The 202,363-nt window shown below is 50.9% G+C and overlaps 4 protein-coding genes across 11 annotated transcripts; 2 read left to right on the top strand and 2 right to left on the bottom strand.

Moving 5' to 3' along the window:
- The first annotated feature begins 23,692 nt into the window (after window positions 1–23,692).
- Window positions 23,693–81,120, top strand: LOC140733027 (MAM domain-containing glycosylphosphatidylinositol anchor protein 1-like). 3 transcript variants are annotated; one of them, XR_012100207.1, is made up of 17 exons: window positions 23,693–23,917; window positions 24,582–24,721; window positions 34,174–34,348; window positions 39,654–39,853; window positions 43,476–43,608; window positions 47,863–48,132; window positions 49,210–49,539; window positions 50,331–50,624; window positions 52,179–52,448; window positions 54,145–54,296; window positions 57,714–57,897; window positions 62,578–62,601; window positions 62,969–63,124; window positions 63,443–63,587; window positions 64,957–65,087; window positions 65,507–65,612; window positions 80,231–81,120. XR_012100207.1 is itself a non-coding variant. In XM_073055799.1 (17 exons), exons 1-17 carry the CDS (start codon window positions 23,845–23,847, stop codon window positions 80,335–80,337), a joined length of 2,907 nt encoding a protein of 968 aa, XP_072911900.1. In that variant the 5' UTR covers window positions 23,693–23,844; the 3' UTR covers window positions 80,338–81,120. The 3 variants fall into 3 exon arrangements, 2 of the variants coding, with proteins under 2 accessions (XP_072911900.1, XP_072911901.1); XM_073055799.1 differs by having other exon boundaries at window positions 63,443–63,604; XM_073055800.1 differs by lacking the exons at window positions 23,693–23,917; window positions 24,582–24,721; window positions 34,174–34,348 and adding an exon at window positions 34,767–35,795 and having other exon boundaries at window positions 63,443–63,604.
- Window positions 81,121–84,919: 3,799 nt separating this feature from the next.
- On the bottom strand, window positions 84,920–118,721 carry cmtr1 (cap methyltransferase 1). Its single transcript, XM_073055798.1, has 23 exons — window positions 118,497–118,721; window positions 115,870–116,024; window positions 115,425–115,583; window positions 114,695–114,787; window positions 114,543–114,614; window positions 113,301–113,395; window positions 112,966–113,038; window positions 112,271–112,469; window positions 109,325–109,443; window positions 108,538–108,634; window positions 106,035–106,167; window positions 105,493–105,672; window positions 105,234–105,290; window positions 101,854–101,911; window positions 101,346–101,414; window positions 100,127–100,258; window positions 98,119–98,244; window positions 97,648–97,739; window positions 97,119–97,187; window positions 89,613–89,660; window positions 88,946–89,058; window positions 88,472–88,580; window positions 84,920–87,942 (listed from the first exon to the last, which is right to left on the bottom strand). Exons 1-23 carry the CDS (start codon window positions 118,630–118,632, stop codon window positions 87,807–87,809), a joined length of 2,520 nt encoding a protein of 839 aa, XP_072911899.1. The 5' UTR covers window positions 118,633–118,721; the 3' UTR covers window positions 84,920–87,806.
- Window positions 118,722–118,944: 223 nt separating this feature from the next.
- Window positions 118,945–138,123, top strand: rnf8 (ring finger protein 8, E3 ubiquitin protein ligase). 6 transcript variants are annotated; one of them, XM_073055795.1, is made up of 7 exons: window positions 118,945–119,077; window positions 122,499–122,742; window positions 132,045–132,173; window positions 135,368–136,012; window positions 136,619–136,711; window positions 137,049–137,253; window positions 137,591–138,118. In XM_073055795.1, exons 2-7 carry the CDS (start codon window positions 122,638–122,640, stop codon window positions 137,740–137,742), a joined length of 1,329 nt encoding a protein of 442 aa, XP_072911896.1. In that variant the 5' UTR covers window positions 118,945–119,077; window positions 122,499–122,637; the 3' UTR covers window positions 137,743–138,118. The 6 variants fall into 6 exon arrangements, with proteins under 6 accessions (XP_072911896.1, XP_072911893.1, XP_072911894.1 ...); XM_073055792.1 differs by lacking the exon at window positions 118,945–119,077 and adding an exon at window positions 119,773–120,833 and having other exon boundaries at window positions 122,499–122,599; window positions 137,591–138,123; XM_073055793.1 differs by lacking the exon at window positions 118,945–119,077 and adding an exon at window positions 119,774–120,752 and having other exon boundaries at window positions 122,499–122,599; window positions 137,591–138,122.
- Window positions 138,124–139,006: 883 nt separating this feature from the next.
- On the bottom strand, window positions 139,007–170,197 carry LOC140733023 (calpain-2 catalytic subunit-like). Its single transcript, XM_073055791.1, has 21 exons — window positions 169,902–170,197; window positions 169,150–169,219; window positions 154,040–154,158; window positions 153,583–153,716; window positions 153,299–153,467; window positions 152,882–152,965; window positions 152,395–152,480; window positions 151,857–151,931; window positions 150,411–150,571; window positions 149,849–150,012; window positions 148,763–148,774; window positions 148,082–148,293; window positions 147,819–147,861; window positions 147,405–147,470; window positions 146,568–146,625; window positions 146,169–146,233; window positions 145,942–146,010; window positions 145,163–145,241; window positions 141,180–141,296; window positions 140,996–141,054; window positions 139,007–139,349 (listed from the first exon to the last, which is right to left on the bottom strand). The coding sequence occupies exons 1-21, from the start codon at window positions 170,136–170,138 to the stop codon at window positions 139,326–139,328; spliced, it is 2,103 nt and encodes a 700-aa protein (XP_072911892.1). The 5' UTR covers window positions 170,139–170,197; the 3' UTR covers window positions 139,007–139,325.
- Between the last annotated feature and the right edge of the window lie 32,166 nt (window positions 170,198–202,363).

Below are 202,363 nucleotides of genomic sequence, written 5' to 3'. Positions count from 1 at the left end.
GGCTCATATGTCCAAGGATAAATTGGCTCATTTTTATTCCTATATAAATCCTATTTGTGACAGATGTCATTCTGAGATAGCGTCTTTAACTCATATGTTCTGGTCGTGTCTGCTTTTGAAAAAAATATTGGAAAGACATTTTTGATATTATTTCTACGGTATTGAACATTGATTTACAACCTCATCCTATTACTGCAATTTTTGGTTTACCAATGATGGACTCACTCCATTTATCCTCTTCTGCTTGTTGAATGATTGCATTTCTTACATTAATGGCTAGAAGATCTATTTTGTTGAATTGGAAAGAAATTAATCCTCCTAACGTATTTCATTGGTTTTCTCAAACTATGTTATGTCTAAATTTAGAAAAAATTAGAAGTGTTGTATTTGATACTTCTATTAAATTTGAAAAGATATGGAGACCATTTATTCAATATTTTCATATGATGTAATATGACCCTGTTCCAAGCCTATTTGTTTTTCCAGTTTTGATTTTATATATGTTGAGAGGATCAGAGTTGACGACACTGATGATTTTATATTTTTGTGAGATATTATAAACAGCCCTTTTTTTCCATTTTTTCTTTTTTTTTGTTTTTTTTCCCTTATTAGTTATTAGATTATTAGATTAGTTTTTTTTGCATAATTTTTTTTCTTTTTCTTTTTTCTGTTTTTTTAAAATATATATTATGATATACCTAGGTTTGCCTTGTTTATTTGTAAATTGTATCGTCCATGATTTGGGAATACTCATTTATACTGTAACCATTGCTTATGTATTCTTTCATGTTCAGTTGAAATGTGTATGTTTGTAATCCCTTCCTATTCCTGAGTTCTGCTAAGATAGACTCAGTGTCTGACCCCTCCTCTGAGTGCAGCTGGGATATTGTCCCTGATTAGTAGTGCAAATTCCCCTCCCCCCCACCTTTTACCTCCTCTTCTATCTTTCTAAACTTCAAAAAATTTGTTATGTTTGTACATTAATCACCCATTCATTCCCCTCTCTCAACCAAATTTCAGTAATAGACCATAAAACAGAGGAGCAGAATTAGGCCATTTGGCCCATCGAGTCTGCTCCGCCATTCAATCATGGCTGATCATTTTTCCCCTCCTCAGCCTTTCTCCCCAGCCTTCTCCCTGTAACCTTTGATGCCATGTCCAATCAAGAACCCATCAATCTCTGCCTTAAATACACCTATCGACCTGGCCTCCACAGCTGGCTGTGGTAACAAATTCCACAAATTCACCACCCTCTGGCTAAAGAAATTTCTTTGCAACTCTGGATGCCCCTCTTTCCTGAAGCTGCTCCTTCTTGTCCTAGGCTCCCCCATCATGGAAAACATCATTTTCACATCTACTCTGTCTTGGCCCTTCAACATTCAGAAGGTTTCAATGAGAAACCCCCTCGACCTTCTAAATTCCAGTGAGTACAGACCTAGAGCCAGCTAACATTCTTTGTATGATAACCCTTTCATTTCTGGAATCATCCTTGAGAACCTCCTCTGAACCCTTTCCAATGTCAGCATATCTTTTCTTAGATGAGGTGTCCAAAACTGCTCACAATATTCAAGGTGAGGTCTTATAAAGCCTCAGCATCACATCCCTGCTCTTGTATTCTAGACCTCTTGAAATGAATGCTAACATTGCATTTGCCTTCTTCACCACTGATTCAACCTGCAAGTTAACCTTTAGGGTGCTCTGCACAAGGACTCCCAAGTTCCGTTGCATCTCAGATTTTTGGATTTTCTCTCTGTTTAGGAAATAGTCTGCACATTTTATTCTTCTAACAAAGTGCCTGACCATGCATTTTCCAACATTGTATTTCATTTGCCACTCTCTTGCCCATTCTCCTAACCTGTCTAAGTCCATCTGCATCCTACCTGTTTTCTCAACAGTATCTGCCCCTCCACCAGTCTTCGTATCATCTGCAAACACGGCAACAAAGCCATCTATTCCATCATCTAATTCATTTATATACAGCATAAAAAGTTGCAGTCCCAACACTGACCCCTGTGGAACACCACTAGTCACTGGCAGCCAACCAGAAAAGGATCTTTTTATTCCCGCTTGCTGCCTCCTACCAATCAGTCAATGCTCTAACCATGCCAGTAACCTTCCTGTAATACCTCATGTGTGGCATCTTGCCAAAGGCCTTCTGGAAGTCCAAATATACAACATCCACTGCATCCCCTTTATCTATCCTACTTGTAATCTCCGCAAGTAATTCCAACAGGTTCGTCAAGCAAGTATTTCTCTTAAGGAAACCATGCTGACTTTGTCTTACCTTGTCATGTGTCACCAAGTACTCCATAACCTCTTCCCTAACAACTGACTCCAACATCTTCCCAAACTCTGAGGTCAGGCTAACTGGTCTATAATTTCCTTTCTGCTGCCTTCCTCCTTTCTTAAGGAGTGAAGTGACATTTGCAATTTTCCAGTCCACGGACACCATGCAAGAGTCCAATGGTTTTTGAAAGATCATTACTAATGCCTCCAGAATCTCTACCACTATCTCTTTCAAAACCCTAGGATGTAGTTCATCCAGTCCTGGGTGACTTATGTACTTCTAGGTCTTTCATCTTTTTGAGCACCATCTCCTTTATAATAGTAACTGCACTCACTTCTCTTCCCTCACACCCTTCAGGGTTGGGCACACGGCTGGTGTCTTCCACAGTGAAGATTGATGCAAAATACTCATTTTGCTCACTGCCATCTACTTGACCCTGCTATTATTTCTCCGGCCTCATTTTCTAACGGTCCCATATCCACTTTCATCTCCCTTTTATTTCTTACATACCTAAAAATGCTTTTACTATTAACTTTGATATTGTTTGCTAGCTTGCTTTCATATTTCATCTTTTTCCTCCTAATGATGCTTTTAGTTGATCTCTGTTGGTTTTTAAAAGTTTCCCAAACTCTACCTTTCCACTAATTCTTGCTTTGTTGCATGCCCTCTCTTTTGTTTACATTAGCTTTGATTTCTCTTGTCACCATGATTGTACTATTTTTCCATTTGAGTGTCTCTTTGTTTTTGGAATACCTCTGACCTGCACCTCCTCAGTTTTTCCCAGAAACTGACGCCATTTTACCTCTGCTGTCATCCCTGCCAGCATCTTCTTCCAGTTTACTTTGGCCAGCTCCTCTCTCATGCCACTGTAATTTTCTTTACTCCACTGAAATACTGCTACATCAGACTTTACTTTCTCCCTCTCAAATTTCAAATTGTACTCATTTATATTGTGATCACTGGCTCTGAAGGCCTCTTCTAAACTCCCTAATTGCCTCCGGTTCATTACATAACACCCAATCCAGTACAGCTGATCCCCTATTAGGCTCAATGACAAAAGCCACCTCTTAGGCATTCAACAAACTCACTCCCATGAGATCCATTACCAACCTGATTTTCCAAATTAACCTGCATGTTAAAATCTCCCATGACTCATAACATTGCCCTTTTGACACGCCTTTTCTACTTCCCGTTGTAATCTGTGGTCCACCTCCCATCTGTTGTTGGGAGGCCTGTATATAACTGCCATCAGGGTCCTTTTACCCTTACGGTTTCTTAATTCAAACCACAAAGATTCAGCATCTTCTGATCCTATGTCACATCTTCCTACTCATTTGAGGGCATTCTTTACCAGCAGAGCCACACTTGCCCCTCTGCCTACCTTCCTATCCCTCTGATACAATGTGTAACCTTGGGCATTCAGCTCCCAACTACACCATCCTTCAGCCACGATTCAGTGATGGCCACAACATCATCTGTAATAGTACAACAAAATCATTCACCTCATTTCTTATAGTCCGTGCAGTGGGATATAACACTTGAGTTCTGTATTTGCTGCCTTTTTGATTCTGTATCCCTAATGCACTGATACTCACCCTGCTGGCTGCAATTTTACCCTATCATCTGTCTGCCCTTCCTGACAGTCTGTCTGCATGCTCTCTTTGCTTTTTTACCATCCGTCCCTTCATTCTGGTTCCCAAACCCCCACCAAATTAGTTTAAACCCTCGCCAACAGCTCTAACAAACATCCCCGTGAGAATATTGGTCCCCCTTGGGTTCGGGTGCAACACATCACTTGAGAACAGGCCATACCACACCCCCCCCACAGAAGAGATCTCAATGATCCAAAGACCTGAAGCCCTGCCCCCGAACCAGTTTCTTAGCCATATATCGATCTGCCAGATCATCCAGTGTCTACCATCACTGGGGTGTGGCACAGGTAGCAATCCAGAAATTACTACCCTGGTGGTCCTACTTCTTTCTGTCTAGCTCTCTCTTGTGAACATCTGCTTTTGCTTCCTATGTCATCGAGACCAGTATGTACCAAGACATCTGCTGCTCTCCCTCCCCCTCCAAAATGCTGTGGAGACAATCCGGGATGTCCCTGACGTGGCATCTGGGAGGCAGCATACCATCTGGATAATGGCTACAACATCGTAGTTCCTTGTACTGATCCATGCTCTAAGTTCATCACCCTTACCCATCATACTCCTAACATTGAAAGATACACACTTCAAACTATCTGACCCAACATACCCACTATCTCGATTCTGCCTTTCAGTACTTTCCCTGGCATCTAACTTCTGGTCCAATCGTCCCTTGCTGACCTGGTCCAGCTCCATCAAATCTAGATGAAACTCTCCCAAGTTTCTGTGGAGCAGGGGGTATGGTCCCTCATAGAATCATTACTCTGATTAGCGTAATCACCCAGGTCCCTAAACCAAGGAATCCACAGCAGGGAACCTCATTTCCTGCAGTCTGTCGGGGTCAGGACACTTCCTGTCACCCTGCTGAACACAGGGGCAGGGGAAAGTGTCTGATTGGCTGCAGCAAACAACTGGAGAACATCTGGGTCAGTTGCTGGACCGGATGCTGCTGTTGCTTCTGGACCACTGCGGTACCCAGATCGTGCGCGCAGTAGATCTGAGTGTGTGAGTGTGGGTGTGTGTCCATGTGTGGGTGCAGTGGGTCTATCTGCGTGTGTGTCTTGTGTCTGTGTGAGTGAGGGTGGGCGGGTGCAGTGTGTGTGTGTGTCTGTGTGAGTGAGGGTGGGCGGGTGCAGTGTGTGTGTGTGTGTGTGTGTGTGTGTGTGTGTGTGTGTGTGTGTGTGTGTGTGTGTGTGTGTGTGTGTGTGTGTGTGTGTGTGTGTGTGTGTGTGTGTGGTGTGTGTGTGTGCGCATGCGCAGTAGATCTGAGTGTGTGAGTGTGTGTGTGTGCGCGCGCAGTAGATCTGAGTGTGTGTGTGTGTGTGCACGTGCAGTAGATCTGAGTGTGTGTGTGTATGTGTGTGTGTGCAGTAGATCTGAGTGTGTGAGTGCGGGTGTGTGTCCATGTGTGGGTGCAGTGGGTCTATCTGCGTGTGTGTCTTGTGGCTGTGTGAGGGTGGGTGGGTGCAGTGTGTGTGTGTGTGTGTGTGTGTGTGTGTGTGTGTGTGTGTGTGTGTGTGTGTGTGTGTGTGTGTGTGTGTGTGTGTGTGTGTGTGTACAATCCAGATTCACCCCTCCACCCCCAGGAAATATACCCCCTCTCAATCCCTTCTAATCCTCCTACCTCTCACCTTAAACTGACACAATCTTGTTTCAGACATCCCACCACAGGAGAAAGAGACTCACTATCCATTCCCCTTAGGTCCCTCACACCCTCAGCGTCTTCCACTCCTGAGGGAACCAACTCAGTCTCGCCTCAGATCTAGAGAGGATCTGGTTGAACCTCCTCTGCACCCTTTCCAGTGTAGTCCTATCTTCGCCGTGTCAGGGGAACAGAACTGCATTCAATACTCCGGCTGTGGCCTTACCGGGTTTTCATACAGCTGTAACACAAAGTCGCTTTTCGTAAACTCTCTACCCCAGCCAGTGAAGGCAGGCTCCCCATACACTACGTTCTCCACTTTGTCTGGCACCTTCAAGCATCTATGGTCTGTTATATTAATGATACTGAGTTCTTCCACACTCCCCAGGGACCCACTATTCATTATGTATATCTTACCCTTATTCAACCTTCTAAAATGCTTCACTTGGCACGTGTCAGGATTAAACTCTGTCTTGCAACACTGAGCCCATGTCTGCGGCTGATCTATCTCCTCTGGATCTCTGTCGATCCTTCCTGTGATCCGCACACGACAAACGTCCACGTCCTCTGCAAGCTTCCTCATCGCACCTCTCACGTTCCTGTCCAAGTCATTCATGTATCTCACCAACAGCAGGAAAACACACCTCCACCTCCAATCACCAAAGCCCAGCGAAGAACACAGCGCAATGTAGAGCAGTTGCAGATGTGGCTGGAAAAATGGCAGATGGAATTAAACCCAAATAAATTGAGAGGTGTTGCACCTCGGTAGGGCAAATGCAAGGAGATAGTACACTATTGAGGGCAAGACCATTAATAGAGTGACTGAGCAAGCAATGAGATCTTGGGGTCCACGTTCATAGCTCCTTGAAAGCGGCTACACAAGTCGATAAGGTGGTTAAGAAGGTTTTTGGAATGCGTGCATTTATTAGTCGAGGCATTAAGTTCAAACTCAAGAGGTTATGTTGCAACTTTATAGAACACTGGTTAGGCCACATCTGGAGTATTGCACACAGTTCTGGTTGCCCTCTATAGGAAGGATGTTGAGGCTTTGGAGAGGTTGCAAAGAATATCTTCTTCTGAGGTTTACCAGGATGCTGCCTGCTTTAAAAGGGTATGAGCTGTCACGAGAGGCTGCCTAAACTTGGGTTGTTTCCTCCGGAGCGTCGGAGGCTGAGGTGGGATCTAGTAGAGGTTTACAAGATTATGAGGGGCATAGACAAAGAGTATCTGTTTCCCAGGGTTGAAATGTCCAATACCAGAGGGCATGCATTGAGGGTGAGTGGGGGTAAGTTCAAAGGGGATGTAAGGGTGAGCTTTTTTACTCAGAGACTAGTGGATGCCTGGAGTGCGCTGTCTGGTGTGGTGGTAGAGGCAAATACATTAGAGGCCTTTAAGAGATATTTAGATAGGCAGATGAATACGAGGATGCTGGGAGGATATGGACATTGTGTGGGCAGGTGGAACTAGTTCGGGGGGGGTATTTTTGATTTACTTTTAGCTGGTTCAGCACAACATTGTGGGCCGAAGGGCCTATTTATGTACAGTACCGTTCTGCGTTCTATAAACCAATTTTGGCTCCAATATACGGGTCTGCCTTAACATCTGGACTGGCTTACCACGTGGGACCTTGTCAAAGGTCTCGCTAAAGCCAGCATCAAAGCCAAAGTCAAGTTTATTGTGATATTCTCAAGTCATGTGTGCACAGGTGCAATGAAAAATGTACGCGCAGCAGCATCACAGGCATGTAGTATCATATTAGCAGCAGTCACAAGAAAAACCTGAATTATAAATAAATTATACCCAATTTTTACAAGAAAAAAACACAAAACGAAGTCTATTGTATGATAAAAGTGTTGCTAAACTGTAGTGATTAGGGATGCACCCTTTAGATCGAGAACTGAATGGTTGAAGGGAAATCGCAGTTTCTAAGCCAGGGGGTGTGGGACTTCAGGATTTTGTAACTCCTGTCCACTGGCAGCTGCGAGAAGATGGTATGGCCCCGATGGTGGGCATTGCCTCCTGTAGATATTCCCAACGGTGAAGAGGGATGTGCCCAAGATGGACTGGGCTGAGATCAACACATTGAAAACATTTATTAATGTACTTAGTTATATGTTCAAAAACTCAATCAAATTAGTGAGACGGGATTTCCCATGGACAAAGCCACGCTGACAATCTCTACCTTTCGAGTATAAGAAACCCTATTTCTCTGAATTGTTGCCATGGTTTCCCGACCACTGACATTAGATTCACATACCTGGAGTTACCTGGCTCCTCCCTCCTTAAATGAAGGAGCCATATTTTCAGTTTTCCAGTCATCCAGTCACTTCACTTGTGCCCAACAAAGATGGGTCGATCCTTGTCAGATCACAGCAATCCCACTGTTGCTGAGATATCCCACGCGGCCATGAGATTCAACCGCCTTCATGCGGTTTGAAACGCCGAGTACCACCTGCTTCTTTATGCTAACCTGCACTGTAATTATTTATTTGTTGATATACGGTGTAGAATAGGCCCTTCCAGCTGCACTGCTCAGCAGCGTCCTCCGATTTAACCCCGGCCGAGTCACAGGACCATTTACAATGACCGGTTAACCTGCTGACCGGTACGTCTTTGGATCCTGGGAGGATCCAGAGGAAGCCCACATGCTTACGGGGAGAACATCCAAACCCCTTACAGAGAGCAGCCGGAACGTTGATCACTGGCCCACCACCATGTCAGACACAACGTAGGTCCTTGAGGCAAAATGCCATCAGCTCCTCCCCCCCCCACCCCCCGCCACCACCCACACCCACAAAAGATGCTGCCTGACCTGGTTGAGTTCCTCCAGCAGATTGGGTGTTGGTCCAGATCCCTGCATTTGCCATCCAATGTCTGTTTGTCCATCACCCTGAGCTCCCCCTTCTCAATACAGCAACGAGTATTCATTTAGGACGTATCAGTGGTTCTATACACTGATCAGCCCTCTGACCCCTGATGGACATGACTCTTTGCTTGGCTACAGTCTGACTCTTCACTTACTTAGAAAATGTCTTGGAGTTCTCCCTACATGCTCTATAACATCTTGTCAATACTGCCTGTATCTCTTATACCCTCTTGTCTACGCACTCTCATCTATACCATCTATATTGTCTATACCCTCTCTTCTATCCACTCTTATCTACAACCTCTCATCAATACTGTCAATAACATTATACCCTCTCATCTATACCCATTCGTATATACACGTTCTTCTATACCCTTTCATCAATATTGCCTATATCATTTATACCCTCTCATCCCTCGTCTGTAACCATTCGTCTATACCAGTTCATATGTATACGTTTGTCTATACCCTCTCATCAATATTGTCTATATCATTCATACCCTCTTCACTCTACCATCTCATTTATACCCTGTTGTCTATACCCTCTTGTCAATGTTGTCTATGACATTTACACCCGCTCATCTGTACCCATTTATTTATGCCCTCTTGTCCACATCCTTTTATCAATACTATCTATATTATTTATACCCTCTTGTCTCTTCCCTCTCATCTACACAATCTTGTCTGTACCATCTATATTGTCTACACATTCCCTTGCACTCTCCAACTCCTCTCCTGAGCTCTCAATCCCATCTCCTGCACGCTCTATACCCTCTATTACGTTCTCTATGTCTTCTCCTGCACTCTCCTGTGCTCCCTGAATCCTCCCCTGCACTCTCTATATGCTGTCCTGTGCTCTCTAAGTCCTCTCTTACACTCTCTATATCCTTTCCTACACCCTTTAATATGCTTTCTATACCCTCCTGCACTCTCTAAATCCTCTCCTACACTCTCCATACCTTTTCCTGTGTTCTCTACCCTCTCGTACACTCTCTATACCCTCTCCTGTGCTCTCTATACCCTCTCCTGTGCTCTCTAGATCCTCTCTTACACTCTCTATACCCTCTCCTGCACTCTCTATGCACTCTACTGGGCCCTCTATACCCTCTCTTACACGCAATATTCCTCAAGGGTGTCTGGTTTACTCTACCACACCTGAACATGGCTCTGTAGTTACCCTATGGACCTCTCGTCCCCCATCCCTCCATCCTGGTTCAACGTATAATCGCAACCTCATCTTCCTACCCCTCACTCTTCTATTCCCTCTCTCTACTTCCTCTCACCTCTCCTCATCACTTTCCCATCCCTCCCCTCTCCTCATCACTTTCCCATCCCTCCCCTCTCCTCCTCCCATTCCCCTGCCCTCCCCACCCCTTTTCTCCAATCCACTTCCCCTCTTCTGCCCCTCACTTTACGCCCCATCCCTCCAGCTCCATCTCACCTCTCCACATCTCCTCTCCTCCTCCTCCCCATCCCTCCACCTCCCCTCCTCTACCTCTCCCACCCCTCTACCTCCCCTCTTGCCCCTCTCTTCCCACCTGCCACTCCATCCCGTTCTACCTCAATCTCCCCTTACAATGTCCTTGATTTCCTTCTTTGTGTGGCCCACGCTCATGTCCAACCCTCGCCCTCCTCTCAATCCCCCCTTGTTCTTCCACTGATCACCCACCATCCGCCCCCTCCACTGTGCCCATCGCTCCTACCCCTGTACCCACTGCCCCTCCGTGGCCATTGCTCCTACCCCGGTGCCCGTGTCCCTGCTGACAGAGGCTCGGGACCTGCACCGGTGACAGTGGAAAGTCACTGGTACAGCAGAACTATGGCATTGCCTGGAAATTTCTGCAGCGAGTCTCTGGTTTCAGTGAGAGCTGCGGCTGATCCCAGTGGAGGGCTTGCCATCGATAAACGTGTGAATCAATGCGGCTGCTGGCTCTGCCTGTGAGGACAAAGAGAGAGAGAGAGAGAGGACAAACACAGCTCCACGAAGCTGCCTCCGTCTGCAGCACCTCACGCTCTCCCTGTAATCTGAGCACTAGCAATCGAGCAGCTCCTGTTACCAGATCGATGTGCTGCCAATGTCAGCCCACACCCCCTTCCCCTGCCTCTCAGGCAAGGTCACCCTTGGCCCTCATAACCAGCTCCTCTGCAGCTCCCAGCAGTCCCATTCCTCAAGGCCACTCCGTTTGGGGACAGACCAGAGTGAGGGCGGCAGTCAGGAGACTGTGATCAAAGCTAGGGACTGGGGGCAGTCTACGTCTGGGGTTTGGACAGGTGCAACTGGGGTCCAGGGACTGGGGGCAGTCTACGTCTGGGGTTTGGACAGGTGCGACTGGGGTCCAGGGACTGGGGGCAGTCTACGTCTGGGGTTTGGACAGGTGCGAGTGGGGTCTAGGGACTGGGGGCAGTCTACGTCTGGGGTTTGGACAGGTGCGACTGGGGTCTAGGGACTGGGGGCAGTCTACGTCTGGGGTTTGGACAGGTGCGAGTGGGGTCTAGGGACTGGGGGCAGTCTACGTCTGGGGTTTGGACAGGTGCGAGTGGGGTCTAGGGACTGGGGGCAGTCTACGTCTGGGGTTTGGACAGGTGCGAGTGGGGTCTAGGGACTGGGGGCAGTCTACGTCTGGGGTTTGGACAGGTGCGAGTGGGGTCTAGGGACTGGGGGCAGTCTACGTCTGGGGTTTGGACAGGTGCAACTGGGGTCTAGGGACTGGGGGCAGTCTACGTCTGGGGTTTGGACAGGTGCGAGTGGGGTCTAGGGACTGGGGGCAGTCTACGTCTGGGGTTTGGACAGGTGCGAGTGGGGTCTAGGGACTGGGACTGTTCGAGGTCTGGGGTTTGAAAAGGTGAGATTGAAGTCTAGTGTCTGGGACTGTTCGAGGTCTGGGGTTTGAAAAAGTGAGATTGGAGTCTAGTGTCTGGGACTGTTTGAGGTCTGGGGTTGGGGCAAGTGCAAGTTGTGTTGAGGTCTGGTGTTGGGACAGGTGTGTGTAGGGTCTAGTGTCTGGGATTGCTCAAGTTCTGGGGTTTGAAAAGGTGAGATTGGAGTCTAATGTCTGGGACTGTTCGAGGTCTAGGGTTGGGGCAAGTGAGAGTTGGGTTGATGTCTGGTGTTGGGACAGGTGTTGTGGGGCCTAGTGTCCGAGACTGTTTGAGGTCTGGGGTTGGGGCAAGTGAGAGTTGGGTTGATGTCTGGTGTTGGGACAGGTGTTGTGGGGCCTAGTGTCCGAGACTGTTTGAGGTCTGGGGTTGGGACAGGTGAGAGTGGGGTCTGGTGTCTGAGACTGTTTGAGGTCTGGGGTTGGGACAGGTGAGAGTGGGGTCTGGTGTCTGAGACTGTTTGAGGTCTGGGGTTGGGGCGAGTGAGAGTGGGGTCTGGTGCCCTGGACTGTTCGAGTTCTGGTTGGAGCAGGTGAGAGTGGGGTCTGGTGTCTGAGACTGTTTGAGGTCTGGGGTTGGGACAGGTGAGAGTGGGGTCTGGTGTCTGGGTTGGTTTGAGGTCTGGGGTTGGAGCAGGTGAGAGTGGGGTCTGGTGTCTGGGTTGGTTTGAGGTCTGGTGTTGGTACAGGTAAGTGTGGGGTCTGGTGTCTGGGTTGGTTTGAGGTCTGGTGTTGGTACAGGTAAGTGTGGGGTCTAGCGTCTGGGACTGCTCAAGGTTTAGAGGTTGTTGCAGATGAGTGTGGGGCCTAGTCTCTGGGACTGTTCAAGGTGTGGTGTTGTGACAAATGAGATTGAGGTCTAGTGTCTGGGACTGTTGGAGTTCTGGGGTTTGGACAGGTGAGAGTGGGGTCTAGTATCTGGAACTGTTCAAGTTCTGGGGTTTGGACAGGTGAATGTGGGGTTTAGTGTCTGGGACTGTTCAAGTTCTGGGGTTTGGTCAGGTGAGAGTGGGCTCTAGTGTCAGGGACTGTTCCTGGTCCTGTTGGGACAGGTGAGAGTGGAGCCTAGTGTCTGGGGTTGGGAAAGGTGAGAGTGGGGTCTAGTATCTGAGACTGTTTGAGGTCTAGGAATTGTTGCAGGTGAATGTGGGTGTCTGGTGTCCATGACTGTTTGAGGCATTGTGTTGTGACAGATGAGATTGGGGTCTAGTGTCTGGGACTGTTCAATGTCTGGGGTTCGAATAGGTGAGTGTGGGGTCCAGTTTCTGGGACCTTTTGAGGTCTGATGTTGGGACAGGTGAACGTCAGGTCTTGTGTCCGAGACTGTTTGAGGTCTGGAATTGGGGCAAGTGAGTGTGCGATCTAGGTCTGGGATTGTCTGACGTCCGGTGTTGGGACAGGTCTAGAGTCTAGAACTGTTGGGTCATGTGAGTGTTGGGGCCAGTGTCTGGGACTTTTCGAGGTCTGGGGCTGGGGCAGGTGTGTGTGGTGTCTAGTGTCGGAGACAGTTCGAGGTCTGGTGTTGGTGGCAGGTGAGTGTGGGGTTTAGTATCCGAGACAGTTCGAGGTCTGGTGTTGGGGCAGGTGAGTGTGGGGTTTAGTGTCTGGGACTGTTCAAGTTCTGGGGTTTGGACAGGTGAGATTGGGGTCTAGTGTCTGGGACTGTTCAAGTTCTGGGGTTTGGACAGGTGAATGTAGGGTCTAGTGTCTGGAACTGTTCAAGTTCTGGGGTTTGGACAGGTGGGGTCTAGTATCTGGGACTGTTCAGGGTCTGGTGTTTGGGATAGGTGAGTGTGGGGTCTAGTGCCTGGGATTGTTTCTGGTCTGGTCTCTGGGATAAATGTGGGTTCAGGCTGATGTCAGTATCTGCTCAACATCCAGGGACTGAGAGAGATGAGAGTTAGGCATGTGTTAGACCCAAAATGAGATTTCTGGATTGGCATCTATGCCAAACACATGTAACTGCTTCATTAGAACAGCCTGTGTGGTCCATGGGTGGGGGCAGATGGACAGGGGCTTGGTCACCCTAGATACATGTTGCAGATAGAGACTGGGTGATGGGAAACTAGAACCGGGTGTGGTGAAGGGAACTCTCCCTGTGAAATGTACAAACATACAGGAGGAAGGGGAGAGTATGTCAGCTGGTGGTCATTGGAAATGGTGAATATAGGATGGATGATCCTCTCAATGTGATTTACATTGCAGATTAAATTAATTTACGACAGTACAGTGCAGGAACAGGTCTCTGTGATGACTGTGATGTCAATCTAAACCAATCTCTATATACTTTCATCACCTGCACGTTCATATAGCAGAGAGTCTGAAAATCTGGCTGAGTGGTGACCACATCAACAACCTGTCACTCATTGTGAGCAAGACCAAGGAGCTGATTATTGACTTCAATAGGAGGAAAGGAGGTCCATGAACCAGTCATCATGGGTGGATCAGAGGTGGAGAGGGTCAGCAACTTTAAATTCCTTGGTGTTATCGTGCGGAGGATCTGTTCTGGGTCCAGCACATAAGTGCCAAAACAAAGAATACACAACAGTGCCTCCACTTCCTGAGAAATTTGCAAAGATTGGGCATGTCATCTAAAACTTTGACAAACTTCTATAGATGTGTGGTGGAGAGTATCCTGACATTGCGTTACTGCCTGGTATGGAAACCCCAATGCTCTTGAACGGAAAAGTCCATCACGGATAAAACACTCCCCACCATTGAGCGTATCTACACAGAGCAACGTCGCAGGAAAGCAGCATCCATCATCAGGGACCCCCACCACCCAGGCCATGCTCTCTTCTCACTGCCGCCATCAGGACACACACCACCAGGTTCAGGAACAGTTACTACCCCTCAACCATTAGAGTCTTGAACCAGAGGGAGTAACTTCACTCACTCCAGCACTGAACTGTTCCCTCAACTACAGACACACTTTCAAGGACTTGTCATCTCGTGATCTCGTGATTATTGCTATTTGTGGATTATTATTAAACTTTTTTCTGTTTGTATTGGACCGTTTTGTTGTCTTTTGCACATTGGTTGTTTGTCCGTCCTGTTGGGTGAGGTCTTTCATTGATCCTATTGTGTTTTTTGTATTTACTGCGAATGCCCACAAGAAAAAAAATCTCAGGGTTGTATAAGGCAACACGAGTGAATCTGCAGATGCTGGAAATAAATAAAAAACACAAAATGCTGGCAGAACTCAGCAAGCCAGACAGCATCTATGGGAGGAGGTAATAATGACGTTTCGGGCCGAAATCCTTCATCAGGAGTGAAGTAACATGAGATGGTCGAGGGGGATAAGAAGTGGGGGGAGGGATAAAGTAGAGAGCTGGGAAGTGATAGGCTGGAGGGAAATGGGCTAGGGGGAAGGTGGAGAATAAAAGAGAAAGAAAGGTAGGGCTGGGGGGAGAGATTATAGTCAGGGAGGAAAAGAGAGAGAAAGAGAACCAGACTAAAATAATAGATAGGGATAGGGGTAAGGGTGGGGAGCAGGGGTATCAACGGAGGTCTGTGAGTTGAACGTTCATGCCGGCAGGTAGGAGGCTACCCCTAGGCGGGAGATAAGGTGTTGCTCCATCGACCTGCGTGTGGCCTCATCTTAACGGTAGAGGAGGCCATGGACAGACATGTCGGAGTGGGAGTGGTCTGTGGAATTGAAGTGTGTGGCCACAGGGAGATCCCGCCACTGCTGGAGGACTGAGCGCCGGTGTTCGGCGAAACGGTCTCCCAGTCTGCGGCGGATCTCCCCAATGTATAAATGGCCACACCGGGAGCACCGGATACAGTATATCACCCCAGTTGACTCGCAGGTAAAGTGGTGCCTCACCTGAAAGGACTGTCTGGAGCCTGGGATGGTGGTGAGGGAAGAAGTGTGGGGGCAGGTGTAGCACTTCTTCCGTTTGCAGGGATGAGTGCCCGGAGGGAGGTCCGTGGGGAGGGATGGGGGGGATGAATGGACAAGGACACGACAAGGACAAGGTATGAATGCGACTCCCTTGTCCATTTATCAATGGACCTCCAGCAGTGGCGGGATCTCCCTGTGGCCACACACCTCAATTCCACAGACCACTCCCACTCTGACACGTCTGTCCATGGCCTCCTCTACCATCAAGATGAGGCCACACGCAGGTCGATGGAGCAATACCTTATCTCCCGCCTAGGTAGCCTCCTTCCTGCCGGCATGAACATCCAACACACTGACCTCCGTTGATACCCCTGCCCCCCATCCTTACCCCCATCCCTATCTATTATTTTAGTCTGGTTCTCCTTCTCTCTCTTTTCCCCCCCTCACTATAATCTCTCCCCCCAGCCCTACCTTTCTTTCTCTTTTATTCTCCACCTTCCCCCTAGCCCATTTCCCTCCAGCCTATCACTTCCCAGCTCTCTACTTTATCCCTCCCCCCACTTCTTATCCCCCCTCGACCATCCCATGTTACTTCACTCCTGATGAAGGGTTTCGGCCCAAAACATCGTCACTACCTCCTCCCATAGATGCTGTCTGGCCTGCTGAGTTCTGCCAGCATTTTGTGTTTTTTCAGGGTTGTATAAGCTGACATATATGTACTCTGATAATAAATTTACTATGAACTTTTTTCATGAATCTGTCTAAATGCTGTTATTGTATGCAATACATACAATCTGTCCCAGACACTCTTCCACCATGCCAGCAGCACATTCCAGGCACCCACTGTTGCGTAAAACATCCCTTCCCACCACATCTCCTTTAAAATTTCCCCTTCTCACCTTAAATCCATGCCCTGACGTGTCTACCCTGGGGAAAAGATTCTGATTGTCTTCTTGTGCCCCTCAGAATCTTATCAGCCTCTATCAGCCTTCACCCTTCACCACTCCAGACAAAAAAACAACCCAAGTTTGTCCAAACTCTTGTTTCTGCACATGCCCTCTAATCCATGCAACATCCTGGTAAACCCCTCTACGCCCTCTCCAAAGTACCCACATCCCTCTTGTAATGGAGTGAGCACGTGTTTCTCATTACATCGATGGTGCTGAGGTCGAGGTTGGCCGAGAGCTTCAAATTCCCAGGTTTGAACATCATCGATAGCCTGTCCTGGCCCAACTGCGTCAATACCATGATTAAGAAAGCTCACCAATGCCTCTGCTTCCTCAGGAGGCTAAAGAAATTTGGCACGTCTCTGTCAATCCTTACCGATATTTATTGATGCACCACAGAAAATATCTAATTGAATGTATCCCATATTGATGTGGCAAATGTTCTGCCCAAGACAAGAAAATGCAGAGAATTGTGGACACAGTTCAGCACATCACAGAAATCAGCCTCCCTTCGATAGACTCTGTATACCCCTCAGCGCCTCCGTGAAGCTGACAACATAATTAAAGGCCCCACATGCTGGATATTCTCTCTTCTCTCCCATCGGGCAGAAGATACAAAAGCCTGAAAGCACATACCACCGGGCTCAAGGACAGCTTCTGTTGCACTGTTATAAACTATTCAACAGTTCCCTAGTACCTCACAATTTACCTTGCACCTTATTGTCCACCTGCATAATACTCCATTCTGCACTCTGTTATTGCTTTTCCCTTCTACAACCTCGATGTGTGATGAAATGGAGTATGGACGGCATGCGGAACAAAGTTTTTCACAGAACTCAGTACAGGTGAGAATAATGAATGGCACATTATACTCCAAATGTGGCCTACCCTGAGCTTCATACAGCTGAAACATGACTTCTTGTCTTTTATTGTCAGTCCAAGCAGTCCTAATCCAAACCCCAATCATGCCATATGCCTTCTTTACTACCCTGTCTACTGTACCCCATCCATACTCATACCCCAAGATCACTTAAACATCAATATTCCTAAAGGTCCTGTCATTTACCGTAATCTTTCCTCTTATTTCCCTTTTCTCTATCCCTCTCTTAGACACAGGGAATACATATTGAAACTCCCCCCGTGACTTACCTCTCACACACTCCAAGAAATGGATTAGATAGAGATTGAAGCCCCCACTTTCCCTGCCATCACACCATTCCAGTGTCAGACACAGAGTGAAGAGCCCTCTGCACTAACCCATCACACATTGTCAGGGTCAGACACAGAGAGAAGCTCCGACTACACCATCCCATCACACACTTCAAGGGTCAGACACAGAGAGAAGCTCTCTCTATACTGTCCCATCACACACTTCCAGGGTTGGACACAGAGTGAAATTCCCTCCGTACTGTCCTATCACACACTTCCAGAGCACAGGTTAGACTATAAGCTTTATAAGCTTTATAACTATAAGGTTAAGCAACTTTAAACTCACCTGTGGGCCTGTTAATAGTCTCCTGTTACTCAAGGGTGGCGTTAGAGGGGTGTTTCTCTGTTTGGCTACAGTATCCTATTATCCAAGGGCTGTGTTGGAGGGATGTATCTGAGTTTTGTTAACAGTCTCCTGTTTCCCAAGGGTGGCGTTAGAGGGGTGTTTCTGTGTCTGGTAACAGCTCTCCTATTACGCAAGGGTGGTGTTAGAGGGGTGTTTCTGTGTTTGGTAACAGCTCTGTAACCAGTGCTGTACCACCGGGATTAGTGGGTCCTTCACTGCTTGTCGAACACATCAGTGATTTGAATGTGAAATGAGGAGTATGATTAGTAAGCTTGCAGATGACACAAAAATTGTTTCTGGCGAGGAGAGCAATCTTGGGTTACAGGATGATATTGATCAGATGGTATCATGTACAGATGGGATGTTTCTGTAGAATTCCAGCATCTGCAGCCTCTTGTGTTCTGGAATTTAATCCTGATGCACTTTGTAGGGACTAATAACGGTCAGATGTACAGAACACAGGACAGGCCCTTTGGCCCACCGTATCTGCGCCGTGCATGACGCAGTTCTCTTCTGCTGCGGTCTCTATTCCTCCATTCTCTGCATATTCATGTACCTGGCTAACACCACTGTCATGCCTGTTTTCACCAGTCCCTCTGTCAGTCTGTTATGAACTCCTTCAACTTTGTGCTAAGATACTTGCCCCACACACTGCCACTTTTGCTTTTCCTCCTCTCACCCCCTAGTGCTTAACATTTCAAGCCTGGGTCAAAAATTCTGTGTACCCTACATCTATGCCTCTCATAATCTTTACCAATCCACCGGCCACTTTCAGGGATCTAGACCCCAACGTCCCTCTGTACATCAACAGCACTGAGGTCGTGCCATCGACTGTTTACTTTTCGCCTCCCAAAGTGCAACATCTCACATTTGCTCAGATTAAACTCCATCTGCCGTTTCTCCATCATAGAAACGTACAACGTGGATCCATATCAGTCCGTATCTGTAACTGAGCAAAACCCCTTTGCCAGCCCACTACACTGTCCACAATTCAACCAATCTTTGGGCCGTCTGTGAACTTGCTCACCCTCTCAATTACATCTTCGTCCAAATCACTGCTATCTATCACAAACAACACCAGTCCCTGAGGAGCACTGCTAGTCACAGACCTCCCAACAGTAAATCTCATCCACCACCACCCTCTGTCTTCTATCGGCAAGCCAATTCATAACCCAAACTACAAGTGACTAAAGATCCCATACATCTCAACTTTCTAGATCAGACAAACTTTGAGGAAACTAGTCAGAGGCCTTACAGAAATCCATGTAGATGATAGCACTGTCCTACCCTTATCAATCATCTTTGTCATCGCTTCAAAAAACTCTATCGTTGGTAAGACATGTCCTCCCCCACACAAAGCCACGCTGACTGTCCATAATCAGCCCATGTTTTTCTAATTGTGAGTAAATCCTATCCCAAAGTCTCCTCCCCATTAATTTCCCCACCACTGATGCGACACTCTAGATTATCCCTATTAGGTATATCTGAAACAGAGGTTGATAGGTTCTTGGCTAGTCAGGGTATCAAACGTTATGGGAGGAAGGCAGGAGAATTGTGCTGAGAGGGGTAATACATTAGTAATGATGGAATGGTGAGGCAGCCTCAGTGGGCTGAATGGCTTAATTCTGTTGCTACAGTACGTCTTATGGTCTATTTCCCTTCTGGAACAAGTGAAGAACTTTGGTGCCATGAGCCCTGGAGGCCTGTGCATCTGAATTTTCAAATTGTTGTCGTATCTAGAGTCGCTAAGCCCTTGTGCTGTCCATTTAACCTTGTCAAGTTTATTTTGACTGGCATGGGTTTGCTGTGTACTGTGATTATTTAAAGTGGACTCCCAATTAACGCTTACCGCAGGGTCCTTGTGTTTCGAGAATGATTCATCTTGCTCAGATGCTCCTCAAGCCACTGATGTACCAGTTGGAAGTTCTATGAATAACTCTTGTTTTGTCCCTCTGCATGTGCATTCAGTCATTTGAGAATGCACATCATCACAGCAGGAACCTGCGCCATAAGTGGAAGTCAGCGGAGGTTCAACAGCTGGAGCCGATGGCGCCTTCTATTTTCGGTGCTCGTCTTGAGGCCTCGTTCTGAGTTTCCTGAGGCTACATTGAGTTTGAGTTCACATTCTGAACTTCTCCAGTCTGCGTTCAGGGTCATCAAGGCCTCCTAGGTTTTCGAGGACTATTCCATGTCCTGGAGTTTGACGCTATGTTCCCGGGTTGCATGCAATGTTCCTCAGTTTACCGGCCCTGTCTCAAGAGCATCAAGTCTAACTCGAATTTACCATCCCTGTCTCAAGTACCCTAGTGTTCCCTGGGCTGTCAGGTGCTGGCCATAGGGATGGAGGTACTGTCCCTGCAGACCTGTGCACTTCTATTTGTTAATTGTTGTCTTACATAGAGTCGCTAAACCCTTCTGCTTCCTGTTTAATCTTGTCAAGTTTAGTTTGACTGTCATGGGTTTTCTGTGTACTGTGATTATTTAAAGGAAATTCCCTATTTGTGCTTATTGCAGGGTCCTTGTGTTTTGAGAATGATTCATCTCACGGTGTTCAGCCACCGATGTTCTGTTTGAATTCCTATGAATAAACTCGTTTCAGTCTCTACGTGAGACTCTGTCTTTCTTCCTCGGCTGGGTCCAGTCATCTGTCCATGCACATCGTGTTATCTGGTTTCCCCTCAATCCTCTGGGTCCTCATCTGTTACTAGTGAGGATACAAAAATCTTGGCCAAAGACCCAGAAATCTCCTCTCTTGCCCCTTTCAATAACTGAGGGTAGATCCCAGCAGGCCATGGGTACTTGTCCACTTTGATGCTTTTCGGAAGACTGAGCACCTTCTCCTTCCTGATCTCATGTCCCACATTGCTGCCACTGTCCTCCATATCCTTCTCCTTGGTGAACCAATGCAAAGTATTCATTTAGTACCTCACCCTCATCTCTGCCTCCAAGCACATTTTCTCTCCTTTATCCTGAAGTGGTCCTCCCCTCTCCCTTGTTACCCTCGTGTTTTACAGTAAGCATAAAGCGCCTTGGGATTCTCTTTAATACTACTTGTCAAGGACATTTCACAGAGCTTTTTCCTTCCTAATCTCCTGCTTGAACCACTTCTTGCTGCTTCTGTATTCCTCAAGGATCCTTCCTAAACCTTGGGCTTCCTTTTCCTTTCGGTAGGTCTGCGGAGAACACTGAGAAACAGAGGCATCTCATGTACAAATCCAGAGATGTCACATCAAGGGTGGTGAGGAAGGTGAATGACATACTTGCGTTTATTAGCAGTAATAAAGCAGGAAGATTATGGTGCATTTCTGTAAGACATTGATGTGCAGTTCCGATCACCACACTGTAGGGAGTCATCTCACTGCACATTCCCAATCCATACCCAGCTCTCCATGGAATGTTACCCCATTGCTCATCGGACAGTGTTCCAGGGTTGACAGCCTGAGCAGGGGCACTCTCTCCCCACTGCCCACTGATCTATTCTCCAAAAACCCTTTAGCATCTGATACTGGGATCGGACATGTGCACAGGAAGAGAATGGGTTCTGCTTCCATTTATTGATTGTTCTCAATCCAATCTCAATCTAACCCCGATCTAAACCAGTCTAAACCCAATCTAACCCAGTCTAATTCTGATCAAACCCTAGTCTAACCCTGATCCAACACAGTCTAACTCCAAACTAACCCAGTCTAAACCGAATCTAACCCCAATTTTATCCAATCTAACCCAGTCTAACCCTGATCTAATCCAGTCTAAACCCATTCTAACATAGTCTCTACCTGTTCTAACACAGTCTAAATCCATTTTAACTCAGTCTAAATCTGATCTCACCCAGTCCAACCCCAATCCAACCTAGTATAAACAAATTTAACCCTGATCTAACCCCAATTTAAACCTGATCCAGATTAGACTAAACCCAGCCTAACCTGGTCTAAGTCCAATTTAACCCAATGTAGAGTCAAAGTTGTACAGCATAGAAAACAGCCCACCACATCTATACTGACTAAGTTGAGTAAACTTGGCCTTTTCTCCCTGGAGCGACGGAGGATGAGAGGTGACCACAGAGGTGTATAAGATGATGAGAGGCATTGAACGTGTGGATAGCCAGAGGCTTTTTCCCAGGGTTGAAATGGCTAACACAAGGGGGCATAGTTTTAAGGTGCGTGGAAGTAGGTACAATGGGGATGTCAGGGGTAAGTTTTTCACACAGAGAGTGGTGGGTGTGTGGAATGCACTGCCAGCGAAGGTGGGAGAGGCTGATACAATAGGGTCTTTTAAGAGACTCTTAGATAGGTACATGGAGCTTAGAAAAATAAAGGGCAGTCTCTAGAGTAGGTTGGCACAACATTGTGGGCCGAAGGGCCTGCAATGTGCAGTAGATTTCTATGTTTCTATGACCCTTGTGCAACCCCACTTTGTCTATACTGACCCTTGTGCCTACCCCCACCAAGTCTGTACTAACCCTTGTGCTTAACCCATCAAATCTATACTGACCCTCATACCTACCTCCACCAAGTCTATACAGACCCTTGTGCCTACTTTCCCTTGCGCCTACTTTCCCTTGCCTCCTTGCCTGTTTTAATTCCCTATCTCTCTGCTCATTGAAGGACCTATTGAAGCCATCACCTTTTCCTCTGATAAATATTGCTGTCTCCGGCTCAGTCCAGAAATCAATTTATCCCTCATATCCCCCTTAACCCTTGTCCCTCTCACCTCTCACCATTATCCTGTGGTTTTAGATGCCCCTACCAGAGTGGCTGTCTACCTTATCAATGCCTCTCCCTATTTTAAACACCCCTATCACTTCACTCCTCAGGTACTCTTCTATGGAAAACAGAACCAGCCCTGTACGATCTCACTGAATACTTCAAACCCTCCAGTCCTGGTGATAACGGTGAATCTTTACTGCACGCTCTCCAGCTGAAGGCTATCCTTTCTATAGCTGGGTGATGAGAACTGCACACAATACCCTAAGTACAGCCTCACTAAGGGCTAGTACCAGCTGTAAAATGATGTTCCAACTCCTGTGCTCAAATCCCCGACAGATGAACGTGCCAGGCAGCTTCCTCAGCACCCCATCTTCCTGGGAAGGGAACTAGGTACCCATAGCCCTGGGTCTATAACACTCCCCAGTGTCCTGTCAGTTTCTGTGCAAAGCCAGTGCTGCTACTCGAGGGAAGGGAGGAAGGTGAAAGGTGGACGAGAGAGGGTCAGCAGGGAGGGAAATGTGGAGGGGGTTTGTAGAGTCTGGGAGGGAGTTGGAAGGCAGAGGAGGGAGAGGGAGTGAGGGGGTGAGAGGGAAAGGAAGGATGAGGGGGAGGGTAGCGGGGAGAGGGGGAAGGGGAGAGTAGCGGGGAGAGGGGGAAGGGGAGAGTAGCGGGGAGAGGGTGAGACGGGAGAGGAAAGACGGAGAAGGAGGGATGAGAGTTTGAAAGAGTAGACAGTGGTGCAGAGGGGATATGAAAAGGAGGGAGGGGAGAGAGGGAAAGGGGAGAGGGGTGGGAAAGGGGTGAAGGGAGAGGGGAGGGTAGGTGAGAGGATAGAGGAGAGGGGAAGGGGAAATGGAAGGGGGAGGTAAAGGAGCAAGGGGAATGGGAGAGGAGCAGGGGAGAGGGGTGGAGAGGTGGATGGGAGAGGGTGAGGGCGAGGGGAGAAAGTGGTGGAGAGCAGAAGGGGAGAGGGAGAAAGGGGTGAGGGGTGGGGAGGGGAGGGTATGGGGAGAGAGGGTGTGGGGAAGGGGAGAGGGTGTGGGGAGAGAGGGGGTGGGGAAGGGGAGAGGGTGTGGGGAGAGAGGGGATGGGGAAGATGGAGGGGAGTGGGAGGGGAGGGTTGGGGAGAGAGAAAGAGGGGAGTGAGGGAGGGATGGGAGTGAGGGAGGAATGAGAGTTTAAAAGATAGTCGACAGTGGTGCGGGGAATGTGAAAGGGAGGATGGGAGTGGGTGAGAGGAGAGTGAGTCGACGGGAGGGGGATGGGGGGAATGTGAAAGGGAGGGAGGAGGAGGAGGAGCGGGGAGGAGCGACAGAGAGACGGAGACAGAAACGGAGCAGAGGTGCTCGGCGCTGGGAGCCGGAGCGACGGTCGGACTGTTACCGGGACTGGGAGTCGGAGCGGAGGCGAAGCGGGAGTCGGTAGCGGAGTGGAGCGGGGAGCCGGGCGAGGGAATCCGGAGCGGAGCGGCGATGGAGCGTCGGCTGCTGCGGGCTCTGACTCTCGCCCTGCTGCTCGGCACCGCTCGGGGACAGGGGGTGTACGGTGAGTGAGGCCGGGAGAGGGGTCCCGGAGCCCGACCCCCAACCCACCTATCCACCACCACTCACCTCACTACCGACCCTCCCCACCACCCCTCACCTCACCACTACACGACCCACAACCACCGAACCAGAGCTGACACACCCCCGACACACCGAACCACCCGGAGACCGCACCGGACATCGATTCCTTCCCCCTTCCCCGCACTCAGACCAGGAGAGACCCGCGGGGTGAGGGGTAAAGACGCCGAGAGAGTGTCAGATCAAGGGAAAGAGTCAACCACACAGTCGGGAGAAACAAGGGAGGTGGCGGTGGGGGGGGGTGGGGGTTAAGTGATTGAGGAGGGCAGGGGGAAAAGGGAGCAAAGGGTTTGAGGCTGAAGGGGAAGGGAGAGAGGCAGGAAGGGGTAGAGGTGTACGGCGAGGAGGGGGCAGAGGGGAGTGGGTAAAGGAGGGAAGGGGAGGAAGTGGGGAGGGGGAGGAACTCACCTCCCCGTTGACCCTGCCGTTTGCTCCACGGCTCCAGCCAATAAATGCAGGGGGGTTTAGGGTAAGGGATGGAGGGGAGGGTGGAGAAAGAGGAAGGGGGGCGGAAGGACCCTCCCCATTCACCAACCCGGGACTGACCCTACTTTGACCCCTTATGTATCGCTGCCTTGTGTCCACAGCTCCGGCCAACGCGCGGATCGTGCACTCGGGCCAGGCCTGCGTGGTGAAGGACGACAACCTGAGCGAACGGGTCTACACCATCCGAGAGGGCAGCACCCTGGTCCTCGTCTGCCTCGTCACAGGGCACCCTCGGCCACAGGTACCCCCACCTGCCCCTGACCACAGCGCAGCACGCTCACCTCCCCACAGGGCTCGTGGAGAGGTTATGTGGAGGGGTGGGGGGGGTAGACCACGGGGAGGGGCATTGGGCAAGGAGATCGTGGGGCGAGGAATTCATTGAGGTTCTCACTCATATAAGAGTGGAACAGAATCAGGTCATTCGGCCCATCACCTTTCCAACATGGCTGATTTACTATCCCCTTCAACCCCTTTCTTCTGCCTTCTCCCTGTAACCTTTGTCACCCTTACTAATCATGAACGCATCAACCCCTCCTTTAAATATACCAAATGACTTGGCCTCCACAGCCGTCTGTGGCAATATCCTCTGATTCCCCACAGAAGTTCCACCAATGATTCCTACGGGGACCTATTCCTTCCCTGGTGTACGTCCTTGCTCCAAATGGACTTAATAGACGACTCATAGGACACTACAGGTCCTTCAGTTCCTGATGTTGTGCCAACATTTTAACCTGCTCTAACTCTTCCCCCTACATAGCCCTCCATTTTTCTATCATCCATGTGCCTATCTAAGAGTTTCTTAAGTGCCGCTAATCTAGCTGCCTCTACCATCACCCCTGGCAGGATGTTCCCTGCACCCACAGCTCTCTGTGTAACAAAATTACCTATGAACGCCCCCTCGTACTTTTCTCCAATCATCCCATTAGCCATTTCCACCCTGGGAAGGTGTCTCAGACGCCTTTATCAAGTCACCTCTCATCCTCCTTCGCTCCAAAGGGATAAGCCCTAGCTCACTGAACTTCTCCTCATAACTCACGCTCTCCAATTCAGTCAGCATCCTGGTAAATTTCCTCTGCACCCTCTCTAAAGCTTCAACGTCCTTCCTATAAATGAGGCAACCAGAACTGAACACAATACTCCAAGTGTGGTCTAATCAGGGTGTTATAGAGCTGCAACATTACCTCGTAGCTCCTGAACTCAATCCCACAACCAACCAAGGCCAACATACCAGACTCCTTCTTAACAACTCTATCAACTTGTGTGGTAACTTTGAGGGATTTATGGATGTTGACGCCAAGATCCCTCTGATCCTTCATCCAGCTAAGAATCCTGTCATTCTGCTTTCAAATTCTACCTTCCAAAGTGAATCACTTCACACTTTGCCAGGTTGAACTCCATCTGACATGTCTCAGCCCAGCTGTCATGGGCTCCACAGTGACCCGTTGTAACCCATGACAACCTTCAGCACTGTCCAAAACACCACCAACCTTCGTGTTATCTGAACGCTTACTCACCCACCCTTCTACTTCTTCATCCAAGTCATTTATGAGAATCACAAAGAGCAGGAGTCCCAGACCAGATCAGTGCAGAACAGCAGTGGTCACTGATGTCCAGGTAGAAACACCCCATCTAAACCCACCCTCTGCTCTCTATGGACAAGTCAATTCTGAATCCACACAGCCATGTCCACTGGATCCCATGCCTCCTGACTTTTTGAATGAACCTCCCTTAAGGAACTTTATTAAACAGCTTACTAAAATCCACATACACCACATCCACTGCTCTACCTTCAGCAATGTTGTTTATCACATACTCAAAGAATTCAGTCAGACTCGTGAGGCATGGCCTCCCCCTCACAAAGCCGTGCTGACTGTCCCTAATCAGACTATGCTTCTCCAAATGCTTGTAGATCCTGTCTCTAACAATCTTCCGCAATAATTTCCCCACCAACTGAAGTAAGACTCCCTTCCTTGAACTAAGAAAAAGTTTTAAGTTGTCCTTAATCCTACTTGCTAAGGTCATTCCATGCTCCCTTTTTGCCCACAATATTTTTCTTAAGTTCTCCTGCATCCCCTAAAAACCTCAAATGGTTCGATACTGATTTCCCATACCTGAGGCGCCCTTCTGTCCCCTGATCAAATCTTAAACATCCATCATTAACCAGGGGTTCCCTGAACTTACCATCTTCACGGTCACAATGTCCATGAACTCTCAGTGTCTCTCTTCCTTTCACTTTTCAGATGCTGTACCCCCTCCAGCAGCTGCTCTCAATCTCCCTCTCCCAGGTCCTGTCATACACATTTGAAACCCCTCCTGCCCCAGTTCAAGGCCCTAACTCGAGTTCCAGCTTTATCTCTTTCCGTGACTACATCAGAATCAGAATCAGGTTTAATATCACTGACATTCTGTACATCATGAAATGTGTTGTCTTGCACCAGCAGTACATTGCAACACATAATAATGAAAAACTATAACTTACAATAAGAAATATATAGAGAGAGCAAAAAAAAATAGTGAGGTAGTGTACGTGGGTTCATTGTCAATTCAGAAAACTGATGGCAGAGGGGAAGAAGCTGTTCCTGAATCACTGAGCTTGTGTCTTCAGAATCCTGTATCTCCCCCTTGATGTCAACAATGAGAAGAGTTCATGTCCTGGGTAATGAGGGTCTTTTTTGAGGCAATGCCTTCTGAAGATGCCTTAGATGCTAATGCCCATGATGGAGCTGGCTGAGTTACCAACTTTCCGCACCTTTAAGCTTGCCGCACGGTGACACTGTTCCCAAAGGGTTCATCCATCGACATCAGTCACTTGCTCCTCCACCTTCCCTAAGATGGGGTGAAGAAGAGCCCCCATCCCAGTAGGACTCCCTAAGCACAGCTTCACAAAACCCCCGAACACATTTTACTAAGGCCATTGTTGAGATGTTGTAACCCCGTTCGTTCCGAGATCTCTGATTTCTAATTCCTGCTGACTACAGGAGTTGTGACATTATGTTGCAGTTCTACAAGTTGTTGGCGAGGCAACACTTGGAGTATTGTGTACAGTTTTGATTTCCCTGTTATAGGAATGACGTAGTTAAATTAGAAAGAGTGCAGAAGTGACTTACAAGGATATTGCCAGGACTAGAGGTCTGAGGGACAGGGAGAGGTTGGCCAGGCAAGGACAAGCACAGGAGAATGTTTCAACCTTACAGAGATGTTTCAAATTATGAGAGGCATAGATGGTAACAGTCTTTTCCCCAGGGTGAGGAAGTCCAAACAAGGGGGCATAGGTTTAGGATGAGAGGGGAAGAGGCAAGCTCTTCACTCAGAGGATGCTGAGTGTATGGAACCAGAAGGAGTGGTCGAGGAAAGTAGAGTAGAATTATTTAGAATATATGGATTTTAGTGCGGAACTTGACAAGGTTCCTCTTGGGTAGGCTTGTCCAAAATGTCAGGAGGTATGGGATTCATGGGGACTTGGGTGCTTGGATTTGGAACTGGCTTGCCCACAGAAGGCAGAGACTGGTAGTAGATGGAGTGTCGGTAACCTGTTCCTCAAGCGTCTGCCTGGGAGCCCCTGCTCTTTGTGATTTTAGTAAGTGGTTTGGATGAGGAGGTAGAGGGGTGGGTTAGTAAGGTTGCAGATGATATGTAGTTTGGTGGTGGTATAGATAGTGTGGAAGGTTGCCATAGGTTACAACGGGATACTGAGAAGATGCAGAACTGGGCTGAGAAGTGGCAGATGGAGTTTAACCCTGAAAAGTGTGAAGTGATCCAACCACAAATTAGAGAGTCTTGCCAAAGGGTCTTGGCCCGAAACATCGACTGTACTTTTTTCCATAGATGCTGCTTGGCCTGCTGAGTTCCTCCAGCATTTTGTGTGTGTTGAAAATGTAAAGCGATTCATTTTGGAAGTTTTAACTTGAAGGAAGAATACAGGGTTCATGACAAGATTCTTAGCAGTGTAGAGGATCTTGGGGTTCACATGCATGGACCCTCAAAGTTGCTGTGCAGGTTGATAGGGTGGTTAAGAAGGTGTATGGCGTGTTGGCTTTCATTAGTCAAGAGATTCAGTTCAAGGGCTGTGTTCAGTTTTGGTCACCTCATTTATGAAGGACGTGGAAGCTTCAGAGAGGGTGCAGAGGAGATTTACCAGGATGTTGCTTGGATTAGAGAGCATGTCTTATGAGGATACGTTGAGTCAGCCAAGGCTTTTCTTTTAGCAAAGGAAGAGGAGAAGGGACTCAATAGAGGTGTACAAGACGATGAGAGGCATAGATCGATCGGATAGCCCCAGACTTTTTTCAGAGTGGAAATACCCAATAACAGATATGGTGAGCAGAGGAAAATTTAGAAGAGATGACAGGTAGTTTTTTTTATCATACAGGTTGGTGGATTTCTGGATTACAGTGCTGGGAGTGATAGCAACTGATACATTAGGGACATTTAAGAAACTCTGAGCATTTGGATGAAAGAAAAATGCAGAGTTCTGGGCTATGTAGGAGGGAGGGGCTTCGTTGATCATGGAGTAGGTTTAGATAGGTGGGCTGAAGAGCATGAACTGTGCATACAACTCTATTGTATGTTAAGAAGCTCTTGGATAGGTGCCTGAAAGGGCAGGGCTTGGAGGGATGCAGGCCAAACACTGGAAAACGGGTTTGGCTAGGTGAATACCATGGGTGGCATGGACTAGATGGGCTGAAGGGCCTGCATCTGTGTTATGTTGCTGCATGAATATGGTGAGGCTGTAGTGTAACCCTGTTGAAGTGAGTACTGCTGACAGGTATAGTAGGCAGCTGTGGATACTGGGATTACAGTGCGGGTGAATCAGGCCACGGAGCCTCCTCTTTGCTGTACAACTCAATGGTAACTTCCCTCATTTCAATCATGGCGATGCGTCCCACCTCCCCCTCCGTTCCCACCTGTCGCCCTTGCATTAAAATGGTCATCACGCTGCGCAGTCCTGACCTGGGCCTTCGCACATCCCACTCCCACTCCCCCACCTGCCCCTCACTAGTTGTGTGAGTGTCCCGGTCCTAGCCAATGGAGTATAAACCCTTCCCAACACTCTGCAGCTGGCTCAGACCGAACAGGCCCGGTGGTGTCCGGTGATCCGGAAATAAGGAGGCTCCCCCAGACGCCTGCACCTCTCTGCTTCCCCACAGTCATTGGACACCACCCACAGACCACAGGCGGTAGCTCCTACAGCAGCACTCCCCCCCCCCCCACATCCCCTCCTCTCTTCCACACATCCAGACCTCTCCCCCGCACACCTGCTCCTCTCCCCCATCCCCCACATCTGCATCTCTACGCCCCCCCTCAGGTACATACCTGTGCCCTGCGCGTGCAAACACCTACTCCTGCACCCCCCCCCCCCCCACCGGCTAGCCCGCTCCTTTCCCCTGCACGTCCGCACCTCTCTCCGTCCACGTGTGTGAACTTGCACGTGCACACATTCTTCATCCACCCCCCACCGCACATCCGCCCCGCTCCCCCTCATGTTTTCACCTCCTTTCCCACACTCGCTGGGCAGGACCCACAGACTAGATGGCTTCTCCTTGCAGCAGCCACCCCCTCCCCCTCCACCCACATCTGGACCTCTCTCCCATTCCCCACCCTGAATATCCAACATCATTCGGACCAATGTCAACCATAACTTCCCAACTTTTCCCCTTCCCCCTTCTCCCTCATTCCTCCCCCTCCCTTGCCTCCTCCGTCCTCTTGCCCACCAGGTTCCCCCTCAGCCCCAAGAAGGCGACAACACCTCAGCATCTGCCCTGTGATGCTGGAAGAGGGAAACCTGGCCTATCTGCTCCCTCTCAGTGGCTGAGCCAGGATCTTTGTTGGGGAGGTGGTGACAGGGGGCAGCTCTCCTGAACTCATGCCTGTGCTCACTGCTCCATCTGCTGGTCACACAGGGTAGGGCAGCCTACAACTTCAGGAGACAGAGAATTAAAAAAGTGAAGAAAGTTAGAAATGTCATGGGGTGATACAGCGTGGAAAAAGGCCCTTTGGCCCAACTTGTCCATGCTGACTAAGCTGCCTACCTGAGTCAGCCACCATCCTCTGAGTTTAAAATATTGATCCTCAGATCCTCTTTAAATGTGTCAAAGTTTGTGGATGATACAAAGATAGGGAGGGGTAGGTAGTGCTGAGGAAGCAATGCGATTGCAGCAGGACTTGGACAAATTGAAAGCATGGGCAAAAATGTGGCTGATGGAATACAGTGTCGGGAAATGTATGATAATGCATTTTAGCAAAAGGAACAATAGTAGGGACTATTATCTAAATGGGGAGAAGGTTCAAACATCAGAGGCACAAAGCACTTGGGAGTCCTTGTGCAAGACTCCCAGACAGTTAGTTTACAGGTCGAGTCAGTGGTAATATAAAGCAAGAATATAAACAATAGAATATAAAATGAGGAGATGATGCTGTGGCTTTATAAGACACTAGTCAGATTGCATTTGGAGGATCGTCAACAGTTTTGGGCCTCATATCTCAGAAAGGATGTGTTGTTATTGGAGAGTCCAGAGGAGGTTCATGAGATGATTCCAGGAATGAAGGGGTTAACATTTGAGGAGCACTTGGCAGCTTTGGGCCTGTACTCGCTGGAATTTAGAAGAATGCGTGGGGATCTCATTGAAACCTACCGAATGTTGAAAGGACTAGATAGGGTGGGTGTGGAGAGGATATTTCCTATGGTGGGGGTATCAAGAACTAGAGGGCACAGCCTTAAAATTGAGGGGCAACCTTTTAGAACCATATGACATAAGATTAGAATTAGGCCATTTGGCCCAATGAGTCTACTCCACCATTCAATCATGGCTGTTCTTTTATTTTCCCCTCCTCAGCCCCACTCCCTGGCCTTCTCCCCGTAACCTTTGATGCCGTGTCCAGTCAAGAACCTATCAAACTCTGCATTAAATGCACCCATTGACCTGGCCTCCACAGCTGCCTCTGGTAATAAATTCCACAAATTCACCACATTTTGGCGAACAAAATTTCTCCACATCTCTGTTTTAAATGAGCGCCCCTCTATCCTGAGGATGTGCCCTCTTGTCCTAGACTTCCCCACCATGGGAAACATCATTTCCACATCTACCATGTCTAGATCTTTCAACATTCAAAAGCTTTCAATGAGAGCCCTGCCTCTAAATTCCTGTGAGTACAGACCCAGAGCTATCAAACGTTCCTCGTATGATAACCCTTTCATTCCCAGAATCATCCTTGTGAACCTCCTCTGGACCCTCTCCAATGCCAACACATCTTTTCTTAGATGAGGAACCCAAGTCTGTTGACAATACTCAAGGTGAGGCCTCACCAGTGCCTTATAAAGCCTCAGCATCACATCCTTGCTCTTGTATACTAGACCTCTTGAAATGAATGCTAACATGGCATTTGCCTTTCTCACCACCGACTCAACCTGCAAGTTAACCTTTTGGGTGTTCTGCACAAAGACTCCCAAGACCCTTTGCATCTCAGATTTTTGGATGCTCTTCCCATTTAGAAAATAGTCTGTGCATTTATTTCTTCTATCAAAGTGCATGACTATGCATTTTCTAACATTGTATTTCATTTGCCACTTTTTTGCCCATTCTCCTAACCTGTCTAAGTCCTTCTGCAGCCTTCCTCACCACTACTTGCCCCCCTCCCAACCGATCTTTGCATCATCTGCAAACTTGAAAACAAAGCCATCCATTGTCTAAATCATTGATATACAGCATAAAAAGAAGTGGTCCCTGCAGAACACCACTAGTCACTGACTGCCAACCAGAAAAGGATCCATTCGTTCCCACTTTCTGTCTCCTATCTATCAGCCAATGCTGGTAACTTTCCTGTAATACCATGGGCTCTTAACTTGGTAAGCAGCCTCATGTGTGGCACCTTGTCAAAGGCCTTCTGAAAGTCCAAATATACAACATCCACTGCATCCCCTTTATCTATCCTACTTGTAATCTCCTCAAAGAATTCCAACAGGTTTGTCAGGCAAGATTTTCCCTCAGACTTTGTCCTGTGTCACCAAGTACTCCATAACCTCATCCTCAAAAATTTCTTCCCAACCACTGAGGTCAGCCTAACTGGTCTATAATTTCCTTTCTGCTGCCTCCCTCCTTTCTCAAACAGTGGAGTGACATTTGCAGTTTTCCAGTCCTCTGGCACCATGCTGGAGTCCAGATATTTTTAAAAGATCATTGCTAATGCCTCCACAATCTTTACCACTATCTCTTTCAGAACCCTAGGATGCAGTTCATCTGGTCTGGGTGACTTATGCACCTTTAGGTCTTACAGCTTTTTGAGCACCTTCTCCCTTGTAACAGTAACTGCACCCACATCTCTTCCTTCACACCCTTCAACATCTCGCACACTGCCTTCCACAGTGAAGACTGATGCAAAATACTCGTTTAGTTCATCTGCCGTCTCCTTGCCCCCGTTATTATTTCTCTGGCCTTATTTTCTAGTGGTCCTATATCCACTCTCATTTCACCTTCATTTTTTTCTACATACTTGAGAAAGCTTTTACTATCCACCTTGATATTGTTTTGCTTTCTTTTTTCATCTTTTCCCTGCTAATGATTCTTTTAGATGCTCTCTGTAGGGTTATGATGTTTTTAGCCAGGAGATTAGTGAAGAAGAATTTGGGACACTGGCCTTCATCAGTCAGGTCACTGAGTGTCGAAGTTGGGATCGTGTGTTGCAGTTGGACAGGACGTTGGCGAGGCCACTCCAGAAGTTTTGGTTACCTTGTCACAGCGGTGACATCACTAAGCTGCGAAGTGTGTAAACAAGGATGTTGCAGGACCTGAGGGTCTGAGGTTGCTCGGAACGTGGCAGATCGAGGGGTGCCGGCACAGAGGGATGCAAACTCACAAGGGGGATCGATGGGCTGCATGGTCACAGTCTCTTTCCCAGAGGGCACGGTTTTGCTGTGGGAGGGGAAAGGCAACGCTTCGACTCCGAGGGTGGCATGAAAGCGGCCGAGTGTGGGACTGGTGCAGGGATGGGAGAGGGTTAAAAGGATATGGGCCGAGCACAGGCAAAAGGGACTAGCTTAGTTGGGCATTTGATCGGCGCAGATACGATGGGCTGAAGGGTTCATGCTGAATGACTCTGACCTAGGCTTTCTACCTTTAAACCCTCCTACCCTGGGGAAAAGACGGTGACCACCCACCCCATGTAAACCCCTCATCAGAATCCTCCTTAAGCTCAGCCTCTGTCCCTCATGGGAAAACAGCCTCAGCCTATCTAGTCTTAAACTAAAGCCCTCCAGTCCCAGTAATGCCCTCGTGAACCTTTTCTGCACGCTTTCCACATTAACAAGATGCCTCCTATGCCTGGCACACCGATACTCTGACCTGCCTACTGAAGGCCAGTGTGTCAAAGTTCTTCACCGCACTGTCTCCCTGTGGGAACTGGAACTCCCCCTTACTCCCCATAGACTGCACACTGAGAGTCAAGGGGTTACTGAGGGATATATTTGTGTGTGGGGGGAGGAATGAGGGAAGGGAGTGCACTGTGGGAGGGGCTGTGCCTTTGTACCAGGAGTTGAGGGCTTCTGTGTCCGTGTGGTGTGAAGGAGCGAGATGGGTGGGGCTTCACTACCCCGGGACACAGACACCTACTCCCTGTCTCTCCGCTGGAGGGGTGGGTGGGCTGTGAGGAAGGGGTGAAGAATTGCTCCCACTGACACCCCCCCTCTCCCCCTCCCCGCAGGTGCGCTGGACAAAGACGGTGGGCAGCGCGTCGGACCGGCTGCAGGAGAGCTCGGTGTTTAACGAGACGCTGCGTATTCCTTCCATCGACCGTGGGCAGGGGGGACGATATTACTGTAAAGCGGAGAACGGGATCGGTGGCCCTGCCATCAAGTCCATTCGAGTAGATGTCCAGTGTGAGTCACTGCTGCCCTCTGACCTTTACACTTACAGGTCACCTGTCTCACCCACCAGGCCACAACTGACCCTCCATCAGCCCCAGAGCACCAGCTGTCTGGGTCAGGGGTCGGCATTTATTGGGGGAGGGGTCCAGGAATGGTCAGTCAGAGGATTGGAGTCAGGAATAGAGGGCCGAGGTCGGAATTAGGCTTGGTGTTTGGAATGGCGGGCTGGGGTTCGGTTTTGGGTTTGCAGTCGGGATTGGGGTTGGGGCTGAGCTTGGGTTTGGTGTTGGAACTACTGACAGGGATCGGGACTAGGATCATGGTTAGGAATAAGCTCAGACTGGAGACCTTGGGATAAGGGGTGGGGTTGGACTGGGTGTCTGAGGTTGAGAATGGGGTCTGGAACCGGGGTTTGGGGATTGGGAGTGGGGACAGGGATTGGGGTCAGAAATAAAATGGGAGTCAAGAATGCGGTCAGATCAGGGGTTTTGAGGTCGGGAATAGGGGCTTGGATTGTGTTCAGGAATGGGATCAGAACCAGGGGTGGGACTGGACAGTGGAGACACTAAGGCCGATGTGGCTATGGGACTGGTGTGAGAGATATCTGACCTCAGGCGTCTGGGGAGCAAAATGTAGAACATCTACTTCAAAATGGACTTGGTCCAGTCACAGCACTCTATCTCCAACTGACCAATCATTGTCTTCCCCTGCCCCAGCTAACCAATTACTGCCTTTACCCAACCCCAACTAACTAATCACTGTCCTTCCCCACCCCAACTGCCCAATCACTGTCCTTCTTTACCCATGCTGACTATTCAGTGTCCTTCCCTGCCATGGCTAACCAATCACTCTCCTTCTTCATCCCATCTGACCAATCATTGTCTTTCTTTACCCCAGCCGAACAACCACTGTTCTTCCTCATCAGGGGTTCTCCCACTACCAGTGCTCCAGGGTTCAGCAGCCTGGTAGAGGGTGGGGGTCACTGGTATACAGGAGACCTTGGCACTGTGTCAAATCTGAGCTGTAAATCTCAGACACCTTTTTCCACCGACGAAAGGCTGTACTGGGACATCGGAGGAAGTGGTAAGCACCCCCAATTGGGCTGTCTTGCCTTTGGGGGGTCCTGAGACGAGGGAGGTGGTCCTCATGCTCACTGGGATACCATGTCATAGGGCAGTGGGGAGGTTGGAGACCACCTTGGTTTCTGGGTGTTGAAGGATGGGCCAGTGGTCGCGGAGTGTGTTCGCAATGAGAACTGCAGCTTTTGCTGGCCCTCATCCAGGAGCAAAGCCAGTTTCCCAATACTTCTGAACGTTGCCTCCTGTATCTGAGAAAAGTCTCCCCCTACAGTCACCGGGAACAGGCGGAATGGGTCCTTGCGATGACATCACCTTACAGTCACCAGGAACAGGTGGAGTGAGTCCTGTCAATGACTTCGCCCTACAGTCACCGAGAGCAGGTAGTGTGACCTTGCAATGACATTCCCCTACAGTCATTGGGAACAGGCAGAGTGGGTCCTGGCGATGACATCACCCTACAGTCATTGGGAACAGGCAGAGCGGGTCCTGGCGATGACATCACCCTACATTCACCGGGAACAGGCGGAGTGAGTCCTTGCAATGATATCCCCCTACAATCACCAGGAACGGGTGGAGAAAGGCCCTGGAAGTGGCATCCCCCTACGGTCACTGAGGGGAAGGTCAACATAAGCTTCCACAGAAGAAGTGTGTTGTGAAAATGAAGCTCAGGGTTGTATATGGTGTCATATAAATACTTTGGTAATTAATAGAGGAAGTGTGGCTGGGGGCCTGGCTGTGAAATTCCCTGTGGCAGACAGCTTGGGGATCCCTCTGTCACTGTCACAATCTGATCCATCCTTCTCGGAGGCATTCCTTGTCACACCAACCCTGGGGACCTTGGACGTGTTGTATCGCAGTGACAGGAGACAGTCTGCTGATGCGTGGTTTGGAACTGCAGCTGGTAACTGCCTTTTGGTGAGGCCTCAATCTGTTCCACCTGTGCTTCAGATTCTCCAGCAGCTCTGACAATGACCCTGCAGTGGAATCGATTCCAGTGAGCTCACAACGCTATGTTTCCCCTTAAAAATCAAAGTATTGCGTACAGGAGATGGGATGAAGTTGTATAAGATGATGGTGAGGCCTAATTTGGAGTATTGTGCGCCATTTTGGTCACCTGCCTACAGGAAAGGTGTAAATAAGGTTGAAAGAGTACAGGGAAAATTTACAAAGATATAACTGGGTCTGGAGGACAGCAGTTATAGGGGAAAATTGAATAGGTAGGACTGTATTCCTTAGAATGTAAAAGACTGAGGGGAGATTTGATAGAGGTATACAAAATTATGAGGGATATAGATAGCGTAAATGCAAGCAGACTTTTTCCACTGAGGTTGGGTGGGACTACAACCAGGGGTCATGGGTTAAAAGTGAAAGGTGAAATCTTTAAGGGGAACACGAGGGGAAGCTACTTCATTCAGAGTGCCGTGAGCGTCTGGAAGGAGTTGCCAGCACAACTGGTGCGTGTGAGGTTGATTTCAAAGTTTAAGCAATGTTTGGATAGGTGCACTGGTGGTAGGGGTATGGAAGGCTGTGGTCCGGGTGCAGGTTAATGAGAGCAGACAGTTTAAATGGTTTCAACATGGACTAGATGGGCTGAAGGGCCTGTTTCAGAGCTGTACTTTTCAGTGACTCTTACTGTACACTGCTTAGAACGTAAGGGCCATCAAGGAAAGGACCATTCAGTGTCAAAGAAGAGAATTCACATCAGGAGCTAGGGGTATACTGAAGAAGTGGTTCACATCAGTACGCACCAAGGGGAAGAATGTGGGGGTTAGCCAGATATTTAGGGCATGTTGATGTCGAGAAAGATGAGATGTTGGACCTGTTGAGGAGCATTCGGATGGTTAGGTCCCAAGGGCCTGATGGGATCTATTGAGGAGATGACTGGGGTTTTGACAGTGTACTTTGTACCCTCATTAGTCACAGGTGAGGCTCCAGAAGACTGGAGAGCAGCCAACGTTGCTCCTCTTTTGAAGAGCAGTGGACATAAACGTGAAATTGTAGACAGCTGAGCCTCACATCAGTGGTAGGAAAACTATTTGAGAAGATTTTTAGGGATGGGATTACACACACCCGGAAAAGAATGGATTACTGGGGACAGTCAGTATGACCTTGTGCAGGGCAGGTAATTCTGTACAAACTTGAATGAGTATTTTGAGGACGTGACAAAGATGAGTGATGAGGGTAGGGAATTGGATACCCTCTACATAGACTTTGGTAAAGCTTTTGACATTGACCATAGTAGGCTGATGCAGAAGGTTAAGGCACATCAGATCCAAGGATATTTTTTGGATTTCAAATTGGCTTGCTCACAGAAGAGGGTAGTGGTGGAGGCATGTTACTCTCACTGGAGATAAGTGGTGTTCCGCAGGTATTGGAGCTGGGACCTCTGTTTGTGATATTTATAAATGGTTTGGATGAAAATATACATAGGGGGTCAGATGAGAAAGTTGGAGACAGCACAAAAATTGGCAGAGTTGTGGAGTGGGAGAGAAGGTTCAGCCGAATTATCGGTCAGTTGGGAATGTGGATGGGGAAATAGCAGATGGAGTTTAATCTGGGCCAATGTGAGGTGTTGCACTTTGGGAGGAAAAACATGAGGAAAATATGACAGATGAAAAAAAAAGAATTGGATGAAAATGAAGATGGGCGGGTTAGTGACTCTGGAGATGACACAAAAATTGATGGAACAGAGGACAGTACAGGGAGTTGTGAAAAGTTTTAACACAATGAGTGCTTCACTACCAGTGGACCAGAGATATGGGTGTTAACATCTCACACACCATAGATGATGGTCACGGGGTGCTAACATCTCACACATAGTCAATGGACCAGAGTCACTGGGTGTTAACATCTCACACATAGTCAATAGACCAGGTTCACTGGGTGTTAACATCTCGTAACATGGCCATCGATAATTCTGCTTCTGTGCTGGATGATTCCATGTTGGGTCTCATTGACCCAACTGGTGCTGTTCTTGACTCAGCATTGGGACACGTTCCTGTGGTCAAGGGTGATCTACTGTTCTTGGTTCACTGCTTCCGGGGGAGGCACCTCATAACTGGGAGTGGTCCCTCATTGCTGGGGTTGTTACCTGGGATAGCCCTCATGGTGGTGTTCTTACCTGAGACGGTGTCTCATTGCCCTGGTTGTTACTCATTGTGGGGGGGAGGTGGGGTGAGGGGTGGGACAGTCCCTCATTGTCGAGAGCAGTCCATCATTTGCGGGATTGTTACCGGGGATGCTCTCTCATTACCCTCATTGCTGGGGCTGTTACCAGGGACGGTCCCTCGTTGCCGGGGCTGTTACCAGGGACGGCCCCTCATTGCCAGGGCTGTTACCAGGGAAGGCCCCTCTTTGCCAGGGCTGTTACCAGGGATGGCCCCTCGTTGCCGGGGCTGTTACCAGGGATGGTCCCTTGTTGCCGGGGCTGTTACCAGGGATGGCCCCTCTTTGCCAGGGCTGTTACCAGGGATGGCCCCTTGTTGCCGGGGCTGTTACCAGGGATGGCCCCTTGTTGCCGGGGCTGTTACCAGGGATGGCCCCTCTTTGCCAGTGCTGTTACCAGGGATGGCCCCTCTTTGCCAGGGCTGTTACCAGGGATGGCCCCTTGTTGCCGGGGCTGTTACCAGGGATGGCCCCTCTTTGCCAGGGCTGTTACCAGGGATGGCCCCTTGTTGCCAGGGCTGTTACCAGGGATGGCCCCTCTTTGCCAGGGCTGTTACCAGGGATGGCCCCTTGTTGCCGGGGCTGTTACCAAGTATACTGCCTCATGCTGGAATCACTGCCTAGGTCAACCCCTCATTGCCAGAGAGACCCACACTACCATTTGCCACGTTGACGAGAGGTTTATTGGTCTAATTGCCCAGTGACAGCTCGTCCTTCTCCCCGGTGCCCCTTGGCAGGAAAGAAAGTCCCTGTTCCCATGGGCCAGACACAGGGGCTGGTACTTGTTGCTGTGGGGAGCAATCACTATCAGGGCCATTGCAGGGCCCTGGGCCCATTCCCAAGCAGGTGGGGGGGAGATCCCCTTTTGCCTGTTTTCCTCCGTTACCAAGACCACCCCAGCTCCCTCCGACAGGAGTCTCTGTAAGTGGAACAGTCTCCTCTGTTCCCGGGACCGTACCCTACATCACTGGGATATCCCCCTCCCTCTGTTACCGGGACGACCGCCCCCGTCACCAGGGCTACCCGCTTCGTTACCGGGACGACTGCCCTCTCTGATGGTGCCTGTGTTGCAGACCTGGACGAGCCGGTGCTGACAGTTCACCAGAGCGTGAGCGACGTCCGCGGCGAGAACTACTACCGGGAGCGCACGGTCTTTCTCCGCTGCACTGTCAGCTCCAACCCTCCCGCGCACTTCACCTGGAAACGCGACGGTCAGATAGTCATTCAGAAACAGGACCAGGGCGTCGACATCTACGAGCCGCTCTATACTCAGGTCAGTGGAGTCACCAAGTCCTGTACTCCGTGCCTGGACACGGAGCTCCCTCCAGACCCCGTCCCTCAACATGGAGCTCTCCGAACCCCAGCGCCCACCCTTAACCTTCTGTGTACGGTCTCTGCACAGCCAGGTGCCTATCCAAGGACTCTACCTTACTTTCCTGCACCACCACCTCTGGCAGCACTTTCCGGACACCCGGGTAAAAATAAACTTTCCCCACTCATCTCCTGTGAGTGTAACCCCTCTCAGTTTAAATGCATTTCCTCCAAGCACAGGTCCTCCTTGAGTGGTGCTACCCATTCATAGAACATAGAATAGTACAGCACCGTATAGGCCCTTCGGCCCACAATGTTGTGCCGACCCTTAAACCCTGCCTCCCATATAACCCCCCACCTTAAATTCCTCCATATACCTGTCTAGTAGTCTCTTAAACTTCACTAGTGTATCTGACTCAGGCAGTGCATTCCACGCACCAACCACTCTCTGAGTGAAAAACCTTCCTCTAATATCCCCCTTGAACTTCCCACCCCTTACCTTAAAGCCATGTCCTCTTGTATTGAACAGTGGTGCCCTGGGGAAGAGGCGCTTGCCGTCCACTTTATCTATTCCTCTTAATATTTTGTATACCTCTATCATGTCTCCTCTCATCCTCCTTCTCTCCAGAGAGTAAAGCCCTAGCTCCCTTAATTATCTTCCCTAGTTATCTTCTTGCTCCTGATGTATGTATTTTCAGAATGAGCCCTGCCTCTGGATGCAACTGTAATCCCTTATTGATAGTGCAACTCACTCCTGTCTTACCTCCCTCTCCATCTGAAACATCAAAACCCTGGAATATTAAAGTATAAAGTCTTGTCCCTCTCAACTGAGTCATATTCCACGTACCAATCCAGGCTATAAGTCCCTTACTCTTACCCCTTACTCCACACACTTCACCCCATTGATCCTTTTGTGTCTATTACCTTACTCCAGCCTGTCCTTCCTTACAGACTGACTGGCCATGACGTCCACCTTCCTTTTAATTCCTCCACTTTCTGACCTGCTGCTCTGGTTCCCATCCCCCTGCCCAACTGGTTAGCATGCTCCTGGATAGCTCAAATCAACCACCTAGAGAAGATATTAAGATTGAAACAGAATTAGGCCATTTGGCCCATCAAGTCTGCTCTGGCTGATCCATTTCCCTCTCAGCCACATTCTCATGCTTTCCCCCTCTAACCCTTCATGCCCTGACTAATCAAGAAGCTGTCAGCCTCTGCCTTAAATACACCCAATGACTTGGCCTCCACAGCTGTCTGTGACAACAAATTTCACAGATTCACCACTCTCTGGCTAAAGAAATTCCTCCTCATCTCCATTCTAAATGGCCTTCCCTCTATTCCGAGGCTGTGCCCTCTCATCCTAGACTCCTCCACCATAGGAATTATCTTCTCCACATCTACTCCATCGAGGCCTTTCATCATTCGATTGGTTTCAATGAGATCCCCCCTCACTTTTCTGAATTCCAGTGAGTACGGGCCCAGAGACATCAATTGGTGCTCATATAGTAACTCTTTCATTCCCAGAATCATTCTCATCAACCTCCTCTCAACCCTCTCCAATGTCAGCACATCCTTTCTTAGATCAGGGGCCCAAAATTGCTCAGAATACTCCAAGTGAGGCCTCACCAGTGCTTTATAAAGTCTCAACATTACATCCTTGCTTTTCTATTCTAGTCTTCTCAAAATGAATGTTAACATTGCATTTGCCTTCCTCATAACCGATTCAACCTGCAAATTAAACTTTTGGGAATCCTGCACGAGAACTCTGCACCTTGGATCTTTGAACTTACCCTCCATTCAGGAAATTGTCTACGCTTTTATTTCCTCTGTCAAGGTGCATGGCCATACACTTCCCACCACTGTGTTCCACCTGCCACTTCTTTGCCCGTTCGCCTAATCTGTCTGTCCATCTGTAGCCTCTCTGCTTCATCAACACTACCTGCCCCTCCACTTATCTTCGTGTTGCCTGCAAACTTTACCACAGAGCCATCAATTCTGTCATCCAAATCATTGACATATGACATAAAAAGAAGCAGTCCCAACACAGACCCCTGTGGAACACCACCAATCACTGGCAGCCAGCTCTCACTCTTTGCCTCCTGCCAGTCAGCCAATTCTTCTATCCGTGCTGGTATCTTTTGTGTAATCCTGTTAGGCAGTCTCACATGTGGCACCTTATCAAAGACCTTCTGAAAATCCTGCAATTTCCTCAAAGAATTCCAACAGATTTTTCAGGCAATATTTTCCCTTAAGGAAACCATGCTAACTACAGCCAATTTTACTATGTACCCCCAATACCCTGAGACCTCATCCTTAATAATTGACTCCAACATCTTCTCAACCACTGAGGTCAGACCAACTGGCTTATAGTTTCCTTTCTTCTGCCTCTCTCCCTTCTTGAGGAGTGGAGTGACATTTTCAATTTTCCAGTCCTCTGGAACTGTGCCAGAATCTATTGATTCTTGAAAGATCATTACTAATACCGCCACAATCACTTCAGCCACCTCTTTCAGAACCCTGGGGTGTAGACCAACTGGTCCAGGTGACTTACCTGCCTTCAGATCTTTTAGTTTCCCAAGCACCTTCTCCCTAGTAATGGCAACTTCACTCACTTCTACTCCCTGCCACTCTCAAACTTCCGGCTTACTGCCACAGTGAACACTTCCACCATGAAGACTGGTGCAAGATCCTTATTCAGTTCATCCGCCATTTCCTCATCTCTCATTACTACCTCTCCAACTCATTTTCCAGTGGTCCAAAACAGACTCTCGCCTCTCTTTTACTCTTTATATATCCGAGGAAACTTTTGGTATCTTCATGGATATGTTTGACCAGCTTACCTTCATATTTTATCTTTTCCATTTTCATCCTGCCTTTAGAATAATTTCAGATGTATCTATCCTGCACCTTCAAATTGCTCCCAAAAATTCTGTTGTTATCCTGCTAATTTCCCCTTCCAATCTATTTTGGCCAGCTCCTCTCTCATGCCTCAGTAATTCCATTTACTCCATTGCAATAATGATACAGGACAACACAGACAAAATGCTGGAGGAATTTAGCAGACCAGTGGCATCTATGGAAAAGAGTACCATCGACGGTACAGCCTGAAACATCGAGTGTACTCTTTTCCATAGATGCCATCTGGCCTACTGAGTTTCTGCAGCATTTTGTGTGTGTTGCTTGGATTTCCAGCAACTGTAGATTTTCTCTTGTTTGCAATAATGATACATCTGACTTTTAGCTTTCCCACCCCCTCTGCCTATCTTACCCCCTTGTCTAAGCCTTCAACAACCCCCTTACCCTTCCTCCCCTTGCCCATCACTCCAGCTACCCCCACCCTCTCCCCTACCTCCTACACCTACCCAGCATTCTGCCTACCCCCTCATCTAAACCCTAACTTCCACACCTTGCCCAACTCTTCGCTTACCCCTTCATTTACCCCTTTTCCTGGTATTCATCCACCTCGCCGGGCCCAGCTCAGATTTCCCCCACTGCTTGGCCTTTCTCCCTGCCAGTACAGAGCTGCTGCACAAGTGGGGCTGTGTGTGGGTGTCCCTACTCTGACCATGGCCTGCTCTCCGCAGGGTGAGACCAAAGTCCTGAAGCTGAAAGACCTGCGCCCTCGAGATTACGCCAACTTTACCTGCCTGGTGTCCGTGCGGAACGTCTGCAACATTCCTGACAAATCTGCCTCCTTCCAGCTGAAGAACACCACGGGTCAGTGCTCCCACCCACCCGCCACCCAATATACCGACTGCGCTCGGGAATGGGGAGGAGAGGGGCAGTGGGAGGGAGATCCTGGCGATATTGCCCAGGATGGAGCGTTCCAGTTCCCGGGAGAGGTGGAGGGGGCTGGGCGTGATTCCCCTGGGGCAGAGGATGCGGAGGGTGGGCTGATCAGTGTGTGTCTGTTAGGGACAGCACCTAAAGCTCTTGGGTATGGGCTTGGGGTGGGGGCTGAGAACTGGAGACCCGAGTGGGGATGGGTTTGGGGAGCACACTCCCGGACGGGATGGTGGTAGGACAGAGTCTCACAGCATCGGAGATGTTTCTGGACAAGAAATAGAATGGTGAGGATCAGGCGCTAGGAAGCAGGGTCAGTGGGGGCTGTTCTTAGTGGTCAGTATGGTCAGGATGAGCCGAGAATCTGCCTCTGTACTCAACAACCCTGGGTGAGAGAGGGTAGGGGTGGACAGTAACTGAGAGGAGAGAGCGACATTGGGGGTGGGGGGGGAGATGGAAAGAAAGGGGACTCTACTCTAAGATCCTTCCAACCTTTCCCTCCCAGCTAGCCCTCCATTTTTCTATCATCAAGAGTCTGCCTCATCCGTCATGCATTCACCAATCTGAGTGAACAGCCTACCTCTGACATCCAGCCTTTACTTACCATCAATCACCGTAAATGAATGTCCATTGGCCATTGCTGTCCAGTGGATCCCCACTCTGTCTATGCCTCTCATAACCTTACACACTTCCATCAAGTCACCTCTTACCCTCCCTCACTCCAAAGAGGAAAAACCTTAGCTTGCTCAACATATCCTCATAAGACATGCTCTCCAATCCAGGTAGCATCCCGGTAAATCTCCTCAGCACCCTCTCTGAAATTTCCATATCAGAATCAGATTTAATATCACCGGTGTATGTCACGAAACCTGTTGTTATGTGGAAGCATCACATTACAATAAATAATAAACTGTAAATTAAAGTATATAAATTTAAAAAGTTAAATAAATAGTGAAAAAGGGGGAAAAATAGTGAGATAGTGTTCATGGGTTTGATATCCATTCGGAAATCTGTTGAAGCTGTTCCTGAATCATTGAGTATGTGTCTTCAGGCTCCTACAATCCTTTCTAAAATGAGGCGACTAGAACTGAATACAGAACTCCAAGTTGGTCCAACTAGGGTTTTATAGAGTTGCAACATTACTTGGCAGCGAATAAACTCCTCTCAGGCTTCCAGCCAAGTACAGCTAGCAATTATAACCAACTTTTTGATGATAAGCTCTGCCATCTTCATCAGGGATAATGCCTGAGCACGTCTAGTCTAGTGGTATTTATACCCCCACAGTATGTCCCTCCTGACTGGCTAGTCCTTATCCAATCAGGTTTCTGCTCTCCCACCTTGTTTACAATTGAAGGAAATCAATCCTTCAATAGGGCTGAGGGAAAAATCGGGAATCTTAACAATGAGGAGGAACCTGTCGCTGTTGCTTGTCTTTCCTATATTTCCATGGTTTCTGGAAGGATCACTAGGATCCTGAAGAAATGCCAGATTAATACCATCCACAAACCTGTAAGGAAGTTCAAAGCTGACCTGGGATTCAGGTCAGCTGGCATTTACAGGATTCCCTATGAATGCAGAGCAGCGTATATCAGCCAGATGGGACACATGACGGAAACCTGCATCAAGGAGCAGAGGAGATGTATCCATTTGGGTTACCTGGAGAAAGTGGTGGTAGCAGACACTGCATTTGCAATGGCCATAAGACTGACTTTGACAGCACAAAACTACTGTGCCGCAGCAACGGCTTTTCAGACCGCCTGGTAAAGGAAGCTATTGAAATAAAACTAGAAGGCTTACAGCTCTTGAACTTGAACCTTGATTAATGAAGACCAATACACCATATGCTTTCCTAATCACCCTATCAACTTGCGTGCCAACTTTGAGGGATCTATGGTTATGGACCTCAAGATCTCTCTGTTCTTCCGCTCCTCTAAAAATCCTACCATTAACCCTGTATCTGCCTTCAAATTTGACCTTCCATAATGAATCACTTCACACTTCTATGGATTGAGCAGTATTTGCCACTTCTCAGCCCAGCTCTGCTCTCTATCAATATCCCGTTGTAACCTATGGCACCTTCTACTCTATCCACAGCACCGACAAACTTTGTGTCATTTGCAAACCTAACATACCCTTCCACTTCCTCATTCAAATCATGTACAACACCCGCAGAACAGAATCCCTGCAGAGTACCACTCGTCATCGATCTCAAGGCAGAATGACAATAGACAGTAGGTGCAGGAGTAGGCCATTCGGCCCTTCTAGTCAGCACCGCCATTCACTGTGATCATACACAATCAGTACCCTGTTCCTGCCCTCTCCCCATATCCCTTGACCCCGCTATCTATAAGAGCTCTATCTAACTCTCTCTTGAATGCATCCAGAGACTTGGCCTCCACTGCCTTCTGGGGCAGAGCATTCCACATATCCACCACTCTCTGGGTGAAAAAGTTTTTCCGCATCTCTGTTCTAAATGGCCTACCCCTTATTCTTAAACTGCGGCCTCTAGTTCTGGACTCACCCATCAGCGGGAACATGCTTCCTCCCTCCAGTGCTTCCAATCCCTTAATAATCTTATATGTTTCAATCAGATCCCCTCTCATCCTTCTAAATTCCAGTGTATACAAGCCCAGTCGCTCCAATCTTTCAACATATGACAGTCCCGCCATTCTGGGAATTAACCTTGTGAACCTATGCTGCACTCCCTCAATAGCAAGAATGTCCTTCCTCAAATTTGGAGACCAAAACTGCACACAGTACTCCAGGTGGGGTCTCACCAGGGCCCTGTACAGCTGCAGAAGGACCTCTTTACTCCTATACTCAATTCCTCTTGTTATAAAAGCCAGCATGCCATTAGCTTTTTTCACTGCCTGCTGTACCTGCATGCTTGCTTTCATTGACTGATGTACAAGAACACCTAGATCTTGTTGTACTTCCCGTTTTCCTAACTGACTCCATTTAGATAGTAATCTGCCTTCCTTTTCTTGTCACCAAAGTGGATAACCTCACATTTATCCACATTAAACTGCATCTGCCATACATTTGCCCACTCACCCAACCTGTCCAAGTCACCCTGCATTCTCATAACATCCTCCTGACATTTCACACTGCCACCTAGCTTTGTGTCATCAGCAAATTTGCTAATGTTACTTTTAATCCCTTCATCTAAATCATTAATGTATATTGTCAACAGCTGCGGTCCCAGCACCGAACCTTGCGGTACCCCACTGGTCACAGCCTGCCATTCCGAAAGGGACCCGTTAATCACTACTCTTTGTTTCCTGTCAGCCAGCCAATTTTCAATCCATGCTCTCCATTCCCTACCACCCTCTGCCTTCTGTGGGCAAACCACTTCTGAATCTGCACAGTCAAGTTTCCCTGGATCCCATGCCTCCTGACTTTCTGAGTGAGTTTATCATGGGGAAACTTATCAAATGTCTTACTAAAATCTATAAATCACATCCACTGCTCTACCCACATCAATGTGCTTTGAGGGGGAGGGGGGTAACAGGGGGAGGGAGCAGAGAGTGAAATGGACAAAAGGACACTGAAGGAAGGTGAGAGGTCGGGGACAGTGAGGTAGGAGTCAGGAGGTGGGAGCCAGAGTGAATAAGGTCCGGTAGAGCAGTAAGGGAGAATGCCCAGGGAGAGAGCTGGTGCCAGAGGATAGCATTGAGGGGAGGGGGGTAATGTCAGGAGGAGGGAGAGGAAGGAGGAGAGGGGAGGCAAATGTCATGGGGAAGGTGAGGGGGAGAGGGTGAGGAGGAGGGGCTGCCCTCATTCACCACGGCAGTTCAGGCAGCAGAGCGACGCCCAAGTTGAGTCTGTCCTGAGTGTCACCCCTCGGGACGGACAGTGACCCCCACAGACGATCATCTCTTGGGACAGGCGGTGACTGACAAGTGGTCTCCTTCAGCCCCCGCCCCCCCCCAACCACATCGGGAGGTTCTGTGACCCCTCGGGACGATCTGTGACCTCTTGAGATGACTCGGGACAGAGAGTGACCATATGGGATGGACAGTGACCTGAGGGACAGTGACCACTCAGGAGGGATGGTGGAGCCAGTACCTACCCCCTCTGACAGGCAGGCTCCCTCAGCACCTCCCCCCAATGCTGTCACTGTCGTTGGTCCCTCAAGGACATGAGGTGACCCCAGTCCCTGCCCCACTGACAGGCAGTCTCCCTCAGCTCCCCCAGTGCTGTCGGTGTCGGTACAGGAGTTGCTGGTGGTGGACCCCGGCAGTGAAGTGGAGATGGAGTGCTTGGTGGTCGGCGGGGACCCTGCTCCCGTGCTCTGGTGGTCTCACTCCCCCGGCCCCATGCCGGACAACGTCCGCATCCAAGCAGGAAAACTGTGGATCCGGGACATCAGGCGAGAGCAGGCCGGACACTACAACTGCTCAGCACAGAACGGGGTCGGCAACCCTGCACGCCGGTCGGTGGAGGTGCAGGTCCGCGGTGAGTGAGAGCAGCGTATCCGCGCCGTACGCAGAACCGTCCAGTATGCAGCCACCATTGTACACCGAACCATCCCGTATGTAGTGTCCACCGTGCGCAGAACCGTCCAGTATGCAGTCACCACTGTACACCGAACCATCCCGTATGTAGTGTCCACCGTGCGCAGAACCGTCCAGTATGCAGTCCCCACTGTACACCGAACCATCCCGTATGTAGTGTCCACCGTGCGCAGAACCGTCCAGTATGCAGTCCCCACTGTACACCGAACCATCCCGTATGTAGTGTCCACCGTGCGCAGAACCGTCCAGTATGCAGTCACCACTGTACACCGAACCATCCCGTATGTAGTGTCCACCGTGCGCAGAACCGTCCAGTATGCAGCCACCATTGTACACCGAACCATCCCGTATGTAGTGTCCACCGTGCGCAGAACCGTCCAGTATGCAGCCACCATTGTACACCGAACCATCCCGTATGTAGTGTCCACCGTGCGCAGAACCGTCCAGTATGCAGTCACCACTGTACACCGAACCATCCCGTATGTAGTGTCCACCGTGCGCAGAACCGTCCAGTATGCAGTCACCACTGTACACCGAACCATCCCGTATGTAGTGTCCACCGTGCGCAGAACCATCCAGTATGCAGTCCCCACTGTACACCGAACCATCCCGTATGTAGTGTCCACCGTGCGCAGAACCGTCCAGTATGCAGTCACCACTGTACACCGAACCATCCCGTATGTAGTGTCCACCGTGCGCAGAACCGTCCAGTATGCAGTCACCACTGTACACCGAACCATCCCGTATGTAGTGTCCACCGTGCGCAGAACCGTCCAGTATGCAGTCACCACTGTACACCGAACCATCCCGTATGTAGTGTCCACCGTGCGCAGAACCGTCCAGTATGCAGTCACCACTGTACACCGAACCATCCCGTATGTAGTGTCCACCGTGCGCAGTCTCCCACCGTACACAGAACTGTCCGATACACGGTCCTACTGTAGATCGAACTGGTACACTGCACTGTCCCACCTCGCTGAATACACTCAGCAGTCACTCGGCCCTTGCTTGTCCGCAGCCCTGTGGAATGGCCGGTTCTGGATCACCCCCGACCCGTTCCATGACGATGAAAAGATCCACCTGGACCGGGAGGTGAAGGTGTCCTGTCAGGTGGAGGCGGTGCCGCAGGAGGAGCTGACCTACCGCTGGCTGAAGAACGGTCGCACCCTGCGGCCCAGCAGTCGTATTATCATCTCCCGCAATGACCAGGAGTTCCCGCCCGGAGTCACCAGCCTGGACATCATCAGCATGCGCTTCTCCGACTCCGCCACCTACACGTGCGTGGCCTCCCTCCGCGGCTCGGCGGTCCCCGAGGTCAGCATCGACGTCAACATCTCCACCAGCCTGGGTGAGCACTCCCCGACGCACCCACACACCGGCTGACACACCCCGCAGTGCAGCCGTTCCCCAGGGCAGCAATGATGTCAACACCGCCATTAACCTGGGTGAGCACACTCCACGGCTCGGTCATTCCCGAGTCAGCGTCGGCGTTAAAACCTCCACCAGCCCGGGTGAACAGCGCTCCGCGATTCATGACAGGCCGGCACCGACATTAACATCTCCTCTAGTCTGAGGGAGATCGTTCTGCACTCCCCAGCTCAGCCACATATTCCAGTCACAGTGACACATTCACTAACACCGTGACACGTGCCCCAACTCACCGACACACTGACCCATGCCCTGTCTCACTGACACACGCCGCAGTCTTAAGGCGACAGAGGAGAGATTTAATAGGAACTTTAAGAGGCAAGTTTATTTTTGCCCAGAAGGAGCTGTGTGTGGAATGAGCTGCCAGAGGTAGTGGTTGAGGTGGGTAAAAAAATAATTTAAAAGACAATTGGACCAGGTCCATGGACAGGAGAGGTGTATGGACTAAACAAAGGAACTGGGACTGACTTGACTGGGTATGTACTTGATGAGCTGAAAGGCCTGGTTCTGTTCTGTGTGACTTTATAACTCTCTCCATCCTCCCTCTCCTACTTCCCCATCTCCCTTTCCCACCTCTCCCAAATCCCCCCTTTTGTTACCACCCCAAACCCCCATCTACCCCTCCCCACCTCCTCTAACCTTACTCTCCCTTCTCCCTTCCTGGCTTCCCCCTTCTGTTCCACCCCTCTCCCCCTTCCCGCCCCCGCCCAGAGCCCCCTGTGTTGGAGGTGGTCCAGCCTGTGGTGGAGGTGATCGAGGGCTCCTCAGCAGAGTTGCGCTGCGCGGTGAGCGGGAAGCCGAAGCCGGTGGTGCTGTGGTCCCGGATGGACAAGGACAAGGAGCGGAGCCTCCCGGCAGGATTACAAGAGTGGGAGTCCTTGGACGGGATACTGCGACTGGACAATGTCAGCCGGGACCAGAGTGGGACGTATCGCTGTCGGACCGGAGTGTACAACGCACTCAACGTCCGCGCCCGCGAGGGGAGCATCCACTTCAACGTACTCTGTGAGTTGGGGGGGGTGCAGAGGGAGTGAGTGTGTACCTTGTGCTGTGTGCGTGGGGGGAGCAGAGGGAGGGGCTGTGTGAGTAATGACAAAGGCGGGGGAAGCAAGAGTTTGAGATCGTGCGGACACTTGCTGGACAGACGGGGGAGGGACAGGGTGGGAAGAGAGTGGTGGGCTGTAGGTAGGGTTTGAAAGAAGAGAGGGTTAAGAGTTAGGTGTGTCTTGAGGATGGGATGTTAAGGAGGGACACGGAGAGAGGAAGGGCTTGGGGTGTAGTTATGGTCAGGGGTCAGGTTGGGGCATCAGTGATCAAAGGGAGTCAGCAGATGACGTTTTCTTGGATTTTCAGAAGGCCTTTGACAAGGTGCCACACTCGAGGCTGCTAAACACGATAAGAGCTCATGCTATTACAGGAAAGATACCAGCATGAGTAGGGCATTGGCTGACTGGAAGGAGGCAAGGAGTGGGAATAAAAGGAGCCTTTTCTGGTTGGCAGGGACTGGTTCTGTTCCACGGTTTGGATGACAGAATTGATGGCTTTGCGCACAAGTTTGTGGATGATACGAAGATACGTGAAGGGGCAGGTAGTGTTAGGGAAGCAGCGAATCTGCAGAAGGACTTAGATTAGGAAAATGGGCAGAGAGGTGGCAGATGGAATGCAGTATAGGGAAGTGTACGGTCAGGCACTTTGGTGGAAAGAAAGGCTTAGACGATGTTCTGAATGGGGAGAAGATTCTAAAACTCCGAGGTGCAAAAGGACTTGAGAGTCCTTGTGCAGGATTTCCTGAAGGTTAACTGGCAGGTTGGCTTGGTGATAAGGAAGGCAAATGCAATGTTAGCACTCATTTTGAGAGGATGTAATGCTGAGGCTTTATAAAGCACTGGTCAGACCACACTTGCAGTGTTGTGCGCAGTTTTGGGCCCCCTACCTAAGAAATGCATACTGGCATTGGAGGGGGTCCCGAGGATATTCACAAGGATGATTCTGGGAATGAAAGGGTTAATGTATGAGGTGGTGCTGGGCCTGCACTCACTGGAGTTCAGAGGCATGAGGGGGCATCTCATTGAAACCTGTCAAATTTTAAAAGGCCTCGATAGAGTGGATTTGGAGAGGGTGTTCCCTGTAGTGGGTGTTCAGGACCAGAGAGCACAGCCTCAGGGATGGGGATGTCCATTTAAAACAGAGATGAAGAATTTCTTTAGCCAGAGGATGGTGAATCTGTGGAATTCAGAGACCAAGATATTGGGTATATTTAAAGCAGAGGTGGATAGGTTCTTGATTAGTAAGGGTGTCAAAGGGGAGAATGCAGGAAAATGGGGTTGAGAGGGTCAATAAATTAACCATGATGGAATGACGGTACAGACTAGACAGGCCGAAAGGTCTAATTCTGCTCCTTTGTCTGGTGGGTGAGAAGGGGAAATGGAGGGAGGGAGATGTGGGTGAGAGGATCAGTGTTTGGGGAGGGTTGTGGGCGTGGGCTAGGTCCATCCGATGGGCCGATTGGGGAACACGCACTGACCGATCTCCCCCGCTCCCCCACCCTGCCACACACAGATCCCCTGATGGTGGAGCCGGAGTTTGCGGATGTACGGCAGAGGCTGGGCCGCGGGGTCACGCTGACCTGTCGGGTGGTCAGCGGGAACCCGATGAAGGTGACGTCGGCCGAGTGGACGCTGGGCGAGGCCCCCCTGGAGAGGCTGGAGCTCGAGACCCCTGACCGCTCCGAGCTGAAGCTGCCTCCTCTGCGGCCGGGCATGTACGGGGTGTACCGGTGCCGGATGACCAATGCTGTGGGAGTGCAGACCTGTCTCTTCAACCTCACTGGTGAGGAGGGGTGGGGAATGCGAGGGGAGAGGGAGGGAGGGATGTACCTACAGGTCATTAGCTGTGGGTTACTTTTGGGCAGTCTCCCTCCCTCTGTGCCTGGGGTGCTGTCCATGGTGCGGGCCTCTGTCCACTCAATTTCTGTCCCACGGGCTGAGGTCTGGGCCCCGGCCCTCCTGTTCTCTGTCCCCATGGGGTGGTGTCAATACTGTGTCCCTGTCCACTTGCTCTCTGTCCCCACAGGGTGGGGTCCGGTCCCCTGCCCACTCACTCTGTACCCAGGAAAGAAGGGTAGGGCCTGTACTGGGGTCTGGGCCACTGACCACTTACTCTCTGTACAGGGGGTGGGAGGGTCTATATCAGGGTCTGGGCACTTGCCCACTCACTCTCTATACACCCAGAGGGGTGGTGTCTGTCCCCAGGGGTGGAATCCATACCGAGGTCTGGACCCTTCTGGGGGGGGGGGTGGGGGGTGGTATCTCCGGGGGGGGGGGGGTCTATACTGGGGACTGGGCCCTTGCCCACTCACTCTCCATACCCAGGGGGGTGGTGCCTGTCCCCAGGGGGTGGGGTCTATACCGGGGTCTGGGCCCTTGCCCACTCACTGTCTTACCCAGAGGGTGGGGTCTATACTGGGGACCGGGCCCTTGCCCACTCACTCTCCATACCCAGGGGGGTGGTGCCTGTCCCAAGGGGGTGGGGTCTATACCGGGGTCTGGGCCCTTGCCCACTCACTGTCTTACCCAGGGGGTGGGGTCTATACCGGGGTCTGGGCTCTTGCCCACTCACTCTCCATACCCAGGGGGGTGGTGCCTGTCCCCAGGGGGTGGGGTCTATACCGGGGTCTGGGCCCTTGCCCACTCACTGTCTTACCCAGGGGGTGGGGTCTAGACTGGGGTCTGGGCCCTTGCCCACTCACTCTCTATACACCCAGAGGGGTGGTGTCTGTCCCCAGGGGTGGAATCCATACCGAGGTCTGGACCCTTCCGGGGGGGGGGGGTGGGGGGTGGTATCTCCGGGGGGGGGGGGGTCTATACTGGGGACTGGGCCCTTGCCCACTCACTCTCCATACCCAGGGGGGTGGTGTCTGTCCCCAGGGGGTGGGGTCTATACCGGGGTCTGGGCCCTTGCCCACTCACTGTCTTACCCAGAGGGTGGGGTCTATACTGGGGACCGGGCCCTTGCCCACTCACTCTCCATACCCAGGGGGGTGGTGCCTGTCCCAAGGGGGTGGGGTCTATACCGGGGTCTGGGCCCTTGCCCACTCACTGTCTTACCCAGGGGGTGGGGTCTATACCGGGGTCTGGGCTCTTGCCCACTCACTCTCCATACCCAGGGGGGTGGTGCCTGTCCCCAGGGGGTGGGGTCTATACCGGGGTCTGGGCCCTTGCCCACTCACTGTCTTACCCAGGGGGTGGGGTCTAGACTGGGGTCTGGGCCCTTGCCCACTCACTCTCCATACCCAGGGGGGTGGTGCCTGTCCCCAAGGGGTGGGGTCTATACCGGGGTCTGGGCTCTTGCCCACTCACTGTCTTACCCAGGGGGGGTGGTGTCTGTCCCCAGGGGGTGGGGTCTATACCGGGGTCTGGGCCCTTGCCCACTCACTGTCTTACCCAGGGGGCTGGTGTCTGTCCCCAGGGGGTGGGGTCTATACCGGGGTCTGGGCCCTTGCCCATTCACTCTTCTCTCTGTGAAGGACGAGCCTACGAGCCGGAGTTTTATTTCGACACCCCAAGCCCGGTGCGGATCCAGCATCCCAACCTGTACACCTTCCTCCTGCAGTGGACGCAGCGGCTTCCCAATGCAGTCGGGGACGTCCTGAGGTATCAGCTGGATGCCCAGGAAGAGGTGAGCCCCACGGTGGGATGGGTGGGGCAGGTGAGAGGGTGTGAGGAAGCTGTTAGAGAGGTTCTCAGGTGGAGAGGTTCATGTAACCTGAGAGATGGACAGATGACAGGCGCACCTGGACGGGACAAACCTCCCATGCAGATTGAACGTGGGCGCAGAGGAGATGCTCTCCATTGTGGATTTCCGTGCACAGTCTGGGAGAACTCGGTCTTGACAAGAACTTGGTACTGGGAGTGAGATCCTACTTCAGAATCAGGTTTACTCTTGTTGAGCTATATCGGAAAATTTGTTCTTTTGCGGCAGCACTGCAAAGTGGGTTGCTGTTGTAGTCTGGAGGATTGACTCTCAGACACCTCCGTTGACTGACCCCTTGAAAAAGGACCCCGCTCCAGGCCATCAGAAAACTCTCTTTGACGCCATCACTAAGCTCATCAACTCTGGAGAACTCCCATTCACTGCCACCAAACTCAGTTCCCTTACCCTGCATCGCTTGTTTCTACCCCTTACCCAAGATCCACAAACCTGACTGTCTGGGTAGGCTCATTGTCTCTGCCTCACTGAACTCGTGTTTGCAGACCTCAGCTCCATTCTATCTCCCTTGCTTCAGTCCCTTCCCACCTACAACTGTGACACTTCAAATGCTCTCAATGTCCTCAGTAACTTTGTTCCCCCATCCTAACACCTCATTTTACCATGGAGGTCCAGTCCCTATGCTATTCTGTCCCCCGTCAAGGCCTTAAAGCTCCCCGCTGCCTTCTTGACAACAGACCTGACAATTCTCCTCCACCACCACCCTCCTCTATCTGGCAAAACTGGTCCTCACCCTCAAAAATTTTTGTTCAACTCCTCCTTCAACTCTCCAAACTCAAGGGGCACCTACATGGACCCCAGTTATGCCTGCCTTTTGTAGAACAAGCCTTTCCCTATAATGATCCCCAATTCTTCCTGCACTGCATTGAAGACTGCATTGGTGCTGCTTCATGCAGCCATGCTGAAGTTGCCAATTTCATCAGCTTTGCCTCAACTTCCACCCTGCCCTTAAATTCACTTGGTCCATTCCTGACACCTCTCCTGTTTCTCAATCTCTCTGCTCCATCTCTGTAACCAAACTGTCTACTGATACCTTTCAGAAACCTACCCATTCCCACAGCTATCTTGACTATACCTCTTCTGCCGTCTCCTGTAAAAACGCTTTTACTTTCTCTTAGTTCCTTTGACTCCGCCGCATCTGCTTCCAGGATGGGGCTTTCGTTTCAGGACATCAGAGATTAACGGCGTTTCTCTTCCTCCATCATTGATGCTACCCTTCCCTGCACTCACCCCATCTTCCCACCACCTTAACAGGGGTAAAGTTCCTTTTCTTCTCACGTGAGCCTCCCCATCCAACACATCATTCTCTACAACTTCCATCATCTTCATTGGGATCCTACCACCAAACACATCTTTACCCCACCCCTCCAATTTCCACAGGCATTGCTCCCTCCACGATTCCCTCATCCCTCCCCACTAATCTCTCACCAAGCACATATCCCTGCACGCAACAGAAATGCCCATTTACCTCCACCCTCACCTTCAGAGCCCCAGTCCTTCCAGGTGGGGCAACACTTCACCTGCAAATGAATTGGGGTCATCCATTGTACACGGTGTTCCTGATCTGGCCTCCTCTACATTGGTAAGACCTGTCATAAACTGGAGGACTGCTTTGTCAAGCACCTCAGCTCCACCTGTCAAAAGCTGGTGGCCAACCATTTTAATTCTGATTCCCATTCTGACATTTTGGTTCATGGCCTCTTTTGCCACGATGAGGTCACTCTCAGGGAGAGCAGCAACACCTCATGTTCTGTCTCTAGGTAGCCTCTAAACTGATGGCATGAACCTCAACCTCGCCTTCCTGTAACTTTTTCCCCTCTTCCTCAATTCCCCAAGTGGCCTCTTACCTCTTCTCCTCATCTGCCTATCACCTTCCTCTGGTGCCCCTCCTCATTCCCTACCTCCCATGGTCCACTCTCCTCTCGTATCAGATTCCTTCTTCTTCAGCCCTCTGCCTCCCCACCCATCTGGCTTCACCTATCACTTTCCAGCTTCTTTCATCTCTTCCCTTCAACTTTTTATTCCGGTGTCTGTTTCCCCACTTCCTTTCCAGTCCTGAAGAAGGGTCTTGGCTCAAAATATCAACTGTTTATTCATTTCCATAGATGCTGCCTGACATGCTGAGTTCCTCCAGCAATTTGGGCATGTTGCTCTGGATTTCTAGCACCTGCAGGATCTCTCGTGTTTAGAATTTACTATAAATTACAATAAGAAATATATTTAAAAAAAAACAAATAAGTAGTGCAAAGAGTGAGGTACTGTTCCTAAACCATTGAGAGTGTGTCTTCGGGCTCCTGTACCTCCTCCCTGAGGGCCGGTCCTGGATGGTGAGGGTCCTGCCTTGTTTAGGACAAGTTAAGGATACTAGTTAAGACAATAAGATCTAGGAACAGAATGCCCTTCCCTTGGACAACATTGGTGGCGTGGAGAGGGGAGACTTGCAGTTTGGGCAACTGCCGGTCTTCTGTTAAAAAAAAACCTTGCCCAGGCTTGCGCCCTGGAAACTTTCCAAGGCGCAAATCCATGGTCTATCGAGACTAACGGAGCCCTACACTACACATAGGAAAAGAATTAGGCCATTTGGCCCATCGAGTCTACTCCGCCATTTCATCATGGCTGATCCATTTTCCCTCTCAGCCCCCATTTCCTGCCGCCTTCTCATATCCCTTCATGCCCTGACCAATCAATAATCTATCATCCTCTGCCTTAAATATACGTAAAGACTTGGCCTCCACAACCTCCTGCTTGTGTACTTCCTGGTATCAGTGTCGCCTCTGGTGATCAGTCCAATGACAGTGGTGTTGTCTGCAAATGTTATCAGTTTAACTGATGGATCACTGGAGATTGGAGAAAATAAGAGAGCTGAGTGAATACAGCTCTGTGGTGCATCACTGCCGAGTGAGCGGGAAGTGGAGATGTGATTGCCTGGTCTCGCGTACTGCCTCCTGTCCGAGATGAAGTTTGTGATCCACCTGCAGGTGGGACCAGGTGCGTCAAGTCTGGAGAGTTTCTCTTCCAGAAGCTCAGGGATGATGGTATTGAAGGCTGAACTGAAATTGACAAAGAGAATCCTGACATATGTACCATGGGAGCCAAGGTGTTGTAGTATGAAAGTCCAGACTGATGCTAGCTGCATCACCTACAGATCTGTTGGGTTTGTAGGTGAACTGTGGCAGATCTAGAAAATTTTTAGGGCTAGTTAGCACAGCTTTTGTGTGTGGGCCCCACGCGGGGGGGGGGGGGGGCGCGGTGCTGGGCTCCGTGCGGGAGGGGCGAGGCACTGTTCTGGGCCCCCACTCACTGCTCTCGTGTTCCTGGTGTCGACAGGGATCGCCCAGCGCGTGGCTGAAGCCGAGCATGATCACCGTCAACAAGAGCATCGAGGTGGGCTCCCTCCTCACCTACACTCTGGGCAACCTCCGGATCCCTCGCTCCTATCGGGTCCACCTCACCCCCATCACCAGCTACGGGCCAGGCGACACAGCCAGCCGCACCATCCTCTACACCAACCGTTAGTGTGCCGGCCATACCAGGCGCGAGGAGTGGCGGTGACGCGGCAGGGAGAGGGGCAAGGAGTGGGGAGAGTGGTAGAGGGTATGGAGGAGATTGCAAAGGGGGCAGGGAGAGTAGGAAGTCTGTACCTGTTCTCCTCAATAATAAGTATACCGCTTTGGATACCGTTGCGGGGGGGGATGTCAACCTACCAAGGGGAAGCTGCAGTGACCAGGTCTCTGGCACTGAGTCTGCCTCCGTGGCTCAGAAGGGAAGGAGGGAGGAGTGCAGTAGTGATCGGGGATTCCATAGTTGCAGGAGCAGACAGCTGATTCTGTGGACGCGATAAAGACGCCCGGATGCTATGTTGCCTCCCGGGAACCAGGGTCAGGGATGACTCAGACTGGGTCCACAGCTTTCTAAAGGGGGAAGGGTGAACCGCCAGAAGTCGTGGCAGATATTAGCACCAACGATATACGTAGGAAAAGGAAGGAGGTCCTGAAGAGAGAATATAGAGAGTTGGGTAGGAACCTGCAAAGCAGGATTGGTGCCTGCGCCACGTGCCAGTGAAGGTAAGAACAGGTTGATTTAGCAGATGAACGTGTGACTAGGAAACTGGTGGAAGGGGACAGGGCTTCAGACTTCTGGATCACTGGGATCTCTTCTGAGCAAGGAGTGACCTGTACATGAACCCAAGGGGGACCGATATCCTTGCGGCAGATATGCTAGAGTTGTTGCGGAGGGTTTTAACTAATTTGGCAAGGGGATGGGAACAAGTGATTGGACTGAGGGTGGGGCAGCTAGATGCAGGGTGTAGTGGGACTGTCAGGAAGAATAGGCAGGTGATAGGTCAGTGGGATGAGGTGCAGAGTAACAATGGGGCCAAAATCAAAAAGGGTGACAAATCTAAGCTGAAAGTGTTGTACTTGAATACACGCAGAATAAGGTCGATGATCTTGGAGCACAGTTAGAGATTGGCTGATATGATATTGTGGGCATCGCTGAAACGTGCTGAAAGAAGATCATAGTTGGGAACTTAACATCCAAGTATACACATTGTATCAAAAGGACAAGCAGGTAAGCACAGGGAGTGATGTAGCTCTATTGGTAAAAAAATGAAATCAAATCTTTAGGAAGAGTTGATATTGTATTAGAAGATGTAGAATCCTTATGAGTAGAGTTAATGCAGGGGTAAAAAGACTGATGGGAGTTATATTCAGACTTCCAACTAGCAGCCAGGATGTGGGATACGAAAGCAAAAAAGACATGTAAAAAGAGCAGTGTTGTGAAAAATCATGGGGGATTTCAATATGCAAGTAGATTGGGAAAATTAGGTGGTGCTAGATCTCGAGAGTGGGAATTTATAGAATGCCCACGAGATGGCTTTTCAAAGCAGCTTGTGGTTCAGTCCACCAGAGGGATGGCAATTCTGGATTAGGTGTGATGTAATGACCCAGATTTGATTAGGGAGCTTAAGGTAAAGGAACCCTTAGGAGGCAGTGATCATAATATGATAGAATTCACCCTGCTGTTTGAGGAGAAGCTATAAACCAGACATATCAGTATTACAGTGGAGTAAAGGGAATTACAGAGGCATGAGAGAGGAGCTGGCATGAGAGTTGATTGGAAGGGGACATTAGCAGGAATGACAGCAGAACATCACTGGAGTTTCTGGGAGTAACTCGGAAGGCGTGGGAATAATACATCCCAAAGTACTCTAAAGGGAAGATGAGGGAACTGTGATTAACAAGAGATGACAAAGTCAGCTTAAAAGCAAAAGGCATATAATAAAGCAAAAGTCAGTGGAAAGTTAGTGGATTGGAGCAATTTTTTTTAAAAAAAGAGGCAACTAAGAAGTCATAGAGAGAATAGATGAAATATGAATGTAAGCTAGCCAATAATATAAAGGAGGATACAGAAAGACTTTTCAGATATACAGAGAGTAAAATAGAGATGAGAATGTATTTCGGACCGCTGGAGAATGATGCTGGAGAGGTAGTACTGGGAGACAAGAAATGATGGATGAACTTAATAAGTATTTTGTGTTAGTATTCAGTGTGTAAGACACAACATAATGCCAGAAAGGGGGCAGAAGTGAGTGTCCTTGCTATCACTAAGGAGAAGGTGTTTGAGAAGCTGAAAAATTCTGAAGGTAGATAACTCACTTGAACCAGACTGCACCCCAGGGTTCTGAAAGAGGTGGCTACAGGGATTGTGAAGGCATTAGTAATGATCTTTCAAGAATCACTAGATTCTGGAATGGTTCTGGGGGACTGGAAGATTGTAAATATCACTCTTTAAGAATGGAGGGAGGCAGAAGAAAGAAAATGATAAGCCAGTTAGCCTAATTCTTGTGGTTGGAAAGATGATGAAGCCTATTATTAAGGATGAGGCTTCAGGGTACTGGAAGGCACTTGACAAAATAGGCCTACATCAGAATGGTTTCAGTCAGAGGAAATCTTGCCTGCCAAATCTTTTGGAATTCTTTGAGGGAGTAACAGGCAGGATAGGCAAAGGAGAGCCAGTGGATGCTGTTTATTTGGATTTTCAAGGCCTTTGACAAGGTACCGCACATGAGGCGGCTCAGCAAGATAAGAACCCATGATATTACAGGAAAGACTGGCAGATTGGCAAAGAGTAGTAATAAATGGGGCCTTTCCTGGTTGGCTGCTGGCATCTACTATTGTGATGCTGGGGTTGGTACCCCTCTTTCCATTTGATTTAGATGAAGGAACTGGTGGCTTTGTGGCCAAGTTTGAAGGTGATACAAAGATAGATGGAGGGGCAGGTAGTGTTGAGAAAACGGGGAGTCTGCAGAAAGATTTAGTCAGATTGGCAGAATGGTGGGAAGGAATAAAGGCATAGACTATTTTCTGAATAGGGAAAAAATTCAAAAATCAGAGGTGCAAAGGAGCTTGGGATTCCTTGTAAACGATTCCCTAAAGGTTGATAGGTTCATGGTAAATCAGGACATCAAACATTATGGGGAGAAGGCCAGAGAATGGGGTTGAGAGGGAAAATAGATCAGCCATGATGGTATGGCAGAGCAGACTCGAAGGGGCACAAAGGCCTAATTCTGCTCCTATGTCTTATGGTCTTAAATGAGGAGGTAGTGGAATGGGTCAGAGACATGCAGACGGCAGGGAGGGAAGCAAGGGCAGACTAGTTGTTTGGAATTGAGGAGGAATGGGAATGAGGGGGGAGTAGAGGGGAAGTGGAGCGAGAGAGGTGATGAGGTGCATGGGAAGAATGTCAAGGGAGAGAGAATGAAGGCATTGTGGAAGGGCACAGAGAGGATATGGGTGGAGAGTTTGGGAGGGAGAGATATGTGGGAGGTAGAGGTAGGGTTGGTGGGATAGATGGGGAGGGAAGGAAGATGAGAGGGGGAGGGAACTGGGAAGGGGTAGAGTTGTGGTGGGACGCAGAGATGAGGGATGGATGGAGGGAGGAAGAGCTGGAGGAGGGGGAGATGGAGGGATATGTGAGGGAGAGAAGGGATGAAGGGAGAACAGGGGTAGGGAGAGAAAAGGAGAGGAATAGGAGGGAGGGGCAGAGGGTAGGGAGATGGAGAAGGTGTAGGGAGAGATGGCAGTAGGGTGAAATGCAGAGTTGGAGAGATTGGGAGAGGGAGAGAGAGCTGGGAGGGGTAGGGAAATATGGGGAGGTGGAGGGAGGGGCAGATGGGACAGAGGTAGAGAACAGAGGGAGGTGGGAGGTGGGAGGGATAGGTTGGGTGATAGATGGGAGAGAGATCAGAGAGAGGGGGAGAAGAGATGTGGGGGGATGAGACAGAGGGGCAGAAGATAGGGAGGTATTGAAGGGGGAGTGAGGGATAGAAGAGGGAGAAATTGGATGGGAAGGAAGACAGGAGAAGGGAGAGTAGTTAGAGATGGAGAAGAGGAGATAGGAATGGAGGGGGGATGGAACAGTGGGAGAGAAGGGGATGGAGAGAAAGTGGAGTGAGCGAGGGAGAGGGAGGGAGGAGCAGATGGGAGGAGGAAGGAGATGGATAGGAGGGAGAGATGAGAGAGAACAGGGAAGTGAGGGAGGGGAGATGGAGAGATGTGGGAGGAGGTAGAGATGGGGTGGTGAAGGAGTGAGGGAGAAGATACGTAAAGGGGAGGGAGATGGGAGGAAGAGAGAAGTAGGAGGGAGGAAGGTGGGAGGGGAGGAGATGCGGGGAGTGGTAGAGATGGGGTTAGGGAGGGAGGTGCAGGGAGAGGTTGACATGGGAGGGAGGGAGAAGTGAGGAAGATGGTAGGGGTTGGGAGAGATGGGGAGGGGCAGGTGGGAGGGGAAGGGAGTGGGAAGGAGATTGGGGGAGGGGAAACTGGCAGAGGGTGAATTTGGGAAGGTAGAGATGGGGAAGTGAGGGTGATCAAGGGGAGGGAAGAGATGGGGGGAGGGAAGTAGAGATGGGACCTGGACATGGGGTTAGGAGGAGATATTGAGATGGGAGGGGTGGAGATGGTAGGTGTAGAGATGGGAGGAGGTATTGAAGGGGGAAGGGAGGGATTTTGCATGATATGGGGTGGGGTGTTATTTTGGGGTCCTGTTGAGGTGGGTGTCCAACAGGGGGTTTGATGGAGAGTGATAAGTGGGGGGGGGGGTTTGTGGTACAGGAAGTTTCTGAAGGGGTAGTTCTGAGGGGTGGGATTTTGAGGCTGCTTTTCATATCCCTTCCCTTTCTCCCCTACAGCCGCTTCCTCTCTGCCGCCCTCAGGTAAGGGTCTGTGTGTGTAACATTTGCTGGGAATTGGGGAATTGCTAGTAACCCTGGGGATCCCCCATCACTGCATTTCACTTCACTTCCCCATCTCCCCTCCTCCAACCTCCCCTCATTCACCATGGGCTGCTGCTTTCACCCAACACCCCCCACCCCACAGCCCTGTTGCTCCCCTCCAGGTCACTTCCCCCACCAGTCATTACCCTCCTCTCTGTTAAACTCTCCTCCAGTTACTCCCCCACCAAGCAGAGTTTCAATCACTTCCCCACACCCCGGTCACTCCCTCGCTCTATCGACTTCTCGGTCATAACCCCCATCCGGTCCCTTGCCCTGAGTCTCACTCCCCGGTCACTCTGTGTCCCAGGGGAGCTGGTGTGTGGGTTCGAGGATGAGCAGATCTGCGGCTTCACCCAGGACACCCGGGATGACTTCGACTGGACTCGGGAGAGTAACATGACCCAGGACCCCAAGAAAACGCCCAACACCGGCCCCCGCTTCGACAACAGCGGCAAGAGAACTGGTCAGTGTCAGAGTTGGGTGAGGGGGTGGGGGCTGGAGGAGAGGGGAATGAGGAGATGAGCAGGGCGAAGAGGATGGGTGGGGTGGGAGAGTGGGCGACGAACATGAGGGGAGAATGCGGGTTGGGAAATGGGATGAGAAGGAGGGTAGAGGGAGGAGATTGGAAGGCAGTGTGGGGTGGTTGGAGTGGGAGGGAGGGGGGAAGAGGGGTTAGGAGGGTGGTGTTTGGATTGGATGATGACCCATGGCACTGAAACTGTTCACTTTGTCCCCACACACTCCCCTTACACTCCTCTTACTCCCCGTATCCCACCCTCAGGCTACTACATGTTCATTGAGGCATCAACCCCACGAAGACCAGGTGACCGGGCCAGGCTCATCAGCCCCCTGTACAACGTCACTCACAGGGTGGGCTTCAGGACCCCGCGGAGCACCCCCTTCTGCGTCAGCTTCTACTACCACATGTACGGCAAGCACGTGGGTGGGTATTGGAGCAGGTATCCTCACTCCCGACCCCTTACACCTGGTGCCACCCCGTTGAGCTCCCTAACCTGCCAAAATCCCTCCGGATTCCCCGTCCGAACTGGAACTGGTCACTAGCGGGAAGGGCTGGGTATTCTAAACACTGAGATGTTCAAACGGAGAGTGAGCTGTTGCATTAGGATCAGGATCAGCTTCTTGTGCATTCCAGGGTGTCATACAGACAGAATATTAGGCAGTTGAGCACAGGAACGATTCACTGAACTATGCACTTGCACTTCTGACTCGAATGCACAATAGACTTTGCCCCAGTCTAGGAGTGGATCAACCCAGTCTTCTTCCATGACTATTTTATGGTCACTGTTCCCAAAGTGCTCCCCATAGACACTCCGTTTCTCAACAGGACAGGGTAGGATAAGCAAATTGATTGTCAAAGTACATATATGTCTCCAGAAACAACCCTGAGATTCATGTTCTTGTGGGCATTCATAATAGATACAGACACAACAGAATCAAAGAAAAATTGCATACAAGGCAGACAAACCAAAGTGTAAAAAAACAAATTGTGCCAACACAAAAAGAAAATAATAGTAACAATAATGAATAAATGAGCAATTAATATTGAGAATGTAAGATGAAGAGTCGTTGAAAGTGAGTCCCTAGGATGTGGGAACACTTTAGTGTTCCCTAACTATAGGTGCCATAATTCCCTGGAATAGGTTCTCAGCCTGTGGCTCCCTATTACACACCAGAGGTCACATTTCCCCGTCCTGCCTGTGGGATTGTTCTGCAAAATGAGTACTTCCACCCCTTCATATTAAAGCTGCCTTCAGCTCCCCTGATTCAACGCTGACCACATTAACTCCCCCACCGAGACTGCCCTCCCAGCCTGCATACCGGACTCACTGACTTGGGAGATATCCTGTACACCCGAGTTCACCGTGCACACAGGGATAGTCCTGTCTGTCCTTGTGTGCACTCAGGTTCTAGGAACCTCCTGTTTCCTTCCCTGATCCCAGTCCAACCCCGTCCCCTCTACTATCCCAACTAATTCCCTACCTGGTCATCAGACCCACTCCGCTCCAGTCTGAGGCTCATCTGATCCACTCCGAACCTGACTGACTCCACTCTGATCCACTCTGAGGCTCCTCTCTGACTATGGCCTGTAACATTCCAAAACCGGTCCCTCTGACCCCAGATCAATCTGCTCTGACTCTGGTCTGGTGTGGTGTGACCCTGCTCCGCTCTCGATTCTGATTTGGTCTGACTCTGGTCAGATTCCGCTCCGTTCCGACCCCGATCTGAACCCGTGGGCTCAGCCTGGCAGGTTTGCTGACCTCTGCTTGTCCCCAGGCTCCCTGAACGTGCTGGTGCGGACCCAGGGGGTGAAGGCAGTGGAGACTCCAGTCTGGAGCCTGAACGGGAACCAAGCGGAGGAATGGCGCCTGGGCAGTGTGACCATCAATCCCAGTGGACCCTTCCAGGTAATGGGGGGCAGGGGCAGGGGAGCTGAGGGGTGGGTATGTCAGAGGGGAACGACGTGGGATGAATGGAGGAGAGGGGAATGAAGGGTGAAGGTGGGAGAGGGCAGGAGGGGAATGAAGTGGGATGAGGATGGAAGGGGCAGCGAAGGGGTGTAGACAGGGTGTGTAGGGTGGGGGGTGGAGATGAGGGGAGGTGCAAGGGTGGGAAGAAAGGGGTCGAGGGAGAGTCTGCAGAGGAATAAGTGTGTGTGGTGTTAGTGAGGGGTGCAGTGGAAAGACGAGACGATGGAGGGGAAGGTTGCGGGGAGGGAAGAGGGGTGTGTGCAGCTTGGGTATGGGTGGGTAGAGGAGGAGAGTAATGAGGAGGGTATGGGTGGACGGCAGCCTCCCGCTCTACAATGCCGGTCTGTGCCCCACAGGTGGTGCTGGAGGCTATCCGCGGGCCGGGATACCTCGGTGACATCGGCATCGATGATGTCAGCATCACCCGGGGCCCCTGCTCTAAACGACCATTCTCTGAGAAAGGTGAGTCTGCCCATCAGTCCAGAATGCCTACCTCAACTACACACACACACACAGACCCCTCACTGATACACGTGTCCGCAGGAACCCCGCACCCACAGGTTCCATGTGATAGTAAGGCAAGAAAGTGGGCTTATTGTCTAACTAAGGAGCTGGTGCAGCTTCAGGTACATCGAACGCAGAGCTCTCCTCCAGGGCAGGTGGAACCTGTACAAGAGGGCAGGTTGCAACTCAACTGGAGGGAGATCAATACCCTCCCTGGGAGATTTGTTCAGGAGGCTTCAACCAGAGCAGTAGGGCAGCAGATAGAGGGACAGACAGGAGCAGGCCCCTCAACCCAGCTCACCCATGCTGGCTAAGCTAGTCCCATTTGCCCTCATCCCTTTAAACCAGGGGTTCCCAATATTTTTGATGCCATGGACCAATACCATTAAGCAAGGGGTCCACAGACCACAGGTTGGGAACTCCTGCTGTAAACCTTTCCTAATCGTGTACCTGTCAAAGTGAGTTTTAAATATTGTTAATGCACCTCCCTTAACTGATTCCTTTGGCAGCTCGTTCCATACAGGGACTAGTGGGGAAAAAGTAACCCCAGGTCCCTTATAAATCTATCCCCTCTCACACTAAAGGCAAGCCCTCCAATTTTGGTTCCCTTTCCTTGGGGAAAAAGACTGAACGTGCACCTTACCTATACTCCTCACAGTTTTATACATCTCCGTAAGCTCACCCCTCATTCTCCCACACTCCAAAGAATAAAGCCCCAACCTGCTCAACCTCTCTCCAGATCAGGGGTTCCCAACCTGGAGTCCACGGACATCTTGCTAAACGGTATTAGTTTGTGGCATAAAAGACATTGGGAACTCCTGCTCCAGTAACTCGGGTTTTTGAGTCCCAGCTACATCCTCAAAAATTTTCGCACTTTCCAGTTTAATAATGTCTTTCCTACAACAGGGGGGACCAAAAGTGTACACAGAACCCCAAATGTGTCCTCACCAGCCTCTTAACCATATAACAATTACAGCACGGAAACAGGCCATCTCCGCCCTTCTAGTCCATGCTGAATGCTTACTCTCACCTAGTCCCACCGACCCGCACTCAGCCTACAACCCTCCATTCCTATATAACCAAGGTTCTCTTGTACAACAGAACCTGGAACATCACACCACAGTACAGTCCATGATGTTGTGATGACCTTTTAACCTACTCTAAGATCAATGTAACCCTTCCCTCCCACATAACCCTCCATTTTTCTATCGTCCTGAAACTGCAAGATAACATCACAATTTCTGTTGTCAGGACCCTGATGAAGGTCACTGTACCAATATCCTTCTTCACCACTCTTGTCCACTTTCGGGGAGCCACGTGCTTGTAATCCTATGGCCCTCTGTTTTACAACATTCCTCAGGGCTAGACCATTCACTGTCAAAGTCCTTCTCTGGTTTGACTTTGATACTGGAACACCACATACTTATCTGAATTACCTGTCCTGATGAAGGGTCTCGACCTGAAACACCGACTGGTTGCCCTTTTCCATAGATGCTACCTGACCTGCTGAGTTCCTCCGGCATTTTGTGTGTGTTGCTTTGGACTTGGAGATTCTGCAGATTTTCTTGTGGTTTTAAAACAGCTTGCTGCACTTCAACGCAACCCATTTGATCACAATCTCCGTTATTTTTGATAACATTCTTCACTGCCTACAACACCACTACATTCTCATCCAAACTGTATGCATAAAGGTCCCATCACCTACTCGAGGGGCACATCACAAGAACACAGGGCTCCTTTCTGAGAACCAACCTCCCACCCAGCCAAATATACAGTCATTTAGTTATCTCTCCCTGAATCCCACACAATCCAACCTATCAGACCGGACTTCCATTTGGGACCTTGTCAAAGCTCGGGTGAAGGGCAAAACCGGCAGCTCAGGTTTCAAGGGTTCAGATGACGCGGTAGAGGGGGAGGTAAAAGAGAGGGGTTACACAGCTGATCAGGGAGTATGTCACAGTGAGGACAAACTAGAGGGCTTATCTACTGAAACAGTGTGTGTCGGGCTCAGGAGGAAGAAGTGTGTTGTCACTCCGATGGGCTGTAGTACAGACCTCCAGGAAGCCACCAGCAGATACGTGGAAATATTCTGGAAAGATGTAAAAGCCACAGGGTGACTGTAGTGCAGGAGTAATGATTTGATCTGTATGAACAATAAGACAAGCTTTTCATTGTAACTCATGTGTTAATAACAAAACAGCACCAACTCCTTCCCCCAGTAGAGACCAGGACTTGCTTGGTGCTTAAGGTGTAAATGAGGTAGAATTTGTAAGGTTAAAAGGGGTCAATAAACACTCCTGGTGAGTAGAATTAAAGAGAATCCCAATGTATTTCGTACTTCCATTAACATCAACAGTAACAAGGAAGAGGGAGGGGAATTATGTCCGGAGCCACAGGGAATGGCTGAAGTGCAAAATGCATTGGTGTTCAGCAAGTACAAGGGGGGATAGTGAGATCAATGAGGGCTCTGCCGATGTTTAGACATACTGAAATCAAGGAAGAGATGCTGGGTCTATCGAAGAGCTGAAGGGATCAATCCTGGATAATTGAGATTGTTGCAATCTTGGCAAAAGATGCTTGTATTGTCTCAAGCCACAGGCAAGACACTAGAAGACTGGACAGAAGCCAAAAGCTGTTCGTTTCTTCAAGGACTATAGGGATAATCCAGAAATTCACAGGCTAATTTTGGAAATAATTGGAGACAACTCTGAGAGAAAAGTGGGTTTGTGAGGGGCAGCCAGTGCGACTTTGAGGTGCAAGTCATGAAATTACATACTGGACTGATGTTTTTGAGCAAGTGATGAGGTATTTGACATGGTCCCAACATGATACAAATTTAAGTCACATGGAATCCATGGTGAGTTGGCAAGTTAAATGCAAAATCGGCACGGGTATTGGAGGAAGGGTGCTATTCTCTTTGGAGGTGTGTGGCGTTCCATGGGATCCGTGCCTGGTCCCGAATTAATGAAAATCCAGGTAAGTTTGTTGACAACATAAAAATCAACAGTTGTGGAGAGTGATTTTATTGTTCGTATGCACTTGTGTGCATAGGGGCATTAGTTGCAGCAGCATCACAGGCACGTAGCATCAGATAAACAGCAGTCACAAGAACAAATATACACAATTTTACAATAAATAACACAATTATGAGAAAATGAAGTGGTCACAGTGTGATGATCTATAGTGATTAGGGTTGTGAACGTTGGTTCAAGAACTGAACGGTCGAAGAGAAGTAACTGTTCCCAAACCTGGTGGTGTGGGACTTCAGGTTTCTGTCCTGCCTGACAGTGGAGGCCAAGTCTCTGGATGCTTTCAAGAGAGTTAGAGAGAGCTCTTATAGATAGCGGAGTCAAGGGATATGGGGAGAGGGCAGGAACGGGGTAGTGATTGTGTATGATCACAGTGAATGGCGGTGCTGGCTAGAAGGGCCGAAAGGCCTACTCCTGCACCTACTGTCTATTGACAGTAGCTGTGAGATGATGGTGGGGATCATCAGTGGTGCACATTGCTTCTTGAAGCAGTGTCTCCTATAGATACTATCGACTGTGGGGAGAGATGTACTGGGCTGTGTCCACAACTCTCTGCAGCTTCTGGCATTCCTGTGCACTCAAACTGCCAGACCACCAATTAGGATACTGGCATTTGTTAGTTAGTACTTGGTGACAAGCCAAACCACCTCAGAATGTAAAGACACTTCCTTATGACTGCCTCTGTGCTGGGCCCAGGACACGAGTATGCCGCTGACACCCTCCACCTCCGATCCCCCCCAGTGTAGACTGACACGTCAACAATCACCGTCTGTGACCCCACCTCCAGGGAACTCTCTACTTGTACTCCCTTTGTTCTAAGACACTCCCTAGGGCTCTGTTGTTCACTGTCAAACACCGGCCTGGATTTGACTTTCCAAAACCCAGCACTCCATCCCACCTGCCCATCTGATTGTGGTCTGCCTCTAATTTTTGATAACCTTCTTCACTTTCCACTCTGACGCACATTTTAGGGTCATTTGGAAGTTTATTAATCATGTCCTTTACATTCTTATCCAAATCGTTGATACAAACGTGCCCAACATCAACCCGGAGCAGCCACAGAGATAGGGGCCTCCAGTCCAAGAAACTATCAAGCCAATTGTGTAACTGATTTTAGCCAGTTCTCCCTGGATTCCATGTGACCTGACTTTCCACAGCAGCCTATCATTGGAACCTTATCAAAGACCTCATCTACCACCGCCTCTCCTGGGTTTCCTTGGTCACATCATCAACTTCATAAGATGCTATCTCCTACACATAGCCATGCTCACTACCCTAAGTGAATTCTTATCTTTCTGGATGTACGGCTAGCTAAGTCTCCAGTCACTTAGCTAGCACCATCTGCCCTGCCCTTGCCAGGCTCGTCTTTACCGCCTTTCTTAAATAAAGGCACATTTGTTACCCTCCAAACCAGCAGCACCTCACCCATTTTTATTTGATTGGATTATGTCTGGGGATTTAAGGGTTCTGAGGGAAAAGGCAGGTAGATGGAGCCGAGCACATGGCCGGATCAAGCCATGATCTTATTGAACAGCTGGGAGAGAGGGACTAGAGGTGTTCTGGAATGAGGGAATAAGTGGGGGCTGGCGAGGAGGGGGAGTGTGGGCATGGGGGGGTTGGCGAGCGGGGAGCGTGGGCTGGGGAGGTCGGTGAGGAGGGGGGAGAGTGGGTGTCAGGTTGGTGAAGGGGGGTGTGTGGGTGTGGGGGAGGTTGGCGAGCGGGGAGCGTGGGTGTGGGGGGGGTTGGCGAGGAGGGGGAAGAGTGGGCGTGGGAGGGTTTGGTGAGCAGGGGGTGTGGGCGTGGGAGGTTGGTGAGGAGGCGGAGTGCGGGCATGGAGGAGTTAGTGAGGGGGGAGTGTGGGCGTGGGGAGTTGGCGAGGGGGAGTGCGGGCATGGGGGGGTTTGGTGAGAGGGGGAGTGTGGGTGGGGGTGGTTGGTGAGGAGGGGGAGTGCAGGTGTGGGGGGGCTGGTTGGTGAGGGGGGGAGTATGGATGTAAGAGGGTTTGGTGAGGAGGGGGAGTGCGGGTGTGGGGGTATTGGTGAGGGGGGATTGCGGACGTGAGGGGGTTTGGTGAGGAGGGGGAGGACGGGCATGGGGGGTTGGTGGGGGGGAGTGCGGGCATGGGGGGTTGGTGAGGAGGGGGGAGTGCGGGCATGGGGGTTGGTAAGGAGGGGGGAGTGCGGGCATGGGGGGTTGGTGAGGAGGGGGGAGTGTGGGCATGGGGGGATTGGTGAGGAGTGTGGGCATGGGGGATTAATGGGGGGGAGTGCGGGCATGGGGGTGTTGGTGAGGGGGGAGTGCGGGCATGGGGGTGTTGGTGAGGAGGGGGGAGTGCGGGCATGGGGGTGTTGGTGAGGAGGGGGAGTGCGGGCATGGGGGTTGGTGAGGAGGGGGGAGTGCGGGCATGGGGGTTGGTGAGGAGGGGGGAGTGCGGGCATGGAGGTTGGTGAGGAGGGGGGTGTGGGCGTGGGGGGATTGGTGAGGAGGGGGAGTGTGGGCATGGGGGGTTGGTGAGGAGGGGGAGTGTGGGCATGGGGAGTTGGTGAGGAGGGGGAGTGTGGGCATGGGGGGTTGGTGAGGAGGGGGAGTGCGGGCATGGGGGGTTGGTGAGGGAGTGTGGGCGTGGGGGGTTGGTGAGGGGGGGAGTGTGGGCGTGGGGGGTTGGTGAGGAGGGGGAGTGTGGGCATGGGGGGTTGGTGAGGAGGGGGAGTGCGGGCATGGGGGGTTGGTGAGGAGGGGGAGTGTGGGCATGGGGGTTGGTGAGGAGGGGGAGTGCGGGCATGGGGGGTTGGTGAGGGAGTGTGGGCGTGGGGGGTTGGTGAGGGGGGAGTGTGGGCGTGGGGAGTTGGCGAGGGGGAGTGCGGGCATGGGGGTTGGTGAGGAGGGGGGAGTGTGGGCATGGGGGTTGGTGAGGAGGGGGGAGTGCGGGCATGGGGGTTGGTGAGGAGGGGGGGTGTGGGCGTGGGGGGATTGGTGAGGAGGGGGAGTGTGGGCATGGGGGGTTGGTGAGGAGGGGGAGTGTGGGCATGGGGAGTTGGTGAGGAGGGGGAGTGTGGGCATGGGGGGTTGGTGAGGAGGGGGAGTGCGGGCATGGGGGGTTGGTGAGGGAGTGTGGGCGTGGGGGGTTGGTGAGGGGGGAGTGTGGGCGTGGGGGGTTGGTGAGGAGGGGGAGTGTGGGCATGGGGGGTTGGTGAGGAGGGGGAGTGCGGGCATGGGGGGTTGGTGAGGAGGGGGAGTGTGGGCGTGGGGGGTTGGTGAGGGGGGAGTGTGGGCGTGGGGAGTTGGCGAGGGGGAGTGCGGGCATGGGGGGGTTTGGTGAGGGGGGAGTGTGGGTGGGGCTGGTTGGTGAGGAGGGGGAGTGCAGGTGAGGGGGGAGTGTGGGTGGTGGGGTTGGTGAGGAGGGGGAGTGCAGGTGTGGGGGGCTGGTTGGTGAGGAGGGGGAGTGCAGGTGTGGGGGGGCTGGTTGGTGAGGGGGAAGTATGGATGTAAGGGGGTTTGGTGAGGAGGGGGAGTGCGGGTGTGGGGATATTGGTGAGGGGGGATTGCGGACGTGAGAGGGTTTGGTGAGGAGGGGGAGTACGGGCATGGGGGTTGGTGGGGGGGAGTGTGGACGTGGGGGGATTGGTGAGGAGGGGGAGTGTGGGCATGGGGGGATTGGTGGGGGGGGAGTGCGGGCATGGGGGGTTGGTGAGGAGGGGGGAGTGCGGGCGTGGGGGGTTGGTGAGGAGGGGGGAGTGCGGGCGTGGGGGGGTTGGTGAGGAGGGGGGAGTGCGGGCGTGGGGGGATTGGTGAGGAGGGGGAGTGCGGGCATGGGGGTTGGTGAGGGGGAGTGCGGGCATGGGGGTTGGTGAGGGGGAGTGCGGGCATGGGGGGATTGGTGAGGAGGGGGAGTGTGGGCGTGGGGGGATTGGTGAGCAGGGGGTGTGGGTGTGGGAGGTTGGGGAGGAGGGGGAAGAGTGGACGTGGGAGGGTTTGGTGAGCAGGGGGTGTGGGTGTGGGAGGTTGGTGAGGAGGCGGAGTGCGGGCGTGGGGGGTTGGTGAGGAGGGGGAGTGTGGGCGTGGGGGGTTGGTGAGGAGGGGGAGTGTGGGCGTGGGGGGTTGGTGAGGAGGCGGAGTGTGGGCATGGGGGGGGTTGGTGAGGGGGGAGTGCGGGCATGGGGGGGTTAGTGAGGGGTGAGTGTGGGCGTGGGGAGTTGGCGAGGGGGAGTGCGAGCATGGGGGGGTTTGGTGAGAGGGGGAGTGTGGGTGGGGGAGTGCAGGTGAGGGGGGAGTGTGGGTGGTGGGGTTGGTGAGGAGGGGAAGTGCAGGTGTGGGGGGGGCTGGTTGGTGAGGGGGGAGTATGGATGTAAGGGGGTTTGGTGAGGAGGGGGAGTGCGGCTGTGGGGTTATTGGTGAGGGGGGATTGCGGACGTGAGGGGGTTTGGTGAGGAGGGGGGAGTACGGGCATGGGGGGTTGGTGAGGAGGGGGGAGTGCGGGCATGGGGGGTTGGTGAGGAGGGGGGAGTGTGGGCGTGGGGGGATTGGTGAGGAGTGTGGGCATGGGGGGATTGGTGAGGAGTGTGGGCATGGGGGGATTAATGGGGGGAGTGTGGGCATGGGGGGATTAGTGGGGGGAGTGCGGGCATGGGGGTGTTGGTGAGGAGGGGGGAGTGTGGGCATGGGGGGTTGGTGAGGAGGGGGGAGTGCGGGCATGGGGGGTTGGTGAGGAGGGGGGAGTGTGGGCGTGGGGGGATTGGTGAGGGGGAGTGTGGGCATGGGGGGTTGGTGAGGAGGGGGGAGTGTGGGCGTGGGGGGTTGGTGAGGAGGGGGAGTGTGGGCATGGGGGGTTGGTGAGGAGGGGGAGTGTGGGCATGGGGGTTGGTGAGGAGGGGGAGTGCGGGCATTGGGGAGTTAGTGAGGGGGGGAGTGTGGGCGTGGGGAGTTGGCGAGGGGGAGTGCGGGCATGGGGGGGTTTGGTGAGGGGGGGAGTGTGGGTGGGGCTGGTTGGTGAGGAGGGGGAGTGCAGGTGAGGGGGGAGTGTGGGTGGTGGGGTTGGTGAGGAGGGGGAGTGCAGGTGTGGGGGGCTGGTTGGTGAGGAGGGGGAGTGCAGGTGTGGGGGGCTGGTCGGTGAGGAGGGGGAGTGCAGGTGTGGGGGGGCTGGTTGGTGAGGGGGGAGTATGGATGTGAGAGGGTTTCGTGAGGAGGGGGAGTACGGGAATGGGGGTTGGTGTGGGGGGAGTGTGGACGTGGGGGGATTGGTGAGGAGGGGGAGTGTGGACGTGGGGGGATTGGTGAGGAGGGGGAGTGTGGATGTGGGGGGGATTGGTGAGGAGGGGGAGTGCGGGCGTGGGGGGGATTGGTGAGGAGGGGGGGAGTGCGGGCGTGGGGGGGTTGGTGAGGAGGGGGGAGTGTGGGCGTGGGGGGATTGGTGAGGAGGGGGAGTGCGGGCATGGGGGTTGGTGAGGGGGAATGTGGACGTGGGGGGATTGGTGAGGAGGGGGAGTGTGGGCGTGGGGGGGTTGGTGAGGAAGGGGGGAGTGCGGGCATGGGGGGGTTGGTGAGGGGGGGAGTGTGGGCGTGGGGGTTTGGTGAGAAGGGGGGAGTGTGGGCATGGGGGGTTGGTGAGGAGGGGAGTGCGGGCATGGGGGGTTGGTGAGGAGGGGGAGTGCGGGCATGGGGGGTTGGTGAGGGAGTGTGGGCGTGGGGGGTTGGTGAGGGGGGGAGTGTGGGCGTGGGGGGTTGGTGAGGAGGGGGAGTGTGGGCATGGGGGGTTGGTGAGGAGGGGGAGTGTGGGCAGTGTGGGCATGGGGGTTGGTGGGAGGGGGAGTGTGGGCATGGGGGTTGGTGAGGAGGGGGGAGTGCGGGCATGGGGGTTGGTGAGGGGGGAGTGTGGGCGTGGGGAGTTGGCGAGGGGGAGTGCGGGCATGGGGGGGTTTGGTGAGGGGGGAGTGTGGGTGGGGCTGGTTGGTGAGGAGGGGGAGTGCAGGTGAGGGGGGAGTGTGGGTGGTGGGGTTGGTGAGGAGGGGGAGTGCAGGTGTGGGGGGCTGGTTGGTGAGGAGGGGGAGTGCAGGTGTGGGGGGGCTGGTTGGTGAGGGGAAGTATGGATGTAAGGGGGTTTTGGTGAGGAGGGGGAGTGCGGATGTGGGGATATTGGTGAGGGGGGATTGCGGACGTGAGAGGGTTTGGTGAGGAGGGGGGAGTACGGGCATGGGGGTTGGTGGGGGGGAGTGTGGACGTGGGGGGATTGGTGAGGGAGGGGAGTGTGGGCATGGGGGGGATTGGTGGGGGGGGAGGAGTGCGGGCATGGGGGGTTGGTGAGGAGGGGGGAGTGCGGGCGTGGGGGGTTGGTGAGGAGGGGGGAGTGCGGGCGTGGGGGGGTTGGTGAGGAGGGGGGAGTGCGGGCGTGGGTGGATTGGTGAGGAGGGGGAGTGCGGGCATGGGGGTTGGTGAGGGGGAGTGCGGGCATGGGGGTTGGTGAGGGGGGAGTGCGGGCATGGGGGGATTGGTGAGGAGGGGGAGTGTGGGCGTGGGGGGATTGGTGAGCAGGGGGTGTGGGTGTGGGAGGTTGGCGAGGAGGGGGAAGAGTGGACGTGGGAGGGTTTGGTGAGCAGGGGGTGTGGGTGTGGGAGGTTGGTGAGGGAGGCGGGAAGTGCGGGCGTGGGGGGTTGGTGAGGAGGGGGGAGTGGCGTGGGGTGGGGGGTTGGTGAGGAGGCGGAGTGTGGGCATGGGGGGGGTTGGTGAGGGGGGGTGAGTGCGGGCATGGGGGGGTTAGTGAGTGAGGGGTGAGTGTGGGCGTGGGGAGTTGGCGAGGGGGGAGTGCGGGCATGGGGGGTTTGGTGAGAGGGGGAGTGTGGGTGGGAGAGTGCAGGTGAGGGGGGAGTGTGGGTGGTGGGGTTGGTGAGGAGGGGAAGTGCAGGTGTGGGGGGGCTGGTTGGTGAGGGGGGGGGAGTATGGATGTAAGGGGGTTTGGTGAGGAGGGGGGAGTGCGGCTGTGGGGTTATTGGTGAGGGGGGATTGCGGACGTGAGGGGGTTTTGGTGAGGAGGGGGAGTACGGGCATGGGGGTTGTGAGGAGGGGGGAGTGCGGGCATGGGGGGTTGGTGAGGAGGGGGGGAGTGTGGGCGTGGGGGGATTGGTGAGGAGTGTGGGCATGGGGGGATTGGTGAGGAGTGTGGGCATGGGGGGATTAATGGGGGGGAGTGTGGGCATGGGGGGGATTAGTGGGGGGGAGTGCGGGCATGGGGGTGTTGTGAGGAGGGGGGAGTGTGGGCATGGGGGTTGGTGAGGGAGGGGGGAGTGCGGGCATGGGGGGTTGGTGAGGAGGGGGGAGTGTGGGCGTGGGGGGTTGTGAGGAGGGGGGGAGTGCGGGCATGGGGGGGTTGGTGAGGAGGGGGGAGTGTGGGCGTGGGGGGATTGGTGAGGGGGAGTGTGGGCATGGGGGGTTGGTGAGGAGGGGGGAGTGTGGGCGTGGGGGGTTGGTGAGGAGGGGGGAGTGTGGGCATGGGGGGTTGGTGAGGAGGGGGGAGTGTGGGCATGGGGGTTGGTGAGGAGGGGGAGTGCGGGCATTGGGGAGTTAGTGAGGGGGGAGTGTGGGCGTGGGGAGTTGGCGAGGGGGAGTGCGGGCATGGGGGGGTTTGGTGAGGGGGGAGTGTGGGTGGGGCTGGTTGGTGAGGAGGGGGAGTGCAGGTGAGGGGGGAGTGTGGGGTGGTGGGGTTGGTGAGGAGGGGGAGTGCAGGTGTGGGGGGCTGGTTGGTGAGGAGGGGGAGTGGGCAGTTGTGGGGGGGCTGGTCGGTGAGGAGGGGGAGTGCAGGTGTGGGGGGGCTGGTTGGTGAGGGGGGAGTATGGATGTGAGAGGGTTTCGTGAGGAGGGGGAGTACGGGAATGGGGGTTGGTGTGGGGGGGAGTGTGGACGTGGGGGGATTGGTGAGGAGGGGGAGTGTGGACGTGGGGGGATTGGTGAGGAGGGGGGAGTGTGGATGTGGGGGGGGATTGGTGAGGAGGGGGAGTGCGGGCGTGGGGGGGATTGGTGAGGAGGGGGGGTGGAGGCGGGCGTGGGGGGGTTGGTGTGAGGAGGGGGGAGTGTGGGCGTGGGGGGATTGGTGAGGAGGGGGGAGTGCGGGCATGGGGGTTGGTGAGGGGGAATGTGGACGTGGGGGGATTGGTGAGGAGGGAGGGAGTGTGGGCGTGGGGGGGTTGGTGAGGAAGGGGGAGTGCGGGCATGGGGGGGTTGGTGAGGGGGGTGAGTGTGGGCGTGGGGGTTTGGTGAGAAGGGGGGAGTGTGGGGCATGGGGGGTTGGTGAGGAGGGGAGTGCGGGCATGGGGGGTTGGTGAGGAGGGGGAGTGCGGGCATGGGGGGGTTGGTGAGGGAGTGTGGGCGTGGGGGTTGGTGAGGGGGGGAGTGTGGGCTGGGGGGTTGGTGAGGAGGGGGAGTGTGGGCATGGGGGGTTGGTGAGGAGGGGGAGTGTGGGCATGGGGGTTGGTGAGGAGGGGGAGTGTGGGCATGGGGGTTGGTGAGGGAGGGGAGTGTGGCGTGGGGGGTTGGTGAGGAGGGGGAGTGTGGGCATGGGGGGTTGGTGAGGAGGGGGAGGTGCGGGCATGGGGTTTGGTGAGGGAGTGTGGGCGTGGGGGGTTGGTGAGGGGGGGAGTGTGGGCGTGGGGAGTTGGCGAGGGGGAGTGCGGGCATGGGGGGGTTTGGTGAGGGGGGGAGTGTGGGTGGGGCTGGTTGGTGAGGAGGGGGAGTGCAGGTGAGGGGGGGGAGTGTGGGTGGTGGGGTTGGTGAGGAGGGGGAGTGCAGGTGTGGGGGGCTGGTTGGTGAGGAGGGGGAGTGCAGGTGTGGGGGGGCTGGTTGGTGAGGGGGAAGTATGGATGTAAGGGGGGTTTGGTGAGGAGGGGGAGTGCGGATGTGGGGATATTGGTGAGGGGGGATTGCGGACGTGAGAGGGTTGGTGAGGAGGGGAGTACGGGCATGGGGGTTGGTGGGGGGGAGTGTGTGACGTGGGGGGATTGGTGAGGAGGGGGAGTGTGGGCATGGGGGGATTGGTGGGGGGGAGTGCGGGCATGGGGGTTGGTGAGGAGGGGGGAGTGCGGGCGTGGGGGGTTGGTGAGGAGGGGGGGAGTGCGGGCGTGGGGGGGTTGGTGAGGAGGGGGGAGTGCGGGCGTGGGGGGATTGGTGAGGGGAGTGCGGGCATGGGGGTTGGTGAGGGGGAGTGCGGGCATGGGGGGATTGGTGAGGAGGGGGGAGTGTGGGCGTGGGGGGATTGGTGAGCAGGGGGTGTGGGTGTGGGAGGTTGGCGAGGAGGGGGAAGAGTGGACGTGGGAGGGTTTGGTGAGCAGGGGGGTGTGGGTGTGGGAGGTTGGTGAGGAGGCGAGTGCGGGCGTGGGGGGTTGGTGAGGAGGGGGAGTGTGGGCTGTGGGGGTTGGTGAGGAGGCGGAGTGTGGGGCATGGGGGGGGTTGGTGAGGGGGGAGTGCGGGCATGGGGGGGTTAGTGAGGGGTGAGTGTGGGCGTGGGGAGTTGGCGAGGGGGAGTGCGGGCATGGGGGGGTTTGGTGAGAGGGGGAGTGTGGGTGGGGAGAGTGCAGGTGAGGGGGGGGAGTGTGGGTGGTGGGGTTGGTGAGGAGGGGAAGTGCAGGTGTGGGGGGGCTGGTTGGTGAGGGGGGAGTATGGATGTAAGGGGGTTTGGTGAGGAGGGGGAGTGCGGCTGTGGGGTTATTGGTGAGGGGGGATTGCGGACGTGAGGGGGTTTGGTGAGGAGGGGGAGGTACGGGCATGGGGGGGGTTGGTGAGGAGGGGGGAGTGCGGCATGGGGGGTTGGTGAGGAGGGGGGAGTGTGGGCGTGGGGGGATTGGTGAGGAGTGTGGGCATGGGGGGGATTGGTGAGGAGTGTGGGCATGGGGGGATTAATGGGGGGGAGTGTGGGCATGGGGGGATTAGTGGGGGGAGTGCGGGCATGGGGGTGTTGGTGAGGAGGGGGGGAGTGTGGGCATGGGGGGTTGGTGAGGAGGGGGGGAGTGCGGGCATGGGGGGTTGGTGAGGAGGGGGGAGTGTGGGCGTGGGGGATTGGTGAGGGGGAGTGTGGGCATGGGGGGTTGGTGAGGAGGGGGGGAGGTGTGGGCGTGGGGGGTTGGTGAGGAGGGGGGAGTGTGGGCATGGGGGGTTGGTGAGGAGGGGGAGTGTGGGCATGGGGGTTGGTGAGGAGGGGGAGTGCGGGCATTGGGGAGTTAGTGAGGGGGGAGTGTGGGCGTGGGGAGTTGGCGAGGGGGAGTGCGGGCATGGGGGGGTTTGGTGAGGGGGGAGTGTGGGGTGGGGCTGGTTGGTGAGGAGGGGGAGTGCAGGTGAGGGGGGAGTGTGGGTGGTGGGTTGGTGAGGAGGGGGAGTGCAGGTGTGGGGGGCTGGTTGGTGAGGAGGGGAGTGCAGGTGTGGGGGGCTGGTCGGTGAGGAGGGGGAGTGCAGGTGTGGGGGGGGGCTGGTTGGTGAGGGGGGAGTATGGATGTGAGAGGGTTTCGTGAGGAGGGGGAGTACGGGAATGGGGGTTGGTGTGGGGGGAGTGTGGACGTGGGGGGATTGGTGAGGAGGGGGGAGTGTGGACGTGGGGGGATTGGTGAGGAGGGGGAGTGTGGATGTGGGGGGGATTGGTGAGGAGGGGGGAGTGCGGGCGTGGGGGGGGGATTGGGGCGTGGGGGGATTGGTGAGGAGGGGGAGTGCGGGCATGGGGGTTGGTGAGGGGGAATGTGGACGTGGGGGGATTGGTGAGGAGGGGGAGTGTGGGCGTAGGGGGGTTGGTGAGGAAGGGGGAGTGCGGGCATGGGGGGGTTGGTGAGGGGGGGAGTGTGGGCGTGGGGGTTTGGTGAGAAGGGGGGAGTGTGGGCATGGGGGGTTGGTGAGGAGGGGGAGAGTGCGGGCATGGGGGGTTGGTGAGGGGGGAGTGTGGGCGTGGGGGTTTGGTGAGAAGGGGGGAGTGTGGGCATGGGGGGTTGGTGAGGAGGGGGAGTGTGGGCATGGGGGGTTGGTGAGGAGAGGGAGTGCGGGCATGGGGGGGTTGGTGAGGGGGGATTGGTGAGGAGGGGGGGAGTGTGGGCATGGGGGGTTGGTGAGGGGGGATTGGTGAGGAGGGGGGAGTGCAGGCATGGGGGGGTTGGTGAGGAGGGGCAGTGTGGACATGGGGGAGTTGGTGAGGGGGGATTGGTGAGGAGGGGGAGTGCGGGCATGGGGGGGTTGGTGAGGAGGGGGAGTGTGGGCATGGGGGGAATTGGTGGGGGGGGAGTGCGGGCATGGGGGTTGGTGAGGAGGGGGGAGTGAGGGCGTGGGGGGGTTGGTGAGGAGGGGGGAGTGTGGGCATGGGGGGGTTGGTGAGGAGGGGGGAGTGCGGGCATGGGGGGGTTGGTGAGGAGGGGGGAGTGCGGGCATGGGGGGGTTTGGTGAGGAGGGGGGAGTGTGGGCATGGGGGGGTTGGTGAGGAGGGGGGAGTGTGGGCATGGGGGAGTTGGTGGGGGGTGATTGCAGGCGGGTGACATAAAGGAAGGTGGGAGGGAGGCCAGATTGGTCACTTACCCTGAAGTTCCTCTGTTGCAGATGTGATTCCCCGGGACCAAGACCGGAACGGGGCGACTGTGGCAGGAGCTGGCTGGGGCTGCGGTCTGGTCGTGGCCTCTCTGAGCTGCCTCTCGCTGCTCAGGTGATGAGGGAGGTCCAGGGCAGGTGCCAGCACCTCTCCTCCCTGCCCCCCCAGGCCTCCACACTCAACCTCCCACCAACACCAGCCCCTCATCATCTGCCCAGCCTGTGCCACCCATTCCACTGACCGGCCCCCACCCCACTTGCTCAATTGAACCCCCACCCCCAGCCTACAGACACAGACACAGACACACACACACTGACACACATGCAGACACGTGCACACATGCAGACTTGCGCACACACACACACACATACGTACGCACACAGACACACACACACACACACAGATAGATACATACACACCCTGATCAGTCCCATTTAACCCACCCACACACTCCCTTCCCACCCCCACCCACCCATCCCCTGACCTCCACTCACACTTCTACCAAAGACTGTGCCGGCCCTGCTGGGTCCCACTCTCCGGGACAGGCCGACTGACGGTCAAACTCCCCGTTCCCCAGTCCAGCATCCACCTCTCCCCTCCCCCCCCCCCACCCCCTCGCACTGGCGAGACTAAAGCACAACACAAGAATCTGATGGCTGTAACTGTGGTGCCACGTTCCCCTGGTCGAATGCAGCACTACTCACCCTCTTCCCCCTATTCCCCTCCCCTCCTACCAGCCCTCCACTGGCCAGGGACTTGCCCCTCCCACCTCTCTCCCTTCCCCACCCCTGCTTCCCATGGAGACGTGATTGTAAACTGACCAAAAGCACAATGTAAAACTCTCGCTGTAACTTATCTCAGATTATTCAAAGTTTTAATAAAACATTATTATTCCAAAGAATCCTCTGACTCAGCCTCTCCTTCCTGTGACCCATCTGCCACAGAAATGGCCAGTGACTGCTGGACCCTCTCTTTGACACACTGGACCATTCCCTCCCTCCTCTGGACACTCTCCCTGCCCCCCAGACACATTCTGGGGTTTTTACTTAAAGCCAACATTTATCTTTTTTGTTCTTAAAATCATTTGTTTTTGTTGCAAAATATGAACCCAAAATTAAACTGTTGCACCCCCCCCCCCCCAGTGTCTGGGTTCCTCAGGTCACTGTGGCCTTCAGTTGCCCCACAACCCTTCCAGAGAGCCCGTGGACATGGCCTGCACTCGCTCCAGGTGCAGACAGACCCTAGGGGAGGGGCAGTAGTCGGCTCAGGTAGGACCCTCAGTCCCAGGAGGAGTTCTGAACTCCGAACCCCTCCCCACCTGCCCAGAGCTCAGGAGTGGAGGAAGTCTTCACAAACAATGGCTGCAGCCTCTCCGTCCCTATAGAACATGGGCCTGCTCCAGGCTCTGCAAGGGACAATCCAACTTAACAACCTGTGTCTTGCCACTGCTCCGTGCAAGTCCCCATCCCAGGGTAAACGGGGAGGCTCCACGTGCAGAGATAGTCACTGCCAAGGGGTGGGGGGGGGGGGGGTAGAACAGACTGTCTTGTGACGGCCAGACAGCAGGGGCGAGAGACAGAAAACCCCGGGCAGAATGACACAGAGGAGTTTAACGTTGCAGCACTCCTCATACGTTTACCCTTTTATTCTCAGATTCATTCTTGTGAACCTCTTCTGCACGCTATCCAATGCCGGCACATCCTTTCTTGGATATGATTCTGTGAATGACAGGATTAATGTCTGAAGAGCGTTTGATGGCTCCGGGCCTGTATTCACTGGTTCAGAAGAATGGGGTGGGGGGGGGGGGGGGGGGAGAGATTTATTGAAACCTATTCAAACATTAAAAGTCCTAGATAGAATGGATGTGGAGAGGATGTTTCCTCTTGTGGGGGAGTCCAGTACCAGAGGGCACAGCCTCAGACTAGATTCGTGTCTATTTAGAACAGCAATGAGGAGCCATTTCTTCAGCCAGTGAGTGGTGAATCTATGGAATTCATTGCCACAGACAGCTGTGCAAGCCAAGTCATTGGAATATATTTAAAGCAGAGATCAATAGTTGTTGATTAGTCAGTGTCAAAGTCAAATAGGGTTGAGAGGGGTAATTAATCAGCCACGGTGAAATGGCGGAGCAGACTCGATGGGCAGAATGGCCTAATTCTGCTCCAAAGTCTTGTGTATTGGTGAGCTGGGTCCAAACTGGCCTGGAGACAGGAGGCGGGAGTGGGGTGGACAGGCCTCTCTCTGATAGGAAGTCTATAACAATTGGTGTTGTTATGCCCGCAGCCCCTCCTTTGTGAGAATCGCAAGATCACTATTGGGTTGGGTCAGGGGGCCCAGGAAATGAGAAGGAGACGTGCGGACTGTCTCGTTCCCCGGCGATGTAAAGCTAGGGGAAATGGCCATTGTCTCTTGGAGACAAATTTGTGGATTGAGATCCTATGCTACGTGAGAGCCCTCGGGCAAAGTGGGCTGGGTGAAGGGGAGAGATTGCATCATCCCCCCAACCTGATTGACATCTACAACCCTGCGAGTCAGGATAAAAGAGGGACTGAAGGAACAGCCCCTCAGACGCACCGGAAGAAACACTATCGCTCCCGTGATAGCGGGAAGACATTCGAAGGAGGCCACGTGCGTTCAGTTCTGTTGCCTAGGACTGGTGGCTAGTAACACGGAAAACGGCTTTTAGCTGACAACGGGGAACTCGACCCCCAACGAATTTTGAAGGATTGACATCATAAAAGGAACGGGCAAGTTTTAACCCGCCTTTCTCTCCAACCCACCCAAAGAGCTGCAGCTTGAATAACAGTGACTTTTATATTTCTATCGGACAATACATTACCCCAGACAACAATAGAGCTATTTCTTATTATTACTATACCCGCGCCTTTAGATGTAGTATTGACGAAGTATATTATCTGTCTGTTTTGCATTAATCTTATTTTTGTGCCCCTTTATCAATAAATACTTTTAAAAATAGTACCATCAGACTTCAACGGACCTCTCTATCTTTGCTGGTAAGTGACCCAGTTACGGGGTACGTAACAGTGTTCGCAGGGATCGGTGCTGACACCTGATTGGGAGGTTTCTGGATGACACAAGAATTGGAGACTCAGAGACAGTGAATATGTTTGTCAAACAACACAGAGGAAGACAGATCAGCTAAAAATTTGATCAGAGTGGTGACAGATGGAATTTAATCTCAACAAGTGTAAGGTAATACGCTTTGGGAGATCAAATTCCAGGATATACAGGTAAACCCTTCCCTTCTTACCTAACCATCATCTCCTCCTAGTGCCCCACCTCCTTCCCTTTCTCCTATGGTTAACTCTCTTCTGCTATCAGATTCCTCCTTCTTCAGCCCTTTTATCTTTTCCAACTACCTCCCAGCTTCTTACTTCATTCCCCACTCCTGCCCACCCGGCTTCACATTTCACCTTCTTGCTTGTCCTCCTTCCCTTCCCGCCCCTTCTTATTCTGGCTTCTTCACCCTTCCTTTCAAGTCCTGTTGAAGGGCCTTGGACTAAAACGTCAAAGGTTTATTCATTTCCATGGATGCTGCCTGATTTGCTTAATTCCTCCAGCATTTTGTGTGTTATTCAGGATATACAGGTATGTGGCAGGGGTCCTGACAGTGATGCTATACAGGGAGAACTTATGGTGAAAGATGGTAGGTAGTTACACAGGTGGGTGGTAAAAAGGCATTTGGAAAGCTTACCATCACTGCCTGCGTACTGAGTATGAGAAGGCATCATGGTGCAGCTGTATAAAACATTGGTTAGACCGTACTTGGAGTGATCAGATGGTCATTGGTTAGATGTGGTAAAGCTTTGGTTAGATTGTACCTGGACTGTTACGTACAGTTCTGGCCACACTACAAGGACATGGTAGCAACAGAGAGTGTGTAGAAGAGATTCAACCATAATGCTGTCTGGAATGGAGAGAGTGAGTATGAAGGAGGGATTGGATTGTCTGGGTTTATTAAAGATGTTGCCTGGAATGGGGGCATTGTGGTTTGGCCAGGCTGGGTGTACCTCACTGCAATGTTGGAGGCTGAGGGGTGAAATTTCTAGAGGACACAATTGACCCCACCATCAAGGACACCTTCACCAAGCAGATCTCAAGAAGGCGGCATCCATCATTAAAGACCCTCACCACCCAGGTCATGTCATCTTGTTGCTACTGTGAGGGAAGAGATACAGGAACCTTAAGAGCCACACTCAATGATTCAAGAGGAGTTTCTTCCCCTCCACCATCAGATTTCTGAACAGTCCATGAACACGAATTCCTTGTTCCTGTTTGCGCAGCAATTTGTAATTTATGGTCATTTTACATCTTTGCACTGTACTGCTGTCATAAAACAACTTTCATGACAGAACAAGTGATAATAAACATCGTTCTGATTCTGGTTTATAAGATTATAGGATGAACAGAAGGACAGACCCTACTTGTGTTGCCATTTTCAGGGAGCCATAGACTTGCTCCCAAAATCCATCTGTACATCAACGCTTCTAAAGACCCTGCCAGCCACTGTATACATCATCTTGCACTCAACACCTCAGACTTCTCCATGTGCTATATCTGCACCAGATCTGGCACATGATAAAGTAGACCAAAACTAGCATGGTTTCCTTCAGGGGAAATCCTGCTTGACAAATTTGTCGGAATTCTTTGAGGAAATAACAGGCAGGGTAGACAAAGGAGTCGGTTATGTAATTTATTTGGATCTTCAGAAGGTGCTGCACATGAAAAGAGCCCATGGTATTACGGGAAAGATATTAGATTGGCTGACTGGGAGGAGGCAAAGAGTGGGAACTTGTAGGTTGGGTCAGTGGCGAAGAAGGCAAATGCAATGTTAGCCTTCAATTTGAGGACCAGAATATGAGAGCAAGGGTGTAATACTGAAGCTTAATAAGGCATTGGTTAGGCCTCAGAGAGTACTGTGAGCAGTTTTGTGCCCCTTTATCTAAGATGGAGAGGGTCCAGAAGAGGTTCATGAGAATGATTTTAGTAATGAAAGGATTAACATATGAGGAGCGTTTGATGGCTCTAAGTTGTATTGTCTGGAGTTCAGTAGAATGAGGAGAGATCTAATTGAAAGCTATTGAATACTGAAAGGCTTAGATAGCACGGATGTGGAGAGAATATTTCCTGTGGTGGAGTCTAGGATCAGAGGGCACAGCCTCAGAATAGAGGGTGTCCATTTAGAACAGATGAGGAGGAATTTCTTTAGCCAGAAGGTGGTAAATCTGTGGAACTCATTGCCACAGATGGCTGTGGAGGCCAAGTGATTGCATGTTCAAGCGGAGGCTGATAGGTTCTTGGTTAGACAGGGTGTCAAAGGTTATGGGAAGAAGGCAGGAGATTGGGATTGGGAGGCTTAATAAGTCAGCCATGATGGAGCAGAATAGCCCAATTCTGCTACTTTGTCTTATGGTCTATATCCAAATTCAACTCCAGTGATACCTACTTATTAATTTATCATTCTTTCTTGTTGTACACACAGCATTTGATGTTTTTTTGCACATTGGTCATTTGTCCATCCTGTTCATATTTTCAAATTTAGCAATCCAGTGTGGAATAGGCCCTACCAGACCTTTGAGCTGTGCCACTGGCAACTCCCAATATCACTCCTAACTTAGTCTCGGGACAATTTACAATGACCGATTAACCTGCTGTGGGAGGAAAGAGGAGCACCCGGAACCCACTCATTCCACGGGAAGGACTTGCAGAGGACGTCAGGACTGAACTCTGAATTCTGACACCCTGAGATAGTGTTATATATCCACTATGCCTCCATGGTGCTATGTGGCGGTCCCGTCACTGATCGTATTATGGTTCTTGTATTTACTGTGATTGCCCTCAGAAAAAATTAAATCTCAAGGTTGTGCATTGTGACAGATGTGTACTTTGATAATAAATTTAATTTGGATTTCGATCTGCCGCTTCGCTGCCCATATCTGCAACTGATCTGCATCCTTTGACAACCTCTCTCATTATCCACAACTTTATCAATTTTTGCATCATCCGCATCAAAACACCTACATTTTCATCCAAATGTTTTCTACGTATCAAAACAACAGAGTTCCAGCACTAATCTTATGGAACATCACTGGATACAGAACCGCAACCCCCCGCCCCATCCCTGTCAGTGCATCTTACATCTTCTGGACGAGTCTACCACAAAGGGCCTTGTCAAATGCCTTACTAAGTAGACTACATTCATTATCCCACCCTCATCAATCACCTTTGTCACCACCTCAGAAACTCAACCAAGCTTGTAAGACGTGACTGTACCTGCACAAAGCCACGTTGACTGCCCCTGATAAACCTCTGCTTTTCCAGAGGCAAGTAAATCCTGTCCCTACAAATCTTTGCCAGGAAATTCCCTATCTGTGATGAAAGGCTCATTGGCTTCTAGTTCCATGGCTTGTCATGTTCCTCTAAGAATACTGGCTATACTCTACTCCTCTGTGACCTTGCCTGTGGCTACAGAAGATACAAAGATCTTTGTCAGGGCACATCATTCAGAGTTCGTGTCTAGAGCACAGAGTCCCACGCCGGGAGGTTCCAAGCTAATGTGAGAGGGATGAGCTTGTCACCAGTGGGTGGTGGGTACAATCACGATGTTAAAAAGGCACTTGGACAGGAAAGGTGCCGAGGGATATGGGCCTAATGTAAGCTAACAGGGCAAGGTTGGGCTGTTCAGCTTGCATGGAGCAGGCAGGCTCTGAGCTGAAGCAAACACACATATGTCCCCACCCCCGCAACTCCTCCGTCACCTAATCCCACACAGGCTCCTGGAACAAACCCCCAGATGGCCCGGGAGCCAACAGGGGTCAGTGCCCTGGGGGTCAGGGATCAAGAGGTCAGAGGCAGCACTTTCGAGTTCATAAAGGTGAAGATTTGAGAAACTTAAATTTATTCTCTTCATACAAAATTCAACAATGTACACTCAGTGGGGCAGAGGGTGGGTACACGTGGGTGGGGTTGGGGATGGGGATCTGGGGACAGGTTTCAGGGATCGGGGTCAGTCGAGCTCTGGGAGCCCAGCCTGATAAAAGCTTCACAAAGTGGATCCCAGGGTCCGGACCCTGCGACTCAGATCTCAGAATGAGGCAGGCGCCACTCTAATTGGGGTCTAGTCTCGAACAGATGGAGATCCAGTCCAGGTCCTGTCCCGATGCTGATTAAGTTTAGGGCAGATGCCAGTCCGAACAGATGCATACCCGGATTCAGTCCAGGGCAGGCCAGATACAGTTCCAGACATTAATCCGCTGTGGAACTGGGTAATGTGGGTCCAGTATGGTTCTGGGTTGGGGTAGATGTCAGTCTGGTCCAGGTCAGATCGGATGGTAATCCACTCCAGGTTGGGGTAGACGCGGGTCAGGTGCAGGTCAAGATCCATTCTGGTTTGGACCAGACGCCAGTTTGATTAATTCCGGATCAGAATGCAGTCCAGCAGGCGACGGTCCAGTTTAGGTCAGGATCTGGTCTGCTCAAGGTTCAGATAGACCCTGGTCTAGTCCAGGTCAGCAGCCAATCCGGGTCAGGATGCAGTCCAGGTTGGAGCATATGACAGCTTTCCCCCTAAATGGGGTGGTGCTCCTGAATGAAGGAGAGGACGTCATCCTTGGAGAGTTTGCTGGGGTCCTGCTGTGTCTGACAGTCATGGACCCGTACACCCTCAGCCCATGTCCAGAATAGCCGCTGTTGGTGGCACACACTGGGGGGAGAGAGGATGTGGGCAACAGAGGAGGAGGGGAAAGAGGGAAGGGGGGAAGAGGGGGGCGAGGATGGGGAGAGGTGGAGGGGAGAGGTGGAGGGGAGAGGTGGAGGGGAGAGGTGGAGGGAGAGGGAGGAGGGGTAGGCAGACAGGAGGGGAGAGGAAGGGGATGGGGAGAGATTGGGGGAGGGGAGTGGGGGAGAGGAAGGGGATGGGGAGTAGAGGAGGGGGAGGGGAGAGATGGGGGGGGGAGAGATGGGGTGCGGGCAGAGGGGCCGGGGGAGGCACCCGGGATGGGAGGTACCGGAGGGGGGTGGGAGGGGTAGAGGGAGAAAAAAATCATCAGTTCCCTTGGACTCTTCGCTGATGACCTCCCAACCCCCCCACAATCCTCACCTCCCTCCTGCACCCAATTTCTGGGGCCAGCCTGGAACAGGATGGGAGCAACAATGGGGCAGGAGACAGCCAATCATGATCATGAGGGGATATAGATGGAGGGAGCATGGATACAGTTGCCATAGATACTTACGTGAAGGGGGCGACTGAGTCAGGGGGCATTTGGTAGCTGGCCTCCTGCGTCCGAGTGTTGTAGAAATACTTTCGGCCTGTATTCCGGCTGTATGCCATCGTCCAGGGGTCTGTGGGTGACCGAGCTTTCAGTGAAACCTGCCGACTGACTACAGCAGACCCCTCCCACCACCCCACGCCAGTCATCGACCCCTCCCACCGCACCACACCGGCCACCGACCCCTCTCACTGCCCCACGCCCGTTGCCGACCCCTCCCACTGCCCACGCCCGACACCGACCCCTCTCACTGCCCCACGCCGGTCAACGACCCCTCCCACAGCCCCACGCTGGTCATCAACCTCTCCCACAGCATCACCGCGATCACGGACTGCTGCGGACACCTCCCACTGTGGTCACCCTCCCACCCCAGTGGACTCCTAGCCACTGACCATTCACCGCGCCAGCCCTGCCGTCTGTGCACAGCCTCCCCCTCACCATTGACAGTCTTCACCACGTGCAGGCCGGTGGGCAGGAAGTGTCGATCGTCACGGCCAGTGTACGAGAGTCGGGGTACACCGCCTGACCCTTTCGTCACCTTCATCTCCAGCCTGGGAAGAGGGTCAGGGCTCGGAGTCTGAGAGAACCACAACTCACAAACATACAAACCCACCCCGATATTGCCCCCCAGTCACACAGATAATCCACCCACACAAAACCCCACCCCGATATTCCCTTCCCGTCACATACAATCCCACCCCGATATTGCCCCACCATCACAGACGATTCCACCCACACAACCCCACCCTGACATTCCCCTCCCATCACACACACAAACCACCTGACATTCCCCTCCTGCCACACAATCCCACACAACATTCCTCTCTTGTCTCACACACAATCCCACCCACTCACAGCCCCACCTCCAACTCCCATCCATACACCCCCTGGACAGCCAACAACCCACACATTACACACACACCCAGCTACACCCACTCCCCCTCTCGAACACTACATGCTGACCCTCACCGAGCAACAGGATCCCACAGCCACAATGGGGGGGGATGGGCCCACACACGCGCTGACCCACACCACGGGACCTCCCCCCCCAAACACACACACACACACACACAGACCCCCATTGAGGATCACCATCAGTGTCTACCTGACAAATATTCTCTCCACGTCCTCCAGCCTGTACACCTCCTTCACGCTGTAACACACAGTGTATTTGTGGGTCCAGTGGAAAGACTCTGCCCTGACCGTACATTAGCAACCCACCCTCCCTTGCTTTCGCTCACCCCTCGTCACCACACCCTCCCATGTTCACTCATTCCTGCCCCACTCCCTCCCGCTGCACTCTCCCGTGTTCACCCACCCCTCTCGCAACGAGTCAGATACCTGACGCCTCCCTGACGCTGCCCCAGTGCCTGACACGTTTTCGAGGAAGTGACCGAGGGGTAGGTGAGGGCAGGGCAGTGGACACTGTCTACAGAGACTACAGCGAAGTATCTGACATGGTCCTGTGGGCAGGCTAGACAAAGATTCAGAGGCAGAGTGCTTACATTACACTGAATGTCCTAGTATATTTTACACTGTAATGAGTAAATGTCCCAGTACAGTGCCTAGAAAAAGCATTTACCTCCCCCCCCCCATGGAAGTTTTCGTGTTTTATTGTTTTTACAGCATTGAATCACAGTGGAGTTAATTTGGCTTTTTTGACATTGATCAACAAAAAAAAAATCTTTCAAGTCAAAGTGAAAACAAATTTCTAAAATTGGGCTAAGTTTGTTACAATTAAACACAAAATAATTCATTGCATAATTACTCATCCCCTTCAATTCAGATTTTAGTAGATGCACCTTTGGCAGCAATTACAGCCTTGAGTCTGTGTGGATAGGTGCAGCCACCACCATGCTTCACGGTAGGGATGTTGTGTTTGACGATGCATGGTGTTTGGCTTATGCGAAACATGATGTTTAGTCTGATGGCCAAAAAGCTCAATTTTGGTTTCATCGGACCATAGAACCTTCTTCCAGCTGACTTCAGTCTCCCACATGCCTTCTGACAAACGCAGCCGATATTTCACGTGATTTTTCCCCAACAGAGGCTTTCTCTTTGCCACCATCCCATAAAGCTGCAACTGGTGAAGCACCCGGGCAACAGTTGTTGTATGTACAGTCTCTCCCATCTCAGCCACTGAAGCTTGTGACTCCTCCAGAGTTGTCATAGGTCTCTTGGTGGCCTCCCTCGCTAGTCCCCTCCTTGTACGGTCACTCAGTTTCTGAGAACGGTCTACTCTAGGCAGATTTACAGCTGTGTCATATTCTCTCCATTTCTTGATGACTGACTTTAACTGTACTGCAAGGGATATTCAGTGACTTGGAAATATGTTCACAACAACTTCAGCCTCTGCAGCTGTAAGGGTAATTGTCCCATTTCAAGCAGTGAAGCTGAAACAAATGACCTCACTGCACCACAACAAAAGTCTTGAAGCCTGTGCCTGGGTCACATCCAAACATTTTAAATTTGAAGATGAAACTGATCCATAAACCACACAGCCATAATGAAGTACAGATCGACAGAGATTTTCGCATAGTGCCCCAAGAATACCTAAATAGACACCAAACGCCCCTTTACACTTATCAATTATTTTACTGATATGGTGTCTCCATGTCAGATTATCCAGACCAAATAATTTCAAATCAAATGCAGTTCTATTGATCTTCTTTGTAAAACGCACAACTTGTGTTTTAGCTACTGAAAGCCTGTCCTTCCAGATACGGAATATGTATTTTTTACCACAATCAATTGAAACCTTGACCGCACATCGATTGATCTCCATTTAACAAATTATGTAACCTCTAAATCCAATTGGCTGCACCAGTGATGATTTGGTGAGCCATAGTGAAGGGGATAAATACTTATGCAATCAATTATTTTGTGTTTTATATCTGTTTTCACTTTGCCATGTCTTTTCTCCCCCTGTACAATCAGTGTCAAAAAAAAGCCAAATTAAATCCACTGTGATTCAAAGTTGTAAAACATGAAAACATCCCGGTTGGGGGGGGGGGGGGGGGGGGAGGGTTAATACTTTTTATAGGCACTGTATATTTTACATTATTGAGTGGATGTCCCAGTACATTTTACACTAGCTCGTGGGCTTTCAGTCTTCTCCTTCTCTATTTTGTATAATTTATCTATGAATTGACCTGCCTGTAATGTTACTGCAGACAAGGTTTTGATTGCACCTGTGAAAGCACAACTGATTTGATGGTAGAAGCAGAGGGCAAGAAAGACAAAACCTTCAGATGCCGGAAATCCAGAGAAGACACAAAAAATGCTGGAGGAAATCTGGAAAAGAATAAAGAGTTGACCTTTTGGGCTGAGCCGCCTCACCAGGACCAGAAACTAAGGGGGAAGATGGCAGAAAAAGGTAGACCGAAGGCATGTGGGTTTCAGTCCTGATGAAGGGTCTCAGGCCGAAACGTTAACTCCTTATTCCTCTCCATACAAACTGCCTGACTTGCTAAGACCCCTCAGTATTTTATGAGCAATGGTGAAAAGTTTAAATACAGACACCTGGCCTCCACAGCTGCCTGTGTCAAAGAATTCCACAGATTCACCACTCTCTGGCTAATGAAGTTCCTCTTCATCTCCGTTCTAAAAGGACAACCCTCTATTCTGAGTGCTGTGTCCTCTGGTCTTAGACTCTCCCAACATAGGAACCATCCTCTCCACATCCACTCTGTCAAGGTCTTTCATCATTCGATAGGTTTCAATGAGGTCACCCTTCATTCTTCTGAATTCTAGCGAATACCAGGCCCAGTGTCATCAAACTGATCTTTATATGACAAGCCATTCAAACCCAAAATAATATTCGTGAATCTCTTTTGAATCCTCTCCAGTTCAGCACTTCCCCTCTAAGGGCCCAAAACTGCTCACAACACTCCGAGTGAGGCCTCAACATAAAGTCCCAATGTTACATCCTTGCTTTTATATTCTAGTTTATTATTTGTCATTATTATTTATTTTCCTTCTCCTTCTTGTTGTATTTGCTGTTTTCTTTCTGCACAATGGATGCTGTCCACCCTGCTGAATGTGGTTTTTCATTGTTTCTTGTATCTACGGTGATTGCCCACAAGAAAATGAATCTCAAGGTTGTATACAGCGACGCATACAATGCCACGAAAACGTGTGCAGCTGCTAGAAACTATTTTTACATTGCACTGTCTCATTTCTAAATTTAAAACATTTTTGAGCTAACCATTGTGGATTATATCAAATCAGAAGGAAAACTCCAAAACCTGTCAACAATTCACTAAAGGTTAATTTGCAGGTTGAGCCAGTGGTGAGAATGCAAATGTGATGCTAGCATTCACCTCAAAAGCACGGCTGTAATGTTCAGGCTTTATAAAGAACTGGTGAGGCCTCACTTGAGAGCAGTTTTGGGCCCCTTATCTTAGAAAGGCAAGACACCGGAGAGTGTTCAGAGGAGGTTCACTAAAGTGATTCTAGGATTGAATGGCCTGTCATTTGCAAAGCATTTGATAGCTCTGGGCCTGTATTCACTGGAATTCAGAAGAATGGGGGGGTGACCTAATTAAAATCTATCAAACATTGAAAGGCCTAAGTTAGAATGGATGTGGCGAGGATGTTTCCTATGGTGGGAGAGTCTAAGACCAGAGGACACAGCCTCAGAATAGAGGGGCGTCCTTTTAGAATGGAAATGAGCAGGACTCTTCTTCATAAGACACATTCTCTAACCTGGCAGCATCCTGTATTCTGCCTGAATGACAGAACATGTCTTATGAGGAAGGCTCATTATCAGCTGTTAAGGAGGGTTTAAATGAAGTTGGCAGGGGGGGTGGGAACTGGAGTGATAGGACTGAGGATGGGGCACTTGGTACACAAGTGAATGCAGTGTGCAGTGAGAAAAAACATAAGGTGAGAAAAGATGAAATATGAAGGTCAACCGGCCAAAATTACCAAAAAGGATACCATCAGATATATAAAGTGATATTGGAGCGAGTGGATATTAGACACTTGGAAAATGATGCTGGAGAGGCATTAAGGCGGGACAAGGAAATTAACTGATTAAGTATTTTGCATCAGTCTTCATTCTGGAAGACACTAGTAGTGCATCAGCAGTTTGAGAGTGTTAGTGGGGCAGAAGTGAGTGCAGTTGCTATTACAAGAGAGAAGGTGCTTAAGGAAGCTGAAAGGTAGATAAGTCCCCTGGACCAGATGGTCTACACCCCAGGGTTTTGAAAAAGGCAACTGAAGAGATTGTGGAGGCATTAGTAATGATCTTTCAAGAATCATTAGATTCTGGAATGGCTCCGGAGGACTGGAAAATTGCAAATGTCACTCCACTCTTCAAGAAGTGAGGGAAGCAGAAGATAGGAAATTATAGGCCAGTTAGCCTGACCTCAGTGGTTGCAAAGATGTTGGAGTCAATTGTTAAGGGCATGGTAATTGTTAAGGGCACGTGGAGGCACATGACAAAATAGGCCACAGTCACTGCCTGAAATCTTGCCTGACAAATCTGTTGGAATTCTTTGAAGAAATAACAAGGAGGATTGACAAAGGAGAATCGGTTGACGTTGGGTACTTGGATTTTCACTTTTGACAATGGGCCGCACATGAAGCTGCTTAACGAGTATTACAGAAAAGGTACCGGTATGGATAGAGGACTGGCTGGCTGTCATGAAGCAAAGGGCCAGAATCAAGGGGGCCTTTTCTAACTGGCTGCTGATGACGAGCAGCAGGGGTTGGTACTGGGATCACTTCTTTTCAGGTTATATGTCAATGTTGCAGGTATATAGGACCCTGGTCAGACCCCACTTGGAGTACTGTGCTCAGTTCTGGTCGCCTCACTACAGGAAGGATGTGGAAACCATAGAAAGGGTGCAGAGGAGATTTACAAGGATGTTGCCTGGATTGGGGAGCATGCCTTATGAGAGCAGGTTGAGTGAACTCGGCCTTTTCTCCTTGGAGCGACGGAGGATGAGAGGTGACCTGATAGAGGTGTACAAGATAATGAGAGGCATTGATCGTGGGGATAGTCAGAGGCTTTTTTCCAGGGCTGAAATGGCTAGCACGTGAGGGCATAGTTTTAAGGTGCTTGGAAGTAGGTACAGAGGAGATGTCAGGGGTAAGTTTTTTTTATGCAGAGAGTGGTGTGCGTGGAATGGGCTGCCAGCAGCTGCAGTGGAGACAGAAACGATAGGGTCCTTTAAGAGACTCCTGGATGGCTACAAGGAGCTTCAAAAAAATAGAGAGCTATGGGTAAAGCCTAGGTAGTTCTAAAGTAGGGACATGTTTGGCACAGCTTTGTGGGCCAAAGGTCCTGCATTGTGCTGAGGTTTTCTATGTCTCTATGATCTGGATGACGGAATTGATGGCTTTGTGACCAGGATTGTGGATACACAAAGATGGGTGGAGGGGCAGGTAATGTTGAGGAAGCAAGAAGTCTGCAGAAGGACTTAAGATAGATTAGAAGAATGAACAAAGAAGTGGCAGACAGTGAAGGGAAATGTATGGTCATGCGCTTAGGTAGAAGGAATAAAGGCATAGACTATTTTCTGAATGGGGAGAAAATTCAAAAAAACCTTGCAAAGGGACTTAAGAGGTCCTCGTCCAGGTTTCCCTAAAGGTTAACTTGCAGGTTGAGTCAGCGGTGCAAAAGGCAAAAGCAATGTTGGCATTTATTTCAAGAGGATTAAAATATAAAAGTAAGGAGACGATGCGGAGGCTTTATCAGGCATTGGTCAAACCGCACTTGGATTATCGTGAGCAGTTTTGTGCCCCTTATCTTAGAAAAGATATACTGGCATTGGAGAGGGTCCAGAGGAGTTTCACAGGAATGGAAGGATTAACATACAAGGAGTGTTTATGTCTCTGGGCCATCTGCTCACGGGATTTTTGAAGAAAGTGGGGGGGGGGGGGGGGAGAGGGAGGAGGGGGATCTGATTGAAACCTATCGAATACTGAAAGGCCTAGACAGAGTGGATGTGGACAGGATTGTTTCCTATAGTGGGGGAATCTTGGACCAGAGGGCACAGCCTCAGAATAGAGGGATGTCCATTTAGAACAAAGATGAGAAGGAATTTCTTTAGCCAGAGGGTGGTGAATCTGTGGAATTCATTGCCACAGGTGGCTGTGCAGGCCAAGTCATTGGGTATATTTAAGGTGGAGGTTGATTAGTTGGGGTGTTAAAGGTTATGGTGAGAAGGAAGAAGGATGAGAGAAATAGTAAATCAACTATGATGGAATCGCGGAGGAGACTTGATGGGCTGAGTGGCCTAATTCTCCACCTGTCTTATGGTCTAAATCTCCTCTGCACCCCCTCTAAAGCTTTCAGGTCCTTCCTCTAATGAGGTGACCAGAACTGAACACAATACTCCAAGTGTGGTCTCAGCAGGGTTTCATGGAGCAGCACCATCACCTCTTGGCTCTTGAAGTCAATTCCCTGTCCAAAGACGACCAGCACACCATAAGTCTTCTGAACATCAACCTCCCAAAGTGAATCACTTCACACTTTTCCAGGTTGAACAACATCTGCCACTTCTCAGCCCAGCTCTGCATCCTATCGATGTCCTGCTGAAACCTACGGGACCTCCTACACTACCTACAACTCCACTGACTTAACAACTCATTCTTCCAATTCCTCATCCTAGTATTTATAAGAATCACACAGTAGGGGCCCATGGAACACCAGTGGTCACTGACCTCCAGGCAGAAAATGGTCCATCTGCTGCCACCCTCTGTGGGTGGCAAGATGGAGATGTACTTCTTCCACTGGAGGAGAGAACACACTCCTCAACTTCCTCATCCAAATCATTTATAAGCCTCACAAAGAGCAGGGGTCCCAGAACAGAATCCCGCCAGTCATGGACCACCAGGCAGAATATTCCCCACTACCTTCTGTGAGCAATCCAATTCAGAATCCACACAGACAAGTTTCCCTGAGTCAACTGACACCTGACTTTCTGGAGGGGCCTACCAAGGGCAAATGAAGACAAGGGTCAGAGTTAAAAAGAGGACATTGGGTATGCTAGGACATCATTCCTCACAGTGTATGGGATTGAGGTGCTTTTAAAGAGGCATATAAAATCATGTGGATAGATAGGGTGAATGTACAGTCCTACTCTGAGAGTTGAGAAATGAGGAGGCACAGGCTTGTGGGAGGGAGGACTTAAAAGGAGGTAACATTTCCACTAGAGAATGGTTGATATATGGAATGAGGTGCAAGAGGAAGTGGTTGAGACAGGTACATTAAAAACATTTAAAAGACAAGTATGCAGATAAGAAAGGCTTAGAGGGTTATGTGCAAGGAAGATTGGCTCAGATTGCAACCTTGATCAGTATGGATCAATGGATCAGTTGGGCTGAAGGTCGAGGGTCTGTACTCTATGACCTCCGCTATCCAAATCACCCACATTCCCCTCCATGCCCAGCCACCCGGCCCCCACTAGTCCCCAGTGTCACCCATTCCCTCAGCCCCACAGTGTCACCCATTCCCTCGGCCCCACAGTGTCACCCATTCCCTCGGCCCCCACCACGCTGTGCGTTGACTCCATCCTCAGCATCAACCAGCCCTCAAACCCAAGCATGCTCGGTGTACAGACACCACCCCCCCCCCCCACCCCCGGCCTGTGCCACTTACCGGATGGGGTTCATGTCGGGTCGGCTGGGTTTGGACACAGCCCGCACAAACTTCTCCGCCATCTGGATCCTGTAACCAGACGGCAGGCAAGGTCACTGGAGGGGCTGCACGATGTTGAGAGGGGTCAAAGGGGTTTGGGGCAAGTGGAGGGGGAGGGGTCACTGGCTGGGGTTAAGGGAGTGAGCTGGGGTTACAGGTTGGTTCGGGCATATGGGCTGGGAGGGGTGTTGGTGACAAGGTGAACAGCTCATTTCTTTGGGGAGGTCACAGGCTGGGGTCACGCAGGGGAGAAGTCCCTGAATGGGGTCAGGCTGGGAGAGGGGATGGCGGGGTTTCGGGCCGGAGGTGGGAGGGGAAGGGGGCAGTGGCAAGGTGAATAGGTCACAATCCTGGGGAGGTGGTCACAGGGCGGGGTCAGGCGGAGAAGGGGGGGGTCACAGGCCCCACCCACAGACTCTGCAGACATCTCCCAGAACACGTTCCCATGAAAGCGCGACCCCCCCCCCGCCAACCAGGTGCAGCCCCCCACCTCTGGTTGAAGTGCTGCTCTCGGATGTCAGTGCCATTGAGGATCAGGGCGTCCAAGATGTGAATGGAGCTGGTCCGGCGCTGGGCCTTCCCCTGGAACCAGAGCACAGTCACATGGGGAAAATCATCCCTCCCCACCCCTCTCCTCCCAGTCAATCCGCTGTCCTACCCCTCCACCCTATACCAATCACCCACCCCCCCGGACTCAAGAACACAGAGTTATCCTGGGCAAGCAGCTCAGTAAGCTGTGTCCCACACACAGTCACCCACCCCCATCCCCTCCCTGTGTCTCCCCTCACCTCTGCTGCCTTTCCCACATCTTGGGTCCTTACCCCACCTCATCCCACTCACCACACCCCCTTCCCCCCCCCCCCCCCACCATCCAAGCCTCCCTCCTCACAGTCCTTCCACCCTCTGGCCCTCACATCCCCTCCACCACCTTCAGCCTCCCTCCATTCCCCCTCCCCCTCACCTCCCCCTTCAGCTCCTGGATGATCTCCACCAAGAGCACCGTCTCCCTCGGCAGCTCCGTCCGGAAATTCTCCAGCTTCTTCCATCGCATCGGCTTCTCCCCGTCCCACAGGTAGATCTGGGACTTCTGTCCGAGAGAGACCAGGGTCAGACAGCTCCCACCCTGGGACCACACCCACCCTCCCACTCTTCTCCCAACACCCCTCACACACTTCCACTCTCCCCATCCCACAGGTAGGGTTGGGACTCTGTCCAAGAGAGGTCAGAATGGGACTGCCCCTATCCCTCTGCCTCTTCCCCACTAATCCTCCACCATGTAATCATAAGACAGAGGGGCAGAATTAGGCCATTCAAAGCATCAGGTCTGCTGTGGAAGAAATCTTGTTACGAGCTAGATGCTAAGGGGTTATAGTTTTTTCTTTACAGCAGTGTTCTGTACTTGAACGGTGGAATACCCAGAGCTGACACTGTATTGAGCAAGGAAGGGTTAACAATCTTCAAATATAAAATCAAAGTCTACTGTGACCAAAGTACTCTGTGCCGCTGACAATGTGCCTTTCAGTCAGGCTGATTAAAATAACCAGGTTTGTATTTGTTGTTCTAAGAATCATCACATGTCTGATATACTCTTTTGAGAAATTAACACTGAAGTAAATGTGTAACTGCTCAAGGACATATCCTGCAACTTTGCTACTCAGCAGATTTGGCATTGAAGCTCCTCTTTCTGATTTATGTGTTTTTCTCTCGGATGCTTGGGACATAAATAAGAGCGTGACCCATTGTCAGGCAGAGACTCGGATCTCCGCTTTTAGGAGCATGAGCTCTCCATGATGTCATGTTACAATATAGACTTTCTAAGGCGATCTCCCTTCATCTCTGGGTAATACCTTTTCCGCAACATCTGCTATGACATTCCATCACGGCAGATGTATTATCCCTCTCAACTCCTTTCTCCAGCCTTCTCTCCATAGCCTCTGACGTCCCGACTAATCAAGAATCTTTCAAACACCACTTTAAATATACCCCATAACTTGGCCTCCACAGCTGTCCGTGGCAATGAATTCCACAGATTTACCACCCTCTGGCTAGAGAAATTCCTCCGCCTTCTGTTCTAAATGGACATCCCTCTATTCTTTGGGAGTCCAAGACTGTCTTATTATAGGAAACATCCTCTTCACATCCACTCTATGTCGGCCTTTCAATATTTGTTAGATTGCAATGAGATCCCACCCCCTCATTCTTCTAAACTCCAACCAGTACACTCCCAAATGCTCCTCATACTTTAACCCTTTCATTCTCATGAGCCTCCTGTGATCACTCTCCAATGCCAGTACATCTTAGAGAAGGAGTACAAGATGGCACACAATACTCCAAGCATGGTCTGACCATTGCCTTATAAAGCCTCAGCATCACATCCTTCCTTATATATTCTAGTCCTCTTGAAATAGTCTATGTCTTTATTCCTTCTACCAAACTGCACAACCATACACTTCACGACACTGCATTCCATCTGCCATTTCTTTGCCAATTCCCCCAATCTGCCCAAGTCCATCTGCAGATTCCCTGCTTCCTGAACACAACCTGCCTCTCCACCTCTGCATCGTCTACAAACCTGGCAACAAAGCCATCAATTCTGTCATCCAAATCACTGACATAGAATGTAAAAAGAAGAGATCCCACAACTGACCCTTGCAGAACATCGCTAGTTACTGGCAGCCAACCAGAAAAGGCACCTTTCCGTTCTTTGTCTCCTGCCAGTGAGCCAATCTTTCCTGTAATATCACGGGCTCTTACCTTATTAAAAAGCCTCACGTGCGGCACACCCTCCCATTGGGAACCATCTCACCGTTCCTTCACAGTCTTTGGGTCGAAACCCCGGATCTTCCCATCCCCACCAACATCAAGGATCCTCATCGCTGGTGACTTGACTCCCCCCACCCCCCCAGCTTCTCCACAGGATCCCTTCCACCCACAGAGTGACCACCCCCCTTCCTTGTGCCCAGACTCACCCCCGCTCCCAGCAGGAAGTACTGCTCGCCCCCGGCGACCAGGCAGCGATAGTTAAGGAGGTGGCTGATCCGATGGATGGTGTCAGTCGTTAGTGGAGTTGCTCGGTAACCAAAGGTGTCCACCTCACTACCCTGGGGAGGGAGGCGAGACAGCAAGCATGGCGGGTGGGCAGCAGGAAATGGACAATAGACCTCTGAAACCTTCCTACCCTCGCTCCCCATCCTTACCACCCACCCCACCCATTTCTCCAGCTTCCTGAACATGCCCTCTCATCTGTGACAATCACCCCAGCCACCCAACACCCACCCCACTCTGCACAATCATTTCTAACCCCCAATATCCCCTCCCCACCACTGACACCACCCCAACATCCCTTCCCCCACCACACCACTCCCAACATCCCTTCCCCACACCACCCCCAACATCCGCTACCCTTCCTCTACCCCTCCCTATCACTTACACCACCCCCAAAATCCCCTCCCCTCATCTCCCCCCTACCACTTACACCACCTCAACATCCGTACCCTCTCTCCTTCTTTACACTACTCTCAACCCCCAAACCCCTACCACTTAAACCCTCAACAACCACCCCAACCAACCCCCTACCACATACCCCCAAAAATGACCCTCCTCTACCCCATCACCTATACCACGCTCAACTCCCTGCCCCTTGTCTCCCCCATCACTCTCCTTCCTATCAGTTACACCATCCACAACATCCCCTCCTCTCCCCCTACCACTTACACCACCTCAACATCCCCTCCCCCTACCACATGAACCACACCAGCATCCCTCCCTCCCCTTCTTTACATCACCCTCAACCCTGAAACCCCTACCAATTATACCCCCAACAGTGATCACTCCTCTCCTCATCACTTACACCCCCTGAACTCCCTGTCCTTTCTCTCCCCCACCACATGCCAACAGCGCCCTCCTTCCTATCAGTTACCTCACCACCAACATCCCTCCCCCTCCCTACCACATAACCCCAATATCACCCTCCTCCCTATCACTTACACCGCCCCAACCCCCTCCCTCTCTTCTCCCTACCATTTATACCCCAAACATCGCCTCTCTCCCTCATCTTCCCCTTTCTGCCCCCACTCACATTACCCCTCTCCCACTTCCCTACCTCTCATGCCCCCACATCCCCTCCCTCGCCTCCCTACCACTTAGGTCACCCCTCATACTCCCTCTCCCCCTCCCCGGCCAACCCACCTGGATGAGCTGCAGGAACCTGGTGCGAGGGTCTGTTGAGCTCGGAGCCACTCGGGCCTTGTCCGGGATCTGGGGGGAGACACTCTTGTCATGGAGGGGGGGGACTGTGGGGGGAGTAGGTCAGTGGGGGAAAGGTGTGAGTGGCTGCCTCGAGGAGGCATTTTGGAGTGAGGAGTCACTGGGGAGCTGAGGGGGAGGCGGGTGTGGGAAGCGAGGGAAGGTTCAGCATCGCTGGACAGGTTACTGGGGAGGGGAGGGGGAATGGGGAGACAGGTGCAGGAAGAACGGGTGGAAAGGTGCTGGGGAGAAACAGGTGAGCGAGTACGAGGTGTTGGGGGGGTTCGGGGGAGAGGTTCATCGGGAAGGGGGAGACAGGCAGGTAGGTGGAGGGAAGGTTTGGCATGTGAGGGGAGGGAGGATTCACCGGAGAGCGGCTGCTGCGATTGGTTGCGGGGGGGGGGGGGGAGGTAGCCGTGGAGACAGGGAGAGGGTTACCGAGGTGACTCACCCCCCACAGCGTCAGGCACTCCTTACGCAGGTCGGCTTGTCGCAGCTCGTTCAGGTTTCTGGGGGGAGACAAGGGGCCGGTTACTGAGTTGGTCACACGTACTGATGCCCCCTCCCCCTGCCGGGTCAGCAACCTGACGATGGCTGCATCTGCAGGAAATACACCCAACTGCAGCGCCTGACCGACCGGGTCAAGGAGCTGGATGTACTCAGGATCATTCGGGAGGATGAAGGCATTATAGATGAGACATTTGATGAGGTGGTCATGCCCAGGGATCAGGCTTTGGAGAGCTGACGGGTAACCATCAGGAGAGGCAAGGGGATTAAAAAGTCCGTTCAGGGTTTCCCTGTGGACGTATTCCTCAGCAATAAGTTTGGCTGGTGGCCCTGTGGCTGGCTGTGAGGCTCGACAGGGAAGGGTAAAGTCAGTCAGTGCAGTAGCTAAAGGAGACTTGATAGTCAGGGGGACGAAAAGAGAATTCTGTGGCCGCAATAGAGACTCAAGGATGGTGTGTTGCCTCTTGGATGCATCGAATCGCCTGCAGGATATTCTCAAGGGGGAGGATGAACAGCCAGAGGTCGTAGTGCATATTGGCATAACATCAGCAAAATGACACAAGCAAAAACAAAAGGGGAAAGAGGTCCTACGCAGTGAGCATATAGGGTTAGGAAAGATGCTGAAGAGAAGGGCCTCTTTGAGGTTGTAATCTGCAGATTACTCCCAGCGCCACAGGCTAGTGCAGGTAGGAATGAGTTGATAGCACAGATGAACAAGTGACCGAGGAGATGGTGCAGAGGACAGGTTTTCAAATTCTTGGACCACAGGGACCTTTTCTGGGCAAGGGGTGACCTGTGCATCCGAACCGGAGGGGAACCAATGTCCTGGTCGGGAGGTTTGCTGGTGCTACTCGGGAGAGTTTAAACTGGTTTTGCACGGGGCTGGGAACCGGGGCGCCAGGTCAGTAAGTGGATCAGGCCAGAAGGTAGATGTCAGAGAAAGTATTGAAAGGTAAAATTGAAATAACAAGTATGGTGGGTTGGATAGTTTGAAGTGTATATACTTTGATACTTATATTATAATAGGTAAGTGTGATGAACTTATAGCATGGATCAGTACATGAAACCAGGATGTTGTAACCATTACCGAAACTTGGTAGAGAGAGGGGCAGGCATGGGTGATTAATGTACCAGGTTTTTGAAATTTTAGAGAAGATAAAGAAGTAAAAGGGAGGGGCGTGAAGTTGCACTACTAATTAGGGACAATATCCCCAGCTGCACCCAGGACAGACACGATGGAGGGTCCAGACACTGAGTCTATTTGGACAGAACTCAGGATTAAGAAGGGAGCAATCACACTGATGGGATTGCACCTCAAACCCCTCAACAGCCACTGGAACACGGAGGAACAGATACACAATTCATGTAAGGAAATGTGTAAAAATAATAGAATTGCTGTCATGAGGTTTTCAACTTCCCTAATTTAAACTGGGGCCTTCTTAGTGCAAGGGGTTTAAGATGGGGCAGAATTTGTTAAGTACCTAGATGTAGATGGTTCAATGAGAGGAGGGGCCGTACTGGACCTGGTGTTGGGTGATGAGCCTGACCAAGGTGAATGACGTTTCAGTGGGTGAGCAGTTAAGTGGTCATAACTCCTAACTATCAGGATCAGTATAGATAAGGATAGGTACGGTCCTAGCATGAGAGCTTTAAATTGGAAGAGGGCAAATTACAAGGGCATTAGGCAGGGACTAAGTTAATAGGGAACACCATTTTTTTCTGTCAAGTCCACATCAGACATGTGGAGGGTGCTTAAAGATCAATTGCACAGAATATGAAAAGGTATTCATATTAGAAGGAAGGACAGGGATGGAAAGATAAGAGAATCATGGATGTCCGGAGTGGCAACAAATTTAGTCAAGAAGAAAAATAAAAAGTATGTAAAGCTTCAGGAGTTAGGATCAAATGGAACACACGAGGAATATAAAGAAGCCAGGAAAGAACTGAAGAAGGGAATTAGGAAAGCCAGGATGAGCCATGAAAAGTCCTTGGAAAGTTGGATTAAGGTGAATCCCAAGGCATTCTACACATACATGAGCAAGAGGGTAACTAGGGAGAGAGTGGGACAACTCAAGGATAAGGGAGGAACACTTGCTTGGATGCAGAGAAATGGAAATGGAGTTTAACCCAGATAACTTTGAGATGCTGCACCTTGGTAGGGCAAATGTAAGGAGACAGTACACTGTTAATAGTGTCACTGAGCAAAGAGATCTTGGGATCCAAGCTCATAGCTCTTGAAAGTGGCTACACACATCGTTACGGTGATTAAGGCTTATGGAATGGCTGCTTTTATTAGTCAAGGCAATGAATTCAAAAGTTATAAGCTAATGTTGCAAAACTTTGTAAAACTGGTTAGGCCACTTCTGGAGCATTGCATACAGTTCTGGACACCCCACTATAGGAAGGACGTTCAGGCTTTGGAGAGGCTGCAGAAGAGGGTTAACAGGGCGCTGCCTGGTTTAGAGGGCATGTGCTATCATGGGGGCTGGATAAACTTGGGTTCTTTTCTCTGGAGTGGAGCTGGCTCAGGGGTGATCTGATAGAGGTTTATAAAATTATGAGAGGCATAGATAGTGGACAGGGACTGTCTGCTTCCCAGGGTTGAAATGTCTAACACCAGAGGGCAAGCATTGAAGCTGAGAGGGGATAAGTTCAGAGAGATGTGAGGGGCAAGTTTTTTTATTCAGAGAGTGGTGGATGCCTGGAATACGCTACCTGGTATGTTGGCAGAGGCAAATACCTTAGAGGCTTTTAAGAGAGATTTAGATAGGCACATGACTGTGAAGATGGAGGGATATGGACAATGTTTAGGTCGGAGGGATTAGTATTTGGGGTTTTTTTTGATATCAAGATTGGTGGAGTTGTGGATAGTGTAGAAGACTGGTAAAGAATACAGTGTGATATAGATCAGTTGCAGATATGAGCAGAGAAATGGCAGATGGAGTTTAACCCAGAAAAATGTGAGGTATTGCACCTTAGTAGGGCAAATGCAAAGAGACTGGGACCAACTCCAACAGATGGCTGGGTAACCATCGCCTCCATATACCCCCATCAAGGGGTAATCATCTCCATATCCCATGGGTGGGCAGAAAAAAGCCATGCCCCCCCAAACAACACTTTCCTAACTGAGGCAACCCATTGAACACCAGGCTCCCAACACTAACCCCAGTCCCAGCACTGACGATCACCAGGAACCCACAGAGACACGGGGGAAAGGGGCAGAGACGCAAGGGAACAGTCTGGAGACTGTGGGGGGGGGGGGGGGTGCCAGAGACTTGTTGGGCTGTGGGGGGGGGTTTCAGGGAGAGAGCGCACCATACTCACGGATCACGAATGAAGGCATGAATTTTAGCCAAAGCCTTGATCTGGAGCACAGCATGGCTGGAAGAGAAAGGGTCAGAGTCAATCTCAGCCGGGATCGGAGCCACGGCCCGTGTCGGGGGTTTGTGTCCGGCGTATTCGTCTGTAAAGAGGTTTGGGACCAGGCAGGTCAGAGGGTAGGGGTGAGTTTGGAGGTCCAGATGGGGTGGGGATGGGTTTGGAGATCCAGAGGGGGTGGGGATGGGGGCAGGGAACCACTCACCTCTGGTTAGAGGTGCAAAGGTGCTGGGAGAAGGGCTGGTGGGCTTTGAGGACAGCGAGCGGCACGAGGGAGGTGACGTCCTGGTCTGAGCCCCGCAACTGGTTCAGCTTCACGTTGACGGTGAAGAGATAATCACGCACCACGTCCGTACCCTCCCGCAGAGATCGGCACACGATGTACCTGAGAGTGAGAGAGAGAAAACATCTGACAACAGAACGTGTAACCCCACACCCCTTCACCATCCTCCTGCACAGACTGGGACACCATGTATGGGGGGAAGTGGGGAAGAGGGAAAAGGGGGAGATGTTGAGGGATGGGTGAAGGAGAGAATCTGACCACAGACAACACCCACTCCTCTCTCATGACCCTCTCGCGGAGACCAGCACACCACGTACCCGGGGAGTGAGGAACCAACTGACTGCAGATTACCACCCTTCCCCTCCCTCCATCTTATTTCCACCTGCCTCCCTAAGCACGTGGGTCGTCACTGGGACGGAGCGGTGTCGGTCAGTGGGACAGGACAGGACAGAATGGACGCTGACCGCTCAGAGTTGGCCGGACGGCTAGTGATGGGTTTGAACAGCGACACCCTCTCGAAGCAGAGGAAGAGGAGGTAGATGAGCCCGGCGCTGAACGGCGTGAACAGGTCAAAGGTCTTGCACACAAAGTGTCCGCCTGCGGAGGAAGGTGAGAGGTGAAGCCTGAACCTTACACTGACCCCTGGATCTGCTCATTAACCCCACACGACCCGTGAAGTGGCTGCAGTGGGCAGCAGAACACCCACCCAAAGCACCACCCCCTAACCTCCCACTCCCCATATCACACCAGGATCTGCAGTGAGACACAGACCCTCACTGAGACGCACCCCACCGTATTTATAGACCTCTCTATCACCCCTCCCATCTCTCCTCTGGACTGACACAGACCACATTCCCAAATCTTCGTGCTCCCCCGCCCCACCATCTCCACCCCAGAGTACCTGCATGTACCTGTGCAGACAACACCTCTGCATGCTCCTCCGACCTGTACAGACCACAGTGCTTCCACCACCCCCCACCCCCATATCCGCGCAAACCTGCATGGACCACGCTGTTTACCCCCTCCCCATACTTGTAAGTACCTACACAGATCACACTGTTTACCCCTCCCTTATACCTGAACGTACCTACATGGAACGCACTGCTTACCCCCTCCCCCATCCCCGTACTACCTGCACAGACCATGATGTTTATTGTCTCCAAATACCTGTATGCTTGTGAACCCTTTGCAATTACCTCATTTTCTGCATTCATTACTCATAAAATGTGGTCTGTTCTTCATCTAAGTCACAATAATAGAAAAACACAATCTGTTAAAGCTAATAAAACACAATTGTACTTTTCATGTCTTTATTGAACACATTGTTTAATCATTCACAGTCCAGGCTGGAAAAAGCATGTGAACCCTTGTACTTAATAACTGGTAGAACATCCTTTAGCAGCAATAAACTCCACCGAACATTTCCTGCAGCTGCTGATCAGGCTTGCACAAAAGCAAGGAAGAATTTTAGACCATTCAGTTTATCAATATTTCTGAGATACCTTGCACGAACAGCCTCTTCAGGTCATGTCACGGCATTTCAATTGGGTTAAGGTCTGGACTCTGACTTGGCCATTCCAAAGGACAAATTTTCTTCTTTTTAAACCATTCTGTTGCTGTACAATGTGTATTGCATCACTGTCTTGTTACATCGCTCAACTATTAAGCTTTAGGTGACAGACTGACACCCTGTCATTCTCCTGTAAAGTGTCTTGATGCAACTTTGAATTCATTGTTCCCTCAATGACCGCAAGCTGCCGAGGCCCTGAGGCAGCAAAGCAGCTCCAAACCACGAAGCTCCTTCCACCAGGCTTCACAGCTGGGATGAGGTGTTGGTGTGCAGTGCTCTTTTTCCTCCAAACACAGCAGTGTGCATTTCTGCCAAAAAAGTTCAACTTTTGTCCCATCTGTCCACAGAACTTTGTCCCAGAAGCACTGTACAACATCCAGGTGGACTTTTGCAAACTTGAGATGTGCAGCAATGTTTTTTTTTGGAGCAGTTAAGTTTCCTCCACGGTGTCCTTCCATGAACACCATTGTTGTTCAGTGTTTTCCGTGGACACATGAACAGAGACTTTAGCAAGGTCTATTGCTGCTACTCTTGGGTTTTTTCTCACCTCCAACATTGCATTCTGCTCTTCGTGTGATCTGTGCAGGATGCCCACTCCTAGGGAGAGTGGCAACAGTACTGAGTTTCCTCCATTTGCAGACAACTTCTCTTACTGTGGACTGATGAACACTCAGGTCTTTAGAAATGCTTTTGCAGCCTTTTCCAGTTTCATGCATCTTTACAATTCTTCTTCTAAGGTCATCTGAAAGTTGTTTTGCTTGAGGCACGGTGCACATAAACAGATCTTTCTTGAGAAGCGCAGGCTCTGTCAGTAACCTGACTTTGAATGCCTTTTTTATAGAGCAGGGCACCTAAACAACCCACACCTCCAATATCATCTCATTGACTGGGACACCTGACTCCAAATAGATTTTGCAGAAGGCATTACCTCAGAGGTTCACATACTTTTTTGAACCTAGACTGTGATTGTTTAAATGGTGTACTCAGTATTGACAAGAGGCACAATTGTTTGCATGTTGTTAAGTTTCGACAGATTGTATTTGTCTATTATCGTGACTTAGATGAAAATCAGGACCACATTTTACAAGTAATTAATGCAGAAAACCAGGTAATTCAAAGGATTCACAAACATTTTCTTGCAACTGTACATCAACTGTCCACAGTGTTTACCATTTCCCTATACCTGTGCGTACCTGTCCGGACCACGCTGTTTATCCGCCCCCATACCTGTGCGGACCATGCTGTTTACCTGCCCCCATACCTGTACGGACCACGCTGTTTACACGCCCCCATACCTGTACGGACCACGCTGTTTACACGCCCCCATACCTGTATGGGCCACGCTGTTTACACGCCCCCATACCTGTGCGGACCATGCTGTTTACACGCCCCCATACCTGTGCGGATGACGCTGAGCCCCACCAGCACCTGGCAGAGAAGTAGCTGTTTGCTGAGGATTTCCTGCAGGTTTTCTTGTCCCTCCACCGAGAATCCCTGGACACAAGGACAGTGTCAGCAATGGGACCCTCCTGAGAACGGCGGAGGGAAGAGTGCGCGGCAGGGCAAGGTGCATCGGCATTGGGATTCTCCTGTGTACGGGGGGGGGGGGGGGGGTAAAGGGTGCATCGGCGTTGGGATCCTCCTGTGCACTGGCAGGACATACAGCTGGGGTCAGGATCAGTAGTGGAGGTCTGGGCTGGGTGGGAGAAGGGTTTCAGGGGTCAGATCAAAGGGTGGAGCAGTGTAAGAGTAGAGTGGCAGAGCCACGATCTGGAGATCAGGCCGGGGTGGGCAGAGAGTGGTGACGAAGAGGGGTTAGAGAGTGGTGCCTGAATTGGGGAGGAGTCGGGGTCTGGGAGGGGATGGGGGGTGGTGCCAGGCTCGGCAATGGGTTGGGAAGGAGTCAGTGATAGTGCCGGGGACCAGGAGGGACGGATATTGCTGTCAGGACCAGGGTGTGCTTGGAAAGGGGTCAGGGGTGCTTCTGGGATTGGGGAGGATTTGGGAAGGGGTCAACTGTGGCACAGGGGTCAGGGGGTTGTGCAGGGTTGGGGAAGTGCCTGGATCGGAGGGTGGTGCTGAGGTTGGGGCAGGGGGGCTCCGAAGGGTTGGGAAGGGGTCAAAAGGCAGTGCCAGAGTCGGGTCAGTGTCGGGAGTGGGGGGGGGGGGCCTGATCCCACCTACCCCGTCGGCCATGAGGAAGTGGACTCCCCTGCGGTCGGTGTTCTCCAACACGAAGCGGCGGAACTCAGTGATGTTCTCGGGTCGGGTGATGTCTCCGTCCCCGTCCACACCCCCCTCACCTGTGGGGGAACACATTACCGTCAGCAGCCGGGGGCTGCAACCCTCACCCATCCGTGAGCCCACCACCACCAACCCCGATTCTGACTCCGCCTGGCTGTAACCCTGACCACCGTCAAACCCCAGCAGTCAACCACACACAAAGCCCATCTAATCCAGAACTCATCCCCACAATCAGAATCAGGTTTAACATCACTGGCATATGTTATGGAATAGGTCTGGAAAGCATAATAAAACAACTAAATTACAATAAGAAATATATTGAAATAAATCAAATTAAGTACTGAAAAAAAGAGCAACAAAATACTGAGGTAGTGTTCATGGTTCATTGCTCATTCAGAAATCCAATGGCGGAGGGGAAGAAGCTGTTCTTAAAATGTTGAGTGTGTCTCTTCAAGCTCCTGCACCTCCTCCTTGATGGTAGCAATGAGAAAAGGGCCTGACCTGGGAGATGGGGTCCTTAATGATGGAAGCTGCCTTTTTGAGTCATTGCGTTTTGAAGGTGTCCTCGACGTTGGGGAGGTTGGTCCCATGACGGAGCTGGCTGAGTTTGCAACTTTCTGCAGCTTTTTCTGATCCTGTGCAGTGGCCCCTCCATACTGAACAGAGATGCAACCAGTTAGTGTTCTCTCCAGGGTACATCTGTAGAAATCTGCGAGTGTCTTTGGTGACATATCAAACCTCCTCAAGCTCCTGACGAAACATAGCTGCCGGTGTGTCTTCTTCGTAATTACATCTATATGTTAGGCCTCAGAGACGTTGACACCCAGGAACTTGAAACCCCTCACCTCTTTCCACTACTGACCCCTCGTTGAGCACTGGTGTGTGTTCCCGTCTTCCCCTTCCTCAAGTCCACAATCGGTCTATCTCGCACCTGTGCGCCGCCTCCTCGTGCTTTAAAATTTTGCCAACAATAGTTGTGTCATCAGCAAATTTATGGATGGCGTTTGAACGGTGCCTAGTCACACAGTCGTGGGTGTAGAGAGAGTAGAGCAGTGGGCTAAGCACATATCCTTGCAGTCTGCCAGTGGTGACTGTCAGCAAGGAGATGTTAGTTCCGATCTGCACAGAGTGTGTGGTCTCCCGGTGAGGAAGTCAAGGATCCAGTTGCAGAGGGAGGTACAGAGGCCCAGGTTTTGGAGCTTGTTGATTACAACTGAGGGAATGATTGTGTTGAACACGGAGCTGCAGTTAATAAACAGTAGCCTGACATTATGTCCAGGTGATCCAAGGCTGAGTGGAGAGCCAGTGAGATTACATCTGCTGAGAGCCAAAATGCAGCAGGTCCAGGTCCTTGCTGAGGCAGGAGTTGATTCTGGCCATGACCAACCTTCCAAAGCACTTCATCACGGCAGATGTAAATGCCGCTGAGTGATAGTCATTGAGGCAGCTCACCCTGCTCCTCATGGGCTCTTGTATGACTGTCGCCCTTCGGAAGCCGGTGGCAACCTCCGACTGCAGCAGCGAGATTAAAGATGTCCTTGAACACTCCTATCAGTTGTTTAACAAAGGTTTTCAGAGCCCCAGCAGGTACACCATCAGGGCCTGATGCCTTATGAGGGTTCACCCTCTTGAAAGATGTTCTGACTTTGGCCTCTGAGACAAGTAAAATTTATTGTCATCTGACTATACATAGAACAAAAAGTTATGTACATAGAAGAAACAACATTCCTCCAGACCATGGTGCACCCACACAATATATATCACACACACCACATAAAACAATATCTATACTATAAATAAGTTAATAAAAAATAATTCAAAACACATGTAGTAAAGTGCAGCACAGGTAAACAGCTGGCTGTTCTAGTGATGAGACCTCATTCGTTGCAAGGTATTCATTAGTTTCACAGCCCGAGGAAAGAAGCTGTTACCAAGTGGTCGACCAGTGCCTTCTCAAAGTCCACAATTATCTCTTTCGTCTTGTCCTTGTTGAGACTCAGGTTGTCTCATACAATTTGACAAGTCTCTGGGAGTACCTGTAATTAGCGTGACAGAGCTTGAAATGTTGCTGCCGACTCAAACTGATTGGGGTCTTCCCATCAAGAAGTCCAAGTTCCAGTTAGAGTGGGGTGTTGAGTCCCAAAGAGTTCAGTTACCCACCAGTCTCATATTAAGCACGGAGCTGAAGTCGATGAGGCATCACTTTCGAGGTGGGACAGGATGAAGTGGGGGGCCAAGGCCATGGCATCATCCGTGGACTAGTTTGAAAGGTAGGTGAACTGGAGGGTCCAGCGTAGCTGGAAAGTGGGACTTTATACGATCCATTTACCAGCCAGTTAAAGCACTTCATGATTGTTGAAATTAGCGCCACTGGGTGGTAATCACTTAGGCCAGTTTCCATCTCTGCTGGGCACCGGAATGATGCCTTGAAGTTTGCAGAGACAGTGGACTGCTTCAGAGAGATACTAAAGATGTCGGTTAAGACCTCTTTTAGCTGGGCTGTACTGTCCTTCAGCACCTGACCAAATATGTTGTCTGGCCCTGTAGATTTGCCTGGGTTTACGCCGGCTAGGATCCTCCTCCGCTCTGCTGTGGCCACAGAGGGTGCCTGTTCCTCAGGAACAGAGGGGGCTTTCCTCGATGCAACATCATTCAATTGGTCAAATGCGCACAGAAAGCATTCAGCCTGTCAGGAAGGGAGGTGTCACTGTCATTGACCCACAGGGTGGATTTGCAATCGGTTAAATCACAGAGTCACCAGACGCTGCAGGGATTCACATCTCAGCCCTGTTCCCCATACCAGTCCCGCCCCCTCCCCACTGTACACTAGTAGCTACCACTATCCAGTTCCCCACCCTAACCAACCCACCCCTGCTCACGACCCACCGTAGTAGGGCTCGAAGAACTCGCTGGAGGCTGCGAAGAAGTCCTCGAGTTTGAAGTCGTTGGGGCCACGCAGGGTGAGGCCAAAGCCCTTGGCGTGCCAGCGCTTCCTCCAGAGCACGTACTCCGAGAACCCGCCAGGACCCGCGCAGACATCAGCAAAGTACAGCAACTCCCCGTCTTTGTCCCGGACCAACGGGTGCTGGAACACAGGCAGGGTGGGTCTGCGGGGGTCCAGGATGCAGGATGTCCGAGAACCTGCCGGGGCTCACGCAGACATCGGCAAAGTACAGCAACCCGGATGAACGGACGCTGGAAGACAGGCACAGGGGTGCATGGGGGTACGAGACACGGTGGGGGTAGGGAGGTGCGGTGTGTCTGAGGTAAGGACAGTAGGATGTGGGGAGTGGAGGGCAGCCACTGGGGAAGGGTGGGAGTTGGAGGGAGGGGTACTGATGCCAAGGCTGCCCTTCAGACTAGTGAATCTCATGCGGAGTAAGCTGTATGTGGGATTGGCACTTGAACGGTGGCTCTCCTTGGGTTGGCGAACACGTTGGTGGAGAGGAAGCAAGACGATGGTGGTGGGTGGAGGAAATGGGTGGGATTGGTACTCACGCTATGGCTGTCCCGTGGAGTAGTAAAAATTAATATTATGGGGTGGGGGAAGAGGAAGAAGGAAGGGTGGGATTGGTACTCACACCGAAGCTGTCCCGTGGGTTGGTGAACATGTAATCAAACACATGGTCCATGTTGGCCATCTTCATCGCTGCCCTGGGACACCAAACACAGGTCAGGGCAATGACCTCTGGCTCCATCCTCTATAAAACCCCCACCCCATCTGCTCAGGCTCATCCATGGGGCTCACCCAGGAAGTCAATCAGCCCCACCGAGTCACCACATCTCTGGAAATCCCCAAAGACCCACAACCCTCCCTCACTTCCTGCCACCCCACTACACCACATTCACATCACATTCCCGGCTACCGCCTCTCCTCCTCCGTCACACCTGCCCACCCGACTCCCGACCCCGTTACCTGTTCAGGAAGAAGACCCCGCGGATGGTCTCGAAGGGATTCGACTTTGTGCGAGCTCGCCGCATCTCCTCCCCCTCCAGCTCATCGAACACGCTCTGTAAACGGGGTGAACGTGGGTCAGTCCTGACCCCACTCAACCCTCAACCCCAATCTCCTCCCCCTCCAACTCAACAAACTCGCTCTGTAAACGGGGTGAACGTGGGTCAGTCCTGACCCCACCCAACCCTCAACCCCAATCTCCTCCCCCTCCAACTCAACAAACTCGCTCTGTAAACGGGGTGAACGTGGGTCAGTCCTGACCCCACCCAACACTCCCTAACCCCGAACACAATTCCGCCTGCCCTTCCTCAGCCTCCAGCTCACCAAACGCACTGTGAACAGGGAGCCACAGAGGGAATGCGGCGAGGATCTGGGGCAGCGGGCTTGCTACGAGGGGAGATCGAGGAAAATGGAGCAACTGACCACCTGCCGGAAGAACTCAGTGGGTCGAGCATCATCTGTGATGGCAAAGGGAGGGTATCCAGGTCTGAGCATGCACAGGGGAGGTAGTGCTACAAAAGAGAGAGGGGGACGAGCTGGTGACAGGAGGGCATAGTGGGCAGATGAAACAACACAGGTCATGGTACCCAGTCCTGAGGCAAACACTGATGACGAGCAGGTGAAACGATAGAGGGAGAACCTGGGCGGGGGACTCACAGAGCTCCTCTGGGAAAAGCACTGCTTCAAAGCTGGTGCACCTAGACAAGGATTCTCAGTGCAGTTGTGGAGTGTGAATGCTGGGACCTGGATCCACGCGTGACCTGCTGAGTGCTTCAGTAACACTGGCATGCTGAGCTCTCCAGTTTACAGATAGATCTCATACACACAGTGCAGGGCTGGACGGTAGGGACAAGAAGGCATTTCCCCCCACCCGGCTGGGGAGTTTAGGACACAGGCACGTATCAAAATAAGGAATCTGTAGCTAAGGAAAGCTAGGCTACGGGACCTTTTCCCCAGGAGTCAGGACAGTCAGAGGTGCCTGATTCAGGACAGTGACGGAGACAGTCCAGACATGAGGAGATTGAGGGCAAGAGATGCTGGTAAGAGAAAGGAGGGAATGGGGAGTTGGGGAGATAATGCGGAATGTTCCTACCAGTGCTCATTTCTCCTGCTTGTACAAGAACAGGGGCCTGTCCCGGTGGCCCTGCCCCTCTTAACACAGCACCGCAGCCCAACCAAGACGATGTGGTGTGGCTCACTGACCTTACACCTGAGAACATCCCTCAGCAGGTCTCCGTCACAGAACTCCGTCTCGTCCTCGATCTCCATCTTCCGCTGCAAGGGAGAGAGAATGCAGAGTGAGACACATGCCTGCTTGAAACAAGAGGGACGAGATCTAGGACAGAGCACTGTACCTGTCCGATGCACATCCACTCACGCAGCTCCGACGCATGTGGGATCTTCAGGGAACATTCTGGAAACCACTCCACCCGTTCGTAAGCACTGGGCTGAGAAGAGGCAAAAATTACCACACAGCGAAATCTGTCAGATAATCCCAACACACAAACATGCAGGCATAACACACCCTGCCTGTACAGCCAACACACTCACCAACCCAACACACACACAACACACTGCACCCACAGAACTGTCCACTGATCAAACACACACATAACCCAATGCAACCTACTAACACCCCCTGCTTACAGACCCTACACCCTGCCCACACGCCCAACATTGCTCGGTCCATACACCCTGTGTACTCAAATACATAATCGTACATGGTGACTGACACCATGTGGGTCGTGTTACCGTCACTGGACACTGAGTAACTGACACCATGCGGGTTGTGGTTACCATCGCTGGGCACAGGGTGACTGACTCTGTATGGGTCATGTTATCATTGCTGGGCACAGAGCGACTGACACTGTGTGAGTTCAGGCTACTGTCGCTGGACACTGAGTGACTGACACCGTATGGGACGTGGTTACCGTCTACCGACACAGTGACTGACACCAAGTGGGTCGCATTACTGCCGCTGGGCACTGCGTGACTGAAACCATGTGGACTGTGGTTACCGTTGCTGGGCACTGAGCAACTGACACAAAGTGACTGATATTACAGGGAGCAGAGGACTGCACTCACCTCGGTCTCCACCTGCCAGTCGATGTTGAGGTCTCCGTCGAAGCCCTTCACCTTGAGTCCCAGCCCGCGGCGCCCACGCTGCAGCGACGCCTCCACTATCTCTTTCCGGCCCTGGCCAAACTTGCCCAGACCTTCCCCCTCACGGTAACCCATCTTCATCTGTGGGGCATTAGAGAGGTCAGAGCAGGAATACAGAGGGGGGGGGGGAGTGGCGGTGATGGTGGGGACGATGGCGTGAGAGGGAGAGGGGGATGAGCGATTAGGTGGGGCTTGTCGAGAGGGGACGGGGTGAGCAGACAGGAGTTGGGGAGAGAGCATGGGGGTGAAAGGATGAGGGGGTGAGGCTATGAGGATGTTGCAAGCAGATGTCAGTGTTTGGGGGCAGGGAGGTGACAGGGTGGGGGTTAGGAGGGACAGGTTTGGGAGAGAGTTCCAGCACATTTACCATGAGCTTCTGGGAGACACTGTTGTACATGGAGTACTTGCTGGAGAGGGGGTCGGAGGGTGGGACCTCGGAACCTGCCGCCTCCAGCGGCACAGGGGCCCCGAACCCCATCCGTGGCCCCTCACCGTCAGAGTCCTCATCGCTGCTGCCTGTCACTGGGAGAGGGGAGAGAGACAGTCATGCTCTGAGACTTTAATGGTCCTGTGCCCATGTCCCCACCCCACCTCCTGTAATTGTCATGTACCCACGTCCCCACCCCACCTCTTGTAATGCTCCTGTACCCATGTCCCCACCCCTTCCCAACCCACCTCCTGCTCCTCTCTCCCTTCTTCCAACCCTGCATTCTTTTCTGGAACAGCCAGGGAACAAAAATACTGACATTCATCTGTTCATTGATAACAGCGCCACCTTTACCACTGTAATTCCAAATCAGCTCATCTCCAAACTTCAAGACCTGGGACTCAACACCTCCCTCGGCAACTGGAAGCTGGAAATTAACACCTTCATCACGATTACTCCAAACACTGGTGTCCCACAAGGGTACAGCTACAGAGTCATTGCTACAGGTTAATTATCACCTCATGTTCTTGCACATAGTGGAAAGAGTTTCAGTTTAGAACAAGATGATAGGGTGACAACTTGAGGATAAAGGAGGGAATTTATCAGAGCGTGGCCAAGGTCCAAATGAGTACTTTGTGTTGGCATTCACCCGGAAGGCGGATGCGGAAGACAGTGAGAGTAGTGTGGGACATACCGATATGTTCGGGCTCTTTCGAAGAGCATCAAAGTGGTTGAGTGTCCAGGGACTGATGGGATTGATATAATACCAGGTTGTTGTCCAAGGTAAGATGAGATTACTGGGACATTAAAACAAGATCCTTGTACCATCACAAATAACGAGGAGCAAGAGGACTGCAGAAAAGTCCATGGTGTTCAGCTGATCAAGAAATAAGAATATTCCAGGAAATTCTAGGCTGGCGAACCTCACCTCGGTGTTGGAAGTTACTGGAGAAGAACCTTACAGGCAAGAGGTACAGTATGCACATTTGGAAAACCACAGCATGATTACAGACAGTCAGCATGGTTTTGTGCAAGGCTAGTTGTCTCACTAACTTGAGCTTCTCAAGAAGGTGATTGATGAAGAGCTGTAGATATCGTCAACATACTCCTTAGTAAGGCATTAGACATGGTCCCCCTTGGGAGGCTCATCCAGAAAATTAAGATGCATGCCACCCACATTGAAATAGTAGACTGGATTCAAAGCTGGTGCTGGAGGGATGTTATTCTGAACGGAGGTCCATGATGAGTGGTGTTGTGCAGAGATCAGAGCTGGGAGCTCTGTAATTTATATGAACCACTTCATAGAACAGTAAAGGGCCTTTAACTCACAAGGTTATGCTGACCTTTTAACCGATTTGAAGATCAATCTAACCCTTCCTCCTACATAGCCCTCCATTTTTCTTTCATCCATGTACCTATCAAGAGTTTCTTAAATGTCCCTAATGTATCTGCCTCTATGTCCACTCTGTTAAAGAACCCACCTCTGACACCCCCCAAACAATACTTTCCTCCACACACCTCATAATTATGAGGCCGCATATTAGCCATTCCCACTTGGGTAAAAATCTCTGGCTATCCATTCTATCTTATGCCTCTTATCACCTTATGTATCTTTATCAAGTCACCTCTCATCCCCCACGGCTCCAAAGAGAAAAGCCCTAACTTGCTCAATTTATCATCTTAAGACAAGCTCTCTAATCCAGGCAGCATCCTGGTAAATCTCCCCTACACCCTCTCTAAAGCGTCCACATCCTTCCTACAATGAGAGAACCAGAGATGTACAGAATACTCTAACCAGAGCTGCAACATTACCCCACAGCTCTGGAACTCAATCCCCCAACTAATCAACAACACCATACACCATAACAACTCTACCAACACTGTTCCTTCGCACTACAAAGAATCCTGCCATTACTCTGTATTCTTCCTTCAAAGTGAATGACTTCACACTTTCCTGGACTCAACTCATCCAGTCACTTCTCAGCACAGCTCTTCATCCTGTCAATGTCTGGCAGGAGCCTACAACAACCTTCTTCACTGTTCACAACTCCAGTAACCCTCCTGTCATCTACAAGCTTACTGACCTACCACTCCACATGACCAGAATGGATCCCAACGCAACACCAATTGTCACAGACCTCCGTCTACTACCACCCTCTACCTTCCGTGGGCAAGACATTTCCAAATCCACGCAAATGTCCGTGGATCCCATGCCTCCTGACTTTCTCAATGAGCGTATAAACCACCTTGTCAAATGCCTCAATAAAATCCATCTACACCACATCCACTGCTCTCCCTTCATAGACCTCAACGGAAAATCGATGGTTATTTAGTGAGAAGATGATTGGAGGAGTCCTCCCTTCCCCTCTTCACCTCCCTCCACCCCCTCCCCTCACTCCATCCCACCTTCCTTCCCCTCCCTCCATCCCACCTTCCTTCCCCTCCCTCCCCTCACTCCATCCCACCTTCCTTCCCCTCCCTCCCCTCCATTCTCCCCCAATCTTTCCTACGCAGCTGCCTATTGGGCCCACGGACCTCACCCTCCCTCCGCAGCCCGTTCCACCCACCGGCAGCACGCTCCCCGCCACTGCTCTCCCCGGACGTGAGCCCGGAGTCGGTCCGCCTGCGCCTGGGAGAGCCCGGGAGCTGGGCCTGGTGCTGGGCCCAGTCCTCGGGCTCGGGTTCGGGGTACCGGCGCTTCATGGTGCCGCCTCGGTGCCGCCGCCGTGCCACCTCTGACCCCGCGCAGCCGCCAATCAGCAGCGACCGCCACGCCCGGAGAGCCGCAGATGCCGTTGCTGAAACCACGCCCCTTGAGGGTAAATCCAATCCTGAGGGCGACCCCGGGATAGGGAAAGCCCCGCCCCTGAAATGACACGCCTCTTCTCAAATCCCGCCCCTTGAGGTCAAGTCCCACCCATTGAGGTAAAGCCCGTCCCCGTAAGACCGCCCCAGGAAATAAACCACGCCCCTTGAGGGTAAGTCCGTCCTCTCTGAGACACACCTCTTTGGGGCAACAGCGCATTCAAAATACTGGAGGAATTCAGCAGGCCAGGCAGCGTCAATGGAATAGAGTACAGTCGACATTTTGGGCCGAGACCCTTCAGCAGGACTGGAGAGAAAAAAGGCTGAGGAGTGGGAGGGGAAGGTGAGAGGTGAAACCGGGAGAGGAGGGATGAAGTAAAGAGCTGGGAAGTTGATTGTCGAAAGCGATACCAGGCTGGAGAAGGGGGAATCTAATAGGGGAGGACAGAAGGCCATGGAAGAAAGAAAAAGAGGGGAGGAGCACCAGAGGAAGCTGATGGGCAGGCATGATGAGAGAGGGAAATGGGAATGAGGATTAGAAGGGGGGGGGCATGACTGTAAGTTTGAGAAATCAATGTTCATACCATCAGGTTGGAGGCTACCCAGTTGGAATGTATGGTGTTGCTCCAGCGCGGCCTCATCGTGACAGTAGAGGAGGCCAGCAATGGACATGTTGGAATGGGAAGTGGAATTAAGTGGATAGCCACTGGGAGTCCGGCTTTTTCTGGTGGACAAAGCATAGGTGCTTGGCGAAGTGGCCTCCCACTCTATGTCAGGTCTCACTGATGTACAGGAGGCTACATTGGGAGCACCAAATAGAGCAGATGACACTCCCCCCCCCCCCCCCCCCCCCCCCCCCCCCCCAACAGGCTCACTGGTGAAGTGTCGCCTCACCTGGAAGGACTGTTTGGCGCTCTGAGTGGTTATGCAGAAGGAGGTGTAGGGGCTGATCAAGGATAAGTACAACGAGGGAGATCAGAGGGAAGGGGGTGAATGGACAAGGGGGTTGTGTAGGGAGCGATCCCGGTGGAAAGCAGAAAGTGGGGGGGGGGGGTGAAGGGAAATGTGCGCTTCGAGGCGGGGGTGGCGTTGGAGATTGCGTAAGTTACAGAAAATTATGTGCTGGATGCGGAGGCTGGTGTGGGGGTAGGTGAGGACAAGAGGAACCCTATCCCTAGTGGGGTGGCAGAAGGATGGGGTGAGGGCAGATGTGCGCGAAACGGAAGAGATGCAGTTGTGGGCAGCGTTGATGGTGGAGGAAGGGAAGCCCCTTCCGGGTGAGAGGACACTTCACCTGTGAGTCAGTTGGGTAATCTATCGTATCCGGTGCTCCCAGTTGGCCTCTTGTAAATTGGTGGGACCCGACATAGATTGGGAGACCGCTTTGCTGAGCACCTACGCTGTGTCTGCCGGAGAAAGTGGAATCTCCTTGTGGCCACTCATTTTAATTCCACTTTCCATTCCCGTTCCAACATGACCATCCGTAGCCTCCTCTACTGTCACGATGAGGCCACCCTCAGGGTGGAGGAGCAACACCTTAAATTCCATCTGGGTAACCTCCAAACTGAGGGCATAAACATCGATTTCTTGAACTTGCTGGAATTCACCCCTCCCCCTTCTCTATTTCCCATTCTGATTTCCCTCTCTCACCTTATCTCCTTGCCTGCCCGTCACTCCCCTCTGATGCCCCTCACCCTTTTTTCTTTCTTCCATGGCCTTCTGTCCTCTCCTATAAGATTCCCCCTTAACTAGCCCTGTATCTCGTTCACCAGTCAACCTCATCTCTTTACTTCACCCCTCCCCCCCCCCTCCATCCGGTTTCACTTATCACCTTGTGTTTCCCCCTCCCCTCCCCACACACTCTTACTCTGACTCCTCATCTTTCTTCTGCGGCCCTGATGAAGGGTCTTGGCACAAAATGTCGACTGTACTTTTCTCTATAGATGCTGCCGAGCCCACTGAGTTCCTCCAGCATTGTGTGTGTGTGTGTGTGTTGCTTGGATTTCCAGCATCTACAGGTTTGCTCTTCTTTCTTCTTAAGGACAGCACCTGCCCTCAACTCCTCAGTCCCATCCATCCATGGGGACTGGGTCCTTGGGGTAGGTGAATGAATGACCAGGTTTGATTCACAGGGTAAAAGCAGAGAAGCTGGGTCTGTTGTTTTGGGTAACCAGGGGGGCAGGGGAGATGGGAGGGAGGCAGGAAAGTTGTCCCCATTGCAGTGTTGGTAGGTGTCAGGGTGCAGATTTAGGTGATGGGTGATGCTGTAATCGGATAGGGTCCCGTGGGATGCAGCTCAACGCCAATATGCGGTGAGTCCCATGGACCCTTCCACTGGGGCAGAGCAGAGCCTCTGACTAGGGACTCATTTATATATTGTGTTTCTTATTGTAATTTACAGATTTGTATTATGTATAGCAATACCCTGCTGTTGGAAAACAACATATGTTAGTGATATTAAAAACAAGAGAATATCTGCAGATGCTGGAAATCCGAGCATCACACACAAAATGCTGGAGGAACTCAGCAGGCCAGGCAGCATCTATGGAAAAGAGTACACTCGCTGTTTCGGGCTGAGACCTTTCATCAGGACTGGAGAAAAAGATGAGTCAGAGTTAAAAAAGTGGGGAGAGGGGAGGAAGAACCACAGGGCAATAGGTGAAACCGAGAGGGGTGAGGGGTGAAGTAAAGAGCTGGGAAGTTGGTGAAATAGATGCAGTGCTGGAGAAGGGGGAATCTGATAGGAGAAGGCAAAAGGCCATGAAATAAAGTAAAGGGGGAAGAGCACCAGGGCGAGGGAGGTGATAGGCAGGTGAGGAGATAAGGTGAGAGGGAAATGGGAATGGTGAAGGTGGTGGGGAGGGGGGCATTGCCAGAAGTTCAAGGAAAGCAATGTTCATGCCATCAGGTTGGAGGCTACCCAGATGGAGTACAAGGTGTTGCTCCTCCAACCTGAGTGTGGCCTCATCACGACAGTAGAGGAGGCCATGGACTGACATATCAGAATATGAATGGGAAGTGGAATTGAAATGGGTGGCCACTGTACACTCCGTCTGCCAGAAAGAGTGGGATATCCTAATGACCCACCATTTTAACCTTGTGGTTCTTCCTCCCCTCCAACCACTTTCTTACTCTGACTGCGCATCTTTTTTTTTTCCCCAATCCTCATGAAGGGTCTCGGCCCAAAACGTCGACTACACACTCTTCCCTAGCGGAGTTCCTCCAGTATTTTGTCGATTATATTACTCTTAATTTTGAATCTAACATCGAAGGCAGTAACTCCAAACTCCGGTGGTGCTAACTATTGCCTCCCGTGGTGTTTCATAACACTCAGCAACACACACCTTGTTGAAAGGACGGTGAATTGGGCAACATCTGCGGAGAGTGACCCTCCACCTTCCGCACAAAGATCCTGCCCGACTCTCTGAATTCCTCCAACAGGTTGTGCGTAGCTCTAAATTCCAGCGGCTATAGCCTCTAATGTCAGTCAGGGTCCGGGTTTCGGCCCTTCAACCTCAGCTGGTTTCACTTTCAGCCCAGGCGTGATGTACCACTGCTCCACTGGCAATGTACCATCGGTGATCTATTGACTGCCCAAGCACATTTATCGATGCTTTTAGTTTCCATTACATCCCCATGCAAGTGGAATCAATGCAGTGGGTCTCCCTCACTGGAGGACTTATAGGTGGAGCAGTTGCTCCATGCCCCAATGAGGAAGTCTTCATCACGGTCAGTAACCCCCCTCTCCCACCTAACCTCAACAGGAGGACTTATCGATGCGTTCGGTGAATGGCTGGGAGGCGCTGGAGGACTTATCGATGCGATCTGTGATCGGATAGGTGGCTCTGGAGAATTCATCGATGAGGTCGGTAAACGGTTGTGCGTCACTGGACAACCTAGAAGATGGCGGCGGTTGCCGAGGAATCGGAGCAAAGCCTGGCCTGGTACTTGGAAAGAATGGGCGGTGAGGAAGCGGGACAGCGGCTGAAACTGCAGCCGGGGACAAAGGTAACAGAGGGAGGGACCCGAGTTGTCCGGTGGTGGACTGTACTGGTATAGATTCCATACAGTGGTACACAGTCAGCCCATTCTCCACCGGTACTGTTCCCCGGTGTTATACAGTGACAGACCAGTCCTGACCGGTACTGTTCCCCGGTGTTATACAGTGACAGACCAGTCCTGACCGGTACTGTACCCCGGTGTTATACAGTGACAGACCAGTCCTGACCGGTACTGTTCCCCGGTGTTATACAGTGACAGACCAGTCCTGACCGGTACTGTACCCCGGTGTTATACAGTGACAGACCAGTCCTGACCGGTACTGTTCCCCGGTGTTATACAGTGACAGACCAGTCCTGACCGGTACTGTTCCCCGGTGTTATACAGTGACAGACCAGTCCTGACCGGTACTGTACCCCGGTGTTATACAGTGACAGACCAGTCCTGACCGGTACTGTTCCCCGGTGTTATACAGTGACAGACCAGTCCTGACCGGTACTGTACCCCGGTGTTATACAGTGACAGACCAGTCCTGACCGGTACTGTACCCCGGTGTTATACAGTGACAGACCAGTCCTGACCGGTACTGTACCCCGGTGTTATACAGTGACAGACCAGTCCTGACCGGTACTGTTCCCCGGTGTTATACAGTGACAGACCAGTCCTGACCGGTACTGTTCCCCGGTGTTATACAGTGACAGACCAGTCCTGACCGGTACTGTTCCCCGGTGTTATACAGTGACAGACCAGTCCTGACCGGTACTGTACCCCGGTGTTATACAGTGACAGACCAGTCCTGACCGGTACTGTACCCCGGTGTTATACAGTGACAGACCATTCCTGACCGGTACTGTACCCCGGTGTTATACAGTGACAGACCAGTCCTGACCGGTACTGTACCCCGGTGTTATACAGTGACAGACCAGTCCTGACCGGTACTGTACCCCGGTGTTATACAGTGACAGATCCATCCCTGCTGGTACCATACATCTTTATTTAACAGTTATAGACCTGTCCCCACCGAGACCATATTCCAGTATTATACATGAACAGACCTATCCCCAACGGTACCATACCCCTTTATTTAACAGTGGCAGACCCGTCCCCACTGGTACCATACCCCGGTGTGAAACAGAGACAGACACATCCCCACCGGTACGGTACCCCTTTGTTTAACAGTGACAGACCAGACCCCAGTATTATACAGGAACAGTACTGGACAGCGACAGTCCCTTCCCCACTGTGCCCCGATGTTGTATAGTGACAGATCCATTCCCACTGTTACTGTACCCCAGTGTTACACAGTGACAGGCCTTTCCCCACTGTTACTGTACCCTGGTGGTATGCATGACAGATGCAATCCATCAGAACTGAGCTCCAGTATTGTACAGTGACAGACCCTTCTCCACCGGTACCGTGCCCGGTGTTGTACAGTGACAGACACATTCTCACTGGTACCATACACTGTTGTTATACAGTGACAGACATCCCCTCTGGTGCTGTACCCCGGATTTATACAGTAACAGACACATACCCTCTGGTACTGTACCTCTCTGTTTAACCCATCCCCACCAGTACTGTACCCCAGTGTGGTACAGTGATAGACCCATCCCCACCGGTACTATACGCCGGTTTATACAGTGACAGGCCTGTCTCCACTGGTACTGTACCCCTGTGTTATACAATACAGACATATCCCAACCAGTACTGTACCTGGTATTATACAGTGACAGATCTGTCCCCACCAGTACGGTACCCCAGTGTGATACAGTGACAGACCCATCCCCACTGGTACTGTACCCCAGTGTGATACAGTGATAGACCTATCCCCACTGGTACTGTACCCCAGTGTGATACAGAGACAGATCCGTCCACATCAGTACTATATGCCGGTTTATACAATGACAGATCCGTCAACACCGTACCCTGTTAAAACACCGAGACAGCCTGTCACCACTGGTACTGTACCCCAATGTAATGCAGAGACAGACCCACATGCAGGTGTTATACAGTGACAGACACAACCCCACTGGTACTATACAATGACAGACCTGTCCCCAATGGAACTGTACCCCAGTGTAATACAGTGACAGACCCATATCACGGTGTTATACAGTGACAGAGACATCCCCACCGGTACTGTACCCGTGTTTAACAGTGACAGACTAGTTCCGATCGATACCATCCCCCTGTATTATACTGGATCAGACCCATTCCCACTGGTACTGGAACCCGCTATAGTACAGTGATAGCCCTGTCCCCAACAGATCTGTGCCCCGGTGTTATATAGTGACAGATCCACTCCCACTGGTATTATACACTGGTGTTATACAATGACAGACCAGTCCGCACTGGCACGGTACCCTGGTGTTATACAGTGACAGACCAGTCCCCACTGGTACGGTACCCTGGTGTTATACAGTGACAGACCCATATCCCAGTGCTATACAGTGACAGACACATTTCCACCAGTACTGTACCCTGGTGTTATACAGTGAAAGACACATCCCCTACTGGTACTGTAGTCTGGTATTATATATGACAGACTTGTTTGCATTGGTACTGCACTCTGGTGTTATACAGTGACAGACCCATCCCCACTGGTACTGTACCCCAGTGTTATACAGTGACAGACCATTTCCCATTGGTACTGTATCCTGGTGTTACACAGTGAGAGATCTGTCCCCACAGATGCTATACAGTGACAAACCTGTCCCCACTACTAATGTACCGTGGTATTACACTGTGGCAGACCCATCCTCACGTGTGATGTACCCTCGTATTAAACAGTGACAGACCTGTCCCTACTGGTACTGTACCCTGGTGTTATACAGTGACAGACCCGACCCCACCGGTACTATACCTCAGTGCATACAGTGATAGCTCTATCCCCACCACCACTGTACCCAGGTGTTATACAATGACAAAGCAGCCCCCACTGGTACTGTACCCCAGTATTATGTAGTGACAGATCTTTCCCTACCAGTTCTGTACCCCAGTGTTATACAGTGACTGACTCATTCCTACTGGTAATGTACCCTGATGTTATACGGTAATTGAACAGTCCCCACTAGTTCTGTACCCTGCCGTTATACAATGACAGACCAGTCCCCACTGGTTCTGTACCCCAGAGTTAGACAGTGACAGGCTTGTTCCTACTGGTAACGTACCCTGGTGTTTGACAGTCATTTCTTACTAACTTGGTTGAGTTTTTTGACGATTTGATTGATGAAGAATGTGCTGTGGATGTTGTCTGTGTGGATTTTTGCAAGGTGTTTCACAAGGTCTCTCATGGGAGGTTCATCCAGCAGATTAAGATGTGTGGGATCCATGGTGAGCTGGGCACTTGGATTTCAAACTGGCTTGCCCTCAGAAGACAGAGTGTAATGGTTAAAGAGACTTATTGCAGCTGAGGTCTGTGATTAGTGGAGTTCCACAGGGATCTGTACTGGGACCTATGCTGTTTGTGATGTACATAAATGACCTGGAAGAAAATGTAGATGGGTGAGTTTGTAAGTTTGCAGATGATTTGAAGATTGATGTTCTGGTATAGGTGACTGGCAAAATATACATCAGGATTTGGATGAGATGTGGGCAGAGAAATGACAGATGGAGTTTAACCTGGCCAAATATGAAGTGTTTCTCCTCGGCAGGTCAAATCTGAAAAGATGGTACACTGTGTTGAGAAGCAGAGCGGGATCTTAGGGTCCAAGTTCACAGCTTCCTGGAAGTGGCTACTCAGGTTGATAGGGTGGTTAAATAGGGATTTGGTATTCTTGCCTTTATTAATCAAGGCATTGAGTTCAGTTATCTGGAAGTTGTGTTGCAGTTTTATCAAACTCTAGTTCGGCTGCATCTGGAATGCTACACACAGTTCTGCTCACTCATTATAGGATGCACGCTGAGGCTTTGGACAGGGTGCAAAAGAGGTTTATTAAGATGCTGCCTGGATCAGAGGGCATGTGGTATAAGGAGAGGATGGGTCTGTCACTGTACAACACTGGGGTACAGTATCCTGTGGATGGGTCTGTCACTGTATAATACCAAAGTACAGTACTCATGTGGATGGGTTAACGCAGGCCAAAGCCAGCATGGTTTGCTGAAAGGAAAATCCTGCCTGACTAATTTTTTGCAGAAATTGCAAGCAGAGTAGACAAAGGAGATGCAGAGGATGTGGTGACTTGGATTTTCAGGATGCTTAGCAAGATAAGAGCTCATGGAATTACAGGGAATTTATTAGCATGGGTGGAACATTGGCTGATCAGCAGAAAACAGAGAGTGGGAATAAAGGGATCCTATTCTGACTGGCTGCTGGTTACCATTGGAGTTCCACAGGGGTCAGTGTTAGGACCGCTGCTTTTTACGATGTATGTCAATGACTTGGACTATGGGATTAATGGATTTGTGGTTAAATCTGCTGATGATACAAAGACAGGTGGAAGAGCAGGTAGTGTTGAGGAAACAGAGAGCCTGCAGAGAGACTTAGATAGTTTAGGGGAACGGGCAAAGAAGTGGCAAATGAAATACAACGTTGGAAAGTGTATGGTCATGCACTTTGGTGGAAGAAATAGACGGGCAGACTATAATTTAGACGGGGAGAGAATTCAAAATGCAGAGATGCAAAGCGACTTGGGAGTCCTTGTGCAGGATACCCTAAAGGTTAACCTCCAGGTTGAGTCGATGGTGAAGAAGGTGAATGCAATATTGGCATTCATTTCTAGAGGTATAGAATATAAGAGCAGGGATGTGATGTTGAGGCTCTATGAGGCAGTCGTGAGACCACTCTTGTAGTATTGTGTGCAGTTTTGGGCTCTTATTTCAGAAGGGATATACTGACATTGGAAAGGGTTCAGAGAAGATTCACGAGAATGATACCAGGAATGAAAGGGTTACCATATGAGGAACGTCTGGCAGCTCTTGGGCTATATTCCCTGGACTTTAGGAGAATGAGGGGGGATCTCATTGAAACATTCCGAATGTTAAAAGGCTTGAACAGATTAGATGTGGCAAAGTTATTTCCCATGGTAGGGGATTCTAGGACAAGAGGGCATGACTTCAGGATTGAAGGACATACAATCCCCATTTCCAGAAAAGTTGGGATATTTTCCAAAATGCAATAAAAACAAAAATCTGTGATATGTTAATTCACGTGAACCTTTATTTAACTGACAAAAGTACAAAGGAAAGATTTTCAATAGTTTTACTGGCCAACTTAATTGTATTTTGTAAATATACACAAATTTAGAATTTGATGGCTGCAACACACTCAACAAAAGTTGGGACAGAGTTAAAATAAGATTGAAAAGTGCACAGAATATTCAAGTAACACCGGTTTGGAAGACTCCACATTAAGCAGGCTAATTAGTAGCAGGTGAGGTATCATGACTGGGTATAAAAGTAGCGTCCATCAAAGGCTCAGTCTTTGCAAGCAAGGATGGGTCGTGGCTCACCCCTTTGTGCCAAAATTCATGAGAGAATTGTTAGTCAGTTCAAAAGGAACATTTTCCAACACAAGATTGCAGAGAATTTAGGTCTTTCAACATCTACAGTACATAATGTTGTGAAAAGATTCAGAGAATTCAGAGACATCTCAGTGCGTAAAGGGCAAGGTCGGAAACCACTGTTGAATGCGCGTGATCTTCGAGCCCTCAGGCGGCACTGCCTAAGAAACCATCATGCTACTGTGACAATTATAGCCACCTGGGCTCGGGAGTACTTCAGAAAACCATTGTCACTTAACAGTCTGTCGCTGCATCCAGAAATGCAACTTGAAACTGTATTACGCAAGGTGGAAGCCATACATCAACTCTATGCAGAAACGCCAGCGAGTTCTCTGGGCCCGAGCTCATTTCAGATGGACCAAAAGATTGTGGAACCGTGTGCTGTGGTCAGATGAGTCCACATTTCAGCTAGTTTTCAGAAAAAATGGGCGTCGAGTTCCGTGCCAAAGATGAAAACGACCATCCTGATTGTTATCAGCGAAAGGTGCAAAAGCCAGCATCAGTTCCCACGGCATGGGTGAGTTGCATGTATGTGAAGGTACCATTGACTCTGAGGCGTATATTAGGATTTTAGAGAGACGTATGTTGCCATCAAGGCGACGTCTCTTCCCGGGACGTCCATGCTTATTTCAGCAGGACAATGCCAGACCACATTCTGCATGGGCTACAACAGCGTGGCTTTGTAGACACAGAGTGCGTGTGCTTGACTGGCCTGCAGCCAGTCCAGCTCTATCTCCTATTGAAAATGTATGGCGCATCATGAAGAGGAGAATCAGACAACGGAGACCACGGACTGCTGAGCAGCTGAAGTCTTATATCAAGCAAGAATGGACAAAATTTCCAGTTGCAAATCTACTACAATTAGTATCGTCAGTTCCAAAATATTAAAAAGTATTATTAAAAGGAAAGGTGATGTAACACAATGGTAAACATGCCTCTGACCCAACTTTTGTTGAGTGTGTTGCAGCCATCAAATTCTAAACTTGTGTATATTTACAAAATACAATTAAGTTGGTCAGTAAAACTATTGAAAATCTTTTCTTTGTACTTTTGTCAGTTAAATAAAGGTTCACGTGAATTAACATATCACAGGTTTTTGTTTTTATTGCATTTTGGAAAATATCCCAACTTTTCTGGAAATGGGGTTTGTACATTTAAAACAGATGCGGAGTAATTACTTTAGTCAGAGGGTGGTAAATCTGTGGAATTTGTTGCCACAAGCAGCTGTAGAGGCCAAGTCATCGGGTGCATTTAAGACAGAGATAGATAGGTTCTTGATTAGCCGGGGCAACAGAGGGTATGGGGAGAAGGCAGGGGAGTGGGGATGACTGGAAGAATTGGATCAGCCCATGATTGAATGGCAGAGCAGACTTGATGGGCCAAATGACCTAATTCTGCTCCTATATCTTAGTGTTATGGTCACTGAAGAACACCGGTTACAGTACTCCTGTGGACCGATCTGACACTGTATAACAACAGGGTACAGTATTCCTGTGGATAGGTCTGTCACTGTATAATACTAGGGTACAGTACTCCTGTGGACCGATCTGACACTGTATAACAACAGGGTACAGTATTCCTGTGAACAGGTCTGTCACTGTATAACAACAGGGTACAGTACTCCTGTAGATGGGTGTCACTGTTTTAACACCAGGATACAGTACTGCTGTGGGCCGGTCTGTCACTGTATAATACCAGGGTACAGTACTCCTGTGGACGGGTCTGTCACTGTATAATACCAGGGTACAGTACTCCTGTGGACAGGTCTGTCACTGTGTAACACCAGGATACAGTACTCCTGTGGACGGGTGTCACTGTTTAACACTGGGGTACAGTACTCCTGTGGACGGGTGTCACTGTTTAACACTGGGGTACAGTACTCCTGTGGACGGGTGTCACTGTTTAACACCAGGGTACAGTACTCCTGTGGACGGGTCTGTCACTGTATAATACCAGGGTACAGTACTCCTGTGGACGGGTCTGTCACTGTATAATACCAGGGTACAGTACTCCTGTGGACAGGTCTGTCACTGTGTAACACCAGGATACAGTACTCCTGTGGACGGGTGTCACTGTTTAACACTGGGGTACAGTACTCCTGTGGACGGGTGTCACTGTTTAACACCAGGGTACAGTACTCCTGTGGACGGGTCTGTCACTGTATAATACCGGGGTACAGTACTCCTGTGGACGGATCTGTCACTGTATAATACCGAGGTACAGTACTCCTGTGGATGGGTGTCACTGTTTAACACCAGGGTACAGTATTCCTGTGGACGGGTCTGTCACTGTTTAACACCGGGGTACAGTACTCCTGTGGAGGGGTCTGTCACTGTGTAACACCAGGGTACAGTACTCCTGTGGATGGGTCTGTCACTGTATAACACCGGGGTACAGTACTCCTGTGGACGGGTCTGTCACTGTATAATACCGAGGTACAGTACTCCTGTGGAAGGGTGTCACTGTTTAACACCAGGATACAGTACTCCTGTGGACGGCTGTCACTGTTTAACACCGGGGTACAGTACTCCTGTGGACGGGTCTGTCACTGTTTAACACCGGGGTACAGTACTCCTGTGGACGGGTCTGTCACTGTTTAACACCGGGGTACAGTACTCCTGTGGACGGGTCTGTCACTGTTTAACACCGGGGTACAGTACTCCTGTGGACGGGTCTGTCACTGTTTAACACTAGGGTACAGTACTCCTGTGGACGGGTCTGTCACTGTGTAACACCAGGGTACAGTACTCCTGTGGAGGGGTCTGTCACTGTGTAACACCAGGGTACAGTACTCCTGTGGACGGGTCTGTCACTGTGTAACACCAGGGTACAGTACTCCTGTGGAGGGGTCTGTCACTGTTTAACACCAGGGTACAGTACTCCTGTGGACGGGTCTGTCACTGTTTAACACCGGGGTACAGTACTCCTGTGGACGGGTCTGTCACTGTTTAACACTAGGGTACAGTACTCCTGTGGACGGGTCTGTCACTGTGTAACACCAGGGTACAGTACTCCTGTGGAGGGGTCTGTCACTGTGTAACACCAGGGTACAGTACTCCTGTGGACGGGTCTGACACTGTTTAACACCGGGGTACAGTACTCCTGTGGACGGGTCTGTCAACGTTGAACATCCGGATATTGTACCAGTGGGGACAGTTCTGTCACTATATAACATCGGAGTCTGTCAATGTATTGATACCTAATAATTGTAATTTGCCCTGCTCGAATTTAATACTCTCCTGCTAGCTCCATACTTCTTCTCCTTATCTATTGCTGTCTTAAAACCTAAGGAGTTGTGGTCACGGTTGCCTTACTGCTCATCCACTGAAGGGTTGATCGCTTAACCAGGCTCATTACCCAGATCCAATAGATGGGTAGATGCATACCCTCCTGGATGCATATTACCAATTCTGCCCCATCTGAACCTCCTGCACTCAGAAGTTTATATTAGAGAAGTTGAAGTCCCCCATGACAACAACCCTATTGTTTATACACTTTCCTTAATCTGGCTGCATAAATGTTTTTCAGTGTCCCATGCCTGCTGAGGGGGTCTGTAGGACAATCGCATCAGACTGATTGCATCCTTCCTACTTTTGAGTTCTAGCCATGTAGATTCAGTGGACGAGCCCTCCATTATGTCATATGAGTGCAGCTGTGATGTTGTCTCTGATTGGTAGTGCAACTTCCCCACTGGTCACTCTCTGAGGATGTTATTTGCTCTGTGCTTACTGTGTGTTTGAGGGCTAATGCTGTGAGTTGTATCTGCTATTGGTGTACCAATGCGCTGCCTATTGTGCTCTGTTGTTGAAGGTGACGGTCGGGCGAGGGTTGGGCGTGACCCACCGCCTCTTGGCCAAGACATGTCCTCTGATGATCTCCCGCAACCATTGTTCCTTCTTCCTGAGCTCGGAGGGAGTGTGCACCGTCACGGACAACCAGGTAGGTAGCTGCTGTACCCAGCTGCATAGCAGGACTGCGTCTTCCTCTGGCCACAGGTATTGGAGTCTCAGATCATGTGATCAGGCCTTCTGACAGCAGGGCGCCCACTCACACTATCCCCCACCCTCCTCCTGTTTCAGTCCCCCTTCACATTCCCAGACTCTCAGTGCGACCCTCACCAGGCCACCCAGGGGAAACTTGTGTAGTCACAGCCAGGAACACAGTAGTGCAGTGGTTAGCGCAGTGCTATTACAGCTTCGGGCGTCAGGAGTTTGGAGTTCAATTCTGGCATCCTCTGTGAAGAGTTTGTACATTCTCCCCATGAGCACGTGGATTTTCTCCAGGTTCCTCAGTTTCCTCCCACAGTCAAAAGATGGACCGGTTATTAGGTTAATTGGTCAATGTAAGTTGGCTGTGATTAGGCTAGTGTTAAATTGGTTGGGTTGCTGGTGCCGCAGCCCGTTGGACCAGAAGGGCCTGTTCTATGCTGTGCCTCTAAATAAAACATAAATACATGTGCAGACAGCACCCAACTAAACCCGGGCTGCTGGAGCTGAGAGCCGTTGCTGAGGGCTGCGATTCACTGCTGTACCACTGTGCTACCAGAAATGAGCCTCAGGACTCAGTGAGCGCAAGGCCCTTCAGCCCATCGAGTACATATTAACCTCCAGTTCAGCAATTCCACCTGCCCCCTTCTTTGTTCCCACCTGAGGCCCTGAATTTTGGAATTGCCTCCTGACCTCACATTACAATAGCCTATCTGTGTTATTTCAGAGGTGGTGAAAGATAGCTGACTGGGTTCACACTGTTCGTCCAAAACCTATTTACACAAATTCTATCCTAACCCATCTATCCCACAGTCTTATCAACTACTCCCATATTTCCCATGGTAGGGGAGTCCAGGACAAGAGAGCACAACTTCAGGATTGAAGGACGTCCATTTAGAACAGAGATGTGGAGAAATTACTTTAGTCTGAGGGTGGTAAATCAGATCACGCTCCCTAATGTTCCTTTCCTGGTTTACCCTCTTGTACCAAATGTACTTCTTGAAAGTTTTAGGATTATTCTGAGTCGTGCTTGCTAAGGTCATCTAATGGCCCCTTTTTGCTCACTTAATATCTTTGTTCTCCCCTACATCCTATACTAACCTCAGATGGTTTAAAACACTACACTCAGTCCCCTCTTCCAGATCGTAAATGTATATCGTGAACAGTTGCGGGCCCAGCACCGACCTCTGAATACCAACCAGAGAAGCGTCCATATAGTCCAACTCTCTGCTTTCTGTTGGTTAACCACTCCTCTATCCATGCTAATACATCTGCCCCAACTCCATGCATCCTTATCTCATGGATAAATCTTTTACGTGATACCTTATCGAACGCCTTCTGAAAATCCAAGTTAGTAACATCCATCTGTTCCCCTCTATCCACGCACTCGTTATATTCTCAAAGAACTCCAGTAAGTTTGTCAAGTTGAACCTGCGTTTGCTGAATCCATGCTGCGTCTGCCTGATGGATCCATTTTTTTTTCCAGATGCCTTGCTATTTCTTCTTTAATGATTGCTTCAAGCATTTTTCCAACTACAGATGTTAAACTAACTGGCCCATAGTTACCTGCCTTTTGCCCATATCCTTTTTTGAACAGTGGTGTGACATTCACCTTCTTTGAATCTACTGGGACCTGCCCAGAGTCCAGAGAATTTTGATAAATTTATCACCAAACCCCTAACTATAACTCCTGCCATTTCTTTCAGTACCCTGGGATGCATTCCATCAGGACCAGGGGACTTGTCTATCTTTAGGCCCACGTTTACTCAGCATTACCTCTTCAGTGTATCAAGGTCCTCACCTCCCCATCACATCCATGTCAGCTCTCTTTGGTGTGTTAGATGCGTCCTCCACCGTGAAGACCAACACTAAACAGTCATTCAAAGCCTCATTACCCTCTATCAATTCCCCCTTCTCGTCCTTCAAAGGATTTACAATCACTTTGGCTACCCTTTTCTGCTTTATATAGTTAAAAATAACTTTTACTATCCATTTTTATATTTTATATTCCCTTTCTTTATTGCTCACTTTGCTGCTTTTTAAAGTTTCCCCAATCTTCCAGTTTCCCATTACTCTTCGAGACTTTGTACACACTAGCTTTTAGTTTGATGTCGTCCTTTATTTCCTTGGTTATCCATGGCTGGCTCTCCCCACCCTTAGTCCTTGCTTTTAACTGGAATATACTTTCGTTGAGCACTGTGAAAAATCGCTTTGAAAGTCTTCCACTGTTCCCCAACCATTCCACCCAATAGCCTGTGTTCCCCGTCTACCCTATCCAATTCCTTCCTCATCTCATTGTAGTTTCCCATGTTTAGGCATAAAACACTCATTTCCGATCAAACTATTGCACCCTCCATTTATATAAGAAACTGTGATCACTCTTTCCAAGAGGATCTCCAATTACAAGATAGCTAATTTTACCTGTCTCATTGCACAGGACCAGCATGTTCTCTTGTAGGTTCAGTTACATGCCATTTGCATTCTATGAAGTCAAGATTCACCTAATCAATGTGCAAGTTAAAGCCCCCCCCCCCACGATAACTGTTGTTCCATTCTTACATACCTCAAATATTTCCTCAGTTTATTGCCTGTGCCACTGTAATGTTGTTATTTGGTGGCTGATAGACAACTCCCACCAGTGATTTTTTTTTTCCTTTTACTATTCCAAATTTCTACCCAGATGGATTCAACATTCTACTCCTCAGATCCTATGTCGTCTCTCACTATCACCCTGATCTGATCCTTAATTAAGAGAGCTAATCTACCTCCCTTACCTTCCTGCTTATCCTTCTGTATTACCTGATATCCTTGGATATTTAATTCCCAATCCTGTCCAGCCTGCAACCACACTTCTGTAATGGCCACTAAATCAAACCCATTTATACTGATTTGTGCCACAAGTTCACTGGCCTTGTTACGAATACTACGGGCATTCAGATAAACTGCCCTTACGCTCATTGTGCCTTTAAAATCTAGTAATCAGGTGAGAAGAGATGAGAGGGGAACCAGAATGGGAATTCAGCTTTGGATCCAGCCCCCTCCCCGGGGTCACAGGGGCTCGGGACCAGTCTCCCACTCATCGTTGTCAGCTGTTGTGGGTCTGCTGGTCCTTGCTGCTCTTGGTGACATGCTGTGTTGCTGGTGCAGAGTTTGAACGGCGTGTGGGTGAATGGAGTGCGGCTGGAGCCCCTGCGGCCCTGCGAATTGGTCGAGGGTGATGTGGTGCAGCTGGGGGTACCGGTGGAGCAGCAGGAAAGAGCCGAGTATGAGTACCGCCTGGTGCGCCGGAGCCCAGGTACACCGGGCACGGGGAGCGGCGCCAAGCGGAAACTGGGCTGCGAGGATTCTCCGACTGGGGTCCCGCAGAGAGCTGAGGGGAGCAGCAAACTGCAGCGGCTCGGGGAGAACACACACCGGCCCAACACGGTGCAGCACAGAGTGGCGGCGAGTGCGCAGAGTCGGGAGGACACGGCACAACCTGGCACCAGCAGCCAGCCCCCGACCTCTACCTGCACCAACATCTGTCATGGAGACCAGGATCGAGATCCAGAGTCAACACACAGGCACCAGGAACAGGGACTCCCAACGGACAGGGAGCAGACACACGGAGACCAGGATCAGGAACTCTCGACAGATTGGGAACAGACACAGGGACACTGTGATCAAAAACTTCCAGTGGACCGGGACCCAACTCTCGGAGACCAGGAACAGGGTCGAAGATGCCTGATAACTCAGGAGCCAACAGATGGAGACCAGGAACAGCGATGTCTCACGAATGAGCAACAACCACAGGTAAAGTGTTCATTGTGATCTGCCGAGTAAAACAACCCACCCTCCCCATCAACCTCATCGGTTCCCTGTGTCTCTTACCCCTCCCACACCCACCCCATGCCTTTCCTCACATCCTCCCCCTCACATGCCTCCCCTCTGAATTCCCCCTCTCCTCCCAAACATTGGAACCCTCGTTGTTAAAGACGGAAGCTCTTGTCCAGTGAGGGGGTGACGATATGGAGAATCGATGGGTGCAAGAGTAGGGGCTGAGGCATGAAGGGAACTGAGGATAGGGATGAGGGATGCAGGGTGTAATGGGGAGGTGGGGGTGGTGGGTTGGTCGTTTCTGTGTTTCCTGGCAGTGGGATCTGACACTGTGACCCTACCACAGGTCGGAGTGGGGGGTAACGGTGGGGTTGTCTGTGGGGATCTGACCTATAACCTTTTCTGTAGGCCAGGGTGGGGGGTGGTGCATCTGACACTGTGACCTTACGCAGTGGAGAGGATGATGGATGTGAGAGTTGGGGGTGTCTGTGAAGGGTGTCCGTGTGACGATGTCAGGGTGGTGGGTGGACGATGGAGGTGAGGGTAGCTGCAGGGGTGTCTGACCTGTAACCTTACCCACAGGTCGGGGTGGGGGTCGACGTTGCGGAGACACGGATCAGTGAGGTGCTGGAGAATGAACTGCAGTGTATCATCTGTTCTGAGTACTTCATCCAGGTGAGACCCCCCCCCAAACGACACACCACCCCACTGACATAATCCCACCCCACACCCGCAACATTCCTCCCACTAATCCTTCTGTCCCATGTGTTATGGATCCTTCCTCCCTGAAAACATCACCGACCCCTGACTCTCCCCTCTCCCACAGAGCATCTACCTGACCCCCAACCCTAACTCCCTGCCCACCCCCCCGGTCATCACCGACCCCCAGACCTGACTCACCCCCCTCACCACTAGAACATCTACCTGATGCTCTCTCGCCCAGGATACATGCCTACCCTGCCCCCATTCATCCCCAGACACGTCTATTGACCTACTTCCTCCTTCCCACCAGGCAGTGACCCTAGGGTGCTCGCACTCCTTCTGCCGGTTGTGTATCAGGGAGTGGGGGCGTCGTCGGGCTGAATGCCCCATTTGCCGGCAGCCCATCGAGTGGCAGACGCCCTCAGTGGTGCTGGACAGCTGCATCGAGAGGATGGTGTCCGGTCTGGGGGAGGCAGCCAGGAGACAGCGGCAGCAGTTACTGCAAGCCCGCATAGGTGAGTGCAGGTGGGATACCTTCCCTCCCTCCCTCCCCATTCGTATCTCCCAACTTCCTCCCACTACTTCTCTTCCTACCTTCCCTCCCTCCCTCTTCCCCATTCCCTCCAATTCTACCCGGTGGCATCTCTCAACAGGATGGGGTTGTCCTCTGACAGAGTCCATTTCTCGGTCAACTGGGGAGGGATGGAGGATGCCTTGGTAAATCTAGGATGGGATAGGGGAAGACGTATTGGTGGGAGAGGGGGTGATATTTGCGAGAGATTGTCACTGGGGGAAAAGGTAGACTACTGGGGTCATGAACTCTCTGCTGACCTCTCCCTCTCGTCCCTGCAGTGTTGCTGGCAGACGGAGGGCGCGGACCCAGTGGGGAAGGTGACCTTGGGGGTGAGAGACCTGCCCTACCTCCAGACAGCCCACCTCCACTCATCCTTGAGAACACAGAGTCCAGGTCCACGGGTAGCAGAGACCAGCAGACCCACCTGTGACCAACAGTGGGTGGGGAGCAGCGCAGACCGGCAGTTCCACCTGAAATTGTGTGTGTGTACATCTGTGTATTTGTATCGTGTGCACGCATGCGTGTTCCTATGCATGTCTGTGCCCATGCATGTGTGTGTGTGCGTGTATATCTGTACGTCTGTGTGTATGTCTATCAGTACACCCTGGTGTGTGTGTGTGTGTGTGTGTGTGTGTGTGTGTGTGTGTGTGTGTGTGTGTGTGTGTGTGTGTGTGTGTGTGTGTGTGTGTGTGTGTGTGTGTGTGTGTGTGTGTGTGTCCACTTCAGGGGTGTGACCACGTGGGGGTGGGGGGGTTGTATTGAAGAGGGCTGAGGCATTGTTAAATAAAGACTCGCAGAGACAATCTGTGGTGTGGTATTTGGGTAATAGAGGGGAGATGTAGGGAGTGGTTGTAATGGGTAACGGAGAGGTGATGTGGGGGAGCGGTCCTCTGAACCCCATTGAGTACTGCTTTTCTTGAACCCCACCTCTCACTATTCCCCCTTCCCACTGAGAGGACCGCTCCCCTTGAATCCCACCTATCACCATTCCCCCTGCCCACCGAAAACATTGCCTCCCTCCAACCCCACCCCTCACGACTCATCCGCCCCAGAACACTGCTCCCTCTGAACTACCCCTCTCCCCTCTCCCAACCGAGAGGACTGCTTCCTCCCGAATCCTACTTCTCAGTTTTTATCCCATCCCACCGAGACCGTACCCCACCTCTCACCGTTCACCTACCCCACCAATGACCACTCTGCCTCAACCCCGGTTCTCTGCGTTCACCACATCAACAGGAGTGCTCCTCCCAAACCCCACCTCTCCCCGTTCTCCCTCTGTCCTGAGGGGACCACCCCGCCCCAACCCTCACCTCACCTTTCTCCCTCCCCACTGAGCAGACCACTCTCCCCAAACTCCACCTCTCACCGTTCCCCCACCCACTGAGCACTGCTCCTCCTAAACCCTACATCGCATTGTTCACCCTCCCACAGAGAGCAGAGGTCCTCTTAAACCTCACCTCTCACCGTGCCCCCTCCATACCGAGATGAGCGCTCCTCTTGAACCCCACCTCCCCAAGAGGACCGCTGCTTTCAGCCTGCTCCCTGAAGCCCCACACCACTCCGTGCTGGCCGAGCCACATGAACTGTTGGGTCAGACTTTGTCCAGGAACAAACAATTCCAAATGAAACCCATCCCTTTGGCCTGTTATGCACCTCTCTAGAGCCAACCTGAGCAGTTCACAACAGCACACAGATCCAGTTTAAAAACTGTTTAATTGGTAATGCAGAAGTAAAGTGGAAAGCAAGCAGCAGAGACCAGTGGCCCTGGACAAGGCAGATAACCGTTACCCTTCCACTGAACCACACACACCCACCCAGACCACAGGCACTGTCGACGGGTGGACTGGAATGTAAGACACAGGACAAGTGGGGGACGCAGCCCCATTCCCCCAACACCCACAGCCGAGCAAAGAAGTGTACAGACAGAGTGACAGCAGCCAGGACACCCTGTGCTCCAGATCGACGAACAGCAGTAACACGACATTCGGAGCAGGACAGGAGCACGGCGACTCATCAGGCCATTACCAACGTCAGCCACTGCAAGGGACAGAGAGAGAGAGAGTTATTATTGCGGGAATAAAGTGTGGGGGGGGGGGGTGGAGGAGGAGAGGGAGAGACAGAGAGAGAGAGAAAAAAAACCAAAAAATGCTGGAGGAACTCAGCAGGCCAGGTAGTATCTAGGAAAAGAGTACAGTCCACATTTCGGGCCAAAACTCTTCAGCAGACTGGAGAGAAAAAGCTGGGGAGTAGATTTAAAAGACGGGGGAGGGGAAACACAAGGTGACAGGCGAAACCTGGAGGGGGGAGGATGAAGTAAAGAGCTGGGAAGTTGATTGGTGAAAGAAACAGAAGGACACGGAAGAAAGAAAAGGGGGGGGAAGAGCACCAGAGGGAGTCGATGGGTGGGCAAGGCGATAAGGTGAGAGAGGGAAAAGCGGATGGGAAGTGGTGAAGGAGAGGGAGAGTTGGGAGGCGTTACCGGAAGTTTGAGAAATCAATGTTCATTCCATCAGGTTGGAGGCAAACCAAACGGATTACAAGGTGTTGCTCCTCCAACCTAAGTGTGGCCTCATCACACAGTGGAAGCTGCCATGGATGGACATATTTGTGGCAGTGGAATTAAAATGGTGGCCACTAGGAGCTCCCACGTTTTCTGGCAGACAGAGTGTAGGTGCTCGGCAAAGTGCTCTCCCAATCTACGTTGAGTCTCATTGATATACAGGAGGCAACACCGGCAGGAAGAGGGAGACAGAGAGTGGTCAGTATGGGCAAGGAGGTGGGGAGAGAGGTGTCGTGTGAGGGAGATAAAGTGGGGTCTGTGAGGTGGGTGGAAGAAAGGGGGGCAGTGTGGGAGAGTGCGGGGGGAGGTCGGTGCGGGAGAGAGAGGGGAGGTCGGTGCGGGAGTGAGGGGGGGAGGTCGGTGCGGGAGAGAGAGGGGAGGTCGGTGCGGGAGAGAGAGGGGAGGTCGGTGCGGGAGAGAGAGGGGAGGTCGGTGCGGGAGTGAGAGGGGAGGTCGGTGCGGGAGGGGGGGGGAGGTCGGTGCGGGAGAGGGGTGCCGGTGCGGGAGAGAGGGGGGTCGGTGCGGGGGAGAGAGGGGGGTCAGTGCGGGGGAGAGAGTGGGGGTCAGTGCGGGGGAGAGAGGGGGGTCAGTGCGGGAGAGAGAGGGGGTCAGTGCGGGAGAGAGAGGGGGTCAGTGCTGGGGGGAGAGGGGGATCAGTGCGGGGGGGAGAGGGGGATCAGTGCGGGGGAGCGAGCAAGAGGTTAGTGTGAGAGAAAGCAGTCAATGTGGGAGAGAGAAAGAGCAAGAGGTCAGAGAGGGTCAGTGGGAGAGAAGGGTGAGTGTTGGGGCAGAGAGATCAGATGATATGCAGGGGGAGAAAAGGTGGTCAGTGTAAGAGAGAGTCGTCAGTGTGAGAGAGAGAGAGCAGGCGATCAGTGTTGAGGGAGGAGAGAGGAGACAGTGTGCAAGAGGGAGAGAAAGAGGATGTCAATGTGTTAGGAAGAGAGGTCATTGTGGGAGGAAGAGGGGGTCTTGGAGGGAGAGTGGGGTCAGTCTGAGAGGGGTCTGTGTGGGAGGACGAGGGGAGGGAAATAGTTGGTCTCTGTGAGTGGGACAGGGTGGGAGTGGTTCAGTGAAGGCCCGTTGCCCATGGTGACAACTGAGTTGACCCCTGACCTCTCACCTCAACCAGTCCCAGCTCCACGTTTCCATTCTGGTCTTTGGGAAGCGCGTTGAACATTTCTGGTACAGAAAGAAAAGTCACTGAGTGGCTGACCTCTGACACACAATCCCTCCACCATTTGTGAACGACTACCCAATTCACTATGCACTTCACACAGTCCCTCCCCCCCACACTCAGCACTCACTGAAGACGGCCTCCAGGCGGATCAGGCAAGAGACAAAGTTGTCAAAGTCCAGGATCATCTGCTCGTCGGAGTAACGGGCCACCAGGATCTGGCTCAGCTGGTTGTTGAGGTGGAAACCTGCGGGGAGGGGCGAGGGTGCAGTCAGTATCAGACCCTTAGACTGGCTGATGATGACAGAGGAAAGCAGATTGTGGGTTTAGGGGTCAGGGTTTTCCACATGAAAGCGTACCATGCTATCTAAACTGAACCCATATAACTCTCTATCAGGGGTTCACAACCTCTTCTTGATGCCATGGACCAATGTCATTAAGGTTGGCAATGCCTGCTCTGATCCTTGCCTCTCCTTGTATCTGTTTGTACCTTTTATACATTATATTTGTCTCTGCAACTCCTGCAGCTTGAGTCAAAATCCAGCCACTGTGTGGAAATAAAAAGCCTTCCAATCTTTCCCTTTTACCTTAAACCTATACGCTCTCATTTCAAACTCTCCTACGCTGCAGAAAAGACTGACCAATCTCCCTACCTGTGCCCCTCATGATTAAACTTCTACAAGGTCACTCCTCAGACTCCTACGCATCAGTCCAGATAACATCCCTGTGAATCTCCACTCCAGTTCAATAACATCCCTCCTGCAGCTGGACTACCAGAAATGCACACAGTAATCCAATGTGATCTCACAAATATCTTGTTCAGTTCAAACTTAACGTCACCTACTAGCTTATTAATCATGTGACATACGTCCTCATCCAAATCATGATTTAGTTATTATTTAGAGAACAGGCCTTTCCGCACCGACTCGTAAGTCCGACACCCCGAGCTGTAATAGCGTTACACTAACTGCTACGCTATGGTGGCACCCCGTACATATGGCAAACAACAGTGGACCCAGCACCGACCCCTGCAGCATGCCACCGGTCTCAGGTGCCTTTCCCCCCCCCCCCATCCAAAACAAAATCAACCCTTCCCTGCTTTCTTCTGCCTCCTTCCAGCAAGTCAATTCTATATCCAGTTGACTAGCTCACCTTGGATCCCATCTGATCTAACCTTCTGGACCAGCTATCATGCAGTACTTTCTCATGGACTTCCTTGCTGAGGTCCACATAGACCATGTCTAACCACCCCACCCTCAACAATCCCCTTTATGTTCAATTGTCATTCAATCATACACATGTTTACAGCTAAATAGGACAGTGTTCTTCCAGGTCCAAGGTGCAAAAATTGTACCATCAGTCACAACACATGGGCTGAAAATTTCAGAAAATTCTAATTTGTGAATGATTTCCCACACAAACCCATGATGAATAACTGTAATCAGTCCTATTGTTGGTGGGTCCTGTCTCTTAGATCTCCCTCCTGTAACTCCCTCACCACTGATGTTAAGCTCATTGGCCAGTACTTTCTTGGCTTGTCCTTGTAGCCCTTCAAGAACATAGTACATAGATAATGGAACAGTACAGCACAGGAACAGGCCTATTGGCCTACAATATTGTGCCAAACCAGCTAAAAAGCAAATCAAAAATATCCAAACACTAATTCCTTCTACCTACACCATGCCCATATCCCTCCACCTTCCTTGCATCCATGTGCCCATCCAAATGTCGCTTAAAAGCCTCTAATGTATTTCCCTCTATCACCATATAAGGCAACCCATTCCAGGCAACCACAACTTTGAGTAAAAGACTTACCCCTCACATCCCTGTTGAACTTACCCCCTCTCACCTTCAATGCATTCCCTCTGATGTGAGGCTTGTCAACCCTGGGAAACAGATACTCTGTCCACTCTATCTATGCCTCTCATAATCTTGTAGATCTCTATCCGATCTCCCCTCAGCCTCCAGCTCTCCAGAGAAAACTAGCCTCTTGTGACAGCACATGCCTTCTAAACCCGGCAGCATCCTGGTAAATCTCTTCAACACCCTCTCCAAAGTGTCAACATCCTTCCTATAGTGTGGCGACCAGAATTGTACACAATACTCCAGATGTGGTCTCACCAGAGTTTTATAAAGTTTCAATATAACCTCTGGACTTTTGAATTCAATGCTGACTAATAAAAGCAAGTATTCTATAAACCTTCTTAATCACCTTATCGACCTGTGTAGCCACTTTCAAGGAACTATGAACTTGGATCCCAAAATCTCTCTGCTCAGCAACACTATTGAGGGTCTTGCCCTTAACAGTGTACTGTCTCTTTGCATTTGTCCTCCCAAAGTACAACACCTCACATTTATTCAAGTTAAACGCCATCTGCCATTTCTTTGCAACTGATCTATATTGTCCTGTATTCTTTGCCAGTCTTCTACACTATCCACAGCTCCACCAGTCTTGGTGTCATCTCTAAATTTACTAACCCACCCATCTACATTTTCATCCAGGTCATTTATACACATCACAATCAACTGAGGTCCCAGCACAGATCCCTGCAGAACTCCACTAATTACAGACCTCCAGCTCGAATCAGTCTCTTCAACCACTACCTTTAGTCTTCTATGGACAAGCCAGTTCTGAATCCAAACAGACATTTTGCCATGGACCCCATGCATCTTAATCTCCTGGATTAGCCTCCCATGAGGGATTTTGAAAGTCCTTACCAACATCCACTGCCTTACCTTCATCAATCTCTCTCATCACCTTGTCAAAAAATTCAATCAAGTGGGTGAGGCACAACCTGCCACGCACAAAGTCATGCTGGCTCTCCCTAATCAGGCCACGGGTTTCCAAATGCTCATATGCTATCCCCAAAAATTTTCTTAAACAATTTCCATACAACTGATGTGAGACTCACCGGTTGATAGTTCCCATGATTTTCCCTTGTTCCTTTTTAAATAGAGGCACATTAGCCATTTGCCAGTCCTCCAAGACCTCTCCTGCAGTTTGAGAGGACTTTTGCCTCCTTTAATAATCTGAAGTAAATCCCATCAGCCCTGCAGACTTATCCATCTTAATACTCATTAGGAGGCCCAACACTTCCTCCTCCTCAACGTATAGATGCCCTAACATATTTATACAAGTACACCACAATACTTGCTACTCTCCAGTCTTCTGGTACCAACCTGTGGCTAATAACGATACAAATATCTCTGCCAAGCCTCCAGCAATGTCCTCCCACAACATCCTAGGATAAACTGGGATTTACCCACATTTACTTCTACAGGGCTTACATGTACAATTCCATAAAGTGATCACTCTCTTCTTGTTTCTAAGTTCCACCCACGTAGCTTTGCTGGACAATCCTACAGAATAATATTTGGTATTAGAGTGATGTTCTCCACCATCATACACATTACTTTCCACACCCCTGTGGCACCTGTATACTAGAATACTGCATAGTCCATCCGGTCCCTTCCTCAACTGGGTTCTAACAGGCACAATATCCCAGTTCCATGTACTCATACCCTGAGTTCACTGTCTTACTTATCAGACTACTTTCATCAAATAAATGCAGCTTATCCTATCAGACAACACACACAAAATGCTGGTGGAATGCAACAGGCCAGGCAGCATCTATAGGGAGAAGCACTGTCGACGTCTCAGCCCGAAACATCGACAGTGCTTCTCCCTATAGATGCTGCCTGGCCTGCTGCGTTCAACCAGCATTTTGTGTGTGTTGTTTGAATTTCCAGCATCTGCAGATTTCCTCGTGTTTATCCTATCAGACCTTTGCCTGCTCCTTAACCTGCTCATGTTAATATTTGTATTTGCCTCAACTTTCTCACCCTCCTGCTCAGGACTCCCCCCACCTTGCCAAAACTAGTTTAAACCCCCAAGCAGCACCATCACATCTTCCAAGAGGGTATTAGTCCTTGTCCACTTCAGATCACCTAGTCCAGCAAGGATTGCAGTGTCCAAGAAGCTGATCCATCCCTCTTGCACCTCAGCCAGGCATCCATCTGCCACAATAGTATGTGGTACCAGGATTAATGCACGGGTTAGAACCCTGAAGGTACTGTTTTCAACCACCTGCTCATCCTCAATGGAGTCCTCACCTGTTTCCTCCACAGCCACCCGCATCTCACTGGAGCTCATGGTGCCCGACTTATCTATGTCGTTCTTCTTGTAGATTTTCTGGAAGGAGACACAAACTCTGCATCAGCCAACCACCGTCTTCCAGACTTCCAAACCACTGGCCCACTCACCGGTACCAAGTCTGCTACCTTCAACATCCTGGTGAGGGGTGTTGTCACCATTCACCACGAACACCATGACTACATGGCCAGAGGCTGGGATCTTGTGTAGAGTGACCCACTTTCCGGCACCACCCCCAGGGATCCTTAAGGGAGTGACTCACTTCCTGGCTCCCCCATTTACAAGCCACAGGTCAGGAGTGTGAGAGGAATAGAGACTTGAGCTCTCACATCTCCGTCTCTGAGCCGATGAACAGGCATCTTTACGAGAGGCTGAATCCATGCAACCTTCCTGGTCCAGACAGTATACCTGATCAGGTACTAAATTTATGAACAGACCAATCACTAAATCGCTACCTGGGACATACCCTCTTTCATTGCTATCATCAGGGGAAAGTACAGGAGTGTGAAGACACACACTCAATGTTTCAGGAACAGATTATTCCCCTACTTTCAGATGTCTGAACGGTCCACGAGCACTACCACGTTTACATGACGCATTTCCTGCTGCCGCAAAATCTACAAATTTCATGACATACCCAACATAAAATCGGCCTCGACTTCCATGGAACCCTTTCCCCTGTCGTGGGGGACTGCAGCTCCAACACCCGAACCAACCCATCAACTGCCCCACCACTCACCAGGAACTTCTGGATCTTGTCCCACAGTTTCTTGAATTCCACCAGGCCCAGTTTCCCATTCCCGTCACGCTAACACATGTGGTTAAGAAAGAACACTGCTGACAGCTGCACGGGCCCAAGGGATCTCACCTGATGCAGGCGGAGACCCCTGCATCACCTCACCAGTAATGTGTGGGGAAACCCGCCCTCCCCTCCCCCCACTGCGCAGGACCAGGCAGAGTGGATACATCGAGGAGGTTGATCATGTTGCGACAGGTCTCCAGTCCAAATCCGTCTGTTTTTATGTCCGACCCTGGAGGGGAAACAAACGAGTTAGAGACACTGGGGAGGGGTGGGGGCTATAGGGAGAGGCGCGTGTGAATGGGAGAGGGCCGGGGGTTATAGGAAGGGACGCACGTGAATGGGGGAGGGGCAGGGGGATTATAGGAAGAGACACGGGTGATTGGGGGAGGGGAGGGGTGGGGTGGGGGCTATAGGAAGAGGCAAATTGAATGGGGATGTGCAGGGGTCTGTAGGAAGAGACAGGCATGAATGGGCAAGGTGCGGAGGCAGACGGAGAGAGGGTGATTCAGTTTTGCTAATGCTGTGATGAATACCCTTGGACCGATCACCACTCCCGTACTTACGGCTCGACACAACTTTGTTGAGGATCCGCTGGAGTCCAAAAACAGAGATCTGACCATCCTGGGGAGGGGGGTGTGGGGGAAACAGTGAGTCTGAGTGTTCGGGACACACATCAAACCCCACCCCCACACTGACACAGAACACCCCAGCCCCCCACACTGACACAGAACACCATCCCCACACTGACACAGAACACCACCCCCCCACAACACAGAACACCACCCCCCCACACTGACACGGAACACCACCCCCCCACACTGACACGGAACACCCCAGCCCCCCACACTGACACAGAACACCCCCCCCCACACTGACACAGAACACCCCAGCCCCCCACACTGACACAGAACACCCCCCCACACAGACACAGAACACCACCCCCACAACACAGAACACCATCCCTCCACAACACAGACACAGAACACCACCCCCCCACAGACACAGAACACCACCCCCACACTGACACAGAACACCATCCCCCCACACTGACACATAACCCCCCCCCACAACACAGACACAGAACACCCCCCCAACAACACAGAACACCACCCCCACACTGACATAGAACACCATCCCCCCACAACACAGACACAGAACACCCCCCCAACAACACAGAACACCATCCCCCCACAACACAGACACAGAACACCACCCCCACACTGACACAGAACACCATCTCCCCACAACACAGACACAGAACACCACCCCCCCACAACACAGACACAGAACACCACCCCCCCACAACACAGACACCACTCCCCACAACACAGAACACCCACTCCCCTCAACACTGACACAGACCACCGCCCCCCACACAAAAACCACCAGGCCACACTCACCGGGCCGGCCAGTTTGCCAAACAAGGCCTTGAAGTTGTCCGGGACATCTTGCTCACTCACCTCAGCCTGGAACCAACAGAGGGCATGAACTGTGAGTCCAGAGGGGTGGGAGGGTGGTGGCGGGCATGGGGAGGTAGGGGTAGGTGGCAGGTGCAGTAAGGGGGAGGTGGAGGGAAGGTGGCAACAGAGGTGGGAGTCAGGGTGCGTTTGGGGGGGAGGAGGTCAGTCAAGGGGCCAGAGATTGGTTAGATGAGAGGGATACAGTAGGTATCCATCCACGTACACGTCCAAACTTCTTTTATATGCTGCAATCTAACCCGCGTCCACCACTTCCGCTGGCAACTCATCTCGCGCTTGCACTACCCTCTGAAAGAAGTCATCTCCCCCTATCCCCCCAAAGGATCAGACACATACCTCATCCTCGAAGTCTGCTCGAATCTCATCGATGTCCATTGGCCTGTGGAGAGATGGGGAAGGCAAATTAAAGTCTGCAGATGTCTGACTCCTGACCCACCTACAGTTTCCCCCCTCCCTCTCACTCCCCTTTCACAAACCCCACGATAAAAAACATCCATGTTCAAAGTTTGGATGGCATCATCCAGTTCATCTGATCTCTGACCCAACTCGCACCCCTTCACCACCGGCCCAGCCCGGCCCCTCCACCCAGTCGCACTCACTGGGTGAGGGAGCTGCTCTGTGTGAAGACCCTCAGGGCGAAGTCACCGTCCTTGTGGGGTTCGAACGTAGAGGGGACGATCAGGTACTGACCAGGGGGCAGCGCAAAGCGGCTTGACACCTCGCGTAGGTTAATGAAGCTCTCGGAGCGAACGCGGGACCCGTGGGTGGTGAAGTATGAGCGATCGAGGTGCACATTGTTCACTGAATTGTACTGGGGTAGGGAGCAAAAGGAAGAGGTGGGGGAGATGAAATAAATCACACAAGTGTCAGTTCCCCTGTATCCCTCCCATTCCGCCCATCAGCTTCGTGCTGGCCCTCAGGACACTTTGTGCAGTGATTCCCCTCCCCCAACAGAGATACACACTCACTCACCTCCCTCCCACTGCAGGCACCTCCCATCCCCTCCCCCACCCACCTTCCCATTCCCCTTTCATCGTGTCTTCACCTGGCACTGCCCCCTCCCCTTACGCTGGCACTACTGCCCCCAATCTTCACCAACCCTCTCCTGCCCCCGGCACTATACCTGTCTCCCTCCTCCACCTCTTGTCTTCTTCCCCCCCATTTCCACCCTCTGTCTTCCTCCCCCTGGCACTAATCCTATCTCTCCCCCTTCCCCCCGCACCCCCTGTACCGGACCCTCTGCAGCGGCGACCATCAGTGCGGGGAGAGCCTCCACGTACCTCAGCGGGAACCTGTTAACAGATGTATATTTTAAAAGAAAATAAACATTATTTATCAAAAGAAATTATTTACAAGAAGATACAATTGAAAACCTTTCCATTCCTAGTCAATACTTTCCATGTACACACATTCATACACACTAATAACAATTTGGCCCCTCATGAGGTCCCCTGGGGTCATATACTAACTGCAAGAATAACAATCGAGGTCTTCTCCCAACCCAGCCCTCCCTCTCCAGTAGGAAAACAATGTGGGTTACAGCCCCACAACAGGAGCAGGGGGCTTCACTGTTGAAACATGTCCACATCCAACCCATAGAGGGTGTTCAAAGATCAACTGCACGTTGCCCAGGACAGTTACAGTAAGAGAGAGAACGGCAAGGCCAAGGAACCTAACCTTGGATGCTGAGATCAGGGGTAAATTTAGTCAAGAGGAGAAAAGGAGCATATGGAAGGTTTCGGAAGGTAAAATCTAGCTGGGCCCTTGAGGAATACAGAGGCAGCAAAAAGGGGTTCAAGCAGGAGATTAGAAGCACAAAGTGCTGTGTAATGTCCTTGAGGAGTAGGATGAAAGAGAATCCCAAGGCATTTTATACATATTAAAACAGGAGGGCAACAAGGGAGAGTGTAGGACCAGTCCTGATAGAGGAGAGAATTTACCAGAGGATGTGGGTGAGGTACTGAGTATTTTGCATGTATACGCCAAGGAGAAGGATATGGAGGAAGGAGGGGGCAATGTGGGATGTGCTGATGTGTTCAGGCATTTTGAGATCAGGAAGGTGGTGGTGCTGGGTCTTCCAAAAAGCAAGAAAGTGGTTAAGTCCCCATTGCCTGATGGGATCTAACCAAGTTATTAAAGGAGCCAAGACAGGAGGTTTCTGGGGCCTTGACAAAGATCCTTGTATCGTCACCAGCAATAGACGAGGTCCCAGAGGACTGAAAAGAAGTCAATGTTGTTCCTTTGTTGAAGAAGGGAAATAGGAATATTCCAGGACATTATAGCTGTGAGCATCGTGTCTGTGGTGGGGAGTTATTGGAGAGAGGTGCAGATGGGTACAGGTCCCATCACTGTTTGGTTGGACTCACGTCATAGACGGCAAAGCCGATGGTGTGCATGTCCTCGCCCATCTTCCTCTGGCAACGCCGGTTCTTCTGGATCAGTGCCACCACGAAGCTGCATTTCCCATCACTGTCATCCCCGTCTGGCTCCTCCAGTGTGATCTTAAACTGTGGATTCATCCAGAACGTCCCTGCACACGGGACATCGCGCAGAACACAGATAATCAAAAACAGGGACATGGAGCGTTACGCACAAGAACAAGGACACCAGCGCAAAATTGGCCCTATGGCCATCCATGACTGAGCCAACCACGATGTCAATTCAGACCACTCCCCGCAATTCCCGCGCACGGTCCGCGTCACTCCACCCCCTGCCCGCGCGCAGTCCACGTTTCTCCACTCCACGCATTTCCCCCGCGCAGTCCGCATCACTCCACTCCCTGACTACATGGTTCGTATCAAATGGAAGGACCAACTGTAGGGGAGTGGGAACTGTACCTGGGTATTTTCTACACCTCCTCACATCCCCAAGGTGGGGTGGAGGGGATGGTGGGGGGGAGGGGGTTGTTGGACGATCTGAGGCCCATACCTGGGTAGTTACGGCACCCCCCAGCAGTTGATCCTCGTCTCCAATTCTCGGTGAACAGGCTGTAGTCCCACTTGAGCACCTGGTCACTGTTGAGGGTGTCGGGTGTGAGGTTACACACCTCTAGCCGAGAGTAGTGGCGAAGGAAATCCGGATATGACATCCTGTGGGAAACCAGTGGACCACGTAAATAGGAGGGTGGGGGGAGCGCCACATCAGCAAAAGGAGGACAGCTGGCCGGTGACCAGACATCAGCCCCTCCCACGACGCACCAATCCCCACCCTGTACTCAATTGTCAGTACCGGAAAGCAGGCCAGTCAGCCCACTAGCACCAGGCTGGTGCACCAACAGCAATTGTCCTGCTTTGAACACACCAGCTTCTCCCTTTCAGCACAATGCTTCCCCCTGTCTCCCCAAATCCCTTGTCTGAGAGTCTGACTTCTACACCAGGGAAACTGGACTCCCCTACCCTGACTGTGACCTCTGCCCCTCAGGATTTTATACGCCTCAATAAGGTCAGTCCCAGCCTGTCAAGTCTTCTCCATTCAACAAGCCCTCCAGTCCTGGTAACTTCCTCCTGAAGCTTTACTGCACCGTCTGCGGCAGCTGAACGGCAAACTTCCTTTAGCTGAGTGAACTCCCCTGTAGCTCGGTAAAGCCTCCTGCAGTTTGGTAAACCCTCCTACAGCTCGGTGCTTCTACCCTCTAAATTCGAGCCCCACAAGGACAGCGACTTCACCCTAAGGGTCTTCAAGCAGAGCAGCTCCCTCACCCAGTGAGTGCGGGTGGGTGGGCTTCCAGTGACTGGGTGGAGGGGCCTGGTTGGGGTGGTGGGCAAGGGGTGAGTGCGAAGGGTCCAGCCCAGGAGATCAGGATCTCAAACACCCTTCTTCACTGTCCACTCATCTGTAAATGTGCTAACCATGCCTGTCCATTCTCATCTGACAGACAGCAGTGGGCCCATCACTGATCGCTAGGGTGCACCCCTGGTCGTAGGCCTCCCAGTGCAAGAAACAGCCTCCACAGAGCCCTTCAGCTCCCAACCACCGGCAGCGAGGAATCCAGTCAACTGGCTCTCCTGGGACTGTGATCTAACCTTCCAGACAAGCCCATTGTGCAGGACCCCATCAAGTGCCCTGGGGAGTCTGCCATCTGCTGCTGTCAGCTGTGACTCCACTCGATAACCATGACATAAAACCTCTGTCAGACTCCAGCCACCACTGTTTGACCATCCCACCCTGCCCTGGGACAGACAGACAGCTCAAAGACTATACCCCCCACCCCACCAGTTCTCTGTACTAGCCCTCTCCAGCCTTCTCTCTTCCACCCCTTCTCCTGGTCTCCCCCTCACCCCCAGGTTTTTTTTTTCCTCCTCCTCCTCCTCCACCCCCCCTTCCAATGGTCCCTAGTCCCTGTTCTCTGCACAATCTCCCTCGAGAGGGACCTACCAGAACTCCCCATCCTCCGTGCGCTGCTGCAGTCGTTGACGATCCTCGGACGAGATACCGTTCCACTGGGCCGAGCTGTAGGTGGTGCAATGGATGTGGTCAGTTGGCTGTTTCTCAACACCCATACCCTGACACAAACCAGTTTACCCACCCAACAAACACACTGCCCAACCCTACCCCAGACATCCTCACCCACCCAAACACACAGGCAGAACCACCCCTTGACCCGCATACTCATACAGGACACAAGCACAACCCCTACCCATCACCACAGACACAAACTCACCCTCACCCACACACATTCCCCCAGCACCCTACCCCCACACAACCCCACCCTTGCATCCCCTGTGACACCCACAATACAAACAATGGGGCAAGAATGGTTTAGTTCCCATTACACCACAAACCATCCATGTACCCCCACCTGGGACACCAGACTCCATTATTGCCCCAAGATATCCCACCCCCACCATAGTCCACTTGTCACCTGACGCGTCCCACACCCTAACTCCAGGTCCGCCCCCGAGCCCTCACCCACCTGTCACTCCAGGCTCCTGTCCACTCCACCTCTCCCCAGGGGTTACGGACCCTCACCAACTGCGTTGGGCTCCCTCGGAACATCACCTGAGGGGGAGAGAGATCTGTTAGTGACCCTTACACCCCACCCCAATCTCACACAACTCCCCTCACACCCTATCCCCAATCCCACACAACTCCCCTCATCCCCAATCTCAAACAACTCCCCTCATCTCCCTATCCCCACACAACTCCCCTCACCCCCATAACTCCCCTCACACCCTATCCCCAATCCCACACAACTCCCCTCACCCCCCCATCCCTATACAACTCCTTTCACCCCTTACCCCCTCCCACCCCACCCGGTCTACATGGAGATCTCCATCACATTATGATCACTCTTCCCCAACACAAGATCTGGGACCCATTTCCAACGTCCTCCCCCACCCTGGCCTTCCCACTTACCAAAGTCACCCCTCCCCAACCCCCAACACCTTGTCCCCACCCACCTCCTCAGCACCGGTCAGTGAGTAGGCGTGACCTTTGACCAGTTTCTGGGATGTGATCGCCTCCGTTTCCGACGCGCTGGTGATCTGAATACAGAGAAATGATGGTCACATCCGGGCATGTGGGAACCCCCCTCACCGCCCTCCCACCGATGCCAAGACCACCTCGTCCATCCACCTAACCCTCCGACCCAGGATCACCCCCACCCACCTTCTTCACCAACTCTGAACCAAATCCTACCCACCTCCCTCCCTGCGACCATCCCATAACCCGCCCTCTCATTCCTTTCCCTGGATCGCCCCACACTCTCTCCCCCACCCCCACCCCACCTCATGCCCCAACAGCAACTCCTGGGACACGTCCTTTCACATCCTTCCCCTCGAGTCATGTGAGCCCTCAATCCTGCAACCCTGACTCACATCGATTGAGCAGCCTAGGAGGGAGCCCCTCTCCAATGCCTTCTGGATGATGTTGAACAGGTTGGGAGGTGGAGATTTCAACTCGAACCACTCGGCGACCCCTCCTGTGAAATCCTCAAACCCCTCGGTCGTTGATCCGCCCGACAGCGCCTCGTAACTGCCGTTCAACCTGCAGGGAGCAGGGGGCAACAGTGTGTACAAGGGCGATCCCACACTGGGAAACAGGGAGAACGGAGTTCATGGGTCAATGGGACAGAGTTCGGCGGTCAATGGTCGTCACTCACTTGGCATAGGCTTTCTCCAGCAGGGCGCTCCAGAATTCATCCCGCTCAGCCGAGTGGACAAAGAGCAGCTCCCCATTCCGAGTGGGCAGGCGGTCATCGATCACCACATCTACCCACTCCCCGAACTGCCAGAACTGGGCACAAGGGCAAGGAGGTCAGTGTCCACTCTGAAATCCCACCCCCCCCCCCCCCCCAGCCTATGCCCCTGCCAATAGGTTTGGGACCACTGGTCAATCTGTCCATTGATTCCACACCGCTCCCTTCCGCACCATAAACCCCCCCCCCCCCACCGCCCCCCCCCCCCCCCAGGGGTCGGGGAGCAGATGCCATTCCCAGCCAGGGGTCGGGCAAACAGTGTACCCGGCTGTGGTCAGGAGTCAGAGTGCAGATGGCACACCAGCCAGGGGTCAGAGCGAAGGAGTAAACAGCATGCTCTCGGGTCAGAGGTCAGGATTACCTGGAAATGGAAGATGCCAGCATACCCAGCCCCAAATTCCTGTCCATCTGGAACCACGCGGCTTAGGACCTCAGAGTTGAGGGTGAGGGAGGCGATGGCTGCCAGGAGCCAGCAGTCTCCTGCAAACACAGACCAGAGGTGTCAGTGTGAACCCTCGTCGCCCTTATTCAAGGCACTTACTGCTCTGTAAAACCTGCCCCCACATTTCCTTCAGACCCACCACCTCTCACCTGAAATACACACTCTCTCATACTAAACATTTCAACCCTGGGAAAAAGATGCTGTCAACTCAATCTATGCCTCTCCTAATCTTATAAACCTCCAGCAGATCTGCCCTCAGCCTCTGGCACTCTAGAGAAAACAACCCAAGTTTGTCCAGCCTCTCTTTATTGCATATGCCCTCTGATCCAGGCAGCACCCCGGTAAACCTCTTATGCACCCTCTCCAAAGCCTCAACATCCTTCCTACAGAGGGGTGACCAGAAATGTACACAAAACTCCCAAGTTCAGCCTGCCCAGAGAGCTGCAATGTGACTCTCTGACTCCTATACTCAGCTAACAGCTGTGCAGAGCAGCTGGGCCAGTGGATGGAGCTGAGGGAGCCTCTCACCACTAGGGATTCTGGCCAAAGCCTCCAGCTGTCCTGTCACTGTGACGTAGAGGGAAATCCAGACCTAGAACTTGCCTCGTGAGCCAACCCTACACACAACGTGGGACATCCCTCAGAAACCATTCCACCAGGGTTTTCCTGTAGCCTCTCCCCACCCTCCCCCTTGCCTGCTGTCTGGGCACCCTGAGACAGTCTGCTCTACCCCCCAGCAGTGAGGGTGCGGGGGCAAGTAATGGCATTCTCACTGAGCCCTCACCCCTTACACCAGGAACCTGGGGTGGCGACTTGCACAGAGCAGTGCCGAGACACAAGTAATTAAGTATTTTTTAAATCATTAACCAAAGTAAACTTTATTCATTATAAAAAGCATTAACAAGAATAAACTATGCAATGCTTTTCTATTCATAGACAATGCATTTGGCATGAAATGACATTGGTTAAAACCAACAGCACTGTCACCACTCATGTGGTCTCCTGGGCTGGTACACTACTACAATTGAGTGCTTCCATACCCAACCATTCCCTCCCTCTTCAGCAGCAGGAGAACTCTATACTCTGGTTCTTGCCCACCAAGCTTCAGTCCGTCCCTCAGAATATACTCTGGCAGCCTAGAAGTGCTAGTCGACAGCACTGCTCCATGGACATCTTAACATGTTGGCAGACCAACAAGTTTCGGACTGACCAAAACATGACTTCAAGGGGATTAGAATATAAAAGCATGGAGATAATGCTGAAGCTTTAAAGGACACACTTGGCCGCACTTGAAGTATTGTCAACAGTTTTGGGCTCCTTATCTCAGAAAGGATGAGAAAGACAGAGGAGGTTCACAAAGATTATTCCAGGAATGAAGGGGTTAACCTCTGGGGAGTGTTTGGCAGCTTTGGGCCTGTAATCACTGGAATTTAGAAGAATGCGGGGAGATTGTGTTGAAATCTACCAATTGTTGAAAGGACGAGATAAGGTGGATTGAACAGGATGTTTCCTAAGGAGGGGGTGTCCAGAACTAAAGGGCAGACCTTTTATAACAAGTAATTTTTTTAGCCAGAGAGTAGTGAATCGATGGGAAGCTCTGCCACAGACTGTGGTGGAGGCCAATTTTATACATATATTTAAGGTGGAAGCTGATCATTTCCCGATTGGTCAGGGGATCAAAGGATATGGCGAAAAGGCAGGTGTATGGGGTTGAGTGGGATCCGGGATCATCCATGATTGAATGACGGAACAGACTCAATGGGCTGAATGGCCCAATTGTGCTCCTATGGTTTATGATCGTTCACTGAGCTGATGATCTGCTAGCAACACTTGATGTTTGTCTCTGTGTGTGTCCCTGGGAACAGCCCGTAGATCAGAGAGTACGCGGACATGCAGGGCCGGGGATGAAATGCGAATCAGGTCCCTTCATCTTTCTCCACGCCCTCTTTGCAAACCCATGGTCTACTAACAGGTGAGCTACTGTCCCTTCCCCAGTACAAGTATCCTGCAGGCAGCCTACTGCGAGAGGTATGCAGAAAAGATCTGACTGGGAGGGCCCCTCTCACCAGCCAGGCAAGGTCCTGGGGCTTATTGGAGAGGCCTGGGATGAGGATTTCTGCCAGATGGTCTGGACAGCCTGTTCAGGAAATCACCCCATGTCTATGGAGTCCTTCCCCACTGTGTCTGCAGGACATTCTGTGCTGACCACTGCCTGATGGTCTTGTAGTCAAATGTGTTCATTCAGAAGAACTTTCCCCACAAAGAACAGGTAATGCGACAGTGCCCAGCTGACTGGTTTGTTGTGTGGCAACAGGACCAGGCACAACCTTCACAACACTGGGGACACACAGAACCTCAGAACAGAATCAGGTTTACTATCACTGGCATGTGTTGTGAAATTTGTTTTTGTGTGGCAGCGGTCATTGGAATAGTAAAAAACTATTAATTATTATAAACACACACACACACACAAAAATCTGATAGGGGGAGGGAAAAATGCTGTTCTTAAAACGTTAAGTGTTTGCCTTTAGGCTCCTGTACCTCCTCCTTGATGATAGCTATGAGAAGAAGTATGTCCTCTATGATGGGGAGGCTAGTGCCCATGATGGAGCTGACCAAGTTCACAACTTTCTGCAGTTTTTCCCAGTCCTGGGCAGTGGCCCCTCTATACCGGATGGTGATGCACTACATCTGTAGAAATTTACGAGTGTCTTTGGTGACATAGCCAATTTCCTCAAACTCCTGAACAAATATAGCCGCTGTTGCGCCTTCTTTGTAATTGCATCAATATGTTGGACCCAGGCTAGATCTTCAGAGGTGTTGACACTCAACAACTTGAAACTGCTCACTCTTTCCATTTTTGATCCCTCGATGAGGACCGGTGTGTATTCCCTCAACTTCCCCTTCCTGAAGTCCACAATCAATTCCTTGGTCTCACTGACATTGAGTGTAAAGTTGCGCTGTGACACCACTTAACCAGCTGAGCTATCTCACTTCTGTACAGCTCCTCATCACCATTTGAAATTCTGCCAACAGTAGTTGTGCTTTCGGCAAATTTATAGATGGTGTTTGAGCTGTGCCTAGCTACACAATTGTGGATGTAGAGAGAGTGGAGCAGGGGTTAAGCACACATCTTTGAGGTGCGCCAGTGTTGATTTATCAGTGAGGGGAGATGTTATTTCTGATCCACACACACTGTGGTCTCCCGGTGAGGAAGTCAAGGATCCAGTTGCAGAGGGAGGTACAGAGGCCCAAGTTTTGGAGCTTTTTGATTAGCACCGAGGGATGATGGTGTTGAACGCTGAGCTGTAGTCAATAAACAGCAGCCTGATGTCAGGTATTGCTATTATCCAGGTGATCCACAGCCGAGTGGAGAGCCAGTGAGGTCGCATCTGCTGTAGACTTACTGTGGCGATAATCAAACTGCATGTATAGGTACTTGGTGCCCTGGCATTTAGGTTCCACACAGCCTAATGCAGCCACATGCGAAAGAGGTCATCAGGATGAGGGTGACAGTGGGTACGTTATTAAGTTGGGTTATACGCTCCCAGGGCTCCTATCTCTTGTAGAGCCCGGGGCGGTCCATATTCCCTAGGAATGGAGAAGCTGCAGCCACTGTTAATGTGAAGATTGGCTCCACTCCTGAACTCTAGCCACCTCGTAGGGAGGGGTTTGGAGTTCAGAACCCCTCCTGGAAATGAGGGTCCTGCCTGAGACAACTACTGCACCTCTCCCCAGGGTTTGTCTGTACCTGGGGTCCCTGGAGAGAGAGCAGGCCATGTCCACAGGCTCTCTAGAAGGGTTGTGGGACCATTGGGGCTTTGTATTGAGCTTCAATCGTGCTCACAGGAATTGTGAATGCGTAAATAGTTAATTAACAGGATGATACAAAGACAGGCAATGCGGGTTAGACAGAGAAAGGGCTGCTTGCAGAGATGGAGGAGGAGAGGTGAGTGAGGGGCTCAGGATGAGGGAGAGGGGGGGCGAGAGGTAGGGCTGAGACATGAGAGCTGCAGGTGCGAGAAGGGCGAGGGAGATGTGAGTGAGGGGGAGGAGCGGAGGTGAGGGGTGGCTGGGGAAGGTGAGAGAGGGCTGGGAGATGAGGGAGGGTGGGGGCGGGGCAAGTCCGACGCGATCAAATACCCTCAGCCCTGAGTGAGTTCAGACTCTAGGCAATCTCTGCTCCCCCCACACCATGAGGGATGGGATGGAACCAGCCTCCTCCCCACAGCTCCGTGGGACAGGACAGAAGGGAGGTCCCTCCTGACTGCAGGAAAGCACCCTGGTCTCACCACAGAGCTGAAGGGGCCAGAAAGCAGCTGGGAGGAGTGGCTGAGATTTCTATGGGGTGGGGCCCGCTGACATCCGTGAGAAGCAGTTGGCTCCCATCCTCCCACCCCGCTGAACAACATTCCACATTGTTCAAAAAACCTGGATACTTGCCCAGGACAGCTAACACCCCACCCAGCCACCAACCTCGGCCTCCCTCTCCCCTCCAGCGAAACACGTCCACCCCCTCCAGCCCGAAGTCCTACCCTGGGACCACCAGTCCCTCCCAAACACCAATTCAAGGGCACCTAAATGCAGCCCACAGCTCTGACACATACTCCTTCATGTGGTATTGTAGCAGAGAAACGCTCCTTCCACACACGGTACCTGTGCCAATAACTTAAACTAATTCCATCTGCCTGCTCTGATTTCCCGTCTAACAGCCTCTTAAAAACTGCAATTGTATCGGCATCCACCATCACCCCTGGCAGCACATTCAGATTCATTTATCAGATGCACTGAAACACGCAGTTAAAGGCATCGTTTACATCAACTACCAACACAACTAAAAGCATGCTGTGGGCAGCCCAAAAGTGTTGTCACACATTCTGTCGCCAATTCAGCACAGTAGCGGAGTGATTAGCGCATCACTTTACAGAGCAGCAACTAGGGTTCAATTCCCGCCACTATCTGCAAGGAGTCAATACGTTCTTCCCGTGACTGCGTGGGTTTCCCCCAGGTGCCCTGGTTTCCTCCCACAGTCCGAGCGAACACGTACGGGCCAGTAGGTTGATTGGTCACTTGGGTTTAAATGGGCAGCGCATGCAGTGCCAACGTGGCTCCGTGTTCAAAACCACAACACACCGCAGAGCGACAAACAACACCCGCTTTCCCATGCACGGACAGGCCTTACACCCCAGGACTGGTCTCCGGGCCTCCAGTCCATCAGGGACCCTCCATGCTGTAGAAAAAGAACTTGGCCCACACATCTCTTTTAAACGTTTCCCCTCGCATTTTAAATGCATCCCCTCTGCAATTAGACATTTCAACCCTGGGAAAACCAATTCTGTCTGTGCTTTTTATAAACCTTTGTCAGGTCTCCTATCTGTCTCTGCCATTGCAAAGAAAATAATGAGCAAAATCGATCCCTTAAGCCTTAAAGCAGTCATGAATAAACCTGTCTTGATTTTGTGGGAAGGTTTGAAATTGCGAGGAGAGAAGGGCATGTTCCGACAGTGTTAGGACCTGGGGAGTTAACTGGAAACAGGCATCTTGTGAAAGCCTACGTCTGACATCTGGAGTGTGTTTACAGACCACAGGACAGGCATGTTCCCATAGAAAAGAAGGACAAGGCCCTGTGAAATGTCCTTGGCAAGTAGTATTAGAGAGAATCCCAAGGCATTTTATACCTACATTAAAATAAGAGGCTAACAAGGGAGAGGGTAGGACCACTCAGGGATAAACGAGGGAATTTATCAGTGGATATGGGCAAGGTACTCATTGAGTACATTGCATCAATCAGCGTAATACAGCACAAAAACAGCCCTCTGGCCCATCTAGTCCATGCTGAACACAACATCCTCACTGCCAGACGCAGTTAACTGTGTTTGGCTCATAATCCTCCAAGCCCCACATCTCCATGTATTTATTCAAATGCAGCTTAAATGTATCAATTGTATCCTCCTCAAACACTTCCTCTGGTGGCTCGTTCGGGTAAAGAAATTTCATCGAACAGTGCAGGCCCTTCAGCCCACAATGCTGTACTGACCCTTTAACCTACTCCATAAGGTGAAAAATTTATTTGTCACTTGCTCAAAAAAGTTACAGGCCTGTGAGGCATGACCTGCCTCTCACAAAGTCAATCACCTCTGTGAGGCACAGCCTACCTCTCTGGTCTATTCTTCACAGGATTATCCCTATTAGCTTTCTCGAACAAAGGTACAACTTTTGTAACCCTCCAAATTTCTGGTACTACTCCTATGATCAGTGAGAATGCTAAGATCCTTGCCAAAGTTGGTGCAGCAATCTCTTTCCTGGCTTCCTGTTGTAACCTGGGTTATATCCTGTCTGGCCCCAGGGACTTATCTATCCTAATGTTTTTCAAAATCTCAAACACTGTCTCTTTGTTAACCTCAACATTAGTCTGTTCAGAACTGACTTCATATTTATCAAGGTCCCTCTCGCTGGTGAACAATGAAGCAAAGTATTTGCTCAAGACTGGATATAATCGCCCGCTACATTTCCCCTGCCCCGCCTCTGCTAATACTGACAAGGCATTACAATGCCACCCGTGACTTTCAAACCAAACATCCTGATTGTATCTTCATTATCGCAGGCAATTTTAACCTTGTGGACCTAAAGACAGTCCTGCCTAAATTCCACCAGCATGGTGGTTTTGCTACCAGAGGTGGATGTACATCTGACCTGGTTTACTCTAACACACCAGGTGCCTATAAAGCAGTCTCTGAACCCCACAGTGGACTCTCCGATCACCTATCTGTAATGTTAATTCCAGCACATAAACCAGTGATCAAATGGGTGAAACCAATTCTACAGCTGATGAGAACCTGGCATGAAGGTGCAATCTCTGCACTGCAGGACTGCTTCGATAATACAAACTGGAGAATGTTCAAAAGGCTGCTACCCATGGCAGCCATGTTAACATTGGGGAATATGTGGATTCTGTGACCAGCTACATAGAGAAGTGTACTGAGGATGTTACCATCACAAAGTACATCAGAAGCCATGACCTACTGCAGAGGTGTGTACACGGCTGAGGGATGGTGATGCTGCCTTTAGATCAGAGGATGCACAGCTCTCAGGGAAGTAAGAACTGTGCTTTCCCGCTCCATCAGCAAGGCGAAATGGGAGTATTCTCAGCGAATTTACAGTCACTTCTGCAATACCAGAGACATGAGGAGCATTGGCAGGTAATCCAGAGGATTACATCCTGGTCAGTGACCAGGATGCTTCACCCCCTTAGAGGCTGAATGCTTTTTACACCCGATTTGACATGCAGAACAAAATGCTGGTGAGGAAAGCATCCCTCCCCCCAGGGGAGCAGACACTCCGTCTAGCTGAAGCTGAGGTGAGGAAGACCTCGGCCAGAGTCAACCCACACAAAAGTACCGGACCCGATAATATCAAACAACACGCACAAAATGCTGGTGGAACACAGCAGGCCAGGCAGCATCTATAAGGAGAAGCACTGTCGACGTTTCAGGCCGAGACCCTTCGTCAGGACTAACCGGAAGGAAAGATAGTAAGAGATTTGAAAGTAGTGGGGGGAGGGGGAAATGCGAAATGATAGGAGAAGACTGGAGGGGGTGGGATGAAGCTGAGAGCTGGAAAGGTGATTGGCAAAAGTGATACAGAGCTGGAGAAGGGAAAGGATCATGGGGCGGGAGGCCTTGGGAGAAAGAAAGGGGGAGGGAAGCACCAGAGGGAGATAGAGAACAGGCAGTGTGATGGGCAGAGAGAGAGAAAAAAAACAAACAACTAAATATGTCAGGAATGGGGTAAGAAGGGGAGGAGGGGCATTAACAGAAGTTAATTAATGGACTCGATAATATACCAGTTCGGAAAGACCGCGCAGCCCAGCTGTTGGAGGTGGTGATGGGTATATTCAACATTTCTCTAGAACAGTCTATTGTCCTCTCAGTTTTCAAGGTGCCAAAGACCATTCCTGTGCAAAGAAGGTGACAGTAACCTGGCTAAATGACTATTGTCCAGTGGCATTTACATCAACCACTATTTTGAGTGTCTGATCATAGAGCACGTTAAGGCCTTTCTCCCAGCTTCACTGGACCCATTCCAGTTCACTTATCGTTCAAATTGATCCACTGATAACACAATAGTCTCTGCACTCCACTCTGTCCTGTCCCACTTAGAAAATGGGATCCCATATGCCAGGCTGCTGTATAGACTTCAGTTCGGCGTTCAACACCATCATACCCCAGAAACCGGTGGGGAAGCTGCCCTCGCTGTGTCCTAACACTTCCCTCTGCAATGGGATACTGAACACTAAGGCCACAGTCAGTCCGTGTGAGTAGCAATGTCCCTCATCCCGTTATGCTGAGCACTGTACTCCCTAAGGCTGTGTGCTCAGCCCGCTGCTGACCCACGAGTTTGTTGCAGGATCCAGCTCAAACCGTGCCATTGAGTTTGCAGATGACACAACAGTCATTGGCCTCCTCAAGAACAATGATGAGACGGAGTACAGAGAGGACTGGAATGGCTGGTGGATTGGTGTGAGAAGGACAACCCAAGCCTGAACATGGAGAAGACGTGGACTTCAGGAAGGTGCAGATGACCCATCTCCCTCTGCGAATACACGGCTCCTCCGCAGAGAGAGTTAAGTGCACCAAATTCCTGGGAGTTCACATATGACCTCACCTGGTCTCTTAATATCACCTCTCTGAACAAGAAGGCTCAGCAGTGCCTGCACTTCCTAAGATTAATACAAGCAAGGCTCCCACACCCCATCATAACTGGAGCACCGTTGAGAGCATCCTGGCAAACTGCATCTTCATCTGGTATGGGAGCAGTCGAGCATCGGACCTGAAGTCCCTGCAAAGGACTTTGGGAACAGCTGAGAGGATCATAGGGGTTTCTCTACCATCCATCTGGGACATTTATCTGGAGGCACTGCATTTACAGGGGCTTTGGTATTATTAAAGATCCCACCCATCCATCCAGCATCCTCTTTGGCTTTCTACCAATAGGCAGGAGACTCCAATTCATAAAAACAAGAATGGTCAGGACGAGAAACAGTTCCTTCCCCTGGGCTATTAGTCTTCTGAACTCCCAGCCGCATCACATTCCAAGTGTCTCTAGTTAATCTGTTCTGTACCTTACAGTATTTAATATTAATGCACTTCAGTTTGTTAAGTATGTGAGATTCATCTGTAGATTTAATCATTACCTTCATAAGTTATCGTGTGTTATGTGCTTTACACCCTGGTTCAAAGAAATGTTGTCTAATTTCTATATACATTATATACCTGTGAGTAGTTAAATGACATTGTGTTGGCGCGTGGCCTAGTGGGCAAGACATCAGACTAGTAACCTGAAGGTCACTGGTTCGAGCCTCAGCTGAGGCAGCGTGTTTGTGTCCTTGAGCAAGGCACTTAACAACACATTGCTCTGCAACGTCATCGGTGCCAAGCTGCATGGGTCCTAGTGCCCTTCCCTTGGACAACATTGGTGGCGTGGAGAGGGGAAGGCCTGCAGCTTGGGCAACTGCCGGTCTCCCATACAACCCTGCCCAGGCCTGCGCCCTGGAAAATCCAGGCACAGATCCATGGTCTCTCGAGACCGACGGATGCCACCACCAGTTAAATGACAATAAACTTCACGATTTGACCTCCCCTACCCATTCTGACTACCAAGTCCATTCATAAGCTCCTTCCTGGCTGCCTTATAACCCTCAAGAACTCGGTCTGATTTTTCTTCTTAAGTATGTTTCCTTCTTCCTCTTGACGATATGTTCCACATCTCTTGTCAATTGTGGTTCCATCACCCTACCATCATTCCCCTGCCTCAATGGGACCAACCTATCCAGAATCCTGTGCAAGTGTTCCCTAAGGAGTCTCCACATTTCTGCAGTGCATTTCCCTGAGAACATCTGCTCCCAAGGTCTTGCCCAATTACTTTTAATTGATCCTTTTCCAATTAAATACTCTCTCATACCTTCTGCTCCTGTTCTTGGTCAGTCTAATTTTGGACCCAATCTACCACACAGATTGCACACGAGCCAATCTATTGAAGCAGCCTAGGTGAGTGACCTTGTCAAAAGCTTTATTAAAATTCATGCTGGAGATACCCATTTCCCAAACCTCATCAATCACCTCCTCAAAAGCTCAAGGACCATAAGACATTAGATTAATAGAGCCAAGTGTCCATAATGTCACTGAGTTTCCAGAAGTGAGCAGATCCTACCCCAGTATCTCCAATAATTTCCCTAGCATGGACCAGGTGGGCTGTCGGGCCAGTTTCCACGTGGTACAAGTCTGTGACCGTAGATGTGGGGCTCACTTGTATTTCTGCTGCCCAGCTTAAAGAAAGGGAGAATCTTGAAAGCTACTCACCATGGCTTGTCATCTACCTCTCTTGACTGACTGTTTGATCTCTCCCTGGCCCTCTCTCCATTCCCCAAGTCACTGTCCATCTCAGGTTTGACAGCTCCTGTGTCTACTGGACAGTGAATTCAGCCCTACAATACCTCAATGCCACCGAATCACAACCTGGGCCCCTCCATAAAACTGCTGATCCCACACCCTCCGTAACTCTCCCAAACCTCTACCTGAATCTCTGTCCCCTCCATAACTCTGCCAACCCGACAACCTGATCTCTCACCCCTTCATAAACCTGACAACTGCACACTCTGATCTCTGACCCCTCCATAAGATAGAGAAGCAGAATTTGGTCATTTTGCCCATCGAGTCTGATATGCCATTTCATCATGGCTAATCAAATGTTCCTCTCAACCCCAATCTCCTGCTTTATCCCCATGTCCCTTCATGCCCTGACCAATCAAGAGTCTATCAACCTCTGTTTTAAATATACATAAAGACTTGACCTTCACAGCTGCCTGTGGCAAAGAATTCCATAGATTCACCACTCTCTGGCTAAAGAAATTCCTCTTCATCTCTATTCTAAAAGGATGCCCCTCTATTCTAAGGCTGTATCCTCTGGTCTTAGACTTTATCATCTCCATATCCACTCTATTAAGGCCTTTCACCACTTGACAGGTTTCAATGAGGCCACCCCTCATTCTTCTGAAATCCATTGAATACAGGCCCAGAGCCACCAAACACTCTTCATGTGAAAATCCATTCAAACTTGGGATCATTTTCATGAACCTCATTTGAAACCTCTCCTGTTTCAGCATATTCTTTCTAAGGGGCCCAAAACTGCTCACAATACTCCAAGTGAAGCCTCACCAGTGCTTTATAAAACTCTCAATATTACATCCTTGCTTTTGTATTCTAGTCCTCTTGAAATGAATGCTAACATCACATTTGCCTTCTTCACCACTGACTCAACATGCAAATCAATCCTGCACAAGGACTCCCAAGTCTCTCCGTGCCTCAGTTTTTTGTATTTTTTCTCCATTTAGAAAATAGTCAACCCTTTAATATCCTCTACCAAAGAGAATGACCATATACTTCCCAACACTATAATCCACCTGCCTCTTTTTTGCCATTTCTCCTAATCGGTCTAAGACTTTCTGTAGTCTCTCTACTTTCTCAAAACTACCTAACCCTCCACCTATTTTCATATCATCTGCAAACTTCATAACAAAGCTATCAATTCCACCATGCAAATTACTGACATATAACATAAAAAGAATCGCTCCCAATACAGACACATGTGGAATACCACAAGTCACCGGTAGCCAACCAGAAAAGGCTCCCTTTATTGCCACTCTTTTCCTCCTGCCAATCAGCAACTGCTTTATCCATGCTAGAATCTTTCCTGTAATACAATGGGCTTGTAGCTTGTTAAGCAACCTCATGTGTGGCACCTTGTCAACGGCCTTCTGAAAAGCCATGTACACAAAATTAACATATTCCCCTTTGTCCATCCTGCTTGTTATTTATTCAAACAATTCCAACAGATTTGTCAGGCAAGATTTTGTCTTGAGGAAACCACGCTGACTATGGCCTATTTTACCATGTGCCCCCCGAGTACCTTGAGACCCCATCCTTAATAATCAAGTCCAACATCTTTCCAACCACTGAGGTCAGAATAACTAGCCGATAATCTCCTTTCTTCTGCATCTCTTCTTTCTTGAAGAGTGGAGTTACATCTGCAACTTACCAGTCTTCCAGAACCATTCCAGAAACCAGTGATTCTTGAAAAATCTTTACTAATGACTCCACAATCTCTTCAGCCTCCACTTTCAGAACCCTGGGGTGTACACCATGTGGTCCAGGTGACTCATCTACCTTCAGACCTTTCTATTTCCCAAGAACCTTCTCCCTAGTAATGGTAACTTCACAAACTATCCACTCTCATCCCTCTTTTCCCCTTCATGTATCTGAAGAAACTTTTGGTATCCTCTTTAAAATTATTGGCTAGCTTACTTCTGTATGCCATCTTTACCTTCTTAATGACCATTTTAGTTGTATCATGTTTTTTTTAAAAAAAGCTTCCCAATCCTCCAACTTCCCATTAAGTTTTGCTCTATTGTATGTCCTCTCTTTGGTTTTTATGTTGGCTTTGACTTCTCATTAGTTACGGTTGTTTCATTTTGCCTTTAGAATACTTTATCCTCTTTGGGATGTATAAATATCCTGTGCCTTCTGAATTGCTCCCAGAAATTCTAGCCATTGCTGCTCTGCCATCATCCCTGCCAGAGTTCTTTTCCAATCAATTCTGGCCTCTCTAAATCCCTTTAATCCACTATAATACTGATAGCTTCTCCTCGGAAATTTCAGTTAGAATTCGATCATATTGCGTTCACTTCCCCTAAGGGTTCTTTTACCTTAAGCTCTCTAATCAATTCCGGTTCATTGCACAATGGCCCGTCCAGAATAGCTGATTCCCTAGTGGGTTCAACCACGAGCTGCTCTAAAAAGCCAGCTGGTAGGCATTCTAGCCAGCTGGTGCCCTCTTGGATTGCGACACCAACCTGATTTTCCCCAATCTACCTACATATTGAAATTGCCCATGACTATTCTAACATTGTCCTTTAGAAATGCATTTTCGATCTCCCATAACTTGAAGACCATATCCTTACTACTGTTTGGGGGTCTGTATGTAACTCCAAACAGGGTCTTCTCACCCTTGCAGTTCCTTACCTCAATACCTCCTGACCCTATGTCACCTTCAATATTTACCAATAGAGCAACACCACCCCCTCTGCCTTCCTGCCTGTCCTTTCGATACAATGTGTATCCTTGGGCATTAAGCTCCCAGCTATAATCTTTTCAGCCATGATTCAGTGATGCCTACAACATCATACATGCCAATCTGTAACTTTGCTACAAGTTCATCTACCTTATTCCATATACCGTACACATTTAAATGTAACACCTTCAGTCCTGTATTCACCCTTTTCAATTTTCTCCATGTTTTACGTTGCAACTCTTCCTGTTGACTATAATTTTGCAGTATCAACACTACACGTTGCCTCTGTTTGTAAACCAACTACATCATCTTCAGCACTATCACTCCAGTTCCCAACCCTCTGCCAAATTAGTTTAAACCCTCCTGAATAACTCTAGCCAACCAGCCTGCAAGGATAATGGTTCCACCTTGGGTTCAGGTAACCCAACCCTTTTGTACATAGTTTCTCCAGAAGAGATCCCAATAATCCATAAATCTAAACACATACCTCTGCACCAGTTCCTCAGCCACACAATCACCCACCAAATTATCCTATTCCTACCCTCACTGGCATGTGGCACAAGCAGTAATTCAGAAATCACTATCCAGGAGGTCCTGTTTCTCAACTTTCTAAGGAGCATCCTAAAGTCTCTCTATAGGACTTGCTCACCTTGTCACTGGTGCCAATAAGCACCAGGACATCTGGGTGCTCACCCTTGAGAATGCTATTGACCCGATCCTGGAACCAGGGAGGTAGCATACCATCTGGATGCTTCCATTGCGTCCACAGAAGCTCATCTCTGTTCCTCCAACTATGGAATCTCCTTTCAACGCTATGTCACTGTGGCTTCCTCCCCCCAGGAGGTCATCCCCCTCAAACTGGACTGTCTTACGCAGAGAGGTTAGAGAGACTGGGCTTGTACACGCTGGAATTAAGGAGATTGAGAGGGGATCTGATTGCAACATATAAGATTATTAAGGAATTGGACAAGATAGAGGTAGGAAATATGTTCCAGATGCTGGGAGAGTCCAGTACCAGAGGGCATGGTTTGAGAATAAGGGGTAGGTCATTTAGGACACAGTTAAGGAAAAGCTTCTTCTCCCAGAGAGTTGTGGAGGCCTCGGAAGGTAGTGGAGGCCAATTCTCTGGATGCTTTCAAGAAGGAGCTAGATAGGTATCTTATGGATAGGGGAACCAAGGGATATGGGGACAAGGCAGGAACCGGGTATTGATAGTAGTTGATCAGCCATGATCTCAAAATGGTGGTGCAGGCTCGAAGGGCCAAATGGTCTACTTCTGCACCTTTTGTCTATAAACGTATCTAAAGATGTATAATTATTTTTGAGGGGAACAGCCACAGAAATACTCTGCACTGACTGTGCATTTCCCCTTCTTCTCCTGACCGTCACCCAGTAAACTGTCTTCTGTAACCTAGGGGTGACAACCTCCCTGTAGCTCCTGTCAATCACCTCCTCATTCTCCCTTATGAGTTGAAGTGGGAGCTCCAGTTCCTTAATACGTCCTCTGAGGAGCTGCAGCTTGGTGCACCTGATGCAGGTGTGTTGTCTCCTCATCTCATACACAGTACAAAGGTACAAAACACTGCCCCTGGAGCCATTCTCACTACACTACTATGCCCAAACAGATGAGGGGGAGACTTTACTTCGCCCAATCCTGATGAACCAAAGCCACTCTAAACACTGGCACGCTGAAAAGATTGACCGCTCCGCTTGCTCCTGTGCTACTTTTATTGGCCCTTTCTACTGAATCCCTCCATAACACTGCCAATCCCAGACCCTTATCTCTAGCCCGTTCATAACCATATTGACCCCACACGCTGATCTCAGACCCATCCATAACCCTGCTGCCCCAAAAACCTAATGGCCGACTCTTCGGGAGGGGCAGGAGCAGACAGCCCACTTACCCAGGGCACCCTGGCAGATATCAGTTCGCGTTGCTCCTTCCACAATGAACTTTGGGTTTGAGCACAGTTCCTGTGGAGAGAGAGTGAGGAGAGTGATGACCTGAAACACCAGTGTACAGAACCAGTGGGGAGGGTCTTATCACTGTATTACACTGGGGTACAGTACCAGTGAGACAGTCTGTCACTGTATAACACCAGGGTATGGTACCTGTGGGAATGGGTCTGTCACTGTATAACACTGGGGTACAGGTCTGTCACTGTATAACACTGGGGTACAGTACCAGTGAGACAGTCTGTCACTATATTACACCAGGGTACAGTACCAGTGGGAACGGGTCTGTCACTGTATAAAACCGGGATACAGTATCGAGCTAGGCGCGTCTGTTACTGCCTAACACTAGCGTATGATACTGGTCGTGCCGGGTCTGTGAGTCAGTAGTTAAATTGGGCGTTGGTACGTTTTCCTTTTCTGAGTCCACGCCCTGTCAGGTCTAACTTTTACTGATCTCGTTTGGCGACCGAATCTCGGCGTAAACATTTGTCGTCCCACCAAATATGCGTGTTGGTGGTGGTGGGGGGGAGCTCCAGCGTGATAACGGGGACATTACCGTCACCTGGGTGTAAACTTTGTCTCTCGGTAAACTTTTGCCAAGGACTTTTGCAAACTTTCTTTTTCCTCATCCCTCCGCCCTGAGATGTTTTTTTCCCCCCTGTGCCTCTCCCCACTCCCTCTTCCTCTCCCCACCACCTACCTGGGGCCGGAGCCACTCCACGCCGCGGGTCTTGTGCGAGCCGGCGCCCAGCTCCTGGTACCCGAGAGAGGTGACGGCGGCGGGGAAGGCAGGATCCTGAAACAAGCTGCCGGTACCCCGGCTGTGATCCCGCAGCGCCTCGAAGTCCTGTCCAAGGAAGGGTCGCGCTCGCTGGGCGGACCCCAGGCCCCCCGCCTTCAGCCGCGTTCGTTGCACTGCCAGCGCCATGCCTGACATCGCAGCTGCCAATCGGCCCGCACAACGAGCCTCTCCCGTTTGCCCAGGGCGGGGCCGCGCCGCGTGCTCCCATTGGCTGAAACCAGACTGACAGCCGAGAGGAAGGGTTTGGAACGAAGAAAGGACAGGCTGCTGCGAGTGGTGATCAGACGATAAGACATTAAAACCATAAACTATAGGAGCAGATTTAGGCCATACTGCTCTGCCATTTCATCACAGCCGATCCATTTCCCCTCTCAACACTAAGCTCCTGCCTTAAGACCATAAAATATGGGAGTATAATTAGGCCATTCAGCCCATCGAGTCTGCTTCACCATTCCATCACGGCGGATCCCAGGCCCCACTCAACCCCATACATCTGCCTTCTTGCTATATCCTTTGATGCCAATCAGAAAAGTATCTACTTCCACTTTAAATACACCCATGGACTTAGCCTCCACTGCAGTCTGTGCCTTCCCTCCTAATCCCTCAAACTCTGACCAATCAAGAATCTATCAATATCTACTTTAAATATTCATAAAGACTTGGCCCCCACAGCTGCCAGTGGCAAAGAATTCCACAAATTCACCACTCTCTGGCTAAAGAAATTCCTCCTCATCTCCGTTTTAAAAGGATGCCTCTCTATTTTAAGATTGCTTATCTGGTCTTAGACACCACCAGAAAGGAAACACACTCTCCACATCCTCTCTATCAAGGCCCTTCACCTCGTTGATAGGTTTCAATTAGGTCAACCCTCATTCTTGTGAATTTCCAGAGTTATCAAATGCTCTTCAAATGACAAGCCAGTTTCAGCATTTCCTTTCTAAAATAAGGGGCCCAAAACTGCTCACAATACACCAAGTGAGGCCTCACCACTGCTTTATAAAGAATCAATATTACATTCTTCCTTTTATATTCTAGTCTTCTTGAAATGAATGCTAACATCACATTTGTTCCTCATCACAGACTCAATCTGCAAATCAACCTTTAGGGAATCCTGCACAAGGACTCCCAAGTCCCCTTGTGCCTCAGATTTTTGGATTTTCTCTTCATTTAGATTAGAAAATAGTCAACCCTTTCATTTCTTCTACCGAAGTGCATGACCACACACTTCCAGACACGGTATTCCATTTGCCACTTCTTTGCTCTTTCTCCTAATCTGTCTAAGTCCTTCTATAGCCTCTCTATTTCCTCAAAACTCTAGACCCTCCACATATCTTCATGTTCTCTGCAAACTTTGCAAAGAGCCAATAATTCCATCATCCAAATTATTGACATCTCAGATAAAAGACTCAGTCCCAACACAGACTCCTGTGGAACACCACTAGTCACTGGCTCCCTTTATTCCCACTCTTTATCACCTGCCAATCAGCCACTGCTTTATCCATGTTAGCATCTTTCCTGTAATACCATGGGCTGGTAGCTTGTTAAGCAGCCTCATGAGTGGCACTTCTGAAAATCCAGGTTCACAACTTCAAGCCATTCCTCTTTATCAATCCCACTTGTTATTTCTTCAAAGAATTCCAACAGATTCGTCAGACAAGATTTTCCTTTGAAGAAACCATGCTGACCCCAAATTGACAACCTAACAATCGATTCCAACATCTTCCCATCCACTGAGGTCAGACTAACTGGCCTATAAATTTCCTTTCTTCTGCCTCCCCCCCCCCCCTTCTTGAAAAGTAGAGTGACATTTGCAATTTTCTAGTCTTCTAGAACCATCCCAGAATCTAGTGGTTCTTGAAAGTTCATTACAAATGCTTCCACAAATCTCTTCTGTCACAGCTTTCAGAACTCTGGGGTGTAGACCATCTGGTCCAGGAGAGTTATCTGCCTGCAGACCTTCCAGTTTCCCAAGAACCTTCTCTCTAGTGGTAGTAATTTCACACCCTTCATGATCCTCGACACCTGCAACTTCCTTCACAGTGAAGACTGGGCGGCTGTGGAGGCCAAGTCATTGGGTGTATTTAAGGCAGAGATAGATAGGTTCTTGATTAGCCAGGGCATCAAAGGGTATGGGGTGAAAGCAGGGGAGTGGGGATGACTGGAAGAAGTGGATCAGCCCATGATTGAATGGTGGACCAGACTCGATAGGCTGAATGATCTACTTCTGCTCCTATATCTTATGGTCTTAAAATACTTATTCAGTTTGCCCACCATTTCCATCTCCCCCATTACTACCAGTCCAGTATCATTTTCTAGTGGTCCAATATCCACTCTTGCTTCTCTTACATTTTATGTATCTGAAGAATCTTTTGATATACTGTTTAATATTATTGACTATCTTACTTTGGTATTCCATCTTTACTTCCTTAATGACTTTTTTAGTTGCCATCTGTTGGTTTTTAAAAGCTTCCCAATCCACCTCCTTCCCATTAATTTTTGCTCCATTATGAGCTCTCTCTTTGGCTTTTATTTGGCTTTGACTTCCCTTGTTAGTGATGGCTGTTTCATCTTGCCGTTAGAATACTTCTTCCTCTTTGAGATGTGTGTATGTATGTATATATATATATATATATATATATCCTGTGCCTTCTGAATTGTTTTCAGCGATTCCAGCCATTGCTGCTCTGCCATCATCTTTGCCAGTGTACTTTTCCAATCAATTCTGGGTCAACATCTCTCTCATGCCTCTGTTATTCTCTTTACTCCACTGTGATACTGACTTTAGCTTCTCCTTAAATTTTAGGGAGAATCTGATCAAATTATGATCACCTCCCCTTAGGGTTCTTTTACCTTAAGCTCTAATCAATTCCAATTCGGTGCACAACAGCTAATCCAGAATAGCTGACCCACTAGTGGGTTCAACCAAGAGATGCTCTAAAGAGCCATCTTGTAGGATGATACGAAGGTCGGTGGAGGGGAAGAATATGCTGAGGAAGCAACACGACTTTGACAAATTTGGAAGAATGGGCAAAAAAGTAGCAGATGAAGTACAGTGTTGGGAAATGTATGATAACGCATTTTAATAAAAGGAACAATAGTGTGGACTATTATCTAAATGCGGAGGAGGTTCAACTTCACAGGTGCAGAGGGACTTAGGAGTCCTAGTGCAAGACTCCCAGAAAGTTAATTTACAGATTGAGTCTGTGGTAAAGAAGGCAAATGTGATGCTGGCATTTATTTCAAGGGGAACAGAATATAAAAGCAAGGAGATAATGCTGAGCCTTTATAAGACACTGATTAGCCTGCACTTGGAGTATTGTCAACAGTTTGGGCCCCATATCTCAGAAAGGATGTGTGCCATTGGAGTCCAGAGGAGGTTCACAATGAAGCATTTTCTATCTCCCATAGAAGCTAGGTGGGACCAGGGAGCACCGAGGAACAGAGGGATCTCGATGTTCAAGCGTAGAACACACACCACGAATGGTGGGGAATGTTGAGGGACAGGGGGACCTCGGTGTACAAGGGTAAGATACACATAATGTGATCTGGGGAGTACTGAGAAACAAGTTCAAGGCAAATTGAGTTGATTGTCCTGTGCACAAGTACGGTGAAGTACATGGACAGTGAATAACTTGCCTGCATCTACATCAGAGGCACATTGGTACAGATAACACACATAGAACACAAAATCTACAGGAAATTATGCCATAAGGTGAGAAAGCATGCAAAAAACAAGTGCAACAGTCCATGATAGTTCAAGAGAAGGTTGCAGTGTTCACCTGGTAAGGTCAGGTTATACTTGAGGTTGGTTCAAGGACTGAATGGTTGGGGGGTGGGGGGTAGATGTTCCTGAACCTGGTGGTGTGGGACTTGGGCTTCTGTATCTGCTGTCTGATAGTAGCAGTGAGAAGAACAAATGGCCTAGATGGTGGGTTTTTGATGATGAATGTTGCCTTCTTGATGGATCGTTCAAAATTCAAAGCACGTTTATTATCAAGGTACGTATACAACCTTGAGATTTGTCTTCTTGCAGGCGTTGGCTCCTGTTATTGGCATGGGTATAGAGGGCCATACCCATGTTGGAATTGGCAGTGTCCACTACTCCCTGCAGCCTCCTCTGTTCCTGAGCATTCGAGTTGCTGGGCCAGACTGTGATGCAAACATTCAGAATACTTTCGACAGTACATCTGTTGAAGTCGGAGCATTTGATGAGATGCTGAATCTCCCCCAGCCTCTCAGGATGTGGAGATGCTGGGTCATGCTCTGCTGCAGGTCAGGACTCCCTGAAATGCACAAGGGAGGCAGGAAGGTAAAGGTGGTGTACGTGACACTGGTCTTCATTAGCCAGTGTAATGGAGTGTGTTGCTACAATTTTGCAAACACCACTGGGGCCTCACATGGACTTGTTCGCACATTTCTGGTTGCCACCCTGTCTGGAGAAACAGCCCCTCAGTCTGCCGCTGTTGTCCACAACTCAACAGCATGAGCATTGGGTTTTTCAATTATAGGAACCCGTTCCATGCAGTATGTTTGTTCCCCTTTTTCCCGTCTCTCTCTCCTACTGATCCTTCTCTGCTCCCTTCATTTATGCCTTCTTTCCCTCAAACCCAGCCATCCCCATCTGGTTCCAACGCCTCTCTCCAGAAGACTCCATTTCTCACCTTCTTTACCTTTCAGTGTCCACCAGTGGTAGCACTTTGTATTCCTGCTTATTGTCCTGCAGCAGCAGTCTCCTTCTCTCCCCCTCTCTCTCTCATCTCAGTTTCACTCAAATGATCACACATGGAACAATTGGAGAGCAGAGGTGACTCAATCCCAGACAACCCCTGCACGAGCCAGCTTGTCTTCTGCTCCTCCAAATGGAGGCTTAAATTGAGAAATGTATGGACACTCTGGTGACTGAACTCAGCAAAACCCATCCCTGAGGGTTAGGGTTATGAGGAAATGTAGCCCAGACCAGGGCTGAGGGCTGGTGGTTTGGAGCTGTAGAGGAGAAGACAAGACAGGAGTATGAAATCAGAGTGAAGGATGGAAGGAGGAACGCAAGTCAGAGAGAAAGGGCACACTTGGAAGACAATTAGCACTTCAGACTTCCTAAACTTTAGAACCTCACAAACTTGTGATCCAAATTATGGACATATCTGATGTGTTCAACATACCCTTCTTAATGTCACTGTTCTGTTCCTAGACACTGAGGTTTAACAAAATGATGAGAAACGGACCTTTCTCCCAGCCTGAAGCTGGGGTCAGGAGGGCAAGCGGTTAGATGACGGGGTGGGGTGGAGTGAGGGCTGTGGACTGGATGCAGAAAGAATGTGATTGATAAATATACGGTAAATCTTTGTGGAGTTGCAGTCTGCTGACACACTGAACTCAGGATAGTTCAAAATAAGAAAACAAGATGATCGTATATCCAGCAAACACGAGGAAATCTGCAGATGCTGGAAATTCAAAGAACAACACACACAAAATGCTGGTGGAACACAGCAGGCCAGGCAGCATCTATAGGAGAAGCACTGTCGACGTTTCGGGCCGAGACCCTTCGTCAGGACTAACCGAAAGGAAAGATAGTAAGAGATTTATTAAGATTTATTATGAGTAATCTCTTACTATCTTTCCTTTCGGTTAGTCCTGACGAAGGGTCTCGGCCCGAAACGTCGACAGTGCTTCTCCTATAGATGCTGCCTGGCCTGCTGTGTTCCACCAGCATTTTGTGTGTGTTGTTGATTATATATCCAGTTTCTTAAATATTACAGGCCACATTCACGTTAGTGGATCTCTGATTCAGTGAGGTTGTCAAAAGACCGTGTTTATGAGTAGTCATGTTCAAGATAGCAAGAAGGTTTGCTAGTGCTGACCAGGGGTTAGGGTCTAAACTAGAGTTGCAGGGGGATGGGAACCGGAGCACCAGAACAGATAGTGGAGTGGTTGTGGAGCAAGATGTTGTTAAGCCTGCATACAAAGTCATAGGTCGAAAGGTCAAGTGTGGTGGGACTCATATTCTGAGCTGTGTACATTTCAATGAAAGGAGCATCGTAGGAAAGGCGGATGAGTTTAGCGCATGGATTGGCACGTGGGATTATGACATTGTAGCCATTAGTGAGACTTGGTTCCAGGAGCGGCTGGACTGGCAGCTCAATGTTGCAGGGGTCTGTAGTTTTAGATGTGCTAGAGCGGGTGGGGTTAAAGAGGGAGGGGTGGCACACTAGTCGGGGAAAATGTCACATCAGTGCTCAGACTGGAGAGCTCAACTAGTGAGGCTTAATGGGTAGAACTGAGGTACGTGAAATGTATGACCACATTAATGAGATTATATTATGGACCATCCGACAATCCGCGGGATTTAGAGGAGCATATTTGTAGAGAGATCCCAGACTATTGCAAGAAACACAAGGTTTTGATGGTAGATGATCTTAACTTTCTCCATATTGACTAGGGCTCCCATACTGTAGAGGGGCTTGATGGGAAAAGAGTTTGTCAAATGTGTTCTGGGAAGTTTCCTTAATCGGTTCATAGATGTCCCAATGAGAGAGAGAGTGCGCTACAAGTTCTCCTACTGGGGAATGAGACAGGGCAGGTGGAAGATGTTTGTGCAGGGAACACTTTGCATTTAGTGATGATAATGCCATTACTTTCATGGTAATCATGGAAAAGGATAGTTCTGGTCCTTGGGTTGAGATTCTAAATTGGAGAAAGGTCAATTTTGACGGTATCAGAAAGGATCTGGCAAGTGTGGATTGGGACAGGCTGTTTTCTGGCAAGGGTGTAGCTGGTAAGTGGGAGGCCTTCAAAAGTGAAATTTTGAGAGTACAGAGTTTGTATGTTCCTCTCAGACTAAAAGACAAGAATAATAGGTTGTAGAGATACTGAGGCCCTGGTTAAGAGAAAAGGAGGTACATAGCAGCTATAGGAAGGTAGGAATAAATGAGGTACTTGAGTATAAAAATGCAAAATAGCATTTAAGCAGCAAATCAGGAGGGCTTAAAGAAGACATGAGGTTGGACATCAGACAAGGTGAGGGAAAATCCTAAGGGCTTCTAGAGATATGCTAATAGCAAAAGGATAGCAAAGGACAAAATTGGTCCTCTGGAAGATCAGAGTGGTCATCTATGCGTGGAGCCCAAGGAGATGGGGGAGATCTTAAATAGATTTTTTGCATCTGTTTTTACTCAGGAGGTGGATGGAGAGTCTACAGAGGTGAAGCAAAGCAGCATCAAATTCATGGGCCCTCTACAGATTACAGAGGAGGAGGTGTTTGCTGTCTTGTGGCAAATTAAGGTGGATAAATCCCCAGGGCCTGACAGGGTGTTCCCTTGGACCCTGTGGGAGGCTAGTGCAGGGGCACTAGCAGAGGTTTTTAAAACATCCTAAGCTACAGGTGAAGTGCTGGAGAATGGAAGAATAGATAATGTTGTTCCATTGTTTAAGAAGGCCTAGGAATAAATCTGGAAATTATAGGCCAGTAATCCTCTCATCAGTAGTACAAAGTTATTGGAAGATATTCTAAGGGACTGGATATCTAAGTATTTGGATGAACAGGGACTATGGTCAATTATGGAAAACTCTGAACATCCTCTACATAGCACCATCCAGAGACAGAGAAGCAGTTTCAGCGACAGGTTACTATCGATGCAATGCTCCTCAGACAGGATGAAGAGGTCAACACTCCCCAATGCCATTAGGCTTTACAATTCAACTGCCAGGACTTAAGAACTTTTTAAAAGCTATTATTAATGCTTTTTGAGATAGTGATTTAGATGCATATCATATTTTTTACTGAGTTAAGTATTGTATGTAATTAGTTTTGCTACAACAAGTGTATGGGACATTGGAAAAAAAAAAGTTGAATTTCCCCATGGGGATGAATAAAGTATCTATCTATCTATCTATCTATCTGATTAGGGATAGTCAATGTGGCTTTGTGCTTGGTAAGTAGTGTCTAACCAATCAGAGCTTTACGGGGAAGTTACCAAGAAAGCTGATGAAGGCAGGGCAGTGGATGTAGTCTATGTGGTCTTCAGCGAGGATTTTGACATGGTCCTGCATGGGAGGCCAGTCGAGGTGGTTCAGTCGCCCAGCTTTCAAGGTGAGGTGGTAAATTGGATTAGACATTGGCTTTGTGTGAGAAGCCAGAGAGTGGTAGTAGATGTTTGCCTCTCTGACTGGAGGCCTGTGACTAGTGGAGTGCCGTAGGGATCACTGCTGGGTCCATTGTTGTTTGTCATCTGTATCAATGATCTGGATGATAACATGGTAAATTTGCAGAGGACAGCAAGACTGGGGTGTAGTGGACAACAAGGAAGGATATCAAAGGGTTACAGTGGGATCCGGACCAGCTGGAAAAATGAGCTGAAAAATGGAAGAGGGAATTTAATGCAGACAGGTGTGAGGTGTTGCACTTGGGAGGATCAACCAGGATAGTTTTTATACAGCGAAATGTAGGACGCAGAGCAGTGCGGTAGAATAGAGGGATCAAGGAGTACAGTTTCCTTGAAAGTGGTGTCACAACTAGATAGGGTCACAAAGAAAGCTTTTGGCACATTGGTCTTCATCAATCAATGTACTGAGTACAGAATTTGGGATGTTATGTTGGAATTGTATAAGACCTTGGTGAGGCCTAATTTAGAGCATTGTGTGCAGTTTTGGTCACCTACCTACAGGAAAGAGTGCATAGAAAATTTACAAGGATGTTGCCAGGACTTAATACCCTGAGTTAAAGGGAAAGATAGAAGAGGTTAGGACTTTATTCCCCATAATGTAGAAGATTGAGGGGAAATTTGATAGAGATATTGTCAGTACCTCCAGGTGAACTCTGTCTTTTTGTGTGCTTCCCCCTAGCTGTCAGTCTGTGGTTTTGTTTTGCCACGTGCTCCTGTCCCCGCTCCTGCTCTACTCCGGCCCCTGTATCACTGACTACTCCGTCTCTCATCTGTTTCTCATTGTTACCTGTATTGCTGCCACCCGTGTATCATTGTGCTCCACCTATCATCTGCCTCTCTGTTTATCGCTCAGTGTATCTCAGTCCTGTGTTTTCACCTGTTTGTTGCCAGATTGTGCCAGTGAATTTTCCTGAGCCTTTCCGGCATTCGTATCTGTACTCTGTCCATCTGAATATCAACTCTGCCTGTTTCCCGATTGTGGCTTTTGGATTTCTCTGGATGTTTTGATCTCTGCCTGAACTTTGACGCTGACTTTGTACCTTGGGATTTATTACTCAATTAATAATGGGTCTGTGATTGGGTCCCTGCTCCCATGACCTGACAGTACAATCTGGCCAGAATGGATCCAGCAGACCCCAGTCATCTGAGAGCTGACCTGGAACAATGGGGAGTGAAGCTGGGGAGACACCAGAACCAGTTGGACTCTGTGTTCAGGGCAGTGGAGTTGCTCTCTGCCGATGTAACTAATCTTGTGGCCCAGACTCGGTCACTCCAGCTGTTCCAGAGCGCCCATCAACATTCTGCGTCTGCATCTTCCGCCCTGCCCTCGCTCACTCCTCCTATCCAGGAGCCCCATCTGCCTCCTCCAGAAAAGTACCCGGGTGAGCCTGGTACCTGCAGCTCTTTCCTTTCCCAGTGCAGCCTCATTTCTGAATTACAACCAACTACCTTTCCAACTGATCGAGCCAAGGTAGCCTACGTCATCACCCAACTTTCCAGTCGGGCGAGAGAATGGGGATCAGCCGTCTTGGAGGCAGGCTCCCCTTTCTGCAGTAGTTTTCAGTTATTTTCTGAGGAGATGAGAGAAGGGTTTGATCGCTCCAAGCATGGGAGAGAGGCTGCCCGTGAAATGCTGCACATGCGCCAGGGGCGCAGATCTGTGTCAGAATACGCCATAGATTTCCGGACCCTAAGCCACCTCCAGTGGCCGGAACTCGGAGGCACAGTACAACACCTTCCTGAACGGCCTCTCCGAAGACATCAAAGATGAGCTGGTCACCCAGGGCCTTCCTGCTACTTTTGAAGCCCTGGTGGATTTGGCCATCCATATTGATGTTTGCCTTCAGCAGTGCCGCAGAGGGAGGCGTTCCAGAGGGTCCCTGGGGGCACTGGGTGAGTTCCAAGCTCCTCGCCAGTCTGCATTGCCCTGCCATTTGCCCCCATCTACAATTCCCGTTCCAGAGCCCGAGGCTATGCAAGTTGACCGTACCTGCCTGACACTGACTGAAAGACAAAGGAGAATCTGCACCCGCTCCTGTCTGTACTGTGGCCAACCAGACCACTTCATCTCCACCTGCCCAGTAAAAGCCAAGCGCTCACCAGCAGGACGCGGAGTATTGGTGAGCGTGACCCCTGTCCGGCCCTCCTCAACACCACTCACCTGCTTCTCTGGAGTGGGGCGTCCAACGGCGAGCAGTCTCCGCCTTGGTTGATTCCGGTGCGGAGGAGAGTTTAATCGATTCTGGCTTGGCTACCCAGTGGAGGCTTTCCAGTGGGGATTACCCACATCTGCTATTAATGGCAAATGCCTTGAACAGTCAGAGACTGGCTAACGTCACCCATGTCACGGCCCCAGTGAGTCTCAGTTTATCCGGCAACCATCCTGAACAGTTAACCCTTTGTGTTATTGACTCTCCCCAAGCTCCCATCGTCCTGGGCCATCCCTGGTTGGTCAGACACAACCCCCACAACGACTGGCTTAGTCGCAAGATTGTAGACTGGAGCCCATTCTGTCACTCCCCCTGCCTCCGCTATGTTCAGATCCCCTTGTCTCCAAGCCCAGATCCCCCAGAGGAATTTCCGGACCTTAGTGCCATCCCTCCTGAATACACGGACCTCGAGGCTGTGTTCAGCAAGTCCCAGGCCACTTCCCTGCCACCTCATCGTCCATATGATTGCATCAACGACCTCTTGCCTGGCACATCTCCCCCAAGGGACTGCCTGTGCTCCCTGTCCGCACCTGAAACAGAAGCCATGAGTAAGTACATTCAAGAACCTCTGGTGCAGGCATCGTCCGGCCGTCTTCCTCCCCTGCTGGTGCCGGTTCTTTTCTTTCTTGAAAAGAAGGACGGTGCATTGATTACCGGGGCCTGAATGAAGTCACTGTTAAGAACCGTGACTCTCTTCTGCTCATGACTTCGGCATTTGAACTATTACGAGGAGCCTTGTTTTTCACCAAGCTTGATTTCCGTAATGCCTGCCATCTTGCCCGCATCTGCAAAGGGGACGAGTGGAAGACGGCCTTCAACACCATCTCGGGCCATTACAAATATCTGGTCATGCCATCCGGTCTCACCAATGCCCCGGCCATCTTCTGAGCCCTGGTAAGTGGTGTTCTTAGGGACATGCTGAATCAATTTGTTTTTGTGTATCTCAACAACGTTTTGATTTTTTTTCTAAGTCCCTTGCTGAACACACAGGTCACGTCCGCAGAGTTCTCCAGCGCCTTCTGGAGAACCGGCTTGTTGTGAAGTCTGAGAAATGTGAGTTCCATTGCAATACAGTCTCCTTCCTGGGGTTTGTAATTTCAGGCGGTTCCATTCAGATGGACCAACGGAAGGTCAGGTTGGTGGTCGATTGGCACCAACCTCCAACTGGTCGGGAGTTACCATGCTTCTTGGGCTTTGCTAACTTCTATCAGAAATTACAGTACACTGGCTGCACCCCTCACTGCTCTTACCTCATCAGCTGTCAGATTCTCCTGGTCCCCTGCTGCCGAAAAAGCATTCTCTGACCTGAAGGAACATTTTACCTCTGCCCCCATCCTGATTCAACCCGATGCCGACCAGCAGTTCATTGTGGAGATGGGTTTGTCTGACGTTGGTGTAGGAGCTGTTCCCTCTCAGTGTTTGGCCAAGGACGAGAAGGTCCACCCCTGTGCCTTCTTCTCCCACCGTCTCACTCCCACGGAGCGGAATTACGATGCCAGAATCCTGGAATTGCTGGTTGTGAAACTAGTTCTGGAAGAGTGGAGGCATTGACTGGAGGGGGCAAAGGTGCCATTCTCAGTCTGGACTGATCACAAGAATCTGGAAAATGTCCATACGGCCAGGTGTCTCAACTCCCGTCAAGCTCGTTGGTCCCTGTTTTTCTCGAGATTCAATTTTACACTGTCCTTCCGTCCCGGTTCCAGCAATGGAAAAGCTGATTTCCCTCTCCCAAAATCCCGGGTCATCCTCCTCGCTCGCTGTCTTGTGGGTGCAGCGCAATAGGACATTGAAGCCATGGTGCAAGCTGCTCAACAGAGCGAGGCAGCCCCTAGTCAATGCCCCACTAACTGTGTTTATGTTCCCAGCTCTGTCTATTGCATTGGGGTCATTCTTCCCGGTTATCCTGTCACCTTGGAACCAAGCTTACGCAGGCCTCCATCAGTCGGTGGTTCTGGTGGCCCTCCATGGGAGATGACATCCGCAACTTTGTCTCGGTCTGCTTGGTCTGTGCTCAGGGCAAGAATTCGAAACGGTAACCCGCTGGTTTGTTACAACCCCTGTCTATCCCCAAGAGACCCTGGTCCCACATAGCCCTGGACTTTGTCACTGGTCTCCCCCCATCAGATGGTAACACCACCATTCTCACTGTAGTTGATTGTTTCTCCAAGTCTGTACACTTCATTCCTTTACCTAAACTCCCCGCTGCCAAAGAAGCAACCAAATTACTAGTTTTGCATGTTTTTAAATTACATGGTTTACCTGTAGATGTTGTGTCAGACAGGGTCTCTCAATTCACATCTGACTTCTGGAGGGTATTCTGTAATCTTCTGGGTGCCTCGGTGAGTCTGTCTTCAGGATTCCACCCACAGACCAATGGCCGGATAGAGCAGGCCAACCAACAGCTAGAGACAGTATTGCGGTGTCTGGTCTCCCAGAACCCCTCCTCGTGGAGTCAGCAGCTACCTTGGGCTGAGCATGCCTAATCTGTCCTCATCCAATGGCCTGTTTCCCCTTCGAGTGCTGCCTTGGCTACCAACCTCCACTGTTCCCTGCCCAGGAGGAGGAGGTTGGAGTTCCATCTGCTGAGGCATTCATCCGCCATTGTCCGTGGACATGGAGGCACTCTCGCTCTATCCTTCTCCATGCCTCTGCTAGGATCAAGCGTCAAGCTGACCGCCATTGCGCCAAGGCCCTACGTTGCTGCCAGGGACAGTGTGTGTGGCTTTAAACCCGAGACCTGCCCCTCAAGGTGGATTTCTGCAAGCTCACCCCCAATTCATTGGCCCCTTTCCCATTGCTGAAGTCATCAGCCCTTCTGCCTTTTGTCTCAAGCTCCCCTCCACTCTCCGCTGCATTCATCCTACCTTCCATGTGTCCTGCATCAAGCCTTTCATGAGCCACCCCGTGTCCTGTCCCCAAACACCCTGCTCCCCTACGGCTCATCGATGGGTCAGAGGCCTTCACGGTGTGTCAACTGCTGTACGTTCGTCGCCGGGGCCGTGACTTCCAGTATCTTGTGGACTGGGAGGGCTACGGTCCTGAGGGGAGGTGCTGGGTCCCCGCCCGTAACATCCTGGACCCCTCTCTCATCAGGGACTTTCATCACCAGCACCCAGCTCTACCTGCCGTGATACCAGGAGGCATCTGTAGTGGGGGAGGGGGTACTGTCAGTACCTCCAGTTGAACTCTGTCTTTCTGTGTGTTTCCCCCTAGTTGTCAGTCTGTGGTTTTGTATTGCCATGTGCTCCTGTCCCCACTCCTGCTCTACTCCGGCCCCTGTATCACTGACTACTCCGTCTCTCACCTGTTTCTCATTATTACCTGTATTGCTGTCGCCTGTGTCTCATTGTGCTCCACCTATCATCTGCCTCTCTGTTTACTGCTCAGTGTATTTCAGTCCTGTGTTTTCACCTACTTGTTGCTAGATTGTGCCAGTGAATTTCCCTGAGCCTTTCCATCATTTGTATCTGTACTCCGTTCATCTGAATATCGACTCTGCGTGTTTCCCGATTTTGGATTTCTCTGGATGTTTTGATCTCTGCCTGAACTTTGACACCGACTTTGTTTGCACCTCGGGATTTGTTACTCAATTAATATCACTGTGTTCACAGTACTGGGTCTGAAATTGGATCCCTGCTCCAGCACCCTGACAGGTATTCAAAATTGTGAGGGACACAGTAAATATAAGCAGCTTTTCCCTCTGCGGTTGGGTGAGACTGGAACTGGAGGTTAAGGCAACCCAGCCTGACTTCCAGGGATGTGCAACTTGGAGTGCAGCACTGACTGGAGTGCTGGTCTCCCCGGTCCAGCCTCCGGCCTCCGACCCAGCGTGGCTGCCACCCCTGTTGTCTCCCACACCGCCTCCGGCTCCTCCACTGGGCGGCTGTGATAGGTGATGCCACGGCATCGTTATGCATGTCCACGCAACGGTTAGGGTCCATGCAGCTCCCCCGCCTTCAGACTCACCAACGAATCGCACTTGTGGTACTTTGTATTACCAATGTCCAACAGGCTCTTGTGATCGCGAGGAAAACATTTAAGACAACCAGTCGCACCATTTGTTGGACCCAGCGGGGCAGCTACGGCCAAGTGCGCAGTCATCTAAACTGTTTGCACTAGGGAGGTGCCAATCAATGTCACAGAAGTCGAAGCCCCCATGATGGCAACCCTTTTTTTGCCCCTTTTCAAAACCTGCCTCCTGATCTATTCCTCAGTTTCTCTGTTGGTACTGTGGGGGGGGGGGGGGCTCTATAAAATATTCCCTATAGAGTTGTTGCTCCCTTCCTGTTTCTGACTTCAATCTACACCGCCTCAGTAGACAATCCATGGCATCCTCCATTTCTGCAGCTGTCACCCGCCCACCTCTGTTACCTCCCTCTCTGTCCCTTTTTAAAATGCCGAAATCCCAGAACATCCAGCAGCTATTCATGGCCCTGTGACCGGCAAGTCTCCGTAATGGGCACATCATTGTAGTTGCGTGTACTGATCCATGATCCAATTTCATCACCCTTACTTCTCACATTTCAACCCACCCCACTGATGCTTTGCATATCTAGCCGATGAGTCAATTTCTTATGCAAGTCCTAGACTGCTATACGGAATTTTATGTGAATTTCCTGTGCCTGCAGGCACGCTTGTCTATTTTGAGAAATCAGCAAAGTTATGGGCAGAAGGGCATGGTATTCTAATCACCCACACTGTATTCAACACCCGTATGAAGGGAAGGACATTCAGGCGCACCACAAAACACTTGGTAGGGAAAGGTGACTTTCTTTGTTCTTACTGTGCCTACAGAACGTATGCATGGGAATGTTGATTTATGGCTCTTATAATATCTTGTAGCGATGTGCTACACACAGCACTGAAATAACGACACACAGTCGGTAAGTCGTTTCGAGACTAGTTTATTCAATCTTCGCGGCGCTGGCATTTAATCCCTAGCGCCCGCCCTCTCCGGGCGGAAATGACGTCAGAGGTGCATTACCGAAGTCTCCCCCACTGCGCAGAAAGTGGGTCGCCACAATCTAACAATTATTAGTGGAGTCAAGCAATCCTTTAAAATATATAAAAATCTACAGTACAGTTGATAAGTAGTTCTGTTCTATTTTGTCTACCTCAAAGGCATTTGTAACAATTATTATTGTCTTGCTGCCACCATACTTCATATCACGCTCTCGATAATCCCAGTTCTGCCAAGTAATCATATCAGCAATTATCTGGGTAAGAAATACTGACAAACAGTTGTGTATCTAGGTCAGTTACTAAATATTTCATTTCAATAGTGAAGATGGTAATTAGTTATTTCTTGATACAAATGCAAATAAATTAAAATAAACATCAAATAGCATCAATCATTTGTTACGGTAATATTCATGGGAGGTTTCTATAATGGAACTGTGTATTCTGCACACTATATTAAATATCTGAATAATGCTTATGATGTTAGATAAGGAGCTAATTATTGACTTCAGAAGAAAGAAACCAAAGGTCCATGAGCCAGTCCTCATTGAGGGATCAGAGTTGGAAATACTTGGCAACTTTAAATTCCTCAGTGTTATTTATGAGGAGCTGTCCTGGGTCTAGCAGGTAGGTGCAATTGCAAAGAAAGCACGACATTGCCCCTACTTAGGAGTTTGTAGAGATTTGGCATGGCATCAAAAACTTTGAGGAACTTCTATAAATGAGCAGCACAGGGTATATTGACCGGTTACATCACAGCCTAGTATGGAAATGCCAATGCCTTTGAATGGAGAATCCTGTAAAAAGTAGTGGCTAGGGCCCAGTGCATCATGGGTAAAGCCCTCTGCCACCATTGAGCACATCTACATGAAGTGTTGTCGCAGGAAATCAGCATCCATCATCAGGGACCCCCACCGACCAGGTCATCAGAAAGAAGGTGACAGTTCCAAGGATTCTTCATCTCATGTTCTCTATATTTCTTTCTTTCTTTTGGTATTTGCTCAGTTTGTTTTCTTTTGCACGCTGGTTGGAAGCCCAAGTTGGTGCAGTTTTTCATTGATTTTGTTATGGTTATTATTCTATGGATTTATTGACCGCAAGAAGACGAATCTCAGGGTTATATATAGTGACATACACATACTTTGAAAGTAAATTTACTTTGAGCTCTGCGATCGTCTCTGAGGATATTATAAAAGGGCAATACAGTTGTCATGATCTGATACAGAACACAGGCTGCGCAATGTATGAGAAACTGGACACCGAGGTGTACAGATGATCCAAAGATCTTTTTAAAATAATGTTCAAAATGCATCTAAAATTAATTAGCAGGATAGAATTTGAACAGAAAGACTGTCAGTATTTATCTGCATTAGAGAGCCCGGTGATCACCAAATCATAAGACGATGTTCAGATGTGTCTCTCCTCATTTCATAACCCAGAGATACAAAATTCATATCCTGAAACTTCCACAATGTTCTTCACTGGAAACCAGGAAAATGGGACAGAAAACGTCGCTATGTTCCTTGTGTGACACCAAGAAGATGTGTTTTCATAACACCCCGTCTGCTGGAAGAACTCAGCGGGTCGAGCAGCATCCGTGGAGGGAAAGGAATTATCGATGTTTCGGGTTGAAAGCCTGCATCAGGATTGAGTGTGGAGAGGGGAGATGGTCGATATAAGAAGTGGGTGAGAAAGGATTCTGAGGCGACTGATGAACTGAGGAGGGGTGCGAAATGACAGGCTGCTGGTCTCAGGTAGGGCAGGGTGGGGTGCAAATGGCGGATGGTCTGGGCTGCACCTCCTATTTGTTTCCAGTTTTGTGGCATCCACTGTTTGGAACACAGCAACGTAGAATATAATAGTACAGCACAGGCCCTTTGGCCCACAATGGTGTGCTGAATTTTTAACCTGCTCTAAACTCAATCTACCCTCCTGCATAGCCCTCAATTTTTCTATCACCTAGTTTTGACATAGAACTACACGTACAATGTGCCACAGGTGAGCACATAGGAAAGGAACATCACTTTTAAAGTTCAAAGTAGCAAATCCAAGAAACACTAAAGTATCAATGAAAGACTGCCCCAACAGGATGGACAAACAACCAATGTGCAAAAGACAGCGATCTGTGCAAATTCACAAAAAAGAGGAAATGATAATAATAGATAAATAAGCTATAAATATCGAGAACACGAGATGAAGATGAAAATGAGTCCATGGGTTGTGGGAACAGTTCAGTATGGTGGGCAAGTGAAGTTGATTGAAGCTAAGCCCACTGGTTCAAGAGCCTGATGCTTGAGGGGTAATAACTATTACTGAACCTGGTGGTGTGGATCCTGAAGCTCCTGTACCTTCTTCCTGACAGCAGCAGCGAGAAGAGAGCGTGGGCTGGGTGGTGGGGGACCCTGACGATGGACGTGGCTCTCCTGTGACAGCGCTCCATGTAGATATGCTCAATGCTGGCGAGGGCTTTACCTGTGATGAACCAGACTGTATCCACTACTTTTTGCAGAATTTTCTGTTCAAAGGCATTGGTGTTTCCATACTGGGCTGAGGCAGCCACACATCTATAGTATACTCACAGCCACACATCTATAGTATACTCACAGCCACACATCTATAGTATACTCACAGCCACACATCTATAGTATACTCACAGCCACACATCTATAGTAGTTTGTTGAAGTTTTAGATGTCAAGCTGAATCTTCACAAACTTGTAAGGAAGTATAGGCATTGCTTTCTTTGTAATTGCATTATGTGCTGGGCCCAGGACAGGTCCTCCAAAATGATAACACCAAGGAACTTAAAGTTGCTGATCCTCCCCACCCCGATCCCTGAATGAGGACTGGTTCATGGACCTCTGGTGTAGCACTTGTTCCACTTACAAGAGTAAGTGCCAGGAGGGAGATTGGTGGGAAGGGATGGGGGTGGGGGGACGAATGGACAAGGGAGTCGCGTAGGGAGCGATCCCTGCAGAAAATCCCATTCCGATATGTCACGATGCAGACTGGGAGACTGTTTTGCTGAACACCTACGCTTTGTCCGCCAGAGGAAGCAGGATCTCCCAATGGCCACACATTTTAATTCCATGTCCCATTCCCATTCTGATATGTCTATCCATGGCCTCCTCTGCTGTTGAGATGAAGCCACACTCAGGTTGGAGGAACAACACCTTATATTCCATCTGGGTAGCCTCCAACCTGATGGCATGAACATTGATTTCTCTAACTTCCGTCCTCCCCTTCTTACCCCATCCTTATTTATTTATTTGTTTGTTTATTTATTATATTTATTTCTTTTTTCTTTTTTTTTTCTTTTCTCTCTGTCCCTCTCACAATAACTCCTTGCCTGTTCTCCATCTTCCTCTGGTGCTCCTCCCCCCTTTCTTTCTTCCAAGGCCTTCCATCCTATGATATTCCCCCTTCTCCAGCCTTGTATCCCCTTTGCCAATCAATTTCCCAGCTTTTAGCTTCATCCCTCCCCCTCCTGTCTTCTCCTATCATTTCGGATCTCCTCCTCCCCCTCCCACTTTCAAATCTCTTCTTTCAGTTAGTCCTGACGAAGGGTCTCAGCCTGAAACGTCGACTGTACTTCTTTCTATAGATGCTGCCTAGCCTGCTGCGTTCCACCAGCATTTTGTGTGTGTTGCTTGTATTTCCAGCATCTGCAGATTTCCTCGTGTTTCCAATTTAAGACTCTCCCTCTAGGACCATACCCATCCTTATCTATGGCTATCCTGGAAGTTAAGGAGCTGTTCTCTAACTGCTCACCCACTGAAAGGTCACTCACCTGTCCAGGTTCATTACCCAACACCAGGTCCAGAACAGCCCCTCCTCTCATCGGACCACCCACATATTGATTTAATGCACCCAACGACTTCTGTCCCATCTAAACCCCTTGCTCTGAGAAGATCCCAGTTTATATTAGGGAAGATAAAATCCCCCATGACAACAACCCTATTATTTTTACACGTTTCCTTAATCTGATTACATATCTGTTCCTCAATGTCCCAGTGGCTGTAGTACAATCTCATCAGTGTGATTGCAGTCTTCCTATTCCTGAGTTCCACTCAAATGGACTCAGTGTTTTAACCCTCCATTATGTCTCTCCTGAGTGCAGCTGTGAGATTATCCCTGATTATTAGTGCAACTCCCCTCCAATCCTTTACCTCCTTCGTCACCACCTTTGATTCAGCCAATGACTGTGGTGTTATCAGCACATGTAAATATGGCATTGGGGCTGTACTTCGCCTCACAGTCCACTGAGGCCAGGGGAGAAAAAAACCAGAGGTCATGGGTTAAGGGTGAAGGGGGGAAAGTTTAAAGGGAACATTAGGGAGAGGCTTCTTTACACAGAGAGTGGTGGGAGTGTGGAATGAGCTGCCAGATGAAGTTGTAAATGGGGGCTCACTGTTAACATTTAAGAAAAACTTGGACAGGTACATGGATGAGAGGTGTATGGAGGGATACGGGCCAGGTGCAGGTCAGTGGGACTAGGCAGAAAAATGGTTTGGCACAGCCAAGAAGGGCCGAAAGGCCTGTTTCTGTGCTGTAATGTTCTATGGTTCTATGGAAGCCACCTTTTTGAGGCATTGCTTTGTGACGATGTCCTCGACAGTGGGGAGTGTAATGGGTGGAACAAAAAGGACGTCCATAACGGGGTGAAATAATGTCAATATGGAATGGTTAGATAGCTTCCCCTGTGTAGTGTTGATAATGGTGAGCAGTGCCTGTTACACTGTGTCCTCTGGTTTATTGGAACATGAAGAGGAAGAGAGGGCATAGAGCAAATACAGCCCATCCTGATACAACAGAAAGACAGCATAAGTTATTGAAAGTTTGATAAAAGTTGAGGGATATCAAGTTTGATAACGTTCTTGGTATTTTTTGAAGATGTAACTTGTAGAATAGATAAGCAGACACAACTGGGTGTGGTTTTCAGAAAACCTTTTCACAATCCAAAGTCCCACATAAGGTACCGGTGTATTGTCACAGACAGGAAATGTCGAATAGAAATATTCTCTGCTCTCTTGCTATTGATGTATATTTTCAGGGTGGCAGTTTATAACTGCAGAGACAAATGCCTGGATCTCAGATCTTTCTAAAATATAACAATGCATAAACGAAACAACTTCTGTACTTCAAAATTTCCCTTTGTCACCAAACTAATCCAAACGCCCACATGGTATTTACCATGCCAACCCACGCCCACACTTTGGAAGTCTGATCACCTGGCTGTACTTCAACTCCCTGAGTACAGGTGGAGACTGAAGACTGCAACACCAATAGAGAGGATTAAGAAAGTATGGACAAGGGGGGCGTACAAGTGCTTACAGGACTGCTTTGAATTGGTGGATGGACTGTACTCAGGGATTTATCTTCGAGTCTGAATGAATACGTCACAGTTGTCATTAAAACCTGTGTGGATGAGTGTGTGCCTACAAGAACATACTGTACCTACCCAAATCAAAAGCCATGGATGAACCAGGAGATTCGTAGTCTGCTGAGGGCTAAATCTGTGGCATTCAAGTCTGGTGATCCAGGACTACACAAGGTGGTCAGGTACGACTTATGGAGGATGATCTAAAGAGCATAAGAACAATTCTGATTTAGCTTAGCGGCAAAAAAGAGTCGGTCATACACTTTGGTAGAAGGAATAAAAGCATAGATCATTTTCTAAATGGTGAAAATTTTAAAAATCAAAGGTACGAGGGGATTTGGGAGTCCGAGTGCAGGATTCCCTGAAGGTTAGTTTGCAGGTTGAATCGCTGGTGAGGAAGGCGAATGAGTTGTTAGCATTCGTTTCAAGGGGACGAGAATATAAAGCAAGGGTGTAATGTTAAGGCTTTAGAAGGCACTGCTGAGGCCTCACTTGGAGTATCGTGAGCAGTTTTGGGCCCCTTATTTAAGAAAGGATGCGCTGACATCGGAGAGGGTTCAGAGGGGGTTCACAAGAATGTCTCCGGGAATGAAAGGGTTATCATATAAGCAGCGACCGAGCTTTGGGCCTGCACTCACTGAAATTTAGAGGTATGGGGGGAGGGGATCTCATTGAAACCTATTGAATGTTGAAAGGTCTAGATAGAGTGGATGTGGAGAGGATGTTTCCGACAGTGGGCGAGTCTAGGACCAAAGGGCACAGACTCAAAATAGAAGGATGTCCATTTAGATCAGAGCGATTTTTTTTCAGCCAGAAGCTTGTAAGTATATATGTGGAATTAATTGCCACAGATGGCTGTGGAGATCAGGTTACTGGGTGCATTTAAGGCAGAGATTGACAGGTTCTTGACTAGTCAGGGTGTGAAAGGTTATGGGAGAAGACAGGAGAATTGAATTAAGAGGAAAATGGATCAGCTATGAATGAAATGGTGCTTCAATGGACTGAATGGCCTATTTTTGCTTGTCTGTCTTGTGGTCTTATGGAATCAGATGTGCACCAACTCTAGCAGGGTTTGCAGGCCATTACTTCCTACAAAACAAAACTTAAAATGATGAATGGCTGTCATGATTCATTTCCAGATGAGTTCAATGCCTTTTATGCTTGCTTTGAAAGGAGAATAGAACTGCAGCTATTGATGATCCCTACAGCACCTGGTGAGCCTGTGATCTCTGTCTCAGAGGCTGATGTCAGATTATCTTTCAAGAGGGTGAAACTTCTTCACAAGGCACCTGGCCCCGATGGTATGCCTGGTAGGGCTTCGAAAATCTGTGGCAACCAACTGGCGGGGCTATTCAGAGACATTTTCAAACTCTCATTGCTACAGTCAGAAGTTCCCACCTGCTTTAAAAGGGCAACAATTAGACCAGTGCCCAAGAAGAGCAGGGTGAGCTGCCTTAACGACTATCATCCAGTAACACTCACATCTATTGTGATGAAATGCTTTGAGAGCTTGCTCATGGCTAGAATCAACACCTGCCTAAACAAGGACCTGGACCCACTGCAACGTGCCTATCGCCGCAATAGCTCTACAGTGGATGCGTTTTCATTGCTTCTTCATGCGGCCTTGGATCACATGGACGATACAGATACCTACGTCAGTATGCTGAATATTGACTACAGCTCAGCATTTAACACAATCATTCCTACAGTTCTGATTGAAAGCTCCACAACCTGGACTTCTGTATCTCTGTCTGCAACTGGATCCTCAATTTCCTAACCAGAAGACCATAATCTGTGTGGATTGGAAACAGCATCTCTACCTCACTGACAACACTGGCACACCTCAGGGGTGTGTGCTTAGCCCAGTGCTCTACTCTCTCTATCCCCATGACTGTATGGCTGGACACAGCTCAGATGCCATCTATAAATTTTCTGATGACACAGCTATTGTTGGCAGAATCTCAGATGGCGATGAGAAGGCGTACAGGAGTGAACTAGATCAGCTGGTTGAGTGGTGTCGCAACAACAACCTTGCACTCAACGTCGGTAGGACCAAAGTCCACTGATTGTGGACTTCAGAATGGGTAAAATGAGGGAACATCATGAGGGCAAGCTGAGTTGTAAACTCAACCTGCTCTCTCATGGCCACTAGCCTCCCCAGCATCGAGGACACCTTCAAAAGGAGATGCCTCAGAAAAGCCGTATCCAACATTAAGGCCCTCTTCTCATTGTTAGTATCAGGGAGAAGATACAGGAGCTTGAAGACACACACTCAATGATTCAGGAATGGTATCTGAATGGACAGTGAACCCATGAACACTATCTCAGTACTTTTTCCCTCTGTTTTTGCACTATTTTTTAATTTAAGTTTTTAAGCTTTATATACATGGTGGTGGCATCCGTCGGACTCGAGAGACCATGGATCTGCGCCTGGAGTTTCCAGGGTGCAGGCCTGGGCAGGGTTGTATGGGAGACCGGCAGTTGCCCAAGCTGCAGGCCTTCCCCTCTCCACGCCACCGATGTTGTCCAAGGGAAGGGCACTAGGACCCACGCAACTTGGCACCGGTGACGTCGCAGAGCAATGTGTTGTTAAGTGCCTTCCTCAAGGACACAAACATGCTGCCTCAGCTGAGGCTCGAACCAGTGACCTTCAGGTTACTAGTCTGATGCCTTGCCCACTAGGCCACGCGCCAACACTTTAAATACACAATATCCATACACACACACACACACACACACACAAACAAATATATTTACTATAATTTAGTTTTTATTATGTATTGCAATACACTGCTGCCTCAAAACAACAAATGTCATGACATATGCCGATGAAATAAACACGATTCTGATTCTGACTAGGTGGTCTATGAATTGCGAAGAAGGAGCAAAACAGAACCAAAGTGACTTTCAGTTTAACATGAATAAATATCAAATGTCCGAAAAGCACCCTAAATGGTGTTGGACTGGGAACTGTTCGTGAACAAAGAATAAATTATGGAAAAGGGCCAGGAACATCATGAAGGATACTTTCCACCCTGCTATTTACAGCATCCACCCCAGAAACACCAGACTCAGAAACAGTTACTTTCCCCAAGCAGTAAGGCTAATCAACACCTCCACCCTCCAACCCAACCCTCCACATCCCCTACAATCTTTATCAGCCACTCCTCTCCAGAGACCCTCACCACACCTCCATCCCCCATTCACTGACACTCCACACCTCGTACCCAAACTGACACAGTCCCCTCCACAGTCCCTCACCACCCCTCCATCCCCCATTCACTGACACTCCACACCTCGTACCCACACTGACACACTCCTCTCCACAGTCCCTCACCACCCCTCCATCCCCCATTCACAGTCACTTCACACATCGTACCCACACTGACACACTCCTCTCCACAGTCCCTCACCACCCCTCCATCCCCCATTCACTGTCAATCCACACCTCATACCCACACTTACACACTCCTCTCCACAGTCCCTCACCACCCCTCCATACCCCATTCACAGACACTTCACACCTCATACCCACACTGACACACTCCTCTCCACAGTCCCTCACCACCCCTCCATCCCCCATTCACTGTCACTCCACACCTCATACCCACACTGACACACTCCTCTCCACAGTCCCTCACCACCCCTCCATCCCCCATTCACTGAAACTCCACACCTCATACCTACACTGACACACTCCTCTCCACAGTCCCTCACCACCCCTCCATCCCCCATTCACTGAACCTCCACACCTCATACCCACACTGACACACTCCTCTCCACAGTCCCTCACCACCCCTCCATCCCCCATTCACTGTCACTCCACACCTCATACCCATACTGACACACTCCTCTCCACATTCCCTCACCACCCCTCCATCCCCATTCACTGACACTCCACACCTCGTACCCACACTGACACACTGCTCTCCACAGTCCCTCACCACCCCTCCATCCCCCATTCACTGACACTCCACACCTCATACCCACACTGACACACTCCTCTCCACAGTCCCTCACCACCCCTTCATCCCCCATTCACTGTCACTCCACACCTCGTACCCACACTGACACACTCCTCTCCACAGTCCCTCACCACCCCTCCATCCCCCATTCACTGTCACTCCACACCTCGTACCCACACTGACAAACACCTCTCCACAGTCCCTCACCACCCCTTCATCCCCCAGTCACTGTCACTCCACACCTCGTACCCACACTGACACACTCCCCTCCACAGTCCCTCACCACCCCTCCATCCCCCATTCACTGACACTCCACAACTCGTACCCACACTGGCACACTCCTCTCCACAGTCCCACACCACCCCTCCATCCCCCATTCACTGACACTCCACAACTCATACACACACTGACACACTCCTCTCCACAGTCCCTCACCACCCCTCCATCCGCTATTCACTGACACTCCACACCTCGTACCCACACTGACACACACCTCTCCACAGTCCCTCACCACCCCTCCATCCCTCATTCACTGACCCTCCACACCTCATACCCACACTGACACACTCCTCTCCACAGTCCCTCACCACCCCTCCATCCTCCATTCACTGACACTCCACACCTCGTACCCACACTGACACACTCCTCTCCACAGTCCCTCACCACCCCTCCATCCCTCATTCACTGACACACCACACATCGTACCCACACTGACACACTCCTCTCCACAGTCCCTCACCACCCCCTCCATCCCCCATTCACTGACACTCCACACCTCGTACCCACAATGACACACTCCTCTCCACAGTCCCTCACCACCCCTTCATCCCCCAGTCACTGTCACTCCACACCTCATACCCAGACTGACACACTCCTCTCCACAGTCCCTCATCACCCCTTCATCCCCCATTCACTGACACTCCACAACTCATACACACACTGACACACTCCTCTCCACAGTCCCTCACCACCCCTCATCCCCCATTCACTGACACTCCACACCTCATACCCACACTGACACACTCCTCTCCACAGTCCCTCACCACCCCTCCATCCCCCATTCACTGACACACCACACATCGTACCCACACTGACACACTCCTCTCCACAGTCCCTCACCACCCCCTCCATCCCCCATTCACTGACACTCCACACATCGTACCCACACTGACACACTCCTCTCCACAGTCCCTCACCACCCCTCCATCCCCCATTCACTGACACTCCACACATCGTACCCACACTGACACACTCCTCTCCACAGTCCCTCACCACCCCTCCATCCCCCATTCACTGACACTCCACACCTCGTACCCACACTGACACACTCCTCTCCACAGTCCCTCACCACCCCTCATCCCCCATTCACTGTCACTTCACACCTCGTACCCACACTGACACACTCCCCTCCACAGTCCCTCACCACCCCTCCATCCCCCATTCACTGACACTCCACACCTCGTACCCACATTGACACACTCCTCTCCACAGTCCCTCACCACCCCCTCCATCCCCCATTCACTGACACTCCACACCTCGTACCCACACTGACACACTCCTCTCCACAGTCCCTCACCACCCCTTCATCCCCATTCACTGACACTCCACACCTCGTACCCACATTGACACACTCCTCTCCACAGTCCCTCACCACCCCTTCATCCCCCAGTCACTGTCACTCCACACCTCGTACCCACACTGACACACTCCTCTCCACAGTCCCTCACCACCCCTCCATCCCCCATTCACTGACACTCCACACCTCGTACCCACACTGACACACTCCCCTCCACAGTCCCTCACCACCCCTTCATCCCCAATTCACTGACACTCCACACCTCATACACACACTGACACACTCCTCTCCACAGTCCCTCACCACCCCTCCATCCCCCATTCACTGTCACTCCACACCTCATTCCCACACTGACACACTCCTCTCCACAGTCCCTCACCACCCCTCCATCCCCCATTCACTGTCACTCCACACCTCGTACCCACACTGACAAACACCTCTCCACAGTCCCTCACCACCCCTCCATCCCCCATTCACTGACACTCCACACCTCGTACCCACACTGGCACACTCCTCTCCACAGTCCCTCACCACCCCTCAATCCCTCATTCACTGACCCTCCACACCTCGTACCCACACTGACACACTCCTCTCCACAGTCCCTCACCACCCCTCCATCCCCCATTCACTGACACTCCACAACTCATACACACACTGACACACTCCTCTCCACAGTCCCTCACCACCCCTCCATCCGCTATTCACTGACACTCCACACCTCGTACCCACACTGACACACTCCTCTCCACAGTCCCTCACCACCCCTCCATCCCTCATTCACTGACCCTCCACACCTCATACCCACACTGACACACTCCTCTCCACAGTCCCTCACCACCCCTCCATCCCCCATTCACTGACACTCCACACCTCGTACCCACACTGACACACTCCTCTCCACAGTCCCTCACCACCCCTCCATCCCTCATTCACTGACACACCACACATCGTACCCACACTGACACACTCCTCTCCACAGTCCCTCACCACCCCCTCCATCCCCCATTCACTGACACTCCACACCTCGTACCCACACTGACACACTCCTCTCCACAGTCCCTCACCACCCCTTCATCCCCCAGTCACTGTCACTCCACACCTCATACCCAGACTGACACACTCCTCTCCACAGTCCCTCATCACCCCTTCATCCCCCATTCACTGACAGTCCACAACTCATACACACACTGACACACTCCTCTCCACAGTCCCTCACCACCCCTCATCCCCCATTCACTGACACTCCACACCTCATACCCACACTGACACACTCCTCTCCACAGTCCCTCACCACCCCTCCATCCCCCATTCACTGACACACCACACATCGTACCCACACTGACACACTCCTCTCCACAGTCCCTCACCACCCCCTCCATCCCCCATTCACTGACACTCCACACATCGTACCCACACTGACACACTCCTCTCCACAGTCCCTCACCACCCCTCCATCCCCCATTCACTGACACTCCACACATCGTACCCACACTGACACACTCCTCTCCACAGTCCCTCACCACCCCTCCATCCCCCATTCACTGACACTCCACACCTCGTACCCACACTGACACACTCCTCTCCACAGTCCCTCACCACCCCTCATCCCCCATTCACTGTCACTTCACACCTCGTACCCACACTGACACACTCCCCTCCACAGTCCCTCACCACCCCTCCATCCCCCATTCACTGACACTCCACACCTCGTACCCACATTGACACACTCCTCTCCACAGTCCCTCACCACCCCCTCCATCCCCCATTCACTGACACTCCACACCTCGTACCCACACTGACACACTCCTCTCCACAGTCCCTCACCACCCCTTCATCCCCATTCACTGACACTCCACACCTCGTACCCACATTGACACACTCCTCTCCACAGTCCCTCACCACCCCTTCATCCCCCAGTCACTGTCACTCCACACCTCGTACCCACACTGACACACTCCTCTCCACAGTCCCTCACCACCCCTCCATCCCCCATTCACTGACACTCCACACCTCGTACCCACACTGACACAGTCCCCTCCACAGTCCCTCACCACCACTTCATCACCAATTCACTGACACTCCACACCTCATACCCACACTGACACACTCCTCTCCACAGTCCCTCACCACCCCTCCATCCCCCATTCACTGACACTCCACACCTCATACCCACACTGACACACTCCTCTCCACAGTCCCTCACCACCCCCTCCATCCCCCATTCACTGACACTCCACACCTCTTACCCACACTGACACACTCCCCTTCACAGTCCCTCACCACCCCTCCATCCCACATTCACTGACACTCCACACATCGTACCCACACTGACACACTCCTCTCCACAGTCCCTCACCACCCCCTCCATCCCCCATTCACTGACACTCCACACCTCATACCCAAACTGACACACTCCTCTCCACAGTCCCTCACCACCCCTCCATCCCACATTCACTGACACTCCACACATCGTACCCACACTGACACACTCCTCTCCACAGTCCCTCACCACCCCTCCATCCCCCATTCACTGACACTCCACACCTCGTACCCACATTGACACACTCCTCTCCACAGTCCCTCACCACCCCCTCCATCCCCCATTCACTGACACTCCACACCTCGTACCCACACTGACACACTCCTCTCCACAGTCCCTCACCACCCCTTCATCCCCCAGTCACTGTCACTCCACACCTCGTACCCACACTGACACACTCCTCTCCACAGTCCCTCACCACCCCTTCATCCCCCAGTCACTGTCACTCCACACCTCGTACCCACACTGACACACTCCTCTCCAGTCCCTCACCACCCCCTCCATCCCCCTTTCTCTGACACTCCACACCTCATACCCACACTGACACACTCCTCTCCACAGTCCCTCACCACCCCTCCATCCCCCATTCACTGTCACTCCACACCTCATTCCCACACTGACACACTCCTCTCCACAGTCCCTCACCACCCCTCCATCCCCATTCACTGACACTCCACACCTCATACCCACACTGACTCACTCCTCTCCACAGTCCCTCACCATCCCTCCATCCCCCATTCACTGACACTCCACACCTCATACCCACACTGACACACTCCTCTCCACAGTCCCTCACCACCCCTCCATACCCTATTCACTGTCACTCCACACCTCGTACCCACACTGACAAACACCTCTCCACAGTCCCTCACCACCCCTCCATCCGCTATTCACTGACACTCCACACCTCATACCCACACTGACTCACTCCTCTCCACAGTCCCTCAACATCCCTCCATCCCCCATTCACTGACACTCCACACCTCATACCCACACTGACACACTCCTCTCCACAGTCCCTCACCACCCCTCCATCCCCCATTCACTGACACTCCACACCTCGTACCCACACTGGCACACTCCTCTCCACAGTCCCTCACCACCCCTCCATCCCCCATTCACTGACACTCCACACCTCGTACCCACACTGGCACACTCCTCTCCACAGTCCCTCACCACCCCTCCATCCCTCATTCACTGACCCTCCACAACACATACACACACTGACACACTCCTCTCCACAGTCCCTCACCGCCCCTCCATCCCCCATTCACTGACACTCCACACCTCATACCCACACTGACACACTCCCCTCCACAGTCCCTCACCACCCCTCCATCCCCCATTCACTGACACTCCACACCTCGTACCCACATTGACACACTCCTCTCCACAGTCCCTCACCACCCCCTCCATCCCCCATTCACTGACACTCCACACCTCGTACCCACACTGACACACTCCTCTCCACAGTCCCTCACCACCCCTTCATCCCCATTCACTGACACTCCACACCTCGTACCCACATTGACACACTCCTCTCCACAGTCCCTCACCACCCCTTCATCCCCCAGTCACTGTCACTCCACACCTCGTACCCACACTGACACACTCCTCTCCACAGTCCCTCACCACCCCTCCATCCCCCATTCACTGACACTCCACACCTCGTACCCACACTGACACAGTCCCCTCCACAGTCCCTCACCACCACTTCATCACCAATTCACTGACACTCCACACCTCATACCCACACTGACACACTCCTCTCCACAGTCCCTCACCACCCCTCCATCCCCCATTCACTGACACTCCACACCTCATACCCACACTGACACACTCCTCTCCACAGTCCCTCACCACCCCCTCCATCCCCCATTCACTGACACTCCACACCTCTTACCCACACTGACACACTCCCCTTCACAGTCCCTCACCACCCCTCCATCCCACATTCACTGACACTCCACACATCGTACCCACACTGACACACTCCTCTCCACAGTCCCTCACCACCCCCTCCATCCCCCATTCACTGACACTCCACACCTCATACCCAAACTGACACACTCCTCTCCACAGTCCCTCACCACCCCTCCATCCCACATTCACTGACACTCCACACATCGTACCCACACTGACACACTCCTCTCCACAGTCCCTCACCACCCCTCCATCCCCCATTCACTGACACTCCACACCTCGTACCCACATTGACACACTCCTCTCCACAGTCCCTCACCACCCCCTCCATCCCCCATTCACTGACACTCCACACCTCGTACCCACACTGACACACTCCTCTCCACAGTCCCTCACCACCCCTTCATCCCCCAGTCACTGTCACTCCACACCTCGTACCCACACTGACACACTCCTCTCCACAGTCCCTCACCACCCCTTCATCCCCCAGTCACTGTCACTCCACACCTCGTACCCACACTGACACACTCCTCTCCAGTCCCTCACCACCCCCTCCATCCCCCTTTCTCTGACACTCCACACCTCATACCCACACTGACACACTCCTCTCCACAGTCCCTCACCACCCCTCCATCCCCCATTCACTGTCACTCCACACCTCATTCCCACACTGACACACTCCTCTCCACAGTCCCTCACCACCCCTCCATCCCCATTCACTGACACTCCACACCTCATACCCACACTGACTCACTCCTCTCCACAGTCCCTCACCATCCCTCCATCCCCCATTCACTGACACTCCACACCTCATACCCACACTGACACACTCCTCTCCACAGTCCCTCACCACCCCTCCATACCCTATTCACTGTCACTCCACACCTCGTACCCACACTGACAAACACCTCTCCACAGTCCCTCACCACCCCTCCATCCGCTATTCACTGACACTCCACACCTCATACCCACACTGACTCACTCCTCTCCACAGTCCCTCACCATCCCTCCATCCCCCATTCACTGACACTCCACACCTCATACCCACACTGACACACTCCTCTCCACAGTCCCTCACCACCCCTCCATCCCCCATTCACTGACACTCCACACCTCGTACCCACACTGGCACACTCCTCTCCACAGTCCCTCACCACCCCTCCATCCCCCATTCACTGACACTCCACACCTCGTACCCACACTGGCACACTCCTCTCCACAGTCCCTCACCACCCCTCCATCCCTCATTCACTGACCCTCCACAACACATACACACACTGACACACTCCTCTCCACAGTCCCTCACCGCCCCTCCATCCCCCATTCACTGACACTCCACACCTCATACCCACACTGACACACTCCTCTCAACAGTCCCTCACCACCCCTCCATCCTCCATTCACTGACACTCCACACCTCGTACCCACACTGACACACTCCTCTCCACAGTCCCTCACCACCCCTCCATCCCCCATTCACTGTCACTTCACACCTCGTACCCACATTGACACTCCTCTCCACAGTCCCTCAACACCCCTCCATCCCCCATTCACCTTCACTCCACACCTCGTACCCACATTGACACACTCCTCTCCACAGTCCCTCACCACCCCCTCCATCCCGCATTCACTGACACTCCACACCTCGTACCCACATTGACACACTCCTCTCCACAGTCCCTCACCACCCCCTCCATCCCCCATTCACTGACACTCCACACCTCGTACCCACACTGACACACTCCTCTCCACAGTCCCTCACCACCCCTTCATCCCCATTCACTGACACTCCACACCTCGTACCCACATTGACACACTCCTCTCCACAGTCCCTCACCACCCCTTCATCCCCCAGTCACTGTCACTCCAC

The sequence above is a fragment of the Hemitrygon akajei genome, chromosome 9 (assembly GCF_048418815.1).
Source record: "Hemitrygon akajei chromosome 9, sHemAka1.3, whole genome shotgun sequence".
Taxonomy (NCBI): domain Eukaryota; kingdom Metazoa; phylum Chordata; class Chondrichthyes; order Myliobatiformes; family Dasyatidae; genus Hemitrygon; species Hemitrygon akajei.
The sequence above is the reverse complement of the archived record's forward strand: the minus strand, read 5'-3'. Positions and strand labels throughout refer to the sequence as shown.

Bases quoted from the DNA above. Each gene is read 5' to 3' on its own strand.
- LOC140733027 (XM_073055799.1), top strand. From the start codon at position 23,845: ATGGAGCGTCGGCTGCTGCGGGCTCTGACTCTCGCCCTGCTGCTCGGC. The intron at 39,854-43,475 runs GTCAGTGGAGTC...TGCTCTCCGCAG, and splicing joins ACGAGCCGCTCTATACTCAG to GGTGAGACCAAAGTCCTGAA. The intron at 49,540-50,330 runs GTGAGCACTCCC...GCCCCCGCCCAG, and splicing joins CAACATCTCCACCAGCCTGG to AGCCCCCTGTGTTGGAGGTG.
- cmtr1 (XM_073055798.1), bottom strand. From the start codon at position 118,632: ATGAAGCGCCGGTACCCCGAACCCGAGCCCGAGGACTGGGCCCAGCAC. The intron at 113,039-113,300 runs GTAACGGGGTCG...TTGGTGTCCCAG, and splicing joins GGGGTCTTCTTCCTGAACAG to GGCAGCGATGAAGATGGCCA. The intron at 108,635-109,324 runs GTAGGTGGGATC...CCTTGTGTCCAG, and splicing joins ACTTCCTCATGGCCGACGGG to GGATTCTCGGTGGAGGGACA.
- LOC140733023 (XM_073055791.1), bottom strand. From the start codon at position 170,138: ATGTCAGGCATGGCGCTGGCAGTGCAACGAACGCGGCTGAAGGCGGGG. The intron at 169,220-169,901 runs GTAGGTGGTGGG...CTCTCTCCACAG, and splicing joins TGGAGTGGCTCCGGCCCCAG to GAACTGTGCTCAAACCCAAA. The intron at 154,159-169,149 runs GTAAGTGGGCTG...CTGTGTTTGCAG, and splicing joins TATCTGCCAGGGTGCCCTGG to GAGACTGCTGGCTCCTGGCA.
- rnf8 (XM_073055792.1), top strand. From the start codon at position 120,653: ATGTCGACTGTACTTTTCTCTATAGATGCTGCCGAGCCCACTGAGTTC. The intron at 122,600-132,044 runs GTCGGTAAACGG...CTGTTGTTGAAG, and splicing joins CTGGAGAATTCATCGATGAG to GTGACGGTCGGGCGAGGGTT. The intron at 132,174-135,367 runs GTAGGTAGCTGC...TTGCTGGTGCAG, and splicing joins GCACCGTCACGGACAACCAG to AGTTTGAACGGCGTGTGGGT.